General features: G+C 41.4%; 2 protein-coding genes across 2 annotated transcripts; one reads left to right on the forward strand and one right to left on the reverse strand.

Annotated features, from left to right (window-relative positions):
- Positions 1–13,938: 13,938 nt before the first annotated feature.
- On the forward strand, positions 13,939–199,736 carry HSD17B4 (hydroxysteroid 17-beta dehydrogenase 4). The gene is made up of 24 exons (XM_072141145.1): positions 13,939–14,097; positions 19,390–19,443; positions 53,230–53,337; positions 57,572–57,631; positions 60,527–60,548; positions 74,703–74,749; positions 78,776–78,860; positions 82,476–82,663; positions 85,274–85,365; positions 86,555–86,579; positions 88,271–88,399; positions 101,163–101,266; positions 105,571–105,807; positions 107,429–107,480; positions 117,001–117,072; positions 122,647–122,750; positions 135,342–135,407; positions 168,527–168,596; positions 170,735–170,841; positions 172,121–172,207; positions 176,711–176,800; positions 178,885–179,023; positions 196,795–196,922; positions 198,451–199,736. Exons 1-24 carry the CDS (start codon positions 14,040–14,042, stop codon positions 198,538–198,540), a joined length of 2,214 nt encoding a protein of 737 aa, XP_071997246.1. The 5' UTR covers positions 13,939–14,039; the 3' UTR covers positions 198,541–199,736.
- A 31,458-nt stretch (positions 199,737–231,194) lies between these two features.
- On the reverse strand, positions 231,195–241,627 carry LOC140064507 (microtubule-associated serine/threonine-protein kinase 3-like). Its single transcript, XM_072111888.1, has 15 exons — positions 241,356–241,627; positions 239,708–239,809; positions 237,333–237,418; positions 236,840–237,045; positions 236,231–236,369; positions 235,997–236,129; positions 235,702–235,867; positions 235,189–235,290; positions 234,119–234,241; positions 233,892–233,992; positions 233,714–233,790; positions 233,330–233,406; positions 232,666–232,749; positions 232,395–232,520; positions 231,195–231,563 (listed from the first exon to the last, which is right to left on the reverse strand). Exons 1-14 carry the CDS (start codon positions 241,581–241,583, stop codon positions 232,417–232,419), a joined length of 1,728 nt encoding a protein of 575 aa, XP_071967989.1. The 5' UTR covers positions 241,584–241,627; the 3' UTR covers positions 231,195–231,563; positions 232,395–232,416.
- Positions 241,628–288,358: the final 46,731 nt, after the last annotated feature.

The raw sequence follows: 288,358 nt of genomic DNA on the forward strand, positions 1-288,358 counted from the left end.
ATTTTTTCAAATCTGCCCTGTGTCACTATAAATGGTTATAACTTCGGAACGCTTTAACATAACCCGCTGATTTTGAGATTGTTTTTTCGTGACACATTGTACTTTATGTTAGTTGAAAAATTTGGGTGCTAACTTTTGCGTTTGGTTATGAAAAAAATGGAAATTTGGTGAAACTTTTGAAAAAAATGCTATTTTCAAACTTTGGAAATTTCTACTTTTCAAGCAGGTTGTCATATCCCCCAAATAACTTACTAACTAACATCACCCTAAAGTCTTCTTTACGTTAGCATGATTTTTTAAGCATATTATGCTTTTTTTTGGAAGATAGGAGGCTTATAACTATACATGTGATTTTTCAGATTTTTGTGAAAATCGACAAAATCTATATTTTGCAGGGCTAGATAAGTTTGATGTGACGATGAAAGGCCTAAATGAGAGAAAACCCCCTTTAATGACCCCATTTTAGAAACTGTACCCCTCAAAGAATGTAAAACAACTTTTATGAAAGTTGTTAACCCTTTAATGGTTTCACAGGAGTTAAAAAAAAAATCAGGTACAATTTTCAAATTTAATTTTTTTATAGCTAAATGAATGTATTTTTCAAAAAATCTACACATCCTCAGTGGTTAAAATACCAAAATGCTCCACAGAAATTAATACCCAATTTCTTCTGAATATGCCAACACCCAATATGTGGTGGTATAGTGTTGTACTGGCACACAGCAGGGCATAGAAAGGAAGGAGCACGACCAGGTTTTTTGCATAGTAGATTTAGCTGAAATACTTTTATGTTACCATGATACATTTGGAGAGCCCCTGAAGTACCATAACAGTGAAAATCACCCCAAAGGACCCCATTTTGGAAACTACACCCTTCAGAGATTTTATCAAGGTGTATAATGAGTATTTGGACCCCACAGGAGTTCAAAAATTTGGGCTGAAACATGAAAAAATGAATATTTTTCCATCAAAAATTCACTTTTTCCCCAATTTTTTGGCATCCACAAGGGGCAAAAGAAAAAATTGCTCCACAGAAATTGTTCAACAATTTCTCCTGAACACAAACATACCCCACATGTGGATATAAACTTCTGTAGGGACACACAGCAGGACGTGGAAAGGAAGAAGCACCCTGTGGCTTTTTGAAGGCAATTTGGACCAAAATAGTTTTCAGTGGCAATGATGCATTTAGAGAGCCCCTGAAGTACCATAACAGTGAAAATCACCCCAAAGGACCCCATTTTGGAAACTACACCCTTCAGAGATTTTATCAAGGTGTATAATGAGTATTTGGACCCCACAGGAGTTCAAAAATTTGGGCTGAAACATGAAAAAATGAATATTTTTCCATCAAAAATTCACTTTTTCCCCAATTTTTTGGCATCCACAAGGGGCAAAAGAAAAAATTGCTTCACAGAAATTGTTCAACAATTTCTCCTGAACACTGAAATACCCCACATGTGGATATAAACTTCTGTAGGGACACACAGCAGGACGTTGAAGGGAAGAAGCGCCGTTTGACTGTTAGAAGGCAATTTGGACCAAAATAGTTTTCAGTGACTCCTGAAGTACTATTACAGTGAAAACCCCCTCCTAAAAGACCCCTATTTGGAAACTACACCCTTCAGAGATTTTATCAAGGTGTATAATGAGTATTTGGACCCCACAGGAGTTCAGAAATTTGGGCTGAAACATGAAAAAATGAATATTTTTCCATCAAAAATTCATTTTTCCCCAAATTTTTGACATCCACAAGGGGCAAAAAGAGAAATTGGTCCACAGATATTGTTCAACAATTTCTCCTGAACAAGGAAATGCCCCGCATGTGGATATAAACTTCTGTAGGGACACACAGCAGGACGTGGAAGGGAACAAGTAGTGTGAGGATGGGTTTTTGGTGGTGGAAGGGCAGATGGGTATAAGGAGGTGGTAACCAGGGCAAATAAATTATAACTGAAATGCAGGTGAATGATAGATTCTAAAGCATTCTTTCATGCAGAGGCCAGGTTTTTCAGGACAGGTGTCACATTGATAAATTGTGTCCTTTCTTTTCCCCATTTTGTAACATACTTTGCATCTTTTTTGTGTCCTTCCCCGTCCTCCAGTTTGGGGTACCTCGCCAGGGAAATGTTGCCCTGGTACAATTCGGGGGACATCAGAAGTACTGGATCCTTCTTGATGACCAAATAAGAGGGCCTTGATCACCGCCTCTTGAAAGCAAATAAATGATCCAACATGACCTGCACATTCGTATAGCACATAGGAATTATACAGTGCCATCTGTACAATGTGCACGGCCAGCTTTTTGTACCAGATCTTTGTTTTCCGTAGAGCACTGTACGGCTTCAGCACCTGATCTGAAAGATCTACCCCACCCATGTACTTATTATAAGCCAGGATGCAGTCTGGCTTGGGGGCAGTGGTAGTGGTACCTCGTACATGAGTGGGGGTGCTGGTGTCTTTGTGAATTGTGGTCAAAATAAGGACATCCCTCTTGTCCTTATATTTGACCAACAGCAAGTTCTCGCAACAGAGAGCCTTGATGTCTTCCTTTCTTAATGGTTGAGTTATCAGGGTCCTAGGGAGGCCTCTCTGGTTTCTGCGTACAGTGCCGCATGCTACAGTACCCCTGGAAATGAGGGACTTGAAAAGTGGAATGCTGGTATAAAAGTTATCCACATACAGGTGGTAACCCTTATCCAGCAGCGGGTGTATCAGATCCCAGACAAGCTTCCCAGTAACTCCTAGGACAGGGGGGCATTCTGGGGGGATAATTTGTTTATCTTTTCCCTCATAAACCCTAAATCTGTGGGTGTACCCTGTGGTACTCTCGCACAGCTTGTACATTTTAATTCCATACCTTGCCCTTTTGCTGGGCAGGTACTGGCGTATCCGGAGTCTTCCTTTAAAATGTACAGGTGACTCGTCTACACAAATGAATTTTTCAGGGGTGTAGGCCTCAAAAAACTTTGTGTTAAAGTGATCAAGGATTGGCCTAATTTTGTATAGACGGTCAAATGATGGATCGCTTTGAGGTGGGCACTGCGAATTGTCATTGTAATGTAAAAATTTTAGAATTGCCTCAAAGCGTGTGCGATTCATTACTGAGCTATAAATAGGAGTACTGTAGAAAATGTCAGAACTCCAATACTGCCTTATCTCTGGTTTCTTGACAATGCCCATGTGGAGCACAAGACCCCAAAACTTCATCATCTCTACTGCATCTACAGGGGTCCACCTAGAAAATGATGAAGCGGGGTTTTGTGCAAAAAATTGTTGGGCATACAAATTTGTTTGTACCACCATCAAATCCACACGATCCTCAGAGAAAAGGATTTTGAAAAAGTCAATTTCTGTGAAGCCTTCTGCCTCAAAATTAATTCCTGAACTTCCCACAAATTCAGGAATTTGAGGTTCATAATTATCAGGGGGTGGGATCCATTCAGGGTCACTTGGGGGCTGGGGAACAACCTCAACCGATGCCCTGGGGCGCCTTCTGGAGGGCCCCTCATCACCGGATGAGGAGGAAGAGGAGGATGAGAAATAGAGGAATGTGGCATCCTCCCCTTCTGAATCAGTATCGGAGGCAAGAAAGGCATATGCCTCCTCTGCTGAAAAGGTTCTTTGGGATGAATGGGACATTTTTTATTGGGAGGGGGTGTGTAAATGTAGTGCTTCAACACGTGTAAAAACTTTATTCAAGGGGGTGTGTATGTTGTGATTCAACACGTGTATGGGAACCAATAACACGACCTGTGTACTTTCAAAAAAACTGTAGTAGAAAAAGTTACTACAGTAAAAGAAAAAGTAACTTTTATCCTCCAATGCCAAAAAGACAAAAAGATACTATGACAAAAAAATGAGCACAGCGCTCAGTTGTCACAGCACACAAAAGAAAAAAAATCTGCACAAAAAAGAGCACAGACTATTCGGCACTGATGCAGAACGCACACAGGGGTATGCGACTGCTACAAAACTGACAAAAGAATTTTTAAAAAAACTGCGCCTGTAGCAAAAAATTAACAGAGATACAATCAACTGCTCAGCGGCCACAGGATCCACACACCAAAAAAAAAACTGCGCAAAAAAAGAGCACAGGCACTGACCAGTTAAATTTGGCACTGATCAGCGGCTGGTTTGCAGAACGCACACAGGGGTATGCGACTGCTACAAAACTGACAAAAGAATAAAAAAAAAAACTGTGCCTGTAGCAAAAAATGAACAGAGATACAATCAACTGCTCAGCGGCCACAGGATCCACACACCAAAAAAAAAACTGCGCAAAAAAAGAGCACAGGCACTGACCAGTTAAATTTGGCACTGATCAGCGGCTGGTTTGCAGAACGCACACAGGGGTATACGACTGCTACAAAACTGACAAAAGAATAAAAAAAAAACTGCGCCTGTACCAAAAAATGAACAGAGATACAATCAACTGCTCAGCGGTCACAGGATCCACACACCAAAAAAAAACTGCGCAAAAAAAGAGCACAGGCACTGACCAGTTATATTTGGCACTGATCAGCGGCTGGTTTGCAGAACGCACACAGGGGTATGCGACTGCTACAAAACTGACAAAAGAATAAAAAAAAAACTGCGCCTGTACCAAAAAATGAACAGAGATACAATCAACTGCTCAGCGGTCACAGGATCCACACACCAAAAAAAAAACTGCGCAAAAAAAGAGCACAGGCACTGACCAGACAACTTTGGCACTGATCAGCGGCTTGCGGTTTGCAGAACGCACACAGGGGGTGCGACTGCTACAAAAGTGACAAAAAAAGAAAAAAAGCAACAAAAAAAAAGAGCACAGAGGCTCAAAGTCGCCACACACACAAAGGGAGGGGAGGGAAGTGTCTGGAACAGGGATAGGGACAGGGATCAGGACGCTGCGACTGCTGTATGCAAAAAAAAGACAAACAGCAGCAGCAACAATAGCTCAGCAATTACTCGCAACACTCGGAAATGTGACAGATGCCACCAAAGGTGCCAACTGGAGCAAAATCTAGCTAGACAAAGCACAGACGGGTATCACACACTGATCTGTACGCTGTTCAGGACTAGAATGCAACGTGCAGATCAGTGTGCAGTACTTTGAATCTCCCCCCACAGATCTGATTGGTTGGTCAGTACAGGCCAACCAATCAAATCAATCAGGAAGGTGGCATGATGCCACCTCGTCATCAAGAAGGGGAGGGGGACGAGGGGGGGTGGAAGAAGAAGTGTGGGGGGGGAAGGATGAAGAAGGGGAGGGGGACCACGAGGTATGATGGCTGTCAGCCATCTTGATACATTTAAAACTTTATATTGATCCGATCGGTCGGTCACTACTGACCGACCGACCGATCGGATCGATCTGAGAGGTGGCAGGATGCCACCTCTATTCTGTGACACAAGGTGGTGATCGGGTGCTGTGTAGCACAGCACCGATCACCACCATTCCACATGCTGTCCCTCGCTACCTGTCCCTCCATGCTTCCTGTCCCTCCATGCTGCCTGTCCCTTCCGTCGCTTCCGACATGCGACTGGTGGGGGGGGGGGCGGGGTTGGAGGTGGCACCACTCGGCACCACCCCCGGAAGACTCAGGGAAGATGGTGTGATGTCACCATCTTCCCAGCACTGCACCGCGGCGGCAGCGATCGCGATCCGACATGTCGGTCTTTACAGACCGACAGATCGGATCGCTATGGGGGATGGCACGATGCCACCAATGCGCCTGACAGAAGGAGGGGATCGGAGCTTCCACAATCAGCATCGATCCCCTCCTTCTATGCTGTAAAAACGCTGATACAGCGTCTTTTAACTATTACATTGCTGCAATCGGCTGGTCTGAATTGACCAGCTGATTGCAGCGATCGTGGGCATGGGGGGGGGGAGTGACCCCCCTAGTCCTTGAGGGGAGATGCCCTGCTGTCAGGGACAGCAACCATCTCCCCTTGATCACTGTGTCTGTAGACACAGTGATCATTACAAGCCATGACGTAATAGTACTGCATTTTGCGGGAACTCACCTCCCGCCATGCAGTACTATTACGTCAAATGTCGGGAAGGGGTTAAGAATCAGTGTCATTATGAAGTACTGGTACAGCATGTGCATATAATTAACCCAATATGGTTTTTGTTTTGAGGATCATCATCTTCATAGTAGCTTATAGTTCCTGAAAGGGGATTCTAGATTAATGTAATAAGCTTTTTACTTGTATTAAAAAATGGTTTTACAAAGTCTTCTCACACTGCTGCTTGCTGGCAGAAAGTGTCTGTGTGTGAGCTGGAATGCTGGGGGGGGGGGGGGAATGGGCAGGAGGCAAAGAGAGACTGCAGCGTGCAGACAGAAGAAGCTATTCATGAGAAGATCTACCCTAGTCGGAAAAAGATTTATAGTCGGATCCCAGGTAATCAACTTGTATACACCAGGACTGATAGAGTCAGGCTGGAATTGGGTCTAGGAAATGCCATATTTTTGTGAATAACAGTGAATTAGAGAATCTTGTTTTTTTGTTATCCTGAGTATATTTAAGAATCCTGTCTTCGTGGGAATACCTCTTTAAGGAGTAATTGATCAAAATATATACATGCAATTACAGTTGTAAAATAAAGCTACTATATCAGGATGATGCCTTAGTGCCATATTATGGTAAAGAAAGAGTACAAAACAAACATTTCTAATGACACCATGGTAAAGAAAGAGTACAAAACAAACATTTCTAATGACACCACGGTAGAGGGCCAAATAATTACATTGTTATCTCCCAAAACACATTTATGAAAAAATCCCATATTACTGGTTTCAGTACACACTTAGGCTACATTCACACTGCCGTGAGCCCGCCGAACCGTAGTACGGCGGGCACACGGCAGCGCGGGGAGAGGAGGAGGAGGTGAGCGCAGCTCACCCCTGCCCCTCTCCATAGGAATTAATGGCGCACGGCGCCGTAATACGGGGAAAGATAGGACATGTCCTATCTTTCCCCGGGCTACGGAGCGGTACGGTGCCGCACGTGTGCTGCACCGTACCGCTCCCGTACAGGGCCGTGAGCCCATAGAAGTGTATGGGGGACGTATATCGGCCGTATATACGTCCCCCATACTGTAGTGTGAATGTAGCCTTAGGCTTTTGATGCGGTTATTAAAGATTAGTGATATAAAGGTTCTTTGCCTACGATGCACACTGGGTTTTAGTTTCCTAAACTGAATCAATAAAACTGAATAACTGTTTTCACATGTGGCATTTACATTGCATTTGCCCAATTACATTTCTGTTAATGTTTGCACTGTTAACAGAATGTTAACATTGTGTATGTATTGTCTTAGCATTTGTGTTCTGTAAACACAAATGTTAATAGCAATGTAATTAGGCAAATCTTCTCTCCTCTAGTGTTGCATTGTGTTTCAAAACGCAATGTAAATGACACTTGTGAACACCATGAAAAACCATGTAGTCATTAACGGGATCCCTCGGGATTGGACTTTTTTATATTGGCCCCGTGGAGTGTGGAAATAATAACAACATCCTATGCTCACTTCCTTTCTGTCACCGCCAGTCTGTGTATAGACAACCAACGTGACGTCACATTGACAGTAGGCACCCACTGTAGCCTACAGGTGAGGCCAGTATTCAGCTGTAGCAGATGTGCTCTGTCATTGCCCTCGGTGAAATGAGTCACTGGCCTGGAGCTCCAGAGACAGGTAAGTATAGGTTATGTGAAAACACATCCTGATCATGCATCTCTTGCAGGGCTCCATAGATATTGTCAATATGTGCTGTAAGGCTGTATTTACATCTCTGTCATGCTTCATGTATTATAAGGGATTAGGTACCGGGGAAGTCGTCTCCTGGGGTAGACAGGCACTTTTTTGAGACACCACAACGTCACAGTCAGTTTGGTTCAACAGGCCGTAACCAGTTTTATTTTCAATAAAAATATAGCAGAAAAACAAAGGACTAACAAAAATATATCCCAGGCCGTCTAACTATACCAATAACTATACATAAGGCTCCTGACTACCAGAGACTCGCCTACTGCCCGGCCTCCCGGGTTTTCCCCAGGTACAGAGAGCCCTGAGTGTCATCACTGGTTTCCTTAAATTATCCCAGTACACCTGTAGACCAGGTAATGAGAACAGCCAATAACCGGTCTGTCCGGAAGGAGTGGGACCCACCCTCTCTTCCCCACTCCAGCAACAAAGGTCCCTAGTATACATCCTGGTTGCTCTCTAGAAACGTGTAGATGTGAGGAACCTTGGGGAAATGTATCCCCCATCCACCACTTCTCCAGACACTCTGTCACAATATTTATGTGGCAATAAATGAACAGAAAAATCTGATTTGTATGGATCCCTTATATGACACAAACTAGGCCTGCAGGACCCCACTGACTATGCTTGTCTTGTTTCTTAACTTTTACATTGACACTACATTTCAGCCCTTGTAGAAGCCTTTATATGTTCAATATTGGGGTAATGTTGACGCTAATAAACAAGAGATATGAATCTGTACCCCATTGGATCCTGCTTGGATTCTAGGCTTTTTGCTGCCAGAGGCGATGATGCTACTTTACACACTTGTGTTTAGTCAATGACACAAACATTAGTGACATCTTGTATGTGTTACCTTACAGGTGATGATCTGACCAGGAAGAGGAATTCTTTAGGATTTCTCCTGGTCATGGTTTTTCTGTGCTGAATTCATGGTCAAACATCTTCAGCTCTATGCAGCACAACTTCACACTGCGCCCCTAAAAATACCACAGTCACTTACAGTATAATAGATTGTGTTCCTAATATATATTGTATATATATTATCCTCCAGTCCCGGCGCTCCCCCGCAGCTCCTCTACCACCGGCAGTCTCGTCCTCTGTATAGTGCTACAGGCCGGGGTGCGTGATGACGTCAACACACACCGGCCTGTGTCCAGCAGAGTGGTATGCACATGCACAATATATCTTAATGGCACGGATGTAATTGATTTATTCAAGTAGTACAGACTTGCCAGCCATTGGTGAGTTCGTACTACTAAAATACCGCCTCTAAAAGGGTCTTGTCAAGCTTGCGGGTTGTGGATCCACTGGACCACTGCAGACGATGACTCAAGTCACTACCTGGGACCGGGACCGGACTGGTACCCGGTTTTCACCAGAGTCCGCTGCAAAGCGGGTTAGACAAGCTGCGGCGTGGTACCACCAGGTCATTCCTCAGGCGTGAGTGTTTTGCAGTGGCGGCCAAGGTTGAGGTACAAGAACGGCAATAAATCTCGTAGTCAAGGTCCAGGCACAGGGTCAGGGCAGGCGGCAGAGATGCAACGTCAGGGTTCAATCCGGGGTCAGCAACAGGAGGTCCAAGCAGAGGGGTACGGGAACACAGCACACAGGACAGCAGCACGGAGGATCACTGCTACATGGGAACACAGAGGAGCTCAGGTAACACAGGAACACGGAGGGACACAGGAACGCAGGCGCCACAGGAACGCAGGCTAATCGCAGTAAAGCTTTCTCTCTGTGAGGCACAAAGATCTGGCAGGGCTTGCAGGAAGAGGCAGGCTTATATAGATTTGGGCAATATGGCCAGCGCCAACTAATGGCGCGCTGGCCCTTTAAAACTTGAGAAGGAGCCGCGCGCGCGCCCTAGCAGTGGCGGGGGCTGGGCAGCACGGGTGAGCCCGCGACCTGCGATATGGGTCGCGGGACCACCCGTGACAGGTCTGCAATCTGCCGCCTCATGGCAGATGCGGTCCTGGATCCTGCCACTTTTCTATACTGTAAATATGGATAAGGCATCCATCTTTCGGATAGTCCTGTGGATTTTGTATTTGGACTATCCTGGAGTCCTGTCGCATTCCCTATCTGCTTGTTTTTAGCCTCCCATAAAGCTTTCCTGGCGTTAGACTTTCTTGCCAGAGATTACTTTGTTGTGTGGTTCATTTACTATTAATAAGTTGTTTGGATTCATCAGTTGCCTGACTTGGACTATTTCATGTCTCTTTTGTATTTTAATTCCAATCTCATTTGATATAATTTTTATCTTCGTATCTGTTTTGTACTCTAAACGTTTCCCTGTCTCCAGCCTATCTTACAGTAGCTGTAAGGAGAAACCAAGGTCACCTCTTCACCCAGCAGGAGCACTCAAGTCCTGTTGGCAGGTTCTAGTGGGTTCTTCTTTTTCAGGGTGTCTTATCCACTGCAGACAGGTTGCAAGGACTGTCACAGGGTGAGTTCCCCATCACTTGCCTTGTCTGACTATTTACACCAAGTCTGGTTGTGGATACTCCTTTTGCTGGACTGGTTTCTTAGAGTATAATTACAGCTCCATCAGATTTCCATTATGGTCTATGAGAGTTTTTTTTTCCTGGAATTTTAAGCAAAATCTTAACAGTATCTTCGAATCACATTTTTTTATTTAAATGCCTAATTTGTTACCCATTGTGTAGATTAATGGCGATTTTTCCATGGCTCAATAACACAGATTTATATTCTATTTGCTTTTATTTAAGTAGATAGTAGTATCATATACACACACGCTAAACACTAAATATGAATGACATAATAAGGGAGATGTAACCATGTGGCACAGGTTCCTTCTGTTTTCCATAATGGCATTTTTGACTGTGGGCACTATTTTCCATTGCAGCGTGTAGTCTGAATCCGTCGGGTTGTCTGACGGCCACCTCCCACCCTATGTCGCATGAAAGTAGGCGCAATTGTGGCAAAATCCGATCGCGTGCACCAAACACCCTGTTAAATGCGGTGCAAAACGGAAATCGTCGGGAAACCGGGAAACACGGACTGCATTAGCATTCCTGACCCTTAGTAAATAAGCCCCATTATTATTTTTTTGACAGATCGGACATTTTGGGACATGACGATAAGTAACATTTTTATTATTTTTACTGTCTATATTTGTATCGGTTCTAGGGAAAGGGGAATGAATGTAATTTTTAGGTATTTTTTAACTATTTTTCAGACCCCCTAGGCTACTTTAACCCTATGTTGTTTGATCCAACCATATACTGCCATACAGTATTTAGGGATTTTGCACCTCATCTATTACAATGTGCAAATCGCATATTGTAATACATGAGCTAAAATCATATAGCCTCAGTTCGTTGTATGACGCAAGGCGGTTATAGTAATCGATCGCAGCCTCCTGATTCTTTCTCTTGGGATTCTTGAGACTTTACCACATACAATCCTGCCTTATGTGCTAATATTATGAATCCATAGTAATTGTTATTATATCAATTCATTTATCTATTATTTATCAATTTATTGCACCTTCATTTTCCTCCCATTGGAGTCACAAGGGAATACTCCCATAAGCTGCAAGTTGTTGAGACTTGGGAGTTGGTGGAATAGAGATATCAGGGCTCAGTTGTAGGAGAGTATTATTATGAGAATAAATCTTGGCAGCCTTACATCGAGAGGTGAATTTATCACTGCAAGTGCTGGAATACCCGAGGTTAGAACAGTTGGGGCTCAAGGTGCCATGTGTTCCAGCCTGGGGGTACCATTGCTTGTGATTTAAATGCAGACTCATTCATATTAATGAATGGAGACAACCTCCCAGCTACATCTGCACATGTAGGATAATGTATCTAACTTATTCCATCATTTAATGTGATTTATGGAAACCCTCGGGATCACATGATATTATCACAAAATCCAGAGCACATTCAGCTAATGACTGAAGATTAACACACAGTTTAACTTTGTCCCATATTCTAAAGTATGAAAAAGTGAGGTAAAGGTTACTGGTATCACCCAGTGCTTCATCCTCTATGATGCAATCCTGCATTTCACTGTCTGCAGCCTCTAGTCTGAGATTAATGTGTAGAGTATTAACCCTGAGGAGTCAGGGAATGAATTCTGCATTGTTTATTCTAGTGATGTAAGTGTTTTTATTTTATGAACAACTCCCAATTCAGTGTAGATTAGTCAGTTTATGGTGCAATTGTCAGGGGTGCCCCTGCGACCCATGACTCGGGTCACCGGTGTACCTCCATGTGGCCTGCTGCACCTGCTGCGCCAATACGGGTTCCAGCAGTGTCTCCTGCGGCTCCTCATAAGGAGGCCCTAGGAGGCGGGGACACTCGCTCGCCGGCTCTGTAAAATTTAAAGGGCCAAGGCGCCAATAATTGGCGCTGGCCAGCCGCCTTCCCTGATAAATTCCCAGCCCCGTCCTGTGTTCCCTGCCAGATCTTTGTGCTTCATAGCCTCAGAGAAAGCTTGTCTGATGCTCTTTACGATTATCCTGATTTCCCGTTGTGACCTTGATTCCGTTCTGAGTTTGCTCCTATGTTGCCTGTCCTGACCTCCTGCTACGTCCCTGACTCTGATCCTGTGCTGCCTGTCTCGGCCTCCTGCCTGTCCCCGACCATTAGTTTGACTTACGATTCTGTACTTTGCCTTGGGACTCCGGCCCAGGTGTCACCTTCCGCGGTGGTACAGAGGATCCACTACCACTGATCCTGACAGAAATCTAGTAATAAGCTGGAATGGTCAAATGACATATCATTATTCACAAACACAGAGAATGTGCATATGGTTTCACATACAAGGTGTAACAATAAGGTCAGTGCAGTGGAATATCTTGTGAAATACACATCAAATCATAAAACTTAAAATTATACATCAAATATTTTAAAAAATATATCCAATGTTCCAAACTCAGCCCTCAACCCCAAACTTCTGGGGGTGCGGCAAGGGTCAACTTGAAAATCTTGAGTGCAGTTTTGGATTCCCCAGGAAAAATGACATTGATTTGACATAGGTCTTTTTCAATTTTGGTGACAGATGCCGATGTTGCCAAAAATCTAAATGTGTGCAAAAACTTTAAAAAGGGGATATTTCGATAAATACAAATCAGATCGAAAAACCTAAAAATAGACGTATGCAGTATGTTTCTAAAAGCTACCCAATGTTACCAAATTCGAGCACTTAATACAGAGCATTCGATATTTGAAAACTTTGTAGGCAACAAGAAGAATCCACATCTTCAGAGGGGAGGAGACTTAAAGATATCTTTTAAATCAGCATAGGAGTGCTTTAAATGGGAACCCCCATTTTTTATTGCAGATTTGGTTTTCCAAGGAAAAATTACATTGATTCAAACTATGATTCAAGTCATTTTCATTGACAGATTGCCAAAAAAAAGGTTCGAAAATGGGGATATCTTGAGAAATCCACATTGGAACGAAAAACAAAAACATTTGTAAAAAATATCTCTTAACCCCTTAACGCTCTGCGCCGTAGCTCTACAGCGCAGAGGTATAAGGAGTGTATGAGGAGGGCTCACTGGCTGAGTCCTCTTCATACAAAGGTGGGGGTTTTTGCATATTGCAGAAAACCCCCACCGCTAATAACCGCGGTCGGTGCCTGCTATTAACCCCTCCGTTGCCGCCGGCAAAGTCGCCGGCGGCGTTTAAAAGACGGCAGTGCGCGGGCGCCGCCATCTTTGTTACGATCACCGCGCCCCCAAATGTCATCGGGGGGGGGGGGGGGCGCGATCGGTTGCCATGGTAGCCTCGGGTCTTCGTTTGACCCGAGGATACATGGCTTCTGCACATCCATTACAATGAGCCTGTAGCTCAGCTATAGTTTCATTAACAGTTTTGGGAAAATGAAAGCTGAGTTCCGATTGGTTGCCATGGGCAGTTCTGCTCTGAGACATCTCCCTATGAGTGTCTGTATATAACAATCCTGTCTCCACGTTATATATAATTATGCAGCCTCATTCCCTTCAACGGAGAAGATATCCCGCACCACGCATAGCATGTGGACAGCTGCGGGGCTATTTTATGTAATGTAAATGCGGACATGTTATCCCTCATCAGGAGGTATCCAGGCATGAAACGGTTACAACTGCTTCCTGGTTACACATAGACACGCCTGCTGTAACGATGGCCCCTCCCCTGTGCTTCAGTCAGCCAATCCTAACGAGCAATAGTGCTTGTGGCCCCGCCCATCCTGTCAGATCGAGGCTTGGCACGCGGTGCTGTGTCTCCTGTGTCTCGGGACTGTCACATCTGAGGTTTCTACCTGAGCGATGGCTTCTTCTCTGCGCTTTGATGGTCGGGTGGTGCTGGTGACTGGAGCCGGGGGAGGTGAGGACTCGTCAGTGTCATATACAGCGTGCAGTCCCCTCATTGTATGGGTGCACCTGCAGAGCTGGGCAAACTTTGCATCTTCAGCTCTGTTACAACTACAACTTCCACTCTGACCTGATGGGAGTTGTAGTTCTTCCACTGCTGGGGGTCCATAAATTGCAGAGCTCTGATTTGCAGCCTGCACAGTGTATGTCAGATATTGGGAGTAAAGGGCAGGGAGAGCTCTGGTTATCACTGCAGAGGATCAAGGATCCAAAGAGCAAAGGCTGAGTGCTGACATGAAGCCTAAGGACACCGGAGCGCTATGTGCTTATCACACCTGAGTACATTGCCACACACATCTTGCCAGCTGTTCACACTTGTGCTTTTCAGGGAGTTTTTAAAAAATTATTTTAAATCGAACTATTATTCCCACTGTGAACGCATATCCCCATCATTGTCCCATCATGGTGGAGCTTCATCAGTATGAAGAACTTTAAGACACTCATAGACCCCACACTCATGATCACAGTTGGTTCTCCTGTGATTGGACATTAGGTATATTTGATGATGAAACCTACCCGCTCCTGTGTTGTTGTTCCCAGTCTCTGTTTCCTGATAGGGTTATGTGACCACTGCTCAGGGGCCTTTCATTGACCTGATATACTCATTTGTTATCTGCAGTCTTTACAAATGTTGGGATCTGATGGCAAGATTTAGAGACTACATACAAAAAAACCCACACACAATTGAAAAAGCTATTAAAAAAACTAATATTTATATATATTAGTTTAAATAGCTTTTTTAATCATGCATGCCAGGAAATTTCCTGACGCACATGCTGATTGCTTGCGTGAATGTATAAGAAACCAATGTAAATGTTCAGCCATAATAGAAGTATAATATAGCAGAATATCATGTATTATAGCAGCATTATAAAGTGTGGGAGACAGATGCTGCTATATGGCATCTGTCCCCAGCCTCTGCTGTACGTGTACTGTGTTATTTCCTCCAGTGATCTAACTATATATGGAGACGCCCTGTATATTCCTGGCTGTTCCTGATGTTCATTCCTCCTCCCTCTTTCGGGAAAAGGGTCTGAACCAAAGAAGTATCCCATCAAAAACAAAATGTGAATGTAACTTTAATTTGCATTATAATCTCCGTCACAAGACCTGCTCAATATATTTTATATGGTAATTAGTGTAGGCCAAGAAAATAAATTAACAAACTTATATACGTGTGCGTCTGGGTGTACATGTACCAGAAAACCAAATGAATGTTTTGAGTTGCAATCTATGGGCAATAGCTTCCCCTCTATAGTTAAAGCAAATCTACCATGAAAATCCATCATGATAAACCAGGGACAGTTATACATAGATCCAGACATTAGTAATCTTATATTTGTTATCCCTGGCCTCCTTCCTTCTTAAATCAACTCACTTCAGCACACAATGGGTTGAAGTGCTTCTGCACAGTGTAACGGCCTGTGGAGCCACAGCACGTAGGGTCTCTGTAAACGCCCCCCTTCAGACTGATTAGTATTATTTTAAAGGTAGATTTTAGAAGTAAAGAGGCCATGGATAGCAAGATTACCACAGTCACAGTGCCTGGGTCTATGAGTAAGTGTCCCTGGTTTATCATGATGGATTCTGATGTTAGATTTCCTTTAACTCCTTCACGCACCAGGATGTACTATTACATCTTGGTGCTGTGGGGGGTGTATGGAGAGAGGTGAAAGACTGAGCTCTCTCCATATACAGCGGGTGTCGGCTGTACAATACAGCTGAAACCCTCCTGTTACTGCTGCGGCCGGTGCTGGCACCGATTGCTGCAGTTAGTATGTTAAGCCGGTTGGCCAATTGCATTTCCCCCTTCCCTCGACTTTATCGTAGGATGGCTATGGGGAATTGTTAGTGAAAGTATATTGGAAAATTATAGAACTTTTTATTACACAACCAATATCAATTATTTGCCGAAAGTGGACAACCCCTTTAACAAATAGGATACTATAAACCAGTGATGGCGAACCTTTTACAGACCGAGTGCCCAAACTACATCCAAAATCCATTTATTTACCATGAAGTGCCAACATGACAATTTTATACAGCAACTTACTTCTACCTGTTCTTCCACATCCTCCAATTGTATCGGCCGCCTGAGGCCACCAATACAGTCTCTGTACAGATACCAATACAGTTGAAAGAAGGAGGGCAAATTCAAACTATCATTGTAGCTTCTTTACAGGGTCTCTCTGTACAGGAAGAATGGTGGGTCCAACAAGATGACCCCCAAAGATGATGCAGTTCTGTCAACATCTTCTTCTTACTTTCCCTGCAGTTCCAAACACCCAATAAAGTGTCACTTTAAAATAGCGCTAAGAGCTGTGTTTGGTGAACTCTGTCCTTGGACAATGGCCTGAGTGCCCGCAGAAAGGGCTTCGAGTGCCACCTCTGGCACCCGTGCCATAGGTTCGCCATCACTGCTATAAACTATAATATATATATATACTCTTTTTACTGTCAGATAGCTCGTCTGGCAATAGAAAGCCTGGAACGTCCTATCCTAAAAAAAAAAGGTAGACATTGATTGCTACATAGTTGGTAGGTGCAAGAGAAAACATGGCAGCTCCACTTGAAGTGGTGGAATAACGCACATATCTGATTACCCTCTGTGATATAATAAGCTGCGCACCTGTGTGACCATAGGCAGATTTCTGTCCACTGGATGTAGACGTAGAAGCTTTCTATAGAAGGACAGCAAGCAGAGATCTAGAAAACCACGAGGAATTCATACAGAAAGTATACATGCGGTCTCCTACTTAAGGACACCTGACTTTACAGACGACCCCTAGTTAAAGACGGACCCCCCTGCACCCTGTGACCTCTGGGGAAGCTCCCTGGATGCTTTACTATAGTCCCAGATTGCAAAGATCAGCTGTAAAGTGTCTGTAATGAAGCTTTAGTGATTATCGTTGGTCCAATTACAGCAAAAAAAATTTGTTCATCACTGTGGCAAAAAATCTTTTTGTCTGGATCTACAATTATAAAATATACAGTTTCGACTTGCATAAAAATTCTACTTAAGAACAAACCTATAGACCCTATCCTGTATGTAACCCGGGGACTGCCTGTATTGGAAAATTGTAAAACTTTTTATCATAAAAACAGCAACATTAGTTTGCTGAAATGGGAATACTCCTTTAAACTGTGCACACCAACGAGATATGTATATGGGATTGTGTGTGTGACCACCGGATAAACATTTGCTAAAGATGAATAAACATTTACCTTTTATAGCAAAAAATAAATAAATCCTCACACAATGATTCACATGAGTAGTGATAAAAAATGGAGAAGATTAAAAACATTAAAAAGAACTTGTAAGCTATACACAGACTCCAAGGCGACAACGCCAATGCGGCAACTTCCCAAAAGGAGCCCTTGGTCTTTGGTCAATTCCCCCCTGAATGTTTGAACACACCCTTTGGCTCCCCCAAGTCTGAGGTATACATTTATTCTTTATACTGGTTTCCTGTTTGTATAACTATTACTCTGCAGGTCTGGGCTGCCACATAGATAACTTGCATTGCACATTCTCAATGTGAGGCCCCTTGCACACGAACATATATAAATGGCTAGCCACCAGCCACATTCACATTAACGGGCAATTAATCATTTAATTAGCCAGATTAACCACCACACTTTGTACATCAGGCGGCCATAATGTAAAAGATTATGCTATCACTGGAAAGATTTACGGCACGGCCACCTGGCTTCTTATGGAGAAAGCAGGGGTGAGGAGCACTTGCCTCCCTTCTGCACCCGGCTGTCTGCTACGCCCGCTTATGGCCTAGGTGAGCACACGGCTGTCTGCAAGAGGCGTTATTTTGTATATGGGACAGCTACATGTATGCCATGTAGCACCTTGGCGGAGAACTTATTGGGGGACATTTATTATATGCTGGCGCCCCCCTGCTGGCCGTGCCTCGCTTCACACTTGGTATGGAGGTGGTATAAAGCGGGAGCGAATTCCAGTTACTGGCCGCTTCAGTAATTGTGATTATTTCAGGGAGTGGGTGCACAAGTGATGAATACACAATGGGAGACATCTATCAACAGTGACCGGGGGGCTCCTTTTGAAAGGTTGCCACGTGGACTCAACCATTTTAGGCGATGTATAGCTTAGCTTTTTAAAATGTTTTTAATCTCCTACCTTATCCCCTTTTTTTTGATTTTTTTCACTACTCATTTGCATCATTGTGTAAATTTTTTTTTTTTTTGCAATTAAAGGTAATTGTTTATTCATCTTTAGTAAAGGTTTAGTCTGTTGTCACACTCGCAATACTCATGTACACTGTTTAAGGAGGACCTGTCAGGTCATTAAAACACTTTAGCTGCTCATACAAAAGTAAGCACTTCCCCAGTTGGAGCAATGTTAAATCTCAAGCTTTATTGGAACATACCAATAAGCTAGGAAACAATGCACTATGTAGCGGTCTGATTGTTGGACCTAGCTTACAGCAGTCCGGCTTATTCATAAGGTGGGGGGCGGTCTGAGCTCCTCCCCTCTCCTCAGCTTCTCCCCCCGGACCGCCCCTCCCACACCAGAGGCTGTCAATGACTGCCAAGCTCGATGCAGCGATCCGATCGTCAGACAAGGTTTACAGTGGTCCGACGATCGGATCTATACGTAGTGTAGTGTTTCCTGGCTTATCAGTATGTTCTGATGAAGCTAGAGAGGACTAGGGAGCCAGTTACTTTCGTGTGAGCATCTAAAGTGTTTTAATGACCTGACTGGTCCTCTTTTAAGCACCACAATCTTCTTTTACTTGTAAATATATTCTCATACAATGGGCATCCACTTTCCATGGTTTTATCGGTGAACATCATTCTGCTTTCCTGTCAGCGGCTGACGGCTATGGCTGCCACCCAGTGAGAGGCAGAATAGGGATTGGAAAACTACCTCTGATATGATCCAAAAAAATGCATCGAATATACCAAAATATTTGAAAGCATTTTTATTGGATTAGTTTGATTTAAAAAAAAAAATCCCTGCATTATCAATCCCTTTAACAAATAGAGTAATATTTAACCCAAAGTTACTAATATATGTGCAGGCGTTTAGAGCAGCAGCGCAGAAAGATCAAAGTGTCATTTTACAAATTATTGTACTTTTGTGTTTGAAACTGAAGGAAAACTATGCTTTTGAGGACTGCAAAATATTGGGCAGGTTTGTGCCCAGTGACATGTACCTTGTATATGGCACCAAATCTTTGATTCCCATCTAATGTGAATGTCTTTGTTTCAGGCTTGGGAAAAACCTATGCCCTGGCGTTTGCTGAAAGAGGAGCCTCTGTCGTAGGTAGGACTGATGCTTATTAAACTTTTTATTTCACTTCTGTTTGACCTTCAGTACAAGGACAGACGTATCTGCTCAGAGGCAAAGTCCAGCAGATATCAGGCCTTCTGATCAGAATTTATACTGGATTTTATTTCTCTATGGGGGCATAGTGCAACGTGCAACAGCACATAATATCTTAGAAGTAATAGCACCAAGGCATTTCATATGCCAGTCTTAAAGGGAACCTGTCAGCATAAAATTGGCTATTAAGCCCCTACCAGGATGTTGCCAAGCATCTTTCCACATTCCTGATTATGTTTCCTTCATTGCCGAGTGTGGTGGCTTCATGAAGATAATCAACTTTGAAGTGAGATGTAAATTGATTTTATAACATTCTGGAGATGGACAATTTGGGAGTGAAGCCCAAGCATTCCTCACTTTGGAAACACCCCCTCTGCTGTGATTGAGATGATGCACTAGTTAATGATGTCCTTGGTCATAGTGGTGTCAATCACAGTCAAGGGGGCCTTCTGCAGTGGCTGGATCTTGACTTTTAAGATGAGCTACCTGTCCCCATCTCTGGATGATGCCACCACACTGAATCTGAATAATTCCATCATGGAATTCAGATTATCATATGGGCTGTGCTGGAGACTTGTAAATAAGCTGGATGCAGCTTCAGGGAAAACGCTGATAGGACTTGCCTCATTTGCATACAACTTTAGGACCTGATTGTGTAAGTTCACAGACATCGGGAGGAGCAATAGTTTTTAATGGAAGTTTATGAATTTTATTTTATTTTTCGTTAATGTGACTGACATGTTCAATTTCAATGTTTTGCTTTATCTGTATACAGTAAGTAGAATGGAGAGGTCTGTAATTTTTATCGTAGCTACACTTCAACTGTGAGAGGCAGAATCCCCCCCCCCCCCCAAAAAAAAAATTCAGAAAATCACAATGTATGATTTGTAAATACATTTTTTGCATTAAATTGCATGAAATAAATATTTCATCACCTACCAACCAGCAACAATTCTGGCTCTGTTTTTCTTTAACCCCTTAAGGACGCAGCCTGTTTGCAGGTTAAGGCTCGCAACTTTTTTTTGAAATTTGACCAGTGTCTCTTCCTGTGGTAATAACTTTTGAACACTGTTACTTATCAAAGCGATTCTGAGATTGTTTTTTCCCCACATGTTGTACTTCATTTTAGTGGTAAATTTTGGCTGATAAGTTTTGCGTTTATTTACAAAAAAAAGAAAAAAATTATGAATTTTTAGAAAAATTTGCCATTTTCGAAATTCAAAATCATCGCGTTTTCAGGCAGATCGATTTACCACCTAAATAACTTGCAGAATAACATTTCCCATTTGTCTACTTTACATTTTCATAATTTTTGAAATGTTTGGATAATTTATTTTGACGTTTATTTTGGCGGCCTACAAATCGAATAGCGATTTTCCGTATTTTCGGAATTGACTATTTTGGGGATAAATACTGTTTGAAATCAAATTTTACATATTTAGCAACAAAACCCCCTATATAACCAACCCATTTTCAAATCTGCACCCCTCAAACTATCAGAAACAGCATTTACAAAGATTGTTAACCCCTTGAGATCTTCATAGTAATTGAATCAAAATGGCAGTGAAATTTAGAATGGTCAAATTTTGTCGGTTATACGTTCATTTAGCCCTAAAATTTACACATTTCCAAAAGATAAAGAGAGAAAAACCACCATAAAATTTGTTCTACAATTTCTCCTGAGTACAGAGACCCCCCACATGTGGACATTACTTGTGTTATGGGGGCACAGCGAGGCGCAGAAGGGAAGGAGCACCCTGCAGCTGCCAGGATTTTAGTTTTCTGGTTGCCCCCTTTTGAAGGCTATAAAATTTTAGCTTTTTCGTTATTGGGGCCATGTGATGCCATTTTTTTTGCGCGATGAGATGCTTTTTCCATTGTTACCATTTCGGGGTTGGTATCACCTATTGTTGAAAATTTTGGAACTTTTTTTGAGGTCATGAGTAGAAAAGCATCAATTCTGTACTGGATTTTTTACTTTTTTTTTTTTTCGTGTTCACCGTATAGCCTAATAATCCTGTTATCTTTATTCTATGGGTCGATACGATTACGGGGATACCAGACATGAATATTTTTTCTTATGTTTTACTAAATTTGCCAAATAAAACCCTAATGTGGGGAAAAATCTATCATTTTTGCATCGCTGTCTTCCAAGTGGCATAACATTGTTACGTTTTTGGCTACAGAGCTGGTTGATGGCTTGTTTTTTGCGGGACATGTTGTTCTTTGCAACAATATCATTCTGGAGTACATATGTTTTGTTGATCACTTTTTATTGCATTTTTAGTGGGATATAATAGGTAAAAATCATAATTTTTGGCGGGTTTTTGACGTTTTTTTTTTTTTTACAGCGTTCATCATACGGGTTTAATAGTTATTTAGTTTTATTCTATGGATTGTTACGGACGCGGTGATACTATATATGTGGGGTTTGTGTTATGATTTAGACTTTTTTGAGCGTTATATGTCTCTTTATATGTTTTGGGGCTTATGGGCATTTTTAGTGATTTATAAAGTAGTTTTTTATTGAAAAACATTATTTTGTACATTTTTTACATGATCCACCATGGGATATGAACAAGCAGTCATCTGATTGCTTGTTCTTGATAATACTCTACAATACTAATGTATTGCAGGGTATTATCAGTGCCAGCCTATGCAGATGCATAGGCTGACACTTTGCCTTTAAGATGACGTCACAGACGCCATCTTAAAGGTAAACCCTCCAGGCTTCTCTGGGGTCCCGATCGAAAACGGTGCGGGGGGGGGGCGATCGTGGGGTAAAGACCCCCAGAAGGCATGTTAAATGCCGCGGTCACGTTGACCGCGGCATTTAACGGGTTAAACACCCGCGATCGGAGCCCACTCCGACCGCGGGTGTTAGCCGGGGATGTCAGCGGTAAATTACCGCTGAAATCCCGCGGCTAACAATGCCGGTTCGGCTGCTATGCAGCGCTGAACCGGCATCGGCTCTGCGCAGTAGCTGTACTGCGCTGAGCGCTAATCGCGGGACTCAGCGCAGTACAGCTACGGCGCAGAGCGCTAAGGGGTTAAGAAGCTACTTCAAGAGAACCTGTCAGCAGAAATTGACCTAATAAACCACTTAATTATGTTGTCAACCAGCTGTACACCTTCCAGGTCATGTTTCTTTCATGACCATGAGTGGTGGCATCATCCAGAAAATCTACTTTGAAATGAGATGTAAATTGGTTGTATGAAGTCAAGGAGATTTTTAACACAGAAGTCAAGCTCTCTCTTCCTCAGAAATTCCCCTTCACTGTAATTCAGAGCTTTCCACTTTGACTTCAGTGTTGAACTCTCCTCCCTCTTGACTTTATGCAACCAATTTACAGCTTTCTTCAAAGTAGATTTTTTTGGATGATGCCACCACACTGGATAATGAAAGAAACAAAAACTAGAAGGTGTATGCTGCCTGACAATATTCTGGTAGTGGTTTATTAGGTCAATTGCTGATAACAGATTCCTTTTATTTGTTACTCTGAAAGAAACAGCATTGTAGTAAACTGATAAAATGTACCAATGTGCGGATTGAGACTGGTATGGGACCTGGTCTGTATCAATATTATAGCCCCTACAAGTCCCTTCCTACATATGTTAATAGAATCGGCTTCTTGGGCAATGGTGTCCCTTCTGTCTGCTTTCAACCTGTGGTTTTGGGACCTTTGGGGTGATAGTCCTTCTCAGTCTAAAATTTGGAGGGTGGTTTCGGTGGACACGGGCCTCCTAGAAGGCTTCGGCCCCAGGTTACCACCTAAACCGCCTACATTCTAATCCACTACTTATGTATGCTTGTGGATTATTTATTTGAATTATTTAGAACTCCTCAACTGCTCAAATACTATGAGAAGTATTTTTACTCTGCCTGAAAAAAGTTTGTGGGACCTCTCTCCCCACCATACTTTCTGAACTGTGTGCTATTAAAAAAATAAAAAACTTGTATCATGTTGTTCCCCTGCCCTCCTTCCTCCACTGCAGCAGGACTTGGGGTGCTCACGGGTCTTTGTGAAAATTGTGCAGGGGAGTCCCCAGGCTCTGTCACACTGTCAATGGCCTCTGGGTCTTTGACTGTGTTAGTTGCAGTGATGGTATATAGCTAGTTCGAGTACTATTACTGGTAGTGGCCTCCTATGGGACAAAAATGCCCCTTCAATTCAGGGCCCACTAACTGGTCCATCAATCCACTACTGTGATGTTATAAATATTTAGGGCTGCTTTTTCCTCTTGACCAATATAACTTTGCATGTAAAATCTCATGATGGACAGAAAATTGATTGACGATTTTTGTAGTAAAGCGAAATTTGAGTAAATTACTTTGCTGCTTTTAGGCATTTATTATGTAAAAACCAATCTATGAGTGACAGGCACAGTACTTATTGTACAAGCGTCAATCATGGTGCTGAATCTGGTACTGCACTTCTGTGTTTAGATTTCATCCTGTCAAGAAATGATCAGTAAAGTTTTGTTAATATCTGCATCAAGTTCTCAGAACTTCGCATAACATACAGTACCCCAATCTTATAATAATTGTTCCATGCCACCTGTTCTTCACCTACTAGATTTTATGCTTTCACTAATGATTTATGGAGCAGGATAATAATCAACCATGACAGAAGCTGTCTTTAGAGGAAATCTACCATCAAAATCCAGCATGACAAACTAGGGACACTTACTCTTAGATGAGATGCAGTGAGATTACTTTAGACAGAGGAAGGGGGAAGTGCTAATGGGAGCAGGGGGTGGGGAAGAAAGTGTAAGAGCCTGTAAATATGCAGCACGGAGGGACCCTGCTAACACCCTAAAGCCTTTCAGGCTAATAAGCATAATTTTAAAAGAAAGGATAGGGTTAACAAATATAAGACGATTACCACAGTCAAGGTGCCTGGATCTATTAGTAAGTGTCCCTGGTTTATCATGCTGGATTTTGATGGTAAATTTCCTTTAAGTTAAAAGAGTTGTCCATCGGAAGTTTAACTTACTTGGCTTCCTCACAAAATTCTCTGTTTAGTCCCAGGAGTTGGCTTTGGTTTAGATGCATTTCAAGAAACTACAGGTGAGTTGTCTGTGCTGCTCTCTCTTCAGTTCTCAGCCCCCACCTTTGTGCTCCTGTACAGCTCCTCCCTCCCCCACTGATGTCAGCTCCCCATGCTGTGAGCTCTGTTCCTGAGAAGGAGCGCAAAGGTGGGGGCCGAGAGCAACCTGCACCACTTGATGTCACGGGAGGGAGCGGAGCCTCCGGTAAAGGGGCGTGGCTTACTACGCAGTCTCCTCACAGGAAGTAGAGCTGTAATGGCTGCCTGCAAGTAGAACGTGTTCAGGTACTGCGTGCATACATGTGTATAGAAGTAAGGGGGCTTGACAGGAGTGGATGTGATAAGGTCAAGGAAGACCTGTATGTTACATGGGACTGCATGTCTTGCAGGTGCTGAGTTGGCATGAGGTGTATTTTACATAGAACTGCATGTCTGATAGGTGCTGAGGTGGCAGGTGTGTGTTACGGGGAATGCATGTCTGGCGGGTGCTGAGGTGGCATGAGGTATATGTTACGTGAGACTGCATGTCTGGTGCTGAGGTGGCATGAGGTATATGTTACGTGGGACTGCATGTCTGGTGCTGAGGTGGCATGAGGTATATGTTACGTGAGACTGCATGTCTGGTGCTGAGGTGGCATGAGGTATATGTTACGTGGGACTGCATGTCTGGTGCTGAGGTGGCATGAGGTATATGTTACGTGAGACTGCATGTCTGGTGCTGAGGTGGCATGAGGTATATGTTACGTGGGACTGCATGTCTGGTGCTGAGGTGGCATGAGGTATATATTATGTGGGACTGCATGTCTGGTGCTGAGGTGGCAGGTGTATGTTACATGGGACTGCGTGTCTGGTGAGTGCTGAGGTGGCAGGTGTATGTTACGTGGGACTGCATCTCTGGTGCTGAGGTGGCATGAGGTATATATTATGTGGGACTGCATGTCTGGTGCTGAGGTGGCAGGTGTATGTTACATGGGACTGCGTGTCTGGCGAGTGCTGAGGTGGCATGAGGTGTATGTGAAACAGGACTGCATAAACAGTAAAAACACGTAAAAAAATGACAGATGCAAATTCAATTAATAAAAAACCTTAAAAAAAAAAAAACGCCTCCCCCCAACACACACCAAAAAAAAATAAACCAAAATTTCTTTTTTTAAAAAAAGCATTTTACAAAGCAACTATCATGGATTTGCAGTGTCAGCTGCAGTCTGGACACTGGAGCTCGGTGGCGGCTGCCACAGTCTGGTCACATGGGGAGGGGGATACATTGTGCGTTAGCCGCAGTCTGGACGTTTGGTGTCAGCGGCGTTAGCCACAGTGTGGTGGTGGGAGGTTTCGGCAGGCCACAATGTGGTGGTGGGAGGTTTCGGCGGGCCGCAGTGTGGTGGTGGGAGGTCTTGGCGGCCGCAGTGTGGTGGTGGGAGGTCTTGGCGGCCGCAGTGTGGTGGTGGGAGCTCTCTGCGGGCCGCAGTGTGGTGGTGGGAGCTCTCTGCGGGCCGCAGTGTGGTGGTGGGAGCTCTCTGCGGGCCGCAGTGTGGTGGTGGGAGCTCTCTGCGGGCCGCAGTGTGGTGGTGGGAGCTCTCTGCGGGCCGCAGTGTGGTGGTGGGAGCTCTCTGCGGGCCGCAGTGTGGTGGTGGGAGGTTTCGGCGGCCGCAGTGTGGTGGTGGGAGCTCTCTGCGGGCCGCAGTGTGGTGGTGGGAGCTCTCTGCGGGCCGCAGTGTGGTGGTGGGAGCTCTCTGCGGGCCGCAGTGTGGTGGTGGGAGCTCTCTGCGGGCCGCAGTGTGGTGGTGGGAGCTCTCTGCGGGCCGCAGTGTGGTGGTGGGAGCTCTCTGCGGGCCGCAGTGTGGTGGTCGGAGCTCTCTGCGGGCCGCAGTGTGGTGGTGGGAGCTCTCTGCGGGCCGCAGTGTGGTGGTCGGAGCTCTCTGCGGGCCGCAGTGTGGTGGTCGGAGCTCTCTGCGGGCCGCAGTGTGGTGGTCGGAGCTCTCTGCGGGCCGCAGTGTGGTGGTCGGAGCTCTCTGCGGGCCGCAGTGTGGTGGTCGGAGCTCTCTGCGGGCCGCAGTGTGGTGGTCGGAGCTCTCTGCGGGCCGCAGTGTGGTGGTCGGAGCTCTCTGCGGGCCGCAGTGTGGTGGTCGGAGCTCTCTGCGGGCCGCAGTGTGGTGGTCGGAGCTCTCTGCGGGCCGCAGTGTGGTGGTCGGAGCTCTCTGCGGGCCGCAGTGTGGTGGTCGGAGCTCTCTGCGGGCCGCAGTGTGGTGGTCGGAGCTCTCTGCGGGCCGCAGTGTGGTGGTGGGAGGTTTCGGCGACTGTGGTTGGGGGGGTTGGTGGCGTCAGCTCCAGTTTGGTCAGTGCATGATGTAACATCACTATAACTGCCTCAATTTGCTATTTAAACACAGAAGATACTGACACATGATTATATAAATAGCGTCTATCAACATTATATACCGCCATGAGTTATATACTTGTATAACTGAAAATTTCATACTCCTTCCCGGCTAAATATACTCCTCAAAAATAGTAAGAGGAGTATTATTACCCTTCTAGAAATGTGTTAGTGCGACCTCTGCCCATGGCACTTGCATTGGACCAAACCCATGGCGCTTGCATTGGACCAAACCCATGGTGCTTGCTTTGCATTTGTAAACTCAATGCAAACGCCACATGTGGAACACATTGTAAGGAGGCAGAGCTGTGTTTGCATCATGTGCCTCCTTATAGTGCAACCCATAATTTCATTCTTTGGCAGCAACGAACATGAGGATGTGTTTTTTGACTTCCAAAGAGGTATATTGTACAGTAAAATGTAGTGCTTATTGGCATATTAAATATATTTCCCTCTGACTTTTTTGATTCTTTTATTTGCTTATTTATGAAACCTATATTTTGGAAGAGGATTAAAGAGCTGCTTACATTTGCTATGCATTAATCATGGCTTAAAATGACCTCATTGAGGAGGCTTATTAATAAGCCATGTTTCTGGCAAGATCAGTAGCCTTCATATTCCTTAAAGATCTTACTGAATAATGTATAGACCATTTAAGACTGGAACACCTCGCCAATTGTTACGACTGCTCTTCAGCACATATGCCAACAATAAATGAGACAATGGCGGGAAAGAAAGCAGGAAACCCAGAGGGGAGTAAGGGGGAAGTAAGGTAATCCTACAACTTGCTGACAATTTTTGGCTCAAAAATAACGCAGTGTGTATACAGTTCTGTATTCCTGCAGAGTACTCCACAGTCTAAGGCTGCATTCACATGTGGCGTTTATATTAAGTACAACAGCTGCAGAGAGAAGATTTGCTTAAATAACATTTCTATTAACACTTGTGTTTACAGAATACAATGTTAACTCATGTGTTAACACATCTTTGACTTTGCCTTTGGAAACGCAAATGTTAACACCAAATTCCCCCTTTTCAAGTGTTTGTATTGTGCTTCAAAATGCAATGTAAACGCCAGGTGTGAACACAGTTTAAGGAGGAGATTGCTGACTGCTTCTTTGTAATGAAGACTTTAGTCCTTATGTAGACAATGCTGAGGGGCTTCGAACCCACCCACTACATCCTCTACCTGATATCAGTCGGTTCATGAATTAGCTGGAAGGAAGGGTCGGGGGATAAGGAGTTTGGGGGGGGGGAGCTTTTGGTATCATATTAGAGATCAGAATATCAACTTCTGCATCAGGCTGATTCTCAGGTGATTCTAAAGAATCGGAGTTGCAGGGAGTTAAGAATTCAATCCTCCCCCCCCATTTTCAACTATTGCTTTAACTGCCTGTATTTCGGGTTCTCTAGCTCACAGAACCAAAAGACTGATGCAGAGAGATTGGGGCACATTTACTAAGGGTCCACAGAATGCATTTCCATCGGGTTTCACAAATCTTTCCGTTGTGTGCCGCATTTAACTGGGGTTTTTGGCGCATCAGTGCGAGTCGTTGAACGATCCAAAGGATTTGGACATCTAACATACACCAGGAAGAAGGTGAACTCCGGCGGACCTCAGCGGGGAAGCAACACATGCAGGATCTCGGATGCACAATCTTGGTGAATCGCGCCGGACTTCATCTTCGTGTTTCCGAGCCGATTTTTCCCTCTATTGCCCCAGAATTTTGGCGCACGCGATCGGATTGTGGCGCATCGGTGCCGACATGCACGCAACGGAAATCGGGGGCGTGGCCGTACGAAAACCTGACGGATTCGGAGAAACCTTACCTTCACCAAGTTTAGGATCGTGCACTCTGGCGGACCTTGGCGGACTTCAGCGCAGCAGCGACATTTGGTGACAGAGTAAATGCTAGAAAGGACATTCCACGTCAGTCTGAACGTGCTGGTGGTTTGGTGGGGTAAAAATTGGTGACAGGTTCACTTCACTAATATTTCTAAAGCACTTCATGTCTATTTTTTCTTAATAGTAGATAAAACAGCTTTTCATCCTCATATGACTCCAGATAGATGACACTTTGTACTTTTGTTTGAGGTATGATATGGACGTGCTTCAATACAATCTACTAAATTGTCCCATTACACCTTGTGAATAATTTTGCGTACCTCCAGCCTGACTCTTGGCTGCCTTTTCATAATGATAATGGTTGGGCTCATTAGCTTATCATATCTCATCTACGGCCGCTCCTTTTCTCGCTTCAAAGTTTCATGATGGCGAGGTCATGATGATTACAATCGCTTAATGAAGAGAAATCTGCTGGGTCTTATACTGCATGGCGCTGTAAAAATGGAGTAAGAATATCCCTCTGCTTATGTAACTTCAATTTGTTCTTTATTGTAGAATATTGAATGTTAATATGTGTGCTGTGTTTTAGTTTCTCCAAATTTTCTTCTTGGTTTGGTGGAGGTCGAGTCTGCGTTCACATGTTCAGTTTTTCTAATGCAGTTTTTGATGTCTAAACCAGAATTGGAGTGGGTAAAAAAGAGAGCAGGAGTAGCGCCTCTCAGTGATATGTTCTCATCCATAATGATCGGCAGCTGCTTTTGGTTTCAAAAACTGCATCTGAAAAACTGAATGTGTGAATGCACTCTTACTTCTGGGACCCACCTACTGATCACTGAATGGACACCTGCTGTGTAGAGTAGCTGCAGCTCTGCCCCTTTAAATGGACATTGTCAGCAGCTTTAACCCCACTAAACTATAAGCAAACAGGTATGAAATTTTCTTTTCTAACCTTGCCTCTTTTATGTACCATCCTGCCCGTTCTTCCAAAGTTCTTTTCAAATGAGTATGGAAGTTTAAGGGTGCATTCACACACGCATGATTTTTAGATGCATAGGTTCTGGCGCATGTGTCAGAATGCCACATATGAACGCACCCTTGGACTTTTAGAGCCTGCGGGAGGAATCTTACTTCAAACATCCCAATTTTTGGTTCTGTAGTACCTTACGGTTGTGTGAGCTACATGATGGTTGTAATTGCAAGCTGAAGATAACGGTTCTGTCTCCTTCTATATCTTAATAGGAGCATTCCAGAAATTAGCATAACTTGTATTTAAATGGATCATTAGAATATAAGCTAATATGTAATTAGTTATTTAAAATTTAGCTCCCTTTAGCAGAAAAATACTGTGGTAATACACTATAATGAAGAATTAAAATTCTACTGACCCTTAAATCACTCTTTTGTCCCTGTGGAGGAGACACGGGGCAGAAGATGGCCACTGGTCACATGTCCCCATCACATGTCCTGCGCCTGCCTGGGCAAGTCATGTGATCATCACTGTTTGGCTGTAGTGGGTTGGTTGCAGTGCATCCTGTATGGCCAGTGTTGTGGTGAGGCATCATCTCAGTGAGGTAATGTGCAATGATAGCAGTTACACATCATTACTATGGTAACAGAGCAAGCATGAGATGGAAGAGCTGTTACTGAGATCTGAGGGATCATGGTAGTTGTAGTTTTAGATGGTGGCCATCTTAGATCTAACCCCACCTACTTTAGAAAGCCCATAAAATTTTGAGAATCATAAAAGCAAACTATTAAAGCTCAGTTTTGTGATTTAATGACATTGAGTTTTGTTGTATTCATTTATTTATAGTATTATGGGATTTTGTATCAGATGTTCATATTCCACAGCAAGTTACCAATATCTGTTTGTGTCAAAGGCATAGCTCGGACACAGTGGGTGACATTTAGCAGTGCTTTTCCTCCAGTTTCTGGCGTAGAAGCAGTGAAAGAATCACAAATTCTTCCACGGTGCAAGAATTTGCGATTCTTACAGCGACTTTCCCACCTTCATGATATGTGGACGTGGAGGGGGCAGGAAGCGGGCGTTCCCATCCCCATGCCTGTGTAATTTTGAGAAACATTTACAGGTTTTTATGCTAAATTATAACAGGTCGGACCTGGCGTAGTTTTGCCCGGAGGTTACGACACCTGCCAGATACATTAAGAGACCTAAGCCTCCTGATGTATCTGGTGGGACTTGAGAAAGAGGGGGGGGGGCCACGTGGCTGCTATCATATGTAGTTTGTTGTGGGGTTCACAAGTCTCATACAGGTGACCTGTCTCGCAGATAGATCATTGAGAGACCTGGAAAACCTGTTTAAACTTATATGTTGTACAGCGTTTTTGATTATCCATCAGTAATGCAAATCCCAGTTGTGTATGAACAGCGCAGGAAAATGTTATTAGCATAAAGCGTCAACGTTGCTATAGGAAAAGATAAATTACTGAAGCTGAATTGCACCACAGGTTAGGGCATATATATGCACAGAATGGCGGTGCTATAATGGGCTCTTTTTATGAGTATCCTCGTAGTCACGTGCAGATGTCGAGTGCAGATTGATGCAAATGACAGCGCTACTTGCCGTAGGAAATTCTTCTGGAGAGAGTTCATTATCCTTGACTTGTGGAAAATACACCTTTGCTTAAACTGTCAGAGCTTTATAAATAATATTAATGCTGCGCTATTCTCAGACTGTAATAGCAGCCATAAAGTGTCGAGGAGACTTGCTAAACACCAGGACATAATTTCTGGATGAAATCCAGGTGCAGCCATAGTGAACACTATTCCACATCCCCAAATTAACATGCAGGTAAGTTATCAGCCAGACTTGTCACTGTAGGCTGATTTTAAAGGCCTGACTCACACTTTGTTCACCTCTTCAATTACATTCAAAGAAAGTTATCTTGTTCATTTATTGAAAGAACAGGAGGATTTTTTCCAGGGCATTAGTGCCTGGGTAGGCTTAATGTTCTTCATCAATCCATATGAATTGCTGAGCAGGTTATTAAAATGCTGCAGTACATCTTATGGACACATGAGGGAGCTGTGGTGTCATTAACACATTTTTGAAGTTTTTGTGTTTTTGTTCATCTTCTTGATTCTTAGTACTTTAGGGGGGGGGGCAATGTCTCCAACAAATCCTGAATATGTAACTAAACAATAACCACTTGTAATTACATTTTTTGGATATTTAGGATCCAAAGGTAGAAGAGACCAACAAGTAACATGAATAGGACCATACTGTAAATGCTGTGTCGCAGCACTGTGGCCCATTCATTCTGCAGTTTCTTAGGGTTAGGGAAATTGCAAAGTGATGGCATTTTCTAGTGATCATAAAAAACTCTTACTATGACTATAGCCATTCATACCTGAGTTATCTCATCCCTCCATTTCATTCACCCATGGAGCATCGGTATAAAAGTTAGGTTATAAAGTCTCAAGAAGTTGTCCCACCAATGGAGCTTTTCCCTTCTCCATAAGTATAAAACACACAGAATTGTCATGTTACAGGGATAATACAGACAGTGCAGGAATAGTACACACAGTGATATAACAGTAGTGGGATAGTGCACATAGAGAGGCATAATATTGCAGTTCTTCTTTCTAGAATTCCTTCTTTTATGTGAAATCTTATTCTTTATGTATAGCAAAATCCCCAGTCGTATGAAAATGAGCAGAAAACTGTCATATTTGACTGGGATGAGTCAAGTTTAGAGGCTGCAGTGGGTTAGTTACTTCAGTGGCCCCCACCATAGCTTATATAGTACCTAGAAACTTGCTTTGGTGTCATATTAAACATAAGCCTCCCATGTGAGCTGCAGTGCCTCATGCAATCTGAAAGATGAGATTCTTATCTTTAAAATGACCCATGTTTCTATGTGCTACTGAAGATAGGAACGTCTGTAGTGAGGCTTCCCTTGCAGCCTCTAAACTTCACTCAACTAATGCAAAATATGAGCTTGACTTTTCACTTGACTTTGGAGATTATTTTCCATAGGTAAACAGGCAAGATTCTCAATTATCTACATGTAGTTGTGGTCCATGGAGGGTGGAGGCAAGAGAAGGATAAGAAACCTCACTGCCCTGTACATTGTCAGATTAATTTTACAACTGAGTCGGATTAAGAGGTGATGTATTTTCCAGCTCTCTCCTGTTAGATACTCCGGATGTTGTTCTGTCTCTGTCTCCCTTTTCTAACTCCTTGCCCAATAATTTTTCTGAATATCTACTTGTGACCGATGGTCTCTGTGTAGTTCACGTGATGATATCGCATTAATATGGATTACTGATGACTTTCTCAGGCTATATCTCTCTGTAATCCTCCAGCGTACGACTCATTATACAACGTGTCTCCGAGCCATGAACTGTTAATGCTTGCATTTAATTTGTTAGTGTCAATTGTTTTATGGGAATATTCTGTTTTCATGAAAGGCAGATGAAGAGCCCCCGAGGACCCCGCATGAAAATAGCAGGAGGGGAGTATTTACTGCACTAATAATACACTACTTTCCAGGTGCCAGAATTTCTTATAAAAGGGAAAACTGTATTGAGCTGATCTAAACTTTTATTTGGATGATCTTTTGTGTAATGTGCCATCTACATCAGGGATGCACAAAGTTTTTTGGGTTGAGGGCCGTATTGTTCTACCACTCAATATGAAGAGGCGGCACCAGTAACCAGCACCCCAGACACCTGTACAACCACAATACAACAGAGTAGACAAATGATTCTGTAGACCCCCGAGCTTGCACATGCTGGAGACTTAACATATATAGTCGAGTATAAGTCGAGGTACCAAATTTTTCCACCAAAAACTGAGAAAACCTATTGACTCGAGTATAAGCCTAGGGTGGGAAATGCATTGTTCACGGCCTCCCCAGTATATAGCCAGCCTGCCCCCTGTTGTGTTTAGCCTGCTAGCACATTAAACAAACTGACGCCCAGGGCATCTCCTTTTCTGTCTTCATGTGTGCGGGTGCCGGCTCCAGGTCCGCAACAGCTCCGTGCGGCCAATGCACAACTGAAGACTGAAGAAGACCTTTCCGTCGTCCGTCGTCCCCAGGGTCTGGAAAGGAGCAGTTCCCTCCCACCCTTGGGAACAGCTTCTCCATGTGACCTTTTCAAATATATGAAAACACCCATCACTGGGCTTGGCGACGCCCCCTGCTCCTCTACAGCCAATCCCGAGTGTAGGGAGTTATTCATATATTTGAAAAGGTCAAATGTTTCCCAAGGGTGGGGGGGGGGGGGAGAAACTGCTCCTTTCCAGACCTTCCCTTTTGGCAACTGCCTAGTCACACAGCAGATGCTAATGAAAGGTACAATATAACATATCTTTTTTTCTGTGAAACCAATTTTTTATACAAAAACACTTTATGTACTGTATGTACTATGCTCTGTGGGAATTGCGGGAGTGTGCGAGAAATGGGTCTCCTGGTGACAGGTTCCCTTTAAGATTGCCGCCTTTTATGTTGAGCTCTCAATAGGAGATTTGTCCAGCCTCCGGATGCTAATGCTTTCTGCTCTTTCCTTAGTAGCTGATGGCTACCGGAGGTGGGGCAACTCTACTCTTGAGAGCACCGTTCTAACAGCAGCCATATTGCCTCCGTTAGGGAAATGAATTGCACTTAAATATCGTAATCGTTATAATTACATTTTGGCACGGTTGTTAAACGGGGAAGAAGGGGTCTCCTTGTATCACTATAATCACTAACACTAATAAGTCTCATCCCCTACACTGTGCAAGATCCGTGAAATCCTATTTACTGCTCAATATAGTGGAGGATCTGTGCTTTCTATTTCCTATCTCTATTCTGTTATTCGGTAATTGGATAGTTATCAGGCCACAGCTGCTTTAACCCCTTAGTGAAGCAGCCTGAAAAGGCTCTAGTGACCGGGCATTTTTAGCGAATTTTCATATGTGCCGGTTTAAAAGCCATAACTTTTTTTTTTTTTTGCAAGCTACCTTAAAAATTTTCTGGACACATAGAGCTAGTTTAAACCTTTTTTTTTCATTTGGAGTTGAAAGTGGAAAAGGAAAGGAAATTTTGTAATTTATAGTACTTTATTTATTTTCATTTTACAATTTTTTTTTTTTATACTCTTTTTAAAGTTTTCCACTGTTACTGAGACATCTATAAGAGCCTCAGTTACAGGATCAGAGCTGTACTGGGTCTAATTAGACTTGGCGATCATGTGACCGCTGAGTCTATGGAGGAGGAGAGAAGCGGTAACGAACCGCATCTCCCTTCTCCCTAGTGTCTCCGGGTGTCTCTGACGTCTAAAGTCGCCTAAGCTCCCAGAGAAGTTAATCAGTACAGTATAAAGCCAATGTACATTATCCTACACAAGGTTTTCTATGGACAAAATATACTTAGAGGGACATTTATCAGACGTTTCTGGGAGCCAATCTATTCTAGTTGCCCATGACAACCAATCGGAGCTCAGTTTTCATAAACCATGGGCAACTAGAACGGTTCTGCTCTCAGAAACTTTTAGTAAATCTCCTTCTTGAGTATATTTTGTCCAGAGAAAACCTTGCGTAGAACCTTGTCACTTCTGATAAATCTCCCTGTTGGTGAAGATCTGTACACAGCGGCAGCAGCTGATGAGATGTGCGAGTCACATTAGTAGGAGGTGACAATACTGGCAAAGGGTGGAGCGACAGATGGACGGAGGAGAATGGCCATTTACTAATTCATGAACGTATTCATCTTGTATTATAGTTTATTTATAAGCTGTGGGCACACGGCTCAGAGTCCAGTAGGTCAGGGAGGCAGTAAGAGTTTATTGGGAACATTATGGTTCTTACTACGGTATGTCTCTGCTTGGTTGCGCACCAGCGCGTCCGGCGGGCTTACTTACTCGAGCCACGTTATTGGCTGTGCCCTGGAAAGCCTTTTTTTTTTTTTTTTTTTTTTTTTTTTTTTTTTTTACGCACGCTGTATAGTGATGTTGATTTTAATCTGTGACACGTCAGGTCACTGTGACCTTGTATAACTGGTATGTGCGATTTATTAGCCAGCTTTTTTTTCCCTCCCATTCAGTATGACGGATGCCTCGGCTGTAGACTGATTTGCTTCTGCAGAGTGAATTGAAGCTAGTCAATGCAGCATCATGAGCATTCACAGTACTGTACATCATGGCTCTAAGGCTTCTGTCTGCTCCGATTACTTCCATCCTATTGTTCATAGACACAGCATTGGCGCAAGGTTAACATATTGTTTCATGATTCTAGCAGTTTTGTCATCCTGGCACTAGAACTTGGATTTTACAGGCTTGGTTTCCGTCCTTTCATTTTCACAGGCTCATGCCCCCTTTCATTTCTTTAGCAAATAGCCATACTCATTAACCCCGTGATCCTGTTACACATTTCAATGCTTTTTCTATTGAGTTGTTGAATCGCAGATTGCATAATCTAATCTCAATGCTCATTCTGTGAAATATATAGTTGGGTTATATTAAAATATATGCGCAGGCTGTGGTTCAACTGCTATTCCCTCTTGCCACAAGGCTGAGTTCACACAAGGACACGAAGATAAAAAGAACATAATCTTAGAAAATGAATGACATTAAAGGACATCTTCCACCAGGATGGAGGATTGTAAACCAAGCACACTGACATACTGGTGTGAGCGCCCTCTGGCAGGATCTGCTCTTATGCCCTTGTTTTTAAGAAAAAAGGCTTTAATAATTATGCAAATGAGATTGAGGGGCTCCATGCAGCCACTCAGGCTTATTTGCATAATTTTAAAAGCCTCTTTTTGTTAAAATCAGGGCATAAGAAGTTAAAAGAGGAAATCCTGCCAGAGGCTGCACACACCAGAATGTCCCATAATCTATGGAAAAATGTATTACATTTTGTATTAAAAAAAGCTGTGAGTTGGAAGTTTTTTGACCATAAGAATTTGCAGAGAGTATGTGTCAGTAGTCATTGAGATCTGTATAACCATACCTCTGTGTGTGGTGTAGCAGCAGGACTGTGGTGCTGTTGAATAGCTCCTCCCTCTGCTGTATCGGCTTCCTTCTGTTTGAATACTACATCAGTTACTCTGGAGGGAGATGCTTTGCAGTGTAGTGAATATATTTCACACAGCACTGTTTTGAATCCAGCTACAATCTTGATATTTTGTTAGTAGCAGCAGGACTGTGAAAAATTCCAGGAGTATGGCTTCTCAGATCTCCAGGGCTACCTAACACTGACTTCATATGATCAAAACTGCTGACAGATTATCTTGAAAATGATTGTCTAGCCAAGGAAAATGTTAGAATGCTATCCAACAATTATTTGTCATGGATGGAGAACATGCGGGCCTGTGAAGCTTTGGAAGACTTCTAAGATAAATTCTGTAAAATACTTTGTTTTATACCATTTTTAAGCGGTTTTGCGAAAATGTTTTGATCACTCCTCTTTTTAAAGGAAAAGTCTGCATATAAGAAAGTTTACCAGAGTAGGTACAATACTCTTTTACAGTGATGGCAAAACTTTTGGAGACCGAGTGCCCAAACTACAACAAAATCCACTTAATTACCGTGAAGTGCCAACATGGCATTTTAAGCAGTAACTTATTGCTACCTGATCTTCCAATCTTTCAATCGTAATGGCCCCCTGAGAAAACTAATACAGTTGAATGAAGAAGGGCAAATTCAGACTCAGACATTGTAGCTTCTCTCCAGGGTGTCTCTATGTTGAGGAAGATCGGTGGGTCCAGCAGGAGGACCTCCAAAGGTATTGCAGTTCTGTCAACACCTTCTCAATTTTCATACAGTTCCAAACGGCTTTGGAAGATTTGGTGGATTTGGTCCCATTTGGTGAACTCTGTCCTGGGGCGATAGTCTGAGTGCTCACAGAAATGGCTCTGAGTGCCACCTCTGGCACCCGTGCCATAGGTTCGCCACCACTGCTTATTATCACCCAAGAACATCCACACGCCCAGCCAACTACAAGCAGTTACACAGGAGTGTTGTACACGGAGGGGGCAGGCATTCAGTAATGAGCACACTGCCCTCTGACCTGCTGAAAGTCCACAGGACATCACAGGAAGTCCAAAAGCATCCGAGAAAAATGGGAAAGTTTACAAGGGTAAAGTACAATATGGATGAGCCCATTGGGCGTTGTCTTGTGGGTAGCTCCCTATATCCTATAAAATATATAAAAGGTTAAATTTTTAGATTTCTTATTTTTTCTTGTTCTTTTCATGTAGCAGACCGTATCCAGCAGGTTAATTGTATTCTGCTGCATTTATACAATGCAGAGGCTGCAATTCATTGTTTGACAGGTCTAATTAAAAGGTTTATTCATAAACACATTGGCTTTAGTGTAATATATTTCTGTAACACATGATCAACGTTATTGGTCTCGGTCAGAATGTCTTTTTCTCTCTTTGAGGACAACAGAACCCAGTAGAAATTGCTTTTTATGTATAGAATAAGGTTTCTGTCTTTTTGTTTAATTGCATGGACTTTGCTGTATTGTTGTGCCGGAGGTAACTAGAAAACTACAAGAGAGATCAATACCAAAGCTACTATTTATATACAGTCTTCATGGTGAAAAATGATGCCCATTAAGAAAACAGGCAAAATAATAAAACCAAGTTTGTTAATCTCTTTATATCCATTTATATAGGACACAGAAGTAATAAGCCATGTTACATTTACAGTTTTTATCTTTTTTTTTTTTTTTTCCTACCTAATACAACTACAGGCACTTCTCTGTATGGAGATTTATTAGTTAAATTATCTTGGTCATGCCAACTCTAGCAACTAGGGCTATTGTTTCCATCAAGAGACTTCGTTACCCCGCACTCTTTCATGGTTAATCAGGGCAAAACTCATTAAAAAATATATATTATGATATTGTTTTATAAAATGCCTCTTTCAATCCTCCTACTATTTCTTCTGCGCACAGCTCCTGGTAGCTGCACGCACTAGTCCTGGCTTGAGCTGGCGGCTGCGCATGCTGGGTTCCAAAGCCGCATTCACAGTAGCTCTGACTTCGGAGCCGAGTACGCGCAGTTGCCAGCTCTGCATGCATACTTTACGTATGGGCCTGGTCGAGTGCGCGCAGTTCTTAGTAGCTGAAGATCTCGGGGTCGGAGGATATAAAGAAGCTACTGGGGTGTGAAGTAGACACCCCGTATAGCTTCAGTTCTGGCTACTCAATGCCCCAGTAGCCTCTTTCACTAATTTGCACAAAAAGATTTACAAACTTATCGGGCACTGAAGGATTAGCCTGAAAAAGGGCTCCAATGGCATTTATTAGAGGAACCTGCCACCGGATCTACCTTAATAGGTTTAGTAGGTTTCCTTTAGATAAATAGTGGTATTTATCATGATCCAAGCATCTATTGATGTAGGCACATGCTGTTATAAATGAATGCAAGTTAATGTTATTTATTACCGTATACTAGACTTTTTTTTTCTTTTTACTTTTTTTACTTTTTTATATGAACTTGTGTTTTAATAATGAATTACTCCAGGTCACTTTTTTTTATGAATTGTTTTTTTTATATTGAATCATTTCTTATGTTTCCTAGTTAAATTGCACAGGTGAATACCAACCAGTGAGCTTCTGTTAAAGGAAACCTACCACCATGGATCTACCTATTAAGGTAGATCCGGTGGCAGGTTCCTCTAAGGTAGAATAGTATAGCCCTTTTTAGGGCTAATTCATCTGTGGCCCATAACATTTCCCCCAATATTGAAATTTCCTAAAGAGGCTACTGGGGCGTGGAGTAGCCGGAGCTGCGGCTACACGGAGTGGCTACTCCATGCCATAGTAGCCTCTTGCGTTCTGTCGCGCAGATCCTGGTAGCTGCATGCACTCGGCTGCGAAGCTGGGATTCTGTGCATGTGCAGGACTGCCCCGGCTGCACAGTAGCTGTTCTGTAGGCATGTGCAGTAGCCCAGCTTCGCAGACGAGTGTGCGCAGCTACCAGGAGCGCCATGTAGCCACAGCTCCAGCTACTCTACGCCCCAGTAGAGTTTATTCCCCCAATATTCAAATTTCCTAAAGTAAAGGGCCACAGAAGAATTGGCCCTAAAAAGGGCTATACTATTCTACATAAGAGGAACCTGCCACCGTATCTACCTTAATAGGCATATCCTTTAAAGTTAACTGGCCAAAAATAGTTTTGACACAACTGAAGAGAGCATTTGACAACAATTCCAACAATGCCAATATCATGCTGCTGTTCTCTGCCTAGCCTGAGATCCAGCCTGATATTTCTATCAGCACTATCTGTAAAATCTCCTCCAGCTTCCACTTCCTGGTTGTGGCTTCAGCCAAAGGGAAACTAAGGCCGGAACTGCTCCTCTCGCTTCCCATAATGCTGAGCTCTCCTCAAATGCACTAGTACAAGCATGGGACACAAACTCTCAGGCTGTATCACACTGCTGGGCTGACCCTCTCCCCTTCTCTTCAGTGACTTGACTGTAGCCTTTTCAAAGCCTAGAGAGAAGGGGGAGATTACATGGGAGTGGAGTAACCTCTCCAGGACTCGGAAGCAGGTGGACCATAGACCACTAAGCTGTGGAAAAGCCTTTGCTCCCACAGACCGGAGAGGCTGTGATTATAGACTGATGACATACGAACGGCAAAAAGGTATCAAGAACATCACACATTCGTGTGCAAGTAGTCTTATTCACATTATGAATGCATAGTTTATGCAAATTGCAAGCTCCACCTGATTCTTTTCTTTTTATTGGGTGAATGGGATCCAAATTCTAGTGATGGTTCCCTGTGGTGGGACCAGCATGTTATCCCCAATCCTTTGCAACTTGATCTGAACCCTTCAAACTTTATTAAGGAAGGGCTTGATACTTCCATACCCGGATAAATTGGGTTATCATGAATTAAAGGAAAATCTCCCATTAAAATCCATCATGATAAGGGACACTTACTTATAGATCCAGGCACTGTGACTGTGCTAATCTACTTATATTTGTTATCCATGGCCTCCTAAAGTTCTAAAATTATGCTAATGATCCAGAAGCTGTCATGGGGTGTTACCAGAGCCTCTCCGTGCTATAGCTTCAGCCTGTTATGCTCTGCAGGGGCATTTCCTCCTCCCACTGTGTGCTGAAACTTTCACTGAGATCACAGCAGATAGGGGAGGGTGGGAGAGAACAGCCTGTGAAGCTGCAGCACAGGGTAGCTCTGGTAACGCTGCCCAGAGCCCTTCTTGCTGATTACCATAATTTTAAAAGTCGATTTGAGAAGGGAGGTCGCCATTGATAACAAATATAAGAAGATTAGCACAGTTATGGATCTATGAGTAAGTGTTCCTGGTTTATCATTTTGGATTTTGATGGTAGATTTCCTTTAACATGTCCCCAAATTATGACCATATTGCATACAACAAACCAGCAACAAGGCCACTTGCATTATAAGACCGTTTTGAGATCTGGTGATGGGACGTACATGATAATGTTGGGCTGTCATGATGTTGCTCTACCTCCACTATAATTGTGTAAAGGACAATCCTCCGGGGTATAATGGCTCCTCCAGTTAGTGTTACTCTATCACCTATTAGGATGAGATAGATGGCGTATGTTTGTTTTGGCTCAGAGAATCTGGTAATTGCTATATTTCCCATGGACTCTTGGGAAAGTTTAATTCCGCTGATTTCAGATCAAGCTCTATGTAGAGTCGGGCTGAGTGAGCGTCTCATTGTTCTAATAAGATCATCTTCAGCCTGCGCCCGATGTACATTCTGTATAAATGTATATGAATTATGTAATGTGCTCGAGGGGCTGACAAGCCTTGGTGTATAGCGTAACGTAAATTTTACTCTTATATTGGCGTGAAGTGGTAGAAATCCCATTATCCAGCAATGCTAAGTGCGTATAGTAATGTACCGGAATAATTGGAACTAGAGTTTAATATACAATAATATATAACATTTTCAGATGAACAAGATAAAGGGTCAACATAAATATATTAAACGAATCCTTCTGCAGACTTTTTACAGGTTCTTGGCTTATTACATACATATTAAGACTGTCAGGGTTCTGCAAAAGTTTTTTTTTTTCAGTAAAGATATTTTAAACGCATGTAACATAGATGTTTTCATTTGCTAAATATAAAATATAATTCTTAACCTATGGATACAATTTTCGGATGATAATAACTTATGAAGCATTACCATATTTTTTGGACTATAAGGCGCACTAAATATCTGATGATTTTCTCAGAAATCAATGGTGAGCCTTATAGCCCAGTGCACCTTATTTATGAACCGTACTTATAGACAACAGCTGCCCTGAACTGTGCACAGGTCTGCCACCTGCTGGTCATTCATCCTTATAATCAGGTGCGCCTTGTAATCCGGTGCACCTTATTTATGAACCTTGACGTTTTAGCAGGCATTGACTGATGGTGCACCTTATAACAAAGTGCCCCTTATAGTCCGAAAAATACTGTATATGATATTTGCTGATTTTATTTTAAAGGGGTTATCCAATTGTCCCAATATACTTTCTGTATAAATTCTTCAAGTTTTCTAGATCTCTGCTTGCTGGTCTGCTATAGAAAGCTTCTTTGTTCACTAGTGGATGTAAATCTGTACCTGGTCATGTGATGGACATGCAGGTGCACAAGCTGTTGTATCACAGAGGGTAATCGAAGTTGTGTGATAGTAATGGCTCCTGCAACTGCCTGCCCATAACAAGACCATGGATTGACTTATATCCACTGATTTGACACAGAAAGTGTATTGGAAAATTGTGTAACTTTTCATTCCACAAACGATGTCAAAGTGTACAACCCCTTGTAGTGAGACGCAGGGGAGAGGGATGGCTGCAGCCTGTGTTCGTCTTCTGTCCTCTGCACTCATCCAACCCCCTCACCCCTTTCTGTCATGTGCATTGAGCAGGCAGGGGAGGGAGTGGTGTGGAAAGGAAAAATGCATTAGGAGACACTGACACACAGGCTGCTACATCTATCCGACCCATGGGAGTCGCCAAATGCTACTTGTAGCGAGCCAGGTAATGTAAAATGAACTTTTATGAAGCACTGAAATGATTCAGAATGCTGACAAAGACATTTTTTACATCGACATAGCATAGGCTTTTGCCAACTAAAAGTGGCTACTCCACGCCCCAGTAACCTAGGTAAAAGCAGTGTAGAGCTTAGTAGACAAAGTAAGCTACCATCAGGAATACCTTAGTAAATATATTTCTGATGGTAAGTTTTTTTATTTAAAATGGAAAATTCATCTTTTTTAATATGATGTCAGAACTGTGTTTTAGGTGCAACAGTTCTACTGGTAGACAGTGTTTTTACTTTGACTTTACAGAGGTAGATGCGGCATCTGTAGCAGTACCTGGGGAAAGGTGATGGATTGTCACAATACATATTTTAAGATATTTTGATAAAGGTTTATTCCCTATTCTACTTCTAAAAAAAACTTTAAATGAAACCTACCATTTGATTTGATGCATTATGAACCAAACATGCCTTGAGAATGCTGTAGCTACACTAGTGCAGAAACATATTTTGGTTAATCCCTGAGTTTCATAGTATCATAGTTTATACGGTTGAAAAAAGACACTTGTCCATCAAGTTCAACCAAGGAAGGGTAGGGATTGGATGAGGAAGGGATTTAGGGGAAACAATCCTATATAGCATAACTGTCAATGTTATTTAGGTGTAAAAAGGCATCTAGACCCTTCTTGAAGCTCTCCGCTGTCCCTGCTGTGACCAGCGCCTGAGGCAGGCTATTCCACAGATGGACAGTTCACATAGTAATAAAGCCCTGTCGCCTCCGGTGATTAAACCTTGGTTTCTCCAAACGGAGACAGTGCCCCCTCGTCTTTTGATTTGATTTAATCTGGAACAACTTGCCACCATATTTTTTTGTATGGACCATTCATATATTTATATAAATTAATCATGTCCCCTCGTAGTCGTCTCTTTTCCAGACTAAATAAATCTAGTTGTTTTAATCTTTCCTCATAACTAAGACCCTCCATACCCCTTATCAGTTTTGTGGCTCTACGTTGAACCCTCTCCAGCTCCAGGGCATCCTTTTTATGGACCGGTGCCCAGAACTGGACAGCATATTCCAGGTGTGGCCGAACCAGTGCCTTGTATAGTGGTAATATTACATCCCTATCACGAGAGTCCATTCCACTTTTGATACATGACATGATCCTACTGGCTTTAGAGGCAGCTGCTTGACATTGCATGCTGTTATTCAATTTATGATCTACTAGTACCCCCAGGTCCTTCCCAACAAGGGACTCTCCCAGATTTACTCCCCCAAGGAAATATTTTGCCTTTGGATTATTGGCCCCCAGGTGCATAACATTACATTTATCCACATTAAACCTCATTTGCCAAGTGGATGACCTAACATTCAGTTTGTCCAAGTCACCCTGCAGCCTATGAACATCCTCCATAGACTGTATTACACTACACAGCTTGGTGTCATCTGCAAAAATAGACACAGTGCTATTAATTCCTACCTCTACATCATTAATAAATATATTAAATAGTAGTAGGCCAAGCACAGAACCCTGGGGTACACCACTCATAACTGGTGACCATTCCGAGTAGGAATCATTGACCACAACTCTCTGGATACGATCCTTCAGCCAGTTTTCAATCCAATTGTAAATGATTTCTGCCAAACCAATAGCCCTAATTTTACCCATCAGGCGTCTATGAGGGACAGTGTCAAATGCCTTTGCAATATCCACAGCTGCTCCTCCATCCAGGCACCTGCTCACCTCTTCATAAGTGAGCTCAAAAGTGAGTTGCTAGACCTTAATTTATCAGGTGTGAACACTAATCCCTCCTCCCAATTAGCAGACCAGGCAAAGAAAGGAAAAAAAAATCTATTTAAATTGTGACACTAAGAAAGTGCCTTGCTATTACCTATATACTCAGTGCACAATCACCCAAACAACAGATTCACTCTTAACACACACAAAACTCCGCTTTTTTCAACTCCACTTAAGTTCACTAGCCACTTGAAATCACAAGCCAAAACTGAGCGAGTTGAGTGGTTTTGCTGAAAAAAACAATTATAACATTCAGGACCTAGGGAAAGCTGGGTGAGGCTGGTTGCCTACTTAAACACATTACACAATGAACTTTTCATTACACATGGAGCAGCTTAGTCAAGACATGACTAATCAACCTGAGCTGGATCACTCATACACAGCAGATGGGGGATGGTGCCGCAATTGATTATTCTGCCTTCAGGCACAACCCAGGGATTACATCATCCTGTGACGAGGTGAACCAGTCACATAAGCGAGAGAGCTTCATTATCATAATTTTACAATTGTTATATCAGCTAAACCGCTCAGCAGAGGGATTAACTAAGATATGATCTTGCATCAGTGTAGCTACAGCATTCTCAAGGTATGTTTGCTTCATAATGCATCAAATCAAATGGTAGGTTTCCTTTAAAGAGTAAATGTAAAGTTTTTATTTTTTATTTTTCACAAATCATTAGCTCTTGGGATGTAAAACACCTTTGCCTATTATCTTTGTTACCTATATTAAAGGGAACCTGTCACCAGGAGACCCATTTTTAGCACTTCCCCAGTCCCCACAGAGCATAGTACATACACTGCCAAAGTGTTTTTGTATTAAAAATTGGTTTTACAGAAAAAAAAATGTTATATTGTACCTTTCATTAGAATCTGCTGTGTGACTAGGCAGTTGCCAAATGGGAGGGTCTGGAAAGGAGCAGTCCCCCCCCCCCCCACCCTTGGGGAACAGCTCCTCCATGTGACCTTTTCAAATTTGTGTAAACACCCATCACTGGGCTTGGCGATGCCCCCTGCTGCTCTACAGACAATCCCGAGTGTGGGGAGTTATTCATACATTTGAAAAGGTCACATGTTTCCCAAGGGTGGGGGGGGACTGCTCCTTTCCAGCCCCTCCTATTGGGCAACTGCCAAGTCACACAGCAGATGCTAATGAAAGGTACAATATAACATATCTTTTTTCTGTAAAACCAATTTTTTATACAAAAACACTTTGGCAGCGTATGTACTTTGCTCTGTGGGGACTGGGGGAGTGCTAAAAATGGGTCTCCTGGTGACAGGTTCCCTTTAAGTAGTTTCTTTGCTATAGCCCTCAGAGTACCTCATTGCTGCAATGGCTGCCTCCTCTCCATGCACTGATAAACCCTGTATGTTGTTTACACTTTATTTCTGTTCAGTTTCCTGGGAGGGAGGGAGCTGCTGCTCCCTGCTCACATGGGAAGAGGTCATGTTTCATTGAATGTAGCAGAGCTGGAAGCGTGCAGAACAATTAATGCAGATTTCTCCTGCACAGAATAGTGAGGTATTAGATCTTCTCTATTCCCTGTCAGTCCCTCCATCACAGTCTGTGTTTCTACAGAAGTTTATCTGTCTCTGCTCTTCTCGCTGCTCACTTCCCCCACTTGTCATTGGCAGTATCAGCTCTGTCCAGATGAGCTATTAACCCTTACTGCTCACACAGCACAGGCTGCATAGACTGCATGTACTAATGATTTCTACCACTTCTTACATGTCCCCTGCTCCTCCATGTGATGGAAGCTACCAGGCTGTCACCATATACACCTTGTATATACTGTGCATGTTCCCTGCTCCTCCATGTGATGGAAGCTGCCAGGCTGGTCACCATATACAGTCACCGGCCACTTTATTAGGTACACCATGCTAGTAACGGGTTGGACCCCCTTTTGCCTTCATAACTGCCTCAATTCTTCATGGCATAGATTCAACAAGGTGCTGGAAGCTCCTCAGAGATTTTGGTCCATATTGGCATGATGGCATCACACAGTTGCCGCAGATTTGTCGGCTGCACATCCATGATGTAAATCTCCCGTTCCACCACATCCCAAAGATGCTCTATTGGATTGAGATCTGGTGACTGTGGAGGCCATTTGAGTACAGTGAACTCATTGTCATGTTCAAGAAACCAGTCTGAGATGATTCCAGCTTTATGACATGGCACATTATCCTGCTGAAAGTAGCCATCAGATGTTGGGTACATTGTGGTCATAAAGGGATGGACATGGTCAGCAACAATACTTGGGTAGGCTGTGGCATTGCAACAATGCTCAATTGGTCCAAGGGGCCCAAAGAGTGCCAAGAAAATATTCCCCACACCATGACACCACCACCACCAGCCTGAACCGTTGATACAAGGCAGGATGGATCCATGCTTTCATGTTGTTGACGCCAAATTCTGACCCTACCATCCGAATGTCTCAGCAGAAATCGAGACTCATCAGACCAGGCAACGTTTTTCCAATCTTCTACTGTCCAATTTCGATGAGCTTGTGCAAATTGTAGCCTCAGTTTCCTGTTCTTAGCTGAAAGGAGTGGCACCCGGTGTGGTCTTCTGCTGCTGTAGCCCATCTGCCTCAAAGTTCGACGTACTGTGCGTTCAGAGATGCTCTTCTGCCTACCTTGGTTGTAACGGGTGGCGATTTGAGTCACTGTTGCCTTTCTATCAGCTCGAAGCAGTCTGCCCATTCTCCTCTGACCTCTGGCATCAACAAGGCATTTCCGCCCACAGAACTGCCGCTCACTGGATGTTTTTTCTTTTTTGGACCATTCTCTGCAAACCCTAGAGATGTTTGTGCGTGAAAATCCCAGTAGATCAGCAGTTTCTGAAATACTTAGACCAGCCCTTCTGGCACCAACAACCATGCCACGTTCAAAGGCACTCAAATCACCTTTCTTCCCCATACTGATGCTCGGTTTGAACTGCAGGACATTGTCTTGACCATGTCTACATGCCATAAATGCACTGAGTTGCCGCCATGGGATTGGCTGATTAGAAATTAAGTGTTAACGAGCAGTTGGACAGGTGTACCTAATAAAGTGGCCGGTGAGTGTACTGTTCACTGGATTTACTTGTGGAAAACTAAATGGATTTCATGCTAAATTACTTTTAGAGAGAATACAAGGCATCATGGGATCTGTGGGCAAGCTAACTGGCCTCAGCATGCGGGCATAGATGGACAGACATTAGTCTCCGCCCACTTTACCTCTGGTGAGAAAGATTTTTGTCAAACTCTTTCAGAACAGAAAATGTCATAACTTTGGAAATAAGAGTGAGCAGCACAAAGTAGGCAGCGTTCTATTTACACATATTATAATTTGGTAAAATTATTATAGCTTTACAGTTAAGCTTTAATGGGAACCTGTCACCAGGGACCTCATTTTCACTAAAGACGGGTTACAGAATCGTATTACAGCTGCAGTGCAAATATGCCTTTCTGCCTTTTCTAAGCATTTGCATTACAATATAATTGTTTGTTATAACTTACTCTTGCATCCTGACAAAATCCTGGGGTAGTCACAGAGGCTGGGCTTTGGTTTGGATGTATTTCAAAAAATATGTGCCTTTTCTGTGTTACTCACTCCTCAGATCTTAGCCCCCACCTTTGTCCTCCACCACCTGCTCCTTCTCAGAGGTCACAGCCTGCTCAGCCTGATATCAGTGAGAGAGGGACAAGCTGCACAGGATCACAAAGATGGAGGCAGCCTGCAGCTCAGACAAGTCGCATGTTTTTTTAAATGCCTCCAAACCAAAGTCCAGCCCCTAGGACTACCCCCTTATTTTTTCAGGATGCAAGAGTAAGTTCTAACACACAATTGCATTGTAATGCAAAATGCAGAGGCATTTCTGCACTGCAGGTGTCATGGGCTTTTACAATCTGTCTTTAGTGAAAATGAGGATCCTGGTGACAGGTTCCCTTTAGGCTTTTTGTCAAGAAAAAATCAATTCTTAACATTATCAAGTTAAGTCTCACATGTCATGAAAAAAATAATTTTTTTTATGATATGTAAAGTGGTTCCAAGGCGCAAAGCAGAACTGCAAAAATATGATTTAAACTTTCCATTTCCCTATGATCATGACACGGTTAGAAAAAATCATTGTTTTAGTGTCATTTAGAGAGCTGTAACTTTGTTGGTTTTTTTTATCCTTGGAGGGGGATTAAGTCTATTTTATTTAGGGCTGGGTGACCTGTTCTCTGTTTAATATCATTCTGAAGTACAGAAGGCATTTTGTTCTATAATTTGACCAAAACTTTGTCCTTATAAGGCTTCTCAATAATTGTCTATTCAAGAAGTTCTTGGAAACTGTATGCAGTGATTCTGATTAGGTGTAGTTTTGGGTCACCGGTGCCAGCCTGAGTAGTTTGTATTGTTCAGTAATTTGGACCTCACATCCAGACATATCTTTATCCGTAACTATAGGACAAGAGGCTCGGACCTCCAGCTAGAGGACGACACAACCTGAAATGTCAGAATGAAGCTTTGATGTGCGAGAAGCGAGCGGATAACACTGCAATGTGACAACAACTTAATGTCTCTCTTGCCCATTATTTGTGAAGATTGTAGGGTGGAAAATCTTCTGTAAGAACTGTATTCCAGCTATTGATTTTTTTTTTTTTTTGCCTGCTACTGTCAATCATTTAATGGAGCCTGGAGGTCAAGGGGTCATTCCTGTTTCAGTGATGCAATGAAAATTGAAGCATATGTTTATGGAATCGGCATGAAAAGCAGGAGGCTAGAATATATGAATTGTATTCCGTCCCTGTGATCACGATGTGTATGGAATAATACATGAAAACTAGTGTTTGGGAGGAGACTCTTCTTCTATGCCATGTACTATTAGACTTCACAGGGAAATGTTCAGATAATGTATCTTACTTATGTGCAGGGGGATCCCCATTCTTTCAGAAGAGGTTGTTCTCCAAAGAAGGACTTTCATCCATTGAACACAGATCTACCCCCCCCCCCATGGTTGAAATTGGGTTAAAGGGAATGTGTCACTTGGATTTGCACTTATGAACTGCTATGTTACGTAGCGCTATGCCCTGACATGCCGCCGATACCTTTGTTTTTATTTTCTAGGTGCTCTTTCTGTGCAAAATTGTCACTTTAGAAATCTGCAAATAAGGCTGAAGTGCTGTCATTTCTTTGTGCACAGACGCCTTATGCATATCCATCTGCACATGAGTGAGGTCTCGCTGGCCGCAGGAGTGACATAGATGGGGGAAGGATGAAAGGAATTGCTAGGTGGTGGTGGTGGTGGTGGTGGGGTATCAAGAGTTCCTCAAGTGCTCTGCTAACTCACCCCCAAATGCACTTCCGCCTCTTTTGCATATTTCTGTAATGAAGTTTTGGCACAGATGGAGCAGCTGGACAATAAAATCTAGGTATGGATGTTATGTGTGGGCAAAGCGCAATGTAACCTGGCAATAGTTCAGGTAGGTAAGTTGTGGTGACAGATTCCCTTTTAAAGGGAACAGGTCATCAGGTTTTGACCTAATGACAAGTTTCCACAGAAATCTTCTCATTTAGTTTTATTATAACAATCCATAGCTCAGTATCCGGCATCTTTCCAGAAGACTTGAGCCACAAGGTGCATGTTTCTCTGTCTCCGTCGGCTCCCTCATTCTGCTTTACCTTGGAATAAAAGATGGGGGAATGTCATCAGGTTTAAAGGTCATTCTGGTCATTGACATTTAATTTAATCTGCCATTGGATGTTATTTAAAAAAACTGTATGTCCTACAGGTGGCGAAGTTTTGGCTCTTATGTAAACTGTTCCTTTCTCAAGGCTTGGGAGGCTCAGTTTATGCAAGAACCGTAAAGTCCCCACCTATGGATTAAAAAAACACCATATTTTCAACTATATTCTTTTGTGCTGCCTTTTCTTCAAATTACTGAAATCCAGGCAAGAAGGATCTACGTTTATGGCTTTACACATTAGTCTTCTCCTGATATGGATATTTGCCGTGCTTCTTTGGATCTCTTATGAATTATCCAATTGAATTAAATGGGAATACTTCTTTAATGGTGGAAACTGATGGCAGGTTCCCTTTTAAGGTCTCCCAATGTCTTATGAACCAGTTGATTACAGCATTATTAACAAACCTTTGAAAGGCTGAGGTTCTCCTAGCAAGTAATGGGTAGCCAAACACAGGAGGTCACTTCACAATACAATGGGGCACATTTACGAAGGGTCAGAACGCCGCATTGGGTTTCGCTGAATTGCCGCAGGTTTTTGGCGCACACGATCGGATTGTGTGCCGGCTTGCATGCAACACAAATCGGGGGGCGTGGACGTCGGACAACCCGACTGATTTGGACAAACCGCAGAGTTTAAAAAGCAAATTGTGTTACAAGATCCCATGCACCGGGAAGAAGGTGAACTCTGGCGGACCTAAGCGGGGGAAGCGACACTTGCAGGAAATTGGACGTACGATCTTAGTGAAACGCGGCAGCTCCGAATCCTCGTCGGACAACGCACGCCGGGGATCGGGACGGGTAAGTAAATGTGCCCCAATATCTTTTTGAAAAGTGAATTTTCTCACTTTGATCTGTCTCACCAAGAGGATAGATAGAACATCTGTATCTTGGGGTTATGCCGTAACTTGGCATTTCTTGACAATTGCAACGTTCCCTATTGTTAAGAAGGTGCATACAGGTTACGCTAATTTTAATTGTCTGGAAAGTGACCAAATCCCGCCATAAATGATAAAAATGAGCATAATGTTTCTATGTATATGAGCACCTCATCCTATTTGACTTCAGTGACCATAATAATCTCCTAATGATCGATATGGAAGCAATGCACAAAATCTTGTTGTAGCTTTGGTCATAACTTTAATGGCTGCCATGTTGCAGATTTTCTTTCCCATCAGTTATGAACCTTTTATCATCGATTTGATAATACACAACCTAGTGAAGTTTTATCCTTTCAGAAGCACAGGGAAATTCCTGTTATCACATTGTTTTTTCATCCTGTGTATTCCTATTGAATAGCTTGTTTTATTAAAGTACTTCATTCCGAATATTTGGATGAATGGAATAAGATCCTCTTTTTGACAGACATTAAATTGTATCTTATTGTTTCTTCTAATTGTCATAAATAGAACAATAGCTTGGATTGTGTTTTGCCAGCAGATTGTGAAGCAGCCTCTGTGCTTGTGCTCGATGGGTAATGAAATTAATATTTGTACACAATAAAATGAAAACCAAAGCAATCTGCTAATTTCTCTAGATAAATGTAATGTTTTATTTATTTTCTTTAGTGCAGTTTGTTTTGAGGTGATGAGGGTTGGCGGGGGGGCAGAGCTGGTGACATGATATCAATGCAAATCTCATGCACTAAAGTAAAATTACCTTAAAGGGGTTTTCCACTGTAAACTAATTCCACCAAACAATCGATATTATTTGTGTAATATTTGCAGAGCATTGGAAGGTGAGTATATAAGTTTATTTTTTTACACACTTGTGTATAACCCTAATTGGGGTTTTTCAACATTTTTTTTGTGCTGTACACAAGCATATACATTCTATATTAATTCTATTCAGATCTCTGCTTGTTGTCATGCAACAGGAGGCTTCATTCTTAACTCCTTAGTGACCCGGCCTAAAAAGGCTCTAGTGACCAGGCATTTTTAGCAAATTTTGGTTTGCGCTGGTTTAAGAGCCATAACTTTTTTTGCAAACTACCTTAAATTTTTGCGGTATTTTTTTCGGGACAAATAGAGCTAGTTAAAAGTGGAAATAAGGATTGTATGTCGGATGTATTCAATAGTACTTTTTCTCATTTTCAAATTAACTCAAAATGAACATTATTAATAAATATATTTTATATATTTATATATAATATATATTTATATAAATATTTTGTTTCGGTATCTGGAAGAGCCTCCGTTATAGGTGAAATGACCACCTGTGAATGGGGATTGTGACCAGAGCTGTACTGGGTCTAATTAGCTGCTTTGTGCTCGTTTGGCGCGATCCTCATAAGGAGCCGAGAAGGGAGAAGTGGTAAGGTGCCTCTAACACCCCAAGACCGGGTCCTGCTCCCGCGGCTAGCTCTAACGACGTCTTAAAAAGAAAGCTGCTATTGATTTATCTGGTGGGCAATTCGGGCGGCAACGGGTGCCCTAAATGTCCACATAAGAGTAGGAAATCTTGACACATCCCAAAGCGCTCTGTATTCTGCCGCCTGAAGCAAGATTTCTATCTCGCCTCATAGCATATGCGGGCCTGTCTGTACTTGTTCCCCATTGACTGTAAAGTGGTACAGAATATGCTACAGTATATAAAGTGAGTTTTATTATTTTTATAATTATTACTATTGCATACAAATACAATATAGAAAAGAAGTCCTAGTCTCCTAACTGACCCTCCATTCCACCATGTGGAAACCTGTGTTGCCCTATAAAACCCCTTAGTTCAGGGGAGTCTTATAATTGGATGTATGTGTTCTCACTTGTGCCTTGGTTTGTTTATCGGTTATTTTACAGCTTTCTGCATTTTTGTTGCCATTTATTTTACTCTATAATTGCAATTTTCTTTTTGTAAATTTCCAATTACCCTTTGTGTCCATGCAGTTTTCTGTTGCCACATGATGTATTTTCTGTGTGTGTATAAAATAACTGGATTTTGTATTGATTTTACAGTAAATGATTTGGGAGGTGATATCAAAGGAGAAGGAAAAAGTTCATCAGCTGCAGACAAGGTTGTAGAAGAAATCAGAGCGAAGGGAGGGAAAGCGGTGGCCAATTACGGTAAGAAGGTTTATCTCTTCAGATGTGCGCTGTCACCTCTATAACATCTATAGATGCAGTTAGTCACTGAAGAACTTATAAGTTCTCATGATATAGTACATGGCTAGTGGTAATGAGCGCCTGATGAACACCTAGTTCTGCCTCTGATATGTTATAATGCAGGTTGTTCGGCAGTAGGATGTCTTTTTTCCTATAATGAAGTCTTTTTTTTTTTTTCCCATTTAACATGGCAGAAACTTGTTCAGAAAAATAGACTTTACCAACTGTTGCATATCTATCATTCGCATTTTGTTTGGAAAATTTGTAAGCCTACCCTCTGTTTCATAATTTAGTGTTGTGAACATTTTTCTAATATACTTTATTAGGAAATTCTGCTTAGTTTGAAACCGGAGCTCCTTCCAAAGTAACAGCTTTTACCTCTGTAGAGATATGTATGACTGAGTTTCTATTTAATCTCCCTTTGTTGCTTTACACAGCTTTGAGCAGTGAGGATTTACCTTTTTTGTTCTGACTCCCTGTGGGATTGTATTAATAATATTATCTAGCAAAAGTCTAATCGATCCCTGCTCAACTCTCTTTACTTATCAAGCTGACTGGGAAAGAAACAATGCTTATTGTAGACTATAGCAAAGGAGAGAGCAGAAAGTGTTAAAACTCACGGCTCTGAGTTGTGCAAACTAACACATGAGAGCAGAAAGAAACCTTTAGGGTGATACCACATGTCACGTTTTTTGACCGTTTTAAAGCATGCGTTTTCAGTCAGTTTACAAATGTTTGGCTGCTTTGAACCTTTTTAACTTCATGTCTAGAAGTGTAGGCAGCTATGAAACACATTAAAACCAGCCAAACGCATGGTAAACATTCAAAAACACATGCATTTTTAAATGGACTGAAAAAGCATGCTTAAAATCAGTCAAAAACGCGACGTGTGGCATCACCCTTAGGGTTGATTCACCCTGGTGTGTATGTGGCTTGTCCATTGTCCATCCATTGCGTTTTGTCTCTTTTTGATCCACGTCTGTCTGAAGGTTTTACATTGGTTAGAAAACATAACAACTGTCATTTTTTTTTTGTTTTTCTTTGCGGACCCATTGCCTTCTGTAATCAGCATTAGTGACGTCACAACAATGGACAGGTTTCGACTATTTTTTTCCTTGAGAAAAAAAAAGCGCCCATTGCAAACCGTGGCTCAGTTAGACATTTGTGTAAAACTCAACTGTGGATGTGAAAAACAACGCCGGTGTGAAAGAGCCCTTAGTGTGGCCTGGAATATGGATCTTCCTTATCATCAGAGAGAGAAAGTTGTTACTAAGGGGCACTCTTCTTTGTTTGTGAATAAACAGGCTGCAGATTTTTTTAACCCCTTAACGCTCAGCGTCCGATATATCGGACTCTGAGCACCGTGACTTAGCGCCCAGCGTCCAATATATCAGAAAAAAGTGACCTGTGATTGTATATAATGCTAATTTGCATGAATGGAAAAGTGTCTCTGTAGTCAGAACACAGCCTTTCTCCTACAAGAATATATGTTTAGATGTCGCCTGGAAGCGGACAGGTTTTTTTAAAGGTCTGGTCAATCACAACGTAAAGACTGATTTTAGTGTAATTTATCCTTATAATGTCCTTTTTAGTATTCCGTCCTCTACAAAGTAGCAGGTATCTTGGACTATTAATGTATATTTTTCTATTTTTATTTAGAAAAAAAATTGCATATTTTTATTTCCACTAGGACTCCACCAATTTCGGGTAATCTGTGCTTTTAGTCTGCCGATTCAGGTTGTCCGCTCATTTTATGTACATCTTTTTTTTTTTTGTACTTTTCAAAGCTTGTCTACACTTGTACTTGATGTTGGCTTTTATTCTAGATTAGTAAAAGCTTGTATTTCACACAAGTGGATTTATTTTCCATTAAAAAGACACTGCAGTAGAATGCCCTCACTCTCAGGGGTCAGCTCCTGGAGAAGTGTCGAATCATTGCTGTCTGAATGCCATCCTCAAAGTCTGAAATTGGCCACTAAGATTCCTGCTGAGTGTCAGACATTGCCATTGTCTACAATTGACAAGTGACTGTGTGACGGACCATCTTTTCTTACAGCAGAATTTTCGGAAGATCTGCATTACTCTAGGTGTTACTTTTACATAAACATTTCATTTGTTGTGCCTCCTCTTTCCTGGGATAAGTCCTTTGAGTCCTATGCAGACTGACTGATGCACTTGTTATAGCTTGTTAGAGGTTTGCAGCACTATGGGTTCTGCTTTTATCATATACAGTAAAAATATTTGATAGGACCCACTACCTCTCTAATATTGATTTGTAATACTTGCTCCTTCTCTGGGGATACTTGACCTGTGCAGTTATGCATTGCGTTACAGTTAAAGTTTCCCTTATCCCACATCTCATTTTTACATGTGATGAGTTAGGGGTTACAGGCATAGTGTCACTTCCGAAACCCCTATAATCTGTTTTACAGTAACTAGAAACCTTTTAAAGCTAATGGGGGAGATTTATCAGAAGTGCCCAAAAGTTTTACTCCTAGTTGTCCATGGCAACAAATCAGAGCTCAGCTTTCATTTTCCCACAGCAGTTTATAAAATGAAAGCTGAGCTCTGGTTGGTTGCCATGGGCAACTAGAACAGTTTCACTCTCAGACACTTCTGATAAATTTCCCCCAATGATCTCATATTTCAGATCCCATCAGGCTTATGGCTTTATGAGCTACAGAACCAGCGATACAGACAGCTATATAGTTGGAAATGCAAACTGTAGACTAAGATCCGATTCCCATCATTATTTAACTGCCTGTAGGTCTAGTTTTTAGCTCACAGAACCATAAGATTGATTGGATCTGAAAGATGAGATTTTCATTGTTAATATGACACAAAGTGGATGTTTCTAACTATATTTGTCTGACTTTTGAGAGAATTTTATAGGTAAATGGGTATGACTTCATATGAAAGGGGGAATTTTAGAAGTAGTCGACTTAGTAGTCTAGTGGGGTAAAACCTGTTTACAGGTTCCCTTGAGGTGTCTGTAGACATGTATAGCACACCTGTTACCAGGAATATAATATTTATCTGGTAAAAGGTTCCAATAGCCTATGCTGTGCTGATTTTAACCCCTTACCGACATGTGACTTAATAGTACGGTTAAAATACCCTAAGGGGTCTGAAAATTAGTACAAAAAAAATAAATAAAAACAACCTAAAAGTTCACCCCCTTTCCCTAGAACTGATATAAATAAACAGTAAAAATCATTTACATGGTGGGTATCGCTGCGCCAGTTATTCCTGGTGTTAACCCCCCCCCCCCCCTCAACAAAATGGCGCCCTAAGTCAAAAATGGCATTTATTTGCAATTTTGGGAAAATATTAAAACATTTTATGAAAAGTGATCAAAAGGCTGTACTGTCCTCAAAAAATGACACGCCTCTCCGTACACTGAAGTATGAAAAAGTTATTAGTGCCAGAAAATGGTAAAATGAAGACTTTTTTTTTTTTTTTTGTACAGGAGGTTTTCATTTTTGTAAATGTATGAAAACATTATAAAACCTGTATAAACGGCCCAAAGAATAAAGGAGACATTTAATTTGGGGTGCACAGTAAAAGCCGTTAACTCTAAGCCCACAAGAAAATGGCGAAAATACATTTTTTCACCAATTTCACTACGTATGGAATTTTTTCCCGCTTTTCAGTACATGGCATGGAATATTAAATACCATCACTGTGAAGTGCAATTTTTCTTTTTTGCAGAAAACTAGCCCACACACAGCTCTTTACATGGAAAAATATAACAATTATAGATTTTTTTGAAGGTGGGGAGTAAAAAATGGAAACTCCAAAACTAAACGGGCCCTGGCGTCAAGGGGTTAGAAATGGTTTTCTACAACAGACATATTGTTTAAGATATTGGAGTAGCGGTACTCGCCCTCACAATGTCTTATGCTTCCTATATTGAAAAACAAGCTACTGCATTAGGGGCTTAAGGTGCTTGTGTCCTGTACCCAGCGTGTGGCTGGTCATGCACAGTTTGGCGCTACCACATGTAAAACCCATCTGTTATTGCAACGGCACCTGCTTCCTCCCTCTGTTATCCTCAAATTGCTTCTATCTTACTATGGAGATATGTGGAACCAAAACAGAAAGTTATGAAAATGTTAATTGAACATTGTTTATTTTGAAAAATCCATGTTGTAATATAACATATAAGAATAACCTTATTTGTCCGCCTGTATAGATTCGGTGGAAGCTGGAGAGAAGCTGATCCAAGCAGCTCTGGATGCATTTGGGCGAATAGGTAACATATATTAACCTTTGTATTTGTATTGATAACAAAAGATGTTACGGTCTGGTGATAGCCTAGTCCGGTACTTGGCACCTTCCGAAATTGGCGCAGATGGTAAACAGAGCAGCAGTGTACATGCTCAACCGCTTGCTCAGTTAATGTTGGGGGTACAGTGCACTCCCGTTCTTGTGATCAATGGGGGTCCATTTGCTAGGACCACTACTGACCAGTAAGTCATTCTTTAGGGCTCCAACAATTAGTATAATCTTGTTATGGGATAGTTTAGTAGAAGTTGGGGTTATTAGAGATGACCTAAAAAGCCATAAACTTACCTAAGTTAAAGGGGTTGTCCACTTTCAGCAAATAATTGATATTTTTTTTGTGTAAGGAAAAGTTGTGCAGTTTCACAAAATACTTTGTGTATCAATTCCTCATGGTTGTATAGAAGGCTTCTATGTTTACTTCAGTGGATAGAAATCTGTCCCTGGCCATGTCATATGCAGGTACACAAGCCCTTATTATCACAGAATAATCAGATGTGTGATACTTACTGCTCTTGCACCTGCATGTCCATCACTTGACCTGCAACAGATTTCTATCCACTGAGGCTTTGTATAGGAGGAGCACAAGCAGAGATCTGGAAAACCTTGAGGAATTGATGCAGAAAGTATCATGGAAAATTGAATAACTTTTCTTACACAATTCAAATCAATTATTTGCTGGAAGTGGAGACCCTTTTAAGTCTAGAAATATAGACGTATAGATTGCCTTCTATGCCATAGCTAATAAAATTCTAATTCAATTGTGGGTAGACAGTTAAGGGGAACCTGTCATCAGCAATAGACCTAATAAATCACTACTTGTGTATTGTCAAGCTGCGTAACACCTTCTAGTCTTTGTTTCTTTCATGGCCCAGTGCGGTGGCATCACCCAGAAAATCCACTATGAATTGAGATGTCATTTGGCTGCATAAAGTCAAGGTGGAAGAGAGTTTAGCACTTAAGTCAAGGTGGGGAGCTCTGAACGCCTCCTCCTCTATATCATACATCAGACTTCAGGAGATCAGTGATGTCTCTGCATTCAGGAACATCAATTCCAATGAAACAATGAAGGAGGTTCAGAGGTAGAGAGAGCATGACTTCAGTGTTAAACTCTCCTTCTCCTTGACTTTATACAACCAATTTACATCCTTATTAGGTCAATTTCTGCTGACCGGTTCCAAGAAATTTGTAGAGACTGGAGGCAGAGACTTGGGATAGAGGATAAGTTGAGTATCAGAGTTCAGGGTGGATTGGAGGAATATAAGAGCATTTGGTTGGAGGTCACATTTATGGATATTGCAGTAGTGTAAGAAGGAGATTAACATTTCCTTTATGTTAGTTTGAAGTTTAGGATTTAAATTAATTTTGCAATTTTCTTGATGAGTTGGAAGTATAGTTTTGTCAATGACCATATATTTTTAGAGAAACTATTTGGTTATTAACCCTCAGCTCACTTTCAAACCAAGCTGACTCGGGGCTCTTGACTGCATTGTGGCCATGCTCTGACAGTGGCTCACAAAGTCCTGGCTTACACTGTAGCATTTAATTATTTCAACATTCAATGTAATAGGTTTTTGCTGAAATCTGTGCAAGGCCGGATCTGGTGTGGATTTCATTACAGTAAATGGGTGCTTCATTGAAATTTCTAAATTAAAACCTCCCAGTAAATATGGCAAGTCATGTTCAGGGATTATTAAGAATGGCGCACAAGGTACCAGAGTTTAATATACTCTCCACCTATAATTTGACAAGCACTGTAATAAAAAGCGCCCTTTATTCTTGAGTTTGAGGGAAGCTTTGTTGCTGTCAAAGGAACCATGCTGAAGAAAGTATTAAAAAAAAAAAACTGTAAAAGAAAGAAATGAGGTTTTTAATACTAGAACCAGCTGAAGTTATACAAAAACATTACATGGCAAATGTGTAGTTTAAGTATCTGTTGCCCTCCTACTTTCTCCTTTACTCGCTGCAAGTTTTTAAAATTCTGCCAAGCTTGATGGAGGGCTAGAAATGAGGGCAGCCGGTACTTTCACAATCTAATTTATTTACGCCCCAGTGCCTACTTGCACCGCCTACATTGTTTTCCGCGGGTGGCTTCACCGCTTTCTCTGCAAATCTAGCGCATGCGCAAGAATAGCTTTCCTTGTGCGGCCGCACTTCTCCGCTCCCAGCACTGCTAGGAAACTTTTCTTGGGCATGCACAATATTTTCTGAGAGAGTCGTGATATCACCGACTCTTGGAATACTTTGTCGGAGGTAACAGGGCAGAAATAAATTAGATCGAGGCGGAGCCTGGAGGTGCTCACAGGCACAGTGACTGTGGTAATCTTTTGTGGTAATGTATTTGTTATCCATGGCCTGTTTCCTTCTAAAATAAACATTTTAAAACCTATGCTAATGAGCCAGAAGGGTTCTGGAAGACATTTCCAGAGCCCCTCCATGCTGCAGCTTCACATGCTGTTAAACTGTGCAGGAGCACGACCCCTCCCCCGCACTGTGTGCTGATACATCCTCTGCTGCAGAAAGATCATTTAGCGCAAGTGCTGAACGGGGAGGTTGTAACAGTCTGTGAAGCCAGAGCATGAATGGACACCCAGTGCCCTTCAGACTTAATTTAATTCAGAGTGTAATTTTAAAGTTGATTTTAGAAGGAAGGAAGCCATGGATAACAAATATGTGTAGATTACTACAGTTGCGCTACTTTGTATGTATATGAGTAACTGTCTCTGGTTTATAATGCTTGATTTTGATGGTAGATTTCCTATAAATTTGTCATATTGTAAGCGAGTTTGCACATTTCCACTTATTTTCTCCATAAAATGTTATTTTCTATGACCTTTTTGTAATGTTGTGTCATTTGATTTTTCAGATATCGTAATAAACAATGCCGGGTAAGTAACCAGGGTTATACGATGCTTTCGGCATCGCTCATATGGTATTGAGTGCCATTCTCTGCTAAATGGCTTTTGTTGTGAATAATTTGCACGCAGAGTCCTCGCTCAGATTGCAGTTTGTGCCTCTATCTAGGTTACTGTCTCCAGTGTGCACAGATTAGCATCACATGTTGTAGCTTTGCCTCTCATCCTGTTGTTCTCTTGTCATCTTTGAAGTGGCGTAGCGGCTAATGATATAGGACAACACCTGTGCAAAAAACGCTGCGCCAGACTTCTCCAAGCAGAGGGTTCCCACGTAGAGATGCAGAGCTCATTATTTTAATTTTTAAGTCTGGCGCATATCTGCTATGTCTGGAAGAGATAAGCTATGTGTTTTCGCTTTGACGTTTTTCATTTTGTTCAACAAACAATGAATGTTTTTTAATGTCCATGAAGAATGAATTTACATTCCCTGCTCATCTTCAGATTCTAATGAATTAGGGTTTTGAATTTTTTTTTTCCATCTACTCAACACATTTAATTCGTTACAGCTCTCTTCTATGGAACTGTGAGATGTCGTTAACAGAAAACATTTTGATCTTTTATTACACATTGATACCAAAAATTTTTTGCCTTGATTTTAGTTGAATTACATGTTGATCTAGAGATGGCGATGAAGATTGAACAGAACATGATTCATTCACTATATTGTGAAAGCCGGGACGCTTTACAGCGGGAGATCTACCCCTGGCAACCAATCAGAGCTCAGCATTCACTTTATTACAGCAGTTTATAAAATTAAAGCTGAGCTCTGATTGGTTGCCATGGACAACTAGAACACCAAAACCGCAGATACTTTTGGTTCCTAAGCCACTAGAACATATTTTATATACACTATTTCTCGGACTATAAGGCGCACCAGATTATAAGGTGCACCTGATTATAATGATGAATGACCAGCAGGTGGCAGACCAGTGCACAGTTCAAGGCAGTACCAAGACAGTACCAATCACGGGCTTGCTACCATATGCACAGAGTACCAGAAACAAAGCTACTTAACAAAATAACACATTCTCTAATTCACTGTTATTAACAAAAATACAGCATTTCAAATATATAAATGTGCATGTATATACACAGAGAGGGAGAGAAATAAATATAAAAGTATATGAAGGTTTATTGTTAATTAGCGAGTTAAATATTTTCAATATTTATTCACATCCTTCACTAAGTCATCGACTCACTCAACTCATTCAATTAACAATATTATATATTTTATATGTTTTATGTGTATTTATGTATACTTTTTTATTTATTTTTGTACATCACAATATTATTACATTTTTCTCATTTGTATCATTGTATTATTTATTTATCTTTTGTACAATACGGCTGGACGCAGTATTACATTACCCCCATCCCTTCAACTACCAGTAGTTTGTATTTAGGTTTTTTTTTTTACGCTGGGTCTACAAATGCCCCTCTAATATGGTCCTTTTTCACTCAAACTTAGAGAGTCCCCGTCACACTCTGGAATCTTACACTGACCATTAATGAGTTATAGGAGCTAAAACGGCAATAAAACTGAGTAAAATTTTAAAGTAAGAGGTTAAAAATGATCTTTATTTTGTAAACCTCACTAGGGGATTGAAATTTGGGTATTTTCTTTCATGGGAAAACTCCTTTTAAAGGAAAACTACCATCATAATCAAGCATTATAAACCCAAGACACTTTCTTGAAGATCAAAGCCTACTTTCTTGTAAAAGCAGCTTTTAAATTTATGCTCATGGGCCTTAAGGGCTCTAGTGGGGCAATACCAGAGCACCCCCATGCTATACCTTTACAGGCTGTTACACTGTCACAAAACAACCCCCTCCCCAACACACCCACTGTACCCTAAGCACTCCCCTACCCCTGGTTTAAACTTGATTTTGATGGCTGATTTCCTTAAATGTATACATTGTGGTATCAGAACCAAATATACTTATGTGGTATCAGAACCAAATATACTTATGTGGTATCAGAACCAAATATACTTATGTGGTATCAGAACCAAATATACTTATGTGGTATCAGAACCAAATATACTTATGTGGTATCAGAACCAAATATACTTATGTGGTATCAGAACCAAATATACTTATGTGGTATCAGAACCAAATATACTTATGTGGTATCAGAACCAAATATACTTATGTGGTATCAGAACCAAATATACTTATGTGGTATCAGAACCAAATAAGTTTTAGTGGCAAAAACAAGCTGAGCTCATAGTCATTTGTAAGGTGCTGCGGGGAGATCATTTTCTCATATGTGTTGTACATTATCATACAGCAGGGGTCCCCAAACTATGGCCCCCTTCTCTTGGCACGCCAGCGCCGGGCACCCGCGACCTTCGATAGTCTGGCAGGAGCCTCCGTCCGGACAGAAAGCTCCTGCCCCCCACTGAATAGTGCTCGATGTGGCTGGGAACGGCCGCTCGAGCACTTTTACTGGAGCGATGTGGCCGGAAGACAACCCCAGCGCACATTGCTCCATGAACGAGGCTGCGCGGCCACGCACCCTTTCCCGCCTGGCCACAGCAAGAAGATTAGAAGATGCACGGCGGGAGACTTAGGTGAGTACAGGTTTTTTTATTATTTTTCTTTTTAAAACGACAGTAAAAAGATTGTGGTGGCTGGGGGTCCAATATATGACATAATTAATTATTAGGGGCAGCATAGGAAAAAATTAATTATGAGGGGCAGCATAGGAAATAGTTAATGGTGGGGGGGCAGCATAGGAAATAATTAATGGTGGGGGGCAGCATAGGAAGTAATTAATGGTGGGGGGCAGCTTGGGAAATAATTAATGGTGGGGGGCAGCTTGGGAAATAATTATGAGGGGCAGAATAGGAAATAATTAATGGTGGGGGGCAGAATAGGAAATAATTAATGGTGGGGGGCAGCTTGGGAAATAATTAATGGTGGGGGGCAGCATAGGAATTATGTAATGGTGGGGCCAGCATAGGAATTATGTAATGGTGGGGGGCAGCATAGGAAATAATTAATGGTGGGGGGCAGCATAGGAAATAATTAATGGTGGGGGGCAGCATAGGAAATAGTTAATGGTGGGGGGGGGCAGCATAGGAAATAATTAATGGTGGGGGGCAGCTTGGGAAATAATTAATGGTGGGGGGCAGCTTGGGAAATAATTAATGGTGGGGGGCAGAATAGGAAATAATTATGAGGGGCAGAATAGGAAATAATTAATGGTGGGGGGCAGAATAGGAAATAATTAATGGTGGGGGGCAGAATAGGAAATAATTAATGGTGGGGGGCAGAATAGGAAATAATTAATGGTGGGGGGCAGAATAGGAAATAATTAATGGTGGGGGGCAGAATAGGAAATAATTAATGGTGGGGGGCAGCATAGGAAATAATTAATGGTGGGGGGCAGCATAGGAAATAATTAATGGTGGGGGGCAGCATGGGAAATAATGGTGGGGGGCAGCATGGGAAATAATTAATGGTGGGGGGCAGAATAGGAAATAATTATGAGGGGCAGAATAGGAAATAATTATGAGGGGCAGAATAGGAAATAATTAATGGTGGGGGGCAGAATAGGAAATAATTAATGGTGGGGGGCAGAATAGGAAATAATTAATGGTGGGGGGCAGAATAGGAAATAATTAATGGTGGGGGGCAGAATAGGAAATAATTAATGGTGGGGGGCAGCATAGGAAATAATTAATGGTGGGGGGCAGCATAGGAAATAATTAATGGTGGGGGGCAGCATGGGAAATAATTAATGGTGGGGGGCAGCATGGGAAATAATTAATGGTGGGGGGCAGCATGGGAAATAATTAATGGTGGGGGGCAGCATAGGAAATAATTAATGGTGGGGGGCAGCATAGGAAATAATGGTGGGGGGCAGCATAGGAAATAATGGTGGGGGGCAGCATAGGAAATAATGGTGGGGGGCAACATAGGATAATTAATGGTGGGGGTCAGCATAGGAAATAATTAATTATGAGGGGCAGTTTAGTACTTAATGGGGGGGCAGCATATTCAATAATTGACCCAATTAATTAATTGGGTCAATATATAAAATAGTTCACAAGGGGGTGCAGTATATTAAATAATTGGGGGGGGGCAGTGTAAGTCCGGCCCTCTAACGGTCTGAGAGGGACAGTGCACGGCCTCTTATGTAAAAAGTTTGGGGACCCCTGTCATACAACATGTGTTGTTTTGTAACGTGACTAAAAAAAAATGAATAATGTTGCAGACCTGATAAAATACCACAAACGATCATTGTGTTGTATATACCACCCCAAGTCCCACATAGGTGAGCAACCAAACACCCCCTCACTGTATGATTCTTTACTACCCATGATCTTTTATTGCCCCTGTCCTGGGTTACAACCTTTCATTGCTGAAATGGGAACACATGGTTAGTGTAATGTGTAACATGGAGACGGAGGAGGCGCCAATGTATGGCACAATGCAGAACGTCATGACACTTTGGAGTCTGGAACATCTAACCTGCTACGTGCACATATGGGCAACCTTAACCGTCCATGGACCTATAGTGACTTGGCTGGGCACATTTACAGTATTGACCTTTGGTGGACCTATATGAAAGGTTATGAAAGGGTCGTAGGTGGAGTCAGACAGGATCTTGGGTAACATAAGCTGGAGGTGTTTATTTCTCATCAGAGGGAACTAAGTTGTTAGTATGTAACACTGCCTTCGTTAAGCCGTAAGCCTATTCTATATTACAGCCAGAAGCTTGAAATAAAGCCATTTGTACGTATGCTGCGCATCACTGTTCCCTGACCTTAGCGGCCATACTTGATTGGACACAGGACCCTTGTATTTACAGCAGGATTTTGCATTGAGATTTCTGAGAAATCAGTGCAGCTCAGTGAGAGAGGTGGAATACAAATGTAGACCGCTGGCTTGTGCTTGGAATATTGCTACCAGCAGAAATACCGTAGGGTTCAGAAGAAGATGGAGGAACTGTGATCTTTTCAGAAATGCAAGTGTAATGTTTTCTGACCATCTTTCCTCAGGCAAATGTTGTTTAAGCGGATGGTACGCAGCACTATACAGAATGAGAGACCTTCCAGCTTATGTTGGGTGAAATGTAGCTTTATTCTACTTAGATTGACCCCACCAATTTTGGGTACTTGTGGCTGTTGACATCTTTTGATAGCTCAACTTTTGTTAAAATGATTAAAAAAATACCAGAAAAACATGTAAAACTACATGTGATAAAAAAATATAAAACAAACAAACTGGGGAGGAGTAATATTATTATTTTTCTTTCTTGTGTGTTTCATTCTGTCCTGTTATGAGTCATTAAGCTCCATTTGCTTTTTACAGCCAGCCAGGAAGAGTCACTGGGAGGGTGTGTCCGCACTCCAGGGAGTACCTTTTGATCAGTGCTCTTTCTTAAGTGTGGAAATAGACACTTAGGCCAGAGTGCAGTTTAAAATGGGGGGTGAAAGTAGGAGCAGATTGTAGTTTTTCCCTCCAAATTTAGACAAAGGGAATATCATAGCTGTCCATAACTGGGGCACAATTCATAATTATGGGTCCCCAGTTACACAGGACAGTTATGGGGTCTAGACACACTCCTGGAGCGAAAATCAGAATGTTAGCACCAGGGGAAGGCAGCCAATAGCAGAACACTCCTGATATTAGGCTAAGACACCCCGATTTTGGTATGTGGTTGATGGGAATAACGTACCCGTCTGGTTGGTAGCCATGGCATAATTGTGCCATCTTCCAATCAAAAGTTATGGGGTTTTGATAAAAACCCAGACCCAAAAAGTACCGTATATACTCAAGTATAAGCCGAGTTTTTCAACACAAAAAAATGTGCTGAAAAACCTCACCTCGGCTTATACACGAGTCAATGATAAAAAATAAAAAAAAAACTCGCCCTCCGGTGGTCCCGATGTTCGTCGTGGCTCCCCGTGTCTACTCTTCTGTCTTCTACCTTCTCTAGCCGGCAGAGTCGCGTCCATGCGATCTGCCGGCCATCGCACACTGTGATGCAGCGCTGTCACTGCTGATGACGTCGCATCACAGTGTGCGAAGGTCGGCGCGATCTGCCGGTTAACAGAGATAGAAAAGTGAAGAAGCCGCCGGGAGCCACGATGGGGATCGGGAGCCGTGACGAACATCGGAGGGTGAATATTAAGTTTTTTTTTTTTAAGCTGTATGCTACACGGGGGGGGGGGCAGGCTGGCTGTAGGCTTCACGGGGGGGGGGGGCAGGCTGGCTGTAGGCTACACGGGGGGGGGGGCAGGCTGGCTGTAGGCTACACGGGGGGGGGGGCAGGCTGGCTGTAGGCTACACGGGGGGGGGGGGGGGCAGGCTGGCTGTAGGCTACACGGGGGGGGGGGGCAGGCTGGCTGTAGGCTACACGGGGGGGGCAGGCTGGCTGTAGGCTACACGGGGGGGGGGGCAGGCTGGCTGTAGGCTACACGGGGGGGGGGGCAGGCTGGCTGTAGGCTACACCCTCGGCTTATACTCGCGTCAATAGGTTTTCCCAGTTTTCTGTGGTAAAATTAGGGGTCTCTGCTTATACTCGGGTCGGCTTATACTCGAGTATATACGGTACCTCACTGATGGGAGGGGAATAGAAAACTCCCCTCTCACCGTGACATCACAGCCAGGGGTGGGGGTCAAAATACTGCTGGGTTTAAATTAGTGAAGCAGCCACATAGTAGTGTTCAGTGTGAGGATTCTATCACAATAGAAGGCTGGATCGATGCTTATGCCCTGTCCTCGGGCCAAAGAATTTCTTCCTATTTCACTAGCAAGAATTTTTTGTTTCTTCTTCCATAACTGTTTGTAAGTATTGTATGTGTATTGTTTTAATCTTTTTTTTCATTTTATCTGACAATTTAATTCTTTTGAGTGGACTGCATTTTTATGCAAATTAAAAACTTTTAATAAGCCTCTACTTGTAGCCTTAAAGAATCTGAGTCTCTGAAGGGAATCACCTTACCAGAGGTCATTATTAGCATAGTCCATGTAGTAAGCGATTGCATGTTCTGTGTGAATTTATAATTGTAATATCGTGTAAATAGTGAGTGCATGTGCTGAGTTATCATCAGGATGCATTGTGTGGTTGAGGTGCCTACGGCCTTCTTTGCGCAAGTAACTCGTGGGTGGTGGCAGTGGATTGACGGAGTGCTGAGATTGCGTGGAGTAAATTTAGCGCTAGGCCGCCATTTTGTGGAAGGGGGCGGAGTTTAAGGGCTAAATTCTGGGACTCCATAGAGTATACAGTATAGATACCAAATAGAAAACTAAAACAAAAAAGCAAACAAAATGCTGTAAAATAGAAGTAAATTACTGCAAATCTGAAATCATTGAAATTGTAGGGTCTACTACTGGTATTAATTTATGATCTAAGAATCCAGGTACAGTGAGGAATAATACTGTCTGACATCACTCATAGGAATAAAGCATTTGGGGTGATATAGAAACTTCTTATTGAGCCCCAGCAGCCTCTCTATGGGGGAGATTTATCAGAAGTTTGAGGTAAAACTGTTCTAGTTGCCCATGGAAACCAAGCTTTAAGTTTAAAAACAGTTGTGGGAAATTTAAGCTGAGCTCAGATTGGTTGCCATGGGCAACTAGAACAGTTCTTCCCTGACACTACTGATAAATCCCCCCCCCTTCTTACTCCTCTCCTTTCCTCCTCTCCATAGACCACGTGATCTGAGACTTTTGTCAATTTCATCTTGATACACAGTGAAAGTCTAAGAGGAGAATAGAAAAAGAGCTTTATATCTGGGAAAAGAGGGACATTAATTTAAAAGTTTCTTTGACTGTGCTATCGATTTTATATAAAGTTTGGAGAAAAAAATTTGGACTATTGAAATAAGACTCTTTGTCAGTCTCATTTGTAAATTGCCTGTCACTCTTCATCCCAATCCCCCCACCCGGAAGGTCCTTTTCACCTGAATGCCAGGCACAGAATACAGCTCTACAAAGTTTTGTCATATATTCATTTAATCTTTAAATGTGAGTTCTCCTTGTCTCCAGTTTTTGTATTTTTTCTATCAACCTGGGACACTACATCTGCTTTAGAAGACGCTGTTAAAATGTGACTAAATCTTTTATGCAATTTTTTTTTGTTTATAGGAAAGGTAGTAGTAAATTTGGCAATATCCATTTATGGGTATTCTCTCAAAGACTTGATTCTTAAGTATACTCAAGACAATAAAATAACACATTCTCTAATTCACTGTTTTCAACAAAAATACAGCATTTCACAGATATAACTCCAAACTGTCTCCATCAGTCCTGGTGTATACAATTTCATTTGTCCTGGGATCTGACCGTAAATATTCTGACACTGGTTGAGTAGATTCTTCTCATGAATAGCTTCTCTTGTCTGCACACTACAGTACTCTCTGCCTCCAGCCCCTCCCCCATGCATTACAAGACCAGCTCTTGGCTGACATGGGAAGAGACACTGAATTACTGTTCTGTAAGGACCTACCAGTTCCCTTTAAAACATAAACAAACTAAAATACTTTATTAGAGAGCCCAAAATCATTGTGAGGAACTAATTTGTTGATAAATTCAAATAGAATTTATAGATTTGACCATTAATCTTAACACCAACGGTTGCCAACCGCCAGGCCGCAAATCAAGACTGGGCTGTGGAGCACCCAGTTTCGGGCCGCAGCCAAAGAACTTAAAAAAAAAAAAAAAAAAAAAACCCTGTATACTTAGCTCTGGCTTCTGAGGGAGGCTCTGCTGTTCGACATTTCATTGGTGAGAGGAGGCTGCTTCTGGATATTTTATGAAAGGGCAGCGGCTGCTCTTCCTATCATAGTACCTAGTTTTCCCAGGTTTTTTTTTTCTGGTAAAATTAGGTGCCATGGTGTATACAGGTTGTCCCCTACGTAACTTACAGACTTACGACTTACAGACGACCTCTAGTTACAGAAAGACCCCTCTGCCCACTGTGACCTCTGGTGAAGCTCTCTGGATGCTTTCCTTTAGGGTGCGGTCACACGTCGCGTTTACCGCATGCGTTAAAAAACGCATTGGAATAGCTGGAGAGTGATTTGCTTAATTAAACACCTCTTAACACTTGTGTTTACAAAACGCATGCGTTAACCGCGATGTTAACGCATGCGTTAACAACCGCATGCGTTAACCGCGATGTTAACGCATGCGTTAACAATGCCTTAACGGTTGCGTTTTGTAAACACAGGTGTTAGCAGCTGTTTAATTAGGCAAATCACTCTCCAGCTATTGCAATGCGTTTTTAAACGCATGCGGTAAACGCGACGTGTGACAGCACCCTCAGTTTCAGGCTGCAGTGATCAGCTGTAAAGTGTTTGTAATTAAGCTTTATTGATAATACTTGGTCCCATTACAGCCAAAAATTTTGAAAAGTCATTTGTCACTAAGACAATTTTTTTTTTGTCTGGAGCTACAGACAAATATACAGTTCCGACTTGCATACAAATTCAACTTAAGTACAAACCCAAGGAACCTATCTTGTACGTAACCCGGCATCTGCCTGTACTATGGTTGGCTTCTACCAGAGTATGTAGGTTATGAATATATATATTAATTATCGGTATATTGGGGGGGGGGTCCAGTCAACAGGAACAGGAGGGGGCTACAGAAAAGGGGGCACCTGCAGGAAATGGAGAATTTTAGAACAGAGACTTCAGCAAATGCCACATTATATGGGTTGGGGTTAGATATGGAGTTTTTGCGACGACCAATTCCCCCCCCCCCCCAGGCAGTATGGTAAGAGGGTTACCCGGCCTAGTCTCTGGGAAAAAGTTTTGGGTGCAGCTGGTCCCCAAATTCAAACAGGTTGGGGAACACTGCTTTAAGCTGAGCATGGATATGTGGCCTGTCCCATCAAGCCTTATTGGCATGTTACATCTGTCCACATTTCCAAAAAAGGAAGCTGTGGCTTTAGCGCCACCTAGTGTCCCTATGTCATTTTCCACACTTTTGGAGTACATCTCCGATCAGAGCAGATTTCTTGGTGAGAGGCTTATGACTGGACTCCTTATGATTTCTTTAATTGTTAACCGTACATTTCCACTTTTGCTTACAGTATAATGTTTTATAAGGAATTATAGCAAATCTACCATCTGATTGCTACCTTATAAAGCGACTTCACTGCCTGAATCCGCATTGCACCCTGATGCAGGATCTGGCCACGTATTCGTTTTTATGGCCTCCTTTTCCAAAAAAGTTTTAAAAAATATTCTAGTGAGCTGTTAATGCCTTTGCCGTAGGAGCCTGGAGGGCTCTGGTGATGCCCACCCCCAAGCACTTGCAGCTTATTAGCATATTTTTAAAACCTTTTTTTAATTAATTGGAGACCTTAAGAACTATTACAAGGCCAGATCCTGCATCAAGGTGCAAAGGGGCTTCAGGCAGTGACGCTGCTTTATAAGGTATAAATCAGATGGTAAGTTTCCTTTCCAAGTTTTTCCCTGTAAAGTTCATGGACTACAATAGTTGTATTTATAAAGCAAAGTTTATTGCAGATACAAATGGCCTTCAATTAATGTCAGCACATTGCCCCTTGTTCCTAATCTGCTTCCAGTGTGACAGACCCCTCTGACCACAATAACTCCTGTAAAGGTTAAGCCTTTTGCTATACGCTCTCCGGGTAATGAGGGAATATCTAGGTTAAACTAAAAAAAAAATACAATCTACAGTGCAGAGACCTGACATTTTATTCATAATATTGCTGTACTTTTTTTTTTTTTTTTTTTTAATTTTTCATTGTTTTAACTTAATTTTTTTATTTATTTTTTTTATTTCTGATGCTTTTAATTGTTACCATGGCAAAGTTACATCGAGACATCTATTTTCAGTTTTCGCCATTATTCTATTGCTTCTCATTGTTAATGTTTATTAGTTGTAATTTTTCAATTATCACCAGATAACAAGACTTTACCCTATTTATGACATAATGGAAAGTCACCCTCTTTCTGCAGCCCATGCTGGATTGTGTCAGCCCCTTAAGTACCATATATTGCATTGCTACTGCTGTTCAGGATGGTTTGGTCTGGTACTGTAGCTCCAATATTGCACATCTGCAGTATCCGGACTAGCAACGGGCGTTGATCTGTCTCCAATACAATATTGGGCTGTGTTTCCCCCTGTTTCTAGGTGCTATAACATGAGCCCTGCCTAACATTAGCTTCTTTTACTTATCTTTCTGCTTCCCATTTTGCTTAATTTGCAGATTGCTACTAAATTGTGTCACACATATTGGTGATGAAACTTGGGACAAATTGTGCACCTGTCACAGATTTCTACTACGGTAATTTGGATTAAAGACTGTATGCAAATGAGCCTGAGGGGCTCTAGGCTCCATTAACACCTATGGAGCCTCTCAGGCTCATTTGCATGCAGTCCTTTATCCTGGTGGTAGATGCCCTTTAAAGAGAACCTACCACCACGAATCTACCTATAAAGGTAGATCGGGTGGTAGGTGGATGTAAGGGACGTGAGGAGAGCTCTTTTTATAGCTAATCCTCACGTCCCCGCTAACTTTTGGGAAACTTTATTAACCTAATATGTAAATTTAGTTATGCGGCTACTGGGGCGTGGAGTAGCCGGCACGAGGCTACACAGCGCGGCTACTCCACCCCCCAGTAGCCACATTACTCCTCCTACCCTGTTGTGTGCGGCGCGCAGCTCCTCGTAGCTGCGCGCCCTCGTCCGATATGATGGCGTTCTGCGCATGCGCAGAACTCCGGCTGAGCAGTCCCAGCTCCGAGGCCGGAGCTACTGCGCATGCGCAGTAGCCGGCTTGTCAGACGAGGGCGTGCAGCTACGAGGAGCTGCGCGCCGCACACAACAGGGTAGGAGGAGTAATGTGGCTACCGGGGCGTGGAGTAGCCGCGCTGTGTAGCCTCGTGCCGGCTACTCCACGCCCCAGTAGCCGCATAACTAAATTTACATATTAGGTTAATAAAGTTTCCCAAAAGTTAGCGGGGACGTGAGGATTAGCTCTAAAAAGAGCTCTCCTCACGTCCCATACATCCACCTACCACCCGATCTACCTTTATAGGTAGATTCGTGGTGGTAGGTTCCCTTTAAGTCAGAATACCCTTAGCCTATGTACATTCAGCTATGCATAAATGGACCTATCGGTTCATAATCCGTAAATGTTCAGTATTGTTTCCCAAACATCCTCCAGTTCTTTTATTTTGCCCGTTGTTTTATATGGTTGGCATTGTTGGAATAAATTTACTTGCCTATGTAAAAAAAAATAAAACCTGGTCCTAGACAACCCTTTGAAATTGTAATACACTGACGGCAGCACAGAGCAGGAAGCTTCTCCCTCAGCTCAATGCTGCCAAGTGCCGATGCCCCTGTCCACCGAGTGCAGACTGCCTCCCGCCTGCCTCCTCTGCTTTGGGTCATATGGCCGGAGCCTGTACTGACTACCTGAGCTCCGGTCACATAATCTCCTATCGGGCCAGGAGCTAAAGAGGTGACATGAAGAGGCTGCAGCTCCCGGCTCGGACATAGAGATCTGAGATGCGCATTTAGGAGATTTTCTATCATCAGGAGATTTGCTATAAAGTGCTGCGCTTACTGTCAGCTTAGCTGGCAGAGCACAGCCGGGTGCCGTCCTCCAATCCCTCCTGCAGTGAAGGGCTGAGCACCAGCACACTTTGTCTACATTTGGACCACTACGTTGACGCACCACTGTTTTTTCCCTGTTTTCCGGGGGGTAAAAGTGCGTCTTATAGTCCAAAAATACGGTAAGTATTTGGTCAATAGCAAAAGTTAATCTCAATACTTTGTCATATCTCCTTTTGTTGGCAATGACAGAGGTCAATCGTTTTCTGTGAGTTTTCACAAGGTTGGCGCACACTGGATCTGGTGTGTTGGCCCGACCTCCATGCAGATCTCCTCCAGAGCAGTGATGTTCTGGTCCTGTCTCTGGGCAACAAAGACTTTCATCTTCCTCCCAGGGTTCTCTATGGGGGTGAGATCTGGAGACTGGCTAGGCCACCCCAGGACTTAAAATGCTTTGTACAAAGCCAATCCTACGTTGCCCTGGTATGTGCTTGGGATCATTTTCCTGCTGAAAGACCCAGACACCTTTCATCTTCAGTGCCCTTACTGGTGGAAGGAAGTTTGCACTTGAAATCCCACAATACATGGCCCCATTCATTCTTTCATGTACACTGATCAGTGGTCCTGGATGTTTTGCAGAGAAACAGCCCTTCATCATGATTTTGTCATCCCCATACTTCATGGTAGGTATGGTGTTCTTTTGATGCAACTCAGCACTCGCTCTCCTTTAAACACAACGAGTTGTGTTTCTACCAGTCAGTTCTGCTATGGTTTCATCTGACCATATGACATCTCCCTATACTCTTCTGGAACATCCAAATGTTCTCTAGCAAACTTCAGACGGGCCCGGATAAGTACTGAGTTAAGCAGGGGGCACATCTAGTACTGCAGGATCTGAGTCTCTGGTGGGTTAGTGTGTTACTGACAGCCTTTGTTATGTTGGTCCCAGCTTTCTGCAGGTCATTCACTCGGCACACGTGTGGTTCTGGGATTTTTGCTCACCGTTCTTGTGATCATTTTGACTCTTGCATGGAGCCCCTTAATGAGGGAGATATAATATTATTATGTCAGCCTGGTGCAGCTCTACTATTTTGTTTTTGGTGTCCTCTGACAGCTCCTTTGGTCTTCGCCATAGTGGAGTTTGAAGTGTGACTGAGGTTGTGGACAGGTGTGTTTTATACTAATAAGTACAAACAGGAGCCATTGCTACAGGTAATGAGTAGAGGACAGGGGATCTTCTTAAAGAAGTAGTAACAGGTCTGTGAGAGCCAGAAATCTTGTTTGTAGGTGACCAAATACTTATTTTCCACCACAATTTTTAAAAAAACAGACAATGTGATTTTCTGGATTTGTTTTTCATATTTTATCTATTATAGTTGGGGTCTATAATATATCATATTGAGGTCTATAATATCATTAATATCTCCTTAACACTGGGTGACTAAATACTTCTTTGCCATCTGTAATTGCCTCCACTAAAATGCTAAATAAAGTAGGTTTCCAGAAAATGTCTTTCCATGTATTTTCTCTGCCCTTCATCAGCCTTTTATGTGATGGGGTTCTCTGATTATTTTGCAGAATTTTGAGGGATCGCTCTTTTGCAAGAATAAGTGACGCAGACTGGGGTAGGTAGAGATTTCTGATTTTCATATTGTTGATTGTTCCATGAAAAAGGTTAGATGTTCCTGTAAGGATTTTACAGATTTAAATGGCATGCATAATTTTATTCCATATTTTCTCACATCTGCTTTTGCCATATGTTTACTTTGTCACAAGATAAGGATTTATTGTGATCTGTAATGTTATATATATTTTATTTTATGATGACAACTTCAGAGGATGGTGAAACCATAAAACACTGTTTTTATTTCACTTCCCTATCACTGGGTGTATTATTGTCCTGTACTTCTTTGTGTTATTTCGGCCTCCTTCATGCTGGGAGTTCATAAAATGCGAACTATTTGGACTACAGCCCTGTACTGAGAACATAACTACAGTAATCCCAACGGGAGATGACGCAAGGAGTCCTTTTTCCGAGGCAGTGTTCCTGGGAAAGAGCGCTTCCTTAAGGAGAATTATCAGGATTCTGAAATGATTGCAATTACTGGTGAACAGGCAGTACTTGAGATTATTCCCCCTTCATGCCAACAGCATGGCAAGTGGCCTGAAGGGGGCACAGCCGGTTGGCGGAGTGGTCAGGTGGGGACGGAGGTGCTCCTTCCTCGTTCCTTGTTCGTGTATACTAACCACACTGTGTGAAAGCTCACTAATAGTACATAAAGTGGCTTGATGCAGTTTTTGAAGCTAAAAACAGCAGTCACTCCTCTACTTTTTGGTAAGCCATTTCTGCTTTTAGCTTCAGAAAGTGTGCAAAAACCTGAATGTGAAAATACGGCATAGCTGTCTTCATCTCCAATCACTATGCAGGAAGACCATGCAAGTGCATTAAGAACCGTTCAATAGACTTCTTATTAATACATTGGCTATGCTATTCCCCCTGTGGTTTGCAGATGGAGATGCAGTTTATCAATATTGGCAACAGAAAAAGTGCCAACTACAAAGGTAGAGACGCTTGGTCATTATTGAGTATTAGGAGCTTCCAGTCTTATTTGTCTGGGAATATGATGACTGCAACCTTTGAGATTAAGCCAATTGGATCCCAATGTTCTATAAATGGGTACACATGATGGCATTGTAATAAACAAGAGGGAATGGGATGGTGAAACACAGCAGTTAGGTGTCCACCCGCCCAGGGCCGATTCTAGCATATTTGCTGCCTGAGGCGAATATTAAAATGCTGCCCCCCTCCCCCCCCCCGTTAAGTAAATGTTGAAAACTTTACTAACAACTAACATCGCCACAGGCAGCTCCCTGACACTGTGTGACTGACTACAGGATCTGAGAGGCATTAGTGACATCTAGTACCTTATAGATGACAATCTCTTCCATCAGGAGGACTTTATTCCGGGTTCTCCAATCCATGAAGTATCACAGGTGAATTCACGGTCAGATATCTTCAGCTCCGTGCAGCATCTCCACCCGGCGTCCCTAAAAATACCACAGTCACTTACAGTATAATGTCTCCTGGATAACAACACTGCGCTCCTAAATATTATATACCCCTTACAGCACAACTGACCGCACTCTCCCCACATATAATATATATATATATATATTTTCTACTGGAATTATAGCGTGTACAGCACCAATCAATATACAACACACCCAATTTATTAATACAGACCCCTAACATTTGGTTTAAATGATGCAAAGTAATCTATGGTATCCTATAACTAATATATCCCACCCTGTTATTATGTTACATGATTTTACATACAGTGCTCCCCTGACCAATGTGAATATATAGCACCCCCTAATATACAGCGCCCCAGTTTAGTAATATACTATATCCCATATACAGCCCCCCAGGTGAAATCTGGCCCCATATAATATATACTGCACCCCCCCCCCCCAGTATAAAACAATTCTGGCCCTATAAAATATATACAGTACCCCCCCCCCCCCAGTATAAAACAATTCTGGCCCAATAATATACATATAATGTATACAGCACCCCCCCCCCCCACACACACACACTCACACACACACACACACAGTATGCAACAATTATGGCCACATAGAATGTATACAGTACTCCCCCTCTCCCACGATACCTCCCCACTCCCCCTTATTGGCCACATTTAATTAATGAAACTACATGAAAAATAATAAAATCATACTCACCTGCAGGCAGCAGCTCCCTCGGCGCGGCTCCGGTCTTCCCGCGGCTCTCCTGTGAGCTGCGGCTCCGCACAGCGACACAGGCGGCGTGACGTCATGACGCCTGTGTCGCTGATTGAAACGGATTGGCGCAGCTGCCAAAAAGGCGCTGCGTCGCTCCGCATATAAATCGCACCTGTGTCTTAAAGAGACAGGCGCGATTTATTTAGCAGGTGGGCGATTCGGGCGTTAACGGCGCCCGAATCGCCCACTTTAGAGCGGCGAATTTCGCCGCCCTTTACAGGGATCCGCATTCTGCCGCCTGATTTTCATCTCGCCTCATGGCAGATGCGGCCCTGCACCCGCCAGCACAGAGAGGACTGCAAGTTACAGATACAGATCACACAGATAATAGATGCAGTGCTGATACTTGTATTACAACATTGGACTGATTTTTGTCGACCAAAACAAGAGATGATCTGGTATATCTTCAGCAAATGCGTTTCCTCAGAATATTCCACACTTTCATTTACAAGCCTTTTGCAATGTACACTCACCGGCCACTTTATTAGGTACACCATGCTAGTAACGGGTTGGACCCCCTTTTGCCTTCAGAACTGCCTCAATTCTTCGTGGCATAGATTCAACAAGGTGCTGGAAGCATTCCTCAGAGATTTTGGTCCATATTGACATGATGGCATCACACAGTTGCCGCAGATTTGTCGGCTGCACATCCATGATGCGAATCTCCCGTTCCACCACATCCCAAAGATGCTCTATTGGATTGAGATCTGGTGACTGTGGAGGCCATTTGAGTACAGTGAACTCATTGTCATGTTCAAGAAACCAGTCTGAGATGATTCCAGCTTTATGACATGGCGCATTATCCTGCTGAAAGTAGCCATCAGATGTGGAGTACATTGTGGTCATAAAGGGATGGACATGGTCAGCAACAATACTCAGGTAGGCTGTGGCGTTGCAACGATGCTCAATTGGTACCAAGGGGCCCAAAGAGTGCCAAGAAAATATTCCCCACACCATGACACCACCACCACGAGCCTGAACCGTTGATACAAGGCAGGATGGATCCATGCTTTCATGTTGTTGACGCCAAATTCTGACCCTACCATCCGAATGTCGCAGCAGAAATCGAGACTCATCAGACCAGGCAACGTTTTTCCAATCTTCTACTGTCCAATTTCGATGAGCTTGTGCAAATTGTAGCCTCAGTTTCCTGTTCTTAGCTGAAAGGAGTGGCACCCGGTGTGGTCTTCTGCTGCTGTAGCCCATCTGCCTCAAAGTTCGACATACTGTGCGTTCAGAGATGCTCTTGTGCCTACCTTGGTTGTAACGGGTGGCGATTTGAGTCACTATTGCCTTTCTATCAGCTCGAACCAGTCTGCCCATTCTCCTCTGACCTCTGGCATCAACAAGGCATTTCCGCCCACAGAACTGCCGCTCACTGGATGTTTTTTCTTTTTCGGACCATTCTCTGTAAACCCTAGAGATGGTTGTGCGTGAAAATCCCAGTAGATCAGCAGTTTCTGAAATACTCAGACCAGCCCTTCTGGCACCAACAACCATGCCACGTTCAAAGGCACTCAAATCCCCTTTCTTCCCCATACTGATGCTCGGTTTGAACTGCAGGAGATTGTCTTGACCAGGTCTACATGCCTAAATGCACTGAGTTGCCGCCATGTGATTGGCTGATTAGAAATTAAGTGTTAACGAGCAGTTGGACAGGTGTACCTAATAAAGTGGTCGGTGAGTGTATAATACTTATGTTATGCAGCAGTAAAATCTCTTCCCTATGATGACCGGGCACCAGGGCGGCCAGAAGCTATAGGACCTTCTATGTATATTTTAAAATCCATGTAAATATTGGATGGCTTCCGTCAAGTCCTCCTTGATAATTCTCTCTGTTCCTTCAGATATTATTCATCGAGTTCATTTGAGAGGGTCATTTCTGGTCACTCGAGCAGCATGGAATCACATGAAGAATCAAAAATTTGGACGGTATGAAGCTTTTATTTTATTCTTTTGTGCTCCCCTGTCTCATAAAAGTAGAGTTTAGTTATTTCTATTACTACCATATATTTATTATGTTTCTGTTACTGTATATAGATTATAGTAATATATTTGGGACAATGTTATACTATGCATGGTCAGGTTTTTGAGACCTGACTTGTATTAACATTATGTTGCAACTTGATCCTAGCATGTTGATCCCCTGGACTATGCTTTATGACTGGGTGACTACCTACTGTCCAAGCTTTATGCCAGGACCTTCAACATAAAGGAAATCCACCATCAAAATAAACCAGGCGCTTGCGTATAGATCCATGCGCCATAATCTTCTTATATCTCTTTTCCATGGCCTCCTTTCTTGGAAAATCAACATTTAACATTAGTCAGAAGGGCTCAGGGGAGCGTTACCAGAGCATCTCAGTGCTGCAGATACTGTAACACTGCGTTCTTCCCAACTTCCATCGTGTGCTGAAACTTCCACTTCAGCAGTGATATTACATCTGCCACATGGGATATTACATCATGGGATGAAGTGCTGAAGGAGGTTCACGGTGAGACACTGTAATAGCCTGTGAAGCTGCAGCATGGAGGGGCTCTGGTAACGCACCCCCCCCCCGCTCCCCCCCTCCACCACTATGTGAGATTACAGCAGGCAGAGGGGAGGGAAAAGTGCTAATGGAGCTGTAGCAAACACTATGACAGCCTGTGAAGCTGCAGCACGGAGGGGCTTTGGTTATGCCTCCTCCCAGAGCCATTCAGGCTTTTTGACATAATTTTTGTGGATTTTGGAAGGAATAAGACCATGGGTAATTAATTTCAGAAGATTTCCAGTCAGGGTGCCTGGAACTATGAGTAAGTGTCCCTGGTTTATCATGATGGATTTTGATGGTAGATTCCCTTTAAATAACCTCAGTGGTGTTGTTGCTGGTAAAACCCATGGAGATTAACTAGAACCAGAAAAAGAACTGGAAAACTCCAATTGAAGATGATTGATCGGATTTTTTTTATTAAAAATGGTATAAAAGTTTTTAGCTTCCCCCCCCCCCCCCAACCCCTTATTTTTGCTTAATGGTTGTCATCATAAATGTCATAGAACTTTTTGAACCCAAACTGAAAATCACTGGCAACAAAAAGCTTTCACTGTTGGATCCAATAATCCAAACTGTAATCACCCCTATTAGACACAAAAAGCCTTTGCTTGCATAACTCTTTGCAAGCTGCAACTCACAACACAGTCACTAGGTGGCGACACACATATTGAAAACGTAAGCATCCTCTAAGGACATGTCCAGCCCATAGCAGTGCCAAGTAAAGGCAGGATCTGTGGGTAGTCATGTGAAGGCCAGGTGCTAGTTGCAATGTCAACCAGTTGGTTGACATTGATAATGAGAGGTTTCTATTACTCGCCCCATCGCCTTAGGAGAGAATAATGATAATTTGTTTGCATAGAAAGGTCTTTAGAGGAGAGGATGAAATGTTCTACCAATTGTACATATTACAGGTCAATTATGCTCATTACCAGTAAGGAAACAAAACACTTTCTGTAATTGAGCCTCTTAATATTTCCATTTCTTGTCAGTGACCTTGAGCTTTGTGCTTTTCGACAGTAAACTATGCTGCATCACTTGCAAACCTTCTATTTGAAGCCCCTTTCAAAGAAATGGCTGTCTTTGATGTAATCCCAAATGTGGCTGCAGCCGATTGAGAATAGAAATTAACGTGACCTTTTACATCTGCTTTACTTTCCCTTATTCTTTTTTGAGTAATTTTCTTTCAGTTAAAGGCATCACAATAAATTTCTCATTTGTCAGCATTATTTATATTGTAGCCCCCGGTGTTTTATACAAATATCTGAGTGTTTTATTCTGTTTATTCCACTAGTGTTCATGCAGCTCTTTATCCTTACACTGAGCAAGGCACAGGCAGAGGTCTCCATTATAGTTATAGGGGTTCTAGAAGTATAATGTAATACACCGCTACTACTGTCTGCAGTGCCACTATTGTACACAGGTTGTATCTGGTACTACAGGAAGACTACGTTATCAGCAACATTCCCATCTACGTGATCGTGCCTAATACCTCCAACATTGCACTGATGTGATGGATAAAATCTCATATAACCCCTTGAACTGACATAATAGCACAGATGTACGCAACAGCGAAAATTCAATGATAAAACAACCCACACTAACTGTAAAAGCATAAAAATGGGAAACAAATGAATCTAATTATATCTTGTGTATTATTTCTTCTTTGTACATTCTGCCCCAGCCATGTTTTACTGTAAAATCCACGCCCCAGCTACACTTTCAGCCCTAAACTGTGGCAGAAATCACCAGATTTTAGCACTTTTCTGTTGCTGTCTCAGTTGCTTCCGGATGTCGTCAGCAGATGTTCTTCAGCTGTTCTGAAATGTGCGTCATTGGCCTTTAGCTGTATTTTTGTACAAACACTGATCACCGCGATCACTGGAAGTGATTTGGTATTAATATGTGAACAGACCTCCAATTTGTCCATATGTGGTAAGGACACGAGGGGAGAGTTCTTTACAATGTATTGCACAGATATATCCCATTGTATGTCTATACAGCGGGAGATGTTGCCCGAATGCAGGGGCAGGAATATACATTAGCAGCAGACAGTATTTAGCTGCTTCCAGTGTTGAGGGTGTTTCCCCCAGTGATGTCAGTCTGCTTATATGGACGGTGACATAACTGGTGACCTCCATAAGTGTACACTCAGTGGAGACTGGGGGTTGATGCATTACAATGCATCCGTTCCTCAGTGGCCTCTGCTGAACCTGTACATCGCTCTGCAGGAAGGAGCAGAATGGAGGGATGCAGCTTGTGTGTTTCCCACAGTACTGGTCAGATGGGGCAAAAAGGATTCCTGCCATCTGAAAAGGTCTGCCAGTGTATGTCTATGTCTCAGCTTTCCTGGCTTATACACTGAGCGTATGCCCAAAACTAAAAATATAGTGTGAGGCTGAGTAGTCCACCGCTGTATAATACCATAAAAGGTACAGGGCACCTTCCCATTCAGCCTCACTACGCAGGACGTACTAATAACCAGTAATGATTCCCGCAGAACGGGCTAACAGCTATTTTGCCAAATGGGCTTTGATAGAATTGCATACACGTCTTACAGCATCTGCTCAGAACTGTATCTGGATCGTTTCCAGCCTGCCTGAACTATCATTGACCTTTTACTACGGTTTTCTCCCTAAAGCAGTGGATGGATTTCGCATCAATTTAAGCATTATCTAAATATGTTGGTTTTATTCGGTTTGTGGCACATTTGTGATTAGCGCATTAATCTGTTCCTTTTAATTCAGGATTTTTTTTTTTTTTTCTTTCAGAGATTATGTGGATGGTCTTATTTATGTATTCATTATATATTCACAAAGCATGCACGTTGATTTGTCTGTAGTTATAGGGTAAATTATTTATGTAATCATTATTTAGGGTTTCTAGAGTATTTATTGAGTTGTTATTGTGTTGTGATGATGATAATTCTTTATACAAAACAGAATTTCAGTTTTTTGTTCATCACCCTGGAATCCCTGCAACATTTTAACAAGGATTTCACTTTCTTCAATTGTAGCATAATAATGACCTCATCTGCTGCTGGAATCTACGGGAACTTTGGGCAAGCAAACTACAGTGCAGCTAAACTTGGCCTCGTGGGTCTGTCGAACACTCTTGCTCTTGAAGGCGTCAAGTACAATGTCCACTGTAATTCCATTGCACCAACTGCAGGATCCCGGCTCACCCAGACTGTCATGCCTCAAGGTATTATGCATGTTTGTCTACAGATGCTTGTAACCTTAGGTGGCTGTACATATTCAACCTCTGTTGGCTTATCTGTGCCGCTCTGCTCTCCATGGAGAGGGGAGGGGTGAAGAGCTCTTACACTCCTCTCATTCTCAACCGGCGGTATGCTCCTGTTCATGTGCAAGAGGCCTTAGTATGATAATTTTTACTCATTTTACCCCATAATACTCCCCCAAAGGTGCCCCCCCCCCCCCGAAAAATATATATTTATTTTACACAAAGATCCTCCAATTGTGTACCCAGATGATTCTACAACAATCAGGATCAGGTGCAGAATTGCGCTTTATCCTTCAACAGGAATCCTTGTGGCCCACTTTTCTTGGAAGTGGCATGGGGGATAAAAAAAAGGGGGGGGGGAGAAACCTGGTGTACAAGCCATGATAAATTTCCGCCATAGTATTCAGCTGGCCTTTGTCCCTAAATTTCCATATGCACGTGTAAAATTGTTGCAGATGGGTGTGTTTTTTTTTTTTTTTTTTTTTTTTTGCACATGCATACTCAGCTGAACCAAGAAAACTGTGTAGAGATATTATTAGGAATAGTTGTTGACTGAGCACTTATCCTTTAGCCGATGACCAGCTTATGATTGCTTCTCCTTTCCTCGTGAGAGGTGAGTTAGACCCTTTTCACACCCATATTCGGACCTCTGTTTCTATCTTCCATCACTAATACGATAATAATGGAGGACTAACAAATCAACTCAACGGCTTTAATGTCTCCCATAAGGGCCTGTTTGCACAACTACCGTTATTTAAGCTGAAAATTTCATTGAATGTTGCAGCTCTTTTTGTCCATCTCAAATAACAGAACGGAAGTGGTAAAAAAAACTCTAACCGAAGCCACAAGAAGTCCATGAAATCAATGGATATTTTAACATGTTTTGGACTCCTGTTATCGGTATTGTAACAGAAATAAATAGTGGAAGTCCATCTTAGTCCTAACAATTGATGCCCTTCTAAAAAACTTGGTTTTCAAGGACAGAGAATGTCGCTGATGCCTCTGGTCTGCTGACAAACCCGAAGAAATCGGGACCCTGTTATTTGTCCAGCTGACAGAATGACTGTGAATACTCTCAGAAGGAAGATTTTGTGACCTAGATAGGGAGCAGCGAGTGCCAGCTTGACTCTAAATATTTAAACAAACACCTCCATAGCACAGCGCCAGCAAAGGCAGGTTTAATCTTTAAGCAGGTCTGGATGCGAGAAAGGAGGCTTTGAGCTCAATTGGATTATCTTGGCTTCTATCTGACAAAAACATTAGATATGTAGCGGTTTCACTGGGATTTTATTCTTCGAGACAGAAACCCAGCTACTACTACATGAAAAGATTTAAGAATGAAGATTTATTTGTGCATTCAGAACCAGAGACAGTCCCCATTCTATAGTATGGTTTTCTTTTTCAGTTAAGTAAGACATGTCCACACTTTCTGTATTTTTATTTTTTGGGGAAAATATTTGCATTCACCTTGCAGTAAAAATTATTTTTTGTTGATATTTTGGCACTGGATGGGCACTGTCACCATGTGGAGGGAAACCCCCTTGACTGGTGTAAAAATGACTAGTCACCATAATTTTACCCCGCAAACCAACAATGCCTGCTGGTAAAGGATTCTAAATCCTCCCCATATCAACATCAACATTTGCAATGTTAACAGAATGTCAGCCCAATGTAAACCAAACGTGTTGACATAGCATTTTGTAAACGTAAATGAGAACATCAGTGTAATTGGGCAAATCTCCTCTCCACAGCTGCTGTATTTTGTTTTAAACCTCAGTGTAAACACTACATGTGAACACGGCCTGAGGGTGTAGTTAAAAGTGAACATGTCCGTGCCAGCTACTCTGGTCTAGTGTCATGGCTCCCGTTGGTTCCCTGGCTCTCCCAGTTTTTTGGCCTTGGCAAGTCTGGTGATGTTGACTTTGATAGGGCCCTTTAAGCCCCCTTCTGGCACTACCCTTGCACACTGAACAGTGAATGAAGCCTGCATAGCTCAGGTTATTTCTTTTCCCCTGCACTCCAAGAAAATTGGGAGAAACTTTCCAGGTTTTTTCACTGTACAATTCCCTTCTTATTGCTTTTCTAATTGGACAGGGCTTGGCAGGAATAGGTGTGACCTTTTACCTGTTGGCAGATTTACCATTATTTGTAATTCTATTGCATTTATTGGTCTCTTTATGCCTTTTACTAAAGATTTTCTAGTACACAGAAGGTCCAGAAGGTGCCTCTTGATAAATTAGGTGCATCTCTCCCCCCAATATTCTGGCATTTCCTCAACAGTTAACATCAAAGAATGCCTTACTGGGGCAGCATGGGGTTCAGTGTTTAGGAATTGGCGTTCCTGGAGCTCAGGGTTTGAATTCTTCTTCTTAAGATTGGGATTTTATGCAGTGATGCTGATCTGTAAAGCGCTGCAGGATATGTTGGGGCTGTATCAGCAGGAAGGATAAATCATAGTAAAATATTGCAATTTATTTTGAAATGTTGTCTACATAATAACACTGATCTGATCTCCGGCATCCATCTACATATCTATCATTGTGTCTTTTCTTCTTTCTGTTTTCATCATAGATCTTGTGGATGCTCTAAAGCCGGAGTATGTGGCTCCCCTTGTGCTGTGGCTGTGTCATGAAAGCTGTCAAGAAAATGGCAGCTTGTTCGAGGTGAGATTTTCTTACATTGTCAAGAGGCCAATTATTTTTACATTTTTTTTTTCCACATATTTTTGGAAAGTTGTATTTCCTCTTAAATGTTTGGTTCTTCTACTATGAAAAGTCTTTATTAAACCAACCGGCTGCATATAATGCATATTCCATTAGCAGGACAATACAGTAGACTAGGTAATAGTAGAAGAATAATAGTATGTGATTTAAGTGTCAGTATAAAGCTGCAGTCACATATTCCAGTAGATGCATGCTGTTCTGCAGCGCTTCTTTGATCTATATTTGTCATTGCTTGGCATCCAAGATCAGAACCTGATAGCTGGAGCATATAATTTCGTAACAGTAAGGTTTACAGAGTTGTCATAAAATAGCCCAGTTCGTCAATGAGATAGATCACTTTCAGCAAGAACTAGATAGAACAATCAATATTTAAAAGAAATGTACCATTTTTTTTTTTCATGCTTTGTGAACCAAACATACCTTGAGAATTCTGTAGCAACACTGATGCAGGCACATATCTTGTTTAATCCCTGATCCGAGTGGTTTTTGCTCAAAAAACAATTATAAAATTCAGGACCTTGAAAAGCTGGGTGCTTCTCTCTGCCGTTCCTATACACATTACACAGAGCTTCCTGAAATGCCCAGACAGTACTAATCCACCTCAGCTGAATGACTCATACACAGAAGCTGGGGGATGGTGCAGCGATTGATTACTTCTGCTTGTCAGGGACAACACAGTGATTACATCATTCTCTGGAGCAGTGCATAATTAAGGTAAGAGGAGAAGCACCAAACCAGCCACAGGAGCGTTAGAGACTCACTTTCATAATTTTATAATACTTTTTTCAGCAAAACCACTCAGTTCAGGGATAAAACAAGATATGCTTCTACATCAGTGTAGCTACAGCATTCTCAAGGTATGTTTGGCTCATAATGCATAAAAGCAAATGGTAGACTTCCTTTAACTCTTCATCAACCTGCCCATTTTTCTTTTCCGTTTTTTTGATCTCCACCTTCTGAAAACCATAATTTTGCCTTTTACCAAGCTGTAAGAGGACTTGGTTTCTGTGGGATAACTGTGCTGCCTCATGCAAAGTACTGGGAGGTTACCTTCAAGTACAAATAATTTACTACAGAAGACCCAAAGATCTTACGGTTTTAGCTAAAGTAAAAGTGTTCTGTCTTTCAGGTTGGAGCTGGATGGGTTGGAAAATGTGAGTATACATATGAGTTCTGTAGATCTTTGCCCTAAAGATTTATCCCTTGTATTTCAATCAATATAAAGGCACTAAAGTTTTGTGCTCTTACTATAGATGAGTGAACCCTAACTTTAGGTTTGGTGTCCTCCATTCACTAGCTCTGCCTAAGGCAGACATCTTGCTTCATTGGCTGCAGAGCAGCTTAACGCCCCTAGCAACTAGGCAGGGCTGTGATTTGGCCAGGTGGGCATCTGGTGGAAAAACCAGTTCCATTACTGCCATGCTAGGGGCATAAAGCTCTCAAGCCCATCAAGCGACGCATCCTGGTCACGCAGAACTGCCAAACAGAGGATGCTGAACCTAAAGTTTAGATCCGCTCATCTCTTGCTCTGGCATGTTTTGCATTCCTCAATAAATATTTTTGGATTTTTTTTTCTCCGTCCCGTTTTTTTTTTTTTTTTTTATGTTTTCAATGAAATTTCCCAAACTCTTTTACCCAGTTGTCAAGGTATTCATGAATTTCTAGGATAAGTAACAGGGACAGAACCATTTGGTGTCCTGAGAGATGCTCCAAGATAGTTTAAGTGTTGGAAATACAATTATGTCCTAATGCAGACATTTCCTCTTTAACCTGTATACCGTAATTTGCAATCATGACCAGGGTAATAGAGTCGAGGAGTAATCTTGGAAATTTAAAGGTACCCCGATGGGTTTTATCACGGGGTCAGCTGTGCAGTAGCTCTTGAACCCCTGTTGCTTTATCTGTTGTGTTTTCAGAGGTCTGGCTATTTCTATTGTTTCGATACCTGAGCCAGCCCATTCTGCCCATCTCTCCTTCCTAGTCCAGTATAACAGTACAACAAGCAGGTCATCCTGGCTGCTGCAAACACATAATACAATTACATGGCTTCCACAGCGTCTGCGCTTCTGTTATTAAAGTTTGATCCCACCTTTAAGAGTGATGTTCTACAAAACTTAAATTTTTATTCTAAGATTACACTCACAGATGTACAGGTGGCTGATGGGACAATTATCTACCCTTAAAATAGAATATATGTATAACCTAGTTATTAAGATCCAGATTTTCCTATACCTTATTTTTTTATTTGCATTTTTTATCACTTGAAAAACCTGTGCAGGACCAGTGGTGACGGTCAGCCTGCTGTGTCCTTACATAGAACATAATGAGACATAATGCTATGGGTAGATTGCATTGTGTTTATATGGATCATATACTTTTTTAAGAGTATTCGATCCATCTTGGATTCTTTAGAATATGTGTGTAAAATAACCTGTGATTAATCAACCCAACTGAGGTTTACAGATTGCTTGTAACACCCGGTGCTCCTCGCTATTGTTCTCTCCTACACTGCTGTTTCGGGGGCCAGCATTTCAGCATGAAAAGTAATTTCACTTTTTGGAAGAAGTGTTTGTGCTTGACAAAAGCAAACAAAAACCTTCCGCGACTTTATAAGTTTTCCTGTGAAAGGTCTCTTCCCTCCTGTGCTGGGCAGCTTTGTGGTGCCGGGGGAATGGCGAGGCCCTTTTGAAAGCTCTCTGCAGACAAAATGCAGTTGGCTTGAGATGGTTGTGAGAATTCTTTATAAAGTCGCTTTTAGAAGTTAGTTTATTTTGAATTGCTTCATACTCTTTGGCCTCACCTTGAGGATTCTGATCAATATTTTCTATTCCCTTCTTGTAATTAGTGCGTTGGGAAAGAACTGTCGGGGCCATTATCAGGCACAAGAATCGGCCAATGACACCAGAAGCTGTCCGTGATGAGTGGTCGAAGATTTGTGATTTTGATAATGTTACTAAGCCACAAACAATTCAAGGTAACCATATTAATCAGGTTTCAATATGGTCTTGAATCCAGTGTTGTCTCTGTTTAAATTATACCTCCGCTTTAGTATATTAGTCTGGTCTCAATCATGACTTTTCTGTCTAATTTTTTTAAGCATCACTGTTATTTATTCTATTTTTCCACTTGAAATCCTAAAGCACCCGCACAAGTTTCTTACTTGAATAGGATTGAGTGGTTAGTAAAAACATTCCTGATGATATTCTCTATGGTCTAGTGTGGAAGTGTTTTAACATCTTAAGCATAAATGATATGGGTGACCCTATTAGCGTATTGTACTCGTCCTTGTAAACGTTCTCATATGTAGCCCACCCAATTCAATGCCTATGGTCTAAGGCTACTTTGATATAGTTTTGATTACTAGGTTGATCTGTTATATATGTATATTTCATTATAAAAGAATTCCTTCCACCTGATCACACTCTTCTCCAACACTTCAATATTGGTGTAACTGTGAGGGTCACACATTATTTCAAAGAGAACCTGTCACCACATTTTTCACAAATACAGCTACTGACAAATTCCCATGGAGCTCTCGTACCTAAATGACACCCTTCTTCACAACCCCAACAAGCAACTTTTTGTTATCCTTCCTGGCATCAGAGGGGATGCATCCTTGTCTGCCACCGCCTCCAATCTACTCCTCTCTATGCCATATGCCTCTTCACATTTCATGTCATGTTACCAGGGTGATGTCATTTAAGGTAACATTAACATCTACCTCATGTATGTATCTGATCACTTGAAATTGCAACATGCCACCTGTCAATCAGGAACAAGGAGGTAGGGCAATGTAAGTAAAATTTAGTATGCAAGACTTCATTAATGTCATTGAACTCACCCCATATGAGTTGCATATAAGTTTACAAACTGCTCTTTTAAAATTGCAGCCATGGAAAGGAACCATTTAGGGATAAGAGCAATGCTTTAAATCATAGTTTTTTTTATGAAGTATTTATTTTGGGTGGGTCAATTTAAGGGTGGGTTCCCTTTAACTAATCCCACACTTGTGTTACAAATTGTTGAGGTGTCCTACCCCAAGCAGTTCACATGTGCAGGAAAGCTCTCACGAAGCAGGGAAAAATTCTTTGGCGGTCAAAGAATATTTCCCTGGATCAACAGAATGGGCTAATAGTTTAATGCAGTGATGGCGAACCTATGACACGCGGCCGCCCGGGAGTTTCATCATCGGCTCCTACACAGCTGAGTAGCGGTGCAGTAGCGGAGGCTGAGAGACTGTCAGCACTCCCCCCTCCTCCTCCTCCCCCGGGCCGGCCCCTCCCCCCTGTGTGAGCTGTGCCTCGTGTCTCCAGGTATCAGAACGGGGCACAGCAGGAGAGGTGACCCGGCCATAGCAGACTCCTCTGCAGCTCCTAGTTGTTCCCCCTCCTCTCCCTCCTCTTCCTCCCCCCTGTGTGAGCTTTGTGTCATCCCGGGGCAAAGCAGGAGAGGTGACCCGGCCATAGCAGACTCCTCTGCAGCTCCCAGTTGTGTTGTGGAGGGGGGTGGGTGGCAGCACAGACAGTCTACACTGCTGCTGCCATGTTTGATGTCCCAGCAGCTGCCACCTCTACACTGACCAGCTCCAGAGCAGGGACCAGTGAGGACAACTACTCCCATCATACAATGACTAATGTCAGTGTACCTCACTGTACCCCTGTCAGTGTACCTTACTGTACCTCTGCCACCTCTGTCAGTGTACCTCACCGTACCTCTGCCACTGTACCTCACTGTACCTCTGCCACCTCTACACTGACCATCTCCATAGCAGGGATGAGGGAGGACAACAACTCCCATCATACAGTGAGTAATGTCAGTGTACTGTATGATGAAAGAGAGTCATTAGGGCTTGTGTGTCAGTTTTGTGATGTACAAGCCCTGCAATAATCGCAACTCCTTGCAAATCGCCAGACATTGCAATTATTTTGCTCCTCATGAAGGAGATGTGGACAGCGGTGCCTGCGCCCTCGCTATAACCTGTGAACTTTCATGACTGAAAGTTTGCAGGTTACTAAGCATTTCCACACCTGTCTGATTGTAACCGATCTGTTACAATGTGTGACTTGCACATTGTAATAAATAGATGATGTGGAAAATCCCCATATACTGCCATACTGTAGTATGGCAGTACATGGTAGGATCAATCTAACTTCTAGGGTTCTTTAACCCTAGGTTGTCTAATAATTATACATATTACATACATATAGTTATTTAAACTATAAATCTAACAAAATTATAATTTTTTGTCAAGGTGACACACCACCCGAGTTATGCTCGGTTTTTTGGCGAATTTTGACACACCAAGCTCAAAAGGTTGCCCATCACTGGTTTAATGTCTAATAGTTTTGAAAATAAATGTGCAACTCTTAGCAACTTGGCGGTTAAGTCCACGTTGTCTACTCCCAAGTACATGGGAAGAAATTGGACAAAAAGACATGGTTATCTGAGTTCCTGACTTTTGTCATCTAACTGTGAATGGACAAATATTTTTACTAGCTCCCATATTGGGTTGAAAAAAATATATTTTCTTAGCAGAACCCTTGGTGGCTCTATATTATGGAATGTAACCACTTTCCTATATGAAATATGTTGTACGGAGGCATGTGAGTTGTGAATGGACTCTTTATTCATTTGCAGCATGAATGCATAGTCACCTCTCAACTGGCACTCTTAACTTTTAGTTTTTCCAATTATACACAAAAGGACCCCAAAGACTGGGAGAATGGGGCATCTGACAGTTCCTCAAGTTAATGAAGACGTGACCTGCATACTGTGCAGTTGCTTCGTCTATTAGAAGAACATGGAGTGCTGGTCACACTTGTGCACCCCTGCTCCTTTCATATGGAACGCTTGCAGGCCCCAACCAGTCTTTATGTATTGTGCTATACACAGGTTTTGGGATAAATATATAGAAGGATAGTCTTTGGTAATATTTGGATTTTAATTAGCATTTTACTTTTTTTTTTTTTTACTTTCTCTTCAGTTTTGTGTGTTTTTTTTAAATGTATCAGGTGGCCAGTAGCGCTGAACAAAAAAATAAATAATAAAAGCATGGTAGACGCATTCTATTTGCACGTTCCAGCTTTCTTTTAGCGGGCCCGAGGACTTGGCATGTCCGCCGTGTCCTTGACACATGTTTCTGTGAAGTAGGCTGACAAAACTGTCATTAACAAGGCTTATGGTATAGAAGCTAAGTGTTTGCTGCAACCTCTTAGAGTTGCAAAATGCATGGAAGTCCTGACGTCTATAAACATGCTCCAGTAATGCTCTGTAAGATATTTCTGATCCCATTGGCACTGTTGAAAATGTATTATCTGCTTTCTCTTTGATAAAAATTCCTTGTAAAAAAAAGATTTAAATCTCTTCCCATAGTTGCGCATTTCTCCCCCAGGAGAGATTTCACATCTTGACATTTAAGACATAAACAGAGCAATGGAGGCTGAGGAGTTTGCGGTCACTGTGCTCTTGAGCCCGTTTCCTAACTGTAATTGCATTCAGTCTTTTCTCCTTCCTAATTGTATGAAAATGCTTTTATATTAAATGCTGGTAAATGTAATTTCATATTCTGTGGACACTGAATGGACTTTTCTGTTACAGTTGTGTTCATTTATGAACATTCTGGAATTAATCCCAATTGACATGTCGACTGCTTTCTCTCATTTTGCAGGTTTTTAGCAGTGTAACTTTCCAACTGTGACATGACCTTTCGCTAAACTAATAGTGATTTATCATCTCTAAAATTATAATAGATTTCTACTTTCCTAGAATTGTTGCGGAGATCATTAATGTATTCTCCTTTAACGTAACCGGTTATTTTTTACTATTTTAACAATGTATGGAGAACCTATCTCTTACCAGCACCTGACAACTTCCAGTAGTAACTTTGGTGGTGATACTTTAGTTTCTACCCTCTGATCAACTCCTGGAAATTAGGAAGCTCTTTGGTACATGTAGTAGATTGGTGCCTATTAAGTTGCATAACTAAAGTAGGTTAATAATTCTATAATAGATCCTTATCTGCCTTAAAGGAAATCTACCACTATTATTTAGTAAAATTTAAACTATAGGTGGTCCCCAAGTTAAAGGAAATCTACCACCAGGATGAAGGATTGTAAACCAAGCACACTGACATACTGTTGTGTGCCCATTCTTGCAGGATATGCTCTTCTATTACCTTATTATGCTGTGGTTTTTACAAAAAACTGCTTTTAAATTTATGCAAAAGCGCCTGAGGGACTCCAGCCCTAGGCTCATTTGCATAATTTTTAAAGCCTTTTTTTTCTTAAAATCCAGGGCAAAGCGGTCTGATGTATTCATGAGGGGGCGGTCCGAGGCGCTTCCTCTACCCTGGACTGCTCCACTCGCTCCATAGGCCGTCAGTGACTGCCGCCCGCCATGCGGCAGTCACCGCCCCTAACCCCGCCCCCTCATGAATACGTCGGACAGCTTTGCGAGCTGTCCGGCAATTACACTGTACCCCTCCGCAGTGTTAGCGTTACCGGAAACCTCTGGTAACGACATCTATCACTTTAAGGCTACATGCGGAGAGTAGCAAGGGATGAGTGCAGCTCACCACCGCCCCTCTCCATAGGAATATACAGCGCACAGCGCCGTATCACGTACAAAGAAGGGACATGTCCTATCTATCTACAGAGCGGTATGGTAAGCAGCTCCTAGTGGAAAAAATTTGGGTGACAGGTCCTCTTTAAGTTCAACTGATGGTGAAACAAATGACAATAGTTCTTTTACACCTTTACCCAAAACATGATGGTCGCCAAGGATATTACTCGCTAGTCCATCCATCTAATATAAAGTGTATATAGCTTGATGTATCATTAGAACAATATGCTGCGCTATTTATCATTACAGATCAGCCCCCTACTTTGTGCAGCATTATATGGCACAACCCGCTCTGCTTTATCTGGATATGATTTGTCTGAAAAGCCATTAGAAAGCAACAATTCCACATAAAACATTAATGTGTTACCGCTCTTTAAGGAGAAATCTCTTAGTGCTTTGATGATGGACTAAGTGCAAATGTATTAAACAATCCGTATTGGGGTCTTGTGTGTATTCCCCTATGACTCTAGCATTGAGCGACATTATGCAGGGTTTCAGCCTTTCTTCTTTTGATGTAGATGACTGTTCCCCGTACTCCTGCCCTTGCTTTGCTACTTTGCTACACAATGGAAGTGATTTCATTTCTCCTCATTGCACGCTTTCATTACCTCCTCTTGTCACAGCAGGGTGTGCTGCACATTCGCTTTTTCTCTTACTGATGATGGTCATGAATTGCAATAATTTGCCAACACAAGTGATTTTTTTTTAATGCTGTTATCTGTTGAGAAGTAAGATTGGGGAGAAATGGGAAGAGAAATTGTGTTGATTCACAACGTCGGCACCTTACGTTCCCCGCTGTTTTCAGCGCTGAGTTTATGGAAAGCTTTCAGAAAACATTGACACAATGCACTGTATATACTGTATGTTCAATATCTGACAGCTACACTGCCGCACATCTGTGCGCTGCACAAATACAATATAAAGTTTGTTTCCTTGTCCGCCATTGGGTGTGTCAGTGCGTCTGGTAATTAAATTGTTATATGGTGCAAGTCAACAGATAGAAGAACATTGAAAAGCATCTTACGATGAGAAATCAATTGTAAGGCTATATTCACACGAACATATGCCCGCTGGGCTGACCCCTCCCCTCTCCTTTGCACGGCGCCATAACATGGGGAAAGATAGGACATGTCATATCTTTTCCACGTGTAGGAGCGGTATAGTGCCACACGTGTGCTGCACCGTATGGACAGGGGGGCGTATGGACAGCCACAAGCTTGCGGCCATACTTGGGGGTCCCCCCCCAATAGCCGTGTGAATACAGCCGAACATTGAATCTACAAGTTGGCACATGCTTTAGTGAATGTCTGAGGTCTGGAGATGGAAGCCTCTCTGCCCTCCTGCCAAGGGAAAACAATAGCCACTATTTGCTGTCTGGTTATACTTTTCCTAAAGACTGATGTTCCTTTTGAAGTATCAGGATTGCGGGAAATTGTACAATGTTTTTAATTGCTTTATGTGATCCATTGATTGAGTCTGCAGCCTGATGTGAATATAGTATTTCATGCTACAAATTGTTCTAGTATAAATACTGTCTCTAAAAGACACAGATTTAACGATTAAAGATTCTTTTTTAACCTTAAAGGACACCTGTCATCAGGTCTCTGCCACTAGTCCTGTCACCTCTACCTGTTGGAGCAGCTCACAAGGATCCCATCCCAGCCTTTATTTAGTTATTTCATACATTATTCATTGTAAAATCATCTATTCTTTATCATGTAAATGAGGCTGGTCACATGGTCAGAGGCAGTGATGTCACTCCTGTTACCCTTCCCCTCTCCTCCCCCTGCTCAGGTCTGTGTGTAATGTATAGTAAAGCATGGCTAGTGTGTTTGCTGCATCTGCTGACATGCTGCATCCTCCTAAGATACAGAGACACAGACATCAGCTACACATGAATTTGACATGTTCTGCTGTAACATGGCTGCCTGGCGCTGCTGTATATCTCCTTTACACACACACATGCACACAGGCTGCAGGGGGTGTGGCCACCAGCACCAGGAAGCACATCATTATACAGCCTCACACCATTATACAGGCTGTCAGTCAAGCACTGGGGGTGTGGCTGTGCCTCCCACTCATGAATAGAGTGGACAGCTTGAATATGCTAATGCTTCATTGGACATTTCACAGGTCATTTGCATACAGCTTTAGGACCTCATTGCTTAGGTTTACAGGCATGTAGAGGGACAATGAAGGGATAGAGGCAATGCTCTCTAATGGCAGTTTATGAAAATATATTTAGTTTAGGGGGGTTATTTTGCATGACGGGTTCTCTTTAAGGAAATCTACCCAGAAGGAAAATGATCAAATCAAGGGAAACGCATTAGTAATCTTGTACTGAGGATATCGCTGATTGCTATTAAATTGTTGATATTCCTTGTTGAGGGCAAATGTCGCTATTTGTAGGTTACAAAAATACCACTATCGGTAAATAAAACAAATTGGAATGAAAGCAGTGAAAGTTTCTGCCGACTACTACTATGGGGTCTCCACTTCCTTTGAATGATAAAGTTCAAAGGCCATTGTCACAGAAGGTGCCAGTTTCCTCTTGGCAGCCAATGTAATTCGGACAATAAACTTTTACAGTCTTTTTTTTTTTAAATTGTATAGGTTAATAAAGTAAATGTGATATACCAGAGCGAAGGGTTCCATTTTGAACTCTGCCTCCTCCCTTCCTAATCACTATTTCATCGTTATGTAATCCATTGCAAAGAATTAAGTTGGCCCACAAACTATAAGACATCTGCAGATATGTATATGATGTATGGTATGTTGTGTCTGGGAAGATTCAGCAAAGTGTTTATATAATATCAAACTGAAGGAAATGTATTCTACCTTTTAAAAAGAACCTACTATACAAATTAACCCGCCCAAAATAAATACTTCATTAAAAACTATGAATAAAAAGCATTCCCCCTAAATAGTTATTTTCCATGGCTGCAATGTTAAAGCAATCTGTTTGTAAACGTATATGCAACTTTCTTGATGTGAATCCTTCGTACGAAGTCCAAGGAATTGCCTCCATGTTCCTGATTAACAGGTCTCACTACTAGAACATGCTACTGCATTGGCTACTTCGTGTCATGTGACCAGGGCGATGTAATCGAAGGTCCTTTCACATTCGCACAGTCTAACCCATGTCTGTATCTGATCACATGAAATCACATCAGGCTCCGTGGAGGATGGGGAGAAGTAGAATTCCATGGAGCCAGTGGAGGAGAAGTTCATGGAGGCATGATGTGATAATGCCCTGATACTGCCATGTGATCAGGTACATACATGGGGTAAAGATTGCAAATGTAACTGGGTGAAGGACCTTAGACGACATCACCCTGGTCACATGACATGCTGAGAAGTGGCATGGGGTGGTGTAGATGGGAGAAGCCGTCCGAGTAGAACACATGGAGATGAAAGGGAAAAAAATTTTAGTTAAAAGAAGGGTGGCAGCTAGTTAATGGTGTGCTGCGGGATCCTGTCACTTGCTTTGTTTTGAAAATGTGGTGACAGGTTTCCTTTAAAACTACTGTATAATATCTTTGTAATATCTGCTCGGAGGTAGTGAAGTTTTCCTGGACAAAATTTAATATGACCATATGATATATTTGGGAACACATTGACAGCATGCAGGGCTGATACAAATGGGGTTAAAACATTTTTTTACCTATGATTATTATTACAGGACCGTATTGAATACCTGCAGAGCTGTAGAACATGTATTCAATACGGACAGAGGGCTCATACTCATTGCAGGGATTCAGTGTAATGAGTTACCCATGGTCTCATGGACTATGTACTACCAAGTATTATATGCTCTTACTCATGTCTCTACAGGTCCTTTGTGTGGAAATGTGAGGTCTTGTACCATACCATAAAAAAACGCTGCCTCACGATTGATAGACTCCTCAAGATCTCACCCGCTCTATAATCAATGACCTATTTACCCCTCTACCTGCTCATAGAATTTACTATTGTTCTAAAATAATAGCCAAATCTAGAGGTGTTGGTTAATTATTGTATTTAGCATCTCCAGTGAATAATGTTGGCTTGCGCTGCGCTTTCTCTCCAGTGTCCACATACAGCAGGCTTGGATGACTACATTTCAGCAGGCACCACTTACAGAAGGTGACGCACCTCTTATGTGGAGACCTGTTTATGTCATTCTGAAGTGGAATGGCCGGTGGTGCTCATTGAGGTTTCCTACGTGACATTTATAATTCTGTCAGATGCTCTTTAGCAGCAGACAACAAACTGACACTGTCAGTAGGGAGCAGCTGAGGGAATTAGAGATTCCCCTGCGGCAAATCCCAGTGAAATGAAGTAATACATACATTAGTTATGTGGTACTTATCTAGCAAAATATCAAATATGGCTGCTTGTTTTACCACAGCTAGTTAGTCTTTCACTCTTCTCTTCACCATAGACTATTAAGAATGTGTAAACTCTATAATCTGTAATCCCCCTCTTCCTCCTCTGGTTTGAGATTGAGATCACGCTTCCTCTGCAGATATCCTCCAGGTGGAAGGCAAACTGTCACTCTAGTGTCACCTATTAGGGGCAATGATCCTCTAAGTCTAAGATGCTCTGACTTTTTTATAGGCCTCACAACTTGACTGATGCTGCTAACCAAACCAGAAACTTTCAAATAAGGGAAATTTATTATCTACAGATGCCATTTAAGACTAGTAATGTTTTTGAAGTTCAGTGGTCATGACACAAGGCTACAGTATACTGCCTTGAAGTCTTAATAGTATAATGTGTATGATAAGTATCGCAGCGGCATGACAATCCTACACTTATTACACATTCTAATAAAACTGCTCATCTATAATAAAAGAAATCTACCATGTAAATTAAGCACAATCCATGGCCTCCTTCAATCAAAAAATTAAAATAATAAAATAAAAAATGTAAAATTATGCTACTATACTAGAATAACTCTGGGGGTGCGCCGTTCTGTAGATTCACAGGACTTTACACTGTGACACAGGTAATGCACCCTGAGAAAGGTATTTCTTTTCCAAGGCAAAGGATAATTGTCTCCCTAGTGTCACATCCCGTTAGTTAAGGTGAAACCCTGAGCTTACTCTCAGTGTGTGGCACTAAAGTAACATTTTCTAATACTTTTTTCCCTGGTGTATAAAAGTCCTTAAAGGGAATGTGTAACCATCATTAACTGCCCAAAAATGCAGAGCTCATTACACAGTTAACCCCATATCTTTTATCCATTTAATCCAAATTTTTTTCCTCCTAAAAACTTTATATACCTCAGCACAAAAGTGCTGCTACACCTGTGTTATTATTCAGCCAATTGGTCTCATCCCTCATTGCTGGTTGTGAACCTCTCCTTACTCCATCTGACTCCTGTGTTTGACTCCCAGACAGTGGCTTCAATTGATAATTTCTTATTCCCTTCCTGCTCCTTTTCAGCTAATGACTGATGCTTCGTCCTCGGAAGAGAGGTAGAAAGAAGTGTTGAGGTTCACAAGCGAGATTTAGTGGTACAACTAAGGGCAGGATTATTGATGGATGGCAGTAGCTATTTTTTGGCAGAACAATGTTGGATAAAAAATATGTTGGGGGGGGGGGGGGTGTATGAGGCCAACTTAACACTATAATTTATTTGGCAGTAAATCTACCATAAAAATCAAGTATGGATATTCCATGGACACTTACTCAAAGATCCACGAGCACAAGTGACTGTGGTAAAATTTCGTATTTATTATTCTTGGCCTCCATCCTTCTAAAGTCAAGTTTCAAAATTATGCTAATTAACCAGGAGGACTCGGAGCGACATTACCCGAGGCCCTCCATGATGCAGCTTCACATGTTATACTAATTCCCCTCTCCCTCTGCTCTCCCATCAGTTCTCCCCAAACTCTGCCTGATGTAATCTCACTGCAACAGAGAAAGTTTCAGCTTACGTTGGGAGGGGGCAAGTGCTCCTCTATAGTGTAACAGAAGTGAAGCTGCAACACTGGAGGGGCTCTGCTGATGACCCCTAGAGCCCTTCATAAGCATAACTTTAAAAGGAGCAGTAAGGAAGCCATCGATAACAAATATAAGATTATCGCAGTCACAGTTCCTGGATCTATGAGATATTCTCCCTTGATTTTGATGGTATATTTCCTTGGTTGTGTCGACATTAGTCATTATTCAACCAGTTCTTCAACAGTAATGGTGACAGCCACTGCTTTGTAGTGGGCCCTGAAAATAACCATGTACCATACTGGAGGAAATAATTTTTACATGGACTGATATCAAACAGTTAATGCGTGTATACAGGATAAGCAACATAAAAGTGTTGTAGACATTTGTCTCTCGTGTTAAACCAGTTATATGAAAGTTATTTGCTTGTGGAAGCCCTATCTCTGGAGAATGCTCCATGGTTACGCTTCAAAAGAATCCGTCCTCCTGACTATTAACTCTAGTTGACAGGTAGCAGATTTCACAATTACTCATGGCTCTTGGGGTCTGAAGCTTTCGTGGTTACCTGTGTTCTTGGATTGCAGGACTTTGTGTGTTGGATGTTTCATGTAGGTTGCTGCCTGTATTGTCTTATGCTCTAATCACCCATTTTTAGTTCCTCAATGTTACTGGTTCCAAAAACGTTAAAGATACTATGTCAGCGGTACTGTCGAGCCCATATTCATTAGAGATATTAAGATCATTTGTAACCATGCAGTATTTATGTTGAATAATAAGGTACCAAATGCCCCAAACCCTTTTACTATATTCAGTAATACTGTATCATGTGAAATAAAAAAAAAAAAAATCTAATTTCATATTTAAATAAAGGTTGACATGCATTTATATAATTATTTGTGACATTTTCCCATCAGCACATGTAATGTAATGTAGTATAACATAGTAACTATTGATCCCTATCCACCTCCAATTGTGAGCTTACCTCCTGACTCTGTAACCTTCACTCCTATTGTTTCATGGGACGTTTATTGCTCTGTAATGTCAAATTGTATTTGTTTATGTTCCCCATAATATGAAAAGTTCTATGGCACTGTATAAATAAAGATTATTAAAATTAACAGTGTCACCACTGTGATTGTATGTCATTCCTAAAGAAGAAAGTCTCAAATAATGTATCTTGAAAGTAAAGGAAATCTACCATTTGTTTTTATGCATTGTGAACCAAACATACCTTGAGAATGCTGTAGATGCAGAAACACATCTTGGTTAATCCCTGCACCTAGTGGTTTTGCTGAAAATGCTTAGGAAAGCTAGATGCCTACATAAACATATTCTTCCTGAGCTGTCCAGACAGGACTAATCAACCTGAGCTGGATGACTCTAACACAGCAGCTGGGGGATGGTGCAGCAATTGATTGCTTCTGCCTGTCAGGGGACAACAGTGATGACTTATGCTGGGCAGGACAAGGCTGGAGCAGTGCATAATTAGGGCGAGGAGAGCTCCTAGGCAGCCACAGGGACAGAGCCTCATTATCATAATTTTATAATTGTTTTTTCTCTGCAAAACCACTCAGCACAGGGATTAAACAAGCTATGTTTCTGCATCAGTGTAGCTGCAGCATTCGCAAGGTATGTTTGGTTCATAATGCATAAACACAAATGGTAGATTTCCATTAAGGATAATCGTTTGGGGGTGGGCACATGTACACCTAAGATCAACCAAATAACAGCTCTGACCTTTCAGTTTCTCTGCATCATTGGATGAAAAAGTAAATTAATCCCTTAAAATTGTCCCTACACCAGTGCCTCTGGTCATCTTTAGTTTCCCTATAGATTACCGCAGGCATCATTACCACAAAAAGCTGAATAACGTTTCCGAAAAACGTCATTGCTATTTTAGTTTGATCTAAAATTAGGTTAATGTCTGAGAATAGGAGCTGCTTGATTCGGAACTCTCTAGATCTTATTCCGGTAGCTTTCCTGTGGTAACTTGATTAAATAATTCATTTCAGGAGGTTATCTCCACAGCTACTTGTTAAGAAGTGGTTGGCAGGGAGCTGACTAATGGAATGAATGAATTTTGCAATGTGCGTATATTAGATTTTAGTGTTTTAGATTTTAATACTGTGTGTATAAACACTGAAATATTAAATATTCATTGGTTTTCGTATTTTTTTTTTTTCCCTTAGAGTCCACGGCGACTCTGTATGAAGTCCTATCGTCTGTTGACTCTGGTAAAGGCATTTCTATGAATCCCACGAGCCAGCGATCTTCATCTTCTACCATTGACCCAGTAAGTGTGGCCCTACAACATTATCTTCACTTATGCATCACAAAGCCTACCCTACCATATTGGCACAATTCAATCTAATTTCATTCAATTTATATTTAGCATACATTTAGTAAAAATATTTTTTATGATCCCCTGTCTGATGGAGCATACATAGGTGGGATCTCTCCCTTAGCCCTCCTCCCCTAATTGCAGTTCATCTTCTATATCTGGAAAGAAAGGCTGCTCAGGGGAGGATGTAGTGTAAGTACGTACAATCTTCTTCTTTACATTACCTTTTGGCTGTACATGTCCTGATACAGGCAGTCCCCGGGTTATGTACAGGATAGGGTCCAGAGGTTTGTTCTTAAGTTGAATTTGTATGTAAGTTGAAATTGTATATTTTATAATTGAATTCTAGACATTTTTTTTTTTTTTTGGCCCAGTGACAATTGGAGTTTAAAAATTTTTATCTGTAATGGGACCAAGGATTATCAATAAAGCTTAATTACAGACACCTTACAGCTGATCATTGCAGCCTGGGAGTAAAGTAAAGCATCCAGAGAGCTTCACCAGAGGTCACAGTGGGCAGAGGGGCCCGTCTGTAACTAGGGGTCGGGTGTCCTTAAGTAGGGGACCGCCTGTATATGTCACAGGAAAATCATCTTTATAAGATAATCTTATATCACAAGTGTTGGTCACATGCTATAGTAGGATATTGAATTGGTTTGACTCTTCTCTTCAGAAGTAGACTCTTCTAAACTTATTTGCTGATAAGAAAAAGGTAATGTCTCAGTGACAGATGATTTTGGGTTATTTTGGACTTTTAACCTTTTACCAGCAGCTATTATTGGTGTGATGGGTAAGATTCTGGTGACAGATCTTCTTTAAAGGAAACCTACCACCACAAATCTACCTATAAAGGTAGATTGGGTGGTAGGTGGATCAATGGGACGTGAGGATAGCCCTTTTAAGGGCTAATCCTCACGTCCCCACACTTTTTTGATAACTTTTATTAGATATATATTCAAATTTACTTATGCGGCTACTGGGGCGTGGAGTATCCGCATCTGAGGTTACACGAGGCGGCTACTCCACGCCCCGGTAGCCTCTTTTCCCCTCCTACTCACCCATCTTCGGCGCGTAGCTGCGCGCCCTCGTCCGGCGATCCTGCCGTCTGCGCATGCGCAGAAGAGCAGGCCCGCGGCTGCGCGGTCACTGCTCCGAAACAGGCGTGGGCCTGCTCTTCTGCGCATGCGCAGACGGCAGGATCGCCGGACGAGGGCGCACAGCTACGCGGAGCTGCGCGCCGAAGATGGGTGAGTAGGAGGGGTAAAGTGGCTACCAGGGCGTGGAGTAGCCGCCTCGTGTAACCTCAGATGCGGCTACTCCACGCCCCAGTAGCCGCAAAAGTAAATTTGAATATATGTGTAATAAAAGTTTGGGGACGTGAGGATTAGCCCTTAAAAGGGCTATCCTCACGTCCCATTGATCCACCTACCACCCAATCTACCTTTATAGGTAGATTTGTGGTGGTAGGTGCCCTTTAAGATGGAAGACCAGATTTTTAGTTTAAACTACCTGTAATATGGCTTCCATCTTTAAATCTTTTACATACAGGTCATAATAGGTATTTGATTATTACTTTATTACTTTATTTGAAATATGAATTCTAGGCTAGCATCATTTTACTATTTTGATGCGAAATAACTTGCTGGGGCTACTTTATGTAAAGGAAAGGACTGGCTTAAAGTTTTTTCCATAGTTAAATAGTGGTGTAAAATAAGAGTGATGCTTATTAGGAAGGTGACAGCATTTACTGCACAGATTTAGCTCCAGAAAGAGAATGTTAATTATTTTTCAGTTTTTCTCTTCACTGAGAGAATGGCCTCTCATTAAAGGTCTGTTCTGCCCCCAAATAGTCTTTTGTATATAAAAAGGTGACTCGCAACCTCCAAGCAATTTCCTCTCCCAGTATGTGTATCCTGGAAGAATATTTGCTTAATTATTTTGCTCACTGCTACCAGTACATACCGCTGTTCTATGGACTCGATCAGATTGCTACTGGAAATATACTGAGCAAAATGTTACATTGTTTTTTTTAATTTTTTTGCAGCCTCTATCAGCAGAGTGCATGTAAATATGGGTCAGATTTTATTATTTCCTTATTATTTATCGGATGCTACTTGTTCATTATTGATGATGTGTATCAATAACCATTGGGGCATCTGTGTATGGTCTGTAGAAGCAGTGGTGAACCTGCTGATATTCTGGTTCTTTTTGTGGACACCCAGGCCATCGCCCCAACATGGAGTTTGCCAGACATGACTAGAGGCATCCTTCAGTGGTCCATTGCAGACCAGGACATGCCGGCTTAGTGCGACAAATCATTAGCTACAGGAGGAGCGAAAAGGTTATACAATATCATTAGAACTCCTGATCTGTGCCCCCTGAATTTTCCTCTTCAGGGGTACCCCAAAAGGCAGCTGCAATGATTATTCACCATCTTCTTTTGACTGTATTGGTGTCCTCTGGGCACTGTTATGATATAAAATTGTGAAAGAGCAGAAAGTAATACGTTTAAATGTCATGTTGGCACTTTCCGACATATAAGTGGGTTTTGGTTGTAGTTTCGGCACTCAGGTTTGCCATCACTGCTCTTATAATATTTTGCATGTCAAATGTTCTTGTAGAAAATGTGTGTATGGTTCTAAATAAAAATGGTTACGATTCTTATGTGCACCTGTCTACAGGAAATACATGGATATTTCTAACTCCTAAGTAATCGCATTGCAACAGATTCAGCATTGAGTGTCTATATAAATGAAATGCCTCCTACTTAAGTTGTATTACTTTTCAGGAAAAAGAAATGTTCTATCCTTTAAAATCTGTCACTGAGGACATCTGTTTCTAGAGTCTCTCATGCAAGTGATAAACTTCACCATCCAGCTGTCCTATTTCAGCTTAATGCTCGCTGCTTGTCTTCTCTGTTACATAGTATCCTCCTCTAATATATCCATGCTCATCCGCTGCGCAGCACAGCAGCTTCATCACCTTTCATTGTTCTGTCAAGGACCTGTGCCCAAACACTGGAAGGGGTGTTAAGAAATGTGCAATGGCTGACAGGTCGTTGAAGAGTATTCTGTTGATTCCCTCCCTTCAGTGTTCTCATACAGGACCTTTTGCAGAGTTATTTTAGACTGGTATTTGTATTGTATAAGCTTACTCTGGGTCTCTCAAGATATATTTGGTTTTGTGTTAAAAATATTTAAAATTGATGTGCATTTACATAAGTATTTACATAAATATTTACATAAAGTTTCTAATTCATTTTTAAATTCTTTTTTATGATGACTAGCTCTGTGCAGTACAGTTATATTCATATTATAAATTAATTTCTATGCTTCCACGCACTTCAATATTCCATAAACGGCAGTATAAATAGAGGAACCTTACCTTTAGAACTCCAGTTAAAGACATACCGGTAGCGGTAATACCTTAATTCCTTGGGAGGGCGTTAATCTTGCTGGAATAATTTATCATGCTCGGGACTGGTTCTGGTGTAAGAACAAGGTTGTTTCTGAGAGGGAAAACCTCGTACTTGCACCGGAAGCGTTCGCGAGCCTGATGAGTTATTCCAGCAAGATGAGATCACCTCTACTCGTAAGTCTTGAACTGGAGTTCTAAAGGTAATATTTCTCTATTTATCTTGCCATTTATGGAATATTGAAGGACATGGAATATTAATATAAAATATTAATTTATAATTTGGACTTTAATGGACATTTTCAGCACTTTTTTCCATTTCTTTTTCTCCTGCATAATTAGTTTTAGTTCTAACAGTTTTCATGCTTTCAGGGCTTGCTGTTGGTAGGGTTACCTATGTAAAAGACTAGTTTCTATGATTTTCTCTGTTCTCCCCTCCCCTGCTGGCATGCCCTACTAGTACAGGCCATGCAGATAGCTTCTGGTCTTCTATGACTCTGTTACTGACTACCAGTACACTTCACAGTGCTGTCTACTATGTGAAGCATTCCCCCCTTCCTTAGATAAGATGGAAGCAAGGAGAGCTAGTCACTATTAAAATTATAAGTGCATTATTTTTGTTGGGATCTCACCCTCCAGGATCGTGTTTGTGGATCTCCAGGCCAGACTGTTATACGTAGCCACTTCAGCTTGTGACCCTTAATTAAACACCTTCATTAAAACATACTCATATTCCATTTTAACATTCACTATTGATTTTAATCATCATATACCCTTAGAATGGATTGAGGGATTTTATTAGTTGTTAGTAGATATATTTATTACGTGTTCTGTGTTTGTAGGCTCAGGCCATTGGACAGAAGCTACCTCCAACTGTGTACCAGTACAACCATATACAACCTATTCTCTATGCCCTTGGCGTGGGAATGTCCACTAGGGATCCAGATCACCTGAAGTTCCTTTTTGAAGCAAGTGAAGAGTTCAGCTGTTTGCCAACATTTGGAGTTATTCTTTCTCAGGCTGCCTTCATGGGTGGAGGACTTTCTTCAGTTCCAGGCCTTTCTATTGATTTTACGAGAGTAAGTAATAGTCGTCTTACTAGGGTTTTTAATACTGTAGACTTTCTGGAATATGTACAGTTTGCTCATTATTTGAAGTGAGGACTCCTTAAAGAGCCTACGGTAGTTCTCCTAAGTATTGCAATTTCATGGGAAACCGATATGCCAGGAATTTAAAGGAGGTCCTCCCCAAACAGTGGGTACATTTGTGTACTGCTACTTTTTATGCTTGACAAATGTTCCAGTTACACAATTCAAGGCCTATTTTCAAAAGTTCGTTTCACACAATTTTCTACTTTGACAGTCAATAGAACATATATATCCTGACATTGTAAAATAAACTTTAAATATCATTTTATTAAAATTGTTACAAAAATGGTGTGCTTCACCATAAATGAAGATTAAAATTACAGCTTGCCTCAGTATTGCATCACAAATCTCCTTATTGTAGGATAAATATCCCTATACGTGTAAATTTCCCACTTGGCGCCTTTACTGGGATCTGACAGATAGCGCTGTCGCTACGATCTCTAGCTATAAGAGTCACTTAACATATTCAGATCCCATTCTAATCTCAGGCTCTAAGTTGGTTTGTCAGAAATCACAAGTATTCTGCATGTAATATGTACACTATAATTTTTCAGTAGCTTTAGTCACTAGCTAGTCTTGGATAGGGCTAAGGGATAAATACTGGAAGCAAAAGCTACTAATTTAAATTTTCTAAATTATTGCCCCCCTGTTTTGCAAGAGAACTGGCTTCTGATTAGCTCTAAGCCCCTGATGAAGCCAGTTCTCTGGTGAAAAACATGTCCGGTAACATCCTCCTCCTCTATGAGATATTGCAGATGCACCACGCATGCATGATAACAGTGCTCATCGGCTAGCTGGCCATGTGGCTGCATCTCAAGAGCCATATCAGCGGCAGTTAGGAATTGGGCTAAATCCACTCTATGACTGGATCTTTAGTAATGTAAGGCATCAAGAAAAGTGTTTTTTTTTTTGTTTTTTTTTTGTTATGGTGACTCTAATCCCATAGATAGAGGTAACAATGAAATATTTATAAAGACATCTAAAAGTTACTGCATGGTGGGTAGATGTGTGGATGGGGGTGACACATGCTGAGTATATTAGCTTTCATATCCAGGATAGGAGCTTGGATTGAAGTTTAGATCCTGAATATAATTTTTTTCCCCTGACATTCATTCAGTTTGCTTTGCTGTATACTTTGCTGCGTGTCAAGTTCTTTCTGCACTGCAGCATTTAGCAATGTAGGGAAGAAACTTGACGGAGTAAGAGCTGACGCAGAGGAGAGTTGGGAATTGAAGCTCTACCAAGGGGCCAAAAGCCTCATTGTTTAAGTACATGGCAGATAAGCAGTTGAGTTAATCTTACAGAAAAGTGTTCAGTGTATTGTCCCAATGGAGCAATAGTATAGAAGTTGCAGATTCATGTTCTTCAGCCCAATTTCCTGACCTTTTATTCAGGAAGCCAAAAAACTTTTAAAAAGAGCAAAGTATATATTCCATCACTGTTTATTGAGGTCTCAAGACGTTTAAGGTTCCTTTATTCCTATTAAGCACCCAGAATGATCTTATCTGTCTTAATAAAGTTACACTAAACTTCAGTATTTTCTCATACCTAGGTTCTTCATGGGGAACAGTATCTTGAGTTGTACAAGCCTATTCCAACATCGGGTAAGCGTTTTGTAGGAGATAATCGTTTGACTTTTATTTTGCATCTTCCTTGAAGGCTTGAGAACTGAAGAGCAAGTTTTTGACACGCTGCTAATTTTACTGCTTTTCCCAGGAGAGGTCTGTAATTTTTATCATCGGTAATTGACGTTTTATTGCATGAAATAAATATTTGATCCACTACCAAAGAGCAAGAATTCTGGCTCCCTCAGTGCAGTAAGTTTTTCTTTAAGAAGCTCCTCCTACTCTACACTCATTACCTGTAGCTCCTCCTACTCTACACTCATTACCTGTATTAATTGTACCTTTTTCAACGTATTACCCGTATATAAGACTCCTCTCCACATAATCAATCTCACTCCAAGCTCTCCTCCAATACTAACACACTGGGGGTCTTTAGACCAGTGCAGAATAGAAGAAGACAGATCTTTGCTGCTCCAGATTAATCATTGTGTCTGATGCTGGATGATTAATATGTTGTAGTATAAGAGCGGTGAGTCCTACGTTGTTCCTCCTATTAGTTGGTCAAATTTGAAGCACCACAGTATTTTATTTTCTGGCACAAGGACTGAATTTTTTTGGCGTACAAGCTATTTGCAGTCATTCCCTCTAGTTTGAGGACACACCCCTTTCTTTTAGTCCGAAAATAACCTCAAAAAGGTCTAAAACTGTCAGCAAATATGGTGCACAGCATTTCAGTATCAATTTACTCCAGCTTTGTGGCATAGACGGACGTCTCCCCCACTATTCCTTTATGGATTAATATCGTAGCCTATTTTAAATTGGCAAGTCACCACCTGGATGATGCAGAGGAGGCATGTAAGAAAGTCAGCTGGGCCCAAAATAGAACTTTTCAGTATCCACCTTCTGTTTCCTTCTGTTGTGCATCTGTTCTAAATAACAGAAACAACCAACAGAGTTGCTGCACTTGTTTTTCCGCTATTAATTATAGAAAGGTGAATGGAACCACTGAACTCCGATCCTTGCATTATACAGAAATATAATCCAAGGAACTGTAGCACTAACCCTGTAACATTTAATACAGTTCCACCGCTGCAGTTCTAACAGCAGATGGTAAGTCCTTGCATCATATGTATACTACAAGGACTCATGACATGTGCAGTCCTTGGAACCGGGCCAACATACAGGCATTTCATTTGCACGTTTCTGCGAGGCAGGGGATGACCGACAATGGGCTGGCCAGGTCACTTTTTTTATCCCAGTACTTTTAGTATTGTTTCTGATGTCACTTACTGTTAGGGCTTTATTCCACCCAGAGCTTTTCTAAATTGTATAAATCTCATTTTGTTTCCAGTTCCAGCATTGTAATTGGACCGGCAATCTTTTAAGTTTCTTCTCATTGGTTTAGTGATTTCTACCAATATGTCTGCTGTTTCTGAGATTTGACCAAATAAAGGAAACCAGTCTTGAACACCAGCTTGAGGTTGCTTTTGCTATTTCTTAGTTTTTCTGGTCTTGTCTGCCTTGCTTTATGATATGGTGTCCTTGACGATTCTGCTTTTCATGATTAGATCTTCTGTGTTCACAGTGCTGAATACAATATGAATATTGTTAACTATCAAGTCAGATATATTGTGGCAGTACTAGTTTTTAGTAAAAGAAATGAAAAGCTGATGCTGTTGATGTCCATCAACTTGTGCCTTCAGTTATTTCTTCATGGTCTTCGACAGGCACTGTTAAAATGCTATTATTTTATTTAAAGGAAATCGACCATTTGATTTGATGCATTATGAACCAGATGTTCGCTGAGAATGCTGTAGCTACACTGATGCAGGATCCTATATTGTTTAACCCCTGAGCTGAGTGGTTTTGCTGATAAAACGATTATAAAATTTAGAATAATGAGGCTCTGGCGCTCCTTTGCCTGGCTTGGCACTTCTCTAACTTTAAGTATGCACTGCTTCATCGAATGATGTAATCACTGTATTGTGTTTGGCAGGCAAAAGTAATCAATCACTGCTCCATCCCCCAGCTGCTGTGTATGAGTCATCCAGCTCAGATTGATTAGTCCTGTCTGGAAAGAAAATTCAGTGCAATGTGTTTATCAACGGCAGGTTGAAGCAATCTAGCTTTCCCAAGGTCCTGAATGTTATAATTGTTTTTTTCAGCAAAACCTCTCAGCTCAGTGATTAAACAAAATATGTTTCTGCATCAGTGTAGCTATAGCATTCTCGAGGTGTGTTTGGTTCATAATGCATAAAATCAAACGGTAGATTTTCTCTTAAGTTTTCAGTTTCATTTTTTTTTTTTAAATCCATATTTGAAATTATTATGCAGAATGTAGTTTAAATCATAAGCAAAGGGCAACATTTTCCCTTCCTGACCCTATTTTAACCTTTCCAGTAATTGATTGAGTTTCCTTGGCAAATATTTGACTTGCCATGACAATATTTGCGGATGAACTCTGCCCAGCGCTCTTCTCTTGTCCCGAAATGGTCAAGCAATGAAATGCTTTAGTTATTTCAAGCTGATTCTCTGTGGGCACTGTGGTGAGCTTACTGCGGGTAAATGGATTTTCTCCACAAGTGTCATAAGGGCTTTATACCAGACACAAACTGAATTCATCATTTTTTAAGAAGCCTTTAAAACTAAAATGCATGTAAGTCTCCTGTGAAGAGCCCTACTTAGGAAGCTGTTGATATTTTACTGCAGGTCTGCAGCAGTTTTCATGTGCCTCCCAAGTGATGTGTACGTGTTAAATATTCAGCTTGAGAACACCTTGGAGACTCATTTATGTGATCAGCACAATTTCAAGGTTGCACTTTAAAATGTTCTATTCATGACCTTGAAATGGTGGAAAGGGTACAAGTCGTAATGCATTACTCTGCATTTTACATACTTAATGATGAGACGCATTCTTCCAAATGTCATTTTCACTTTTTACTTTAGCCCCCCCCGTGGCAATTTACTCTCAAAAGACCAAGACAATGCAAATGACATGGTTGTCACTGTAGGTTAGAGATGTTCTTTTTTTTCAGTCTAAGACAAAAATAATTACATTTCTTAACTTTAAAAGAATGACTTTTATTATGCCCACGGAATTGTGTAAGTTTTTCTTTATAAACTATTAATGTTAAAGGGTATTAATTTTGACTATTTACTGGGTACTGGGTAATTTTGTTTTCAATATATGATGAGTTAGGCTTGAGTTAGATGCTTTATTAATTTATTATGAAAGATGACCCCCGAACACTACCCCCCCCCCCCCGCCCCGCCGTGCTTGCAAACTGCGGAGGTCTCTTCTCATGCTCTTTGGTGAATCCCATCATTTCGGACCACGACCAATGAGATTATAGGGGATAACAATAAAACATGGGACAACCACTTTTAAGCTCAACCTGTTGGGCAGGATTATTTCTTTATGAATTAATTATTAGCAGACTTTTAATAATTAGATTATTGCACATCAGTGATGTAGATTAGGGTCACCAATTCACACCAAAGCCAAAATTTCTCCAACTTCACATATGAAATAAAACCTGTTAAAGAATTGAGGTTGGGACAAACGTTTTAATATTGTGATGTGCGACCTGTACTGTACCGTTTCAGTGCAGGTAGCACACAGCCGCATTCACTTTAAATGCCTAACCTACCTTCAGCGGAAAAAAGATAAAGCATGCTCTATCTTTTGTAGTACGTACGTTCCGGTTGCGTGGGTGCCTATGAAGAGGGGAGGGGTGAGGAGTGTTGCCCCTCCCTTTCTCCAGCCGACCCGGGTGCAGCATAGTATGCAAGTAGCCTTAGTATAGGTAGTGTATCGCTTTGTGATGGAATATCATTAAAAGCTGATCTTTGTATAACACCCATGCAGGTTGCATTACCATAATATGAATAGCTTCAAATTTAACCCCTGTAATGATTGCAATGACTGCCCACATGGCTAAACCTGGCCACACAGAGCAGTAAGTAGAGCATGAAGATGCATCTTTAGTCCTCGGTGCTGCAGTAAGAACACCCATGGCTACTCAGAGCTGTGAAAGAAAACTATTGAAGATGGATAATCCACATCTGAGCTGTATCCTCACCTATTTTTTTCTTTTACAGCCGGTCAGTGTCCTTACCTATAACTCCACTTTGTTTTTTAGACGGTAATCTAGATATTAATAAATTGATGTGTAGTTCCCCACATGAACATATGCCAAGGTGTCTTACTGTTCGCGGTAGTGATTAACCTTGCGCCACTTTCTCATTAAATGTTCTCGGAGATCTGGTCATAATCACAAGTGGATGTTGGCATTTATTACTTGTACAATAGATTGTTGTTTCTACATGTCTCTGTTCTGTATCTTACCTCGAAATTGATATAAATTGGAAAAGGGCACAGAGACCTTTAAAACAATTGTCCACTATTTTATAGCTTGCAGTGCTTAAAGGAAACCTACCACTTCTGATGGTAGGTATGAGATGCAAACACCGGGCACCAGCTCAGGGTGAGCTGGTGCCGGTGCTTAGTCTCGTTAGTGTTAAAACCGCGGTATCGCGGTTTTAACACTTTTTAAACTTTATAGTAGAAACTGCTTCGGCGCTGCGCGTGACCGTGCGCGCGCAACGCCTGCGGCATTTCCAATGTAGGCGCGCGCACGATCGTGCGCACGCAGCGCCGAAGCAGTTTCTGCTAGAAAGTTTAAAAAGTGTTAAAACCGCGATACCGCAGTTTATAACACTAACGAAACTAAGCACCGGCACCAGCTCACCCTGAGCTGGTGCCCGGTGTTTGCATCTCATACCTACCTTCAGAAGTGGTAGGTTTCCTTTAAATAACTAAGCTGCAGAGCTTAAATTTCCCCACGAACCTGTGAATTGATTTATTTCTGCCAGAACATCATCTGGTGATTAGACCATTAACCACTTGACCCTTTTTTGTTTTTGTGTTTTTTATTTTTCACTTCCCACCTTCAAAAATCCTTAACTTTTTTTATTTGTGAATATACAGAGCCGTATGAAGGCCATGTATGTTTCATCATAACAAATTGTACTTTGTAGTGACAGTATTTAATATTCCATACCGTGTACTGGAAAGTGGGGGAAAAAAATCCAATTTTAATATATTAGACTCCTTAGGGTACCTTAACTCCTGGTTGTCAGATTGCTCCTACCACATATTGCCATGTTACAGTCTGGTAATATAAGTGGATTTTACACATCATCTGTTACAATGTGCCATTGGCAAATTGTAGCAGATCTACTGAACATACAGGCTTTAGCTTGTACTGCTGTGAGAATTACTGTGTCTGGATACCCATAGTATCTTATAGCATGGTGACAGTCACACTGTCTGGATACCCATAGCATCTTATAACGCAGTGACATTAATAGCATTTTATTTGGATTAAATAATTTTTTTTTAAATTTAATTTTTTTGTTTTCTGTTATTATGCAATGTCCTTTCCTAACCCATTTTTGTCAGAGCAGTTGCCCTTTTATTACCTCCATTTTGTATCCCTCTTCTCCCTGCTATGGACACCATTTTACAGCCCCAGTGGGGTTCTCATTGATTTCAATGGGGTTTGGGTCAAGTGGGTCAATGGGGTTTGGGTCAACTCGAACGAAACTAAACCCAAATTTTGATAGATCTAATATAATGTTAGGCAAACTATTTACAAATTATCCATATTATATAGATATCCAAGTATAAACTGACTTAGAAGGTAAACCTTGTCTTTAAAGCAAGTTATGGCGGACAGTACTATAAAATATAGGTTTACTTGATGTCAGGACTCTAAGGGGGAGTCTTGTTGTCTTCAATCACACACATGGATACAGAAAGAGATGTCAATCAATTTGGTTATTCTGTGTGTGCGACGGAGTCCTAATATCTGTCTCTTAGCTTCTCATCTATTTTTCATATCTCAATAAGGGCAACATATGCATCCCTTTAATAAACACTTTAAACATGGACATGGGCTATATCAGAAGTCTCTTAGAGCAGAACTGTTCTAGTTGCCCATCGGAGCTCAGCTTTCATGTTATTAACAGCTGTGAGAAAATTAAACCCGAGCTTTGATTGGTTTCTATGGGCAATTAGAACTGTTCTGCTCTCAGACACTTCTGATATATTTTCCCAAATGACTATATTTAAAGGCAGTCTACCACCAGCCACAAACATCTATTGGCAGCATCTTGTATAGAAATGTACTGTGGTTTACAAAATTCCTTTATGATTCCAGGCCTTTATCCCATTTCTGAGAGATTCCCACTTTAGGCTTCATTCACACTAACCGTCAGTGGGACGTATGTCTGGCCACAAATTTGTTGTCAGATATACGTTCCTATAGACAGCTATGGCGCCCAGGCTCAGTACAGAGAATACAACTTATGCTCACTGTTCCGTGCCCCAAAAGAAAAAGATGTTGCATTATCTTTCTTTGGCCGTGCCGCACTAATTCCTATGGAGAGGGGTGGGATGATCAGTGCTCTTCCCTCCTCCTCTATAGCACGCCTCTTTATGCTTGCCTGGCTACGGCTGGGTGAGCATACGTCTGTGTAAATGCAGCCTAAGGCTACATTCACACTGATGTCTGCCCGTCAGACCGTAGCACGGGCACACGTCGGCGTCTGGGAGAGGATGCCCCCTCTCCACAACGGTATATGGCCGTATTCCGGGGAAAAATAGGACATGTCCTATCTTTCTCCCGGCTACAGAACAGTACGGTACCGCTCCCATGCAGTGCCGTGCCCACATTGCCGGCTATGGGGGACGTATATACACTGTATATACGTCGCCCATACGTTTGTGTGAAAGTAGCCTTAATCTGTATGTTAATGAGGCATTTGGTGCACACAGATGTCCTCAGCACCCAGAGCAATACTTTTCCTTCCGAAAGTACTTCTCTGTTCTTCCAGTGTTGTCCCTGCTTCGCACAGGACAGATCTCATTACAGAAAGTGTATTGGTCTAGGCAGGGGTAGCAGTGCTCATAGTGCAGAGGGCACACCCAGAGTGCACCTACAGCCTCTTTAGAATATTAATTAAAATGGGAATCCGAAATGGTATAACGGATAAATATAATACAAGTATTTTTGTAATCATATTACATTTCTCTGCAAGATTCTGCCAGCAGATTATTAAGTTTGGGGAAGTGGTAGACTCTCTTTAAATACTACTAAATTGTACTGTAAACTACATTCCAGTTTTAGCAGCTATACAAATCCTTTCCCTGATCCATTTTTGTCTGTTGCCTCAATCACTGCTGATAACCAGCCTCATCTGCGGTGTGATTACAGGCCGGTGACAGTCTGCAATCTGTTTGTGAAATCATTTCATCTGTCCTTATGTGCTATATTGAATTTCCTGCCAGTAGAGTTCATGGTTCACCAATCTCTTGTGAATTCATTTTATGTTGGCTTAATTATGAGGTCAAGAATGGAAGTTGTTTTAATTAGACTTTGAAGAAGAAAGATTGCATTGATTAATCAAGAACTGCAGTGCATGGCGAGCCAGGCTAGGTGGCATCTGCAACTTCTATGAATTTATTGATATGGACTGGCCTTATAACATTTTGTAATCTGCCGGTACCCACATATTCCTGAATGGATTGCTCTCAACTTGTTGCATCTCATTCAGTATAATTCCTTTAATCTTATGAAACAGATGAAGGGAAAACAGGGACCACGATTGGAACTGAACATTACAATCCTTGCTTTACCTGGGATATAGGCCAGTGGTTTCTAGTAGCAGTCTAGGAGCCAAGACTCATTAACTTACCATCTGCCCAACCAGTCATGTTTGGCTTTCCCAATTCTCATCCAACAATGTTGGGAGGAGAGGCATCTGAAATGTTAATTTAATGTACCCCATCCTTTTGTTCTCAGCTGAGATTTATCATTTTATAATTACAGGAGTTGGGGGGAGGGGCAATTTGGTTATTAATGGCTCTTTCATTTTTGGCAATAATAATTCTTTATTTATATAGTGCACACAGATTACGCAGCGCTGCACAAAGCATGTCAAATTGGTCCCTGTCCCCATGGGGCTCACAATCTAAACAACCTACCAGTATGTTTTGGAGTGTGGGAGGAAACCGGAGCACCCGGAGAAAACCCACACAAACACGGAGAGAACATACAAACTCTTTGCAGATGTTGACCTTGGTGGGATTCAAACCCAGGACCCCAGTGCTACAAGGCAGAAGCGCTACTCACTCAGCCACCGTGCTGCCCTACTTATTTTTGCATGCACTTATGGAAATGCATCGGGAGCTTTACTGATCTCCTAAAGGACCACAGTTTTGATAGATGGGGGTTAGCTGCTGAATATAGGGGAAAAGCATTCAGCGGCTTCAGTGGTCTGGACTTTGCTCATCCTTAGACAAAGACATGATTAAAATGCTATTAGGACCTGAATGCTTTCTTTGGGACCATTTATTTGAAGAGCCGTGCAGAAGGGTATAAATTGCTCAGGAATCACTGGTCATCTTACAACCTTTTCCATGTGACTTGTTACAAATCAAACCCCTGTCAATCATTCTAAGGAGATCACATCCTTTTGCCATGTCAGTCCTGAATATTTTTCTGTCTACTGTTAAATTGCACAGGATGAAATGAAAAAGGTGACCATTTCAACAATCCTAAAACTTCCACCTTTGCAGATTCCTTAGGAAATTTCTTAATGAAATAGTGTTATACCCCTACAAATGAATGGGTCATCATCGCTCCATCACCGCTTAATGGAAGGGCCAAGCTGTGCAGAGAAAATAACACTTATTTGTCATTTTAGTTATTTAGTACTATATTCATAGGAGAAATGGAGCAACACAAAGTTATCAGAAAGAGGAATGTTCATGGGGAATACAGATACTTGTTGGGAGAGATTCAGTAATAGTTACCTGAAACTGATAGTTGGCTGTGATAGAAATGTGTAGGTGGTACAATGTGATTTTGCAGTTCAGCTTTTGTTAAAAATTTTGATATTTATGACAAGACCTCAATTTTAATGTTTAAATTAAATTAATTGCCTTACAGTTTTGGATAAATTGCCTGAAGCTAAACACATACGATTTTAAGTTAATTCTTCTACCAAAACCCACTCATCTGCTATGTTCAGAATGACGAATAGTTTCCAGGTGGTGTAAAATAAAGTACAATAATGACAGATTTTTTTTTTATTAAATATTTTTTTTTTTACCTTTGTCAATTTCAAGTTCTGAGTTTTATCCTTTATCAGATCATTTCAAGCGGCAGAAGTCTTAAATTCCTAATGTCTGGCATCAGGGCTTGCCTGTCCAGCACAATGCATTTTTGATAAGACTTTGCAAACTTTTCTCAGCAAACTCCAGTAACATCAATTTTGGAGAGTTATTTTTCTCGACTGTACATTTTTCAGTAAAAGCTTTTATTTGAGGTTTATCATAGATTTGTAGGCTCAGCGAATCTGGAGAAAATATGCCCAATGCCTTCTGGACTGCATAGCATTATTTTCCTGTTGTTGCCAGCAGTTTCTTTTTTCCTTTCCTTGGTAATATATTTCATATTATTCATAATTCATTATTATTTATTATTTGCAGGGGAGATGCGCTCAGAGGGCACAGTGGCCGATATAATGGACAAAGGTTCGGGCGCTGTCATTCTGCTTGACGGTAGGTAAAGTGTCTTATGAATTTGCGGATGAAAGGGTTAATAACTTCTACGAGGAAAGCAAATGGTTCTTCACACTTATTGGAAACGTGTTGGTTTTTATTAGAGTACACATCTTCATACAGTTTGCTTTCACTTTGGCTCCTTACTACAGAACTCTGTCAAAAGCATTTCACACCAAAGCAATTTGCAGTTAGAATTACTCGAGGAGTGGAAGGCATTCACATTTCTGATCGAAGTGAAGGTCGTTTCAAGCAGAAAAGAGAACAGTGGCTGAGAATTACTAATGAGGTGGAGAGAGAGGAAACCAGAGGCTGCACTCAGATTATGGGATGTCATCTGTACATCGCACGTCTTCATATCTTCTTTTCTGATATATTCCTAAATCTGAAAGACTACACAATATCCAGACAAAATGCCACATTCATGTTAAAGGGAACCCATCATCAGGAACCTAATTTAAACTGAAGACAGGTTGCAGAAGCCCATTACAGCTGGATTGCAAAGATGTCTTTTTGCCTTCTATAAGTCTTTGCATTACAATATAATTGTGTGTTTTAACTTACCTTGCACCTTGACCGAATCCTGTTCTGAGTCCCATGGTTTGCTTTGATTTGGATGCATTTAAAAAAAAAAAAAAAAAAAAAAAAGATTTGTCTGTTCTGCAGACTCCGCTTTCAGCTCCCACCTTTGTGCTCCTGTACAACTCTTCCCTCCGCACTGCTATCCACTCACCAGGCTGTGAGCTCTGTCCTTGTGTGAGTGAAAGAGCAGGAGTGCAGAGTTGTAGAAGAGCAGAAAGGTGGGTACTGAGAGCTGAGCAGTGCTTGAGCAGCAGGGGCAAGGCACATGGGTTTTTTCTTAAAAATGAATCCAAATTAAACAAACCTTGGACTCATAACAGGATTCTGTCAGGGTGCAAGCTAAGTTAAAATATAATTTTATGCAAAAGAGCTCTATGTCACAAATTTTCCGGATTCTTAAAATCTTTGGATGGTTTACTATAGTCCCAGACTGCAATAATCAGCTGTAAAGTGTCTGTAATGAGGTTTTATTGATAAACCTTGGTGCCATTACAGTGAAAAATTTTTTTTAACTCCAATTGTCAGTGGGGTAAAAAAATAAAATGTGTCTAGAAATACAATTATAAAATATACAGTTTCGCCTTGCATACAAATTTAACTTAAGAACAAACCTATGGACCCTATCTTGTACGTAACCAGGGGACTGCTTCTACTGCTATTTTGTGGGAAGAAGTGCTTCCAAGCATACACTCACCGACCACTTTATTAGGTACACCATGCTAGTAACGGGTTGGACCCCCTTTTGCCTTCAGAACTGCCTCAATTCTTCATGGCATAGATTCAACAAGGTGCTGGAAGCATTCCTCAGAGATTTTGGTCCATATTGACATGATGGCATCACACAGTTGCCGCAGATTTGCACATCCATGATGCGAATCTCCCGTTCCACCACATCCCAAAGATGCTCTATTGGATTGAGATCTGGTGACTGTGGAGGCCATTTGAGTACAGTGACCTCATTGTCATGTTCAAGAAACCAGTCTGAGATGATTCCAGCTTTATGACATGGCGCATTACCCTGCTGAAAGTAGCCATCAGATATTGGGTACATTGTGGTCATAAAGGGATGGACATGGTCAGCAACAATACTCAGGTAGGCTGTGGCGTTGCAACGATGCTCAATTGGTACCAAGGGGCCCAAAGAGTGCCAAGAAAATATTCCCCACACCATGACACCACCATCACCAGCCTGAACCGTTGATACAAGGCAGGATGGATCCATGCTTTCATGTTGTTGACGCCAAATTCTGACCCTACCATCCGAATGTCGCAGCAGAAATAGAGACTCATCAGACCAGGCAACGTTTTTCCATTCTTCTACTGTCCAATTTCGATGAGCTTTTGTGCAAATTGTAGCCTCAGTTTCCTGTTCTTAGCTGAAAGTAGTGGCACCCAGTGTGGTCTTCTGCTGCTGTAGCCCATCTGCCTCAAAGTTCGACGTACTGTGCGTTCAGAGATGCTCTTCTGCCTACCTTGGTTGTAACGGGTGGCGATTTGAGTCACTGTTGCCTTTCTATCAGCTCGAACCAGTCTGCCCATTCTCCTCTGACCTCTGGCATCAACAAGGCATTTCCGCCCACAGAACTGCTGCTCACTGGATGTTTTTTTTTCGGACCATTCTCTGTAAACCCTAGAGATGGTTGTGTGTGAAAATCCCAGTAGATCAGCAGTTTCTGAAATACTCAGACCAGCCCTTCTGGCACCAACAACCATGCCACGTTCAAAGGCACTCAAATCCCCTTTCTTCCCCATACTGATGCTCGGTTTGAACTGCAGGAGATTGTCTTGACCATGTCTACATGCCTAAATGCACTGGGTTGCCGCCATGTGATTGGCTGATTAGAAATTAAGTGTTAACGAGCAGTTGGACAGGTGTACCTAATAAAATGGCCGGTGAGTGTATATGACTGATGCTTAAAGGACCACCTCTGACACTGGTCAGTTGGTGAAATCCAGCCAGAATGCGAACTGTGTTTCACAGACCAAGCAGAGTCGTGTGCTGCCAGCCATAGACTTGAAGATGGGACCTAATTTAAAAATTCAGCAGCATTTGATAAATCATTTGTTTTTGTGTCTTACATTCAAACAGTTGATTACCTCCCCCTTTCAAGGACTGGCTGGCAAGCGGCGGTCCCTGCTCACTCAAGTATAAGTCAAGTGGAGGGGGGTGTTTAGCACAAAAATTGGGTTGAAAAACTCAGCTTGTACTTGAGTGTGTATGGTAAGTTGTGCAAATAAAAAAGAAGCTAAATGTTGCAAAATGATTTCAGCAATAATGGTCACACTACCCGAGTTTGCAATTTTTTTTCAAGTCCAGAAATCTGAAGTGTCCACATTGATAAGACTCTGGGGAAAATGGGATTTATCACAAGAGTAATAGCACTTTGGGGTGCTATAATTTCTGCAGTCGAAAAGTCAGGCTCCAAAGGGTGACAAAATAGAGCTCCTGCTTAGCCAGAATTTTTTTTAAAATGAGACATTTAAAAAAAATAAATAAAGCTCTGCCAAATGAAATGAAATGTCACATGATTATTCTCCCCACTAGGATTTGTTTCTATCAGTTATTAGCCAGCACAGTGCATACAGTGTACTATTCATATGTGTATTTATATCTATTTGTATTAGCATTTGCAAAGGAAAGTAAAAAAATATCCATAATATGTCTTAACAACCAGGCTTTGATTTTCTTAAATTGCAAATTTCTTTTCCTCACAAGTGTGATTAGAATAGTCAAGTATAGCATTTGGTATTCCATGAAAGAAGTCCATAAATCTCCATTACTAATTAGATGTCGGGCCTTAGGATGGCAGCTCCCATGATGATTGGAATAATGGCTGCTTTATGTTAAATGTTTTCTTGTGTTTAGTGTGCTACGAATAACTGTATTGGCATAAAGACACATTTATACATCTGTTCCTCTCTTTATGCTGTTTCTTACTGAATGATTCACTAGGATGAATACCTTTTATTTGGGGGACCGTTAGTTACTCACTGGTATTTTCGTCTCCAATGGATATTTCTCAGATTGAATGATAAAAAAATATATGTATACTTCGATGCTTTTATATCTTTCTATAACGGTTGCAGTAATGGGCAACTATCCAAAGGCAAGGAAATCTCATGAAATATATTTTATTTTTTATTATTATTGCACAGATAAAGGTGAGATATGAAGTAATGGCATATGCTAGCCCCACACTCATGCTTGGAGTGCTTGCAGTTGCCTTAGCTTTGAGTAGGGTTGCACAGCAAGTAACCGAGTTGCAGATGTAAAGATATTTCTTATCAAACCTGATCAACCCCAGTATTTGGTCTTTTGGTTGGCACAGTTGTAAATTTCCATGATTGGGTATTTGGTCTTGAACATTCTTGTTGTGTATTGGCAAAAGTGCAACTTGTAAATAATTCGGCTTGAAAAATACTGTTGTTCTGTTGAGTACAGTTAGGCCAGAGGGCCATCGGTAGCTGGAGGGACCGTCACAGACTCACTCGAGAGTCAGACTCAGGGACATTCTGCCAAATAACCCTGGACTAATTCACCCTAGAATAGATGTTATTGCTCTTTAACCCCTTAAAGACGCAGCTATGTTGCGATTTAAGGCTCAGGCCCTTTTTATGTAATTCGACAAGTGTCTATTTATATGGCAGTAACTTTTGCACTCTATTAAGGGGCATTTCCACAAAAACAAGATCAAATGTACTTAGGATAACAAAATAACAAATTCTCTCTGACTGTTGTAATCTTCTTATATTCGTTATCCGTGGTCTCCTTCCTTCTAAACTCAACTGACAACATTTAGGACGATTGTTAAACCTTTAGTTTACCCTTTAATATGTTAACCTTCATATTAATTAAAACAAAATGGAGACCAAATTTAGAATGGTCAAATTTTGTCAGTAATATGTTAATTTAGCCCTGAAATGTAAACATTCACAAAGATAAAAGAATTAAAACCCATCTTAAAATTTGTTATTCAATTTGCACAGTGGGGCACAGGACGTAGTTTCTTCAATGCTGTACTTTTGTTAGCTATAATATATTTGTTATTTTGTTAACATTGCCTTGTAAAGTTTACTTTTTTGGGGGAGAAATGCATTTTTCAGTGATACTATTTTAAGGCGCTATTGCCCTATTGATTCAATATTTATTTATATATATATTATTTATATTCTTTGGTGTTCTCTGTATAGCATAAGTTACATGTTATCTTTATTCTGTGGGTCAGTACAATGTGGGACATAATTATTATTTTTTTTTTTAAAAGGCTTGAGGGCTTGTTTTTTTGTGGGACATTTAGGACATCTGAACAAGTGGGACATTTGGATACATTGTTTTGATCTCTTTTCATTGCTTTTTACAATGGGTAAAAAAATGTGGGTTGGTTTAAAAACAGTTTTTTTAACCATGCTCATTATGCTGGTTCAATAAGGATTTAGTTTTATTGCATGGGTTGTTGCACATGGGTCAAATCCATATGTGTAGCGCTTATGTGGTGATTTTCTCTTTTTCACATAATATGGTATTTTTATATCTAAAAGGGGCTTATGGGGCAGTATTATTGAGTAATTCATTTTGTTATGCAATTAGTTGCACTATGGGAAATGAACGAGCAATCTTTTGATAGCTAGTTCATGATAATACCCTACAATACTCATGTATTGCAGGGTATTAGATAAGTCCGCTTTTGACAGGGTCTTACAGACACTCTCTGTGGACAGCCATGGGGTGCCAGATCATACCTCGGGAATGCCAAAGCAACGATGGAAAGTGAAAGCCAGTAACTCTGGCTTATTTTATTTGTGTATGTACCCCATGATCTGTAAAGTGCTGCAGAATATGAAGCCTCTATGTAAAGATTTATTATTTTTTAATTAATTTTTATATATTTTCTTATCTAGTAAACAGCTCTTCATTCTCTCCTATGGCTTAAGTATCTGGCTTAGAGCTAAACAAAAATCTTATTTTTTTTTTTTTTCTTTCTCTTTTCCTAGTGAACACATACTGTGGTAAAGAACTCATCTGCTATAACCAGTTTTCTGTATTCGTGGTTGGCGCAGGCGGATTTGGTGGAAAAAGATCATCCACCAAGGCCAAGGTATGTCTACAGTACTGTGCACTATTATATACACCACTTCTAGTTCTAAACAGTGACTATGAATGTCCTTTTCAGAACTTGTAGTAAGTACATTGTAAACTCCTTGCACTCATTCTTTAGAATATGTGGATGTGGGCTAATTTTTGGTTGCCTGAAACTTCAGAATGAGAGAGATGTGGACAGGGCTGGTTGAGCACCTCGATTTTTCCTGTCAATGCTTCCATGAGATTTCAAATTTCCTCTCCCCCATTCAATGTACTGGCGTCCTCAATCATCTTAACTAATTTTTTTCTGCCCTAACTTGGTTTTAAATTTTGCCATGTTGGCACTTTGCAACAAAAGGGTTTTGATTGTAGTTCGGGCATTCCATGTCTAAAAGGTTCACCATCACTGGCATAGAGTTGAGGGGCTTCCAGGAGACCCACCAATCTGATATTTATAACTTATCCCAGGAATAGGGTGTCAGTATCTTGAGGATGGAAGGAAGGTAAAATATAGAATTTGATGAATTTCCTTATAGTGGAAGGACTTTTTTAAGGCTTTATACAAGGGTATTATATTATAAAATAGAGAGGAAAATCCAGCCTTTGTGGATACATGGATTTATTATACATAATCCCTATATCAGAGCTCTGCAAAAGTCAATTGAATTGTAGAGAAAGGGTACACTCTCATTTTTCTGTTCCTGGCTTCAGTGATATTTCACTGATCCCTTACGGGCACATTGTTTTTTTTTTTTTGAGTGGTCAATTTAGAACCTGTTCTGTTTGTGCTCACCGGCAACATTGAATAGTTAACCTGTAAAGGGAACCTGTGATCAGAAATTAGCCTGAAACAAACTATTACCAGTATGTGGTCTAGCAGCTTTACACCTTACAACTTATTTTTATTCATAGATTCTATCACCCAGAAAATTAACTTTGAAGTGAAATGTAAACTGGTAATATAAAGTCAAGGAGGCAGAGAGTTTAACAGTGAAGTCAAGCTCTCCCCAACTCTGAACACCTCCTTCTGTGACTTAAATCATTCACCAGACTTCAGGAGATCTGGTTAGTGATTTCCCTGGGTGCAGGACCATGGATTATAGTGAAGGAGGCATTCTGAGACAGGAAAAACTTGCATTCAGTGTAAAACTCTCTGCCTCATTGACTATATTCAACAAATTTACACTCGCTTCAAAATTAATTTCCTGGATGATGCCACCACACTGGGCCATAAAGGAAATATGATCTGGAAGGTGTTCAGCTGCATGACAACATACTGATAGTGATTTATTAGATATATTTCTGCTGACAGGTTGCCTTTAAAAAAAAAAAAACTGAAGTGTGAAAAAGCACATTGAAAACAATATTGGAAGAGGAAACCAATAGATTCAAAATAGCAAAATAGATTCAGTGAAAAATCACTGATGTAAAAAAACCCCCACCAATATAAAACCACCCAAAGGTCCAGCCACACCGAGATATTAACGACTGCTACATCTGTATGATTGGTTGTCAGTCACTGTGTGTGATGGAAGTAGCTTGTTTTTTAGGATTATTTTAGTTTTGATGGCAATCATTCAGCTTGTTCATGTGAAAAACTATATACCGGCAGTCCCCAACTTACAGACGACACCTAGTTACAAACAGACCCTTTCTACCCATTGTGACCTCTGGTGTAGCTCTCTGGATGCTGGTAATTTATTTACCTTTAGTCCAGGTTGCAATGATTAACTGTAATTGAGTCTTTAGTTTTATTGTTAATTTCTTTGACAATCCTAAACTTTCAGAATACAATTGTCAGAGGAACCAAAAGATTTTTTTGTCTGGGGTTACACTTACTAAATACAAATACTTTGTTTTCCATGATTTGTACTGATTATCAATTATATTTTGTATGTGCTTTTTGCAATAATATACATATTGACAAGGGACCAAATTTTTGAGAGAATGGCGGAAGATTTAGTAACAGTAGTATGGGGCACTGTAGGACACCAGCCAAGCCACTGGCTCTCTATCAGGCCTGTTTGTAAATTGTGAAGACATGTGAAATCTATCTATATATTATAATATGTGAATACAGTAGGGGAATTTATCAAGACCTGGGACTTTGAGTAGGACAGCCAGTTTTTGATACTCCTCCTGCCATGCACCTTGTGGTGGATATACGAGGACCTGGGCGTGTTTCTGGAAGACTTCTTTACTAGGTTCTGCGTAAAGCAACCAAAATTTGTGGATCAAGATAAAGAATCATAAATCGAAAAGTGCCAGACAAGTAAATTTTATTGTACGCAAAATAAATGGCAAAACAACAGAGACAATACATATACAGACAGTGTGTGCCAAGTAATTACAGAAGCAGCAACCAATTAAGAAAAGCAGGTATGGTACAGAAAGTATAGTGTAGGTCACGACCTGAGTAAAACCTCATAGGCAAAGAGAAAACGCATAAGTCATGAGGAGCTGACCCTAAGACATAGTTGCCTATACCGATAAAACAGGCACACGCTGTACAACCACGACACGTGTTTCGCTAGTAGCTTTCTCAAGGGTAGGTTCTGCGTAGTGTGGAACTGCACTACATCCTGCAGCGGGAAGGTTATAGCCGCTTGGTGTGGAGGTGGCGTAAGGGGGTACAAGCCATGATAAATGCCCCCTAGTGTTTTTTTTGTATAAAAGCAACCCTTTCTCAAAAGAAAGTCCACGTGTTCATCAGCTCATTGTAACACAAAGTCAAAACGGGTCTGCCTGAGTTGGTCCCACTCTGAGTTTCATATTCCCTAACTGGTCATTATTCTTCCTCGAAAGAATTTTGCAGCCAATTTTGGTATCTTTCACCTTTCTCCTAAAGGAAATCTACCATCAAAATCCAGCATGATAAACCAGGAGCACTTAATCAAGCACCGGATCCCGGTGCATGGAGAGGGCTTGCGGGCAGAGCCCTCTCCATAGCCTGTAAGTCTTTGCTGCATATCGCAGCAAAGGCTTACCGGTAACACCAGCAATCGGTGCTAGCACCGATCGTAGGTGCTTTCAAGTCGATTGCAACCGACAGTGCTGCCGGCGGCTTCAAAAACATGGCCGGCATCTTGCCGCGATGACATCCGTAAATGCCCGATCTATCAAAATATAATAACGGTTTTTCACTGCATTTAACCCCGTAACGGAAAATAGCATCTAAAGGCGAAAATGGCAAAATCCCCCCTTCCCCCCCCTCCCCAAAAAAAAATAAAAATTTTTTTGTTCAGGAGGTTTTAATTTTTTTATGTATGAAACCATTACAAAACCTATATAATTTTGGTATCCACGTAATCGTAGCAACCCAAAGAATAAAGTAGACCTGTCATTTGGTGCACACAGTGAAAGCTGTAAAATCCAAGTCCACAAGAAAACGTTGCAAATGTGTTTTTTCACCATTTTCACTGCATTTGGAATTTTTTTCCCGCTTCCCAGTACAAGGGATGGAATATTAAATACCGTCACTACGAAGTGCAATTTGTTACGCAGAAAATAAGCCGTCACACAGCTCTTTATGTGGAAAAATAAAACATTTATAGATTTTTGAAGGTGGTGAGTGAAAAATGGAAGTGAAAAAACTAAAAAAGGCCAAGTCGTTAAGAGGTTAAACCTACTGCTATAACTTTCAACCGAAATCCCTTGTCTGTTTTTGTATCCACTATTTTTCAGTGGGTACTACCCTTGTACCTCAGGAAACTTCCTAATATCAACAGATTGAACTGCATTGTTTTTTAGACGGGGCTATCACTTTCTCTAATCATGTTCTTTATTTTTGATTCCTTTATAACCCCCACCCCACTCCACTACATGCACTAAATGACACATATGGGTAGATTTAGCATTAAGTTTCTGAGGTAAAACTGTTCTAGTTGCTCATGGAAACCAATCAGAGCTCAGCTTTAACAGCTGTGAGAAAATGAAAGCTGAGCTCTAATTGGTGCATAGGCAACTAGAACAATTTTACCTTAGAAACATAATGATAAATCTCCCCCATAATGCTTATGGATAAACAGATACCAGCAGGTGACCAGCAGTATTACGTATACTACCATATGTATTTATAAAGGGGGACTGGAACATTATACAAGCACTTTGACCTTTTGTTTTTCCCCCTCATGAGAGCAGGGTCCTCACCGTCATTGCTTCAGTTGTTTCCATGGTTATTGCCATTTGTACAGCATTCAGTTAGCGGTAAAGTATGTGTAATGAAAAAGTTGGTAGATGTAAGCTGGTTGCACTTAACGACTACATATCCAGCCTCCTGTTAATGTATTTTTTTTTCTTTCTACTGCAAACCGTATTTGTTTTGCTTGCACCACATACAATAAGGAAGCCGAATGCACCAGACAAATATAAAATATTCAACTTCACTGCAGTAATAATACAGTCTGTAAATAAATTCTGTAATCTCGTGTGGCCTTTTGCTTTGTGTTTATCCTTATTTTAGGCTTTACTTCACGAGGAATGCAATATTGGTAAAGTCTGTTGCTTTACATGTTTAATGCTGCATGTCAAATGTAGTGTGTTTCACTAGGTTTCATGTCACTTACTGGGGCTCAATGAAAATGTTTTAAAATACTTAAAATATCAAAAACTCCCTCTTACCTTTAATAAGTATTTATGAAAGCTGCATAGGAAAGGTGCTAGATGAGGAGCATTAATTATTTTTTCACAATGTGTTTTAGGACTGGTCCTGAGCCTTCATCACGTGAAAAATTAATAGATGTATGAATATCCAATTTTTTTTTTTTTTTTTTTACATGAACAGCCAATGCTCTCCATCTAGTGTCATGAATGGGCGTTAAAAAGAAAATAATCTTGGATGACTAGAAATTCGAAGTGGACAGGTTGGGCGATAGGCTGAGATGAGAGAAGAGAGGAAGGTAGCACTGTGCAGAGCTTTGTGGATGAGGGTGATTAGGTTGTGTTCTATTTGGTTGATGATTTGCAGCCAGTATAGGGACTGATAGAGTGGTGTACATTACTCCCCAGAATAATTGCCAAGCGTAAAAGTACGCTTGGCAAATATCCCCTGTGGTGTGTGAGCTGAGCGGTCCGGAGCGCACAGCAATGGTGTGCAGGACATTACACTGGCAGCGCACGGGCCAGCACTGCTCAGCTCACACTACAGCGCTGGTAGCCTCTAGAATGGAGCTGCTCCGGGTAGCCGTGATGTCACGAGATGGGGCGGAGCCTCCGGCAAAGGGGCGTGGCTTACTACGCAGTCTCCTCACAGGAAGTAGAGCTGTAATGGCTGCCTGCAAGTAGAACGTGTACAGGTACTGTGTGCATACATGTGTATGGAGGTGAGGGGGCTTGACAGGAGTGGATGTGATAAGGTCAGGGAAGACCTGTATGTTACATGGGACTGCATGTCTTGCAGGTGCTGAGTTGGCATGAGGTGTATTTTACATAGGTCTGCATGTCTGACAGGTGCTGAGGTGGCATTTGGTGTATGTTACGTAGGACTGCGTGTCTGGCGGGTGCTGAGGTGGCAGGTGTGTGTTACGTGGGACTGCATGTCTGGTGCTGAGGTGGCATGAGGTTTATGTTACGTGGGACTGCGTGTCTGGCGGGTGCTGAGGTGGCAGGTGTATGTTACGTGGGACTGCATGTCTGGTGCTGAGGTGGCATGAGGTATATGTTACGTGGGACTGCGTCTCTGGCGGGTGCTGAGGTGGCATGAGGTGTATGTGAAACAGGACAGCATAAACAGTAAAAACACGTAAAAAAATGACAGACACAAATTCAGTTAATAAAAACCTAAAAAAAAAACGCCTCCCCCCAACACAGACACCAAAAAAAAAATAACCAAAATTTCTTTTTAAAAAAAAAAAAACATTTTACAAAGCAACTATCATGGATTTGCAGTGTCGGCTTCAGTCTGGACACTGGAGCTCGGTGGCGGCTGCCACAGTCTGGTCACATGGGGAGAGGGATACATTGTGTGTTAGCCGCAGTCTGGACGTTTGGTGTCAGTGGCGTTGGCCACAGTGTGGTGGTGGGAGGTTTCGGCGGCTGTGTACAACTACAACTGCCTCCATTTGCTATTTAAACACAGAAGATACTGACACATGATTTTCTTATATAATTAGCGTCTATCATCATTATATACAGCTATGAGTTATATACTTGTATTACTGAAAATTTCATACTCCTTCCCGGCTAAAAATACTCCTCAAAAATAGTAAGAGGAGTATTATTACCCTTCTAGAAATATGTTGGTGCGACCTCTGCATGAGTTACTGCATGTCCCACAACCATCCAGTGATGATGAATCACTTGATCCAAGTGGTCCGGCAAGGCTAAATAGCGCATGTCTGGCCAGCGCTGCCAGTTTGTGGGGGTGGTAGTATCCAAGGAAGCCATCTTGTTTCTAAGGGACAGTATGGCTAAATTTAAGGGAAATTATCTTCAAATAGCTTTCCCCAGTGTAGACATTAACCCCTTCACGCTCCGTGGCGGATATATCCGCCACGGAGCGCAGTGACTTAGCGCTCAGTGGCGGATATATCCACCACGGCACTTATGCCGGCTCGGCTCTGGATCAGAGCCGAACCGGCATCGGGAAACACGGGGTGCCGGCTGTAACTAATAGCCGGCACCCCAGTGTAACACCCGCGATCGGAGTTGTCTCCGATCGCGGGTGCTTAACCCGTTAAATGCCGCGGTCAGCACGACTGCGGCATCTAACATGCATCTGGGGGGTCTTTCCCCCACGATCAGCCCCCCCGAACCGTTTTCGGGGGGCGACGATCGTTGCTATAGCAACTCTGGGGTCCGATCTGGACCCCAGAGTTACTTGCAAGAATTGCCGGTAAGATGGCGTCTGTGACGTCATCTTACTGGCACAGTGCCAGCCTATGCAGGTGTATAGGCTGACACTGATAATACTCTGCAATACATCAGTATTGCAGAATATTATCATGAAGAAGCAATCAGAAGATTGCTTGTTCATGTCCCATGGTATAAAAGTGAAAAAGTAAAAAAAAAAAGTTATTCAATAAAAAAATAGTCATAAATCACTAAAAATGCCCCAAACTCCCAAAACATATAAAGAGACATATAACTCAAAAAAAAGTCTAAATCATAACACAAACCCCACATATATAGTATCACCGCTTCTGTAACAACCCGTAGAATAAAAGTAAATAATTATTGAACCCCCACGATAAACGCCGTAAAAAAAAAAACTGTTATAAACCCTCCAAAAATTATGATTTTTACCTTTTCAATCCCACAAAAAATGCTATAAAATGCGATCAAAAAACCATATGTACTCAGACATGATACTGGTGCAAAGTACAACATGTCCCGCAAAAAACAAGCCATCAACCAGCTCCGTAGCCAAAAAAGTAACAATGCCACTTGGAAGACGGCGATGCAAAAATGATAGATTTTTCCCCACATTAGGGTTTTGTTTGACAAATTTAGTAAAACGTAAGAAAATATATTCATGTCTGGTATCCCCGTAATCGTATAAACCCATAGAATAAAGATAACATGATTATTAGTCTATACGGTGAACACCAAAAAAAAAAAAGTAAAAAATCCAGTACAGAATTGATGCTTTTCTACTCCTGCCCTCAAAAAAAGTTCCTAAATTTTCAACAATAGGTGATACCAACCCCAAAATGGTAACAATGGAAAAAGCATCTCATCCCGCAAAAAAAATGGCGTCACATGGCCCCAATAACGAAAAAGCGAAAATTTTATAGCCTTCAAAAGGGGCCAATCAGGAAACTAAAATCCTGGCAGCTGCAGCGCCCTCCTTCCCTTCTGCGCCTTGGTGTGCACCCATAAAACAAGTCACAGCCACATGTGGGGGGTCTTTGTACTCAGGAGAAATTGCAGAACAAGTTGTATGGTGGGTTTTCTCTTTTTATATTTTGGAAATGTGTAAATTTTAGTGCTAAATGAACGTATAAGGGAACAATATGACCATTCTAAATTTCACCTCCATTTTGATTCAATTACTATGAAGATCTCAAGGGGTTAACAATCTTCGTAAAAGCTGTTTCTGATAGCTTGAGGGGTGCAGATTTGAAAATGGGTTGGTTATATAGGGGGTTTTGATGCTAAATATGTAAAATTTCATTCAAAACTGTATTTATCCCCAAAATAGTCAATTCTGAAAATCCGGAAAAGCGATATTCTATTTGTAAGCCGCGTGACATCAAAATAAATTATCCAGACATTTCAGAAATTATGAAAATGTAAAGTAGACAAATGGGAAATGTTATTCAGCAACTTATTTAGGTGGTAAATCGATCTGCCTGAAAACGCAATGATTTAGAATTTCGAAAATGGCAAATTTTTCAAAAAATGTATCATATTTTCTTTTTTTTTTTGTAAATAAACGCAAAACTTATCTGCCAAAATTTACCACTAAAATGAAGTACAACATGTGGGGAAAAAACAATCTCAGAATCGTATTGATAAGTAACAGTGTTCAAAAGTTATAACCATATAAAGCGAAGCAAGTCCGAATCCAAAAAATCGGGCTGAGCCTTAAGCTACAAAATGGCTGCGTCCTTAAGGGGTTAAATATGATGCTCACATTTTGGTAGATCTTAGTTGAATATTTTTGTATGGATGATTCTGCACCAGATTTTCCATTAATGTATGGGTGGTTGTTAACCCGGCATGTAATGCTAAATTGCATAATATGAACAGAGCCAGTTGTTGTAGATGCAGTAGTGTTATTGAATTTTCAATTTCATTCTCTGGTATCATTATTTCCAGGTGTAAACAGAATAATAATGAGCAAAATGAGTGTAAATACATTCAGTATATTCTAGTTCTGCAGGTTGTGTTATTCTGGAAATCATCTCGCGTGCTTTACATTTCAAATTATGCTTTCCCTCTGGGTATATGCAGAACTTAATTTAGCAGTTCACGGCCCAAAATTGACCCATTTACAAGAAATACGCTCTATCAGGTTTTATTTTCTTGACTAAGAGAATGGCAAAATTCATTTTACCACCACATCAGGATTTTATGGGCAAATGAGCAAAGATTCCCTAATTAAACTTCAATATGTAGTCTTTATTTAAATAGTTTATCTGCTCAAGAATGCTATTTTTGTGTCGTAAAACTGTGTGCCAATGTTATTCCAGATAATTGTCTATCCATCTGTTATTAATACACCAGAAAAAGCTGCTGTTTTCAGGTCACGGAAACATAAAGCATTCCTAGAGATCCATATCCGCTTTAAGTGCTTAGAATTGTGGCTACTTTACCTACTGGCCGAATTCTCTAGCCATTTATCTCCGTAATTGGCTAATAAAAGTGTGTCATTGGTAACACCGAGCTTTACAACAAGGTTTATGCTTGAAGCAGTTCTATAACCCATTACCCTTATGCCGGTGGAATTATTCGGAGTGGAACGTACCAAGTAGAGCATTTCACTCTGTAAGACTTGTACATACTGTACATGTATCATCTGTTTCTTTATCCTAAAACCCCATTCCATTGCTCTAAACTTTGCTTCTGTTTTATGAACCTAAAGGGTTTCAAATGCCGTTGTACATGGAAAGTACATTTAGTACTTGTTGAGCATCATCTACAGAACCTTCATTTCAAACACAATTTTAAAAAGTTAAGAACCTTATTTTTGTTTGTGGCAATGATATTTGTAACCAACAAAAATCATCATCAATTTTCTAGCTCTTCCCAATAATGGAATGAGCACTGACTCTGTCCATACCTTAACCTTATGTTAATGAATGGTATCATCAGATCATGGACAGAAAGAGATCACATGACCCTCCATTTGCTGCCCTCTCATGGACAGGAATTACTTGCAACGTAAGGTAACCCCTCTCCTCTCTATGGCGAGCTGGACTGCTAATCAGGGCAGGAATAGGACCTGCTCTATTTACTGCGGAATGGCCCCATAATTTAGACACAGTGCGGTGAGACAAAATGGGCCACATTTATTAGTGTTTGGACCAGTTTTGTATTAGAAAGAATGTGCCAACTGCCTTTAAATGTACTTAAGTGTTTTCACCAGCTTTGTGCTGCAGATGCACTGTGTCGGATAAGAATGTGCACCAAAAAGGGCTGTTCTTGTGCAACACCTCAAAACTAGTACATTATACACGGACACTATGAAGTGAGCAAATTGCACATCTATGGCGACTGTGAGCTAGCTGCCCTCTTTGAGGCTAGCAACGCCCCAGCGCCCTAACACAGACTTTACAAAAAACATGAGGAAAAGTCTTTTAAATAGCATAGCAGAATATTTACGGCAGCTCGCTGAAGTCTGCGAAGATGATTCGTAGTAAGGCTATATTCACATGAACGTATGGGGGATGAATATATGGCCTACATATATACGTCCCCCATACACGGCAATGGGATCACGGCGCCCTACGGGAGTGGTGCGGTGCTGCGAACGTGCAGCAACGTTCCATAGTCGGGAGAAAGATAGGACATGCCCTATCTTTCCCAGTAATACGGCTACACGGCCATACACCGCTAAGGCGAGCGGCAGGGATGAGCGGTGCTCATCCCCGCTTCCTCTCCTCGGCACTGATGTATACCCGCCGTACTACGGTACGGCGGGCATACATCGTGTGAATGTAGCCTAAGAGTTATAAAACAATCTAATAGCTTGCCCTGTCCACAAATAAAAAAAAAAATGAAAATCTTAGACATTAGGGTGATTGATCCCTCTACCCCCCTCCCCCCTTATAACTACCCTGCCCTGCACTACAGGGCCCTCCTGTGATTAGAGGACAGTAACGGATCTAGTAGTTAAAACTCCAAAGATTTGTACAATCAATAGAAAGCTGACTATTACTGACTGCCCTATATCTGCCTCTACTAACAGAGTCCAAACCGTAGGAACACACTGCAGTTAGAATTTCAAACTAGAATTTCAAAAGAAAAACTGGGTGGTAGGTGTGAACCGGTTTAAAACGTTTGATCCACCCCATGAGTTATCCACGCTGCATTTGTTTAACTCTAGCATGATTCTCTCTCAAGTCAACTCGCCAGATGCTAAATATTGGCAACGTAAAAAGAGTTGTTATGTCTTATCTCTTTCCAATATTACCTATTAAGGACTTCTGGGAAGAGTGCGACTCCAGGGAACACATTTTCCTGCACATTCAAATTGCACAATGGCTCAGAAAATCTCTTGGTATCACAGCAAATACCAGCTATTCCGGATTAGAGTTATTTTATGGCAGAAGACAAGCAGCTGACAGCGAGCTCTTGTTCTTCTTCGTTTTTTTATTGAGTTTCAGTATATACAGTTATTTTTAACTTGTGTGGCGTCTGCAGAACTTCTCAAATTGAGAATCTCAAAAGTTGAGGAATAGGTAAATATTGAGACTTGAGAATTTTTACCATTTGTGCATAGTGAGGTTGTTTATGTGTTTTATTATGCTGCTGTTTTTAGTATAACGCATGTCATCAGTCATACAAATCCGGCAAGGGCTCTTTTTCGTAAACCATCGGCATACGTAAATCATTTTCTTAGCAGAATTTAAGGCGCATCTATTTTCTGGCTAAGTATCCGGGTCATAATCATTTATTTCTTGTCATAAAACTCGCATTGCTATATCATATTTTTGCAGCTGCCCTCTGAGTCTCTTGAAAAATCCATTTATTTGTTTTTCTATTTTTCATGTTCTTATGTGTATTGCAATCTCTTGTCTGGCTATTAAAAAGATGAAAAATCTCTCTGGGAACCTGCTATGACAAGGAAGGCTCTTGCTATATTTTCTAAGATAGTTGCCAAATTAAAGGGAAGTAAAGCAGATGTGCGACTTGCCTTAGATAAGGTTTAACATATTACTTAAGGGAATTGGTCCAAGATGAAAGGATTCTGCACAAACTTGGACAACTTCTGCCTGCAAATGAAAGTTTTAAGAAAATCTTCTGCCTGGAGACTACTTTTTCCAGTAGTTGCTGAGGTCCGTGTGTGGATCATCCGTGGCCATATTTTATAATTTCTTAGCAAGTTGCCAATAATGTAATAAACTTTATTGCATCTTTAAACAAATATTGTGTTTTAACTTTAGAGGTTACTTGGGGTGTAGAGTAGCCTCTGCGAACTCCAGGGGCTGAGTCCACTCCACGTCCTGAGTAGCCTTGAGAATGCTGCCCCCTGCATGTCCATGCTGACTGTAAACTCGGCAGCACGAACTGTGCAAGCGCAGTGGCTTCAGCCTGGGACCAGGAGCATGTATAGAAGCTCCCTCTGGCATGCAATACTAGCTCAAGCCACTGCACTTGTGTGGTCCGTGCTGCCACCTTCATAGTCCGAATGGACACGTAGGGGGGCGGCATTGCAGAGGCTAATCCGGGCGTGGAGTTGCCTTAGTCCCTGGAGTTTAGAGGGTACTCCGCACCCCAAGTAGCCTCTGAAGGTAATTTACATAAAGACACAAAGTTTATTACACCATTGGCAGCTTGTTAAGAAATGATAAAATCTGCCCACACATTGGCCATTTACTTCTGCAACTACTGAAAAAAGTAGTTTCCAGGTGGTAGATTTTCTTTAACATTATTTCTTACTTTATCTGTATTTCAATGATTATACGTCCCTAAACATGTTTTCATTCTTCATTTTTTGTAGGCCACAGCAAACCCACCCAATCGCCCTCCAGATGCTGTTGTGAGCGATGTCACTTCAGTAGATCAGGTATGTTTTTATACTGTTTATTACACTAATCAGTAGAAAACATCTTAATAGGAGATCACCTACATCCTTGTAATATATACAATAAAAAGTGATCCATTTATCACAGATATGTAAAGTTGATCAGACACTGACTACAGGCCTTTGTGAAAGACAACTAATGGATGTCTGTAATCTTTGCAATGGAAAATTGCTTCATCGGCAGAGAAATCTATCATTTACTTTGTAAAAAGTAGCAGGATGTTCTGAGCACCAGAGGCACCCAAAAGAGTCAATGATGGTGCATACAGTCCTTTCTTCATAGCAGATGGTTATGAAGAATATAGACACTAGCCTAAATTGACACCTCTCCCAAAGTGTAACACCATTGTGTACGTCACTGTATAGACTTTGCAGTCCAAGGCTGGATGTGGGCTTTGTTTCACGTAATAAGTAAATGTCCACTCCAACCTATCCCCCTCCAGAAAAACATCAACTTAATGTAACTTTTAGATTTGTTAATAAAAAAAACTAAACAGAAATTTTCTGCGATAATTGGATACACTATAATTGATGTTTAAGTTCTTTTAAAGGGAACATAAACAAAATAGCTTATTCGCATATTAAAAAATGTGATTTTTCTGCATTTAGGCCACATACATCTCATTAGAAAGACCTGCTTATGATACAAGACACTTCAAGTATAAGAACATATGCTATATACATATAACAATACTTCATAACTTGGATGATTTTCGTCCACGTTGGGCCTTACTATGTATTAAAACCACGTTTTTCGGCTCTGTGCAAGAGCTCTCTTCCGGTTAAGAATATTAAAAAGTGCAACAGGTTTTTTTTTTTTTTGTTTTTATGCCAAGCAACATGGCCAATTAATGCCTGAACATCTTGACTATATGCCCCAAAATATCTTCTTGGCCTTCAAGCAGTGTAATAATAGTAATTAAGGAACTATAATTTTGTGACTCTAAAGTCAAAATTTTGCAGGTTGGCAAACAAGCAGATTGGAAATGATTATTTAAACCGTGATTGAAACCTTTTCGATGAGTTGCTAAAGGATTTTGGACATCAGATGTTCTGCTTAGGGGAATTTATATAATATTTCTCATGTTTCAGGAGGAAAAGTCAGAAATCCAATTTCAGTAGTTAAATACTTTAACATCTACACAGATGAGTTCTGCACGACAGCTCAGAGGTGTTGTGATTAATGGCAGTAGTATAATATAATAGGAATAGCCTTTATTTTATGCAATATTCTTAGGGATTTTGACAAGCAAACTCTGCATCTGAAATACAAAACTGAAAGCTAACCGGGACCCAGCATCATGTCCGCTATTAAACTGATATCTGCAAGTTATTCAGCCTTTCCTGCAGAGCATCCAGAATAACTAATCCCTCATGTACCAGAATTGCCTCTCTAGTTTCACATCAAGTACATATTTGTTATGACAAGCATCTTTGCTTCCTTAAGGGTTAAAATCTGCATATCCAGGACTGGGGAGTGTATAAATTCTTTTGTTTACAACCGAAAAATATAGCTTTCATTAAGTTTTTAAGTGCTACCGTTCTAAAACAAATTATTTATTAGACACCATTAATGGTGTTGTGAGCTGAGCCTCATTCACAGCTGAAGGGATGCTCTGTGGAGCACTTTGAATGGTGTTTGATAAAAGCAGGGAAGTTTGAGTATTTGCTCCAAGTCCAGCTACAATCATGGAATAGAAAATCAATTTTTTTTACAGGGCTGCGGCTACTTAGAACACACATAACGCTATGGATACTGTTATAAGTGTCTTCATGTGGTAAAAAAGGATGGTAGACTCTCTTTAACATGCTAACTGAAGCCACATGGAGTGCAATTTCCTGAGCATTGCATGTTCTGTTACGTTTTCTTGGCTATCCACTCATTGGGAAAACCTTTAAAGAGAACCCGTCATGCAAAATAACCCCCTAATCTAAATATATTTTCATCAACTGCCATTAAAGAGCATTGCCTATATCCCTTCATTGTCCCTCTACATGCCTGTAAACTTAAGCAATGAGGTCCTAAAGCTGTATGCAAATGACCTGTGAAATGTCCAATGATTATCCATTATCATATTCAAGCTGTCCAGCTTATTCATGAGTGGGAGGTACAGCCACACCCCCAGTGCTTGACTGACGGCCTGTATAATGGTGTATTGGCTGCTCCATGTGCTTGTTGGTGGCCACGCCCCTTGCAGCCTGTGTGTGTATAGGAGAGATACGACAGCTCCAGGCTGCCATTTTATAGCAGAACATGTCATGTACTTGTGTAGCTGATGTCTGTGTCTCTCACCTGTATATTAGGAGGGAGAGCATGTCAGCAGATGCAGCACACACTAGCAATGCTTTACTATACATTACACACAGACATGAGCAGGGGGAGGAGAGGGGTAACAGGGGTGACATCACTGCCTCTGACCATGTGACCAGCCTTATTTAAATAATAAAGAAAATATGATTTTATAATGAGTAATGTATGAAATAACTAGATAGTCTGGGATGGAATCCTTGTGAGCTGCTCCAACAGGTAGAGATGACAGGACAAGTGACACAGACCTGATGACAGGTGTCCTTTAAAATGTTTGACAATGTTCCTCACTGTAGAAAGTAGAATTTAGGACTTCAGGTTGTAAGAAAAAGGCCTTATATTGTTTCCCTGATTGATGAACAGCAATATTGGCTTCTCTTAAAAGATTACTGGTGTCCTTCCTCCTTGGCATAATGTGGTTGGTGTTTCATGCACATGTTTCAAGAAGGCATCGCAGAGCTGTAAAATCTGAAGTACTAGATTGACGCTTGGACAACAAAAAGGAGTGGTCGGATAGCACCAGTACTGCAATTGGATCAACTCAGATCAAAATCAGACTGTATTCACTTACCTCAATATCACTATTTAATATTGTGGGCAGAGCCCTCTCAACACTAGGTGACTCTATGCTGCATACTGTAGCAAACGCCTACCGTTAACACCCGTGGTTGGTGCTGGCTCCAATCATGGGTGTTGACTATGCAAGAACCTTCGGCACAGCTGCAGTATATTATAAAGTTAAACCACCCCCCTCCTAGAACTTATCTTTATAAAATGCCTCATCTAATAAAATATTAAATCAGTTATTATTGGCGGTGAACCCCATAATGGAAAATAGCAGCACTTTTTCACAATTTTGCAACACATAACATTTTAAAATAAAAAATAATCCAAAGTTCTTATATTTCCCAATATGGTAGCAATGAAAATATCATCTTGCCCTGCAAAAAAAAAAAAAAACATACACAGATCTGTTCTCTGTGATATGAAAAAGTTATTAGCTTATTATCTGAAGATGGCAAAATGAAGACATTTTTTTTTCATACCAAAGGTTTTAATTTTTTAAAATTAAAATTTTTTTATTACTTTTAAAAACTAATAAAACCTATTAATACATATAAATATATAGTATCCCTGTGATCGCACAAACCCATGAAATAAAGGGGAGGTGTTATCCAGTAAGTTGAGGAATTTGTTCCAGTCCCAGTTTTTTTTTAGTGAACAGATCTTTAAAAGGAAATGAAAAAGCTCTGTGCTGTCTTCATTCATAATCTCAGTATGGTTTCTGTCCAATGTACTATTTTGAGCCAGTTACCTCCATGAATCAATTTGTTTGATAAGTCGCACCTATATTTGACACCATTGTAACACCATCATTGTATTATATCACTTGACTTTAGAACGCTCCGAAAGTTTTATTATTATTATAAGGTTTTCTATTTGAAACTTTCTTTCCTCCTTTTATTTTTCTTTTGTGAAAATTTATGACCAAGGTTAAGTTTGTAAAGGATCCCATCAAAATGACTGGTTCTTACCATTTCCATTTGCTGCATGACATCCCGTAGCAGTCTCTTTAACTATTAATCCGGGCAAAGAAATAAAATATTTGAAATCTGAAAAGAGCATTGTGTGTGTAAATCCATGTATCCACTCAGCCCCTAATTGGGATCACTGAGTCAGTCTTAAATGATCTGTAAGTTTCAGATGGAGGCGTTTTAATTGGCAGCTGGTACTAGGGAGACGTAAGCACTAAATATAAAAAGCCATGCAGCATGTATGTCTGCTAGTTCAGCGCTTCAACACCCAGATGTCTGTGAAATATACTCATCACATAGCAATTAGTAGAGACGTATGTGCCTGCAAAGAAGAACTGAAAACCTCTCAGACTGTGCTTAAATAGCAACAAGCTCTAGGTAACCTCTAAACTAAGTAACCGCAACCTCCCAACCATTACAGTGAAACAGATACAATGGGGTGATGTATTACGACAGGGCGCATGATGCACCGGTTGTGATACTCCCCCCGCCGATGTACAATGTGCCTGATATACAAAGCCCCCTTTCTAGTCTCTTGATATATCAGGCTCACAGATGATGTAGTCTTTCCATGCCCCCTTCCCAGGCCAACCAGAGCGATGGTAACACAGGGGGTAAAAATTCCTGGTCTGGTCACTGCATAGCAAGAACCGTATGGTCTTTTCTGTTCTGAATATACAGCTGTATTTTGGCCATAAATATGGGACGTATTGCACCGTATCCGTATAAAATACGGTGGGCTGGCAAATGATTGCAGTCTGATTATTGGCTTCTTGACAGAATGCACCTCCCACTAGTTCTGGATACTGCACATATATACGGCAGCATAAGTTGCACAGCTGTATGCAGCACATATTTAGCCTGTATTTTATACATTCCCATTGACTTCTATGGCCCCTACGGAACGTAAATATGGAAAATAGGAAACCCTCTATATTTTTATATGGCTCGCTTATGGTATGGCTGACAATCTAACCATGTACATGGATAGCTGTATTGCCTATTGGAATGGGGCCGTATTCTGGCCATATGTATACGACTGTATTTACGGACATTGTTATATGGATGTGTGCATGAGGCCTTAAATGCAGCAGAGCAGAGAGTTAATGTGCCCTGAACTGAGTTTCTCTATTCCTATCAGAATAGAATCATCAGGAGCTAGACTGTGTGTGTCAGCAGGTCTCCTGCTTCTCGCTGGTACTAGGGTCCGCATTCTTCATCCACCGTTGCAACAAGTAATTTTTTACATAAATACCAAATTTAGTCCAGAAGAAGGGATAAACCATTTGATGCAAGAGACTGAAATATGGAAGTAATTATTTCCTGGTACCTTCCCCCCAATTAGAGAAGCCTCAACATAAGAAGGCTCCAATAAATTGATATTTTAATATAAAAAGGGACAGTGTTTACAAACAAAAAGGGGTTATCATACAAAAGGGTGACAAATTAAACAGTAAATACATACAATGCAAAAATAACAGTTTGATGAAATAAAAGGGGATAAAAACAGAAGTTTATATTAAATGACATTATAAGTCTGGTGCCTGGGGAAGCAGAAGTAAGCGATCAATGTATCCTCTGGGGATCCCCTAAGAATGACTATTTTCTATGATTCCAGTCCCCTGCCTGTAATGACACAAAGAAGGCTTGGAATATGGTAATTTCCTTTGATGACTGGTCTGCCTATGTGCCTCAGGATCTTTATATGCTGATATCTTCACTTGCGGGCATTCTATCAACTTGGTCTTACTTACATCTTTTCTCTCATGATGACCTGCATGCATACATACCAATCATGGGAATATCAGTACTAATATTTTGGGAGTTATCTAATTGCTCCCTGTCGCTGAAGGACCATTTGTTTGGCTTTGACACTGTAACAGTAGAGAAGGTGGATTGAATTATTTGAAAATTTGAATTATGCAACATATTTCTTTAATGTGGGTTTTTTCTAGCTGTGACCTAAGAGATAGGGGCCATTATCTCTTGCTGACCTCCTTAACGAATGTAGAGAAAATCTTATACACACGCCATTAATTTTATGGTTAAGATCTCTGGTTTTAGGAAAGACTGGTTTTGTTGCTCGAGCATCCTGGTCTGGAATGGAGGAATGTCAGAGGTGAGGAGTGTCTACCTCTCCTCATTTTGATATATCCTATTTTTTTACCACATTCTCATGTTATTCAAGAATAGTGACTCTTTCTCTACACAATTTGGCTCTTTTTATCATCCCTCCTTCCTTCCTAATCTTCTTTTCACTTGCTAACAAGACAAACAGAAGTCCAGTGAGTATTCCAGCTACTTAAGATGGGTGCCACATTTATAGGAAATCTACCATTTTAATTTGGTCATTCTGAACTAAGCATATCGTTACACAGGGCTAAGTAATCCGATGCTGGAGGTGGTCATGATATGGCAGGGAAATCTGCAGTTTAGATCAAATATCAATTTATCAATAGGCATATGACCCCATTCACTCCACCGCATGCGCACTGTATCTTAATTTTGCATGGCCACACATAATGCGCCAGCTCCGGTGCTCGGTGACGTCACCGGCTCTTGGGATCGAGGGAGAGTAGGGGGGTGAAGTTTGAAGCGCGCAAGGCGCGTGCATGTTTTGATCGGGGCCAAGCACCATGTGTCAAAAGCCCAGAAGCACCAAATGTGGTCATATGCCTATGCCTATGTGATCGAAACTGCGGATTTCCCTGCTATATCACGACCACCTCCAGCATCGAATTACCTAGCGCTGTGTAATGGTATGTTTAGGTCAGAATGACCAATAAAAAATGGTAGATTTCCTTTAAAGACAGAGGACAACATTGACAAATTGTGATAAAACATTACAAAAATGATTATCATTATTACAAATCACATTATGGTCAGAAACATTAAACTTCCTTGTTTGTTGTTTGTAAGCTTTCAGGGTGGATAAGTGATGCTGAATTGTAGTATAAAGATTCATTTTATATAAAACCTATGATGCCGGAGTTCAAAATCCCCTCTTCGGTACCTTGTACTTGTATAGTAAGCATACATCGCCTGAAAAAACGTCTGTAATCCAAGTTTTCAAGTACATGTTCATGTTCCAAGTGGTGACTGCATGGAGTGGAACATGTTCTCTAAGTGTATACTGTACATTGTTCATTTAGAGAGCTTGTTACCTGTATTGAACAATTCATTGGAATCGATAAACTAAAGGAGATGGCCCCCATTCCATTATCCTATTCCATGATCCATGTGCATTAGTTGCGTAGTGTTCATCATTGGGATGAGAAAGCTTCAAACTTGCATTAGCATCATCCCCGGGTAGATGTGTAATACCTGCCTACAGTAATGTAATCACAAGATTGTTTAATCTCTTAAGAAGCATTTTGCGAGTAGTTTCAATCTTTTAAAAGATTTTATAGATTTTTTTTTTACCTCCTTTGTAATGCTGATAAAAATGTATAAAATCGCCATACACACTAGCTGGATAAGAACTGTATGGTCCACCCAGGCTATCATATATGGGTCTTTCTTAACCTTTCTAATGCATTAAAGTGCTTTTTGTAACAGCATTAACTGTATTAAAGCTCACTAATAGGAATTACATAACGGCTGAAAGATTGTTGTAGAATATTGACAGTGTCATATGTCAGAATTAATCCCATCATGCACTTCTAATACAAATAGGGCAAAATATAAACAAAATATAATTTAAAAATGAAATCCAAATAAAAAGGTGAAAACCTTTGTTACCAAAGTGATATTTGTCTTAGTAACTGGGACCTTTTTCGAGCTTAGGCACAGTAGAAATGTGGATTATTTATATGGATGAAGTGCAAATCAGCAGATAACACAATTGATCAATAATAGCATTTGGGTTCCCACAATAGTGGTAATCAATATATACTGTGTACATCAAGTGAAAGTAATACTTCATTACATTTAACAGTGCTGCTGAGGTGAAGTGGTTGACCATTTTGATCAGATTTGTTATAAAATGGTCTGAATTCTAGCCCACAAATATATAATAAATTAGAAAATGTTTTATTCTTTTTATTCTTGATCTAAAGATTTAGGCAAGGGTTGAACAACATTTATTGGTCCAGGGGCTGCATTGTCATACCACTCAGCTTTAAGGGGCCACATCAGTACACTACAAAATGCTACAACAGAAATGAATACTACAATAATTTTCAAACCAGAAAACCAAACACTGCATTTAGAGCAATCTTTAATAGTGGAGACCCCAGAGCAGATAATAATAATGGAGAGAGCCCAGAGTAGACAATAGGCTGCATTCAGCCTACATTGGATATATGTCTCCCATGATCCCCCACTGTGTGGCACCGTACCATTTCGTACTCAGGAGAAAGAGAGAACATGTCCTATCTTTCCCCAGAGTACAGCGCCGTGTGCCATACATCACTATGGAGAGGGGCGTGGGTGAGCACCACTCACCCCCTCCTCTTCTCCCCGGTGCCGATGTGTGCCCGCCGTGCTATGGTACGTTTGGCACACCTGTGTGTGAATATAGCCTACTGGAGACCCCCTGAACATACAACTAATATTGGAGAACCCCAGAGCAGACCACTAATAATACCACCAGAGACCAAAAAAAAAAAAATCCTCCCCTTTCTTGGCACCTCTTTTGCTTCTGGAACGGCACTCCAGCTTCTTCTCTCCTCTATGTGCCGATATGTCTTGTGCAGGTTGTATGTAGCTGTTACATCTGACAAGTACTTACCACTTTTGGGTCATCTTCTGCTACTGGGACTGTTCTGCTGTTCACGGACGCCAGTGCCTACAACCGATATCAGGAGTCTCAAGAGGACTTCTAAGCTGCATTCAGCATTACCCGGCCTTCTATGCCCATTCCATTAGTTATGGAAGTGATCATTGGTCAGCAGGGAGCGGAACACAACTCAAGGCTTGCCAGGCGACATGTGGCCCATCGGCCTGTGGTTGTGCACCCCATGTTCCGGGCTTTTTGTTGAATTTGTACTTCAATTTATGTACATTCTCACTGGTCAATCTCCAACGCTACAGATCAGAGAAAAGAGGACCTGGGAAGAAATGCCTGCACTCCTCTTAGAACTGCTGGTATGATCAGGAAAACAGGACTGTGGATTCAGAGTCGTGGAGCCATTTTGGACCAGTTGGAGTTGGGGAAGTTGTGTATTCAGAGTTAAGTTTCCAGCGGCGCTTTCTCTGCGCTGGATTCTGGTCTGTCCGGGATTCATTAAGGTAGTTCCTCTGCCGTTCACCAGGTGGCGCTGCTGCGCTGAAAAGCATCGGAACGCACTGGAGTTCACAGAGCCGGGCTGAGTGAAGGTAAGTGCAACCTCCGCAACAGATTTATTATTTTTTTTTTAAATGCGACGTTTTTTCCGAATCCATCGGGTTTTCGTTCTGCCACGCCCCCGATTTCCGTCGCGTGCATGCCAGCGCCGATGCGGCACAATCCGATCGTGTGCGCCAAAATCCCGGGGGAAATCGGCGCAAACCGGAAATATTCGGGTAACACGTCTGGAAAACGTGAATCGGGCCCTTAGTAAATGACCCCCATTGACTTCATGCTAACCCTGGGCATATCTGACCCCAAACTTTAGAATCTCTGACTCCTATATGGCACACTATTATCTCTGTCTCTTTTGCTGCTATAGCCTAGGGATAGTTTGCCCAATTCAAGGGACAGGTTGCGTTCTGGGTGGCAGCTGTTTAGGGCTGCGGCTCCGAGGTTAGGACTTTTAGGGCAATCTAGGCCCCAGCCACTACTTTAGGGTCTGTTCAGGTTTCTGCCCAACATTATCTGTTCCTATGTACCCTGGAGCTTACATGTTATGCACCCTGCCATCCTGTCTCTCCTACCCTCTTTTCACCTGACCTCTGTCTGCATCACACCTCAATCTAGAATGTTGCCATACACCTGCACCCCTGGCTGTTGGACATAGCCCACCAGGTATGTGTTCTTACTGGTGATTAGCTGATGCAGCATCAGGTTGATTGTGCCACTGGTCAGACCGTTTTTCTCTCTTGCTTGTTTGTTTGACTGATTTTAGGAACTCATTATTAAAAGTTATGTTTTATGAATTTTGAAGCACCATTTAGATGTTTGCTCAGAGTTAAGTTTGGTTTTCTGACTCCAAAGCCCTGACATTTAAATTGACACAGCTTTGTGTTGCTGGTGACATGACATCTTAAAGTGTTCTCAGCAAATGAATCTATTTTATCATATGGAATGGGTAGCCTAAATCTATTTGCATTCAAATGCCCAAAAGAAATATTAATACAATATTCAGTTTTACTTTGAAGATCAAATCGGTCTAAAGTTCACGAAGGACAAATATTTCCTGGCACAGGAAAACCTGCAGTAATGGTCACACAATAACATTAACCATTGATCCTGGGCCTTCCAAATTGGTTTACATGTCGCTCCACTTGATCACAGTAATTAAACAAAATACCAATTTACTTCACACAGGTTTGTATTTTATGCGCTCAGAATGATCAGCACTAAATATGTTACCTACGTCTCAATGACAAGTGGGAAGCCGGTAAAAAAAATGTCAACTCTCAGCAAGAGAAACTTCTACCCACTGTTAGCTGTAAGATACTCTACGTATGCCCAAAAATAAGCGAGTCAGTACAGACACAACCAGAAGGCGGCAAACTAGCAGTATGCACAAAATATTTCAGCAAAAAGAATTGATATTAAACTAGTCTTTTTGGTTTCTTTGTTATTTTGTAGTACTTTGCTAAGGAGCAAGTGGGAAACAATTGAAAGAAGTTTTGATTATATGACATAACAGTTGTATAAACCTTTAAAGCCTCCAGCACATACACAGTTTGATTTTTCACTTGGATGATTCCTTTTCAATTGATGAAGTATGGCATTCGGCACCATAGAGCAGCAGAGAGCATGTGCGACCAGCAATTGGGGTTCAACTAACTCCTGTTTTGTGATAAATCGGTGGGGTCCTGTGTATAAGCGAAAAATAGCTTTTTCATGTGAGTGGCTGGACAACCCCTTTAAAAATTATTGCTCAGAAATAAGAATGAATGCAGCTATTATTCTACCTTATTCTCTTGCCTTTGCCTTCTTATGTTTGTTCTTTTCTATTGACTTGCACTGCAAGAGTATTTTTAGAAGAAGGAAAACATATGGCCTCCTACGAAATTGAGTTTGATGGAAAAATCTGATTGCTGAATTTCACTTTGGAAAGGGAGTAGATCTGCATGTCTATGCACTAAGCCTGTAAAGAAAATCCTTGCTCATATGAAAAAGGAATTATGTGCATAGACTCCCTTGAGGCACCTGTCTCATTATGAGAAGCCTTTTTATCTCCTTTAAGCACAGTGTGAAGTTATGTAAAGTGTAACTGTGTTTGTTTTTGTCCAGAAAAATGTCACAGTCTTCAGATGAGACACTTCTCTGTCACTTGGGGACATCAGGACTGAGTAGCCGGCTTGAGCTCCTCTACTAGTTCTGCAAGTGGCCTTTTCTTAGGTCTGCAGGCAAGACTGAAAATTGGCTCCGACAACAAGTCTTTCACCCTCCTTTCCTATCTGGCTGAATTCGTAAATTGTTAAGAAATCGGACTTGACAGTTTGCATTATTAATTGGAGAACAATCAAACCACATTAGAATTGACTTCAGTCATGTCCATAATCAATGGTCTCTCTTGATGTCTTTTGTATCTGGTGGAAGATCATTTGCTCTGATTTCAACTTCTACAATCTATGTCAGTTCACTTTTATCATCTGATGTGTCAGAACAGTAGTTTAGGCCTGAATAATTCAGTGAATGTCATTGTTGACGCTCTTATGCCTACATCCACTGTGTTCTATGTATAAGGAGCGCTTCCATGAGTTACGGTAGTTAGTTTTAGTTAAAAAGTGAGATTTGGACTGGAGCCTGTTATCCAAAATGTGGTTTGTAAATGAGATTATCAACTTGTTTTGTGTTCACATTTTCTGGCGTGGAAGCACTGAAATTTTTACGCACTTTAAGAAATTGTGACTATTTTTGCTCCTACACCAACTCCACGCCATGCAGGTGTGGATCGTTGTCATCTCTGGGGTAATGGTGGGGCTTTCCTGCATGACCCATTTTATTTTTTTTACGCAAACTACTCTGGGTCGGCCCTGTTGTAGTTTTGCTTGGTGGTGCTGCTGCATCGGGAGGTTTGCGACTTTTGATATAATGAGTGGAGGACGCAGCCTTTATAATACACCAACGCACAATTAATACCCCCATAATCTCTATCTGGTTGACCTCTTTAAATCCTCTGTATTCTAAATGACATATTTGTATATTTTGTGGTATCTGTATCAAATGTCACCCACATTTCCAAGAAGCATCTACCATTCCTTATTGGTGCCTCCTGTCCTTTCCTGTCACTTTAAAATTGCATTAAAACTTTCAAATTTGTGTAACATGTATAATCTATATCTCAGATGCCAATAACATTACTGTCCATCACAAGTACAGTATACTTCATCTTGTGTATATATTGCCAACAACCCTTTTTGTGTTAAGAAAAAGAAAAGTTTTCACCTTTAATTTCACATGTGGGTTTTTAGAAAATCTGACCCAGCTACCATCAATATAACCCCTCCCACATGTCTACTTATACTGCAATACTTTAATGGATAGTCTGTTGAAAAGTCTAGTGAAAAGTTGTGACCTTTTCATAAAATTTTTTTTAGTATATTATAGGTCAGTGGTGGCAAGCCTATATATTATAGGTCAGTGGTGGCAAGCCTATATATTATAGGTCAGTGGTGGCAAGCCTATATATTATAGGTCAGTGGTGGCAAGCCTATATATTATAGGTCAGTGGTGGCAAGCCTATAGCATCGGTGCCACGCAGGCTATCTCCCAGGCACAGAGTTTGCCAGACATGGTGTTTTCCTGCAGTCTCAGGCAGTCCGGGTAGTGCCCTGCTATTTTAAAGTGACCCCTACTATGCGGCCTGGTCCTGTCTGTAGAGTGAGACGGCACGGACAGGATTGCATTGGAGTTTAAAGATTCTGGTAGAAATAAGTTTGTTACTGCCTAAATTGGCGTGTTGGTCCTTTAGAAAAGTTAGTGTGTTTTGGGTCCCATTTTGGGCACTCAATCTCTGAAAGAGATTATACAGCTGTAAAATGGCCATGACGTTACATAATAATAATAATAATAATAATATGTTTTAGCAGCAATGTTTTACACACTTCTAATAGGAAAGTAGGTTGGCATCAAGAGAGCTATCGGTTCCAAACAGTGCTTTAGTCTGGTTGAATGACTTAAAATAATGTGTAAAGAGGTCTTACTGGTGCAAGATCAGTAAATTCAGTAAAATTAGCAAAATCCTAATGGTTGTTTGTAGGAATGAAAATAAGCTGTGCTGGAGTGCACGAAGTCTAGCTGATATTGGAATAGGACATATAATGATTTTAAGATCTGCATTTATTCTGCACTTTTACAAGTGGAGTAATGGAAGAAGCAGAACATGAATACCAATGTCTCGAACATTACGCAGCAGAACAGGGTAGATTTACTTGCATTCATTTTAAGCTGCTAGAAAGTATCGTAATAAAAAGTAACACTTTCCACTTTGCTGGAAAATCACAGCGTAATAAAGTAGATATTGCCCTAAAACTCTGGCCATATTTCTGGGACCCTATTATTTAGTGTGTTCCAAATATCCTCCTTAATGTTCAGGTTTTGGGCTTTTGCATTAATATATGAAGCATAGATGCTTTGTATTTCTTGTTATAGTGATTGGAAGTTCATTTTTGTAGCTGTCATTTGTCTAGTCTTTGTCAGCATTGATTATTTTCTTATACTTGTCATGTACAGTATTACTTAAAGTTCTACCATCAGTTTTGACCATAAAAAGCTGCATATAGTAGCATTACCAAGAGCGGTATAATCATACCTTTGTAGTGATGTTGGTGGCAGCTGGACTGTGAATTGGGGTGCACTCCTGTGCGAGATCTCATTTACTGAGCTGTTGCACAGCTCTTTGCCCTCTGCTGTATTGGGAATCCGGTTTGATCTAACAGCAGAAGAGAGGGTCTGTGAAGCAGTCTGAATGGAGATATAAAAAACACAGCGATGAGTAGCAACTCCCCCCCCCCATTGCTCCAAGTCCTGCTACAATCCTGGAATGTAAAAAAGCTTTCAGCTATTTTGCTACTAACACACACAAAGGTACAAGTTGCTCACGCGCTGTATTCCGTCGAAAGAAGCAACGTTTTCACGTAATGGGCTACGCCGCAAGGCCATTGAAATGTATGGGGGGCGTGAGTACGCCTTATATACGTCCCCCATACATTCGTGTGAATGTAGCCTAACACTGTTTGCTGTTTTTTTTTGTTTTTTTTTGTGTTCAAAACTGCTGGTCGACTCCCTTTAACATCCTGTTGAATAAAATAACTAGTTACACCATAACCGCCACAGACCAGGTCTTTTGGGCACTTAGAAGCTATGCCGTTCACCAATACAAGTGACCCCATAAGACAGTTAGTATTTTACACAGAGACAGCGGAAAGATAAAGAGATGCTGACTTTATTCATCTTTGCATGGAAATACAGTAAGTTGATATAGTTTCTATAAGTGTCTATAAGGAGTTTGCGTTGCAATATTATGCTGGTGTGTAAGAAGTTAATATTTAGCCTCCTCTCCTCATCAGTCTTCTGTCTATGGACTTCCTGAGTGCTTTCAAATAGACTTCTTCCTATAGATGAAAATGGAAAGAAAACCAAAAAACATTTTTCCTTAATAAAGTTTTCCAAAGTTGTAGTTACATCTACCGTTTTAAAGATGTACAACCTCTGTGTGATGGAAAGGTTGGAGAGGGGCGTGAGCTTTCTTTTCCTGGCCATAGGACATCAGATTTTACCTTTCACTACCTCGCTGTTTGGAGTACCGTATTTGAGACTATAAGGCTCACTAAAAATCCTTTGATTTTCTCAGAAATCCAAGGTGCGCCTTATAGTCCAGTGCACCTTTATATATGAACCATACTTAGACAACAGCTGGCTTGAACTGTGCACCGGTCTGCCACCTGCTGGTCATTCATCCTTATAATCAGGTGCGCCTTATACTCTGGTGCGCCTTATATATGAACCTAGACGTTTTAGCAGGCATTTATTGATGGAGCGCCTTATACTCCAGTGCGCCTTATAGTCCGAAAAATACTGTATTTATCCAACCTTTTATTGCAGCTCTAAGGGCTGAGTTAGTCTTTTACAATCCAACAAGGGCCTTTGATGTCTTCTCCTGGTAATTAGACCCAGGGCAGCCCTAGCGATGCATTATGGTGTCAAAACAATATTCTGCAATACAATACCATCGAAGCAATATTTTTATCTAAAAAATAACTTTAATATCCCTTATTTTTACAGACCTAGCACCAGACTATAAAGTTCTTTTACTTTGAGGATTATAGCCTTTATATGCTACTGTTGCTGGTAGATATCATCAAACACATCAGCCGAGACTCCTTAAAAGAATCCCACAGTTACAATCAAGCACTTTCCTACTCCCCAAACAATGATTACTTTGCTAACTGAGCAAACAATGGATGCAATGAATTATTTGCCGTCTGGAGCCCAGGTAAACAGCTCGCACAGCTGTGTGCCGAAGTCCTTACATTTCCTTAAAGTTCACCAAACGGCTCTTTAGTGGACGTGTTGCGAAACAAATCTTGATAACGCGCTGTTCCTTGGAAGAATGGGTTATATACGTAGATTTCAAGAGCTTCTTGTTGAATCAGAAAAATCTTGGAGATGAAATTCATAACAGGCTTGTGGATTTCTTTCTATCGAGAACCTTTAGTATAATGTGTATATTGTGTGTTTATGTGCTGTTAAGTAGTTCACATCTGTGTTTCCTTTCAGTCTGTGCAGGAATGCTTTCATTCTAAGACTTCAAAATCTTGTTCACAAGTAATGAAGTGCCTGTACTATTATGCCTTTTATTTATGAGGCGGTATATATCATGCTGACTTTTCAGAAAGGACATCACGTACGGTTCTATTATTAATTTCATCTGCTCCGCTTTCATTGATATTGAAATAATGAAAAAAGACACCTTTCTTGTTTTTTGGGGCACTAAAGTAACACTGGATCCAACCTTTCTTGTTTTTTGGGGCACTAAAGTAACACTGGATCCAAAGTCCTTGGAAAGCACTAGTCAGGACAATGGACAATTTATTATTTTTTAATGGTTAAATACGTTTTGCCCTTATTAAGCTATTTTCTTTTTTTTTTTTTTCAGTTACAGGGTTGCAAATCATCTAGGTAGGATATAAAAGGGTTTGTGCAAGTTATTTAAAGAATCATTAAAATCCAGCATATGATGTAAATGAAGAAAAGGCTGTTAAAGGTCTTGTAGCTCCATCACCGGCAATCCAACTTTAGCATCATGGACCTGTGTAAAGAGGGATTATTATGGCATACTTGTCATATTACATCAAATTTTCTCAAACGGAATCCGTCGCCATGATTTTCCTACCTAGACTGACCAGTATGTTACATATGGTTGTGCCAACACATCTGACTTTATTGTTAAGCTTCTTTATCCTTGCCAAAACTGTACTTTAATAAATATATAGATTCATCACATCTAACTGGACCCGGAAGTGAAGTAAATGATGGGGAAATGATGTGTATAGCAGGGGAGTTGGTTTTGTCCATGAACCAAATGGTGCTCAGTTAATGTTGTCTAAAGCACTTGAGCCTAATTTCAATATTTCTAAATGTAACCTTTTGTACAGACTAAGCATCTAGAAAATAAACCAAAGACATGAGTGGCACATGGGGGAATAGCCTTGCATAACATAGTAGTTATTCCCAGTTGGTGAATCAGATTCCCTTTAACCCCTTAAGGACGCAGCCATTTTACAGCTTAAGGCTCAGCCCGATTTTTTGGATTCTGACTTGCTTCGCTTTATATGGTTATAACTTTTGAACACTGTTACTTATCAAAACGATTCTGAGATTGTTTTTTCCCCACATGTTGTACTTCATTTTAGTGGTAAATTTTGGCAGATAAGTTTTGCATTTATTTACAAAAAAAAGAAAATATGATAAATTTTTTGAAAAATTTGCCATTTTCGAAATTCTAAATCATTGCGTTTTCAGGCAGATAGATTTACCACCTAAATAAGTTGCTGAATAACATTTCCCATTTGTCTACTTTACATTTTCATAATTTCTGAAATGTCTGGATAATTTATTTTGATGTCACGCGGCTTACAAATAGAATATCGCTTTTCCGGATTTTCAGAATTGACTATTTTGGGGATAAATACAGTTTTGAATGAAATTTTACATATTTAGCATCAAAACCCCCTATATAATCTACCCATTTTCAAATCTGCACCCCTCAAGCTATCAGAAACAGCTTTTACGAAGATTGTTAACCCCTTGAGATCTTCATAGTAATTGAATCAAAATGGAGGTGAAATTTAGAATGGTCATACTGTTCCCTTATACGTTCATTTAGCACTAAAATTTACACATTTCCAAAATATAAAAAGAGAAAACCCACCATACAATTTGTTCTGCAATTTCTCCTGAGTACAAAGACCCCCCACATGTGGCTGTGACTTGTTTTATGGGCGCACAGCGAGACGCAGAAGGGAAGGAGAGCCCTGCAGCTGCCAGGATTTTAGTTTCCTCATTGGCCCCTTTTGAAGGCTATAAAATTTTCGCTTTTTCGTTATTGGGGCCATGTGACGGCATTATTTTTGCGGGATGAGATGCTTTTTCCATTGTTACCATTTTGGGGTTGGTATCACCTATTGTTGAAAATTTAGGAACTTTTTTTGAGGGCAGGAGTAGAAAAGCATCAATTCTGTACTGGATTTTTGACTTTTTTTTTTTTGGTGTTCACCGTATAGACTAATAATCATGTTAGCTTTATTCTATGGGTTGATACGATTACGGGGATACCAGACATGAATATATTTTCTTACGTTTTACTAAATTTGTCAAACAAAACCCTAATGTGGGGAAAAATCTATAATTTTTGTATTGCCATCTTCCAAGTGGCATAACTTTGTTACGTTTTTGGCTACGGAGCTGGTTGATGGCTTGTTTTTTGCGGGACATGTTGTACTTTGCACCAGTATCATGTCTAAGTACATATGGTTTTTTGGTCGCATTTGATAGCATTTTTTGTGGGATTGAAAAGGTAAAAATCATAATTTTTGGAGGGTTTATAACAGTTTTTTTTTACGGCGTTTATCGTGGGGGTTCAATAATGATTTACTTTTATTCTACGGGTTGTTACGGACGCGGTGATACTATATATGTGGGGTTTGTGTTATGATTTAGACTTTTTTTTTGAGTTATATGTCTCTTTATATGTTTTGGGGGTTTGGGGCATTTTTAGTGATTTATGACTTTATTTTTTTATTGAATAACTTTTTTTTTTACTTTTTTACTTTTATACCATGGGATATGAACAAGCAATCCTCTGATTGCTTGTTCATGATAATATTCTGCAATACTCATGTATTGCAGAGTATTATCAGTGTCAGCCTATGCACTTGCATAGGCTGGCACTTTGCCAGTAAGATGACGTCACAGACGCCATCTTACTGGCAATTCTTGCTAGTAACTCTGGGGTCCAGATCGGACCCCAGAGTTACTATAGCAACGATCGGCGCCCCCCGAAAATGGTTCGGGGGGGCCGATCGTGGGGGAAAGACACCCCTGATGCTTGTTAGATGCCGCGGTCGCGCTGACCGCGGCATCTAAAGGGTTAAGCACCCGCGATCGGAGACAACTCCGATCGCGGGTGTTACACTGGGGTGCCGGCTATTAGTTACAGCCGGCACCCCGTGTTTCCCGATGCCGGTTCGGCTCTGATCCAGAGCCGAGCCGGCATAGGCGCCGTGGCGGATATATCCGCCACTGAGCGCTAAGTCACTGCGCTCCGTGGCGGATATATCCGCCGCGGAGCGTGAAGGGGTTAAAGGACACCTGTCATCATGTCTGTGTCACTTGTCCTGTCACTACTACCTTTTGAAGCAGATCACAAGGATCCTATCACAGCCTTAATCTAGTCAATTCATACATTAACCATTGAAAATAATCTTTTCTTTATTATGTAAATGAGGCTGGTCACATGGTCAGAGGCAGTCATGTCACTGTTGTTACCCCTCCCCTCTCCTCCCCCTGCTCATGTCTGTGTGTAATGTATACTAAAGCATTGCTAGTGTCTGTGCTTTATCTGCTGACATGCTGCCTCCTCCTAATACACATGTGTGAGACACAGATATCAGCTACACATGTACCTGACATGTTCTGCTATAACATGGCTGCATCCTGGAGCTGTTGTATACACACGCAGGCTGCAGGGGGCATGGCCACCAGCAAGCACATGGAGGAGTTATTATACCTCACACCATTATACAGGCTCACATCATTATACAGGCTGTCAGTCATGCACTGGGGGGTGTCGCCGTACCTCACACTCATGAATAAGCTGGACTGCGGAATATGCTAATCACTCATTTGGACATTGGTCATTTGCATACAGCTTTAGGACCTCATTGCTTAGGTTTACAGGCATGTAGAGGGACAATGAAGGGATAGAGGCAATGCTCTCTAATGGCAGTTTATGAAAATTATATTTAGTTTAGGGGGGTTATTTTGCCTGACGGGTTATCTTTAAGCTATGCATGTACTTTAGAAATATGTTAATGATTATTTAATCTTCCAAGCATACATCTGTTCTAAATGAGGAGAGCAGAGTAGTTTGCCCTCAACCCCGCTGCAGAGCAATTTTTTTTTAAAGGAAACCTACCACTTGTAGTGGCAGGTTTCTGATGGAAATGCCGGGCACCAGCTCAGGGTGAGCTGGTGCCGGAGCTTATTTTCGTTAGTGTTTTAAACCGCGGTATCGCGGTTTAAAACACTTTTTAAACTTTATAGCCGGCGCAGGCAGGTACGCGCTCTGCGCTTACCATGCGCGCGGCTCTCATTCACTTCCTATGTAGCCGCGCGTACGGTAAGCTCGAGCGCGTACCTGCCTGCGCCGGCTATAAAGTTTAAAAAGTGTTTTAAACCGTGATACCGCGGTTTAAAACACTAACGAAAATAAGCTCCGGCACCAGCTCACCCTGAGCTGGTGCCCGGTATTTACATCAGAAACCTGCCACTACAAGTGGTAGGTTTCCTTTAAGTAATTATTTGCCCAGATTTGGATTTTAACTCCACACTGTTCCAGCCATATAGACAGAAGCACCTCTATCCACTAGACCAGTGATGGCAAACCTTTTGGAGACAGAGTGCCCAAAGTACAACCAATATTCACTTATTCACCGTGAAGTGCCAACATGGCACTTTAAACAGTAACTTATTGCTGCCTGTTCTTCCACATTTTTTAATCGTATTGGCCACCTGAGGCCACCAATTCAGGTGAAAGAAGGAAGGCAAATCAGACTCTCGTTGTAGCTTCACTCCAGGGTTGCTTTGTAGAGAAAGAATGGTGGGCCCAGCAGGATGAGATTCAGAGATAATGCAGTTCTGTCAACACCTTCTCACTTTTCCCGGAGTTTGAAACGGCCAATGAAGTGTCGCTTGAGTTGCCTTGGACGGCAGGAAGATTTGGTCCTATTTAGTGAACTGTGTCCTGGGGCGAGAGTACCCACAGAAATGGCTCTGAGTGCCACCTCTGGCACCCGTGCCAAAGGTTCGCCACCACTGCACTAGACTATGGGCTTACAGGTTGTCTTCCATAGTTATACTGTGACACAAGCTTAATGCACTGGTATGTAGAAATGGATCTTCTCAGAGATTCTTCTCTCTATATCACTTTTTTCTATTGTTTAACATATTAATACAGTTAAATTGAATTTATAAAAATGTATAAGGCACAAAATAAATGATACATTTTATATTAACATTACCAGGACAACCTTCACATTGATCGTTAATGATCACATGCGTTTCATTGGAAACACATTTGCGATTGGCCTGCGCCCGTCCCCAGACATTTGCATTGTGTTTCTAAATGCAATGTGAAGCCCTATGTGACCGCACCCTAGACATTGAATCAAGATGATACTTTTTTCTTTTCTTGAAAGTATCGTATCGGGTACTCAAAATTCTGGTATTGGTGCAGTCCTAGTCTGTTATGCAGTTTTATTGATCATCCTTGTTCCTTTGACAGCAGAAAATTTAGAAAATCCAGTTGTCACTGGGGCATAAAAATGTTTTTTTCTGGAGCTACAGTTACATACGAATTGAGCTTGAGTACTAACCTAAAGAACCATGTGTGTGTGTATATGAAACATTGGTGTTCTCTGTCTTGACTTCCCCCAGTCACTTTGCTAAGTAATATTTTTATGAACCTTTGGCTCATGTGAGCAAGATGATTCTTTCCCTCCGTTTATAGAATGTTAATTTGTGTACATTTTTTTCCTGTCAGCACTTTCATGTTGAAGAGGGTTTTTGAGGTTTGTAAAGCTCTGGGGCCAGTGAATCATGTCACATTGTATATACTTCTTACTAGTTGCCACAAGCTTTATTTGTTTCTTTCAAATAAATAAGAAAAAAATGTGAATACAGACGAATCCTTGCTTATATTCTAAGAGTTGGACTGCAGAATCGTGCATAATTGTCTTTAAAGTTATTAAATGAAGTTAATGCTAGGTAACGGCTTCATGTGTTTACTCAAGAGCTTAATGCATGTTTATGTGGAATATATTGCTTCTATACAATTTAAAGACAAAATAAGTAATACAGAAACTACTTCCAGTACACTACTACTTTCAACTACCGTATTTTTCGGACTATAGGGTGCACTGGATTATAAGGCGCACCATCAATAAATGCCTGCTAAAATGTCTAGGGATAAATGAACAGCAGATGGCAGACCTGTGCACAGTTCAAGGCAGCTGTTGTCTGTAAGTACGGTTCATATATAAGACGCATTGGACTATAAGGCACACCTTTGATTTCTGAGAAAATCAAAGTATTTTTTGTGCTCCTTAGTCTGAAAAATACGGTAACTGTTTTACTACTATTTTTGCACTTTGAATTTAATATAAATATACATCACTGGTTAATATTCCTGAAATTGTATTAGTAAAATAAGTTATCCTTCTCCTAGAAAATGGGCAGTACCCTTTATACAGAATGTGTTATGTCTGGTTAATGGGTCAAGCTAGCCATGTAAAACAGCGCTGCATCTAACTATGATTTTAATGCATTTTTACATTTAACCCCTTCCTGCTGCTGAGGTATAGAAAGGGCTTACAGATTGAACCCTCTTCATACAAGTTAGGTGTTTGCTGTATACTGCAGCAAACACCCACCGCTAACACCGACAATGTGTAAAATTGTACAGTCCCCAAAATGGTAATAAAGAAAACATCAGCTCCTCCCGCAAAAAAAATTGCCACGTCACAAAGCTCCTTACACCGAAAGTATGAAAAACTTATTAGCACTAGAAAATGGCAAAAAGTAAAAAAAAAAATTTGTTTGCAAGTTTTAATTATTTTTAAATGTATTAAAGCACTATAAAACCTATATGAAAAGGTTATTAGCGCCAGAAATGGCAAAATCCCCCCAAAAATTTTCTACAGGAGGTTTTAATTTTTGTAAATGTATGAAAACATTATAATAATTTGGTAACCCCCGTGATCGTACCAACCCAAGAATAAAGTAGACATGTCATTTGGGGCACACAGTGAAAGCCGTAAAAATCCAAGCCCACAAGAAAATGACGCAATTGCGTTTTTCCTCCATTTTTTTTCTCCCGCTTCCCAGTACACAACATGGAATATTCAATTAACATTCAATTACTATTAAGGGTTTAAATACTGTAAATAAGAACAACTTATTATGCAGAAAACATGCCTACACATAGCTCTTTACATGGAAAAATTAAAAGAGTAATATATTTTTGATGGTGGGGAATGAAAATGGAAACCTGGTGTTCAAAGGGTTAAGGGATTGTCTAGAGACATATTATTGATGGACGATTCCTGGAGAGGTTTTCAAACCAGACAGCAGCTTATTGGACGGGGGCTGTCTGGCTGGCTGTCCATCGAGCTAGGACGTATTAATTTCTGAACAACCCCATCCAGTCACTTTGAGGGAGTCATAAGCATTTTGGCACTTTACCTGTCCTACTGTAGGAAGCCATAGGTTCAAGAGCTCTCTAAATGTTTGAATGTTGGAATGCTTTCCGGATACGGCAATGTTTTCTTATGATTAAGGCCTCATGCACATGACTTGTACACACCAAGGCAAGATTCTGGGCAAAGTCTATGTCCAGGTGGAGAAGGGAATAGGGGAGGGGGGCGTTAGAGCTCCTCACCCCTCCATTCACCATAGGAAGCTGAGCGATTGTGCTGCAAATTGGACCAGGTCTATTTCCAGTGGTGCGGACACCTGGCTCTGTCATGGTGCAACGAGACACCGCTCACCACACTATGACCGGGTGTAATGAACCTCTAGGGTGCTGTGATCTGGCCACAATTTGTTGTGTGCATGAGAGTTAAGGCAAAGATGAAACAAGCACCATACATACATACATACATACATACATACATACTTGCATACATGCTTGCATACATGCTTGCATACCTTTTCTATTGTAAATTAGACCTTTAACCATTTATTTTCTGTGCTTATATTTGAAAAGGTGTTTACTTTTTGTCAGTGTATACATGAATACTATAAAGAAGAAATTGTGCCCGTTGAAACCAATTTTCAGCTTGTATAGTATTCTCTATTGCAAGTTACCAGCGGCTATAAACTGATGTTAAAATTCCCTTAGGCGGATAGTAATAGTTCCATTTTAAAAGACCAGAGCGAAAAACAGTTTGACTGCCGACTCGTAAGTACTTTAGTTGTCTACTTACAATATTTTTGGCAGCAACAAGAGGCACCTGACTAAGATAATTAGGGAAAATTTGGAAAAGAATTGTGTTGTCTATGTTTGTATCTGCTTTTATATTGAATATTACCAAGTTGTCTATTAAATAGAAAAGTGTCAAATTCATACTAAAAATGGTAATGAGAAGCAAATCTGTAATTATTGTGAGCAGGTATGAAAAGTAAAGCTCACAGGTTAGGCTAGAACCTACAAATATCATAGTAACAGCAACCGAAAGAAAGAAAAAAATCCATATTTTCGAGACTGAAAACATTTTATATTCTGGCCTGTGGCCAAAAGCTACTGTTTGGTACTGCAGGGAAATAGTTTAAAGACTTTGGTTTTTCCGGCACAACATTATATGGGCGAGATTCCCGCCTATCCTGCCAGATATGCCAAGAAGCTTAGGCCTGGCGTACTTTGGCAGAAAAACCCGCAAACAAAACTGCAGGTTTTTAGAAAGTATGCAGGCTCCCCCTATATTTTTACTATAGTTCACACCCTAATTTTTTAATTCAGTCGGAGACTGTTTTTGAGGAAGGGTTTGTCAGCTTCTCCTGAGATGTTTGTGTTTCCCTATACGTTGAGAGTTGGTAGAGTAATACCATCTGGACAAGGTTGCTGATGTCCTCTCTCGGGCTCTTGCACTATTTTTCATAGCCCCGTGCCATATTTGACTCCTTGCCTGTAGGAGGTGCTAGTCTTTAACCTTGCAGTTTGCTTTCAACCTATCTCCTGCACCTTTCAACTTTTTATTAAGAAGCTTTTTCCACAGGAAATTTCCTAAGGTAAAGTTCCTAGCTTACTTTTGTCTTGCGCGGTTTAACTGATCTCTTGTTATTTTGACTTTTTTCTTTTCTGTCCTAACTTATTGCTTTGTTTAGTGGTTAGAAGATACTTTCCCTATTGTTAACTTGAATTGTCTGTGACAAAGTTTGTTCTTGTACCTTTGGTGCTACTTCTTATCTTTTGACCTGCATGGTCTATCTACATGCTATTACTCTAAGAGATAGCAGCCTTGTGACAAGCTTTTTCACAAGGACTGAGACTGATTGTGACCGAGCTCTGAACTTGTAGCCTCACAAACATCAACATCAGAGAAAGTTTGATGTATAAATAATTTAGACACAATTTTAAAATGTAACTTGACAACCTATACAAGTGACTACAGTGATATGCCACAAAACAGAATAGGTGCTTGAGTTAGTGTGTTAGATACTACTTTTGTTTGGTTATAACATCCAATTAAATGCAGCACAAGTTGCAATGTTAATTTTTCTGTGTCCTGATATCTTCACATATGAAGTAGAAAAATGCTCATGGGGTAGTTTTCTTCTGTATTATTAAATGAGCTAAACTCACAAATGCCGGGAAGGGAATAGTTGCTTTAAGATGAGTCAATCTTGCTGAGTAATTGATTTAGCTCTATAATGAGCTGAACTCATTGGCTCCTTTGCAATAAAGACAGAAACATGGAATTGTTACTGAGCGATCAATAATGTTGTACATGGCAATTCTGTTGCCGCACCCGGAATGAAATCCTTTTACTGCACCCTTAGCTGTATATTCCCACCTCTGTAATGCTGCGTAATACAATAAAAGCCTAAATGCAGCTAAACAGAATCTAAATACAATTATATCCTCTATATGTAGGCTTTTATTTTCATTATTCAAGCAGAAACCAATCTTCATTTTATGTAACAGGAGAGATTTATGTCTTAACTAGAGATGAGCGAGCACTAAAATGCTCGGGTGCTCGTTACTCGAGCCGAACATTTCCAGATGTTCGAGTGCTCGTTTCGAGTAACGAGCCCCATTGAAGTCAATGGGAGACTCGAGCATTTTTCAAAGGGACCATGGTTCGGGAATAAAATGTGTTAATTAATTTAAAAAGAATGTCTTCTGATAAGTTAGCAGATGTATGCAAACATCTGCAATCTATTCTTCACTGTTCCGCGCGTATATTATCTCCCGACAAGTTAGCAGATGTGAAGAACAGTGAAGAATAGAATAAAAACAGTGAACACAGGATCATTTAAGTGAAAAACACAGTGAAGAATAGATTGCAGATGTTCGGCACATCTGCTTACTTGTCGGGAGATACGCTGTCTCCGTGCCCCGCTGTCTCCATGCCCCGCTGTCTCCGTGCCCCGCTGTCTCCGTGCCCCGCTGTCTCCGTGCCCCGCTGTCTCCGTGCCCCGCTGTCTCCGTGCCCCGCTGTCTCCGTGCCCCGCTGTCTCTGTGCCCCGCTGTCTCTGTGCCCCGCTGTCTCCGTGCCCAGCTGTTTCCGTGCCCAGCTGTTTCCGTGCCCAGCTGTTTCCGTGCCCAGCTGTTTCCGTGCCCCGCTGTTTCCGTGCCCCGCTGTCTCTGTGCCCCGCTGTCTCCGTGCCCAGCTGTTTCCGTGCCCCGCTGTTTCCGTGCCCCGCTGTCTCCGTGCCCAGCTGTTTCCGTGCCCAGCTCTCTCCGTGCCCCGCTCTCTCCGTGCCCCGCTCTCTCCGTGCCCCGCTGTCTCTGTGCCCCGCTCACTCCGTGCCCAGCTGTTTCCGTGCCCCGCTGTCTCCGTGCCCAGCTGTTTCCGTGCCCAGCTCTCTCCGTGCCCCGCTCTCTCCGTGCCCCGCTCTCTCCGTGCCCCGCTCTCTCCGTGCCCCGCTCTCTCCGTGCCCCGCTCTCTCCGTGCCCCGCTCTCTCCGTGCCCCGCTCTCTCCGTGCCCCGCTCTCTCCGTGCCCCGCTGTCTCTGTGCCCCGCTGTCTCTGTGCCCCGCTGTCTCTGTGCCCCGCTGTCTCCGTGCCCAGCTGTTTCCGTGCCCCGCTGTCTCCGTGCCCCGCTGTTTCCGTGCCCAGCTGTTTCCGTGCCCAGCTGTTTCCGTGCCCCGCTCTCTCCGTGCCCCGCTCTCTCCGTGCCCCGCTCTCTCCGTGCCCCGCTCTCTCCGTGCCCAGCTGTCTCCGTGCCCAGCTGTCTCCGTGCCCCGCTCTCTCCGTGCCCCGCTCTCTCCGTGCCCCGCTCTCTCCGTGCCCCGCTGTCTCCGTGCCCCGCTGTCTCCGTGCCCCGCTGTCTCCGTGCCCCGCTGTCTCCGTGCCCCGCTGTCTCCGTGCCCCGCTGTCTCCGTGCCCCGCTGTCTCCGTGCCCCGCTGTCTCCGTGCCCCGCTGTCTCCGTGCCCCGCTGTCTCCGTGCCCCGCTGTCTCCGTGCCCCGCTGTCTCCGTGCCCCGCTGTCTCCGTGCCCCGATGTCTCCGTGCCCCGATGTCTCCGTGCCCCGATGTCTCCGTGCTGCTCCGTGCCGCTGCCTGATGTCTCCGTGCTGCCGCTGCCCCATGTCTTCGTGCTGCTCCCCGGTGTCTCTGTGCTGCTCCCCGGTGTCTCTGTGCTGTTGTGCAATGTGTTCTTCACACATATATATTGTTCTTCACATACTATTTTGTTCGCACGGTTCCGCGCGTATCTTCCGACAAGTAAGCAGATGTGCCGAACATCTGTAATCTATTCTTCACTGTGTTCTTTACTGTGTTTTTCACTTAAATGATCCTGTGTTCACTGTGGTCACTGTTTTTATTCTATTCTTCATTGTTCTTCACTGTGTTTTTTTAATTAAATGCTCGATCTCGAGCAGGGGAAATACTCGTCCGAGCAACGAGCCGTCTCGAGTACCTTAATGCTCGAACGAGCATCAAGCTCGGACGAGCATGTTCGCTCATCTCTAGTCTTAACCCTTTATGAATAGCCAAATTAGGATTATTTCTATTTTTGTTATGTTCAGGATGTTTTATTTCCTGTTGCTTATATGCTGCAGGTTTTATTGAATTCAAAGAGCAATTGATCTATTTAATAATATATTTTTTCAAGGTGTTGTATCTTTTTTTTCCCCTCATGTAGAGCTTTTAGGATACTGTACATACAGCTTCTGTTAGGCTCACTAATAGCCATAAGAGCCCATATGAAGCATAGAGTGATGGCTTCAGGTAGAAATAATAGAGGAAGACTTACGAAATGTGGTATCCCTTATTTGTCTAGGCCTGTGAATGGTTATACCAAATGTACAGCGACATGCTGAAGTGCATACTATACATTGAATAAAATGGAGGATTTACGTTGATGTTCAACACAAGTAGAGTACAAAACTAAACTTTCTAATGCTCATATAACACTTTTCACTGTTTTCATTACATTTTGCACACCTTTGGTCCTCACAGGTTTGATCAATCACCCAAAAGAGTTCCTACTTCAAAGGCAATTAATATTCATCCTCATAATTCTGTTCACGTCTTGACATCATGAAACTTAGATGACACATAATAATTGATGAATGGTACTTTACCAGTCTCTGTTGCAACCTGCTTAAAGCCTTGCACTGGTGGTGTTACAAAAAGCCATAGAAATGGCCACATCTCATCCCGATGACCACTTCATTTTCAAACCATTTTCAATCAGCTCCATGCACATTTAAGGCAAGTAAGAGGCCCCCAGCTGTCACTTCAGACCTTTCAAAACTATTCACATCAGCCTGGTGTCACCTTCTTGCATGTGCCAAGAAACATTCTTGTTGGATAAAGGACCAGTGCACCTCAGGGCTGCAGAAATGATGATCGCCAACAAAGACGTCAGGCAAAGTCTGGACAGGGGGATCTAGGGCGTCAGCCATAGTCACGACAGAGAGATCTGGAGCTTCAGCCATAGCTGGGACAGGGCAGTCTGGGCATTATCCATTGTGCACTCTGTGGGTTAAAATTTGTGAGGAGACAAAAACGGTTGTTTACCCTTTATTTAATGCATGATGTAATATCACTATAATTGTCTCAAACGGCTATTTAAGCACAGAAAACAGGGCCTGTAATTTAAAACGCTAATACAGGCCCTAGGAGTTATTTATTTGTATTACTGAAAACTTCATACCCCTCAAAAATGGTAAGAGAAATATTATTGCCCTTCTGGAAAAAATGTTAGTGCGACCTCTGGAGACATTGAGGCATATTCATCAGGACATATGATATATTTATTTATGTGAAAGCTTGCCAGCTGCATTTCTCCCTGGCGTCGAATAAACGCTGCACACTCGGCTGCCCCAATACTTCAAGGGGTGAAAGCCGCTTAATGTATACCCCTGCGAATATGCAGCGGCGGGGCTATCATACGCTGTCGCACGATTAATATGTCCCATTGACTTTTCACCTAAGAGCCAAATATTCCAAACTTTTTGTGAGGACTAAATGTTGTAGTGCTAGTTTAAAACGGCATTTGTCTACTTATAGATAAGCTATGTGGCTCAGTCTCCCACATTCAACACACAGAGGTTTTAAAAATATCTGTACTACGGAATAGAATCGTTTGGCAGATGATCTTTTTGTATTGCTTTTTTGTCATGTGACACCACCAACAGGGCTGTGCTTTGTTACTTAGCTTAGAGAAGAAAACAAAACCTTTTTTTTTATTTTTTAGAAATTCTAAGCAACGCTGAACCTATAAAAGCATAGCCAAATAATCACAATGCAAACAATAGGTTCTTAGCTCCATGAAAAGAAGATCTTATTTAACTTGTATTTAAATATACATATTTGTTTAATCTTCTGCTAATTATGATTTTTTTTTTACCGTCTCTTCTTATTATAGAAAAGCAGATCTGCATTTGTGTTTTTGCTATGATTCCTGCTGTGTCTTCCCTGTCTGCTCCAGCTGGCATCATCAAAGTGCCATCAGTGGAGCTGATAATGTAAAAGACTCTTGTGGCTGTGTAATTTTTTTTTTTAATTTTTTTTTTTTTTTACTGAATAAGAAAATAATACAGTTTTCCAATAAACACATATTCAGAAGACAGTTTAAGTTGATAGCTAATGCTTTTAATAAAGTGGCATTCGGCCTTAAAGGGACCAATCTGAAGGATGAGGTTCTTTTCTTTTAATATGACACCAGCAGCACAGCTCTATATACTCTAGACTGAAGATGGGGAAAATACACTCTTCCTGCAGCCTCTAAAATGGACTCTCCTAATCGGACTCTCTTCAGCTCTTCTTTTCAGCACATTTACATTTCACTTTGGAGGTAATTTTATTGGGGCAAAATCTGGTGCAGCTATTCATCAGGTTCAAGTTAAAGCATAACCGTCATTTGTGGTGAACATTTTTCTTATATACTTCATTAACAAATTTTGCTTAGTTTAAAAAAAATAAAATAAAATCAAGCTACTCCCTCCCATAGAGATGTGTAATCCAGCCTGTACAGTGTATGTCAATGGAGGCTGCATGAGCTCACATCTAATCTCCCTGTGTGTGTTCAAACTACTCTGAGAAGGAAGGGTTTACTCCTTCACTTTCATCTTGATGTTTGAATATAGTGCTCATGGCATACTACAACCAGAGAGAGAGAGCAGAGAGGGTTAACACTCACAGCAGTGTAACAAACAGTAGAGGCGATAGAGTTCCATCTTCAGAAATAGAAGTTACATTGTAACTAAGCGGCAGTTGGCAGTCTGTTTACAAACAAGGCCTCATGCACACCAACATATGCTCACCCAGGCCATAGCAGGAGAGAGAAGCTGAGTGGCGTCTTCCATGCATTTGTGTTTGTGACTGCTGGCTCATTAAAGAGTAGAAACAATGAAGAAAATGTGACCACAGCCGTCTTCTCAAGTAGGGATATTAGGAGCTGCTATAAAAGATCTTTTGTGCCTTTAGCATGAAATAGTTATCCCACTTACATATCCTGGGTTCTTTACTTACTATATTAGTATTCGTGTGCATTCTGGATGTAGATCACAGGACAGATACTTTGGCTTTGTCATTGTGATGCGGTGATGGTATATACCTGCGCTCATATCTGATTACAGGCTGTCCCCGGGTTACGTACAAGATAGGTTTTGTAGGTTTGTTCTTAAGTCCAAACTGTATACTTATTCTAGCTCTAGACAATTTTTTTTTTTGTATCTGTGACAATTGCTTTTAAAAAATGTTGGATTGTCATTAGGACCAGGATTTACTATAAAGCTTAATTGCAGACACCTGTGATAACTGTTACAGATGTTTATTATACCTTAGGGCTAAAGTACAGTAAATTACCAACATCCAGTCTGTTTGTAACTAGGGGTCGTCTGTAAGTTGGGTGTTCTAAAGTAATGGACAGCCGGTATTTGAGAACAATTGCAATTACGTGTATATTAGAAAATTTTACTCCTAAATCTTTCCTTTAAAACATATTACTTGTACATGTGTTTTTCTGTTTCCTTATCTAAAGCAATAGATGACATAACATGGCATCTTCCTCGTAATCTTCGTAGAGCAGATCATGATGTCTAGAATTTCTTTTAAAAAGGCCCTATCCAGCTATAAAAGTTATCTTTGTAGCCATTAAGTTATTACTGAGATTCATTGTGATAATTTTTACTGTTTGTGAAATGGGGAGCGATATAGGAAAATCATTGTAGGTCTGAAGTATTGATTTTACCTTTATGCTGTAATTACGGGGACAGCAGCCCATTATGTAATGTGGAGGCGCTTGCCATTCAGCCTGCAGTGTCCTGGACTTACAAAAAAGCCACATAGATCTATATCAACCGTGTGTAATGATTAACTGCATGTTATGATTGCACAATGAACGCCACCTGAAAAGTACCTATTCAGTGCGCAGATTATACAAACTGATAGGATTATGGCACTTGGCTTATACGGTAATGCGACACTTACTGGGTTTTTAAGGGATCATTTAGGACCTAGATTATAGAAAATATCCTTTCAAAATCGTTTTGTCCTTTAGTTCCTGCTGAGGATTGCACAGGCTACTTTCACAAAGTTACCAAGCCAACCAAATTTTAGATACTTAAAGGGGCATTGTAGTTTCTTCTAGATACTTAAAGGGGTTCTCCAAGTTAAAACCTCTTTCACACGACCATGTGACTTCTCCAGTCCTGTATTTCTGTGCCATATGAATCTATATATACGTGACAGTTTTCATCTGTATGTCCACACATGTCATCATATTGAAATTGTACCCATATAAAACAGGATGGACTGGCTGACTGAATGACCTCCCACTGATTTTGGTCTCCATGGGTACTGTCTGTATATATATGGCAGCATACAGTGCGCAATTATATTCTGCACGTATGCAACACATATTTTAAACATTCCCATAGACTTTTATGATGCGTACAGAATGGAAACACTGGAGAAAGTAGGACATGCTCTATATTTCTCATTATGTCTCGCAGCACAGTATGGTACAGTGGAAAATACGGCCATTTAAATGGATGGCCGTATTGTCCTTTGAAATGAATGTGGCCGTATGCTACCCATATGAAAACGGTACAGTATGGGCCATATGAAAGTGGCCTTAGTGAGTTACCACCTCCCCTAGCTTTATAATCTATCACCAGCATGCTATAGATAAATGCATTGTGAAAAAATCTTTATAATTATTGCTATATTCTTTTATATAGTTTCTGTGAAATTCCCAGTTTAATCCATATGCGAATGAGGTTTGTTTCTTCAGTAACTTGAGCACTTAGATTTTTGTGTGGACTGCTGTCCTTCCAATAAAATGAGCAGGAGATTTGTCTTGTTAGAAGTATGCTGCAACACAGGCAGAAGAAACCAATTTAGGCAGGAATACTAATGATACTGGTGGTGATGACATCCCCTTTGGTTCACCAAATGCCCCATTAGCATTTGGATTGCACTTGGAATCTCTTGGAATGTATACAAATAATGAAAGTATGTTATAAATCACAGTGTGATTCTCTAGAATATGCAGCTTACATACTGTAACGATTATTGGAGGTCCTTTCAAACTCAGCTTAAATACATTTATCCTGTGGGTAGAAAAGGGACCTATTTTGACTGGACCTTCTGGCTTTGGACCTTTTATGTCTTCCATATGGTTGTTGTCTTGTAGTAATCCCTATTTACAAACTCTCAATTTCTTTGCACATTTTGTTAAATGTTTATATAAATTAAAACAGAAATGGTTCAAAAACTTGTAAACATATATATTTATTTCTAACATATTTTGTTGTATATATCACCACTATTACAATGGTTAGCATGATGGATTTTGGACTTTCTGCGATATTTTATTAAAACTGAGTTTTATACGCACAGCCATAAAATCTGTAAGAGAGCACAGGTTTCCGTACAATCTTAGCATGGCCTGGTTCCTAAATGATAGTGCGCCTTTCTGTCTGACCAAACTGTTCTTGCAGGTGCAACGCATGGAGTTGAGATTAACAAACTCCTGCAAATTAGCTTCTGATTAGTGCAGAACATTTCATTTTAATTAAATTTAATTAAGTGTGTTTCATTAAATGTGTTACAACCCTGGTCAGGTAGTAGCCAAGACGGATTTCTGATTAAATTAGATGTAGCAGTGATTGATGCTTTTGCTCCGTTCTCCCTCAGGCTGCTCTGTACCGCCTCAGTGGTGATTGGAATCCTCTGCACATTGACCCCAGCTTTGCTGCAGTGGGAGGTAAGTGAACAAGATCCTTTAGAAGTACCCTTAGCATTTGATGTTTTTAATTTATAATTTAAGTTATTATATTGTATTCATGAATATGAGATTAAGGTCTTGGCAGGGCGATTTCTCATGGACACAGATCACAAGACCCTCCATCTGTGGCCTTTTTATGGACAGGAATGTCTGGCTGATGAGGTAAAAGGCTTTACATATCAAGAAAGCAGAACATCACCTTTGCAGTGACCAATCCCTTTAAAGATGCAGATCTCATCTGTCACATAACAGGCTTATGGCTTTGTGAACTACAGAACCAGAGACAGGCAGCTAAAGACATTAGTTGTAATTGCAAGCTGCAAATAAAGGTCCAGTTCCAACCTTTTATTTAAATGCCTGTAGGTGCAGTACTGGAACTTGCAGAACCATAAGCCTGATGGGATCCAAAAGAGGAGGTTATCTTTAATATGACACAAAAGGTACTATAGAACAGACACTACACATGCAACCACTAAACCACACTGTCATATTTGCTTCACATTAAAGGGAACCTGTCACCAGGGACCCCATTTTCACTAAAGACCGGTTGCTGAAGCCCATTACAGCTGCATTGCTAATTTGCCTTTCTGCCTTCTCCAGGCATTTGGATTACATTATAATTATGTGTTTTAACTTACGTGGCTTCCTGACAAAATCCCCTGTTTAGTCCCAGGTGTTGACTTTTGTTTGGATGCATTTAAAACATGTGACTTGTTTGTGTTGCTCATTCCTCAGCTCTCAGCCCCCACCCCTGTGCTCCTTCACAGGAACAGAACTCACAGGGTGATGAGCTGATATCAATGGAGAAGAAGGAGCTGTAAAGGACCTGTACAGGAACACAAAGCTGAAGGCTGAGAGCTGAGGAGTGAGCAGCACAGCCAAGTCACATGTTTTTTTTTTTGTTTTTTTTTAATACATCCAAACCAAAGCCAACCCCTGGGACTAAACAGAGAAACTGATTTTATCAGCAAGCCAAGTACATTAAACAATTAATTGTAAGTCAAATGCTAAGAGAAGGCAGAAAGGCATATTTGCCTGTCCTTAGTGAAAATGAGGTCCCTGGTGACCGGTTTCTTTGAAAGATGGAATTCTAGAAAGGACATTTCAAGCCCTACACGAGGGACTAGTAGTTTAATGTGGTAAAACCTGGTGACCTATTTCTTTTAAAGGTATCTTTTTGCCCTAATCGTTGGGAAAGTAACAGTATATGCCTTTCAACAAGTTTTCCAAAGAAACAGGATAGCAACAGGATGCACACATGTGGTGTGTGTCATAGCCATCTTCACAACATTATAGACCTGTTGCTTATCATTTATTAAGGGGGTTTCCCCTCTTATTGACCGGGTCCAACACTAAGAGCCCAAACCATCAGCTGTTTCCTGCTGCCTCTAGTGTCAGAATCAGGATAAAGTTCTATGTGTTCTGTGTAGTGGACATGCTGTGTTACTCTCAACTGATCTGATTCCCTTGATCAGTGGGATTCCCAACTTTTGGATCTCCATAGATTTAATATTGATCACTATATATAGGCCATCGCCATCAAGAAGCGGGAATCTTTTTTTTAAAAACATTTTCCATGCAGGGACTTCTGGCTCAGCTAACCAGCATTTTATGCTCCAGCTGTATTTTATACTAGCCTTAGTTGCAGAAGATGAAACAAAGCATAGACAATCTTTGTAGTCTAAATGGTTGTTGATGTCCCATTAGAATGATAATGCACTCTCAACAGCCATATAGTTTGTAGACCCTGAAGCCCGGCCTTGACCTTCTCATCTTTTCTCAGATAAAACTCATAAATGGTTGAAGATTTTCACACATGCAGCCAGCCGCTACTTGTAATCTAACAAATTTCGATCTGCACTTTATGTATATACAGTTCTTGTTCTTGCCCTTGGCTATCAAGCAATAGCCGGTCCTCATTCTCTTGCTTTACAGATTCTCTACCGTTTTCTTTTCTAATAATGGTGAACATTTAAGGTGCAGTCAATGAAGGAGGTTAAGGCTCTAGAAGAAAATAAATTAACTTTTATGGCTTTTCGATAGCCTTGTATGTTGATGTAAATATTATACGGAATAGCTGAAATTATATTACGCTCTGCAATGGTTCCTTTCCACAGGCTTTGAAAGACCAATATTGCATGGTCTGTGCTCTTTTGGATTTTCTGCCCGGCATGTTTTGAAGCACTTTGCAAATAATGATGTAACCAAGTTTAAAGCAATAAAGGTACAGTACTTGGCATTTTGCTTCTGAATTGTTTTATATAAAATCATTTAGATAATGTTCCACAAGAATTGTATCACGTTGTAGGCCGTTTCAATAGTGAGTTGTGGAGCTTTTGAATTTCTGCTTTTTCAAATAAGAGAAAATTGTATGCCGTACCAGAGTTTTAGATAACCAGAGCACATGCATTAAAGTTGATCTCAGGACAGTCGGTTATTTCTTTTTATCATGGGATAAAAAAAATCTATGTAGATACTAAAAAGAACACTAAAAATAATATTTGCATTTCTTGAGTGCCCAATTCATTAGTCGGACTAATGCTGCATATCCAGGACCTCGATGTCCACTTCACAGGTTATAACAATTAAAATTGTTGATGTATTTGCTACTGTATGTGTAGAGAATTTAGCGGTATGTCGTTCTATAAGACTGGACTTTTTTTTAAAGCTGGCCTCATACATCTGCATGAAACAGGCTCTATTTGCAGTCTTTATTTCCTAGACTGAGCATGGTGCAGGCCTCGTAGCATTCTATTCAATAACGCCCCTTTAATGATGGGGATGTATTTACTACACTGTTTTTGGATTAAGCACAGCTGACTTGACTGATGTCAGTAATACAACACGTGTGTATTGGTCCTAAACTGACCTGAACTAATCCCTTCTCTACAACTTACATGTCATTGTTATATACAAATAAACCGTTTTGTGGAAGGTTGTCCATTACAATCATTTCAAGGGCAAAAATATTTAGATACTAAATTAACTTCTCAAACAGAAGTCCATTTTCAACTAGTATGCTAAGACCCAAGCTGAGTTGTCCTGTATGATCGGCATATGGAGCATGATAATATATTAAGAGGTTGGTTTAAAAGAAGCAGTCACCAGGGACCTCATTTTCCACTAAAGACAGGTTGGAAAAGTCACTGTCAGGCAATCTTTGTGCTGGAGTGAGTGCCTACAGAGATGGTGCCACTTGTGCCAAAGGTTCACCAACACAGATCTAATAATTTGTCATAAATATAATGCCCTTTTAGCATTGAAGAGGGTGCACTATTATCACTCATGTAAGTGATTGATTGTACTGGTATATGGTACAGCATGTCCCTAAACCATGGCAGGTCATCCTGGAGGTGGGTTCAGTTTTATTCAGACAGGTATTAAAGTAGCTTTCAGTTAGAAGAATGGGATCTGATAACTTGGGTATTCTATTTATATGCTCCTTGCATGCATTAATTGAATTTTTCCTGTAGGTAACCTTTTAACTTGTTCTATGTTTGAAGGTGCGTTTTGCCAAGCCAGTCTTGCCTGGACAAACATTGCAAACTGAAATGTGGAAAGAAGGCAACAGAATCCACCTTCAGACTAAGGTCAGTGGCAGGGCCGGCTCCAGGTTTTGGTGGGCCCTCGGGCGACATGGCCTCAGTGGGCCCCTTTACAGTAAACTTGTGTTCTGGCATTGATTCTTTATATACAGCCTCTTCACCCAAAACATTAAATAATTAAATGAATTATATGCAGCCCCCCTTCCCCATATTGATTATATCATCCCCTCACCACCCATTACATGCAGCCTCCCTCGCCCACCCCACATACATTATATGCAGCCTCCCTCCCCCACATGGATTATATGCAGCCTCCTTCTCTCCCTCCAAACATTATATGCAGCCTCCCTCCCCCACATGGATTATATGCAGCCTCCTTCTCTCCCTCCAAACATTATATGCAGCCCCCTCCTCACCCCATACATTAAATGCAGCCCCCTCCTCACCCCATACATTATATGCAGCCCCCTCCTCTCCCCATACATTATATGCAGACCCCTCCTCTCCCCATACATTATATGCAGAACTCTCCTCACCCCATACATTATATGCAGCCCCCTCCTCACCCCATACATTATATGCAGCCCCCTCCTCACCCCATACATTATATGCAGCCCCCTCCTCACCCCATACATTATATGCAGCCCCCTCCTCACCCCATACATTATATGCAGACGCCTCCTCACCCCATACATTAAATGCAGCCCCCTCCTCACCACATACATTATATGCAGCCCCCTCCTCACCACATACATTATATGCAGCCCCCTCCTCACCCCATACATTATATGCAGCCCCCTCCTCTCCCCATACATTATATGCAGCCCCCTCCTCACCCCATACATTATATGCAGACCCCTCCTCACCACATACATTATATGCAGAACTCTCCTCACCCCATACATTAAATGCAGCCCCCTCCTCACCACATACATTATATGCAGCCCCCTCCTCACCCCATACATTATATGCAGCCCCCTCCTCTCCCCATACATTATATGCAGCCCCCTCCTCTCCCCATACATTATATGCAGACCCCTCCTCACCCCATACATTATATGCAGAACTCTCCTCACCCCATACATTATATGCAGACCCCTCCTCACCCCATACATTATATGCAGAACTCTCCTCACCCCATACATTATATGCAGCCCCCTCCTCACCCCATACATTATATGCAGAACTCTCCTCACCCCATACATTATATGCAGCCCCCTCCTCACCCCATACATTATATGCAGAACTCTCCTCACCCCATACATTATATGCAGCCCCCTCCTCACCCCATACATTATATGCAGCCCCCTCCTCACCCCATACATTATATGCAGCCCCCTCCTCTCCCCATACATTATATGCAGACCCCTCCTCACCACATACATTATATGCAGAACTCTCCTCACCCCATACATTAAATGCAGCCCCCTCCTCACCCCATACATTATATGCAGCCCCCTCCTCACCCCATACATTATATGCAGCCCCCTCCTCACCCCATACATTATATGCAGACCCCTCCTCACCACATACATTATATGCAGAACTCTCCTCACCCCATACATTATATGCAGCCCCCTCCTCACCCCATACATTATATGCAGCCCCCTCCTCACCCCATACATTATATGCAGCCCCCTCCTCACCACATACATTATATGCAGCCCCCTCCTCACCCCATACATTATATGCAGCCCCCTCCTCACCACATACATTATATGCAGCCCCCTCCTCACCCCATACATTATATGCAGCCCCTGCCTCAGCTCCCATTCAATATATGCAGCCCCCTCCTCATCCCCCACATTCAATATATACATCCATCTCCCATTCATTATATAAAGCCCCCTCCTCATCCCCATGTGACCATTCAAAATTAAAGAATTAATACTCACCTCAATCTTCTGTAGAGCTTCCCCTTCGCCGACTTCCTCCTCCTGCCGGCATCCGCGCTCACATGCAGAGACGCACAGCAGCGTCCTTCCGCAAACGGAGCGCCGCTTTCCGGTGCCAGCACCCGGCACGACCAGGCTGCAAGAGACGGGGATTGGCCACGAGTGGGCCCTCCCTTCAGCTGTGGGCCCCGGCACTTGCCCGGGTTTGCCGGGTGCTGACGCCGGCCCTGGTCAGTGGAGACATTGCTGATATTACTTGATCTGGTTTTATTAACCAATCTATGAATACTTGGTTCATATTGGGGCACATTTACTTACCCGGTCCAGTCGCGATCCAGCGGCGGGTTCTCCGGCGCTGATTCGGGTTCTGCCGGGATTCACTAAGGTCCGTGCGCCGATATTCACCAGGTGTCGCTGCTGCGCCGAGGTCCGCCGGAGTTCACCTGCTTTTTTCTGGTGTATGTGAGTGCTTGATCTTGCGACACAAATGGCTTTTTAAATTCCGCGATTTCTCCGAATCCTTCGGGTTGTCCGGTGGCCACGCCCCCCCATTTCTGTTGCGTGAAAATCGGCGCGACTGCGCCAAAAATCGATCGCGTGCGCCACAATCCCGTGAAATACAGCGCAAAGCAGAAATATTCGGGAAAAACCAGACGGATTCGCGGCTGCGGACCCTTAGTAAATGTGCCCCATTGTGTTTTGCCTGGTTTTAGCCTTTGTACTGCAATTGTGCGCAATGTAATTTTGCTGGATATTTTCCTTCACCTTTTGCTTTGTGCCGTTCCTTTGCAACACCAACAAAGAAATCCCTTATTCAGGCGAAAGCATAAAACGTTCAATGTAAAACTTTAGTTTATAATGTGATCCTGAAAACCAAAGACTCATAAATACCCATCTTTATTGTGTTGCTGATGTACTGCATTGCTGCGGAATAAAGCTGCTATTTGCTTTGTATAATGTGAGAGATGAATATTGCTTGAGGACAAACCGCTTAAGAAAATGAATACATATCCTTTACAATAGAGTATTTATTACGGATTGGGAGAAGTAAGGCAAGACACAGCATAAAACTGTTTTCCTGATTCCATCCCGCAGGCTTGTGTGCATGTTTATTTTATTAAATATATAATAACACCTATAAAAATAATTTACATTGGAATAGGTATATATTGGATTATATCTGGATAAAAAATAATAAAAAATACATTTAAATACCAGAACTTTCAGGGAATTTATCTGTTTTCTGGCGTATTCATGTTGTTAAAAGTTCTGCCATTTTGCACAATTTATTTTTCGACTTTGCCTGCACACAACACTTTTAAATTCTCCCAACTTACTCCATATTTATCTACTGAATCCAGTTTTTTATCAAAATTTGCTTCAATTTTTATTAAACTTTCTTCAATAATCAAAACAATAAAATGCAATCCCCAGATGCTCAATTCCTTCCTAGTGGTAATCAGTAAAGGGTACCCCAACTACTTTGGCTCTTATTATGCTCCATTCTTTTTTATAATCTCCTATGAACTAAAATCTCCAAATGTTAGCATGTTAAACATCTCTCTGAAGTATGAGGCTACTTAAAACTCGATGCAGATGCATGAGCCGCAGCAGCTGAAATAGGATTTTGAATTTTAAGACAAAGGGGGACATTTCTCATACACCAGTGCAATGGTGTATGATGAAAGCCCCACCCCTTCGGCACATCAGAATCAATAAAAGGCTCTGCCCACCTGATCAGTAAAACATTCTCCAGAATCTATCCTTCTCTTACCTCTCATTGTCCTCCTAATTTATATTTTCCATTTCTAACTATGGGGGGGAATTTATTAAGACAGGCATTTTAAACACTAGTCTTAAAGTTCCCCCTGCCAGCACTTTCTTTGCTGGATATAAGTAAATCAGAACCCAGACTCCGCCAGGTAGGACCTGTTTATATCAGGCCTGACCTGTCATAGATTTTAGGGCTGGGACTTTCACAGAAAACTGGTGGAGAAGGCTTAGTAAATCTCCCCTATGGATTTAACTGCCTGTAACTCTGGTTCAGTACATCGCACAAGCCCAGCCTGATGAGATAAATTAGGGGAATGTATGGGAAAATTAGTTCGGAACTTGACCTTAAAATGTAAAAACTTTTGAGACTTAATGACTTGGGTCGAGAGCTAGGACTATTTATTTATTTCCATTAAGTGTTCCCCCGCATAGTACCAAAACTGTAAGTACAGTATCCTTAATGTAAATTTACTGGATATTGGTTACTTTATATATGACCAGCGTACTTGAATTCTATAATACTGACATCACAAATCATACTTTATGTCAGATGCCAATTTGACTAAAGTCTTTGTACATTTTAGACTTAAACCACACTACATTATTGTTTGCTGTAGTTTGATGTGTATGGACATATGCACTTTTAGAGGGAAAATCTTTAAAGATGCCTGAAAGACATTTGACCTTTCGTTATTTATTGAATAATGTCAGTGTTCACTTACAAGGAATAAGATCTATTGATCTAAGGGTGGAGTGGATCGGACATGAAATGTCAAAGGAGATGACTTCCACTAAAGTGACTAGTAGTTTTATTTTTCTTATTTAAGACTCTTTGATGAATGCAAACTTAAAAAGTTACATGTCTACTTCCCTTTATCAGGTCAAAGAGACCGGAGAGATTGCCGTTGCTGGTGCCTACGTTGACCTTACATCAACTGTTAATAGTCTGGAGTCCAACGCTGCAGTTCAGGTAGGAAGTTGTATTAACAGTAACAGCTGTTCTACATGGATGCTAGGATACCTTTCAGATGATTTCTTAGAGATTAGAGTAATAAGGAGATTCTAGGACTTTCACTTGCTGGTCGTTGCTGGAGATCTGGAATAGATTACCTTACCCTTTCTATTGTGGGAAAACTCACAGTAGACATAGATGCAAGTGGAAAAAAGTGCAGCTTAATTCTCCCTTGCCATATTGATTTGTTATTATGTTTACAGGGAAAACAGCACATCAATACCGTTGTCGGCGCCGTTGCACTGCTCTCTGTAACACAATTTATCTGAAAAGAAAAATAGACATGCCTCTTAGAAGTCCCCATTGATTGTTGCCGTGTTTCTGTTGTCCCTGCTTCTGATTTGCCTTTTCAGCACAATGTTGCAAGATACATGGCTGAAAATCCAATAAAACTCTTGTAGCTTTGTCACGATTAGCACACAACAACACGAATGCCAACAGGGCTTGGAAACACTTTCTTATAGTGCACCGTTTAGCTGAAGACCATTGTTTTGGAGTGATTTAGTCTATACAGAATAGTATATAGTAGAATTCATATTTCTTGTGAAATCTTCTCATTGTTAATAAATGTATATAGCATAGCCCTTCTACAAACTGGTGTTCATATGGGACATTCTTAGATTTCTAAGGGCTAGTTTAACTCCTCATTATTGCATCGACTTTTTGCATCAGTTACTGTGCGCCAACTGATGTGTAAACTGCCCCTTATCTGTATAGGTGGGGATATTTGGTAACAGCAATGGAGTCAACCAGTTTAACTGGCTTGCAAGCTGACATAAGTGAATCAGCTACCTGTAAGTGATTTTATGGTCAGAAATACCAATGAATAGATAAAATACATGATTACATTTGGTAGGTATCATCAGCTTTGTTTCTATACCAGGTATAGTAATCTCCTGCAGGGGTGGGGGCTTGACCAATGGGATGTTTTATAGAAGTCTCCACCCGCAGCAAACCTGCACACAATCTGTAATTGATCATTTGAATAGTGGAAAACTTGTAGAGAGGAATATTTTTATTCCCCTACCCTAAATGATGACTAGACCTGGGGTTCCAATTCCCAAGTCAAGCGTCCATCTTTTCTCTCCATTCACTACTATGAAAGCATTATAGATTTCTAAGTCAAGCAATCCTATTCAATGTATATGAGAGTGCTGGAGATGCAATATGCTTAGGGATTTCTGACTCTCCTTTTTATTAAATGGAGCAACAGGACACATGCTTGACCTGCCTCTTTATTCACTTATTGAGAAAGGGACCCCTGCTCTTTGGATAGGTGATAACAATAACATGTGGTACAACCCCTTTATCTTGACAGACTACAACAAAAGCGCTAGATGGCCATGTATTGGATGAGCATATGTAGGATTATTTTGGTCATCTAGCTAAGAGGAAAGGAAAAACAATTATACAGGGCACTTCTTTTATTTATTACTTTTTTTGCTTGCATATTCTTTGTTAAGGTCTATTTGGATAGGGAAATGTTTTCTTAACACATACTGAAGATAGGAAGCCATTGCGTTGACAACAGCTACTACTTTCTAAAAGGAGAAAATGTCTAACATGTATTAGATAAATTAATGTAGTAAAATAATCTGTGTGTCGAATGCTCTTCTGTTATTTCATGCTTTTCTATTATAAGATCTTAAATGTGTTACATGTATATATTGTATATAGGACAGAAATGCTGGAAATTCCAATATTATCCATTCCCAGTATGACATTTAATCTTGTTTGCCTTGAGCAATAAATCCATTGCTCCTGTAGCATCTGCGACCAGACTATATATCGTTACAAAAAATAAATTCTGTACCGTGCTGTACAGAGTAATGGAATTACCAGGCGTGACATGCTGCTCCATGGTACATGCCATTGATTTTGAACCATATATTTCAAATGAAAAATGTTTATGCCTTGCTATTTGCTGCCTTTATAGTACTGTATTAGTACTGCCGACGTATACGAAAACGTAACAGAAACATACCGTATAATGTATAGCAGAATGTACTCAAGATAACCAAGTTGTGTTCCTGGCCTTCTAGGGTCTAGGACTACAGAGTGACCTGGTCTTTGAAGAAATCAGCCGCCGTGTTAAGGATGTTGGGAGTGAACTGGTTAAAAAAGTGAATGCAGTCTTCCAGTGGGACATCACCAAGAATGGAAAAACGGCGGCACAGTGGAGTGAGTTACATTACACTTCACATAAAATCTGGATCTGAATGTAAATGGTTTATTTTGTGTCCAATACTCTTGTTGATATCTCTCTGAAGTTAATAGAGACCTGGGATTGATTCGGTTAGCCTCGGAGTCTCTGTCCCAGTAACAAGATTCTGACTATACCAAATTTTTCATACAGCCTTCAAAAGTAAAAGAGACACAGGATAATTGTCTTATTTTTCTTAGAAGGATTCAGTTTCATTTTTACTGCATGAAGGTTGTACTTTATCCCCTCTGGGGACTTGCTGCAATAAAACTCTACAAGAATAAAATATAGTTACAAAGCAGTAAGCCATAGTAACTTAGGATTTCAACAGAATAAGATGGAAAGTGGGATCATAAAAGGAGGGTCCTTTGTCCACTGTTTGAATGGTGCAGCAGTTTTACACTATGTACCATCACTTCATTGGTGTGTAGAGAGCTGCGGAATATGAGGACGCTCTATAAAGATTAATCGTTCTACGTCTAGGGGACTGACCAATACAGCCTCTATACTCAACCATCTTCATTATTCTTTTACAAATTTAATAAAGTGGGAACGTTCACCTACATTTGGAATACTATTCAATTAGGGGCACATTATAATGGTCGTATAGGACTCCAATGATAGGTCAATTATCCCCTAGGGATTGGTGCACATTTGGGGTCATAATGGTCAATGTTATAGAGAAGAAGTGATGTTAAAGTACAGCTATAAAGTATAAAAATGTTTGCCTAACTCTGCACAAAGCAATAATAATCATTTATCTGCTACTCCTATTCGCTATCTGCATGTGTTTAACTGCTAGCAGAGGCTTCACCTTGTCCTCCTAGGCTAATCTCCATTTGCCATGCTTCCTGGTAACCATGGGAAATCGTAAAGAACAGCTAGAGACAACAATAGGCTTGTTGGGAGTGTTAGTAGTAGAGGAGAGCAGAAAAATAGGACCTGAGGTGATGTCACAAGCATGTGACTCATCACATGCTTCAAGTCGTCCAATTACAAACCTGCTGTTCTACAGCCTGTTTTTAGTGAAACTGTTCAAAATTCATGAATAAAGGATATTACAAATATATACACCCCTACACAGTATAAAAAAGACCTGATATTACCATTATCCTTAAAGTTTGATGACCATGGATCTTTCATGGAACATAGCCGAATGCCAATGCAAGTCTTCTCGTGGGCATCATTGACGTAGCCATGTGGAAGCCTAGCCATTCTTCTAGCCAATCTTTACTGATCAGTCTGTCTGCTATTAGTTGTCTATATCAGCCTTACCCTGCTATGTAAAATGTATGCTTTGCATGCTGCAGCACTGCAGTACATCCAGTCCAGATACATTAATGTATCTGCTTCATTGACTACGCAGAGCAATTTAATGTCCACCATAACAGAAGAGCAAAATGAAGAACATTTGGTACCTTTCATCTATGTTTACAATTGTATTTGCCTTTTGTCTATCTTACTTTTCAGCAACTTGACATTTTTTCTTTGTGACAAGAGAAATATTGTTGTTTTTAATCTACTAATGTTGATGGGTTTAGGCCCGCTGTTCTGCAGCTTTTCCCCAGGCTTACATTATGAATTAAAAAATTCAAGTAAAATTTTAAGCCTCTGAGGCTTTTTCTGTAAGTGTTTATCATTATCCTTTGGGTCTAGCTGCCGGGCTTGTTCCATTATTGAATTTGTTACTCAGCAGTGTTTCCTTGTCTTTTAATCTATGACTTGTCATCTCGGCCCTTGCTCCGTGTGGATGTTCAAGGCACAGCTACTGACAGCACTAGGGACTGTGCAGACCCTTCAGCTCATTGCTGTCATGGCTGATGAGTCCTGCTCTGGCATGCTCAGCCAATGTCCTTGAGCTTGGCGTTGGAGAAGGATGCAAGGAAAGGAAATGTGCTCAAGACATGGTGAATGATCATTGATTATTTTTTTCATATCCTTCGTTTTCATTTCAACATATTGGGCGTAAATCTCCAATGCTTTCAGAAAGTGTCATGTATTCTCATGAGGTTTATTCACTTGCATGACATCTGTAATTGAAAAATTACATTGGCTTGTACTGATCTTGTGTTACAGAAGGGTCTTATTGTCCAAAGCATGACAGTTCTTGTGCTTGTTTGATTGGAAAGTGTGAAGATGGTGGAGAGATAATTTGCATTTTTACCTGAGGGCAGGCTTACTAGTGATGTATTTACAGTACAAGAAAGGACAGTATGTTAACACAAGTAAATGGGGATTTTTTTAGCTGTAGTTAGGATTATTTGTAGATTATTTTTTTCAGCACTATATTACATAGCAAATGGGGTATTGGTGTGAGATAACAGGTGTCATGTGTACCCCAAAGAAATAAAACAGATGAGCACACATGCTGCTCTATGGCACTGACTGAGATAGCCGAGTGCAGTACTTGGCTACTTCCGTCACTTTATTTATTTGGTCCATTCCTTTGATTCATGGATTACTATCATTGGGACTGGGATCCCTTTTCAAACAATTTCTTACCCCTTTAATGGAAATCTACCATGAAATTTACTAATGTTACACCACTTACAGTAAAATATGTACATCTTTAGCTCAAGAATATTCCTTCTTATAGCTTGGTTTTGTAAAATGAAGATTATAAAATCTATAAATCAGCCTGAGGGGCTCTGGTGGCCTCATCTGAGCCCCTGTGGGCTCTGCTGTGTCTAACTAACATGCATTCCCACTCTACTCTGTGCCCGCCTATCCTCACCCCTATCCCAGAGAGAAGCCAGCTCTCTGCAAACCCTGCACTAGCTGGTAAACAGACATGCTAACACTGATGCACAAGACTTGCTTATTAGCTGGCTTAGGCGGGCACATTGCGGCATGGGGCCGTGCATACAGCCTGCATGGTCACAGACCACACCCACAGAGCCTCTCTGTCTCATTTGAATATTTTTTAAAAGCATCAAACTGGGGAATTCTATGCTTATAAGAAGAAGTGTTCTGGAGTGGGTGTACATATAGATGTGTTGAAACAATGTTGTTCTTTTTTTAATGTATAGTGTAATGATCTTTGCATTGTTCAGATGTGTGTGTACTGTCGCCTGTGTTTTCTAGTCAGTGCTTGCTGCTTTTGGTGTGGGAGAAACATGGCTAGCGCACACATAATATGCCTTCTTGGTTGCTAAGCAATGTGACGTAAGTTTTAGTTGCTAGCTGCATCATTTTCTGCAAAGTCAAGGTAAAATGACTAGTATCTGTCAAGTGATGATTCAGATGTGCAGAAATGTTTTGCTTCATGGAATAATACTTCAATAGTCAGGACATATAAAATGACTTTTAATTGCTTTCAGGAGTTCACGTGCCGGTTGCAAATGTAACTTTTCTTTTATTCTTTTTAGAATACTACTCTTTTGAGAACATATTTTTAATCTATAAAGGTCGTTTCGTGAGAGGCCAAATTGTAGAACAGATACCAAATATTTAGAATTATAGGTTTGCCCGGGTAAGCAAACTCTGTGAGCTGCAAAGTGTGAAGGACATAAAAGAAATAATGCAGGAACCTGTAAGCAGAAATCGGCCTAATAAACCACTTTCACTAATTTATCGAGAAGATTAACACCTTTCAATTCATTCTCCGTTTATGGCTCAGTGTGGGCAACTTTGAAGTGAAGTGCAAATTACCGTATATACTCAAGTATAAGCCGACCCGAATATAAGGCAAGGTACCTACTTTTACCACACAAAACTGTGAAAACCTATTGACTTGAGTATAATCCTAGGGTGGGCAATGCATAGAGTAACGCGATCTAACACTGCGGCGGAGTACAGTGTAATTGTCGGACAGCGCACAAAGCTGTCCGACGTATTCATGAGGCGGAGGGGTTGGGGCGTGGTTAAGGGCGCTGACTGCCGCCTGGCGCGCAGCAGTCACTGCCGGCCTAAGGAGCGAGTGGGGCGGTCCAGGAAAGAGGCAGCGTCCGATGATTACACTGTACCCCGCCGCAGTGTTACTGGAGGTTTCCGGTAACGCTATCACTCTAACACTGCGGCGTTTGTTCAAGCACTAGGAGCTGCTTACTTTTAGTAAGCAGCCCCTAGTGCCGAAAATTTGGGTGACAGGTCCTCTTTAAGATCTTCCTCTGCACTTGATTGTAAATGGGTTCCCAGACAAAAACCAATGGGCATCCGAGGTCTCTGATTATATTAGGCGCAGACACACCTCTGCCCACCCCCAGGAGGGGTCATGGGTCCCTCCTGCCTGGTAGTACATCCAGAACCTTGGAGAAGTCATAGCTTCTGAAGGGAAGTCGTAGGTTTAGGGTTCTGGGATCATTGGATCCGGGTGAATCCCTGGATTGCATTGATGCCTAACCTTACCCATTTGCTTTGGCCCCATCCTGAGATATTTATATCTCTGGACCCAAGGGTGCTATAACCTACATAGACATATCGAAATGATACCCTGGTGATACAAGTTCCAAAAATGTATTTGCACTTGGGCTGAGATGGGCCATAACTCCATAACTCCATAACTGTAATCAACTTATTGGTTTTATGACTTCTTGTCTCTTGACTTCTTTTGGAGACACTGTAGCTGCAAAAGGTGTTAGTTAATAGCTGTACCTTGGTAAAACCATAAGGGACCTTAGAGCTCGCATTAGGGAGCATATCTCAAGCATAAAAATTACAATAAAATGAAACCTGAAGCAGAAAGACAGACTATAGTATTTCAGCCCACAACAGTAGCTGAACACTTTAAACAGAAGCTTGACTCTTATTTTAGAGACTTAAAATGATGGGCCATTAAGCATTGAAATGGGTAATATTATAATATAATATCTATTAATATCATCTACACTTACCGGCCACTTTATTAGGTACACCTGTCCAACTGCTCATTAACACTTAATTTCTAATCAGCCAATCACATGGCGGCAACTCAGTGCATTTAGGCATGTAGACATGGTCAAGACAATCTCCTGCAGTTCAAACCGAGCATCAGTATGGGGAAGAAAGGTGATTTGAGTGCCTTTGAACGTGGCATGGTTGTTGGTGCCAGAAGGACTGGTCCAAGTATTTCAGAAACTGCTGATCTACTGGGATTTTCACGCACAACCATCTCTAGGGTTTACAGAGAATGGTACGAAAAAGAAAAAACATCCAGTGGGCAGCAGTTCTGTGGGCGGAAATGCTTTGTTGATGCCAGAGGTCAGAGGAGAATGGGCTGATAGAAAGGCAACAGTGACTCAAATCGCCACCCGTTACAACCAAGGTAGGCAGAAGAGCATCTCTGAACGCACAGTACGTCGAACTTTGAGGCAGATGGGCTACAGCAGCAGAAGACCACACCAGGTGCCACTCCTTTCAGCTAAGAACAGGAAACTGAGGCTACAATTTGCACATTTGGACAGTAGAAGATTGGACAAACGTTGCCTGGTCTGATTAGTCTCGATTTCTGCTGCGACATTCGGATGGTAGGGTCAGAATTTGGCGTCAACAACATGAAAGCCTGGATCCATCCTGCCTTGTATCAATGGTTCAGGCTGGTGGTGGTGGTGTCATGGTGTGGGGAATATTTTCTTGGCACTCTTTGAGCCCCTTGGTACCAACTGAGCATCGTTGCAACGCCACAGCCTACCTGAGTATTGTTGCTGACCATGTCCATCCCTTTATGACCACAATGTACCCAACATCTGATGGCTACTTTCAGCAGGATAATGCGCCATGTCATAAAGCTGGAATCATCTCACACTGGTTTCTTGAACATGACAATGAGATCACTGTACTCAAATGGCCTCCACAGTCACCAGATCTCAATCCAATAGAGCAGTGATGGCGAACCTTTTAGCGGACGAGTGCCCAAACTGCAACCCAAACCCTCCCTTATTTATTGCGAGGTGCCAACCAAAAATTAAAGCAGTAACTTATTTCTCCCTGTTCCTCAACAATGTTCAATCATATTGGCCTCCTGAGGACAAGATGAAAAATCTGCCTCATTTTAGCTTTTTTTCCAGTGTCCTGTCTGGTGTGCTGGGGCGATGGCCTGGGTGCCCACAGAAAGGGCTCTGAGTGCCGCCTCTGGCACCTGTGCCGTAGGTTCGCCACCACTGCAATAGAGCATCTTTGGGATGTGGTAGAACGGGAGATTCGCATCATGGATGTGCAGCCGACAAATCTGCGGCAACTGTGTGATGCCATCATGTCAGTATGGACCAAAATCTCTGAGGAATGCTTCCAGCACCTTGTTGAATCTATGCCACGAAGAATTGAGGCAGTTCTGAAGGCAAAAGGGGGTCCAACCCGTTACTAGCATGGTGTACCTAATAAAGTGGCCGGTGAGTGTATATGCACACATTTAGTAAAGCCCATACTGGAAAGATGTGCTAGGTTCACAACAAGTTTCCCTAGGTCATAGATTATGTGCTGATCATGACATGTGCTTAATCCATGATCATTTAGAATACCTCTCCTGTAAATACATTACAGGAGATAATGACATAACTTTATGGCAGCCTTTTTATAGTTCTTTATTTACATTTTGTTTTCCCTGTCAAGGACATATCTCACAGATCCTCACAGGATGACATCTGTATGGCCAAGGACATTTGTAATATGTCCTCTTTTCAGAGGGCTATAACCCTAGCACTAAGAATCTCCCTCCTTTTGAAAGAGGAGAATCTTATCTTTCATAGGAATATAAAATTGTTTCTAGGTGCCAGGGAACCAGAGAAATTTCCGTTTTTTATATTATAAATCTCTCCCAAAGGCACTTTAACGGTCAGTATCTCTGGATCTCTTAGAAACACAAATTACATTCACATGATCGATGAGAGGGATTTTAGGTACCACAGATCCAAAGTTATAGCCTTCTGAAGTGTGCAACCCCCTCCATTGTATTAGCCAGCAGGCTGCAGGGACAATTTGGAAGGCCTATAATTTCTTGGCGACATTCTAAAGCCCTTTCTGAATGTTGGCACCACATTTGCATTGTGCCATTCACTTGACACTGTACCACTCAGGGAATCTCTGAAAACACGGGGCCGTCATGTACAGCCACAGGGGAAAATAAGGGAAAACACAGTGTAATCTGATTGGGGCAAACAGTAAGTATAATTCTTATTGTTAGTTATTTTTGTTTCATGGCAGTATAAATACTGTACTATACTGTACTGTCTCTCTTTACTTGTTTTGCCTGCTCACTCTTTAAACTATTTTCTAAATCAACGCTTTCTGGATAATTTTAGCTGTTACTATAAATGGAAGCCCTGCATCTTCAATTTCTTGTAACGGTGGTGGTGGTGGTGTTGCTTTGTTTTGTTCTTTTTGGGGAAGGAGGTAAATTTAATTGATTCAATTAAAGCAGCCAACAGCAAATGTATCTTCTAAATGATCTTGTCCAAAGAATTGTCAATCTACTGCATACAACTCTGAATACCTGAAGAGAAGTCTCAAGATGGCATTTTACTTCCACTTTACCTACAAATTTTCAATAGCAGAGATACAGTAAAATATGTTTTACTCTTGTGTTTTTTATAGCAATGGGTTGCTTAAAGGGGTATATCAAGACTTCTTCATTTATTGTTCATTTATCACAATCTATCTATAAGGATGTAGAGAAAGGGACTACCAGATTTCTATTTCTTTGTTTAAATGTTGCTGTCACCAATCTTCAGTAGCATTTGCTATCTCAGTGTTTTACCGACCGACTAGGATGGTTATTAATATTTCTGTCCTGCCACTCTACAAAAAACATTATGGAAACACTGCTTGATATTATTTCTTAGTAAACAATAACTCCATGGTGCAGGACTAAACAATGCAACAATAAAAAGAGTGGATCATAGGTTTCTTTTATTTTTTTATGGCTCTTTTTCCTCTCGGTTATCACTTACAACAGATGAAGGCACCCCTTGGTGTTCTAGCCAAAGCGCTAGATATCTCTCTGTGCCAATGGTGACTAATTCTGCATTGTAATGTTATAAGCTGAGCTGTCCATACTTAGGATGCTGGTGCTGAAAGCTTATTTATAATCTGTGTAATTGCAATTTAATTAATCTTCTATTGTTGGAGAACTCTCCTTGATGTATGTTTAAGTTAAAGGGAACCTGTCGCCACATTTTCACAAATACAGTTGGTGACAGGTTCCCATAGAGCCCTTTTAAGTAATTGACACCCTTCTTTTAGCATATAGCACTTCTTGTTATATGACCAAGGTGATGTCATCTAAGGACCTTTAACCCATTTATTTTTGCAACGTCTATAGCATGCATATGTCTGATCACGTGAAATCACAGCATTCCTCTATGGACTTCTTCTCCTCCCCATGTCTCCAAAGATTTGTAATCTTCCCCATTCTCCATGAAGGCATGCTGTGATTTTATGTGACCAGATGCATACAAGGAGTAGACATTGCAAATATAACTCGGTTAGAGGACCTTAGATGACATCACCCTGGTCACATGACATTAAGTGCCCAATGATAGAAAGCCATGGAAAGTAACCATGTAGGGGTAAGGGCAATGCTTTTTAATCATAGTTTTTAATGTGTAAAGTATTCATTTTGGGTGGGTTCATTTTAATGGCAGGTTCATCAGTTGTAAACTTTCAACAAATAAATTAAATTGTTTGTATAATGATACAAAATGTTTTAATATACTTTCTGTATACATTCTAGCTTGCTGCCATTCGAACCAATCCATGCCCATGTGATATGACACAGGTTCACGTCTATTTTTAGAACACACTTGCTAACGAGCTGTACACCTGTATAACATCACACGACTTTTTTTTCCTTTTGATCTCCATTCACAAAATCTTTTTTTGTTATTTTAACTTTTTTTTATAATCTACATTCTAAGTAGTTATTTTAGACTGCATATATTTTTTAGCCATCATAATTTGTATTTAAAAATAAAAACAATTTTGATGTGCTTATTTTCTTCCCGTAAATCTTCCAATGACAATTTTTGGAGGTACTTTCACAGTTGTATTTGCATTTTCTTATTTCCGTGTGTTTGTGTTTTTAAATGGCTGTTAAAAGACGTGTAGTTACAATGGTAAGCATGTCCATGTTTGTAAGCATCATATAACTTCGGAATTGTAAGCGGTTCTTAATTAATTATACTATGCTGTAATGCAATAATATGCTGATACTATGCCATGATATGCTGTTACTGTTAACATTAACTTGGATATGAATATTTTTTCACTTAAAAAATTTTGCACAAAGTAAATGTAGCTGAAATCTTATGCAAGTATATAAACATCTCAGTGTGTAGAGCAAGCCTATCATCATGAGATTAATGGATTATAAAGAAGTGAACTATGTACTTGTTTCTCCATGCATGGAGAGGCCATTTTCGTAAAGACAAATTGTATTTTTATCGGAATACTTATTTTTATGGAGACTTTTTTTTCTTTGTAACCCTCGTCTCTGAGGAGGCATATAGCATAACCTTTTTTCCTTATAGGCAACCACACACAGAAAGTTTGGGTGTTTTTGGGTATTGTAGAGAAAAAATATTCCCAGAGGATATTCACACAAAAGCAGGACATGCTGCAGAGAGTGGAGTTCTAAATTGTTTGCTAGAAATCAGATTCAGTACAGAATTTTTATATCTCTTTTACTTCTTAAGCTGGCCATATGTATTAATGGTGTATGGGCCAAAGCAGCCAATTTGGTCAGCGGACCATCTAATGTGCATGGCTACCTTCCAGCAAAAGTCAAAGGAAATCTGGATTAGTTGTTCTTTAGTGACCTATCTTTTTATTCTCTGGAGATGCCTGGCAATAGATTTCTCCCTTTCTCCATTCGACACACATGCATTACTTGGAGAAGAAATCATATGTGTAGTGATTTCAGTGAGATAACTGTCGGCTGACAACTGTCTGAAGTGTATGACAAGCCTACCTCTGTGTGCAGGCCACATTTTTACATACTCTAAGGCTATATTCACACTGCCATTGCCCGCCCGTACCGTACCGTAGCGGGCAACGGCAGTGTACGGGGAGAGGAGGAGGAGGTGAGCGCAGCTCACCCCCGCCCCTCTCCATAGCAACCTATGGCGCACGGCCCCGTATTACGGGAAAAGATAGGACAGGTCCTATCTTTTTCCCGGGTACGGAACGGTACGGTGCCGCACGTGTGCGGCACCGTACCGCTCCCGTAGGGTGCCGTGCGCCCATAGGAGTGTATGGGGGACGTATATCGGCCGTATATACGTCCCCCATACGTTCGTGTGAATATAGACTAAGAGGTTGGTCACGGTCTAGTAGTAGTCACTTTGGCCCTTACAAACTTACATAAAATGTAAGGATTATAATTCTAAAGAGCATTTCTTATGTTTCAAAGCTTATTTTCTCAGTTACATTGATGGTCTTTTTATGTCTATTTATTGTAGTTTTCAGGTTTTGTACCTTGTGTTATTCCATGTGAGTGTGTATAAAACCTTATTTTAGAAGTTAGTCTAGAAGAATTTCATGATGGCTGACAGCTGTTATTGACTAGTTTGCTGACCAAGAGTAGAGCCATGTGGTCTAGCGTTCTAAATTAGCCAGAAGATACTGAAGCCACCTCCGTACCCAACCGTCACTGTACGTTATGGCAATGTACCCTATACTACTTGGTACTCCTGGGGAAGGGGATAGGAAAATTGCTTTTTGGGGGGGCTAAGAATCTTGGTGCTAGCCATTTTTATTGGCTAAACTAAGAAGGATAATAACCGTGAGTAACCCCTTCAATTCACCTGAGCTGCTGGAAAATTCCAAAACCTCTATGCACACCTCAGAAGGCCCCTGTAATGGCTGGTATGGTGCGGTAGTATGTTGTGTCGGTCATGTTGGGGGAAGCTGCATGTGTAGAAGGACCTAAAGGTTGATTTAATAACCTATACAGTGTAAATCATCACAGTCCTCTTTCTTGTAAAGGTCTAGATAGTAAAATACTGGGCTCTTTTATAATCTCTTTTCCAGGCTTTTTCAGTAAAGTTTATTTTCTGGCCGGCTTACTGGATGGATTTCTCATAAGAATCCTCTTATCACGCTTCATTTTCATAGTGGAACAACACAGCACTTGACAGGTTTGGAAATGATGGTAGAAGACGGTTTTATACACAGTACACATATAATGTCTGCTATTATTCTGAGGCCATAAATCTCAGATGGAGCTGCATTTGCTTGCCATAAACTGCTTGGCATAACACATTTCCTCTGCCCTCTCAAATCACTGCTTTCTAGTCTAACACTTGGTTGCATTGAAGCTTTGCATTTGGGCAGTTTATTTGTCTATATAGCACTGCTGGATGTAAATTAAATAATAATATAGAGGAATTGGAAGCTAAGAGAAAAATGTCTTGGTGCCTAAGAGGCTTAGAGGAGGAAATGTTTTTAATAGTTGGCCGATCCTGAAGTTGAAAGCATTTTAAATCAATCTGTCATAGCGTGGAATAAAATAATTAGATGGTCGACTGAAGCGAACGAGTGCAAGCAAAACTTAAAAGTTGCAAACTTATACAGACTGTTCCATTTTTAGGAATTCCTTTTAACTATTAATTGTTTTTTTTTCTGCTCTTTTTTTTCTTAGTAATAAGTAACAATAATATAATAAGTAATGGAGTCTTGGTATCTGAGTTGGGGGAAAACTCGCTTTTCTTTTGGACTAGTGAAAGAGGGACAAAAAGATTTACCCTAAACCATGCCCACTGCCCAGCCCACAGTACAAGCTTAAACCATGATCAGTTAGGGTGTCGTTTTTAGAAGAAAGCAGTCATATTTTTCAACCCCCAGGTAAACCCTTTAATGGACAGAAACTATGTATCATCACCTCGATTGTCAATATGTATGCAGTATGTGCAGAATAGTTGGCAGCTTTATCATTTAATTTAATCATACTCCATGCACCTGTGGGACCAAACCTAGAACTACTCAACTGAAATCTGCAGTGCGGGGTTTAATGCGGTTAATCCAACATGTGCATGGAGTGAGTTGTCGAGCCAAATTTACTCATGAAGAACCGGCTTCAGACATATTTTTCCGTTTTCAGTGCGCATAGACCCAATTTATTGTAGCATAACATAGAAGTAGTTGCATGGTAAAAGTAAACATCCCTACAACTGGAATGTGTGTTAAACTCAACTGAGCATCAGTGTTAGTGCAATTTTGATAGGATGTCTCTCTGAATCGTTTTATCAACAAGTAAACCATAATATTCTATACATGTTCTCAAGCACTTATTTTTCATTGTACATAATTATTCTTCATCACTGTAAGTATTTCTTTTCATTCTCGCTGACTTTATTTTCTTCTCCAATTAATCCAGTATTTGCAGAAAATTAGAGAGAATGAAATGTTCCTGTTCTGTTGTACATGATTCCCATTATGTAGAAGCAATATGTTATAAATGGAGGATGAGAAAAACTGTGACAAGCCAGGGCTTTTTATGTGACGCACACCAGTTATGTAGCTCCTAGTTAAATCTTTCTGGCAGGACATATGACAAGGGAAATATGGCACGAGAAGGCATTGCCGAGTTTATGGCAGCTCGGAATGAAGTGGCAGACTCTGTCTTCCCTAAGAAAAAAAATCCTTCTCTGAATGAAACAATCTTATAATTGAATGGTTACAAATCGGTTGTGTTTTTGCCAGTGTTTTCTATGCACTCACTAAATGAAGAATAATATAAATGGTGCACAGTAACAATCTCATTCATTACCTATTCATTGACCTTAGAGTTTTCTGAATATTTTAATCATGTGTAAAGAATATGCAGGCACACAAAGTTTAAGTTGAAGTTAATGAAAAAAAATTTATTGCGGTAATCCAAAGTATAATGTTTCGGCTAAAATAAGCCTTTTTCAAATACTGTGAAAAGTCAAGACAAAACAAAGTTAGAAATGAATCTTAGCAATCTGACATAAACAGCTGTCATGAGACACAAGTTGTCCATATACATTGTGTTCATCAACTATCTTATACAGTACTGTATATAGTGTACATCATATTATGTGTATAATCCTATCTCTGAATCAAATAATAACATCTCAGAGTTAAATAGTAACATGTGCAAAATCATATACCAGGTTCTATCTATAGGGGGGTTTACATAATTGCAGAAATGTCTGTGATATCTGTCAGTTTCTATTAAGGTACAAATCATACTAACAGAACAATTGCTAAGATAAGTTGCATCAGATCAAAATGCAGGTCACTTATATGGGCAATGGCCTGGGGCTTACTGTCCACTGCTGTAAGAAGGAAGTAAGAAAGAAGTCCAGCATTTATGTCTCTGTAGCGCGAGGGCGTGACTTGGCTGCCGATGGAGTAAGCCGCACTGCGCCGGAGCTCCACAACAGAATCCTGACACCTCCAGCTAACTGACCTGGTGGGCGCGGGTCCCCACCTATAAAAACCCCGGTGAGTGGCGCGGTCCGGTTCGGAGGCAGGCTCCCCAGGAATAAGCGGAGGTGCCTGACCAGTCACAAGAAGTGCTGACCCTACAGGCCAAAGCCGATGATTTAGCGAACAGACTAAGCTGGAATAATGTAAGAATAGTAGGCATGCCGGAAAAGGTGGTGGGGCAGAATCCTGATGATTTTTCCTGATGGCTCCTGGAGGTTTTCCAGCGAGATAATCTCACCCCTCTGTTCGCAGTGGAGAGAGCGCATTGGGTGCCTACCAGGCCGGGACTGCCAGGAGGACCACCACGGCCAGTATTGGTCAAGTTACTGCACTACAAGGACCGGGATCGTATCCTGCAGATGGCTCGAGGCCCTAATGATATAACGGTTAATGGAGTGAGAGTGGCTTTCTTTCAGGACTTTTTGGCAGAAATTCAGAAGAAGCTGATGCAATTCCTGGATATCAAGCGGCGGCTGAGAGCGCTGGAGGTGCCTTATTCCATGTTGTATCTGGCAAGGTTGAGAGTGGTAGCTTTTTGGAACACACAGAAAGCGGCTTTGCAGCGGGTGGATGCCAATTAAGGGTGTCTGAGAAGACCAGCAGAGGACCCGGCAAGGGAATAGAGGATCCTTGCTGTGGCCTACATAATATTGCGGGGGTTTTCTCTTGGGATTCGTGTCTCTGTAACGCTGCGTGGTATTGCACGTCTGTGCTTGATCACGGCCCTCTGCCGACTGAAGGAGCAGTGCGTATAAGAAGGGAAGACCACTGCCCCTGGAGGAGGGTGTGGCGCAGGAGGACCTATCCTGATTCAGGGGTGTGTATATGAAGCGCCGATGTGAAGACATGAGTGATGTGAGAGGCGTATTTCTTACGAATCCGAGGGGGGAAAAAAGGTGGGGGGGTGGAGAAGGAGAAAAAAAAAAGAAAAAGAACCAGAGAGAGAAGAAAGAAATAGAGGGTCAGGTGATCCAATAACTGAGAAAGATACTAGTTAGGGTAGCAGTATGTGGCCCCAGTAGCCTCATCGATTCTTCAGCGTGACTTATTTAAAAACCCTCCCTCCTCACGATCTCTCACTGGTCATGTCTCGCTTGTGCTTGCACGGAAACATCTAATTTCGGTTAGAGTGGAGGCTGCTGCCTCATCTCCACTTCTAGATAGCATCCCCCTCATTGAAGGCGGGGCAGTGCTAGGCAGTTAATTGGACATGCAACTCGCTACATAGTTTGCTTATCTGCTGGCACCTCACTGTCTACCAACCGTGCGCTCGATGTGGCAGATGCTCAGATAGCAATGAAAATGCACAGCAGTCTTCACTCTAACTGTGCATGTCTGCAATCAGGTGCTGACTGCACAAGGGCGGGAATCGTTTGCTCAATCAACGGGAGGATGCAGGGAGACAGAGGCAAGGAGCAATGGGGAAGAGGGAGTTGTTTTTTTTTTCTTAATTTAAAATCTTGGAGGACAAGCTTTGTTTTAAGGAGGTGTAGCTGCTAAGATCTAGGATAAACACGCCCTGCAGACACAGGACATGAGCAGGCAGGTAGCCTGGTAAAGTTTTATATAAATTTATCGATTGAAAGAAAAAAGGCAGGATTCTGATTTGAGCATATTCTTTGTTATTGACTGTGGTGAGTGTCTGGTAATAGACTCCCTGTAATGTATTCTGAAGGGGGTCCATTTGCTATGGCTTCAGTGGGTTTTAAAGGTCACCAGGGACCTCATTTTGACTAAAGACAGATTGTAAAAGTCTCTCTGCCTTTTCTAAAAATTTGCAGTACAATATAATTGTGTGTTATAACTTACTCTTGCAACCTGACAAAATCCTGCTGTAGTCCCAGGGGCTGGGCTTTGGTTTGGATGCATTTCAAAAAACATGTGAGTTGTCTAAACTGCAGGCAGCCTCCATCTTTGTGCTCCTGTACAGCTTGTCCCTCCCCCACTGATTTCAGGCTCACCAAGCTGTAACCTTGCAGAAGAAGCCAGAGGCACAAAGGTGGAGGCTGAGATCTGAGGAGTGAGTAACACAGACAAGTTACGTGTTGTTTTTTTTTTTTCAATGCATCCAAACCTGTGACTACCCCAGGATTTTGTCAGGGTGCAAGGTAAGTTATAACACAAAATTATATTGTAATGCAAATGCTTATAAAAAACAAAGGCAGATGTGCACTGCAGGTGTGATGGGCTTCTGCAACCCGTCTTTAGTGAAAATGAGGTCCATGATGACAGGTTCCCTTTAAAGGAAATCAATTGCTTAAAAAACAAAAAAAAAACCTCACCCCTGCTCCTCTTCACCTTGATCCTGGTGCTATCCGTCACTAGTCTCGACACGCTGAGATCACTTAGAGAACAAAGTTATAATAAAGCAGCACGGACGTGGGGACAAGATGCCCGACACAGGCTGCAAACTATGTACACTCTTGCACGTCAATCTCGCATGAGGGGTATGAATTCACGCCTCTTGTATAATGTTACCCCCTTCTCCCATGCTCTGAGGTGCAAGGACGTGCATAATTAGCAGCTTGGAGCACTGTGCTGCTAATTAGAACTTTCTTTTCTAGGTGATCAGACGTGTCAAGAGTAGCGACGGACAGCGCCAGGATCAAGATGTGTAGGTGAGAAGTCAGGACACTGATTTGGCAGCACCGAGCCAACAATTATTGACAATCAACTTAACTGTGCTATGAATTATTGTACATGTATTTTCAATTGTGTTTGTGTAATGGAGGAGTTGATTTTTGGCTAGCCAGAATCCCTTAAAGGAAACCTACCATTTCAAATGGTAGGGGTAAGCTGTAAGTACCGAGCACCAGCTCAGGGTGAGCTGGTGCCGGCACTTACTTTCGTTAGTGTTATAAACCGCGGTATCGCGGTTTTAACACTTTTTAAACTTTAGAGCAGAAGGGGCTTCGGCGCTGCACGCGACCGTGCGCGCGCAACATCTCCGCTATTTCCTATGTAGGCGCGCACGCGATCGTGCGCACGCAGCGCCGAAGCCTCTTCTGCTCTAAAGTTTAAAAAGTGTTAAAACCGCGATACCGCGGTTTATAACACTAACGAAAGTAAGTACCGGCACCAGCTCACCCTGAGCTGGTGCTTGGTACTTACAGCTTACCCCTACCATTTGAAATGGTAGGTTTCCTTTAAAGTATTGACTTCCTCAGATGAGATTGTCTGAGATCATGAAGTCGTTTGAGCAGAATTTCTAAAGAAGATGGAACTTTATTGCTTTGGAGGATAAAAGTTGCATGACAAGTATATCTTCTATTTCACTGATTAGATCCTCTGTTACATCACATCTGATATTCAGTTTGACAAGACTAAAATCATGAGTGCTTTCAAAGAAATAGATTGTGAACTATAGGGACAAAATACATACTCTCCCCACATAATCCCCCGTCCCCACTACCTAATGCTCTGCAATTTCTGTTCCAGCATGGATTTCCTAACACAAGATCTTCTCATTGTTGCAGCCAAACCCTGGCTACTTTTGGCCGCCTCCTTCTAATGCTTTTAGATAAATGTAATGTTATCCACCATATGGATTCTAATATAAATATGGTTGCTAGAGACGTATTCCAAGTCCAGTGACAAGTTATTGTGATGCATATTGCTACTTTACAGAAATCCTGCTAAATGTGCATCTTTAAAACTAGCATTTTAGATTTTATTTAAGGGAACTGAAACCCACAACCAGTTCTTTCACTGTTTCTGTTTTATCCTTATGCTCCAACCAATCACTGTTTGAATATTTGACATATTGATATCAATTAGAAGAACAGGGGCTAGCAAGAGATTTAGGGAGGCAATCATATGTGAATTGACAACTTTTGTACTACTCATTTGATTAAAGGGACTTTCCATATTGAACATCTTTAACACCACATGCAACTCTTGTATATTAACAAAGCATTGTTTATTTGAGTTCATTTGGTATATATTTATATATATCACTTGTATTAACTACCGTATTATCTTGAGCAAATACTTTAGTTTTCAATTTATTTGGTCAGTGGTCAGCCAACAATAAAAAACAGTTCAACGTACAAGAATCTATGAATGTGCATATTGTAAGCCTGTTTGTGCTTTTACTATGTAACTTGGAGGTGTCTTCCTTTAAATAAAAATCCTGTAATTGCTTGACACCCTGAGTTGGGGCATTACTGCTTATCCCTAGTCTTTTTGAACTACTTTTTGAGCAGCACATGACCACTGCAGTTAGTCAGTGACCACCATGGTCATGTGATACTGGGTTTTTTTTTTCAAAAATGTTTTTTTTTTCAAAAACCTTTTTTTTTACTTGGACAACTCTTTCAACAATATATACATTATTTTTTTACTGTAACTTTCCTAATTGTATAAAATTGTTTTTTTTTTTAAGCTATTGACTTAAAGAATGGATCTGGAGAAGTTTACCGTGGCAGTGTCCGTGGCCGAGCTGATACCTCATTTACATTGTCTGATGAAGACTTCATGGATTTTGTTTTGGGGAAACTCAATCCACAAAAGGTACACGCTCCTTCACAATGGGGATTCAGGTCTTTAATTTATCTAATGCACAAAATCAATGTAGCCAACAGCTATTCAGAGCATTGAAAGCTACTATATAACATATATTTTTTTCTGTAAAACTTTTTTTTTTTTTTTACACAAAAACGCTTTGGCAATGTATGTACTATGCTCTGGGGGGCTGCTTAAAATGAGTTTCCTGGTGACAGGTTCCCATTTAAGCTTCCTCACATGAAGTGGCTAGTGATTTATCTCCAGCTTCACAGACGCAGATAAGATTAGGATAAATTCAACTCATCATTTCGACTACTTTGCATAGCAATTTCCAACAGTCTAGTAAACTAGAAAAATGCTTCTAGCATTCGCTAGCTTCCCCAAATTGGACCCCCTTCCACTAAATTGGAGGTCCCAGGACCCATATTTCACCTTGCATGCTTCACGGTCTTTCTATTGAAACTTCTCCCACTGAGCATGCATGTTGCTTCTGTATTCCAAACCTATGTAAACCGATAGATACAACCAAGTACAGCTGTAAATCCATGCTGTCCCAGCCAAGAACTAACCCCTGCTCCCTTCCACAGTGGTAGCTTGAGCTTTGGGATAAGCAATCACTGTGTAGTGATGAGTCTCTGTTATAAGTTTTACTGAGTGGATATTTTCTGCATCGGCTGGGGAAACTATGGACCAAGACCTTTTAAAGTGCTTTAATTTTTTACCCTGTGTCATTGAGCACCCCTTTATAGTCCTGACTCATTCCTGTTTTTTACCTCATTTTATAACAATTGAATAACTTGTTTTGGGCATGTCGTCCTTTCTCTTGTTGCTGCCTTTCATCTCCAGTCACAATTCATTTCTAAACTTATGGATAATTCTAGAAAATACTCAGCCAAGTAGAGTATTCACGGCTCCATGACTTTGCAATCTGTTCGCAGATCCATACCAATTAAATGTACAAGACATAAAAGAAAAGTACAAGAGAGCTAGGGCATGAAAAGATAAAATGCAATGGCATTATCTTCATACCACTGACTCAGCAGTGAAACTTAACTTTGCCTTTAAGGCAAAAGTATCTTAATAGATTGGAATACTCAGCATTCTTCTAAGCATCATGAAAAGAATAATAATCTGGAGCCATACATTTACCACAGTGAAGACCGCTCAACGTGTAGGAAATGCCCCATCCCTTGCAATGTGTCCTGATAGATTTTTTTTTTTTTTTTTGCCAGACATTTAATTTAGCGCTTTCTTCCTTTGCTTTTGCCAGGATGTGACTGCAAAATTAAGTGTGCGTTTATGTCTTCCGGGAAGAAAAGATGGAAATTTCAATGTGTCGCTGATTAAATCACATCTGAGGTTGTTCATTTGTGATGCTGTGCATGAATTTTTTTTTTATTTTTTAGAATAACTCATCTCAACTGTTTGGGGAATAGCTGTGCTTTCCAATGTGGGGGAAAAAGGAAATATAGTTCAAAAGAGAGAGAATGAAACAAGATGTGTGTCTGACGCATCTTCATTGTTTTATTTCCAGGCGTTCTTTGCTGGAAAGTTGAAAGTCAAAGGTAACATCATGCTGAGCCAGAAACTGGAAGCCATATTGAAAGACTATGCTAAGCTGTGAGCATGTTCCTGCTGATCCAGCCGATACCGTCCTCTGCACTGCGTGTGCTGTAATCGAGCACTTAGAATAATACTGTAATGAGAAATGTAAGCAATCTAACAATTGTCAGAATACTTAACTACTTGGCGAATGAAAAACTGGACCACTTAAATTGTTTAGGATCCTAAATTTCTCCTTTCATCTAACAAGTTAAGGAAGCAATGAATAATATCTATAGAAAACTGGACCCCGTTCATTATTTAGGTTCTTCAATTCAGAATCAATAATTTCTCCTCATGATAAATATTAATAGAAATCTTGGATAAGGAACTGGGAAAATTTATACGTAACTCTCTAAGTCAGGATATCATTTCCAAGCAAAATAATATTATATTCGGTGATATAAATGCAGTAGTACTGAATTTGTTGGGGAAATGTGCACTCATTGACCGTAAAGGAAACCTACCATGAGTAATCTAGTATCAGAAGTAGATCTGTTGGTAGATTCATCCTGCCTGTCTCTGCCCTAATCTGTAATTTCACGATCTTGGAACCTAACTTGTTAAAAAAATTTTTATTTTAGTAATATGTAAATGAACTGCATAGGCTATTGAGGCTTGTACTAGCCTGGCCGGGCAGTGGGAGCTAAGGCTACTCCACACCCCAGTAGCCTCTGTGAGTTAATTTACATTTTACTAAAATAAAGTTCTGAACAAATTAGGTTAGGTACCAGGATTATTAAATTACAGATTAGGGCAGATGCAGGCAGGAATAATCTACCGTTTGGTCCACTTCTGATGGTAGATTCCTCATTTGTAGGTTGAGATGACCAACTCTGCACTGCTGCATTGACAAAATCCACTCGCATCCCCCTCTGACTCCAGTAGCTTCGCATAGCACTGGTTTGCTGTTCACAAGGCCAAGAAAGCTTTGGTTCTTGGCTCTTGGGGTCTGCATGCTGTCACCCACCCTACTATGCATAAGGAAAGCTTGAATAACATGAATCTGCAGTAACCAAATGTAGGTAATCCCTTATATTGATTTATACAACTGACATTGTGCAAGCAATGGATATTCAGAAAGGAGAAAACTTTCCTTCTCATGCAATAGCTCATTACCTTAATGATATCTCTGTGGTCCTGTCACAATACACAGAGCTATGTTGTACCTAACATGTATGTAAATACCAATTTTAATAAAAGCAATGATTGATTTAAGGCACTGCTCAAAGTGTCTATTTAATGGTAAAATTGTTCTCATTGGGGAAAAATCCATCTATTTTCATGCTCCAGTGAATCGCTTTATTAGATAATTTCATTGTTTTGTTTTTTATTCTCTTTTTGCCATGCAAACCACATCAGAAATATGTTCCACTGCGCCGTGCAAGCTGTTCACTCAGAGGATTGCCGTAATGTTTCATTTATTACTTTGCTTTGTGTCTTACATAAAGCCAAAACAGATATTTAATTGTCCTTAAATCATTTGCGTGCCGTATTTAATATAGATTTAGGATAATGTACTTGGATTTCACATGTCATCCAAGGTTACAGAAATGTATTAAATCCATCCCAGTGCACAGGGCTTGGAAAATGAGGATGGAATCACAGGTGCAGATGTTAAAATAGAGTTCACATGGGTTATTAGTATTCCAACTTTCTATTATAAGCTACAGGCATCGGGAAAAAACACTTTAACTCAAAACAGGATTTAGACTTTGTGGCTGTTTATGCAAAAACAAATCCTTTCTTTGGTATAATAGAATATTTTAGAACTATGAAGTAAGGAAGTGACTAGAATTAAATGTATTTCTCCCTCTGTCTGGCATCTGTTCTCTATCGTAGATAGACCCTACTTTATCATAGACCCTACTTTATCACAGATAGACCTGAATACGATACTTTGCAAACAATGAAAAAGTTTCTTATTTTAAACAAAAAGGCTCTTGTATATTGAGCTGAAATGCTGCCTGTGAATCAATAATGTTTTTTTTTCTTTACTACTCTAGTGTATGCTAATAAAATTTTATTTTATGGGGTGTGACCTGGAGCAACACTGTGCAAAACAAAAACCGAAATTTGAATGGGTCCTCATGATAGAAAACACTTTCTCCAGATCAGAAGGTATCACCAGTTACCCTCCTTTAGAGATGTAGCATTTATAGTAATTTCAATTATCTCCATGTTCAAGTATTATATTTTGACTTGGGACCTGGTCGCCACTCAACAGAGGGGACCCGAGAAGAGAGAGAGCGCAGAGGACTCAAGTGAGTCATTATTTGTATGTAATTCCACCTGATGAAGGCTCCCGCCCGGAGCCGAAGCGCGTTGTGTTGTACCAATACAAACGTATTGAAACCAAATAGGCCTTTTTTCCTAGATATAGAGTTAACATTAACCAAATATTATAATTAATTTTTTAGACAAGTTCTGCATGTACGCCAGGAAAGCTAGCAATTTACATGCTGAGCATGTCCATAGACACGCTTTTTTAGTCAATGTCTGAGTTTACTTTGTGTCCTGCAGGCAAAACCCGATTAAAAAAAAAAGCATAGTAGACTTGTCAAAACAGAGAAGGAGATGCAGACCTTGTGCTCAACCATAACCCCATGTCTCTGCCTTCTTGCTCCGAGCTGCACCAAGCTGCAGAAAACAACTAGATGACAGTCCCTACTCTTTTTATGTGCACAGAGCAAATGGCAAGGGAACAGAGAGAGCCAGAAACAGACAGATTAATATGACAGACACAAGCACAGTCAGAATAACTGGTGGTGAGCTACAGAATCTCATAGCATAAAGGAGTAGTCAGAAAAAAAACAGGGGTTTAAATACACTGCAAGCACAATAGAAATGGAAGAACTACAGGTAGTAAGACACCGTCACAGCTGCTGGATGCATTGGCCATCCATCACTCAAACCACACCAGACAACGCCCCAGCTCAGAAACCAGATCTATTCATCCAGCTTTCCACAGATCGTAAGTCCAACTCTGTCAAAGGAACTTACTCTGCAGAGCAGCCCTAGATGGGGTTCATACGCCCAGAACACTACCACAGGAATCCATTTAGCGAGTTCTGACCAGACTGAGCTTTTTTGTCTTCCTGCAGAAAAAAAAATTATACATTCAGGAAAGGCCAATAAAGCAAACATGCATCGGGAGGCGCTGTTTTTAGGACCCCATTATTTGTGGCTGGATTGGATGTAAGTGTAAACCGCATGTCATCATTGGTTAGACACATTATTGTGTGTCCATTTACTCCTCACCAGCAATTTGATTATTTGCCATATTAAATAAGACATTCTTACAAGGGATGTATCGGGATAGATTTATTAATCTGTCCACGACAGAATTCTATCGAAGTTTGCACTAAAAACTGTCTGCACCCCATTTATAAAGGATTTTAGACAGGCTCTCCTACGACTAGCTTGACAAAAAGGGGCGTGGTCTAAGAAAAGGGGCGTGTCCTAGTGCCAGAAAGCTCCATGTGTCGGAAATACTCGTCAGAATTGTGTTTTAACGTGCAGGTGTAAAGTAAGCCAACTAATAGGTGCAGAGTAGGACTATAGACTAGTCTTATTCTAGGACAGATTTATCATCCAGCATCAGACACTTTTATAAATCTGGTGCAGAATAAAACTGTCTAGTCCAACTCTGCCCTGTCTAACCTTAGGACACTTTTTATAAATCTGCCCCATTATATTTACATGTAACTATTATACTGGTGTACAAGGTACTGTGGTGATTCCTAATCGGCTGACCCAATATTTTGGGCTGTGTCCCATGTAGGTTTTATTTTCCTTTTGATAATTTTTTGTGATAATATTATTATCATTTTTATATGTATTAATAAAGATACAGATTTTTTTTTTACTCATCTCTCTTGTGAATTAGTGAATTTCCCCCTTTTTTTTGTGCTTTTTGGCCATTTAAAGGTGTTGTTATAACAATGTAATAGCTGGGCTGTGGAAGGCTGTACTTCCCTGCTCCAGTGTCCCGCTCTGTGATTCGTCCGTGTTTACACGGACACATTCGTCCGTGTTTACACGGCCACGGGAGCTCTACTGCAACAACTTCCGGACGTTCTGGCACGTCCACCCTTCTCTCGCACCAGCGCTGTATCAGGGTGTTAGCATTGACTACCCATAAATATTTGATGGAGAGAACAGGTATGTTATTACAAGACTTATTATTTCATGATTATTCAGATGTTTGCGGATAGTACCAGAGATTTGGAGAAAAATGAAACCGAACGATGTGACCCTTCATCTCTGTGAAGAATAATGAGAATGTTTATCTGTTTGAATGGGATGATTTCTCTTTTCGATCACGAGTGTTCTGTGGTTCATATTATAGCAGGTACTGAACTAATTATATCCATGTTTTTGAATAATTCATTTTAATTACATTTGTGACCTAAATCTATGTTTGTCAAAAGCTTCTCCAGGGGGGCAGAACCAGCTCATTTGCCCATTGCTGTATGTTCATTAATACCAGGTTTCACTTCACTGGGAAAGTATTGCATCTGGGGCATGGTAAATAGAATTCATGGAATGATGGGATTAATCAGTGCAGCGTTTTAATCAGGACTGGATATGTTATCCACATCACTTAAGTTCTTCATGTATGCTCACATTAGATTTTGTTAGAAGTTGTTACATGTGATTACCCCCAGGAAACTATTTTGTCAACCTTTCCATTCCTGTGGAGTAGATTGCAAAGTCTTATTGGCCAATGTTCTCTGGTACATACTGCACTTGCAGATGTTTATATGCAGATCTGTTCTGTGTGATATTCCATAGATTATTTTTCCTTTAGTAAAATGCATTACTTGTATCTGTCTGACATTGCTACGCAGTATCTTAAAGGACATCTACCACCAGGATGAAGGACTGTAAACCAAGCACACTGACACACTGGTATGTCACCCCTCTGACTGGATGCACTCTTATTTTAGCTTCTTATGCCCTGGTTTTTTTTTTTCTAAAAGGCTTTAAAAATTTATGTAAATGAGCCTGGCATACTGGTGTGTGCCCCCTCTGTCAGGATCTGCTCTTCTTTAGGCTTCTTATGCCCTGGTTTTAAAGAAAAAAAGCCTTTACAATTATGCAAATGAGTCTAAGGGGCTCCATTAACACCTATGGAGCCTGAAGCCCCACAGACTTAATTTTTAAAGCCTTTTTTGTGAAAACCAGGGCATAAATGGCTAATTGAAGAGCAGATCCTGGCAGAGGGGGCACACACCAGTGTGCTTAGTTTACAATCCATGATCGTGGTATGTTATTTAACCCCTGATACAACTATTTACTGCAGCCATCATGAGGTCATATTGTACAAGTATTGCACCAGTCTCCCATTCTTCCAGGAGTCAGCACTGTGTTGTGTAATGACAGTGCACTTCTTTGATTATACTCGTGTAACCCTGCTAGACTCTATTTAAGTGACAACACTATTTAAGGTATTATTGGGGTGCTGTATTCATAGACTCCACGACACTACAATGTATTCCCTCTGGGAAAGATATAGTGTCAAAAATATACATAATTAAAGAGATCCTACAAAGTACAGTTTTTTGTGTAGAAGATAAAAAATTTTTATAGAATAAATATTAAAATAAATACATTAAAAAACTATACAAATTTCACACCCTTCTACATGCTTATTAACATGCTGTATCAACCGGTATATCATTTACCGTAAACCTTGGTGAGCACCATAAAAAAAAACCTTTTAAAAACTCGCCCTCCCACTGCTCAATCAATTGTCTAAAAACAGAAACAAACAATTCTGTTACTTTAGGAGATATCTATGTAATTATACAGACTAAGAATAATGATGTTATTCAGTCTGTGTCCTGCAGTTCTACCTCTAAACCCATGAGCTTACATTTGTGGTTAAAAACTTAAGGTATGACCATCGTAAAATAATGAGAAAGCAAACAACATTAACCCCTTAAGGACACAGCCATTTTGTAGCTTAACCCCTTAACGCTCTGCGCCGTAGCTCTACGGCGCAGAGGTATAAGGGATGTATGAAGAGGGCTCACGGGCTGAGTCCTCTTCATACAAAGGTGGGGGTTTTTGCATATTGCACAAAACCCCCACCGCTAATAACCGCGGTCGGTGCTTGCACCGATCGCGGTTATTAACCCCTTCAACGCCGCCGGCAAAGTCGCCGGCGGCGTTTAAAAGACGGCGGCGCGCGGGCGCCGCCATCTTTTTTCCGATCGCCACGCCCCCGAACGTCATCGGGGGGCGGCGATCGGTTGCCATGGTAGCCTCGTGTCTTCTTTTGACACGAGGCTATCTGGCAGCTGCATATTCGTTACAATGAGCCAGTGGCTCATTGTAATGAATGTGCTGCAAAAATGCCATATATTGCAATACAGAAGTATTGCAGTATATGGTAGGAGCGATCTGACCATCTAGGGTTAATGTACCCTAGATGGTCTAAAAGATAGTGAAAAAAAAAATTAAAAAAAAAGTTTAAAAAATAAAAAAAATTTATAAAATATTAAAAGTTCAAATCACCCCCCTTTCCCTAGAACGGATATAAAACATAATAAACAGTAAAAATCACAAACATATTAGGTATCGCCGCGTCCCAAAATGCCCGATCTATCAAAATATTAAAACGGTTACAGGCGGCGGTGACCTCCGAGGCGGGAAATGGCGCCCAAATGTCCGAAATGCAACTTTTACACCTTTTTACATAACATAAAAAATGAAATAAAAAATGATCAAAATGTCGCACAGACCTCAAAATGGTAGCAATGAAAACGTCGCCTCATTTCGCAAAAAATGACCCCTCACACATCTCTGTGCGCCAAAGTATGAAAAAGTTATTAGCGTCAGAAGATGGCAAAAATTTTTTTTTCTTTTTTGTACACACTCGTTTAATTTTTGAAAATGTATTAAAACACAATAAAACCTATATAAATTTGGTATCACCGCGATCGCACCGAACCAAAGAATAAAGTAGGCATATTATTTGGAGCGAAGAGTGAAAGTCGTAAAAACTGAGCCCACAAGAACGTGACGCACGTGCGGTTTTTTTTCAATTTTTCCACATTTGGAATTTTTTTTCAGCTTCGCAGTACACGACATGTTAAAATAAATAACATTACGGGAAAGTAAAATTTGTTACGCACAAAATAAGCCCTCACACAGGTCTGTACACGGAAAAATGAAAAAGTTATGGATTTTTGAAGTTAGAGAGCGAGAAAAGAGCCGGAAAACCCTCCGTCCTTAAGGGGTTAAGGCTCAGCCCGATTTTTTGGATTCTGACTTGCGTCTCTTTATACGGTTATAACTTTTGAACACTGTTACTTATCAAAGCGATTCTGAGATTGTTTTTTCCCCACATGTTGTACTTCATTTTAGTGGTAAATTTTGGCTGATAAGTTTTGCATTTATTTACAAAAAAAAAGAAAATATGATAAATTTTTGGAAAAATTTGCCATTTTCGAAATTCAAAATCATTGCGTTTTCAGGCAGATCGATTTACCACCTAAATAAGTTGCTGAATAACATTTCCCATTTGTCTACTTTACATTTTCATAATTTCTGAAATGTCTGGATAATTTATTTTGATGTCACGCGGCTTACAAATAGAATATCGCTTTTCCGGATTTTCAGAATTGACTATTTTGGGGATAAATACAGTTTGGAATGAAATTTTACATATTTAGCATCAAAACCCCTATATAACCAACCCATTTTCAAATCTGCACCCCTCAAGCTATCAGAAACAGCTTTTACGAAGATTGTTAACCCCTTGAGATCTTCATAGTAATTGAATCAAAATGGAGGTGAAATTTAGAATGGTCATATTGTTCCCTTATACGTTCATTTAGCCCTAAAATTTACACATTTCCAAAAGATAAAAAGAGAAAACCCACCATACAATTTGTTCTGCAATTTCTCCTGAGTACAAAGACCCCCCACATGTGGCTGTGACTTGTTTTATGGGCGCACAGCGAGGTGCAGAAGGGAAGGAGGGCGCTGCAGCTGCCAGGATTTTAGTTTCCTCATTGGCCCCTTTTGAAGGCTATAAAATTTTCGCTTTTTCGTTATTGGGGCCATGTGATGCCATTTTTTTTGCGGGATGAGATGCTTTTTCCAATGTTACCATTTTGGGGTTTGTATCACCTATTGTTGAAAATTTAGGAACGTTTTTTGAGGACAGGAGTAGAAAAGCATCAATTCTGTACTGGATTTTTTACTTCTTTTTTTTTTGGTGTTCACCGTATAGACTAATAATCATGTTATCTTTATTCTATGGGTTAATACGATTACGGGGATACCAAACATGAATATATTTTCTTACGTTTTACTAAATTTGTCAAACAAAACCCTAATGTGGGGAAAAATCTATCATTTATGTATTGCCGTCTTCCAAGTGGCATAACGTTGTTACTTTTTTGGCTACGGAGCTGGTTGATGGCTTGTTTTTTGCGGGACATGTTGTACATTGCACCAGTATCATGTCGCAGTACATATGGTTTTTTGATCACATTTTATAGCATTTTTTGTGGGATTGAAAAGGTAAAAATCATAATTTTTGGAGGGTTTATAACAGTTTTTTTTTACGGCGTTTATCGTGCGGGTTCAATAATGATTTACTTTTATTCTACGGGTTGTTACGGACGCGGTGATACTATATATGTGGGGTTTGTGTTATGATTTAGACTTTTTTTTGAGTTATATGTCTCTTTATATGTTTTGGGGGTTTGGGGCATTTTTAGTGATTTATGACTTTATTTTTTTATTGAATAACTTTTTTTTTTACTTTTTCACTTTTATACCATGGGACATGAAGAAGCAATCATCTGATTGCTTCTTCATGATAATATTCTGCAATACTCATGTATTGCAGAGTATTATCAGTGTCAGCCTATACACTTGCATAGGCTGGCACTGTGCCAGTAAGATGACGTCACAGACGCCATCTTACTGGCAATTCTTGCTAGTAACTCTGGGGACCAGATCGGACCCCAGAGTTACTATAGCAATGATCGGCGCACCCCGAAAACGGTTCGGGGGGGCCGATCGTGGGGGAAAGATCCCCCAGATACATGTTAGATGCCGCGGTCGCGCTGACCGCGGCATTTAACGGGTTAAGCACCCGCGATCGGAGACAACTCCGATCGCGGGTGTTACACTGGGGTGCCGGCTATTAGTTACAGCCGGCACCCCGTCTTTCCCGATGCCGGTTCGGCTCAGATCTTGAGCTGAACCGGCATCAGCTCAGCGTCCGATATATCGGACGCTGAGCGCTAAGTCACTGCGCTCAGCGTCCGATATATCGGACGCTGAGCGTTAAGAGGTTAAACAACATTTTTACATTTATTTATGTTTTTTTAATTAAAATATTTCAGTGCACAAAGGTCCCTTTTTACTGGCATTTTTAAAAAATAAAATTTCTGATAAATCTCCCCCCATCTCTATCGTTCATCTGTATATGGTTGTTAATAACTGAATTTTGGAAAGCGTAGCTCAGAACAGATTCAACGGAGCTGGGAACTTAACAAAGAGATCTTCTCTCCGGCTCGGGAGATGGATGGGAGACGAAAAGAGGGACAAGCGCTCCAGATCCAGTATACTTTATAAAAACGGGTTTACATAAAAGTAAGTATTAGGCTCACCTTGTAGTGAAATCAAGTAGGCATTGGTAAATAATATAAATATTGGTAATAAAATAAAAGCCATCCTTTTTAACTTACTTGACACGTATGCAGCGCCTTTCATCCAAAACTCCGGACTCTTTCTCGTGCTTTACATCCAAGCTCACAGAGTCACAGACAACAACTGTGCAAAATTTGGTAATTGTAAACGCAGCGGTGCAGATTCCTTTATCGGATATACATACATACATACATTCAGTTCTATATATTATATATCCTATGATAAACGTTTTACTAGTTATATGATGCACACACATATATCCGTCTCTATCAGAGGGGAGCTGAGTCCCTGCGTGTCAGGTAGAGATGAAGAATTAATGAACAAACAAAATAGAAGTTGTTGAGAAAACCTTTCTTTCCCTTACAGCAGATGTATTTTATTCAAGTGTTAGAGACCGATAAATAAATTAAAAAAAAAACTCAATTGCAATTTGCCAGTGAAAACCATTTTCGAGGAAGGTAGTGATGAGTAGAGACTGGCCTGGTAATCCACTGTCACTTGATTACTTTCTTTAGCCCTCTAGGTCCACAATCCATTACATGTCCCTTCTCCTTCCTTTCTCCAGTACATCCTGGGGAATTTAATACTTTGAGTGCTAAGCGTGTATGCTTTGCATCAAATATAAAAAAAAAACCTAGAAAAAAGTCTGGTAAAAGCAGGGTCTACTAGAGAACACCTAAAAACACAAATTGATAAATTAATACTTATGTTTAGGAATTGTGCATCGTTATACAAATTACTGCAATGAGTTACGTAAAAATTATGTAGAAAACAATCGCAAAATGATCACCAATTTTAGAAAGTCTCAAAACAGTTTTGTGTAATGAGCAGAAGAGTGAAGAAATCAGGCGATACCTTGTGTAATGAGCATCAGTTATGTGAAGAGGTAGGGGAGGTTACTTGGAGTGAGTTCCTCTTGTCTGCATTCATTGAAAGGCTCGTACCAGGTTTTATAGTTTTCCCTTATGCTGTGCATAACAATCTGGTGGAATTCCAACCTTTGGGACCCCATCAGTCACAAGAATGGGGGTACATTCTCCCTCAGGGAAGGAGCAGCAGGCTGAGCGTGTGTTGGAAAGTGGCAAGCACATCGCTCGGATATCTCCAGCTCTCCTCTTTACTGTCTAGGAGAATGCCAGGTCCTCGTGATCACTGGCCTTCTGACTGCTGGCTCCTGTGGATAAGGGATAATAATAAAAATTTTAAGCCAGCAGGTTATGGTTAATTTCTTTTTGACCTGAGAGTTTTTATGTATCTCTTTGATATAAAGCTCAGTTCACATCTCTGAAAGGGCAGATTCACACATGTTCACTTTGCTTCTGTTTTTGCCCACATCAGTTCTAATTTTTTTTTCTCACCCCCCCCCCCTCCGGTTGGGTTTTTTTCACCCCATCCATTGAGTTTTTTTAATGCACACCTACACCCCCCCCCCCCAAAAAAAACAAAACATATTGAAGATTAAACATTCAAAGCCATTACACCTGGTTCCCCAATGACTGCCATAAGGTTCTTTTTGTGGCATCTATTGCATTCCGTGATCTGCAAGCATGAAAGAAATAGGAAAGACTCTAAAATTCTAAGTTTGGCTTGTACTTTACTAGGGGCCGGTGCTGCTGGCTATACACTGGGGGTAGGGGGTTGCTGGGTATGTACTAGGGACATGTGCTGCTGTCAATACTTGGAGGCAGTAGCTGCTGGCAATATACGTACTGCACCACTCATTTGTACAGCAGTACATTGCGAATTTCCCAACTGAACTATAAAACTGTTTTTCCACAAAGACTACTAGGTCTATACGCCGTATATACGCCCCCGCCCCCATACATTCCTGTGAATGTAGCCTTAGATTGCCAATATACTGGGGAAAGATGCTAGCTGGCTATATACTAGAGGACATAAGCTGACAGTCTGGCTATATACTTGGGGGGGAAGAGAGCTAGCTGGCTATATACTGCCTGGAGGCTGTGACCAATGCATTTCCTACCCTTGGCTTATAGGTAGGAGCCAAGATAAGGTTTTTCCCAGTTTTTTATGTTAAAATGAGGTACTTTGGGTCGGAGTATACTCTAGTATATATGGTATTTGCTTTTTTCTTCCCTGGGTATATTCATGCTGCCTATATTCTCTTGGTGTTATGTCTGATGAACCTACCCAGTTTACTTGATGGTAACTCTAATTCTTCAACATGAGCAGTGGTGATCATATATGCAAACCTTTTCCACCACAAGCACAGATAAATGATTATACTGAAGCTCTTCATCACCTATACCTGCTGTAATATGACCTCTTTTTCAGATTGGGGCATTGGCAAGTGGTCAGAGCTGTCCTGCTGGGTCTCTAGACCTTCGTACGTTTTTTTTTTTTCATTTTATTCTATTGCTATATTTAATTTTTTTATATAGTGCATCATAAAGTTTTTATCATATTACCTTCTTTTCACAAGCACTTCTCATTTAATATCAATAACCTAAAAGTTATGCTGAGTACTGTATCAAAAGTTTCTTCGTGAAAGATTTGAAAATGTTAAAAATTTTCCACAACCAAAGCGCATGATGTCATGCCCGTTCACTATAGACCAGGGAAAAGACTGTTCATACACGTGTCCTGTTCTTTCCTTTTTTTCCTTAACAGCTAGAATAGTGCCACAATATGGATAAATGGCTATTGTTGGGTTCACGTCTCAATTTTGGAACATGTTTAGCATGTACTTCAGGGAATCTACGAGATATCTCTATATGTGTCCTCAGACTAATACTGGCAGACAAAGGCTTACTTTTTGCATGCATCTGTCTGTCCACTATATGGTGAATCCAGCATGAAACACTGGACGAAAAACAATCACAGCAGTATATAGCCAGTATATGTACTTGGAGGCCATAATGGCCTATGGGGGATGGATGCAACCAGGCCCGGCGCCAGTATGGAGGGGCCCAAAGGTGCTAGAGAGGCCCCCTCAGGTGTCGATAAAAATATTTTGGTTCCTAGATCACTTTAAGACGCTGGTACAAATGATTACCTTCCGACTCCTCTTGTTTTCTCCCCCATGCTGCACTCATCGGGAGGTAGAATCGAAAACTTTCCTGCTCCCCCAAAGTGGCCCTCCCCACTGTACATGATGGCTCTAAAGCACATGTTATCACATCCCATGTGCTGGTCTCCTACAGCGCGTACAGCAGGTTCATGCAGAAGAAACAGAGGCTGCCGGCACTGCTTTGGGGGAGCAGGAAAGGTGAGGGGGCAGTGTGGCTACTTGGGGGATGCAGTGTGGCACTGGAACAGGAGTTTTCTGAAAAAGGGACCACTAAAGCTCTGTCGCCCAGTGGTCTACTTAAACCCTGGATGCAACTGTATAGCATCTTTCCTCGCTTTTGCTGAGTGTATGCTCTAGGCCAGTGATGGCTAACCTATGGCACTGGTGCCAGAGGTGGCACTCGGAGCCCTTTCTGTGGGCACTCAGGCCATCACCAGAGAGGACTCCAGGTATCTTCCTGCAGTCCCAGACAGCCCAGGACTTGCTGTGCACAGAGCTATTTTAAAGTGACAGCTCTACCTGGGACTATTTTCTGCTTTATTGGGTGTTCAGGGTGCTGGTATCAATGAAAACTGTGACAGAGAAGGGAGTATAAATCACAAATTAAATTTCTGTGTTGGCACTTTGCGATAAATAAGCGGGTCTTTGTTGAAGTTTGGGCACTCTGTCTCTAAAAGGTTCGCCATCACTGCTCTAGGCGTTTCCCAAGTGATGTAACTGTTCATATAAGTACAATTATGTTAACCAGGAATCACTGGCTGCTGGTAATGATTACTCCTCCCACTATCAGGGGGATGGAGACAAACTGAGAGCTACCTTTGGGTGTGCTGTGAGGCATGATAGCCAGCAGGGTCACAAACGTCTCACCCACTGGATTTACTGTAGTTTCTGCTGCAAAACTGGTGGAGACTATAGCAAAATAAAACAGCTTTTCAGACCTGGTATTGGGTTTAAACTGCTGGTTTGCGCCAACAGGGGAATTTTAAGGCTAGTGTTTAAGACGCCAGTATTTATGATTTCCTCCCATTGTGTTGCAGTTGTGCTGAAGAATTTCTACACTAACAAATGGCAGATTAAATGCTTTTCTGCCATTTTGCTCTGCAAAATATTTATGAAATAGAAGTATGGACCTCTGTTCTGTCCTAATCAAACACTTGTCAGATACCCTGTGGATATGCTTCATGTGAGGATATTTGACCCGGATATTCGGGCAGGAAATCTGGATCAAATCGAAGGTATAAAAATAGCTGTTGAGCTTGCAAAAGTGGATTTTGACTGACCTGCCCTCGGAATATAAGGGTCATTGTGTAAACACGGCCTTAAGGGTCTACTTACTAAGAATGCATCAGATCCTGCTTTTCCAGTGGGTTTCTCAGAACTTTCCTGCCATGTAAATGCCTCAAATATTGTTTAGAAGGGAATTTAAAATGTGACAAAAAAATTTAGCTTTACTGTAATTATTAAGTCCCTAATCTATACTATGTCGTGGAAAACATGTCATACTGTATAAAGAAGGCAAGAAAAAACACAATGGATAATATTTCTCTGGTATAGGATGTACAGAAAACAGAACATCCTTCACTCATTTCTTATATATTTATTTAAAGGTGTATGTCCACAAAAGAAAGTTCTGAACTCTTAATCCCCTAGTGATCATAACATGATAAACATAACCTTTAACCACTTACTTTGCAATTTAACTAGTAGCTGTGTAGACTGGGGCAGCATAGAGAGAAACCCTTCTGGCAGAACTGCAGTCCATGGACTCTGAGGAATTGGGGCAAAGGGCTGCTATATGACCTGGCTCAAGGCAGGTCCAACTGGTGGTAGCCTTCCCCCTCCTCCTCCCCTGGGGTTCCTCCCGGACATGGGTAGTTTTTTTAGCCTGAGGACTCATGAGTGACGTGATCTTCTGTGCCTTAGGGTCTGCCCTGGTATAAGGGGCTCCCTTTTTTAGGGACTGGGTAGCACAAAATCTTTCCACCTCCCCCCACCAGTGTCCCGTCTCCAGAGGACCTGTCTTTTTTCCTATATCTCCCAGATGTTCTAAAAATCTGGTTTTGAATTTTCTTTTTGTGGCCCCTATGTATTTTTTATTGCATTGGATACATTCAATGATATATATATATAACATTTTCACTATTGCAATTGATGTAAGAAATGATTTGATGTTCCTGTGTATTATCATGGTTGAAAAAAATTTGTTGTGTGCTGTGCTGTGATTACGACGGTAGTTGTATTTTTTATCAATATTTTTTCTGTGATTCGGACTACGGGTCAATAATAAAGTCAAGAAGTTTTTTACCATCCTGGATGCAGCACGCTGGATTATATGGGGACATAATTGTTTTATACTGTGGAGAGGGGGGGGGGGTGCTGTATATATTATATGGGGCCAAAATTGTTTTATACTGGGGGGAGGAATGCTATATATATTATCTGGGGGCCATAATTATTGTATACTGGGGGAGAGGAGCCATAATTGTTTTTTACTGTGGGGGGCTGCTGTTTATATCATATGGGGCCATAATTGTTGTATACTGTGGTGGGGGGTGCTGTTTATATTATATGGTGCCATAATTGTTGTATACTGTGGGGGGGGGGTATACATTATATGGGGCCATAATTGTTTTATACTGTGGAGGGGGGGGGGGTGCTGTATATATTATATGGGGCCATAATTGTTTTATACTGTGTGTGGGGGGGTACTGTATATATTTTATGGGGCCAGAATTGTTTTATACTGGGGGGGGGGGATGCAGTATATATTATACGGGACCAGAGTCATTTATACAGGGGCAGGGGGTGCTGTATATATTATATGGGGCCAGAATAATTTTATACTGGGGGGCTGTATATATTATATGAGGCCAGATTCTTCTTTTTCTGGGGGGGTATATATTTAAATGGGGCCAGATTTCAGCTGGGGTGTAAACAGTATATTACTAAGCTGGGGCTGTATATGGGACACAGTATATTACTAAGCTGGGGGGCAGTATATAGGGTACAGTATATTACTAAGATGGGGCTGTATATGGGATTCAGTATATTACTAAGCTGGGGCTGTATATGGGACACAGTATATTACTAAGCTGGGGGGCAGTATATAGGATACAGTATATTACTAGGCTGGGGGGCTGTATATGGGATACATATATCACTAAGCTGGGGGGGCTCTATATGGGGTACAGTATATTACTAAGCTGGGGGGCAGTATATAGGATATAGTATATTACTAAGCTGGGGCTGTATATGGGGTACAGTATATTACTAAGCTGGGGGCTGTATATCGGATTCAGTATATTACTAAGCTGGGGCTGTATATGGGGTACAGTATATTACTAAGCTGGAGGGCTGTATATGGGATACAGTATATTACTAGGCTGGGGGGCTGTATATGAGATACAGTATATTACTAAGCTGGGGGGCTGTATATGAGATACAGTATATTACTAAGCTGGGGGGCTGTATATGGGATACAGTATATTACTAAGCTGGGGCTGTATATGGGATACAGTATATTACTAAGCTGTGGGGCTGTATATCGTATTCAGTATATTACTAAGCTGGGGGGCTGTATATGAGATACAGTATATTACTAAGCTGGGGGGCTTTATATGGGGTACAGTATATTACTAGGCTGGGGGGCTGTATATGGGGTACGGTATATTACTAAGCTGGGGGGTCTGTATATGGGATGCAGTATATTACTAAGCTGGGGGGCTGTATATGGGATACAGTATATTACTAAGCTGGGGCTGTATATGGGATACAGTATATTACTAAGCTGTGGGGCTGTATATCGTATTCAGTATATTACTAAGCTGGGGGGCTGTATATGAGATACAGTATATTACTAAGCTGGGGGGCTTTATATGGGGTACAGTATATTACTAGGCTGGGGGGCTGTATATGGGGTACGGTATATTACTAAGCTGGGGGGGCTGTATATGGGATGCAGTATATTACTAAGCTGGGGGATGTATATGGGATGCAGTATATTACTAAGCTGGGGGGCTCTATATGGGGTACAGTATATTACTAGGCTGGGGGGCTGTATATGGGGTACGGTATATTACTAAGCTGGGGGGGCTGTATATGGGATACAGTATATTACTAGGCTGGGGGGCTGTATATGGGATACAGTATATTACTAAGCTGGGGGGCTGTATATGGATACAGTATATTACTAAGCTGGGGCTGTATATGGGATACAGTATATTACTAAGCCGGGGGGCTGTATATGGGGTACAGTATATCACTAAGCTGGGAGGGGGCTGTATATGGGATACGGTATATCACTAAGCTGGGAGCTGTATATGGGATACAGTATATTACTAAGCTGGGAGGCTGTATATGGGATACAGTATATTACTAAGCTGGGAGGGGACTGTATATGGGATACAGTATATTACTAAGCTGGGAGGCTGTATATGGGATACAGTATATTACTAAGCTGGGGGGCTGTATATGGGATACAGTATATTACTAAGCTGGGGGGCTGTATATGGGATACAGTATATTACTAAGCTGGGGGGCTGTATATAGGATACAGTATATTACTAAGCCGGGGGGCTGTATATGGGGTACAGTATATCACTAAGCTGGGAGGGCTGTATATGGGATACAGTATATTACTAAGCTGGGGGGCTGTATATGGGATACAATATATTACTAAGCTGGGGGCTGTATATGGGATACAGTATATTACTAAGCTAAACACACACACACACCACTGCTATGTCACATCTAAACACACACATCACTGCTATGTTACATCTAAACACACACACATCACTGCTATGTCACATCTAAACACACACATCACTGCTATGTTACATCTAAACACACACACATCACTGCTATGTCACATCTAAACACACACATCACTGCTATGTTACATCTAAACACACACACATCACTGCTATGCAGAGGTCGCACTAACATTTTTCCAGAAGGGTAAAAATACTCCTCTCACCATTTTTGAGGAGTATTTTTACCCGAGGAGGAGTATGAAAATTTCTGTAATACACATAGCACGCACACACACTACGCTCACAGGACACTGCACACACACACACGCACACACACACACTACGCTCACAGGACACTGCACACACACACACGCACACACACACACACACACACACTACGCTCACAGGACACTGCACACACACACACACACACTACGCTCACAGGACACTGCACACGCACACACGCACACACACACACTACGCTCACAGGACACTGCACACACACACACACACACACACTACGCTCACAGGACACTGCACACACACACACGCACACACACACACTACGCTCACAGGACACTGCACACACACACACACACACACACACACACACACACTACGCTTACAGGACACTGCACACACACACACACTACGCTCACAGGACACTGCACACACACACACACACACACACACTACGCTTACAGGACACTGCACACACACACACACGCACACTACGCTCACAGGACACTGCACACACACACGCGCACACACACACACTACGCTCACAGGACACTGCACACACACACACACACACACACACACACACACTACGCTCACAGGACACTGCACACACACACACACACACACACACACACACACACACACACACTACGCTCACAGGACACTGCACACACACACACACACACACACACACACTACGCTCACAGGACACTACACACACACACTACGCTCACAGGACACTGCACACACACGCACGCACACACACACTACGCTCACAGGACACTGCACACACACACACACTACGCTCACAGGACACTGCACACACACACACACTACGCTCACAGGACACTGCACACACACTACGCTCACAGGACACTGCACACACACACACACACACACACACACTACGCTCACAGGACACTACACACACACACACACACACACACACTACGCTCACAGGACACTGCACACACACACACACACACTACGCTCACAGGACACTGCACACACACACACACACACACACACACACACACTACGCTCACAGGACACTGCACACACACACACACACACTACGCTCACAGGACACTGCACACACACACACACACACACTACGCTCACAGGACACTGCACACACACACACACACACACACACACACACTACGCTCACAGGACACTGCACACACACACACACACACTACGCTCACAGGACACTGCACACACACACACACTACGCTCACAGGACACTACACACACACACTACGCTCACAGGACACTGCACACACACACACACACACACACACACACACACACACACTACGTCACAGAACACTGCGCACACACACACACACACACACACTACGCTCACAAGACACTGCACACTCACACAGCACACTGCACACTCACACAGGACACTGCACACTCACACAGGACACTGCACACTCACACAGGACACTGCACACTCACACAGGACACTGCACACTCACACTGCATACTCAAACAGGACACTGCACACTCAAACAGGACACTGCACACTCAAACAGGACACTGCACACTCAAACAGGACACTGCACACACTCACCCGGTCCCGTCGATCACATAAACGCAGGCAGCATTTGGAGCAGGACGGGGAGCGGCAGCCCCGCTGCCCACATGCCTCGCCCGGGGCCTGCGCTCTCGCTGCGGGTCTCTCCTGCCCGCCCCTGACACTGAGTCACGTGTCCTGCTGAGCGGTCCAGCGCGCGCTGCGATCGCTCTATAGACATTTCCCTCATTTGCAGCGCGCGCTGAACCGCTCAGCCTGCGCGCTACAGGGGATAATTGCCATGCGTTCTTTTACGCATGGCAATTATTTTGGGGGGTAATGGCGCCTCATCACGCGTCTATGACGCGTGGTGAGGCGTTAATGCGACCTCTGCTGCTATGTCACATTAAACACACACACCACTGCTATGTCACATGTGACTACACACACACCACTGCTATGCCTCATCTAACCACACACACACACACCACAGCTATGTTACATCTAACAACACACCACTGCTATGCCACATATAACCACAAACACCATTGCTATGTCAAATCTAACCACACACACCACTATTATGTCACATATAACCACACACACAACACTGCTATGTCACAAGTAACCACACAAACACTAATGCTATGTGTCACGAACCCCACTCAAAGGAGTTCACACATGGGGTGCACCTACTCTATGGAGTCCCAGAATTTAGCCCTTAAGCTCCTCCCACTTCCACAAAATGGCGTCCTAATGCTAAATTTACTACACGCAATCTCGGCACCCAGTCAATCCACTGCCACCCACAAGTTACTTACACAAAGAAGGCGGTAGGCACCTCAACCACACAGACAATGCACACTGATGAATTCACACAACACATGTAATTGCTTACTACATACAGTCATGGCCATAAGTTTTGAGAATGTTACAAATGTTAATTTTTACAAAGTCTACTGCATCAGGTTTTAAAAAAAGGCAATTTGCATATACTCCAGAATGTCACAAAGACTGATCAGCTTAACAAGCAATTAATTGCAAAGTCAATATTTGCCTAGAAAATGAACTTTTCCCCCCAAAAAACATTTCAACTTCATTGCAGGCCTGCCTTAAAAGGAACAGCTAACATCGTTTCAGTGATTCCTCCATTAACACAGGTGTGGGTGTTGATGAGGACAGTGCTGGAGATCAATCTGTCTTGATTAAGTAAGGATTATACATACCACTGGTGTGCTTGGCATCACTGTTTATCCTCTCTTAACCATGGTTATCTCTAAAGAAACACATGCAGTCATCATTGCACTGCACAAAACTGGCCTAATGGGAAGAGTATCACAGCTAAAAAGATTGCACCTCAGTCAACAATCTATCGCATCATCAAGGAATTCAAGGAGAAAGGTTCCATTGTTACCAAAAAGGCTCCAGGGCGCCCAAGAAGGACCAGCAGGCGCCAGGACCATCTCTTAGAAGTGTTTCTCAATCCCATTGAGAACTTGTGGTCAATCATCAAGAGACGGATGGACAAACAAAAACTAACAGATTGTGACAAAATGCAAGCATTGATGCAAGAATGGATGGCTATCAGTCAGGTTTTGGTCCAGAAGGTGAGTGAGAGCTGCCAGGGAGAATTGCAGAGGTCCTGAAGAAGAAGGGGCAACACTGCAAATATTGACTTGCTGCATTAACTCATTCTAACAATCAATGAAAGCTTTTGTTACTCATAATATGATTGCACTTGTATTTCTGTATGTGATAAAAACATCTAACAAACACACATAAAAACCAGAGGGCAACAGAAAATATAATATTTGTGTTATTCTCAAAACTTATGGCCATGACTGTAGACTATGCTAAAAATGACCTCCGGTAACATAATTCCCCCTTGGAGACTCAGATTTTTTAAGGCTACAAGCAGAGACTTACTAAAGTAACACTTTAATATACGAAAAAAATAGTGTACTCAAAGAATAAAGTTGTCAGATAAAATGAAAAAGATAAAAACAGTACACATACGATACTTACAAACAGTTAGGGAAAAAGGTAACAAAAAACTCTTGCTATTGAAGAAGGTAGAAGTTCTTTGGCCTGAGGACAAGGGGTGATCCTGTCTTCAAGTGAATAGAGTCCCCCAAACTGAACCAAGCCATGTGGCTGTCTTCATCTATTTTTTAAAACATTTTTGGAATTACGGTAATATTTTAATTTTATCGCTGGTGCCGAAGGACCGTATATATAAGTCAGTATTAAGTTGTGCTCTTTTATATTCCTGTATAAGGGAGGCAATGTGTGTCTTTCGCTGGGGTGTACATGTTGATTTATACCATCTATAAACAGCTTGTGTGAAGTTAAGGAACTCCACCCCCATCACATGGCCACGCCAACTTGTTTTGACGCCGCCCACAGAATGGGGTCATGTTTACATTTGTTTCCAGGACCACTTTAAATTCCCAGTCCCCCCTGCCTGTAGTACAGTGTTCCTGTGAGAGGAATCTGACCAGACCAGAAGAACTGCCCAAAACCTATAAGTGCCAATGGACCATGCACATGTACGTAACCTTGCGCAATGCAATACAAAAGGACACAAAAATTGCAACAAATGACCGCCAATACTCCACTCCAGACGTCTTCCCCATGTAGGTGTGTATTCATTAGTTGATCCATCCTCTCATTGGCCGGCCACCAGCATTTAACCTCCCAGCTTCCTCCCAGCACCACCCCTTGACAAAGTCCTCTCCCTTGCGCCCCTGTATTCCAGACCTACCAGGTATAACTTATTATCCTTCTTTTTTGCGCACTCTCTATATATGTACCGTTGTGTTGGTTATATGAATTGCCTTTGATGTATTTGTACCTTCTGTCCATGCACTAAGCAATTTAATATTCCTACTGTATTGTAAGCCATTGTGCGCCCGCTGCCCAGCACCCACATTTTACTACCCTATTGTCATGTTCTATTTTTAAATTGACTTCAATAAATTTTTGACTTTTTTATTACCATCTTTGCTCAGAAGAGCTGCCCAACTATAGTCAGGAATTGGTTTATGGTCGTATCCAAGGAGTACAATAGAGAAAGTTTTTATTAAAAACATTGAATTAGAGAAAATTTTATTTTGCCATCATGAGTATATTTCAGAATTTGTTGTTTGTTGGTATACCCCTTAAGAGGTAAAAGTAAGATTTTCTGCTTCATTCTTATTGCTTTTTGTGCTGCTAAGGGACTTTGCTGCTCTTTCCATTATTACTTCAGCTCCTAAAATTACATTTTTATTTAAATACATGTATTACAATATAATTTACTTTACTGCAATAGTGGAAGCAGTGTGTATTCCTCCATGAATATTAATAAATGCAATTAATCAAGGAAAAACTTTCTGATGGCAGAAACAGATGCCAGTGTTTCCCTAAACATGCAGCATATACACCAGACTTCTAAATAGAGAATACTCTCTATACAATTGTTGAAACATTATGGCTGACTTGCACTATGGGTAATATTGTTGGTAAAACTAAGAAAAGATTCAGTTCAGGACTATTGCAAAATAGTAACTGTTGTCTGGTACACTAGAACCTCCCATGTATGTATGGATGTAGTATGCGAGTCTTCTATATTGAATTATATCATGATTAAGGGGCTACACCTCAAAACTGTTTTTTTGGGGGGTTTATTACTATAAAGCTGAGTGAAGACTCCATAATCAATAAAGAAGACTGGTAAACTACTTGCAGTGTGAGTATTAGCGTGCTGGACAACCGTTACTGTTTTGCCATTGCCGAGTCGGTGGCCTTAGGACATCGTCACAACAAGCACCATTCTCATTTGGAAGAAGATCAAAGTCTGAGTGGTCTTCGGTCATCTGCTTTTTTTGTAGTTCAGGACTATAGCTTACTTTTTATTTTTACCCTCATCAACTTAAATTCTTCACTAGGTGTCATTCTTGGCTGATTGTGGCTTAGCTGCCTGGGCAGCTTGGAGTAGTATAAAATGAGTTTCCAGTATCCTCTCTGCTATTCTTGGTAATGATGGGTCAGTGACCATTCAAGTGGAAATTGGGAGGTTTGGGGCTAGATTGTTAGTTTAACCCCTTACCGCTGAAGCCACTTTTCACCTTCCTGACACGGCCCTATTTTTCAAATCTGCCCTGTGTCACTATAAGTGGTTATAACTTTGGAACGCTATAACATATCCAAGTGATTTTGAAATTGTTCTCTTGTGACACTTTGTACTTTATATTAGTTGAAAAATTTGGGTGTTATCTTTTGCGTTTAGTTATGAAAAAAATGAAAAAGTGGTGAAAATTTTGAAAAAAACGCTATTTTCAAATTTCAAAAATTTCTGCTTTGCAGGCAGATTGCCATACCCCCCAAATAACTTGCTAACTAACATTTGCCATAAGTCTTCTTAATGTTAGCATGATTTTTTAAACATTTTCTACTTCTTTTAGGAAGATAGGAGGCTTATAACTCTACAAGTGAATTCTCAGATTTTGGTGAAAATCACCAAAATCTATGTTTTGAGGGCCTAGATAAGTTTGATGTGATTTTGAGAGGCCTATATGAGAGAAAAATCACTATAATGACCCCATTTTAGAAAATTTATCCCTTAAAGAATGTAAAACAACTTTTATGAAATTGTTTAATCCTTTAATTGTTTCATAGGAGTTGAAACTAAATCAGGTAAAATTTTGAAATTAGAATTTTTTTGGCAAAATGAATGATTTTTTCCAAAAATGTACATATTCTCATTGGATAAAATACTAAAATGCTCCATAAATTTTGATACGCAATTCATTCCGAGTTTAGCAATACCCCACATGTGTTGGCAAACTGCTGTACCGGCACACAGCAGGGTATAGAAAGGAAGGAGCACCACTGGGTTTTTGCAGAGTAAATTTAGCTGGAATACCTTTCTGTTACCATGATACATTTCAAGAGCTCCAGAGATAGCTGAACAGTGAAAACCCCCATAAAGGACCCCATTTTGGAAACTACACCCTTCACAGATTTTGTCAAGGTGTAAAATGAGTATTTGGACCCCACAGGTGTACAGAAATTTGGGCTGAAACCTGAAAAAATGAATATTTTTTCCTCAAAAATTCACTTTTTCCCCATTTTTCTGTTATCCACAAGGGGCAAAAGGAAAAATTGCTCCACAGAAATTGTTCAACAATTTCTCCTGAACACAGTCATACCCCACATGTGGATATAAACTTCTGTGAGGACACACAGCAGGACGTGGAAGGGAAGAAGCGCCGTTTGGCTTTTTGAAGCTAATTTGGACAGAAAAAGTTTTCAGTGACCATGATACATTTGGAGAACCCCTGAAGTACCATAGCAGTGAAAACCCCCATAAAGGACCCCATTTTGGAAACTACACCCTTCACAGATTTTGTCAAGGTGTAAAATGAGTATTTGGACCCCACAGGTGTACAGAAATTTGGGCTGAAACCTGAAAAAATGAATATTTTTTCCTCAAAAATTCACTTTTTCCCCATTTTTCTGTTATCCACAAGGGGCAAAAGGAAAAATTGCTCCACAGAAATTGTTCAACAATTTCTCCTGAACACAGTCATACCCCACATGTGGATATAAACTTCTGTGAGGACACACAGCAGGACGTGGAAGGGAAGAAGCGCCGTTTGGCTTTTTGAAGCTAATTTGGACAGAAAAAGTTTTCAGTGACCATGATACATTTGGAGAACCCCTGAAGTACTATTACAGTGAAAACCCCCATAAAGGACCCCATTTTGGAAACTACACCCTTCACAGATTTTGTCAAGGTGTAAAATGAGTATTTGGACCCCACAGGTGTACAGAAATTTGGGCTGAAACCTGAAAAAATGAATATTTTTTCCTCAAAAATTCACTTTTTCCCCATTTTTCTGTTATCCACAAGGGGCAAAAGGAAAAATTGCTCCACAGAAATTGTTCAACAATTTCTCCTGAACGCAGTAATACCCCACATGTGGATATAAACTTCTGTGAGGACACACAGCAGGACGTGGAAGGGAAGAAGCGCCGTTTGGCTTTTTGAAGCTAATTTGGACAGAAAAAGTTTTCAGTGACCATGATACATTTGGAGAACCCCTGAAGTACCATAGCAGTGAAAACCCCCATAAAGGACCCCATTTTGGAAACTACACCCTTCACAGATTTTGTCAAGGTGTAAAATGAGTATTTGGACCCCACAGGTATACAGAAATTTGGGCTGAAACCTGAAAAAATTAATATTTTTTCCTCAAAAATTCACTTTTTCCCCATTTTTCTGTTATCCACAAGGGGCAAAAGGAAAAATTGCTCCACAGAAATTGTTCAACAATTTCTCCTGAACGCAGTAATACCCCACATGTGGATATAAACTTCTGTGAGGACACACAGCAGGACGTGGAAGGGAAGAAGCGCCGTTTGGCTTTTTGAAGCTAATTTGGACAGAAAAAGTTTTCAGTGACCATGATACATTTGGAGAACCCCTGAAGTACCATAGCAGTGAAAACCCCCATAAAGGACCCCATTTTGGAAACTACACCCTTCACAGATTTTGTCAAGGTGTAAAATGAGTATTTGGACCCCACAGGTGTACAGAAATTTGGGCTGAAACCTGAAAAAATGAATATTTTTTCCTCAAAAATTCACTTTTTCCCCATTTTTCTATTATTCACAAGGGGCAAAAGGAGAAATTGCTCCACAGAAATTGTTCAACAATTTCTCCTGAACGCAGTAATACCCCACATGTGGATATAAACTTCTGTGAGGACACACAGCAGGACGTGGAAGGGAAGAAGCGCCGTTTGGCTTTTTGAAGCTAATTTGGACAGAAAAAGTTTTCAGTGACCATGATACATTTGGAGAACCCCTGAAGTACCATAGCAGTGAAAACCCCCATAAAGGACCCCATTTTGGAAACTACACCCTTCACAGATTTTGTCAAGGTGTAAAATGAGTATTTGGACCCCACAGGTGTACAGAAATTTGGGCTGAAACCTGAAAAAATGAATATTTTTTCCTCAAAAATTCACTTTTTCCCCATTTTTCTGTTATCCACAAGGGGCAAAAGGAAAAATTGCTGCACAGAAATTGTTCAACAATTTCTCCTGAACGCGGTAATACCCCACATATAAAGATCTGTGGGGATACACAGCAGGACTTGGAAGGGAGGAATGGTGATATGCACCAGGACAGATGGGTATAAGGAGGTGGTAACCAGGGTAAAGAAATTATAACTGAAATGCAGGTGAATGATAGATTCTAAATCATTCTTTCATGCAGAGGCCAGGTTTTTCAGGACAGGTGTCACATTGATAAGTTGTGTCCTTCCTTTTCCCCATTTTGTAACAGACTCTGCATCTTTTTTGAGTCCTTCCTCGTCCTCCAGTTTGGGGTACCTCGCCAGGGAAATGTTGACCTGGGACAATGCGGGGTACATCAGAGGTACTGGGTCCTTCTTGATGACCAAATAAGAGGGCCTTGATCACTGCCTCTTGAAAGTTAAGAAATGATACAGCATGACCTGCAGATTGGTATAGCACATAGGAATTATACAGTGCCATCTGTATAATGTGCACGGCCAGCTTTTTGTACCATATTTTTGTTTTTCTGGTGGCGGTGTATGGCTTCAGCACCTGATCTGAAAGATCTACCCCACCCATGTACTTATTATAAGCCAGGATGCAGTCTGGCTTGGGGGCAGTGGTAGTGGTACCTCGTACATGAGTGGGGGTGCTGGTGTCTTTATGAATTGTGGTCAAAATAAGGACATCCCTCTTGTCCTTATATTTGACCAACAGCATGTTCTCGCAACAGAGAGCCTTGATGTCTCCCTTTCTTAGTGGTTGAGTTATCAAGGTCCTAGGGAGGCCTCTCTGGTTTTTGCGTACAGTGCCGCATGCTACAGTACCCCTGGAAATGAGGGACTTGAAGAGTGGAATGCTGGTATAAAAGTTATCCACATACAGGTGGTAACCCTTATCCAGCAGCGGGTGTATCAGATCCCAGACAAGCTTCCCAGTGACTCCTAGGACAGGGGGGCTAATTTGTTTATCTTTCCCCTCATAAACCCTAAATCTGTGGGTGTACCCTGTGGTACTCTCGCACAACTTGTACATTTTAATTCCATACCTTGCCCTCTTGCTGGGCAGGTACTGGCGTATTCTTAGTCTTCCTTTAAAATGTACAAGTGACTCGTCTACACATATTAATTTTTCAGGGGTATAGGCCTCAAAAAACTTGGTGCTAAAGTGATCAATAACTGGCCTAATTTTGTGAAGACGGTCAAATGATGGGTCGCTTTGAGGAGGGCACTGCGAATCGTCGCTGTAGTGTAAAAATTTTAGAATGGCCTCAAAGCGCGGACGAGTCATTACTGTGCGGTATATAGGAGTACTGTAGAAAATATCAGAACTCCAATACTGCCTTATCTCAGGTTTTTTTACAATGCCCATATGTAGCACAAGACCCCAAAACTTCATCATTTCTACCGCATCTACAGGGGTCCACCTAGAAAATGATGATCTTGGGTTTTGTGCCAAAAACTGTTGGGCATACAAATTTGTTTGCACCACCATCAAATTCACAAGATCCTCAGAGAAAAAGATTTTGAAAAAATCAATTTCTGTGAGGCCTTCTGTCTCAAAATTAATTCCTGAACTTCCCACAAATTCAGGAATTTGAGGCTCATAATTATCAGGGGGTGGGATCCATTCAGGGTCACTTGGGGGCTGGGGGGCATCCTCAACCGTTCTCCTGGGGCGCCTTCTGGAGGGCCCCTCATCACTGGATGAGGAGGAAGAGGAGGATGAGAAATAGAGAAACGTGGCATCCTCTCCTTCTGAGTCAGTGTCGGAAGCAAGGAAGGCATATGCCTCCTCTGCTGAATATGATCTTTGGGATGAATGGGCCATATTTTATTGGGAGGGGTAGTGTATATGTTGTGTATAAACTTTATTCAAGGGCGTGTGTATGTTGTGATTCAACACGTGTATGGGAGCGAATTACACTATAGTTTTTAAATTATACCAAAAAAAAAAACTGTACTATGACAAAAAATGAGCGCAGACCTGATCAGCAAAAGGTTACTGATCAGCGCTCAAATGTCGCAGCTCCTACAAAAAAATTGCAGTATAAAAAGTTACTGCAGTAAAAAAAAAAGTAACTCTTATTCTATTATAGCAAAATGAACTATGACAAAAAATGAGCGCAGACCTGATCAGCAAAAGGTTACTGATCAGCGCTCAGATGTCGCAGCTCCTACAAAAAAATTGCAGTATAAAAAGTTACTTCAGTAAAAAAAAAGTAAATCTTATTCTATTATAGCAAAATGAACTATGACAAAAAATGAGCGCAGACCTGATCAGCAAAAGGTTACTGATCAGCGCTCAGATGTCGCAGCTCCTACAAAAAAATTGCAGTATAAAAAGTTACTGCAGTAAAAAAAAGTAACTCTTATTCTATTATAGCAAAATGAACTATGACAAAAAATGAGCGCAGACCTGATCAGCAAAAGGTTACTGATCAGCGCTCAGATGTCGCAGCTCCTACAAAAAAATTGCAGTATAAAAAGTTACTGCAGTAAAAAAAAAAGTAACTCTTATTCTATTATAGCAAAATGAACTATGACAAAAAATGAGCGCAGACCTGATCAGCAAAAGGTTACTGATCAGCGCTCAGATGTCGCAGCTCCTACAAAAAAATTGCAGTATAAAAAGTTACTGCAGTAAAAAAAAAAGTAACTCTTATTCTATTATAGCAAAATGAACTATGACAAAAAATGAGCGCAGACCTGATCAGCAAAATGTCGCTGATCAGCGCTCAGTTGTCACAACGGTGTTAGCGGACAGTAAAAAGACCAAAAAAAAAAAGCGACAAAAAAAAGCACAGAGGCTCAAAGCCGCCGCACGGACACAGGGAGGGGAGGGAAGGGTCTGGAACAGGGATTGGGACAGGGATCAAGACGCTGCGACTGCTGTATGCAAAAAAAATCACAAACAGCAGCTCAGCAATAGCTATTGAACGCACTCACAAACGCAACAGATGCCACCAAAGATGCCAACTGCAGCAATTTCTAGCCAGACGGAGCACAGACTGGTATCACACACTGATCTGCACGCTGTTCAGGACTAGAATGAAACGTGCAGATCAGTGTGCAGTAGTTTGAACCTCCCTCCACAGATCTGATTGGTTGGTCAGGACAGACCAACCAATCAGATCAATTAGGGAAGTGGCATGATGCCACCTTGTCATCAGGAAAGGGGAGGGGTGGAGGAGGTTGGGGGGGGGGTGATGAGGACCACGTGGAAAGATAGCTGGCAGCCATCTTGCTGTCAGCCATCTTGACCGATCTCCATTGATCCGATCGGTCGGTCACTACTGACCGACCGATCGGATCCCTATCGGTCTCCATGTATGTAAGTACTGGTGATCGGGTGCTGTCTAGTACAGCCCCGATCACCATTTATACTGTGGGCACACTATGCAGGGACTGAGCGCTCGGTGCGCTGTCCCTGCATTACATTGCTGTATGGGATCGGGGCGGGCAGAGTGGGAGGGGGGCGGACAGGGAGGGAGGAGTGACAGAGGAGGCTGTCACTCCTCAATGATGACATGTGTCATCATTTCCTCCCTTCACCCGGCAGCCCAGCCTACCAGCGGAGCTGGTAAGTGGAACCCCGGCAGTGACAGCTTTGATTCGATCTGTCAGACAGACAGATCGGATCATTTAGGAGGTTGGCAGAGTGCCACCTCCAACATCAAACAGAAGGAGGTGATCGGTGCTTATTAGGACTGCACCGATCACCTCCTGATTTGAGGCGCCGACGCGCCGAATACTATTTTTAACCCCTGCATTGCTGCAATCGGCTGGTCTGAATTGACCAGCTGATTGCAGCGATCGTATGCATGGGGGGGGGAGTGACCCCCCCGGTCCGTGAGCGGAGATGGTCTGCTGTCAGGGACAGCAGCCATCTCCTCTTGATCATTGTGTCTGTAGACACAATGATCATTTGAATGCATGACGTAATAGTACTGCATATTGCGGGAACTCACCTCCCGACATGCAGTACTATTACGTCCAATGTCGGGAAGGAGTTAAAAGCCGTGTAGTGAAAAATTTTTAATTTGTTGCTTAGTCTATATCCCAATGGTGTTTTATCGGGCTCAAAGCTTTTCCCCAATAATCTGGGAAAGTATCTCAAACAATAAAATACCGGTAACCCTCCATTTTGCATAGCACATTTGGGACATGTATCTGCTTCTTGTTTTACAAATTTTTTATTACTATTATTATCAGGACTCTATGGGGCCCGCAGTGTCAGGGGTCCTCTGCATCCCACCTGACACACTAAATAGTGGACGATGTGCACCTTTATATACATCTACTTTACATTGTACAGCATAATATGTATATAACATATATGTGATGTATATATGCTGTATCTGTGATGTGTATACACAACATGGGGCACATTTATTAGGACCCTGCGCCACGCCAGTGGCGCAGAGGCCCTGAAATAATCGCAAATGCTAACTTATTGCTAGCACTTACGATTATTTTCCCCGATCTGAAGGGGCTTGAAGGGGGCTGAGTGGCCGGCCAAGTGGAGGGCGCGACCTGCCGGGAGTGGGCCTGCGCGGGGTGTTACTGTGCCCGCGCCGGCGCACTCACTGCTGCTGGCAACTTCTCATATGTGAAAAGTGTCCGGCTGCGTTTTTTCTATGCCCAATGGTGTTTTATTGGCCTCAAAGCTTTCCCCAATATTTCCCCAATTCAATTTCAGTGAATGTGACCTCCTAATACTGCAATTTCAATAAATGATCATTTTCAGTTCTTTACAACCTATAAAATGTTTGGAAACTCTGCTGTGCAGAATAATTTGGAACTGCAGTTTGAGTTTGTCTTATTTTGAAGAATACACTGTTATCATTGTTAAAATTTGATTTATACTCTACGGGTGATGACTTTTATTATACTCACTGTCATTTGCATTGATCATTTAAGAAAATCTGAGATCAATATCATTTGCATAATATTTTGGAACGCGGTGTAAATTTTCAAGTTTAGTCAATATCAGAGAGGCCACTTTACTATTGGAACATCATATATAGTTCAACCTGACAAGAACTTTTTTTCATTGCTCCACTTGACTCTTGATACTTTGCCACCGACCATGCTGAGAATAGAAAAATGCAACAGAAAGGCCCTAACACAATGTGGTATATTTGTATGTGTGTCCGGGGGGCCGATTCTAGCCATTTTGTTGCCTGAGGCGAAACTTAAAAATGCTGCCACCTCCATCCCTCGCGCCCGTTACCTTACACTCTAGGATGTTTTATCTGCAAATAAAGAAATATTAGTTATTCTATCAAACACCCAATCAAGTCTTCTGTCTAACAAGTTGGTCACTTCATCAAATGTCTTTAACTCCATGCAGCACAACTCCACACTGTGCCCCTAAAAATTCCAGAGTCACTTAAAGTATAATTGAGCATGTTTATAATATATATTATTCTCACAACATGACTCAACAAACTATTCCCCACATAAAACATCCTTTATATAGTCACCACAATTATAGTATATAAAGCACCCACAATTCATTAGGTGCCCTAATTTAGCCTCCCCCAGCATCACACAGCCTCCCCAAGTAATGAACAGCCTCTTCTCCACTCCTGTATACACAGCCCCCCCCCAGTATACACAGTCTTTTCCTCCCTGTACACACAGCCTCTTTCCCCCTGCATACACAGCCTCTCCCTCCTCCTGTATATACAACCTCTCCTCCCCCCATATATATATATACAACCTCTCCTCACGCCCTTGTATATACTGCCTCCCTCCCCCCTGTATATACAACCTCTTCCCCCTGTATACACAGTCTCTTGCCCCACAAAAAACCCCCAAAACTTGTACTCACCACTCATCACTCCCCCGCAGCTCCCTCAACAGCCGCAATGCCTGTGAAGGGACGTCATCACACACATCAGTCTGTGTCCTGCAGAGCAGTGCACACAAGAGTGATGTGCTGCACCACTCTGCCTTTAAATTACATTGGAGCCTTAAAGGCACCAATGTAATTTATTTTTCAGGTACCATGGACTTGCAAGGTACCATGGACTTGCCAGCAAAATACCCCTCCTAAAAGGGGTCAGCAATTTGCAGCCTGAGGCGGGGACTACACCCCGCCTCATGGCAGATGCTGCCCTGTATGTGTCCATATTTGAAGGTTGGGGAACATGTAAGGTGACCATGAATAAACATGGTAGGCTTACATTTTCTTACCCATTTACCATTATTAACACTGTGACTGATGGCAACTATTTCTACAGTACATGGATATTAAAGGTATGAGTGAGGAATATCCTATAATGGATTGCGTTGACCATATAGGCTTTACTAATAAAAACGCATAAAGAAAGGAAACAATACAAGTTAGTATTCACTGACTTCTTTATGAAATACATTCAAGATGTGATATGAAGATGTTGAAATTAGAAGTCAGGGCACAAGTCTTATAGTCATATCCAGTGGGTAGGTCAAATCCGGTAAATGTCATATTTGGTGAGTGGGTCATATCCGGTAGGTAAATGTCATATTCGGTGAGTAGGTCATATCCAGTAGGTAAATGTCATATTTGGTAAATAGGTCATGTCCGGTAGGTATAAATCATATCCGATAGCAGAAAGCATTGTCCAGAGTTAAAAGCAGAGTCCGAGCCCGAAATCTGCAGGTTTTTGCTGTAGCATAGGTCTTGTAATCTGAAAATGGTGGCCACCATTTTGATGATATGCAGGAAAACAGCAAGACCTCGCTCTGGAACAGCAATCTGAAGAAACAATAAGCATATATAATTATTGACCCAACATTGAGCGGAATATAACACCAAAGTGACTCACAATTTACTGTTGGTAGCTAGTGATATACAGTATCAACTTGTGGAGAAAGATTAAGTATAACCTGAAAATGATTAGTTTAAATCTCTGCTCATTCAGTGACTGACAACTACTCTCTATGCTTATTAATATGTCATCACTGTGTAAAACCACCTACCGAACTCCTAAACCTTATATAGTTAGAAATATAGATTAATTAATATATATCAGTGGTGGCGAACCTATGGCACTGGTGCCAGAGGCGGCACTCCGAGCCATTTCTGTGAGCACCCGGGCCATTGCCCCAGCACACCAGACAGGACTCAAAGAATCTTCCTGCAGTTCCAAGCAACTTAAAAGATGCTGCTTTCATTCATACTTTGATACTTACATCACTACTTGGGACTGTAGCAAGAGGGAGAATGAATAGACAGGGCCAAATTATCTTTGGAGGACCTCTTGCTGGCCCCACGATTCTCTGTGTACAGAGGGACACTGGAAAGAAGCTAAAATTATGCAAATTTTCAATTTTTCTATTGTGTTGCAGTCCTCATGAGGCAAATATGATTCAAAGTTGTTGATGAACAGGAAGCAATAAGTTACTGCTTTAAGTTTTGGTTGGCACCTCGCGATAAATAAGGGGAGTTTTGGGCACTCGGCAGCTAAAGGTTCGCCATCACTGATATATGATGTCCTAAATCTTCTCCCATAAAGCTATTTACCAGTTCCTCTTCCCCGGCCTATAACATACTACCTGCAGATCAGCCATCTCCCTTAGTACTTACCTCAGGGTGCTCCATGTGGTGTCTAGAGATGGTGACTGCCTGCAGAAAAGCAGCCTCCTCCCATGGCATTGGCCACCCTAGATAGTCCACGCCGGCAAGATGATAGAAAGCGGCGGAATATGGAACCTGTGAGAAGTGAAGTAGATATAATGTAAGTAAAGGTCTCCATATTACAGGATAAGACTGTGCTGTCCCTGTTACAGGACCGCAGAGGCATATTATTCAAACAGGGGTCATTTTGATTGATCAAACTGTTATTACTGTCACTTACCTCTGGCTCTGCTTTCTGATTGTTCGGATTGTTTGTGGTTTCTCAGCGTTACTGCAGATGTTTTTTCCTTCTGAGCTGGAAATCCTGATCAAAAAGTAGAAAAACAATAATTGAAAATGTTGTCCCATAGAAATGAACTTGTTGTCCTTGGATACAACCACGACAGTGGAGTGATTGAAAAAGGAAACAAATTGTTTTTGTTGGGGAGTTATTGCAAATCCCGCAGCCGTTCTGTATTAATAAATGCTGAATCCAGGTGGTCAGGTGCCTCAATAGCGCATACATGCTACTACTGCCAGTGTGCAGGGGTAGTCGTATCAAAGTACAGTTGTCTCGTCTCTAAGGGTCAACATGGCAACATTTATGATAATTTATCTTCACAGAGATAATTTTTTTAAATAACATGCAATTGCAAAATGTTAGAATATGTTAGATGAATTAAATGTGAGCATCTAAATGAGAATGGATAAGGATGGTGCCCAATGGGTCATATAGACTATAATTGGGTTTCTGTAAGGGAGTATAGTATTTTACCAGACAATTTATCGAATGGAGCTTCCAGGTCCATGTGTATGAGGCAGATTACCCATGAAAACCAGTAGAATATCTGAGCTTCTGTGTACCCTTCCACATTATAAGAAGATGTATATAGACATATACATACCTGACAATGTGGACGAGCTGCTATTAGCAGTGGGTCCCTGTTTGTCATCATCAGCTTCAGAAGAAGATTCTTTCTGCCTGTTTTATAGCAGAATAATATATACATTAAATTAAAAAGAAAGTCCAGCTAAATCCACTGAATGTTTCTAATCTCCTGATTGTAATATAAATGTATTATAATATAGACGCCGGGAAGGAAATCTGTCTATACCACTGATCTGATAACCTATCACTGATGGGATGGACTCCGTTATTTAGCTTGGTGAGTCCGGAAGGATACACGGTACAATATCATTAGTTCTGGGGTGTATTAGATGCTACTTTTAGTATTATCTTTTACATGTCATGTATTGAGCTTTCAGTAATAACCCCACAATCTACTTACATTTCTGAGATTTTGTTCTCATACCCTGGAGAACAACATGGAGGGGAATTAGGATGATCCATCTTCCTGCTAGATTTCTATATAAACATAGCAAAACAGAAATTAAAAGATCGATAAATATACATTTATTAAACTATCAATTTTATGTATTTTAGGATTTTACACCTGGCGTACTTACTATAGAAAGCCTCTGAGATGATGGGAATTCTGGGTCATTACTTTGGCCACATGCACCTTGTTCTTCTTCTGAAAGCATATGTTGATGTCTTTTAGAGCGATCTACAAGCCATAAGTATATGGAGATTGTTAGTATATGTTATAGTATAAGTAACAATGACAGACATAGGGAAGATATGGAAGATAACAAACAGAAGCTTGGTCTGGATGAGGTGTCTTTTTACTTACCGCCAAAGCAGCTGGTGTCCATCTCTGACATAATCTGAGGAACATATTCAGGTGTCTGACTCAGTATGTCCTCAAGGTTTATGTCAACCAGGAATGGATGAACTTTTATCTCAGTAGCTCCCCCTATAAAGGGAAGACATGAGAAAAGGTGTAGGCATTGTTTGCTCACTATACATACAATACATCATAATGTAGAGTAAAGATACATCCAACATGTAATGAAGGAAAGCACAGAAGTGTCTCTAATATACAAAATCAAGAGTGGATACAAGTACAGGAACCACCAAACAAAGAAAGAACAATCCAGTCTAAAAAAAAACTTTATTTATTAATTGTCCAATGACATTTATAAAATATATCATAAAGTTTATTCCTAGTTTTTTTTTACATGAAAAAATTCACAGGTATAAGAAAAAATATAAGAAAAGAAGAAAAAAAGGGGAAGAGCACAGACCTGATCAAATCAGCTCTGTGTTACCTCTGCTTTTATAACAGCCATGGCTACTGGTAAGTGAGGTTATGAGTTAGTGATATTGGTTGTGGTCACCCACCAATGTGGTGCCCCTGGTGGGGTGTGAGTTTATTGGTTTAATCCTACCTTCCCAGTTCCACGTTTTTGTCTGTGCTACACAATTAGCCATATGTAGACAATTTTTTATTAGCTAGTCCAGATTTCATATTTGTGCGAGGACACCTTTCTTATAGATTACATGAAATTAATATTTTTTTCTTTTATTTGTATCCCACCTTCTTTTTTCAACAGCTCAGGTCTGTGCTTTTCCCCTTTTTTATTTCCCTGTAGTTGGGATATACTATTTTTCATATAAATGGCTAAGAATGCATATTATGGTGTATTTTCTACTGTCATTGGAGAATGAAAAATTATATTTCATGTTATTTTAGAGTAGATTGTTCTTTACTGTTTCGGTGGTTACTGTAATGAAGGGAAATTGTATATCTTTATTTATTAGGAGAACTGGAAATGGATTCTTAGTGTTGAGCCTCTTGGACATGATCCTTATGTCTGGTCACACAGTGCTTGGTGTAATAAAGATATATTTTCATATTACCCGTCCCGAGTCTATGTGCTGGATTCTTTCTGAGCAGTTCTGTGATGACATCTTGGACTTCAGGGGGAGGAGCATCATTTTTAAATTCCCAAACAATTTCATCTATTGAATTGAAAGAAAATGTCACTGAAAATTAAACTACTGAATTGTAATAAAAAGTAAGTCTACTGCCGTAGGCTTCATGCACAAGAACATATGGTACACATGGGCAGGGCATAGAAGAGGAAGGGAATGCTCCTCACCCCTCCCCTCTCCATAGGGTGGCATGCAGCTGCTCCGTATTTTTGGCAAAAGCAGGATCTATCTTTTTTCCAGTAATGGCTTGGTCCAGCGCACCTTACTGTGCTGTGCATAATGCACTTCTATGACAGCTGTCTGCTAGCTGCCGTATGTATACTTAGCATACGATTGCCATATAGTTTGTGTGCATAGGTCCTTAAACTGTAAATGCACCAATTCATCCAATGAACCAATTACATTTGTTTTTCATAAAATCCTGATTGTTATACTTACCATTGACAATCTCTTCATAAACCTTCTTGGCATTCTTCCCTCTAAAAGGTACATGTCCTACAATAAATTGATGCAGGATGATGCCCAGCGACCACCAGTCAATAGGTCTTCCATACCCTTTCCTTAGGATGACCTCTGGGGCTATGTAATAAGGCGTGCCACAGGCCTGTAAGCAACACAAGATGAGGGGGTATAGAAATAATGATGACAAACAATATATTTAAGTTTTCTTAAAAGGGAAATTGAGAAGGAGAAATAGATGAGATCTATAACGTAATGAAAAAATTAAGCAAACCTCTTGATCAGTAAACTCGCTGATGATCTCATCTGTGGTTGGCTTGTACTTGTTTGAGGCTGGTCTCATTAGGCCAAGCTTTGCAACCCCAACATCGGTGATCTTAATATGTCCGGTTGGTGTTATCAGGAGGCTATGAAAGAAAAGATGGTTTTAGATCCAGGAGAAAATCCATAGACTGTGTGATAACAAACAGAAATGTTCTTCCCATTGATCAGAGATGAGGTCACCTACTTGTCAGGCTTCAGGTCTCTATGCACGACCCCATAGCTGTGGAGGTATTCTAATCCAAGAACTACTTCTGCAAAGTAGAAACGGGCCAAGGTGACAGGCAAAGGTCCTCTGGTTTTTAAGAGATGACCACAGTCTCCACCTAGAGCAGAAAGTAAATGCGAATGATGAGAGATGTGTACAATGAGGATCATAAAGCTATATCATGATAAGGCAGAGGAGATAAATATAACATGGAAATGTAATGTGTATAAGATACATATAAGTAAGTCATAAGATAAGTGGTGTTGATAATGACCTTATAGAGCATGTGTAATGGTGAATGAAAATATATGTACAATCATTATATATTAAAAGTGTTCACTGATCCATGAATAATGAGAATTTTGTACGTCCATCTCCCTTATATGTGAAGTTATTACCATTCCCAGTGTGCACATACTTGTGAGACTTCTACAGGGATTGGTCATTTTGGGCATCCTAGTAATATGTTTCCTATAGTAAATATACTGTGGGTATGTATATAGTACATACATATGGACAAATCCTATAAATGAATGATGTTACGGGGTAATATATTCGATAAATCTTAATACAATGCATGTATCTTACCTCCTACATACTCCATGGCCATGCATAAGTGCTGTTCTGTTGGAAAGGAGCCAAACATGGAGACGATAAAGGGACACTGTCCAAATGTTAATATGTCTCTCTCAAGGAAAGCCCGTTCAAATCTTCTTGCATTCAGTTTCTCCCTGTCCAGTTTTTTCATGGCAAAAATCTGGTTGGTGTTTATATGCCGCACTTGGTAGACCGCCCTGGAGAGGAGGAATATCCATGGTTAATAATAAATTGTTATCATTGGTCTTTTTATTCAACCTATGCAATGATTTTCTAATGTATGACCATCACTACAAATCCATGTCTAGTCTAATGAAATGCTACAAGATCACATATGGGAGGTCACGACTGCCAACCACCCATGTCACATCCTCACTGATCTGAATTGTGGACAGTGATGTGGATGTATATAATCTTTCTATAGTAACAACGATCTAGTATAGGATACCTTGGGAAATGTATATTATGCCAACATAAAACTCACCCAAATGCTCCGCTGCTGATATATTTAATCATTTTGTAGTCACTTTTGCAAGGCCTTTTAACCTCTTGCAATGGCCGAATCAAAGCCTAAAACAAATATATGAAATTAAATTAATGCAAAGAAATTAAGGCAACACAATGAAGCTCCAAGCTCCAGCTCCAGATGTAGAAACTTGTTCCTTTATATCCCCAAAAGAAGAGGATGTAATCGAATTGGAACTTTGCCCAGACACTATTATAATATAAGATAATATCCACTATATATCAGTTGCTAGTGGAGTAATAATATATGGGATATCACTGAAGAACATCATATATATGCTATAACTAGAGTTGAACGGGATCAACCCACCAGACTTTGAGAGGTAGGGTCCCGCAAGCACCGTTAGAAGTTTGTGTCTGGGTTTGGCTCAACATCTCAACCCCCACTCCCCTCCCCCGGCATTAGCACCTGTGATTGGTGCAAAGTCATCAGTGGTATTTAAATTGCTGTGGCTTCATGCAACCCCATTTTGGGTTGGATCATTGCTCCCACATCATGGCTGCACCAATCACAGTTTTTAGGAGTGGGGGTTCGGATCCAAGTGAGGCCCCTGGACACAAACAGATTTTTATAAGTCAGGTTCGGCTGAACTTGGCAAGTCCGTATTTTAATGGGTCCACTCATCATTAGTTATAACCTAACACCAGGGGCGTCGCTAGGTCAAAAGATCCGGGGCTCGTGCCCCGGATCTTTTGGCTGGAGCCCCGGATCTCCCCTGGACATCCTCCTCTCTCTCATCACGATCTCCACAGATCGTGATAAGAAGGAGTGCAGTCACTGTTTTCCCCAGCAGGGGCTGCAGCCTCTGGAGGAATAATACTCTGAAGGACCTGTGATGATGTCATGGTCACATGACCTGCCGGGGAAACACACAGTGAACACATAGACCTGCATCATTGAGGTAAATGGGGCTGTGTGGGGGCACGTTACCTACAGGGGGGGGGGGCTGTGTGGGGGCACATTAGCTACTGTGGGGGCTGTGTGGGAGACATTACTTACTGGGGGGGGGCTGTGTGGGGGACATTACTTACTGGGGGGGCAGTGTGGGAGACATTACCTACTGTGGGTCCTGTGTGGGAGACATTACTTACTGGGGGGGGGCTGTGTGTGGGCACATTACTTACTGGGGGGGGGGGGCTGTGTGTGGGCACATTACTTACTGGGGGGGGGGCTGTGTGGGGGACATTAGCTACTGGGGGGCTGTGTGGGGGACATTAGCTACTGGGGGGCTGTGTGGGGGCACATTAGCTACTGAGGGTAACTGTGTGGGGGCACATTAGCTACTGAGGGTAACTGTGTGGGGGCACATTACCTACTGAGGGTAGCTGTGTGGGGGCACATTAGCTACTGAGGGTAGCTGTGTGGGGGCACATTAGCTACTGAGGGTAGCTGTGTGGGGGCACATTAGCTACTGAGGGTAGCTGTGTGGGGGCACATTAGCTACTGAGGGTAGCTGTGTGGGGGCACATTACCTACTGAGGGTAGCTGTGTGGGGGCACATTAGCTACTGAGGGTAGCTGTGTGGGGGCACATTACCTACTGAGGGTAGCTGTGTGGGGGCACATTACCTACTGAGGGTAGCTGTGTGGGGGCACATTACCTACTGAGGGTAGCTGTGTGGGGGCACATTTTGGGGGTGGTTGTATGGCGGACATTTTGGGGGTGGTAGATGTATGGGGGTCATTGCTTTGTGGCTGTGTGGGACACATTACGGAGGGTAACTGTGTGGGGGACATTTCTTGGGGCGTGTTCACACCTGGCACTAGAACAGGCCTCAGTTTGATCTCATTTGCGTTTCTAGTGAGACCAGTGTGATGGGTAACAAGCTCCTGGTGTTTAAATGCAAGCCTTACAGTATTTGGGGAGATTGTTAGGGGCAGCACCAGGATAACACTGCCAGGGAACCAAGATGTAGGAACAATGAGGAACATAAGATGTGGTGATGTCTAATGGAGAAGATGGAGGATGCGTCACCTGCAGGGATTTCTCCTGTGGTTTCTGTAGCTGTATACACCGTCAGGTTGTTATTGGCACAAGCACATGTGAGGGGGTTATGTACAGGGGGGCATTACTAAAATCTGATACACATGCATTGGGGCCCGTGCCCCGGATCTTTTTCCACCCTAGCAACGCCCCTGCCTAACACAATAGATTTGAAGAACATTAAGAATATTTATATATCCCTATGAAATCATCAGCAAATTGCAGGCTGCCATGAAATATCCCATGTCTGCCTGGAGCTAACAGAGATGTCTCTGAGATGTTGTATCTGATGTTCTGAAATATGACTGTGATCTTTGAAGAACATTAACTTAAAGATGATGGATCCTTACCTGATGCTCCAGTGAGTGAGCCGGACATCCTGTCACATCTAGGACTTTTTGGGCCAGTTCTGAAAGAAAGGCCAGATCTCCAAATCGAGATCTTTCTACAGCCTATAACAAGCAGGAAACATTCAGATGAGAATCTGTACATTAGAGGCGGACATGTCCTTTCTTGCATGATAGTTATCGGTTAGTGTAACAATTTCTGCTCAGTATCATAATTATAGGCAACTTATTTTCTGTTTAAAGCGTAACTGTAAAGCTATAGTGATTTTACCATATTATTATATGTGATGTCTCCTTTGAAAACAAACAGAACTCTGCCTACTTTGTGATATTTGTCCTTTTCTTTCCAAAGTTATGGCATTTTCTGTTCTGAAAGTGTTTGACAAAGATCTTTTTTACCAGAGTTGAAGTGGGCGGGGCCTAATATCTGTCAGTCTATGCCCTCAAGCTGAGGCCAGTTAGCTTGCCCACAGATCCCATGATGCCTTGTGTTCTCTCAAAATAATTTAGCATTAAATCCATTTAGTTTCCCACAAGTAAATCCAGTGAACTCTGCACAGTGCTCATACAGGATGTTTATGGTGACCAGCCTGGCAGCTTCCATCACATGGAGGAGCAGGGAACTTGTAAGAAGTGGAAGAAATCCAAGTAAACCAGTTATATGAAGTCTATGCCTGTGCTGTCGGTGCACTAATGGTTAATAGCTTGTCTGCACAGAGCTGATACTGCTGATGATAAGGTGGGAGAAGGGAGAAGCAGCATGGGGAGAGGAGAGAGATATAGAAAGTTCTGTAGAATGACAGAATAGGATGGAGGGACTGATAGGGAACAGGGGAAACCTTGTACCTAACTGTTTTGTGCAGGAGACATCTGTATCCATTGTCCTGTACACATCCAGCTCTGCTCCATACACAGAAAGCTGTGTCACATGACCTCCTCCTTTGCGAGCAGGGAGCAGTAGCTCCTCCCATCCCATGAAACCAACTGAGAAACAAAGTATAAGCAAAGTACGGACTCCAGGGCTTATCAGCATATGGAGAGGAGGTAGCTGTTGCAGAACTGAGGTAATCTATATATAGCAAGGAAACTGCTGCATACAGGTAACAAAGATAAAAGGCAATTTTTTATTATTTGATAGATGCTTTGTTAGGTAGACTTGTGACTACTTGCAGGTTATGACTATTGATTATTTGACATAGCATACAACTAGTGTATAAAAAAGATCCCAGTGATGCAAATATTTTTATAGACCATTAAGTGCTATACTGTACTGGCTTTGTATATAGTATTAGGTGTTAATCAAAACCATTATGTCTATGGACGGCTTATAGTGAATTTCCACTTTCTGGAACGTTTAAAACTAGATTATTGATTATTAACACATTTTTTAATATCCACTTATTCCAGGTAAATATTTGTTCAGTAACACAGAGTTCCAGATCTCCTGCATACACATATAGAAAGAAGATACAATGTGGCTATAAGCTGCCAGCACTAGGGGGAGCTCAGGACCGCACTGCATTGAGTAATTTATTTACATTTTTAGACTTATTTTTAATTTTAAAACTTAGGTATTAAAAATGTTTTTTTGTGGATAGAAAATACAATTCTATTATATTAGGCTATTTTCTGCAGAGATTCTATGAAATACCTGCAATAGTAATGCCTGGATATTGCACTGTAGATCATCAAGGTAGTCACATGTTACAAGACCTTGTTGGCATTTGAAGTAGAAGTCCTCTGCAAGCCCCAAAACCAGCCGGTATGAGAAGCTCAGGACGCCGTCGGGCTGGATAAGCACTTTGTGAGGGGAATAGCTGCTCAGTATCCCCAGTAGTTGTGCTTCCATCTGAATAACATCCAGAGTAAATCCAGACATTGTAAGGTTATCCAATCGCAGTCAGTAGGTCACTATCGCTAGAAACAATCACTGACAACTGAAACCCTGAACCTGTGACACTACAGTCATGGCGATGGTGTGTTATGATGTCATAATAGTCCATCAGTGATGTCATGATAGAATCGTGCGATGGAACCTTAAAGGGGCATGTCTATCTTAGAAAAATGATTGCCTAGTAGCACTTAAAGCGGCAGCACCTGTTACACATATCCCAATGTTATAAAAGGTGTTTTATTTTGAAAATTGTAAATACATTGAAAATACCATAGTGCAAGTACAATCTATAGCGTTATATTTTTTTATATCCTTACATTTTATTATAGAGTTTACTAATTACTGTTAAAGTTTTAATTATTAAAATCATATAAAGATGCTGAAGATCACAATTGGAGAACAACACACAATACCCCAAATGTCAAGATTATGTGATTACATTCTAACAGAAGTAAAATAGTAGCATGTTAACCCTTTAAGAACATGGCCATTTTGTAGCCAAAATGTGTGTGTGTCAATTTAAGGGGCAATAACTTTGGGATGCAGAGGACCTGTCACCCTAAAAAAATGCACTAGCCATAGCCAGGCTTCATGCGGCAGTCACCACCGGCCTGTGGCGTGGGACAGGCAGTCCGGTGAAGAAGCAGCGCATCGGACCACCCCCTCTTGAATAGCTTGGCCCGATAAAGCTAGCAGTCTAACACTGTTACATCTGTGGTAGCGCTATGAGTGACAGGTCACTCTTTAACATATCCAGGTGATTTTGAGAATTTTTTTTAAGGACACATTCTACTTTATGTTAACTGAGAAATTTAGTCAGTGGGGCAGATTTATCAAGCTGTCTGAAAGTCAGAATATTCTGAGTTGCCCATGGCAGCCAATCACAGTTCAGCTTTCATTTTACCAGTGCTCATGATTATTTTAAAGGGGAGCTGTAATTGGTTGCCGTGGGCAACTGAGAATATTCTGACTGTCAGACAGCTTGATAAATCTACTCCAATATGTCTAGCATTTATTTATGACAAAAATGGAAATTTGGTGCAAAATACAACTAACATTTTCCATATGACTGCTTTAACTTAGGATGTTAAGAGGGTTACAACTTTAGGAGTGATTTTTCAGATTTTCACAAAAATCATCAAAGTCTATTTTTGGAGGGATTTATTTAGTTAGAAGTTAGTAAGTGAATAAGACCTATATGATAGAAACCCCCACAAATGATCATATTTAAGAAACTGCACCCCTCAAAATATTCAAAACAACCTTTGGGAAGTTTGTTAACCCTTTTAGCGTTTCATGAGGGTGCAAAAATAAATGGAAGCGTATTCACGAAAATTTGTGACCTAGTTCTAGAGAGAGTTTTTTAAATATATATATTATTTTAAAACTTTTTATTAATTTTTTTACTATTTTTCAGACCCCTTAGGTTGTCTCAATGATCCTACCATATACTGCCTTACTATTGTACGGCAGTATATGGGGATTTTCCTCATCATTCATTACATTGTGCAAATCACACATTGTAATTAGAGATGGTCGAATGGATTCTAGCGAAGTGAAATTCGGTCCGAATTTCAGAGAAAATTTGATGCACGACGAATCTGAAGTTTACGGTGATTCATGGGAATGAAGTTTTTTTATTTTCCTTTATTACCAAAATGGGCGCGAGCACAATGTGTTACATGGGGCAGAGAACTCTGGGAAGGAGAAAGGAACACCCTCAATCACATGTGGTGATTTCTGCTCCTATCCCAGGGTGTTCATTTTGGGGAATTTGTATACCCCAAATAGCAGTTCTTTTTTGTTGCTAAAGTGAATAGGAAATAATCAGTGTAACATCCACATACTTTCTGTAGTCATTTCTGCTCGTATCCTAGGGTGTCCATTTTCGGGGATCTGTATACCCCAAATAGCAGTTCTTTTTTGTTGCTGAAGTGAATCTGTGTAATATCCACATACTTTCTGTAGTGGTTTCTGCTCGTATTCCAGGGTGTCCTTTTTGGGGGATCTGTATACGCCAAATAGCAGTTCTTTTTTGTTGCTGAAGTGAATAGGAAGAATTCTGTGTAAAATCACATACTTTGTGTAGTGATTTCTGCTCCAATCCCAGGGTGTCCGTTTTGGGGAATTTGTATATCCCAAATAGCAATTCTTTTTTGTTGCTGAAGTGAATAGGAAGAAATCTGTGTAATATCCATATTACACATATTAACTACATATATTTTTGTAGTTATTTCTGCTCGTATTCCAGGGTGTCAGTTCTTGTGCTTCTATATACCCCAAATTTCAAGTTTTTCTGGTAGATAAAGTAGATCTGTGTCAAATCAACATAGTTGATTAACCAATATGTCACACAGAGAGGTGACAGGTGGAGCAGGTGTGTCTCTGTAATATCTGCAGGAAGAAAGTGAAGCGTGGCCAGGGAGCTAACGTTGGCACTTTGGTCCTGCGTCAACACATGTGGCGTCACCATCCAATGGCCTGATAGAAACATGGTACAGATGTGGAGGTCCATCCTGCCGCCACAGCAACAGCAGCAGCACGTATTGGCACACATACCTTTTCAGCCAGTCAAGGCTCCAGCACCTCTGCTGATGGGAACTGTTTATCTTTGACATCATCTTCCACTCGAGATGCTCCTGCTCCTCGCTATGCATGGCGGCAGCAGTCATTGCACAAAGCGATTACAAAGAGAAAACTGTATGCTTCCAGCCATCCTAAGGTGCAGAAGCTGACCGTGTTCCTGTCCAAGTTGTCTGTACTACAGTCCCTCCCTTTTCCAAGTCGTGAACTCTGCACCCTTCAGAGAACTAATGGCTTGTGCCGAACCGAGGTGGAGAGTTCCAAGACGAAATTTTTTTCCCAAAAAGGCAGGGCCAGCCCTTCACCAATATGTACAACACAAGGAGGGCCAGTCCTTGAGCTTATTGGTTTCTTCCAAGGTGCACGGCAGCGCGGACGTGTGGAGCTGTAATAATGGTCAGGACCAGTACACCAGCCACACCAACAACTTAAACAAGAGACGCCGCTTTCTCCTCCATGTCGTCAAACTGCTGCTCAAGTGGCAGTGTCCACCTCCTCCTCCTTCTTCTCCACCACCACCTCAGTCGCCACAAGTCTAAGTGGTGCTACATCATACCACATGTACAGGGCACAGCGGTGTCACGCAGTTCTAAACCTGGTGTGCTTTGGCGAACAAGTCCCACAGGGGAGGAACTGCTCTTTGTCATGCAAGAAGAAATCAATCTGTGGCTTTCTCTGCGACAACTGAAAATTGGAACCATGGTGACAGACAATGGGAGGAACATGGTGTCCGCGCCTCCCTAAGGAGGGATGACCCATGCGTCCTTCATGGCGCACGTGTTCAATCTGGTTGTCAACAGGTTCCTTAAGTCTTCCACCCATCTGCAAAACATTCTAAAAATGGCTTCAGCCATTCTTACAAAGCCAAGCACACCCTCCTCGAGTTGCAGCGGAAGAACGGTCTCCCTAACATAGTCTGATATGCGATGTTTCCATCCGTTTGAATTCCAGCCTCCATATGGTAGACCACCTGTATGAACAGAGAAAAGCCATTAATGATTACTTGATGATGCAAGCAGACCGGACTACTCCCCTGTGTAACATTGATGTCAGCCACTGGCAGCTCATGCGTGACACCTGCCATTTGCTCAGGCCCTTTGAAGAGGCCACATTATTTAGCAGTCCACAGGACTGCGGCATGAATAACGTCATTCCATTGCTTCATGTTCTGGAACTCATGCTGCAAAATCTGTCTGGTCAGGGCACTGGAGAAGTGGAGACTACATCTCATGGCCACATGAGTCCGGTGGGGGCTGAACTGGAGGAGGAGGACATTGGAGCACAAGCAGAGTCTGGTGAAATCAGTGGTTTTTCCACTCAGGTGACAAGAGCTGAGGAGCAGGAGCATCCGGAGGAGGTAGAAGACGAGGCAGATAACCCAGAAGCACCCTGGCAGTATGCAGTGGAGCTGGAGGCAGGGAGTCCCTCAGAGTCACTTGCGCAGATGACCCGCAGCATGCTACTTTGCCTAACTAGTGACAGCCAAATAGTCAACATCCGGCATAGGGATGAGTTTTGGCTCTCCACCTTCTTGGAGCCTTGCTACCATTCAAAAATGGGTGACTTCTTTCCAGCTGCAGAGAGGGAGGAACAACTGGCGTACTATAGGGAAATACTGAAACGAAAGTTTGCCGCTGCCTTTGTGCGCCATTGTCCATCCTCTGTCAGGTATTTTTTTATCACAAAGGTTAACTGGCTAGGCCTGGCAAATAGGAATGGGTAAGATTGTCGTTTTCATCTAAATTAAGATTTTTATGTATTCAGGCCATGAATTTGCTTTACATGCCTAGAGTGTAAGGCACATCTCCTACATGGCTATATCTTTAGATAATATGTAATCTGGGATCTATGAACATCTCTTTAAAGACATGAAAATATGTCAGTTTTGCACCAGTGCACTTCAGCTTTTCTTCTCAGATGGCATCTAGTAGAAGAAGCAGACAACTTATAAAACATGAATGGATACTTTGATGAATGTGCTTTTTCCCTTAGAAAAACGATTATGGATATATCTCTGGGAAATTAATGCATTGCAGAAGGTGAACTGTTGCTCTGCACAGTGAGGTACCAGTGACCTCTGATTGTAAAGGAGTGAATTTTTATATACTGCACTTTATTTTATAGCTCTGGGGTCATTGGAATATAATATGCAGGCATGGCGGTGTATATTGGAGCCATGACAGAAGCGGTTAATACTCTGTCAGAGTAATCAATAATCGGCTAAGTAAATAATATAAAATGGTAATTAGCGGTCATACAGTCAATCAGCTCATTACTTTCACTCACCAAAGGGATTAAATCTTAAAATTACTCTCACGCCTAGAAATGTAATTCTGTTTTCTACTTAAATCTCCTTATCATAGCTGAGCCTGTGTGAACCGCAGAACCAAATCATTCTCTCTGTAAAAGTAGAGACTATTAATGAGAGCATTACCCTGCAGGAGAAAATGTAACACACTGAATGCAGCCTAACCAGAGTCACTAAGAAGGTGGCGGACATCCTCCAGGTAACAGCCAACTCCTTTTAATGATATCCATTATTACTTGCACATTTCGTAGTTGCACATAGCAGAACCTACTTTCTCTGTCCATACTTTAATGTTCTCGGATTAGCATCATCCAAAATCAAGCATGATAAACCAGGGTCATACTCTGTCCAATCTACCTTCCAGGACCTTACGACGGCATTCATGAATACAAACTCAACCCCTTAACGACCTGGACATTTTTTTTTTTTATTTCCATTTTTTACTCCCCACCATCAAAAATCTATAACTTTTTTATTTTTACACGTAAAGAGCTGTGTGAGGGCTTGTTTTCTGCATCACAAATTTCATTTCATAATGATCATATTTATCAATCTATGCCGTGTACTGCGAATCAGGAAAAAAATTCCAAATGCAGTGAAAATGGTGAAAAAACACATTTGTGCCGTTTTCTTGTGGGCTTGGATCTTACTGTGCGCCCCAAATGACATTTCTACTTTATTCTTTGGGTCAATGCGATCACAGGGATAACAAATTTATATATATTTTACAATGTTTTCATTCATTTACAAAAATTAAAACCTCCTATACAAAATATTTTATTTTTACTATTTTCCAGAACCCCTAGGGTACTTCAACCCTAGGTTGTCTGATTGATCCTACTATATAATGCCATACTACAGTATGGCAGTATATGGGGATTTTCCTCCTCATTCAATATTATGTGCAAATCACACATTGTAATGAATGGCTTAAAACGAGACAGCCTTCAGAAGACCCGTGGCTGTCTTGGCAACCGATCGCCACTCCCCGATGACGTCATGGGAAGCGTCGATCTTCACCAAGCAGCTTTGCCAGCGGTGATGGACGGGATATCACCTGTGATCGGTGCTAGCAATGATCACGGCTGTTACCGATAAGTGTTTGTTGCAATATACCCTCACCATGCACCCGCCCCCAACGTGCGCCGTACTTTTACAGCGCGTATCGTTAAGGGGTTAAGGTCCTGGAAAGGAGATTGGTCATGGATCATTTCTTCCAAGAAATAAGGGTCATCCAGTACTGTGTTTCAAACATTATTCTTCAGATATTAAAATTCATTTTCATACAACCAAGTGCATTGTAGCTAAAGTTTGGAAACTTTTAACACCGTGTTGGATGACCCTCATTTCTTGGAAGCAATTGTGGTTACCCTGGAGTCTTGCCACAGCACTCTTGGACAGTGATGGCGTTCACTTCCTGTGAGGGCACAGTTGTAGGACTTGGAGGAGGGGGGGTTACCTGTAATAGTTGGATACTTACGATCACATGACCCTCCATCGACTGCCATTTTATGGACAGAAATGACAGATGATGAGATAAAAGAAACTTATGAACCATGGGATTTACTTTACATATCGAGGAAGAGGTGCAGAACATTTAATATATGTAAACTGATAAATGAACTAAGATCCTGTCCCCAGCAAATTATAAAAATCATGACAAAAAATGGACACCTGTCATTTTCAACCCCATAAACTTTAGTGTCTTAAAAATAGAATCATGGCTAGAGCAACTTTGTGTAAAACCAGGATTATGATTTGCGACCATTTTTTAAAAATTTTCCCAAAAATTGTGTAGTGACTCCAATCCCCTCCTGGACTATGTGCTCTGAATTTTTATGCATTTTGCAACTTTCTTTTGCATTTTTTTTAAAAAAAGTTGCAGACCACGTCGATAAGTCTTAAGGAGCCGGTCTCAATGACTAAATATCTGCCATCATTAAATCTTATTTCCACCTGAGAAACATTGTGAAAATGACACACTTTATTCCAGCAGAATCCTTTATCCACTTGCCTTTATAACCTCAGGTCTGGACTACTGTGATTCTCTATTGTCAGACCTGCCAGACCGGTAAATACAGTTGTTGCAGCCAGATAAATTATTAAAATGAAACACCACACTCCCATAACCCCCATCCTCTGCTCCATGCATTTTCTGTCTGTCAAATGCAAGAAATCTTTCCAAATTATCCTGATGTCCTACAAATCATTAACAACTAAGACTGCAGCTGCCTATAAGAACAAAGCTCCATATCCTTTGTTGTGCCCTCATAACAACACACAAAAAGAAATAGGCCGTTACCAGCACCCAACTAACGAAAAAGATAATTGGGATGGGGGGCAGAGCTCCCATTCTCTGTGACTCCAGGCTCCATAGGTGATAATGGAGCGTGGAGCCCCTAAGGCTCATTTGCATACAGTCTTTCATCCTGGTGGTAGATGTCCTTCAAAGGGCTCTCAGATTCTCTGGTCTAAAGAAACCAAGATTACATTTTTCTCCTAAGGATACTGTATAAATCCTGAATAGCCCTTGCAATTTGGTGCAAGTGCATTGGAGTTTCCAATGACAAGGGAGGTTGGATTAGGAACCGACATGAGTGTATGATTCTATCCCAGTAAGTGTGGATTATCTTTTTCTCACTGAAACAATATTTATATGCATGATGCATTTTTGTATTCATAGCACAAATACTTAGAAATGTTTTTGATAAGTTAAGATTTGACTGCCACCAGACCAATGGCAAATGTTGCGGTGGAGATGTTACCTATTTGCTTTCTTCTCAATTGACTTGGTGGTTAACTGTATCTATTTCTATATGTAAGGGTTTATGTTTTAGATAAATTTGGTGCCTTGTCAAGACTCACACAGACGGCAGCTAACAATGCCAGTCTGTGTTAGCAGCCATAATAGAACTCAGTCGGCCCGTTCCCGGCCGCATTGAGTTCTATTACGATCCCTGGCAGGGGCCTTCTATGGATGGAAACGGAGGTCCCAGACATGGTGTCAGGCATTGGGGCCCACCGGAGGATTCACCGGTACCCCGGCGGGCCAGTCTGACGCTGCATACCAGGCATCCCTTGCAATAGTATTTCTAGATACGCCTTTCTTGTTCATTGGTATGTGTGAATGTATATCTAATTCCTTGCTGATTTTTTGATATTCTCTGCTTCCTTTTTGGTCCCTCCGTCCATTGGTTTACACCTGGTTGTAATTACTAATTTGTCTTAGGTGTTTAAATGTAAGACTAACATTTATACTAGACCTTGTTCTTACAGGGCATTCTCCTAAGTGCAGATCATAAGTGCACATTTGACAACAATGAAACCAGAAGTATGTAGCAAACTATCTCTAATCGGGCACATTAAAAATGTTATTTGTGGCAATAATAATCATCTTTCCCCTATTCTTACATCTCCTCCATTACCATAATATCCCACCAGCTGCTGTTGAATTCTGTGTATTACTATGTCTTCTACCCACTCATCTACTGACCTCTGCTGTGTTACACTATAGCTTTGTAAATGGGAGAAACCACACCAATCTATCTCCTTTTCTCACCAGCCAGTGCTTTCTCCACTATTCCTTTCCACTGCTGACATCTCAACCAAAATGTATGAGAATCTCTCCCAACAAAACTTTAAAAGGTAAGCTGAAAACCCATCTGTTCAGGATTGCCTAAAACACACAATAACTGCACTGCTCTGCTCCCTCACCTCATGTCTTCATCTAACCTAGCATATAAACTTTGAGCCCTCACAGACAGCATCCTCCTTTCACTTGTTTCAGGCTTATTTGTACTGTATAAATAAATAATATTATTACTAAAGCTACATGCACATGGCAGTTGTTTTTGGATGTGTGCTAGCCATTGTTTCAAAAGCTAGCACACATCCTCATATATTTTTATGGACTCACACATCTCTGTGGTTTCTAGGGCCCCATGTATGAGCTGACTGCCTGCAAAGACAGGGAGATATTGGACCCGTTCTATAATTTGCTGTCCGTGCAGTTGGCTCACACTTATGTAATGTCCCTGCCAATGCAGTTTCATTATTAAGTATTACTCCTATTAGATTGCATGTGTCCCATAGAGCCTGATCACCTTTGTGCGCCATCTACTGTTTTTATTTGGTCTTGCAGCTACATAATATCTGCCTGAGATGGAATGTTTACATGTTGACCAACGAAATGTCATGTTTATTAATTGTTAATTCCAAGTTCATAAAACCACTTGTGGGTTGAAAGTTCTTTTGGAGGTTAGATCTAGTTAGAAGAAGATGTTTCTGCGATCTGCTGTCCAGACACTTGGCCTGCAGCTCTGATCCCTACCAAAGTCTGCCTTGGAGCACTGCTATAGCAACTCCTCATCTTTCCAGCTTGCAGCTACCTAAACTAGGCAGTCAGCACCCTTTCACAATCCAACCAATGACCTGGGATCTGGATCAGTTAGACGGTTACCTTTCTTTTGCTGAAGTTGGTGTTCTGGAATAAAGGAACCATTAGTTGATGTTCTACATCCCTTCTCTCAGTGTTTTCCATGGAAGTCGCATAGCATAAAGGGTCTTACCTCTACCCGGGGATCCTCACACATACAGAGGGAGTGCCCCAGGTTACACCTGTTTCCATCCATATGCGGTGTCTCCCTACTTTTCTTGCAAATCTCCTATTGGACAACTGGCTGGCAAAGCCTGTTCCACCTGTACCAAGCGTCTGGGACCCAATCAAGCTCTAAGCCACGCTCAAGCCATCCACTCAGGGACCAGGGGAATCCCCCTGCACTAGGGTAGGCTTTTTCTATTGTCATTGGCACATAAGCAGAGCTCAAACACCATGCCACACAGGCTGCAAACAAAGGACCATGGGACCATTGTTTATGGCCCATTAAAAGGACATGTTCGTATACCCTAAGTCCTAAGTTTTCACTGCACTGATTCATTTTTGCTCTGTCCTATTATACAGATATATAGTCCTTTTATCCTTTTATATTCATTTATATCTGTTGGTGTCCATTACATTGTTAGTGTCTTACAAAAACATGCAAAACAGAAGAGTGGATTCAAAGAAAAATTTTTGCTCCCTGGCTATCATTTGTGTTCTCTTTCATTGTCATAAGCTATTACTCTATATAATTGCATAGTAATTTCATGCTACATGTCAATGACTGGACCCGATATGACTCTCCTGCATCTGAAGTGCCACCTAAGCTAATGATGTGGCACTCAGCAACTATTATCAGTAAATAGCCGCCGTCTAAAATAGCTTTGCTTTCAAAATGCCTCATTCAGACATAGTGCTCCATGCTACTTTACATTCAGAAATAGATAAGTCATTTAGAAAATACTGTAAGATATGTGTAATAAGTGTTATAAAAGACAGATTTCACCAGAGACGAACAAGAAAAAACATTGTCACAGTATCCCTATGCATTCAGAGTACAGGTGGTCTCTGACTTAAAGGGGTTGTCCACTTTCAGCAGATAATTGATATGATTTATGTAAGAAAAACTTACAAGTATTCAGACCAAGATATGTGTGTATGGACAAAAATTACTTTATTGGGTATTAAATACATACCAGGTCAAAAGCAATTAGAAAACTGGAAAACCAGGCAAATAATGGATCTGTAGTATATGCAATAATGTAATGCAATGTCCTCAAATCATTATGTATCTCCATAGTACCTCATACAGTCGACATGTACAACCAAGCAATGAAAAGTGTTAGATTACCGAACATAGATGCTCCACCGGGTTATGTAAGGAAAAATTTTACAATTATCCAATTTACTTTCTGTATCAATTCCTCATGGTTTTCTTGGACAGCTCTGCTTGCTGTCCTTCTATAGGAAGCTTCTCTGTCCATGGTCTTCTGATGGGCAAGCATGTACGCGAGCCATTATTAATGCAGAGAGTAATGATACTAATGGCTCCTGCACCTGCCTGTCCATCACATGACCATAGACAGATTTCACATAGCAGATTTATATAGCAGGACAGCAAATAGAGATCTAAAAAAAACCACAAGGAATTGATACAGAAAGTATATTGGAAAATGGTATAACTTCTCATTACACAAACAATATCAATTATTTGCTGAAAGTGGACAACCCCTTTAAGGACACCTGACTTTCAGATGACCCCTATTCACAGAATTACCTCTCTGCCCAATGTGACCTCTGGTGAAGCTCTTTTATTTTAAAAATCTTTTTTTCTACTAAATGTGTGAGTACTAAAACATATTTAAAAAGATTACAGCAGACAGGGAAGGGAAAGGGAGGTGAGTATTAAGTACCGCACAAAAAATCCTTTGATTTTCTCAGAAATCAAAGGTGCGCCTTATAGTACAGTGCGCCTTATATATGAACCGTACTTACAGACAACAGGTGCCTTCAAATGTGCACAGGTCTGCCACCTGCTGGTCATTCATCCTTATAATCAGGTGCGCCTTATAATCCGGTGGGCCTTATATATGAACCTAGATGTTTTACCAGGCATTTATTAATGGTGCGCCTTATAGTCCAGTGCGCCTTATAGTCCGAAAAATACGGTATCTGTCATCATGAAATCTGATAACAGATGTCCTTTAAGAACAAAGCTAAAGAACCTATCCTGTACGTAACTGCCTGAACATTATTTTTAAAAAGTTTTTTTTTTTAAATTTTTTCTTTATTTAAGTTTTCTAATACAAACAGAGAAAGAACATATTAAAAGCATCCAATGGACAATTACAATTACATAACAAACAATTCCACTGAGAAATAGAAACCAAAAAAAAGGAAAGAAAAACAAAGCATGACCGACCAAATACAATAGAAGGAAAAAAATCCCCGCTCTGCTACCACTTGTACCGCACACTTCTATAATCAATCTTCTAATTCAAATCACCCATTTTCTAATAGGTTACTGTCCACTACTAATCTTCATCTACTTTATGAGATCTGAATGTTTCTGAGTTCCTGAGTTCCAAATTTGCCATGTTTCATTAAATCTATCCCTTGACCCTTTTACTAATGATGTCAGCTCCTCCATACATCTAATTTCGTCTACTTTTTTGAACCATAAAGACACCGATGGTGTCTTTGGTTGTTTCCACATAACTGGGATACAAAGACGTATTGCTAACAATAAATATCTCAGCAAGGACCTCTTATATTCACTTCTAGATAAATCACTGCACTGAAGCAGAACGAATGCTGGTACAAAGGGGAATCTAATATGGAGCACTTGTTGAATTATTTCACGAAGTGCTTCCCAGAATGGTACTATTAGGGGGCAGGACCAGAATATATGTAAATATGAACCTTCTATCTGCTTACATCTCCAGGACTAACTTCTGGGAACATTCTATTAATTTTAGTGGGTACATAATACCAACTAGAAATAATTTTATAGTTACTTTCTTGAAATCTAGAATTAAGTATAGAGATGTATGAAAATTCAAAACTACGTTCCCATTGTTCTTGTTATATCAATTTGGAGATCTTGCTCCCACCTTGAAGTAAAGGACGACAATTCATAGTTATTGCATCTTAGGAGCATAGCATAGATCCTAGAAAGGGGCCTTATATATGAACCTAGATGTTTTAGCAGGCATTTATTAATAGTGCGCCTTATAGTCCGAAAAATACGGTATCTGTCATCATGTAATCTGATAACAGATATCCTTTAAGAACAAAGCTAAAGAACCTATCCTGTACGTAACTGCCTGAACACTATTTTTGAAAAGATTTTTTAAATTTTTTTCTTTATTTAAGTTTTCTAATACAAAAGGAGAAAGAACATATCAAAAGCATTCAATGGACAATTACAATTACATAACAAACAATTCCACTGAGAAATAGAAACCAAAAAAAAAAGGAAAGAAAAACAAGGCATGACCGACCAAATACAATAGAAGGAAAAAAATCCCCGCTCTGCTACCACTTGTACCGCACACTTCTATAATCAATTTTTTAAAAGATTTTTAATAGGTTGAATCTCTTTAAATAATTCCTAGCCCAATGATATAAAGAGCTTATTTAACATGACGGAAATGATTCACATGGGATCACACTATAAAATATACTGTACAAGTAAGCTGTGCTCCAGTCTTCGTTCCAACGTGCTCTTAAAACTTTTTAGGCAAGCCTATCACACTAACTGCATGAAATGTCATCTCTCTCTTTACTAATCCATCCTGTGTCCATATATATATATATATATATATATATATATATATATCCAGCTTCAAAGCTTCAATCCAGCACAGTCTTCGGTGAATTTAAAACTAATCATAATAAGAAATTATATTTTCTTATTCAGACTTCCATAAGTGATCATGATCATGACTAAAACCGGGTAGGCTGAAACGCGTCGATCTTACACTTGTGACTATGGGACTTATGTTGTTTGCCTTATGAAGTTTTTATGGAAGTCTGAATAAAGTCTGTTTAAATTCACCTAACACTGTGCTGGATTGAAGCTTTTTTTGGATTTGGAGTCACGGGACCTTCTGCCCACGGCAGGTGAAATTAACGACGGGAGTCGTGAGCTGAGATTTGTTTTTCCTTGCAAATATATATACCAAGCTCCAGGTTTCTCTGCAGTCCCACTGACCTTAGACTTTTTATAAAAGATGGCGGCTGATGACTGGTTGGAGCAGCGGCATTATTATTTTTTTATTTTTATATTCTCTAGGAGAACTAGGAGAGGCAGAGCCCCATAGCAAACTTCTAAAAATATACATATTTTTATATTCACATACTCATTGCTGCAGCACCCAGTGACCATAATATTCACATCCCAAGCTACTAGTATCATAGCTCATGGGAGCTAAATAGATCATTAGTCACATTCAGTCTGCTTGTACTGTAACTATGCTTGTGGGAAACATTTGGATTGTAATCAGTAGTACAAAAGTACCGTAGTACACTCTTTAATACAACGGGTGAAAAATGTATTGAACATGCCATCAATTTTCTTGGTAAATATTTCCATTGACATGAAATTCTCACTACATTTCGGTAACAACTAGAGATGAGCGAACACACTCGTCTGAGCTTGATGCTCGTTCGAGCATTAGCGTACTCGAAACTGCTTGTTGCTTGGACGAATATTTTGCCAGCTCGAGAAAATGGCATCTACCGCCGTTTTGATTTTTGGCGGTCAGAAACAGAGCCAATCACAAGCCAGGAGACTCTGCACTCCACCCAGCATCACGTGGTACACTTACACGTCGATAGCAGTGGTTGGCTGACCTGATCAGGTGACCCTGGAATAGACTAGCCCCTGCCTGCGCTGCTTGCATCATTCTCTGTCTGGATGCCGTTAGGGAGAGAGCTGCTGCTGCTGCAGGGATAGCGTTAGGGTGTTATATTAGCTTACTGTTAGGCAGGAGTGAGTCTACAAGAATCCAACAGCCCTTGTTAGGGCTAGAATATTTTTTTTTTCTTTGCTTGTGGCTGCGCTTGCTGGCACTAGTAGTGCAGCTAGTACCATATTGTGACGAATTTGCAGGGAGACTTGCGAACGTTCTATTTAGCTCTTAGTGACACACATATCCATCTCAAACACCTAAGTGGGACAATTTATTAGGGGTTTCAAAACTAAAAGTCATCACAGGCACAGCACAAAATCCAGTTGTGTGCTGTCAGTGTAGGTTAGAAACTAGCCATACAAGAACCCAACAGGCCTTCTTAGGGCTACAATAGCGTTATATAATTTATTTTTTTTTATTTGCTTGTGCCTGGCCTTGCTGGCACTAGTAGTGCAGCTACCCTGTTTCCCCAAAAATAAGACAGTGTCTTATATTAATTTTTGCTCCTAAAGAGGCACTAGGTCTTATTTTCAGGGGATGTCAGGGGAATTTACATTTATCGTTGAACAAAAAATCAACTTCTCTAACATCCTTATAACTCTCCAAACTCTGAATTTCATGCAGAATTTCTTGTGACTCCATTTCTATTAGAATCATTGGCCCCAATCTCTCATGTTTAGTAAAAGCACTTTCCATAAATGACCCTTCTTATCCTGGTAGCTGCTGGTATCACATTTGCAGCATTTAATTCCTTGAATTCTTTCCCATGTCTCAACCTTCTGCAGCATCTAAAAGATCTACTAATACTAATGTATGGCGTAGGGGGAGCCGCTGCAATGGTGTTCGCTAGGTCTTATTTTCAGGGGAGGCCTTATATTTCTAAGCCTGAACAAAATTGTACTAGGTCTTATTTTCGGGGGATGTCTTATTTTAGGGGAAACAGGGTAGTACCATATTGTGACGAATTTGCAGGGAGACTTGCGAACGTTATATTTAGCTCTTAGTGACACACATATCCATCTCAAACACCTAAGTGGGACAATTTATTAGGGGTTTGATTGTATTAGGCACAGTCTGCCGATTTTTTTTTTTTTTCAAAACTGAAAGTCACAAAATCCTGTTGTGTGCTGTCAGTGTAGGTTAGAAACTAGCCAAAGCAATCATCATTATCTTCTGTGGTTGCTGTGTGATTTCTTCTGATCGTTTTGTAAAAAAAAAACACACAAAAAACACAAAAAACACCAAAAATAAAAAAACACAGAAAAACACAAAAAAAACAAAAAAAACACAAAAAATTTTACAGTTTACACTTTAATTTTGAAAATGTTGAACCCGAGGGCTACGGGTAGAGGACAAGGGCATGGGCGTCCAACTACTGCAGGGGTCAGAGGCCGTGGTCCTGGGTGGGGTGAGGCACCACCTGCTGATGAGGGAGCAGGGGAACGCCGCAGAGCTACACTCCCTAGGTTCATGTCTCAAGTTACTGGGACTCGTGGTAGAGCACTGTTGAGGCCAGAACAGTGCGAACAGGTGATGTCGTGGATTGCGGACAATTCTTCTAGCCATTTGTCCACCAGTCAGTCTTCCACGCAGTCCACCCATGTCACAGAAATCAGAAATCCTCCTGCTCCTCCACCTCAGCCTCCTTCCCCCCAGTCTGCCCCCTCCCAGGAAAATTTGGCATTTGAACCGGCATACTCTGAGGAACTGTTTTCTGGACCCTGTTGTGTGCTGTCAGTGTAGGTTAGAAACTAGCCAAAGCAATCATCATTATCTTCTGTGGTTGCTGTGTGATTTCTTCTGATCGTTTTGTAAAAAAAAAACACACAAAAAACACAAAAAACACCAAAAATAAAAAAACACAGAAAAATACAAAAAAAAACACAAAAAATTTTACAGTTTACACTTTAATTTTGAAAATGTTGAACCCGAGGGCTACGGGTAGAGGACAAGGGCATGGGCGTCCAACTACTGCAGGGGTCAGAGGCCGTGGTCCTGGGTGGGGTGAGGCACCACCTGCTGATGAGGGAGCAGGGGAACGCCGCAGAGCTACACTCCCTAGGTTCATGTCTCAAGTTACTGGGACTCGTGGTAGAGCACTGTTGAGGCCAGAACAGTGCGAACAGGTGATGTCGTGGATTGCGGACAATTCTTCTAGCCATTTGTCCACCAGTCAGTCTTCCACGCAGTCCACCCATGTCACAGAAATCAGCAATCCTCCTGCTCCTCCACCTCAGCCTCCTTCCCCCCAGTCTGCCCCCTCCCAGGAAAATTTGGCATTTGAACCGGCATACTCTGAGGAACTGTTTTCTGGACCCTTCCCAGAGTCACAAACCACTTGTCCGGTTGCTGCTGAGCTCTTTCCCGATGCCCAGGTTTTCCACCGGTTGCAGTCTGTGGGTGATGATGACATTGTTGACGTAGTAGAAGAAGTGTGTAAAGAGGTATCAATTGATGAGGAGACACGGTTGTCAGACAGTGGTGAAGTTGTTGTCAGGGCAGGAAGTGCGAGGGGAGAGCAGACTGAGGGATCGGAGGATGATGAGGTGACAGACCCAAGCTGGGTTGATAGGCTGGGTGAACACAGTGCTTCTGAGACGGAGGCGAGTCCTCAACGAGAACAGGTTGGAAGAGGTAGTGGTGGGGCCAGACGGAGAGGCAGGGCCAGAGCTGGTGCATCAGCGCCAAATGTTTCACGTAGTGAAGCTCCCGTGGCGAGGGCTAGATTTTCGGAAGTCTAGAGGTTCTTTAACCCCGTAGTACTACGTCACATGTCGGGTCCCGGTACATGGAGAGGGCTCGCGGGCCCAACCCTCTCCATAGCCGGTAAGTCTTTGCTGCATATTGCAGCAAAGGCTTACCGGTAACACCCGCGATTGGTGCCGGCACCGATCGTGGGTGTTTTACCGCTGATTGCCGCCGGCAAAGGTGCCGGTGGCATCAGCCGCCATATTTCCGTGGATCGTCGCTCCCCGTGACGTCATCGGGGAGCGGCGATCCGTTGCCATGGTAGCTTCGGGTCTCACAAAGACCCGAAGCTACTCCGGATTAACCCATTCATTACCATGTGCTGTCAGCACATGGTAATGTATGAGTAGTAAAATCCCCATATACTGCCATACTGTAGTAAGGCAGCGGTTCAAGACATACCCCAATCTGTCTGTTTTGCTCACAAAGGTGCGCCGCATCTGTGCACATTTTTTGAAGTCCAGCACAGATGCTGCCACTCTCAGGGCAGCGCAGCGCCGCATCCAACTGCCCGCTCACCGACTGTTGTGCGACGTGCCCATGAGGTGGAATTCAACATTAACCATGTTATCCAGAGTTTACCAGCAGCGCAGAGCGATTGTAGACTGTCAGATGTCAACTTCCACCAGAACTGGTAGTCAGGTCAGTCAGCTTCCTCAAGTCTACAATGAGGACTGGACGTGGATGTCCTGATATCTGTCAGGTGCTGAGTGACTTTGAGGAGTCAACACAGATGGTCAGTGGCGATGCCGCCATCATCAGCCTCACCATCCCGCTGCTTGGCCTGTTGAAGAACTCTCTGGTCAGCATGAAGTTGGAAACTTTGCGTTCGTCACAAGAGACGGGGGAAGAAGATTCCCTTGTTGATAGCCAAAGCACCCTTAGGTCTGTTTCTCAGCGCATATCGGAGGAGGTGGAGGAGGAGGAGGAGGAAGAGGAGGAGAATGTTGGCGAGACAGAAGAGGGGAGCATTGCTCACTCCTTCACTGTTCAGCGTGTATGGGCAGAAGAAGAGGAGTTGGAGGAGGAGGAAATGGACAGTCAGGCCAGTGAGGGGAGTGAATTCTTGCGCGTTGGTACTCTGGCGCATATGGCAGATTATATGCTAGGCTGCCTATCCCGTGACCCTCGCGTTCAAAGAATTTATTCCAGCACCGATTACTGGGTATTCACTCTCCTGGACCCACGGTACAAGCAAAATCTTTCCACTCTCATCCCTGGAGAGGAAAGGAGTGTGAGAATGCATGAATACCAGCAGGCCCTGGTGCACAAGCTGAAACAGTATTTCCCTTCTGACAGCGCTAGCGGCAGAGGGCGTACTTCTGCGGGACAAGTAGCGAGGGAGAGTAGGTGAGCAGGCAGCTTGTCCAGCACTGGCAGGGGTACGCTTTACAAGGCCTTTGCCAGTTTTATGTCACCCCAGCAAGACACTGTCACCTGTCCCCAGTCTCGGCAGAGTAGGGCTGATCTTTACAGAAAGATGGTGAGGGAGTACGTAGCTGACCATACCATCGTCCTAAATGATCACACAGCTCCCTACAACTACTGGGTTTCAAAGCTGGACATGTGGCACGAACTAGCACTGTACGCCTTGGAGGTTCTTGCCTGCCCTGCCGCTAGCATGTTGTCCGAGCGGGTTTTCAGTGCAGCTGGTGGCATCATCACCGATAAGCGTACACGCCTGTCGACTGACAGCGCTAACAGGCTGACGCTTATCAAGATGAATAAAGCCTGGATTTCTTATGATTTCCATTCTCCACTAGGTGAAAGAAGCTCAACCTGAATAACCGCCATAACTAAGCCAATTACTTATAAGAACAGTACTACACTTGATCTAATACAAAAGGTTCTTAGAAGTGCCGTTTGTAGCCCCCGCATGCTTTGAAAATTATAATTTTTTCAAAGTAAACGCTTCTGGCCCCCAGGCCCATTTTCGGTGGGGAGGAGCAGAGAGGCAGGGGCTTGGACAGGCGAAAGCTCGCCTGGCAGTGGACCGCCTGGTCCATCCCAAGATCCAACTTGTTAAAACATAGTTTTAACTGATGCACCTTTAATCTACTACTACTTTACTGCCTCCATACATCGTCCCCTTATCAAACGAGCTGTGTCAGGCAGAATTTTTGGTGTTTCACCAGATACATAATGGAACCTGGCCCATCTGTTGCCGCCATGCTGGAGACCCGAAGTTGCAATCATAGCAGCGCAATATGGATGCCCCATACTGTCGCTCTTAATCATGGAACCATTTCCGAAAAAACTATTAAAAATAAAACCGCTATGCTATTCCATTATTCCTAGATGAAATATTCAAACGACCCCGTCTGCTTTGAAAATTATAATGCTTCTGGCCCCCGGGCCCATTTTGGGTGGGGAGGAGCCGAGAGACAGGGGCTTGGATAGGCGAAATCTCGCCTGGCAGCGGACCGCCACCTCCATCTCAAGATTAGGTGGCCTCAGAGGCATCCATGCATACGGCCCCTGCTGTTTCCTGTCCATTTCACCTCCACGATCCTCCACAGCGTCCACCATTGTCTCCATGCGCAACTTTCAACTGTCTATACCCCAGACGCTGCAGCGCGAGAGGAAATACAGCACATCATCCCCTTATCAAACGAGCTGTGTCAAGCAGAATTTTCAGGTGTTTCACCAGATACATAATGGAACTCAGCGCATCTGTCGCCGCCATGCTGGAGACCTGAAGTTTCAATCATAGCAGCGCAATATGGATGCCCCTTACTGTCGCTCTTAATCATGGAAGTCGTCTCCATGGCTGCCTCCACATGTCGTCCCCTTATCAAACGAGCTGTGTCAGTCTCATTTTTCGGGTGTTTCACCAGATACATTATGGAACTTGTTAACTTTGTCGCCACCATGCTGTGTTATCGACTAAATATACCGTCAACCTTTTGTTCACATAGGAAATCATTTCAGCACTTCTTGCTCACCTCCTTTGGTTCCTCTCTGCCACCCATTGGTTTGAAGCCTGAGTCCATTTAGGGTATGTTGCCATGACACTCTTTAGCCAGCTCCTCCGCCGCTGCCTCTGCATGCCGTCTTCTATAGTGTCAGGGTCAATTATTGGATGTTTTAAATGCTATCTAGCCTCATTTGGTCACTCTGTCATCGCCATGCTGTTTCCCATAATTTTGGCATAATGGTGCGATTAAGCAGCCTCAGAGGCATCCATGCATGCTGCCCCTGCTGTTTCCTGTCCTTTTCCGTGGTGTTTACATCATTTTCTGAGGATTCCAGGTGTTTGGCCAAGCTTCCCTGTGCAGAGCCTTGGTCCCCTTGAAAAATGCTCGAGTCTCCCATTGACTTCAATGGGGCTCGTTATTCGAGACGAGCACTCGAGCATCGGGAAAAGTTTGTCTCGAATAACGAGCATTCGAGCATTTTAGTGCTCGCTTTAATCTCTAGTAACAACCCATCCAATCCACAATGACAAAGAAATCAAGTCATAGATGCCCATAAATTATGTGTAATAATGAGAAATGTCACAGGGAAAAAGTATGAAACACAATTACTGAAATAAATTTATTACTTTGTACAAAAGCCTATGTTGCTGATGACAGTTTAAAGACACCTTCTATATGTAGAAAACAGTGAAAGAAGAGTGAAGAAATCGGGCGATACCTTATAGAGGATGAGTATTTGCAGAAACTAGCCCCATGCATCTCTTTGGGTGATTTTGGCCCATTCTTCCACACAAATACTTTTCAAATCATGAAGGTTCTGTGGGCACCTTCTATGAGCTGTCTTCCTTTACATAGATTTTCTTTTGGTTTCTGGTTAGGTGATTTGCTGGGCCTCTGGAAATGTCCACCCTTGTTTTATCTTCATCATCCTGGTAGATGGCAGACGATTTTTAGCATGACTCAGTATATCTGACCATTCATCCTTCCTCAAATTGTATGAAGTTTGTCAGTATGGGATGTAGAAAAACAGCCCCACACCATAATGTTCCCACCTCCAAACTTCACTGTTGGTCGGGTGTTTTCGCGGTGATACACAGTGCCTTTCCGCCTTAAAACCTGGTGCATATAAATGGCATCAAAAGAGTTCAATTATCTGCCAGTATGGCTTATCTTAATGTTATTGAAAACACTTACATATGCTTATTTGTTCAGCAATGGAGTCTTACTTTACTTATTTTCTTTGAAACATTTGTACCTGCTGATTCCAGGTCTTTGTGTAGCTCTTCACAGCTGGAAGCATGGTTTTGCACAAAAATGGCTTTATGAATGATATTTTTCACAACAGGTATTTTAGATGTTTCTTTTGGTGCTTTTTTTTGGATATTTTTTTTTCTTAAATTGATAAATTGCACAAATACCCTGTGTTCGGTCCAACATCTGTTGTTTTATTTTGGATGCTATTTTTTTATACAGACATGTCAATAAGGTGTCAGATCCTTCTTAGTCTTTATATTAAATGCATTTTATGAATGCAGTACCTTGCAGTGTTAAAGAAGATGGAAAATGTCCCCTCAGTGCAAATGTGTAGAGCTGTTTACCATGGCATTTGCTTTTACTTATTTACACAGTAGCTGAGAATACACCTACAGGCCGACTCACAATGATATTCTGCACTGGATAAAAGACAATAGCATCTCACAAATTGACAACCTTGAACCAATATATATACTGAGCATTGAAAAACAGCTTTTAAAACCCACTCTTTTGTTCTCCTGCCTCTGCTTTTCAAATATTAAAAGATCTCCTAAAAGTACCTTCCATGCAGTGGTGTTTGTGAGAAGAGACTGTGACTCAAAAGACATTCACCCTTTTCATATGTGCTGACAGGCCTGTTAGTCACCAGTTTGGAATAACACTTGTAAAGGGACATTTAGAGAACTTGTCATTGCATTACAAATCATTAAACTAATCAAGAAACGTTGGAAAAAAAACTGTAATTAATCTTCATTATCTTTTTTCCTATGGTCCTATTGATCACCCAAAAATAGAGGGAAGCTTTTGGAGATAAAACTTACATAGCACTTGATGGTTAGGAAATATAGAAATTAAAAGCAAACTCCTTAACGTGGTTATCTGTCATGATAGTTACAGATCCCTGTAGCTCCAACTTTTGGGACCCCTAGTTATAAGCAACATTGGGGGTGGGGATATGAAAAGTTCCACCTATATATGGAACTATAGGATGGCACTCACCAGTCTTCAAAAAATCTTCATGGCTATTCAAGAGTCCTTTATAGTTGCCTATAAAGGAAGGTGAGGGGTGACAAACAGTCTACTTGTGGTATTATGTGCTTCTTATGGCCTCCAGTGTGATTGACTTTATTTCCATTGACTTTTATGAGAGCTATTGGATGGAGATCTAGAACACCTTTTCGTGGAGTAGTACTAAATTTACAGTCAGATTTTGGTATATTGTTATTTAATTATTACACTACATTTATATTCTAAAAAAGATTTTTTTTCTCTTTTAAGGAAATACTTAATACCATTATTTCACTCAGTGCAGACCCAATGTTTTGTACAGAAAGTAATCCATCAAACAATCCCTTATCTCAGTTGTTCTAGAAGGTCATAAAGACTCATTTAAGTTGACTTCTTATCTTTCTGGTCACACTTCAGCTTAAATGGGTGTTTATGACCCCTTAGGAGAAGATAAGGTCTACAGAACATCCAACTTCTTCTCTCCTTGCATCAAATACACACAGTTTAGTATGTGAAAAATGTACTGGGCTATTTGTAAACCTGACGAATGTGCCTTCATATAAATCCAGCCCCAAGTACAAACATGAGAAACATGGATATTTCCTACACTGGAGGTAAAATGCATCCAAATTGTTTATAGTAGAATTTAAGGGCTAAGTTATACATATAGTTACATATTTTTACGTTCAATACTTCTGAAAATAGTTTCTCTTTTGATAATTCCCTACATCATCACTGCTGCAGCATTATCTGTTCTCCGATTTAGCATTCAGTGCAGAACACCATACAGCAATATTTTGGTGATAAAGTACTTTATTTATTTTCTGCAGCAAATAAAGATATTTCTGCTTCCCAAATACTAAGGATTTTCCCTGGAGGATTCTTGAGAAATACTGTTTACATTACCGTAACATTTTCTAAAGAAAACTCTTTTTAGAAGCCACGCTAGGGAAGGCAGTTTGTAAGTCGCTGTGTTGCGTTGTTGTTATGATTTATTTAGTGAACATCCTTGGCATCACTGTATACAAAGCCGTTTTTGTATTCAAAATGGATAAGATTGTAAAAAAACACAATTGTATTTTTCTTTATGTGTAGCATCATTGCTAAAATAGGTGTCTCAAAGCTATCACTTTCCACTTCTCAGAACTTTTCACTGAGGAGCTCATGAAAAGGCCTGGCCTAAAGCAAGGTTATAGAGGTCCGGCTGTCTACATCCCTTTTATGTTTCTGCTACCTATGCCCACATTCACATTGGTTAAGAGACATGAGAGGTAATTTTTCAAAGCTTACACAAAACAACCTAGAAGTGTTGCTCATAGCAACTATTATTGGAGCTCACTTAAAATTCACTCATGAACAAATATGAAATCCCACAACAGTAACAAATTCCTTCTCTGTTTCCTACTTGTATTGTAAAATGTGATTTTTTTTGAAGGCAGCAATACATAGATGACAAGGGAAGTCATTATACATTTTATAAAAAGGGTTTTATAAAAAGAAAAGAAAAAGGCTAAAATGTAACGGCTGTCAATGTAAAGTAACATCATTAAAAAGCTAAAAGAGGTACAACCTGATGCATGAACGTACATGCACATCCGCACATGATAATAGCTGTGTGCATCTTGTTGGTGCACTAGGCTATAAATAATATTCTGTAGTCATGAATTAATGTATTGGCACTTTTTCACATAGTCTTTCAACATTTTGGTATTTACAGCACATTGCAAAATGCAATTGCACTTTTATAGATGCTGTTTATACACCAAATGTAATTGTTGTAAGTATGTATTAATCTATTTTTTTCTCTATGTGTATATATAGGCATTCATATGTTGGTTTTTATACTCATGTCTATTAGTAAAGTTTGATAATATAATCACTATTTTTAGGTCATTAATTTATTATTCGGATATATATGGATCCATATATTAATATATTTATACATGCCCATTGGTAAAATTTGTTCATAACTTCATACTTGAAAGATAGGGCCTAATTTGTTGATCGGTGGGGCTCATTGATGAGACCCGCACAGATCACAAGAATCGCACCTCTTGCACCCCTCATAGCACCATGTGCTGCCCCGTTCATCTTGCCGAGCACCATACTCGTCAGAGTCTGTCAGATCCATAGAGATGAATGGGGCAGTCCAGCCACGCGTGACCGGCTGCTCCGGTCTTCTCGGGTGCGATTACAGCTGCAAATCCTATCCTATTGCTGTCTCTGTCTTAGAATAGTATTATACAACTCTGTCTATATGGTTGATTACACTTGTCATTTCACTAATGGTCTAGTATGATTGAATGAATCTTTGCTATTATCCACTGTTACTCATTAGATTCTATATACTGTACAGATGTCCTGATCACTGTAGTTTTTGTATTTGTATTAGCATTTGTTCTTGTCTTGGAATTAATGGTGCTCTTTAAATAAATAATAATGATTAAGTAACATGACCTACATACTGTAAGACCTGTATTATTGAACAATTGAGTAACAGAGGATAATAGTACAGATTTGTTTGATAATACTAGACCAGTGATATGAACCATGTTGTATAATACTATTTTAAAGGTGGGGGTGTTTACCAGAGGACAGAGGAAGGGGGTTTTGCAGCCTGACTTAAGGCAGCTCAGGAACACCTGGCTGACTCAATTCACAGAATTACACTGCAGACTGAGGGTTTCATTTTATATTTCACATGACTCATTTCAATATCTGCATGCCGAGCAACTCATTTAAGTTAATAAGGTAGGACCTTCGGTTTAGGGGGTCTAGACGTGTCTGACAGCTGTGAGCTAACTGTCCCTTCAAACAATGCACAACCGTGTGCTAAACGCAGACATTCCTGTGGATGGATGGAGGCCTCATTAGCATCAAATTGGTGGGGCCCCGTAACCCAACCCTTTGGATATGGGCTCTAATGTATCCTATGGTAGTTTATTGAACTAGAGTAGAGAAAAGCATTTCATTGGCATTGAGTGTCTAACACTTCTTTTATGCATCTACTTTTCCATAAATTGGTGCAACAAAATTGCTGATACTCACAGTCTCTGACTATGATTTCAATCACAAAAATTCACATCGGAAGATACAAATTTTAATGTTGTTTTTCCATAGTACAATTGTTGGAATGGCAGTTAAAATTACATTTTCAATACACTAGAGAGTATAACACCAGGGCAAATCTGTTCTATGATTGTTACATTTTGGAAATCTGATTATTTTTTCTTATATGATTAAGCTCCTAATAATACAATTAATGACCCCAAAAGTGTTACCGCATGTTTTACATGAAACAATGAAGATAAAATATTGCTTCTCAAAATACTTTTTCATGGAAATCTTTACTGATGATGAATAGTTTCCTGCATTCTCAACTTGTTGCAACATTGTTTTTTACTGGAAATGACACAGATGAGTGACTATAAGATCTTATGATAATTTTATGTCACTGTAGATGATCATCATTACTAATGCGGTCTCATCTCCTTCTTTGCTTCCCTATAACTCGAGTAAGGGTAAAAAGTGTTACTTTTTAGGAAGAAATGCAGGGCCCCATAGCAGACTTCTGAACAAGGCCCCCTTCCTGCTTAAAAATATACATACTACACTCATCACACATTTATATACCTATATACATAAACATACAGTTTTTCACTCATTCACACATTTATACACTCACACTCACATATACACATACATACAGTGCCATATACAGATGTGCAGCATACAAACACAAATAAAGTATATACACAACATACATCATATACATATAAAGCAAATGTACATCACAGATTCACACAAACATACAGCATATATATCACATATATCATATATCAGCTTTTTCTCATGAATAGCTTCTCTTGTCTGCACACTGCAGTGCTGTTTCCTGCCCCTCTTTCCCCCTGCATTACAAGACCAGCTCAAAAACAGGCACTTCCTGCTGATAAGCCGCAGTACACAGACAGAGACTTACTATACAAGCTACAAACAGATTAAGTCTTTATAGCAGAGCTGCTTGTGTGTTTTATTTCTTAGGTGAGTGAGCAGAGCGGACGTCTTACATTGACCATCACTAAGTCATAAGAGCTAAAACAGCAATAAAACTGAGTAAAATTGTAAAGTAAGGGGGTTAAAATGATCTTTATTATGTAAACATCACTAGGGGATTAAAATTTGAGAACTTTCTTTCATGGGCAAACCCCTCTGAGAATAATACAACTATTAAAGAAAATGTATTGTCTGATTACCGTATATACGCCAAGTTTTTCAGCACAAAAAACGTGCTGAAAAACGTCCCCTTGGCTTATACACGAGTCTATAACAAAACCCACTTTAAAAAAATAACCCACTTAAAAAAAATAAACTTATATACTCACCCTTTGATGTCGTTGCAGCTCCACGATGTTGGCGCGTCCCGTCTTCTTCCTTCTCCGCGGCTCTTCTTCTTTCTTCTCTCATGGACACAGCCATGTTTTCTTCCGGCTGGCACATACTATGACGTCAGTGGCGGCCGCGTCATAGTATGCACCAGCTGGAAGAAAACATGGCTGCATCCATGACAGAAGAAAGAAGAGAAGCCGTGGAGAAGAAAGAAGACGGGACGCGCCGACATCGGGGAGCCGCGCCGGGGTGGGGAAGTCTGTATACTACTAGGGGCTGGCTGTATACTACTGGGGGGCAGGCTGGCTGTATACTACAAGGGGCTGGCTGTATACTACAAGGGGCTGGCTGTATACTACTGGGGGCTGGCTGGTTGTATACTACTGGGGGCTGGCAGGCTGTATACTACTGGGGGCTGGCTGTATACTATATGGGGGCAGGCTGTATACAACATGGGGGCTGTCTGTATTCTACATGGGGCTGGCTCGCTGTATACTACATGGGGGCTGGCTGTATACTACATGGGGCTGGCTGTGTACTACATGGTGCTGGATGGCTGTATACTACATGGGGGCAGGCTGGCTGTATACTACAGGGGGCTGGCAGGCTGTATACTACTGGGGGAAGGCTGGCTGTATACTACAGAGGGCAGGCCGGCTGTGTACTACTGGTGGCTGGCTGTCTGCTGCTAGGGGCTGGCTAGCTGTTTACAACAGGGGGCTGGTGGCTGTATGCTACTAGGGGCTGGCACGCTGTATACTACTGGGAGCTGGCTGACTATATACTACTGGGGGCTTGCTGGCTATATACTGACCAATGTATTTCCCACCCTTGGCTTATACTCAAGTCAATAGTTTTTCCCAGTTTTTGGTGGTAAAATTAGGGGTCTCGGCTTATACTTGAATCGACTTATACTCGAGTATATACGGTAATACCTTATAGAGCACCCTGACTGGCTGAATCCACTTTGCACCCGTCAAGCAGGATCTGGCTTTATATCAGTTGGTCTACTTTTCCTAAAAAAGAGGTTTTAAAAATATTTTAATGATCTGCAAGTCTCCTTATATAACCGTTCTGCTATTATCCGACAGTAAAGGCCATCGCCGTTACAGGAGCCAAAGAAAGATAACGATGAGATGGTTATTATTTCAGTAAACACCCCGAGTCATATATAAACTTTTTTTCTGATCCCGGAGAAGCTCTTTAATGTCATATGCCCCTTATAGGCCACAACATTTTTTTTTCTGTTTGTTGTATAATATACACATTGCAGTGTTTATATACTGTATTGAAGTCTCTAGATGCATTTTTAATATGTATCTTATGAGTTTATAATTCATTTTTGAAATAGGAATTTTTTTTTTAGACACGTTGTTTGGGTCGCTGAGGATATTAGTGAATTCCACACTTTGCATTGTTATTCGGTCTTAATTATCTTTCAGTAAGCAGAATATTTAGCAGCATAGATCTCATGATTGTGTCTCTGTAGGGAGCCATTGAAAAATGAACAGACTTCTTCTACTTACCATCTACTGCAGACAAGCAAAACGTCAACAAGATTTTGGCAGATAAGTTGGCTGTGCAATTGCTTGGGGATGTAGTTTTTTCCCTGTATAATGGAATCAAGCTGCCTCTATATGATCTCATCTCCTCTTTGTTATATTCCAAGTTGGACTTTCATAGTATATATCATAGATTTAGGGCAGGATGACTTTTTTGCATCGAAACTTAACCTTACTCATGGAATGTTTGTTTTATAGGGGAATCTGTGGCCAAAGGGATAAAAAGAATTACAAGGACTGTTCTCTCACTATAACATAAAGCCAGAACATGCCGTATTTTAATGGGCTGAGAACATTTGTTTTTCATGTTTCTGTTGTCTATCTGCATTTTTCTAGATGATTTTCTTTCTATTTGTATCATCTTTTAATACCGTTTAGTCCTAATATTATATATGAAGTTTTGTGGTAAAAATTTTTGTGAGAGCAGCCTTTACAAGTTTACATGCCATAAAAACATTCTGAAAAGCAGTTTAGGTTATGTTTAGGGCTCTGGGCTAACATGAGTTGGAAATGTACTATCATTTACAACAGCATCTAGCACACAAGCAGTTAGAGAGGGACAAAGAGGCCATGTTTAGGGCAACATCCAACAATGAACAGGCTATTCAACCTGTGGACAGCATGCCAATACAATATTGCATTTAGTTTTGTAGGACAAGTTCAAGTATAGTTCTACTATAGGTTCTACTTAAGGATTGAAATCCTTCCCATAAACATGAACAGAAATCAACAGAAATGACTGTCAATTTCTAAAGAGGAAAACCCACTGGACTTCTAAGCCCCGTAATAATATTTAGGTTAAGAGGGATATTTATCATCAAGTTTCTGAGGTAAAACTGATCTAGGTACCCATGGAAACCAATCAGAGCTCAGCTTTCATTTTATAAACAGCTGTGGGAAAATAAAAGCTGAGCTCTGATTGGTTGCCATGGGCAAATAGAAGAGTTCTGCCCTAAGAGACTTATGATAAACCTCCCCCTTCCAATAAAGCTACATATTGCTCGGCTTAGCTTAGCTGTTAGGTGTGTTTATCACACTGTTAGTTAGCTAGACAGAATGTTTAATGTCACAGGTTCCCTGTAAAGGGAACTTGTCACCAGGTTTTACTACACTAATCTACTAGCACCCTCAGGTAGGAGCTGAAATGTCTTTTCTAGTATTCCCTCTTTTATGTGAGATCTCCCCTGTTCACCTATGAATATTTCCCCCAAAGTTAGGCAAATGCGACTCTTCTCACCTCATTTTCACATGGGATGAGTCAAGTTTAGTAGTTGCAGAGGTAGAGTCACTTCAGAAGCTCCTATCTTTGGTTCTATAGTACCTAGTAGCATACTGCTGGTGTTCTATTATAGATAAGATAAGAAACTAATCTTTCAGATCACTTCAGGCATATGGTTCTGAAAGTTGAAATTATTATCTTTAATATGACACCAGCAGCATGTTTCTAGGTCCTATAGAAGATAGGGGCTTCTGAAGTGACACTCCCTCTGTAGCCATTAAAGTTGACTCATCTCATATGAAAAAGGGGTGAGAAGAGTCATATTTGCCTGACTTTGAATGAGGTTTTTTTTTAAACTGGTAAACAGGTGAGATTTCTCATAAAAGAGGGAATTCCAGAAAGGACATTTCATCCCCTACCTGAGGGGGCTAATAGTTTAGAGGGGTAAAACCTGGTAACAGGTTCTTGTAGTAGTGTAATCTCAAAAAAAATCTATGTAACGTGAATAAAAAAATTGGGAGTTAAGTACTGTATATACTGGAGTATAAGCCAAGGCACCTAATTTTACAAAGAAAAGTATAAGTATAAGCCTAGGGTGGGAAATGCATTGGTCACAGTCTCCACCCAGTATATAGCACAGCATATAGCCATCAGCCCCCTAGTATATAGCCATCTCCTGCCCCCTAGTATGTAGCCAGTGCATGTCCCCTAGTGTATAGCCAGTAGCCCCCTGCTGTCAGTATATAGCCAGAAGCCCCTTGCCCCAGTATATAGCAAGTAGCCCCCTGCCCACAGTATATAGAAAGCAGCCCATGTCCCCTGTATTTAGCCAGCACCCCCATAATATATAGCCAGCAGCCCCCTTGTATATAGCCAGTGCCTGCCCCCTTGTATATAGCCAGTGCCTGCCCCCGTGTATATAGCCGACAGCCCCCTGACCCCAGTATATTGCAAGTGCCTGCCCCCTCTGGGGACCCAGAGACAGTTTTGGAGCATCAAAAAACAGAAGAGGACCTGCGGGAGGGGGGTTGGAAAGGTGAGTACAGAGGTTTTTATTTTGATAGACTCGAGTATCAGCACATTTTTTGTGCTGAAAAACTCGGCTTATATGGAAGATATTGCTATGGTTACATTGCTTTATTATGATGAAGGAGCATAAAAATGAAAATAATGGAGTACCAGATCTTATAAAATAATATATGCCTAGTGATCCCATTGACTTAAATCAGTTTGGCTTCCAATGTGTGCAGGACTTTTTTGTTGATTTTTTTGGTGATGGAATCTAGAAAAATGCTCTCACTGTTTTTAACACATGTGTGAATCTAATTGTCAAGTACAACACCATCACTGACATCACATTTGTGCTTCCTGTAAAATGTATAATCTAAACACGGGCCTAATTTACTATGTCGCAAATTGCCAACAAGGAGGCCACTGGATTCACCATCCCAATCTAAAGCATATGTATAAAGGTGAGGGCATTTAAAACATAACTTTTACTAATAAGGTTAAAAATGAGAACAACACCAAGTGAATCATCACATGAAAATACACATCAAAGATAAAAAGTAGAGGCTGACCAACAGCCAAGGTCGGTTTCTCTGTAGAATACAGCAGTAGTCAAGGTTAGATGCAAACACAAACAGCAAAAGTATGTGAACTCAGATGGCCTAACCATACGTTTAGCCAGCCTATGAGGCAACCGTGGATCCCTGAGCAAACACATACAGCATCATAGACTCACAGATGGGGAGATAAATCAATAAACATTTAGGGTAAATATGGTCAGATCTCACCCATCCTGAAGTAGGACCAGACGAGGGTTGTAGACGATGGGTCTCAGGCACATCTAGGTCAGGAGTAGATAGATGCACTGCCCCTAGTGAGCCCTCAACTTCACTCGCCCTAGTCCCCAGATATAGCTCCCGTCCTTACAAGGACAGTCCCAGGCGTTCCCTAGTCATAGACTTGCCCTAGTAGGCCCTGAAGGTGCTATAATTCAAAATAAGCGTTCCCGACGCGTTTCCAGTACCACAGGTGGTGGAACTTTCTTCAGGGGAATCATGCCAGTATTGGGTCCTGCTGCAGGAAAACCGACAATGGTCAGCAGTATTGGATTAGCAATGGCCTAGTCCATTCCTGTAGCAATGTATAATACAGAGTGAAAGTATTTGAAGGTTTTGGGTGGTTAGGTTGACACCCATCCCTTCCACCAATCTTCCTCTGATTGGTCCGAATAACCCTATCCAGTGTGGCCAGGTCATGACCTACCAGTGGTACACGAGGCCACACCCTGTCAGGTGGGATCAAATACCTATGGTGTTGAGACTGGGCGGTGCAAACCTGTCCCGGGGCATATGTTTACTTACCCAATTGCATCGCCGTCATCCCTCTCGGCGTCTCCTCTTGATGGTATGCACGGACTCTGTACTTCCGGTCCGGCCTCACACTATCGCGACACGTCACTTCCGGTGCCGCGGATCGTCACTTCCGGCATCCCGGAGTGCGTCATACAGTATCGTCGTCAAGGAGACGTGAGAGTAAGTAGGGGGCGTGGCGAGGCACAGCCTGTTATTCCGGCTGCCTAGCTAAACGCCTCCTTAAAAGATTCACACGGGATCTAGAGCTCGACATTGGATATTAACGGCAACGCCCCATCCATCCATCGAGCCTCTGATCCATGGGAATCCTAAGTCGCCTGACTGGCCCCTACAGTAAAGAATGTTCATCGGGGGGCACCCCGGCACCAGGAGACTACCCAAAAGGGGCTAATATTATCCCTGTGTTGGGGCTACCCACTATGCATTCACAACCTGAGGGAACATCACACGGTGGCCAGTACAGAAGCAAACGAAAAGTGACACTCATAAGGAGAAAGTGGTCATTTTGGCTGATTTAGAAGCGTGGCAAGCTCAAACCGTGGCTACAAGAACACCGTTGTAGTACTTTTACATTCCTTCTACATATAAAGATAGTCCCAGATATCCAAAAAACACATTGTATTGAATATTTTAAATAAATGGTGCAAATGACACATTTTCATTAAGACCCTTAGGGGATACCGTATCACACCAGAATATCCACTTGGCCTCTCTCTGAAGGATGAGACGGTCCCAATCACCCCCTCTTGGGTTGGGTCTCACCACATCGATACCCATAAATCTAATACTTCCAACATTACCCGCATGGTGCAGGTTTATATGGCGTGCCACTGGGGTATCGCGATTATGAGCGATATCCCCCAAGTGTGCGCCAATGCGTCGTCTCAGCTCCTGCCTGGTCTTTCCTATGTACTCGAGACCACAATCACATACCGCTCTGTAGATAACGCCCCATGTGCGACAGTTTATAAATGAGCGTATATAGTATGTTTTCCCTGTCACGTTCGATGTAAAGCTCTTGCATTTTTGCATCACAGGGCATGCAATACAGCCGCTGCACCTATGGCTCCCACTCGTATTGGACGTGAGCCATGTTTCTTGCAGTGGTGCTGTATAATGGCTCTTGACCAGGTGATCTCTCAGTGATCGGCCCCTTCTATATGTCACTTGTGGGGTTGGGCCTATCACATCTTTTAAATCAGGGTCCATACCCAAAATCGACCAGTGTTGTTCCAATATTTGTCTGATGAACCCAGCGTCACCACTGTATGTGGTTATCATCCTAATAGGTTCTTTAGTACTGGAATCTTTGCCTGCTGAGTTCAATAGGGAAGTACGGTCGCTCTGTAGCGCCGTATTATAGGCGGCCCTGAGGATCCCATCAGGAAATCCTTTTTCTAAAAATCTCCTCCTCAGGTCTACTGCCTGTTTCTTGTATTCTGATTCAGAGGAGCAGTTGCGCCTCAATCTCAAATACTGACCCTTGGGAATGCCACGTCTAAGTGGGAGGGGATGGTTACTCTCCCATCTAAGTAAAGCATTGGTGGCAGTAGGCTTCCTGTAGACCGTGGTCTCAATCATACCCTTAGCGTCTTTACTGATCAGGACATCCAAGAACGGTAATCTATTTTCGTGTATCTCGAAAGTAAAATGTAATCCGATAATATTATTGTTGAGTGATTTTACAAAGTCCTCAAACTCATTTTTGGGTCTACTCCAGATCACCAGTATATCATCTATATACCTCAGCCATAGTTCTATGCCTCTGGTATTTTCCTCGCCGTCCCCAAAAACCATTGTTTCCTCCCACCAGCCCAGGAGCAAATTGGCATAGGTGGGGGCACATGCCCACCCCATCGCCGTGCCCCTGAGCTGGTGGTAGATCTTAGAATCAAAGAGGAAATAGTTGTGGGTCAGCGAGAAGTCCAAGAGGCACAGAATCAGATCGTTATGTGGCTGGTATTGGGTCCCTCGTGTCTTGAGGAAATGAGAGGTCGCTTGGATACCAAAATTGTGGGGTATGGACGAATACAAGGCCTCAACGTCTATACTTGCTAAGAAGCAATTTGTGCCAACATTCATATCCTCCAGCCTTTTCAACAAGTCTAGGGTATCTCTAGTATATGAGGGTAGGGACACAACAAAGTCTCGTAGGATGCGGTCTAGGTATATATCAACATTCTGTATAAGACTATCGATACCCGAGACAATAGGTCTACCTTTCAAGGGTTGTGTGCCCTTATGTATCTTGGGTAACGTATAAAACGTTGCTGTTCTAGGGTGTTTAGGCAGTAGAAATCTATGCTCACCTTCACTTATCAGACCCTGATCTTTGGCCGTGTCCAAAATTTGTTTAAGTTGGAATATTGGAACAACACTGGTCGATTTTGGGTATGGACCCTGATTTAAAAGATGTGATAGGCCCAACCCCACAAGTGACATATAGAAGGGGCCGATCACTGAGAGATCACCTGGTCAAGAGCCATTATACAGCACCACTGCAAGAAACATGGCTCACGTCCAATACGAGTGGGAGCCATAGGTGCAGTGGCTGTATTGCATGCCCTGTGATGCAAAAATGCAAGAGCTTTACATCGAACGTGACAGGGAAAACATACTATATACGCTCATTTATAAACTGTCGCACATGCGGCGTTATCTACAGAGCGGTATGTGATTGTGGTCTCGAGTACATAGGAAAGACCAGGCAGGAGCTGAGACGACGCATTGGCGCACACTTGGGGGATATCGCTCATAATCGCGATACCCCAGTGGCACGCCATATAAACCTGCACCATGCGGGTAATGTTGGAAGTATTAGATTTATGGGTATCGATGTGGTGAGACCCAACCCAAGAGGGGGTGATTGGGACCGTCTCATCCTTCAGAGAGAGGCCAAGTGGATATTCTGGTGTGATACGGTATCCCCTAAGGGTCTTAATGAAAATGTGTCATTTGCACCATTTATTTAAAATATTCAATACAATGTGTTTTTTGGATATCTGGGACTATCTTTATATGTAGAAGGAATGTAAAAGTACTACAGCGGTGTTCTTGTAGCCACGGTTTGAGCTTGCCACGCTTCTAAATCAGCCAAAATGACCACTTTCTCCTTATGAGTGTCACTTTTCGTTTGCTTCTGTACTGGCCACCGTGTGATGTTCCCTCAGGTTGTGAATGCATAGTGGGTAGCCCCAACACAGGGATAATATTAGCCCCTTTTGGGTAGTCTCCTGGTGCCGGGGTGCCCCCCGATGAACATTCTTTACTGTAGGGGCCAGTCAGGCGACTTAGGATTCCCATGGATCAGAGGCTCGATGGATGGATGGGGCGTTGCCGTTAATATCCAATGTCGAGCTCTAGATCCCGTGTGAATCTTTTAAGGAGGCGTTTAGCTAGGCAGCCGGAATAACAGGCTGTGCCTCGCCACGCCCCCTACTTACTCTCACGTCTCCTTGACGACGATACTGTATGACGCACTCCGGGATGCCGGAAGTGACGATCCGCGGCACCGGAAGTGACGTGTCGCGATAGTGTGAGGCCGGACCGGAAATACAGAGTCCGTGCCTACCATCACGAGGAGACGCCGAGAGGGATGACGGCGATGCAATTGGGTAAGTAAACATATGCCCCGGGACAGGTTTGCACCGCCCAGTCTCAACACCATAGGTATTTGATCACACCTGACAGGGTGTGGCCTCGTGTACCACTGGTAGGTCATGACCTGGCCACACTGGATAGGGTTATTCGGACCAATCAGAGGAAGATTGGTGGAAGGGATGGGTGTCAACCTAACCACCCAAAACCTTCAAATACTTTCACTCTGTATTATACATTGCTACAGGAATGGACTAGGCCATTGCTAATCCAATACTGCTGACCATTGTCGGTTTTCCTGCAGCAGGACCCAATACTGGCATGATTCCCCTGAAGAAAGTTCCACCACCTGTGGTACTGGAAACGCGTCGGGAACGCTTATTTTGAATTATAGCACCTTCAGGGCCTACTAGGGCAAGTCTACGACTAGGGAACGCCTGGGACTGTCCTTGTAAGGACGGGAGCTATATCTGGGGACTAGGGCGAGTGAAGTTGAGGGCTCACTAGGGGCAGTGCATCTATCTACTCCTGACCTAGATGTGCCTGAGACCCATCGTCTACAACCCTCGTCTGGTCCTACTTCAGGATGGGTGAGATCTGACCATATTTACCCTAAATGTTTATTGATTTATCTCCCCATCTGTGAGTCTATAGTTATGATGCTGTATGTGTTTGCTCAGGGATCCACGGTTGCCTCATAGGCTGGCTAAACGTATGGTTAGGCCATCTGAGTTCACATACTTTTGCTGTTTGTGTTTGCATCTAACCTTGACTACTGCTGTATTCTACAGAGAAACCGACCTTGGCTGTTGGTCAGCCTCTACTTTTTATCTTTGATGTGTATTTTCATGTGATGATTCACTTGGTGTTGTTCTCATTTTTAACCTTATTAGTAAAAGTTATGTTTTAAATGCCCTCACCTTTATACATATGCTCCTGTAAAATGTAAGTAAAAGATTTTTCTGGAAAAATTGGGGGTGTCAGGCTCAGGACATTTTTTATTTAAATTGTGACAAATTTATAGACAAATAACAGTAAAAGCCATGTACATGGCAGAAACTTCTTCACCAAACATGTATGGTTAAATATGGAGCTGCAGTCTCTTTACACCTTACAAAAGAGCCTAACACAGAATGCAGCAAAAATAACATCTGAATGCCCCAAAATGAGATCTTATGGCTTTCTGAGAGCCATATTACTGCCTCATAAAGAACACTGCCTTAATATGGTATAAACCCAAATGATCATAACTTTCAAAAAATGACAACAATAAGGGTTTTATATGAAAACTTCTACTACTGTCTTGTAATGTGCAACAAACACATATAGAGTAATGGAAAAAGTTATATAACTATTTATAAGATTTAAGAGACTATTAAAGTACAAGAATCTTAAGAAAACATTGGCACTGTTATTTGTGGTGTCCCAGTACATAAAGTCTAAAGTGTGTTTTGAAATGACTATTAATATAAGATATTGTGTGGATATCTTGGCTTCTTCATACAGCTCATTGATTTTTGTCTAAATGTAATAACTTGTAAATAGGCGGTCACGTCTTCGGCTTTCCTCACTCTCATCCTACATCACTTAATGTTGCCTAATCGATTATTTTTTCACTTCTTAAAAATGGATTGTAAGTTTGCTGTTATCATTTTGTCATGACTTGTGCCCTCAAAGAATATGATGGGAAAAAAAAAATGAAAGGGAACGCTTCGTTATATTTGTGACGGTAAAGTCCGTTGTAAAATTCATTCCTCTCTACTATTCTACCTTCATATTTTTCTCATTTTCTGAAATGCTGAATCTGGATATTTTTTTTTTATATCTTTCAAGTAAACATTAGAGAGTTTTGCAGGATAGTACATGTGCAATCCATCTCAAAGATTGCTTTTTAGATTATTTACTAAGGCTGTCAAGATTTTTCACTGTGTAAGAGCATTCTACATAATTGATTTGGTTAGCGGTTGTTTTCTGTGGCCTGTGACATTGATGGAGAATTAGATTCTTCATTTATGCTCAATGCCAAATGAGTTCGAAGGGATTTCAAGAAGGATGTGTTTGTGAGTTTTAATCACCGCTTCGGCAGCTTTTTATTTAACAACCCAAGAGGTAAATTGCGTTGTGGAAAGAATAATAAAAACATCATTCAGAGAAGAAAAATATAAGGGTTACAGTCTAATTCTGCTTTTAACTAAATTGGAGAGTTCTGTTCTATGGATGAGTTGATCAACTATCAAAATATTTTGCTTCTGTCTATGTTCATATTTGATTTAACATAATTTCTCTATTCCAATGTGATGCCACTTTTAGAATTTAGTAGGTTGCCACTGGAACCAGACTCTAATATCTAATCTAATAACTAACATCCACTATGGTTTTAGTGGATACCGTTTTTACCTTTTACTATTGTTTATAACAGCAGGACGACAAAAGAAAAATAACAGGATATTCAAATGCAACAGACCCTATTTTCTGTAATGAAGTCCATTCGGTCTCCATCAGAATTGCAACCAACAAAATTGCAACTGCAAAGTAGCCTTTAACAAACAAGTCTTTAAAAGAGCCTCTGTTAAAAACGGAGCTTTTTATAGGGTCACTTTTTTGTCTGTTCAAAAATAATTTTTTGGTATGATAGATATAATACAGTGGGTACAGAAAGTATTCAGAACTAGTACAAGAGGTGGAGAAAGCCACAGCACCCGATACGGTTCAGTTCCTGGAAAATCTTTATTGTAACATCATCCAGGCATAAAATTGCAACGTTTCGATTCTAGTTGAATCTTTCTCAAGAAACATTACAATAAAGATTTTCTGGAACTGAACCATACCGGGTGCTGTGGCTTTCTCCACCTCTTATGCTGATTTTGGAACTCTGAGCACCGGATCCCCAGCTGCGAGCACCACCCAATTGTAATTGGAGCCTTGAATTGCTGTCTTCTCTTCCTCCTTTCAGAACTAGTACAGTCATAAGTCTTCTTGAGAATAATGCAACACATTTTTCACAATTCCCTCAGGTTGGATGTTGAATGTTGGTAGACAGCCATATTCAAGTCCCTCCAGAGATGCTCAATTAGGTTTAGGTCAGGTCTCTGGCCAGTCAAGAAAGATCACAGGGTTGCTCTAAAGCCACTGCTTTTTAATTTTAGCTGTGTGCTCAGTGTCATTGTCTTGTTGGAAGGTGAACCTTTTGCCCAGTCTGAATTAGAGAGCACCCTGGAAGAGGTTTTCATCCTGAATATCTCTGTACTTGACTGCATTCATCTTTTCTTCAATTGCAGCTATAATTTACATAAATGGTATAATACAATGAGAAACATAACGTGCAGTATATAAATATGGTACATAACATCATCATATGTTGGAAGTCCCAATGATGAATATATGAGAATGGGATTATGTCTTATTCTGCAAGTCTACAACATCAGGGGGTATTTCACATGGAATTCTTCATAAGTTATATACGCGATCAAATGCCCTTGCGGTTTGGTATATGTTGGAGAAACTATCCAACATATACAAGACAGTATATCAAAACATAAATCTGACATAAGATGTAATAAATTATTGCTGCCACTCCCATTTGACTTTAAACAAGCACAGCACTCGATAGCACAGTTCAAGTCCTCGAACATGTCAAAGCACCCAGACGTGGGGGTAACAGGATCAAACACCTCAAGATGCGAGAAGCATTTTGGATCCATCGCCATTACCCCTCACGGACTAAACAGAGAATATGAGATACAGAGATTTATCTGAACATGCTTTATTGATAACAAGACCGCAATATAATGTTTTATTTGTTCCTTCCTCAGATTCGATTAACTTGTGGCCTAGTCGGGGTTGCATAGGTATACCTCTGCTATTGGCCAATTTTTCTTTTCCATTTCTTTTTTTTTCTTTCTTCCCTTAACACTTTCCTTTTTCCATACATCCTCCAATCCATATTACTCTACATCTACATCTACATTCTCATAGCAACTCCATACCCACACTCCGTTCTCCCAACTATGCATGTATACATAATATATATCTTCTCCATTACACCTTTACATTTTGCCCATCCATGTTCCATCCATGTACCATACCAAACATGTAACGCATAGCCCCTCCTCCACTGTGCATTCACTTCCTGCTCCAGGGAGACATGCACTTCCGGTGACCTACTTCCGGTTTGGGACTGCCGGTTTGGGACTTCTGGTCCGGGACGCCATATAATGCCACTGATCCATCCAAATTCAGGCTTTTCTCCTCAGTAGTTCTTGCTGCCTTTTCTACTGCCTCTTGCCGCATAGTGGCTCATCATCATCCTCTTCCACACCATGCAATCTGGTAAGTATACTCCAGATTATTACTACCGATTATGTTGGCTCATTATTACACATGTCCATAATTTTACTTCTGATTATGTGTGCTCATAATTATGTTTATGCTTTACTGGTATTGTAATTTCGTCTTCTAGTACCCCTGTTTAGACTGTCCTTGTGGGCCATGTGCCACTACACCGGACTAATCATGTCCACCTAAGTGCATGTTTCTCTTTGTCCAAATAAGACATAATCCTATTCTCATATATTCATCATTGTGACTCCCAACACCCCTCTATGATGATGTTATGTACCATATACACTCACCGGCCACTTTATTAGGTACACCTGTCCAACTGCTCGTTAACACTTAATTTCTAATCAGCCAATCACATGGCGGCAACTCAGTGCATTTAGGCATGTAGACATGGTCAAGACAATCTCCTGCAGTTCAAACCAAGCATCAGTATGGGGAAGAAAGGTGATCAGAGTGCCTTTGAACGTGGCATGGTTGTTGGTGCCAGAAGGGCTGGTCTGAGTATTTCAGAAACTGCTGATCTACTGGGATTTTCACGCACAACCATCTCTAGGGTTTACAGAGAATGGTCCGAAAAAGAAAAAACATCCAGTGAACGGCAGTTCTGTGGGCGGAAATGCCTTGTTGATGCCAGAGGTCAGAGGAGAATGGGTAGACTGGTTCGAGCTGATAGATAGGCAACAGTGACTCAAATCGCCACCCGTTACAACCAAGGTAGGCAGAAGAGCATCTCTGAACGCACAGTACGTCGAACTTTGAGGCAGATGGGCTACAGCAGCAGAAGACCACACCGGGTGCCACTCCTTTCAGCTGAGAACAGGAAACTGAGGCTACAATTTGCACAAGCTCATCGAAATTGGACAGTAGAAGATTGGAAAAACGTTGCCTGGTCTGATGAGCCTCGATTTCTGCTGCGACATTCGGATGGTAGGGTCAGAATTTGGCGTCAACAACATGAAAGCATGGATCCATCCTGCCTTGTATCAACGGTTCAGGCTGGTGGTGGTGGTGTCATTGTGTGGGGAATATTTTCTTGGCACTCTTTGGGCCCCTTGGTACCAATTGAGCATCGTTGCAACGCCACAGCCTACCTGAGTATTGTAGCTGACCATGTCCATCCCTTTATGACCACAATGTACCCAACATCTGATGGCTACTTTCAGCAGGATAATGCGCCATGTCATAAAGCTGGAATCATCTCAGACTGGTTTCTTGAACATGACAATGAGTTCACTGTACTCAAATGGCCTCCACAGTCACCAGATCTCAATCCAATAGAGCATCTTTGGGATGTGGTGGAACGGGAGATTTGCATCATGGATGTGCAGCCGACAAATCTGCGGCAACTGTGTGATGCCATCATGTCAATATGGATCAAAATCTCTGAGGAATGCTTCCAGCACCTTGTTGAATCTATGCCACGAAGAATTGAGGCAGTTCTGAAGGCAAAAGGGGGTCCAACCCGTTACTAGCATGGTGTACCTAATAAAGTGGCCGGTGAGTGTATATACAGTGTATATACGCTCACCGGCCACTTTATTAGGTACACCATGCTAGTAACGGGTTCCTTAGATTTCATGATTCTCGTGTGCTCCGACATGCATTGTGAGCTGTGTTATATAGACAGGTGTGTGCATTTCCTAATCAAGTTCAATCAATATAATGAAACACAGCTTGAATCCAATGAAGGAGTAGAACCGTCTCAAGGAGGATCAGAAGAAAATAGACAGCATGTGAGTTACATATGAATGTTACAGCAAAGGGACTCAATACTTATGACCATGAGATAATTCAGTTTTTCTTTTTTAATAAATTAGCATAAATATCTAGATTTCAGTTTTTTTTCTGTCAAGATGGGGGACTTTATTTGATCTTATCAACTGGCTGCAGTTGATAAAACAAACAGTGAAAAATTTAAAGGGGTCTGAATAATTTCCGTACCGACTCTACTTGGAATGTAAAATATTTTCTGACTGTTTCTATTTCTATCCGGTTCTCCTAAGTTGGCTGTGGGAACAGTCTCTGCAAGCTTTGTTCTGCAAGTGCTTAACCTGCTCCTACTCTCAAAGCAGAATTCCTACTCAGCTTTATTGTTTGTGCTTCTGTTTTACTATTTCTATGTTTCTGTTTGCTTTTGTTCCCTGACTATTCTTTGTATTTGTGATTTTGTGACTTGTAAGCTATGTCTGAGCCTTTTTGGCCTGTCTGGTCTTTTGACCCTGAGTCCAATGTCCACATTACAGTGACAGAAGATCCAAACATCATAAAGATATAATATTCTGTAAAAGGATTTTTTAGAAAAACTAAGTGTTTTACTGACATGATAACTTTTGTTATTTCTTTTATTAGCTTGTTCACATCCAAAGCTGCCTATTTTTATATATTTATGGGATTATACTTGCAGTTCATCTGTCAGTTTAAGATGATGTTTTTTGTGTGATGCATAAGAAAAAACCAACAGCCTTTATGTTTCAGCTTATTTGAGATCCACTGGAAGTTTTTTAAGTAAAAAAAATTGCCATGTAATTCCGATCTATTACTTATACATTCATAGTTACATAGACTCAGTACTGAAAGTCCCCACTTGAAGCTAGTATAAAGAGCATAGACTATGCATCTAGTTTGGTAGTAAGGTGGTAACAAGAAAATGCATAAATTCCCAGCAACATTTTCATATTTATCAAAAGAAATGGTTCAATTTTGTATTAATGCTTAATATTACAAGAGGTTCCTTATTTTCTTTTGCTAACATGTAGAAATGTGGTATCTTTTATATATCAATATTTGCAAACTTGCACAGTATGTGGTCATCATAAAACTCCACCTTCTACAGTAACTGAACATTATAGCACGTTTAATCTCCATGCTTAAGCCTTTATGGTGAGGCCTTATGGGCTCACGACTCTCCTACAGGGAAGGTTGAATGAAGAAAAAATGTGATGACTGTCCTTATGCTCCTACCTCTATTTTGGACTTCTCGCTGTCCACCATCCTACTAGGCATCATTGCTCTACTCAGGGCCGGCTTCAGGTTTTAGTGGGCCCCTTCGTGGGCCTCCCTTTCGTGGCCACACTTCCCCCCCTCCTCCTGCGGACACACTGACCCCCCTCCCCCTGCGGACACACTGACCCCTCCTACTGTGAACACACTGACCCCGACCCCTGTGGATACACTGAATCCCCAATCCCCCTGCGGACACACTGACTCCTCCCCCTGCAGACACATTGACCCCCCACTCACCCTGCGGACACACTGGCCCCCCCTCCTCCTGTGGACACACTGGCCCCCCCTCCTCCTGTGGACACACTGAACCCTTCCCCTTTCAGACACACTGACCCCCCATTCCCCATGTGGACACACTGACCCCCCACTTCCACTGCGAACACACTGACACCCCCACTCCCCCTGCGGACACACTGACCCCCCCCCCCCACTCTCCCTGCGGACACACTGACCCCCCTCACTCTCCCTGCGGACACACTGACCCCCTCCCTCCCCCTGCTGACACACTGACCCTCCCTCTGGGAAAAAACCTCACCTTTCCTGGTTCCCTTCAGAGCAGTGCAGGAACAGCCGCCAACTTTCTTCGGCCTGGGCCTCCCATACAAGCCGGCTCTGAAGCCAACAGACGTGATCTAATGATGTCACCATGTGCACCAGCTTCAGAGCCGTCGCATACCATGCGGAACGCAGCTTTATTGGAAAAAGGATTCTGCTTCTATGCTACACTCCCGACAAGCGCAGCATAGAAGCAGAAAAGTAATCGATCCGGATGGTGATCATTTGTAGAAGTGTCTTATAGCGACACTGGTACAATTGATCCAGTGGTACAGCCGGGTGCTGGCGCCTGGCTCTACTGCTTAAAACCTCTGGTGCAGTGTGTCTGTATTCTGGCCCCCAGCTTCTTTAACCCTTTCCTTTCCTTTTTCATTTTTTACTAGCCTCTTTCCAAATGCCAAATAGTTTTTATTTTTCCACCTACAGACATATGAAGGTTTGTTATGGGATTAATGTTGCTTTCTAGTGACAACTTTTTATATTTTGTTCAGTCTACAGGGAAGCTGGAAAATAATATCCAGATGTGGTAGATTTGCCAAGAAAACACAGCTGTGACATAGTTCTATGGACTTTGTGGTCCAAATGACACAGCTCCTTTATTCATTGGGTTTGTAAGATTGCAGAGTCACATTTGTTTAGGGTTGTTATATTTTAATAGTAAAAACAAAAAAAATGTAAACCTTTTGTACAAAAAAAATCATTCTGATGCCAATAACTACATTGTAGTGTACTACAGAGCTGTGTAAGGTGTCATTTGAGTATTCATAGCCCAAGGTATACCCAGCCATATTCTGGGTTTGAGGGTATACACTGGCATAGTCGGGTATAGTCATTATAGTGATAGTGCAGGGAGCTGGCAGGTCCCTGCAGCATTGAGACCCTGCACTGCTACAAGCAGCAGAAGGAGAGAAGTGATAAGCTGCTGCACGGGAACAGGGAATGGTGAGTATCTGTTCATTATTTTACCGTAGGGAGCACAATAAGAGGGGGAGATGCTGGGAACCTAAATAAGAGGGGGAACAGCTGGGGGTGTGGAAAAATAATAAAGGGGGGCTACTGGGGGCAAAATAAGAGGTGGGGTTGCTTGGAGGGCACAATAAGAGGGAGCTTTAATATGAGAGGGAGCTGAGGGCACAATATTAAGAGGGGGAGATGAAGGTCACTAAGGGGGAAATTATACTATGCGGGGACAGAGTTGTGGCAGACCAAAAGGCCAAATACATACATACCAGCACACAAATACATACATACACACATACATTTCCTAAGGTCATGTATGTTCAGTAAAATGCATTCTATTTATTAAAGAGGTTTGACCATGAAAGAAATTTTTCAAATTTTAACCAATTTTATACAATAAACATAATTTTTGTCCTCCTTACATTACAATTTTATTCAGTTTTATTTTTGTTTTAGCTCCTATAACTCAGTGGTGTACATTGTAAAATTCCAGAGTGTGGCTGGGGACTCTTTAAGCAGACACATTATGATCCCTGTGTGCTTTGAGATGCTGTGTGCTGACAATCTGGTTACATTATCAGGGTCCAGGTTTATCTGCATTTTTATTTATCTTCTTAACATTCACTAGTATTTGACACAGATGAAAAGAGAGATAAGACAGATCAGAGATGAGAAATGATGAGATCCATTAGATGCATATAACAAACACTGTCAGCCCTGCTTACACAGCTATATCACACACACAGTCAGCACTGCTCTACCTCCTTCTCCTGATATAAAGATCTTATTTTGCCTGCAGATTGTAGATTTAGTCTCTTTATACTGCTGTTTGCCGGTAGGAAATGTGAGAGTCTGTGTGTTTGTGAGCCCGTCTTGAAATGCAGGGGGGAAGGGGCGATGCCGAGACACTGCAGTGTAAGACAGGAGAATCTATTGATAAGAACAATCTGACCTGCCCGACCATAATGTCAGAAGATTTACGGTCGGATCCCAGGGCAACCAAAATTGTGTACACCAGGACTGATAGAGACAGGTGGTAATTATATCTGTGAAATGCTGTATTTTTGTTAATAGCAGTAAATTAGAGAATGTGTTATTTTGTTATATTTAATAATCTAGATTTTTAAACTTCACACAAAAATTTATTTGCTTGTTATGCCTGTAACTGCAGAGGAATCTAGTTTTATAGTAAAAGTAAGACGGACGATAAGACACTTACTGCATGTATCCTCGCCTCTCTGCGATCTGATATGTATCATAGCATGTGAAGATCACTGAGTAGCTGACTATCTGACACTGTGTTGGAGGGTAGACAGGACAGGTAGCTGGAGCTTTGTTGGGGGATGGGTATATACATGGAGCTGGAGCTGGCAGCATAATGCATCTGAATGCAAGTGAATGCATCTTCTGCAGGAAGCAGTTAGCTGCCGCCGGGTTTTAGGCTCCTTTCACACTTGGGTTGGAGATTACATCAGAGCTTTATCAGAGGGCAATCAGGGTTTGGTCAGTAAAAACTGATGTTCTTCATCAGTTCAATCAGTTTTCAGTTATTCATACACTTTTTTTTGTTTTCAATACATAGATAAAGCGCTTGAAAAGAACTCAGGACTGTGGTCTATCTTTTCTGTGGCAACTGATCAGAGAAAAAACACATTACACTTGCATGTGTCTCAGAAGGCAATGCATTTTTGATGCATCTCCATAGACTTGTATGGTGCGTTTTTCACGTGCGTGACTTGCAAAAGTAGAGCATGTTGAGATTTAAACACATGTTAAAAAAACGTGCCTATGCACATGAAAATAAAGCTAGTATGAAAAAACCCATTCATTACAATGGGGCAAATTTACTTACCTGGTCCCTGCACGATCCCCGAGGATGTCCGACAAGGATGAAGTCTGCTGCAATTCACTAATATCATGCGCCCGAGATACTGCATGTGTCGCTTCCCCGCTCAGGTCCCTTCGGAGTTCACCTTCTTCTTCCTGGTGTGAGTGCATGTCTTGCGACACAATTTGAATTTTAAATTCCGAGCTTAATCCGAATCAGTCGGGTTGTCCGACGGCCACACCCCCGATTTTTGTCGCAGGAAATTCGGGCGAGAATGTGCCAAAATCCGACCGCATGCACCAAAACCCCATTAAATGCAGTGCAAAACGGAAATAGTTGGGAAACCCGACGGAAATGCGGTGTGCGGACCCTTAGTAAAGAGTGCAATGCAAGTTCTGTACATCAAAAGCATGTGCAGAACACACGCAAGTGTGAATGGGGCCTCACTCCATGGTCCTGCTATTAGGCTAGGCCCTGACTTTTCCCTTCTATCTGCCTCCAGTGGAAACAGATAGAGATTAGAGAAGGGAACGCTGACCTTGAGACATCCAGGGCTTGGGAAATAATATCCAGGGCACGGGCGCTGGATCTTTTGACCTAGCGATGCCCTTGTAAGGATGTTATATGCTTGTTAATAGGCTTCATGATTCATCTACCAATCGAAGCCTCTACCCTGTTCTACAATTAATCTCTTTACAATAAATCTAATGTACAATTTTACAGTTTTGCTTTATAAACCAGCATAGTGGAAAACTTTCGAAGCTACTTTTACAAGAAGCTTTGGAAGTGATTACTCACAGCTGCTGTGTCCTCTA

Source organism: Engystomops pustulosus, chromosome 1, assembly GCF_040894005.1.
Source record: "Engystomops pustulosus chromosome 1, aEngPut4.maternal, whole genome shotgun sequence".
NCBI lineage: Eukaryota > Metazoa > Chordata > Amphibia > Anura > Leptodactylidae > Engystomops > Engystomops pustulosus.

Coding starts and splice junctions, on each gene's coding strand:
- HSD17B4 (XM_072141145.1), top strand. CDS start 14,040: ATGGCTTCTTCTCTGCGCTTTGATGGTCGGGTGGTGCTGGTGACTGGA. Junction 107,481..117,000: donor CAAGCCTATTCCAACATCGG/GTAAGCGTTTTG, acceptor TATTATTTGCAG/GGGAGATGCGCTCAGAGGGC. Junction 172,208..176,710: donor GAATCCACCTTCAGACTAAG/GTCAGTGGCAGG, acceptor TCCCTTTATCAG/GTCAAAGAGACCGGAGAGAT.
- LOC140064507 (XM_072111888.1), bottom strand. CDS start 241,583: ATGTCTGGATTTACTCTGGATGTTATTCAGATGGAAGCACAACTACTG. Junction 235,868..235,996: donor GCGAGTTTACTGATCAAGAG/GTTTGCTTAATT, acceptor TGTTGCTTACAG/GCCTGTGGCACGCCTTATTA. Junction 234,242..235,188: donor AGCACATAGACTCGGGACGG/GTAATATGAAAA, acceptor TTCCCTTTATAG/GGGGAGCTACTGAGATAAAA.